General features: G+C 40.4%; 2 protein-coding genes and 2 long non-coding RNA genes across 6 annotated transcripts; 2 read left to right on the forward strand and 2 right to left on the reverse strand.

Annotated features, from left to right (window-relative positions):
• The first annotated feature begins 21,810 nt into the window (after positions 1-21,810).
• On the forward strand, positions 21,811-24,638 carry LOC137441013 (uncharacterized). The gene is made up of 3 exons (XR_010987292.1): positions 21,811-21,871; positions 23,846-23,919; positions 24,404-24,638. It is a non-coding gene; the product is annotated as an uncharacterized lncRNA (long non-coding RNA).
• Positions 24,639-103,188: 78,550 nt separating this feature from the next.
• On the forward strand, positions 103,189-126,141 carry LOC137441286 (uncharacterized). Its single transcript, XR_010987366.1, has 3 exons — positions 103,189-103,343; positions 116,532-116,645; positions 126,023-126,141. It is a non-coding gene; the product is annotated as an uncharacterized lncRNA (long non-coding RNA).
• Positions 126,142-132,828: 6,687 nt separating this feature from the next.
• Positions 132,829-142,493, reverse strand: CDCA7 (cell division cycle associated 7). Its single transcript, XM_068138557.1, has 10 exons — positions 142,426-142,493; positions 140,709-140,831; positions 140,191-140,301; positions 138,403-138,654; positions 137,913-137,990; positions 136,987-137,172; positions 136,482-136,622; positions 135,929-136,078; positions 135,202-135,338; positions 132,829-134,897 (listed from the first exon to the last, which is right to left on the reverse strand). The coding sequence occupies exons 1-10, from the start codon at positions 142,444-142,446 to the stop codon at positions 134,867-134,869; spliced, it is 1,230 nt and encodes a 409-aa protein (XP_067994658.1). The 5' UTR covers positions 142,447-142,493; the 3' UTR covers positions 132,829-134,866.
• Positions 142,494-152,549: 10,056 nt separating this feature from the next.
• On the reverse strand, positions 152,550-242,419 carry MAP3K20 (mitogen-activated protein kinase kinase kinase 20). 3 transcript variants are annotated; one of them, XM_068138558.1, is made up of 20 exons: positions 242,213-242,419; positions 235,531-235,720; positions 211,947-212,034; positions 207,755-207,856; positions 206,922-206,987; positions 205,995-206,023; positions 205,738-205,875; positions 199,823-199,909; positions 196,192-196,266; positions 190,783-190,889; positions 185,226-185,361; positions 174,250-174,294; positions 173,317-173,347; positions 173,057-173,196; positions 171,834-171,896; positions 170,791-170,883; positions 160,171-160,287; positions 158,553-158,627; positions 157,375-157,525; positions 152,550-154,024 (listed from the first exon to the last, which is right to left on the reverse strand). In XM_068138558.1, the coding sequence occupies exons 2-20, from the start codon at positions 235,687-235,689 to the stop codon at positions 153,345-153,347; spliced, it is 2,382 nt and encodes a 793-aa protein (XP_067994659.1). In that variant the 5' UTR covers positions 235,690-235,720; positions 242,213-242,419; the 3' UTR covers positions 152,550-153,344. The 3 variants fall into 3 exon arrangements, with proteins under 3 accessions (XP_067994659.1, XP_067994660.1, XP_067994661.1); XM_068138559.1 differs by lacking the exons at positions 235,531-235,720; positions 242,213-242,419 and adding an exon at positions 226,070-226,140; XM_068138560.1 differs by lacking the exons at positions 152,550-154,024; positions 157,375-157,525; positions 158,553-158,627; ... (4 more) ...; positions 173,317-173,347; positions 174,250-174,294 and adding an exon at positions 176,340-181,356 and having other exon boundaries at positions 242,213-242,383.
• Positions 242,420-243,793: the final 1,374 nt, after the last annotated feature.

Here is a 243,793-nt window from a genome sequence, read left to right on the forward strand (position 1 = left end):
GTTATTCTGCAGTTACTGCTATTCTAATTCTGGCACATGGGGAAAGGTCACTGCCCATTGGGTAAATCTAAACAGAGCCTGGGGCTGGGTAATGTGTAGGTGGTGTGAAGCGGATAGTTTGCTAATATGGCCCTGACTTGAGGACAGACTTCAGTGATATGTTTTCTTGCCCTTCCCACATGCCCTATAGTGAAATTGTTTTTTTCAATTGGCAATTCTGCCCTAGACTAGTGACTTCTTCTCTCTATGCAGTTGTTGAAGTGTAGGCAAGCAAATTAATGTAGAGAAAGGAGAAGCATATTAAAATATAATCTTAACCAATAATCAGAGAGGGATTGTTGTTACCTCTCCAGAAAAAACTGAGTAGTAAGTAAGAGTTATTGTGTCTTAAATAGATAGATTCATAGAATCACCTGGTTGAAAAAGACCTTAAGACCATTGAGTCCAACCATAACCTAACATTTCCCTCTATGCAACTATTAAACCATGCCCCTAAGCACCTCATTCAATTGTCTTTTAAACATCTCCAGGGATGGTGACTCCACCAGTTCCCTGGGCAGCCTGTTCCAGTGCCCACTAACCCTTTTGCTGAAGAAATTTTTCCCGGTACCTGACCTAAACCTGCCTGTGAAGACCCAATCCTATTGTCTCAAAAATACACATGTGGCAGGACTGGGCTATTACAACCATGACAACTCTATAGTCACAAAACAGTATGTGTGGCAAGGTTATTAAACCATAATGACTGTTGTCTCAAACAAGGTGTGACACTATCTGGTCTGAATGGACAGGATGGTGGTTTTGATGGCCTTTAATAGCCCTCACAGAGAGCTGTTGGCCTGGCAGAATGGCTATACAATCAACTGAGATAATTTTTGCAGAGGTGGGAATTCCATCTTTTAAAACCTGGACAGCATCCTGGAAAAGCCAATGGCACCCCTCTGTGCACATCTCATTTGTCCACACCTCTCTTTGCTAATTTGGAGAGACCACCCTCCCCCTACCGAAAGGGAATAAGAGGACCACACCTTCTGGAGTCCACACGTTGCATTTACCACAGAAGACCTTATTGGAATGTACACTCACCACCAAGAACTACTCCTGTGGAATCATCGCTGGATCCAAGGAGTGGTGATATTTTTCGCTCTCTCTTTTTCTCCTCTCCTTTTTCTTCCCATTTTCCCCTCTGCTCCAGTCAATTACCAACAATTTTCATTTGCTCTAAGAAACCCAAGTCATCAACCATTTGGTGCTGAAGTTTTGAATCTCAGCATGACCTCCCCTGCTGCCCAGGGCTGTCTTGGGATACTGGGTCACAACACTTCCAGTGGTGCAACTTGAGGTCATTTCCTCTCATCCTATCACTTGTTACCTGGGAGAAGAGGCCAGCCTCCACCTCACCACAACCTGCTTTCTGGTAGTTTTAGAGAGCAATGAGATCTCCCCTCAGCCTTGGAGCATATTATTTGTTGTTTATAGGTCATATTATTTATTATTTACTTTCATGGTGAAGTGCAGGCATTCACAAACTTGCCTTACATGCCAAATATGTATCAGAGAGTAAAACTGAACTCACCATGTGAAGTCCATCCCTCACATGGTTTGCTAAGTGTCTAGTTCAGATTTCCTCACATTTTCCAATTTTACTGTCCAATTAACCATCTCAGGTTTTCCTACCTGCTTTTGCTTTCACACTGACAAGATCTGTATTTAGTTAGTAGGGTTGTTACCATGGTTCAGAATTGCAATAATTGCAACCAATGACAAATAAATGTTTTGAGATAATACATATTGCTCAAATGGCCATTACAAAATTCACAAAATTTGCCTAGTGTTCTCTGAAATACCCTGCTGAGAGGTAAAATGTTCCTGTAATGTACACATTCAAAGATTACCAAATTAATGACTCTACCTTTAAATGCTGTCTTTGCTCAGCCATGATGGAGAAAGGCTGTTTGTTTTGAGCACAAAAGGAAACATTTACTGAATGACAAAAATGGATATTCAAAGCAATCCAGAACAAAGGCAGTGAACACCGTATAACAAAGAAAATGAACATTCATGGTGAATCTTTTTAATATCAGAGTTTGACACCTATCTTCAGTGAAATACTTTGGTGTTCTCATATCAATCAACCAGACGAAAATTACAAAGCGAAAGGTGTGACTCATGCACTTACTGGTACATTCAGCCAAAAATACAGAGCAGAGCAGATCCCATAGTTTCTTGCTTTCAAACACTGTCTCTGGCTCCCAGCCTCACTTCACTACCACCACCCTGCCAAGAGTTTCTTCTGTCAGCAGTCCCTAAAATGTGACATATGCAGAAATCACTCATCAGCTTTGAGCATATATAGGCTTTTTTTAAGGCAAGCATCAACCCTATCTCATTTCTCTTACCATCCCTAGCCAGTGCTTAGACCACAAATCATTTGAAGTCAGGGTACTTCCTCTAGAAGAGGAAAGAAGTTTTTCCTTATTTTTTTTCCTCCATGAAAACTGAAGAATCCATGCTGGAAAATCTACTTAGCCCTGAAAACAACTCTGCTGGATAGTGCTGTGTCCATACCAATGGACAAGCGTAATGGCCACTATTCAGAGAGTACAGGCCACACCCCAATTAAGCACTTTTCATGGCATAGAGGGAGAAAGCACACACAAGCATTTTCTGATATGGTGTTTAGATCTATAAAGGTCGGGGAGTAGGGTTATAGATTTACCCACAGAATTAATGAAAGGGTTTTCAGTTTTTTTGGCTACAGTGAGTTTGCCTTTTAGGAAAAAATAATAACTCAAAGACTATTTTTCATAGTTCTTGGACATGTTCATTCCAGCTCTGAGTTTGGGGACATAATTTTTTTCCATCAATCACTCCATAAAGTATCTTGACTGACCTCAGACAGTGCTGTAAAATTTATTACTTGTGAAAGTTTAAATATAGGACTACAGTGCTGGATACTTATTGTGTTATTGTTGTTAATAAAATTATTCTGAGGACTTCACTAAAGCCTCTCTGATATTACTGGTTTTCTGTTCAAGACTTTCTCTTTGTCAGAGGATTGTCTGTCAATGCCAGTATTCTGAGCTCTGTGAAGTGTATTTCATTTGCAAATGCAAGTTTTGGGGCTTTGAAAGTGTTAACAGGAAGTATATCAAATAACAGGTATTGTATGAAGAAAAGTTCCTCATTTGTGTTTTCACACGAGAAGTGTTTATGTTTAAGCTCAGGTGAGTCATTGATATAGTAAGTACTACATCTGTATTATACATTTAAAAACTGGATATTGTTAAGGATTTCCTATTTGAGATGCCTTCTTCTACCAGCAGAAATGTCCTAGACCTTGCAGTTTATCCCTCGTGCAGGAAAACCAGCTTTGACAAGACCTTTTGCACTATTTCCCCATACTGCACACACACTATGGCCACCTCACAGCTCTCTCTTGTTAAAAGTTTTTGATTCCCATAAACCATGCTGTTTCTGGGATACTCAAGATTCCTGAGCAGAAGCTGAACAACCAAAATGAGTGTTGCTGCTAGACATCTCTTCCTCTCCTTGGCCATCTCCTTTTGTCCCCTCTTCTGCCTTCAGAGCCTAAATATTAAGGTGCAAATTGTTTCTGAAAGTTTAGTAAGATTCCTTATTTTCCTTCAGTTCTTTCTTTTTTTTAAATTTAGTTTGCTTCAGAGTAGCATGGGAAACACCACTGATCTGGATTGTTTTAATTCACAGTAGAAAATAAAAAAGCTTTACATTCAGGCACTGAAGGTTTGTGCTTATTCATAGTTGGAGTTCAGCATTTTTGTTGATTATGCTTGTTTGTTTGTTTGTTCAAAACAGGAAGTGAAATGAAAGAAACTATGCTCATGGGAATTTTTGCCAGCAGCAAAAAGAGGATGCACAGGGACTTCAGATATGTACATCTTCTCTGGTTTTAAGCCTCACATTTCAGACCAAGGCAAGTCAAAGAAGTTTGAGGTAAGTCTGATAAAAGTACTTAACTACTGGATATGAGGATGAGCCTATGCCTATTTCAAGTAGCCTATGGCTATTTCAGCATGTCTGCTGTGTTCTTTTCCTCTGTTTAGCAAATTAATTATCTTATGCCATATAATAACTGCTGGAGAAAAGAGCAATGCAATCTCCTTCTCATTTCCTTCCTCCATCGCGTACAAATTCACTCTTGAATCTGAAAAAAAAAAACCACATTCAGATGTTAAAAGGGAAGTAGACGTTCCCCTCCAAATAGTAACCAGTTTAATGCAGTAACAGAAACAGCAGCATGTCTTGGATAGGTCCTGCATGATTCAAGGAGTCTTGAAGTCATAACATTGCAGTCTAAGTGTTGGTAATCAACAAAGCAGCTCTGTCATCTGTAGGAATCAAAGACAATCCAGAATTCACAGAGCAGAGTGCTCCTTTGTCATACCTGAGTAGTGTATCTGATTATAAATAATCTGAGCTGAATTTCCAAAATACTTCATATTTGTACATGGGTTTATTTAGAAGGATTTTGCTGGGCATTGGCTCAGTTAGTACAGAAATGCATTTCTCCTTGGGCTACAAAGCAGTAGCTATTCTGATGAGAAGCACCGTGGAGATACTTGCTTCTGATACTGGGGAAATGGTGACACAGCACACAGTTATTAGTTTCTCAAAATGGGCCACATCAATCCTGAGCAGTGGGTACTGATTTCTCCAGTGAAAAATGGCAGGAGCACTGTGCATTTAGTATGTTGGGGATATAACATTAAGTATCAACATTGCTTTCTGTGTTTTGTAGAAACTTATGACATACATTTTATACAAGTTCTTTGTTTTATACAGCTCTGCAAAGTATAATGCCAAATAATCTTTCTGCCCAAAATAATATGTTCTGTTATGGTATGATATTGTGCTGAGAAAGTAATGTGGTGCCACTAGTAGGTTATGCAAGAAGTAATAGAGATAAGTTTTGAAATGCTGTTTTATTAATACTTTTCAGTTATTTGTGGATGGTGTTCTTCTTGACTCTTGAGTTGATATGCAGATATGAAAATGGGGAGCTGAAGTGAAAGCATAAAAACAGCTGCAGAATATATATTTGGCAAAAATTTTCTATATGCAAAGAACTGAGAGATAACTGTGCTCATGGTTTGGGAAAACTGATGGAGGAAATGAAAGGGAGATACATGCTGGCCAGATAAGGATGACCCCAACCCTCAGTTCCAAGGCCTGATCCTACAAACTCTTCAATTTACCACCCTGCAGTTTATTGGTTTACATTATTATATGTAGCTAGGATTGGGCTTGAGAAACAACTGAGTACAGTAAAGTAGACAACTTTAAGTATGCGAATGGAGCCTGGGCTAGTTTCCCCGTTGTCCTGAGGTTGACTGCACTCTTGTCTCCATCCGAGCCTCTTTCAAACAGTTGTGAGGGGAGTAGGCAGCTGTCCCTGGGATGTCAAGAAGTTTGCTCCTGGCAGCAGTCCCACCATGGAACTGCTTCTGGCAGTAAAATTCCCCTTTCCATGCCCTGCACACCCAGTGAGGGGAGCGGCTTGCCTGCCTTGGCAGCTCTCACCTTGCCTGTGCCCTCAGCTCTGTTTTTCTTACCCTCCCAGTGTCTCCTCCTGTTTCCAGTACAGCTGGTGGGTGGCTATGGAGCCTGCCTTCTGCTAGGTCCCTGGAAGGGGAAAACAGCCTTGCTCTTCTTCAGCTGTGCAGAAGCTGGGGTACAGAGACCATGGCTGGGTGATGTGACATGGGAGGCCCAGACAGAGATGAGTCAACCACCTCTTGATGCTGTTTGTTCTGCTTCTGTTCCATTCTGCCATCAAATATTTGTATTTATATATATTTTAGTTAGTTATAATTTTATGTGGTCAAGCTTCTGTAAGCAATGTGGAGAAAGCTGATTTAAGCCCCTGAATTCTGCAAACTGTATTAACAGATGACATGTTTCTGAACTTGTGTTGAAGGCAACTTTGTACTCCATGAATGAGTGAGTAGGGCAGGGAGGTGTGCACCTTGGATTACATTCAATGTCAGGCTGAGGCTTCTTTACTGAGGTGGAGATAGTAGGAGAGTGTTCAGCTATGCTGGCGTAAAGCCTTCACTTTAAAAGCAAATCACCCTGTAGGGAACCAACCCTGTTGCCCTGGAGCTGTAGGGAGAAACATTTCAGAGACTGGAGGAGGACTGTGAACTATGTCCAGGCATCTGAAAGGCCAAGACATATGAAGCAGCAGCAGCAGCCATTACCCAACATTTGCCTTTGGCCAGGCATTACTCTCACAGGGGCAACCCACAACAGCATCAGGAAACTCTTCTTTCTTTAGCAGTACCCTGGAAATCCAGGTCACACCTTGTCTTGTCTTCCAACACATGATATTTTCCAGGTCTGTTTTGACATCCCTCCAGTTCCTTGGGAGATTCAATGTCTATCTGCAATTCTTGTTCCCACCCACCCATAGAGGCTTCCATCTTGGTGGATTTTTTTTTTTCTTTTTACACATGGTTCTCTGGAGAACTTGCATGTGATACCTAGAGAGGATTTTGCAGACACATTAAGGCAATCTGCCTTTTCACTAGGGACCTGACAACTAAAGATGTGCTATCACTAGTATGCCAATTTTATTTGTATTAAATCACCTCAGCCTTGTAGTTAGGTAAATTGTGCTGAATTCGGTAGAGTTATTTTAAACATTTATTCAATAGCTTCGATTTATCCTCTTCATCATTTACTTGTTTGCAAGAATTATCTGTTCTGCATCCACCTGGAGCTTCTATTTAATTATATTTTGCGATCTAAAATTTGGCTAAAAGAAAAACCCTCAAGGTTGACAAGGACTAAAATTGACAGAACTATGGCTCTTTGAAATCCCTGTTGTCCATTTAAATTTTAATGTTTCTATCATTTGTTCCTCAGTGTAAATTAACAGCCATGGCAGCGTGTTGGGTTTCTTTTCTGAAGTCAAGACTTTAAATTTAATTCAATAGCCTAGATTTACAGCTATTCTATATTTCACAAGGCAGAATCAATAATGTGACTGAAGTGAAGAAGATAAAAATTTATGGTATCTTGCAATTTAATGGTTGAAAAGATGCAATTGGAGAGATCATAAATTGTGAAGGAGTTTATGCTTCATTGCTCCTGATTCAGTGCTTGCTGTTAGAACTTGATTTGTGACTATTCACAAGGTGTGATTAATGGTGTGATCGATGCTTGCTTCAGTGCAGTAAAGCAGTTGTAATGCTCTTCATTAGAATAAATAAAATAAATTGACTGAAGCTTTATAAAAACTGTGTAACATTTAAAATCTAAAATGTCAATTTTTTTTCCTGTTACAATTTAGGTTTCTTCAGGCAGTTTCCACCTACATCACATCACTCATTGTCATTCTTTTTGGATATTATAGAAATCTATGTGGATTTGGGTTAGCTTTATGCAAAGCTCAGTGAAGGGGAAAAAAAAAGAAAGGAGAGAGAGAGTTGAATAGGGCTGACTAGAGTCTAAGATTTTCTAGTGGTGGCTGTGTTTTGCTATCCTGCAAAAGAACATTTATTCTCCTTTAATACATACAAGTTTAGAGGAGTCAAGGCAGAAAATGATTCTTCCATACATAGCTCTATTAAAAAAAATAAAAATTAATGATTTTCATTGTTTTTAAATGGGATGGATAGATGATTGGCACCTCAGCAGAGACAATGAAGATAAAGAGGCTTTTTTGAGTGGCATTTTTTTGTATTAAGGATGTTCATTATATAATCCAATGCTATCTCACAGTATTCTCAGGTTCCCCTGTCTGTTTTAGAGCAATCTGCAACAGCCCTAGAAAGCGGTAGAATGTAGCAATTTTCATGTTGTTATTTGAAGAATTTGGCTCCAGGAGAAGCAAATAGTGTAAAGCGTGCCCTAAGATACCCTGCACGTGCCAGCTAGGTCCATTTACCCTGCTGTATATGTATTATTTTGTAGTTTAAAAATATCTAAGTTTAAACATGCTGTGTAAAACCTGGGGAGTGAAGAACTTGTACTGTGATATTTAGGGGAAATTCTATTGTGTCTTGAATCTAGAGCTTTTTCACTTGCTTTTGTTTGCCTCAGTGATGGATAAGCCTTGTAATTAGCTGGAAAAGTTTATCAGATTTGCATTGTTGTTCCCTTGTGCTGGTTTACTCCGATGTCTTTTGTCATGATGTGTAGAGATTTCAGGTTTGTGCCTGATTTTAAGAAGAAGTCTATAGCTAAATCTAAAGCTACTGGATGGCAGGGCACCATTTTAACAACAACAGTGAACTAAACATTTCCTATAATTTGTGTGTCTTAAAATATGCTGTAGCAACTCCAGGCATGAATGATCATGTGTTTTCTGATTGAATTGCAAAGAGAATGAAAATATGAGGAGATTACTAATATTTTGGAAACATATAGCTATGTCAAATTAATATTTCAATTAATTCACACAATATTTATGGAGTAGCAGTTGTCACTTCACCAAAAAAAAAAAAAGCCAACAAAACCCAAAACCAACCAAAAAAGCCAAACCAAAGTCGTAGATCATATTCTGTCTGTCAGTAGTCTGGCAGAGATTCAGATATTAACTGCAACACATTGTGGCAGTAAACACATAGTAAAATGTGTGAGACCATAATGTAAGTAGATAAACTTTTCTTCTGTAGATGATTTTTTGCTCTCTCACTGTCAATTGAAAAGCCAGTAATTTGCACATGCCAATGAGTTTCTGAAAGTCATGAAAACTGGGTTTGGTAAGAACAGACACAATGTAACTACAGTCACAGCCCCCAGAGCACTGTAGTTGAAGGATCCCAAGAGCCACAATGCCATAGTGGGCAGAGAGACATAGTTACATGAGGCAGTCATGGTTCCTTTACCCGCTGAATTTGCCTCTATCCAACAATGATCCACAAATGTAGGACTGCAAGGAAATGTGAGGCTTTAGTTGTGGTTAACAAATAGATGGTTGACTCAACATAAACTCAGTTGTTTGGTTTGTGTTTGTATTTGTTGGGTTTTTTTCCCCCAAGGGAAAAAATATGATCTTATGACCTATCCAACCTATTATGCTAAATTGAGAAGAAGCAATAGCAGTAACAGTAAGCCCTTAGAAATTGTTTTCTTACTTTATCTTTCCAAAATGTATCATAAGTCTTGTTTTGTAGAAAGGATAATTGAAGCACTGAACAATTTCTCCAAAGCCCCTCCTCTGGCAGGCGGGTTGGACTAGATGATCTCTTGAGGTCTCTTCCAAGCCCTAACATTCTGTTGTTCTGTCAAATCATATGCCAGATTTGCTGCAGTGTCATTTCCACCTTCTTTTGAGATCACCCCCAGGTTCATTTGGCTGTTGTGTCACCTGTGTTGATGCAGAAAGCCACACCCATTTACAAGGAGGGCCAGAAAGAATGCTATGATAGGATTTTGTTTGGAATTACTTGCTTAATTCCAGCTATTAAAATGAATTTCTTTTAAGTGGATATTTTTACAGTTATTTGGGCAGCTGACAGTCATATTCAGCCAGAAACATATGGGAAGTACATAAACAGAAGATTTTGTTACCAGACTGATGAGCAGACTCTATTACTCTATTACTGCTGTTAGAGCAGACTCTACTACTTTGAATATGACACGTGGTAGGGGAAAGGCTCAGATTAGGCCATATACCAAAAGCAGTATAATACCAGAGAAGGAGACTGTTACCACGTTGAGGGGGTTGGGACCACTGAGCTATTACACCTTAGCTGCTTGTTGTATGTAATCCAACTTCTTCAGAAACTGCTGGACTCCACACTGTGCTGTGTATGGACATCCTCAGTTAGCTCCACCAACACCAAGGGTTTCACCTGACAGAGGAAGCTTTTGTGAAATAGAAGAGGATATGAATTGAAATAGCTCTTCCACACTGCCTCTCACAATGGACTTTTTTATTTTTGGCTTTTCTCCAATAAATGCCTTTCTGCAGTCTAACTTAGTTCACTTCAAAGTGGACTAAACAAAAAGGTTACTTTTCAGGCAAAAAGGGATTGTTCACATAGGACACTATTGCAGAATATCTATTCCTGGCTTTTTCTGAGTAGGGGAAAAAAAGGTAATTAGTCCTTCAGAAACTCAGCTGCTTGGAATATGGAGAGGATGACTTTACTAGTGCCCACCACATAAAGGTAGCCATTTAGCCCATTCTCCAGCTTTACAGGCCTACGATATACTATGTAAACATTCAGACAGTTCATGCTTTCTATTTCTTTTTCCTCCTGAGAGAAAGATGATTTTTCTTGTCTAAACAAATGTATTTCCTTCTTGTCTGGGTATTTTCTGGGAGGGGTTGGACTAGGCCACTTCTAGCCCCTCAAATTCTGCAATTCTGCAAATATTGGCTTGCATCAAACATTCTCCTGTCTGTTTCCCCTTTCTTTGTAACAGTGACAGTGGTGAACACTTGATATTTAAAATCACAGAATCATAGAATGTGAAATTCTCAAACAATTTCAAGCTACAGACAGAAAATCTGAAATACAGTACAATTTACCCAAGGCTATACTTGGAGCTTGTTTGCTGTCCCTTACTTTCTTAAGCTCTTTGCTGCATCCTGTCCAGTGGGCCATCCCACTGTGGGGAAAATGAAGCCCTTCTACCTAATGCTATCTTCCTGCTTTTCAAAGGAGGTGTTGGCTCTAGTAGCAGTAACCAGCAGATGCTGCTGAAGAGCATCAGTACTAAACCTACTCTCATTACTTTTGTCATCACTGTGGTACTGAAAGTGATACCATTTATTCCTGTTTTGCTACTGCAAATTTTAAATGGGTTAGAAAAAGAGAGCGTTACAGTCCTGAAACCCTTCTTCCATAGCTACTGATTCAGTGACAGGAGGATGTAGCTGTCAGTTAATGGGTAAGTAGGAATAGTGATTACAGAACAGAGGTACTCATATACGAGTGCCCTGCATAAATACACAAGCATCTCCATACTGCAGCTAACTCACTGCAAACCCTGTTGTCCAATATTACATTGGTTTGTGTGAAATAACACAACTCAGCTGAACTCATTTGCATATGAAGTGAAGGCTTCCAGCATAGAGTACTACTCCTTTCAGGGGGAAAAAAAGTGTCAGACTATGCTTTTTTTTATGTACCTGTCTTCTAATATTTAGTTTTCCTCCCTGAAGGGAAGGCATGGAATACAAGTGAAACCACTTGCTATGCTTAAATATCCAGTCAACAAAGATTAAGGACAGAGAGAAACAAAATAAGGCTGAGATATCTTAAAATGTCATTTCTGAGTCAGTCTCATACATGAGTAAGGGGCACAGTAAGGTTCTCTCTGTTAACACAAAGATGCAGAATTCAGAGATTAATTCACTCCCTGCTCTTAATTCAGTACAGGGTTTAGTTGTAATGGCACACACTAAGGGAAATTTTGGGTTTTCCATAAGGAAGACTTTTGCAGCCTCATACATTTCAGTTGTAAGACAACATTTTTGTTCACTCTTGAGTGTAATCTAAGTTAATTACTAAGTAATCATATATATTCCTGTTTCATGAAAAGGAATTCTCTGGTCAGCTCCTTTCAAATGGCTGCGAACTTGTAGTCTCTATTTATTGTTACTTAGCCAAATTCTTTAGTTCTTTCTCCCTATGAAATCTGTCCAGACTCTTGAATATAAATTTTACTTTTCTTCTGACTTGTTTCTGTGTGATAATGTCATTCAAAGAAAACATCGCTAAACAGTGGAGAGGGAATGTTGTTTTCCAGCTCCATTATAAGAAACAGTTGTGTAAAATGGATCCAAATCACATCAGCCAAAGTGCTCATTTACACCTTGGCTTTTAGTAACAGTGATCCTTTCCACAGCAAATTTATTTTCCCTAGAACTGTACACCCTCTTATTTACTACTATTTCAGATAGCAGTGAGCATTACAGTACAGTTGTATAAACACATTTAGGAAATTCTACTCTGTCATCCCTTTGTTATTACGACTATTTTTTCTGGTTCTGAATGTCTATGTCTAGTTTCTACCAGTTTCTTATAGCTGCCTCACAGTTCATTAGGGGGTTGCTCAACTTATTAGGAACCAATCATGCATTCATACCTTCTTCCATCTGAAGAGCACTTTTAAATGTTACACCACACACTAATCAAGTTGAACATAATAATGAGAGCACGTTCACATTGTTAAGGTAAATGACCCAATGCATTCACAGTGAAGACATATTTGAAAGAGAGTTTGTGCTTTTCATTGCAATATTGAAGATTCCTGGCAACTCTGCATTTGGTTGCATTGTGGCAAGTTTTGCAAATATGCGATGATTGCTACTATATTTCTGGCAAAACTGTGGACATTTCCTTTCTGCCTTGTGATAAATTCCTAAGTACCATTAATGGGGGGAGGGGATTTTATTGCATACATTTCTTCCTATGAATTAGACTGATAATGCTTATAAACATACATCTTTAGATACATATATCTTTATACACAATACTGAATGATATATCAGCCTGAGCTTGATACCATGTGTCTGTTTTCAGGGAAGGCAGCAGGTATTATCAACTTGATTGTTAATACAACAGAATCTGAAGCTGTCAAGGGGAGGTGGTTTGGTGGTAGGAAAATGTGATTTAGTAAACACATAAAAACATTCTCTTCTGCATGCTTAATGGAGTACCTTTTGAGATTTGGACATTTCACTTTTTTCATTTCCCAGAGGGAAAAGGAATTATTTGATGTACTTTTTTAATTCCATAGGAAAAGCCAAATTCCTTTTGTGCTGTGTGAGGCACTCTGCTCTGGGACTTCTGCATGTGAGAAGAAAAAGACGATTTTATATGAGTAATTTTGTCTGAGTAGGTTTCTACAGAGCAGGATTATGCTTCAGCTTTGAGACTGGGCATCCTTTTACACAGGTACAATGAAAGTGAAGCATGTGCAAGGCAAGCTAGTGAGCATGACAGCAGTGAATATTGGCAGACACCAGTGACCGTGATGTGTTTACAAGGTCCCAGGTTGTTTGGTTTTTGACCCAGCATGCACAGGCTGTTCTGGCTATGTATACTGCACAGGTTAAGCAGAGCTCACTGTTTTCATGATGCTTTCCTTCTAGTAAGCAGCAGATTTACCAAGGCACTGGAGTTCTTTGGCCCACTGCTTCTTCATAACATGATTCATGACCAAACATTTTTGGACAACTTAGTGGACACTTATGTTGGAGTTCATTGCTTAATGTGAGAGACTTAGATATACCTCTAGGAAACCACAGGACAGCATGTGAATGAGGTGATGCTCACATCTGTCTTCTACTTCTCCTAAGTGGTGTGGACCAGATTTTTCCATGTATGTATGTACCACTACCAGAGATATATCTGTACTGGCGACCTGTCACTGCTGTTATTACAAATTTCTCTGCATCAGTTAAGACTCTCAGCATGAGGCTGAAGTGTGCTTTTAAATCATTGTTCCTGTTTTCAAAGCTACAGTTTCATTTCAGTACAAAATTCTAGACTAATAATCGCTTCTTTAAAGTCACATGGGCAATTGCACATTAAAGACAAAATTTGACCTAAACTTTGAAAGCCTTTTTCAGGCCAGGGAAGATGATGAAAGAAAAGGGCACAATTCTTTAACAATCTAAGCCCTGTGTCTGTAAGCCACACTTCTCAGGGCAAGCACATATCCTTCTGCTTTGGTCCCCAACTCAGTATGTCCAGATAGCAACACTCTACTACTTAGGACAATAGCAATGTGATAAGAAAATTTTCACTTGGAAATCAGCATTTTACTGCTTAGAACAGTGGTCAAAATATTTGCATTAGGTTGTTCTTGATGTTTTACATGGTTTATGTCTCTTGCTTACTGCTGATAATTTAATTACATTTTACTTTTATAATTTTGTTTGTCTAAGTACTATAATTTACAAGATAATGTAATTGTTTTTCATTATTTTGGCTGTACCACTCATCTTCCTAGCATAAAGTAAGCAGTGAAAAAAAACAGGCACCATGTTCAAACTCTCAGATATTTATATGTCTCTAAAATTGAAATTGGAGGAGGCAAATGGAAAATTTGCATTTTTTGCAATTGGAAAGAGCTTAATGTCTTGCTGAAAACAGTGGAAAGCAAAACCCAACTTGCAGTCAGCAGTAATAGGGGCACATGGAAACTCAGATGTGAACTCCATACATCAGTAAATATTAGCTTACTCAGCTGAGCTGAAAGGATTTGTGCAGCAAAGGAAAATAATTTCATTTGTAATATTTTTCCAAGAGAAAGGCAGAATACTTCGCCTGGCTGTACTTCATTTCCCTCTTACAGATAAGTCAGTGTCATGCCCTGTGTGAGCCCCTGCAGTGCTGTCAATGAGCCACATGTTCATGTGGGTTTTGCAGTCTGAAGGGTGCTTTCAAATACCAGGCTGCACTGCTTTTGCTTAATGTGTCTGATCTCTTCCATTAGAGAAGACCCTAATTAGAGAAGAGCTGCTTCTTATGACCGTGTAACATTGTTATGGTACGATAGGCATTTTCCCCTGTGCTTCTAGTTTGAAATAGGAGAACAGCAAGTTTCACTGCTTTACTTACAATAGTATTGCACAGTCTGATGCATCTCTTTTCTCTGGTATTTTGTCTGTTTTCCTTTCTGCTCAATGCTGTTGGTAATTTTCTCATTTTTAGTGATCTAGCAAAATTATGGCTCTTGCTTTTAAAAAAGAGGAAGCAAAGTGATCAGTGAACCAGTACAGTGGGAAAAGTTCAAGAAGCATCTAAATTCCAATGTATAATTTCATACATATGTTGACAATCTCAAGCCTCTCAGAGCCTTATTTAATTTTTCTCATCCAAGTGTATGTCAACTGCTAAGGTAAATTTTTTTTTGCTGAAAAATTATTTTCTGACTAAAGAAACTATTTAATTTTCAAGATTCTGTAGCAGTTTTTACTTTCATTAAAAAAAAAATAAAAAAAAATGCAATATTACCACAAATACTTTGGTAGAGCACTGAGATATTTACATTTGGGATTGCTACTAGAGTAGCTGTACCTGGGATGCCTTGGTCTCTTTAGTGGTTCCTTGTTAACTTCCAGCATGTGCTGCCATGCTACATTCACTCCAATGGAAGATGAAATCCAAAGAGAGATACTGGTTTGGAGGAGGAATGGTAAAGACATGAAGCTTCACAGCAGTGATATGATGGCTCTAAGGCAACATTTCAAACAGGCAGTAAGTGCTTTTGTCCTAACTTTGCATTCCTTGTCTCCGTCATTGGACCTTTCTGTTGTAATCACTTTTCACGTTACTCCTTTTCACTATGTCTGCTTTTTCTCAGGCTGTAGAGACTTGTGTTCTTGTAAAAGAATGTGGATTTATTTATTTTTGATTCATGTTTCTTAATAAGAATTAACTTCATTTAGCGTTTGGGTTGCTGTCGAATTTTCTGTCATTGTGCCATCCTCTGGAGTTGGGAGCTCACCCAATGCAAATTAAACCACCCTATCCTGACATTGTTGCAGAGTCTCTAAGGACTCCTATGAACTGATAAGTGTGAGAAGTTTATTGGCAGGATCTATTCTGACAAATACTGACAGCCACAGCACCTGCAGAAGACCCAGTCACATTCTGAGTTCTTGCTGGATATTGACTATCCTCAAGTCTGTCTGTGAGTTCAGGTTGGCATCTGTGTACAAGATGCCATAGGATCCCTCTGTAAGGACATTAGGAATAATTTCAAACACAGGAGTTAAAGAAGTAATAACTTTTAACAGGTGACACAAGACCTTTAGCTATCCTAATACTGATCTCTGCAATAGCCTCAGCACATTTTGCTTCTGCAGGTGAAGACTTGCTCCCATACTTATGAAAATCACAACCTCTTAGGCACTTTGTACCAGGTTTGTGCTTCTGGATTTCTCTTCACTCTCCAAACCTTTCCTTTCAACACCTTTAAACAAGAAATCTCCGCCATTCCACTTGCCCTTCCTGCTAGTGTCCTTTTTGCCAACTGGCATGGACAGCAGACTCCCAACTGCTCAGTTCTTTCCATACTGAACCTTTTCTATATTATCAGCAAAGTGTGCTTTGGTGAAAAACCTGTTTGTATCACTTTAATGTTGAACTATGACAAGGATCAGACTGAGTCAGCACTGAAGGATGGCTGCTCCCATTCTCTCCCCTTGCACACTCAGGGGCTAAAGCAAAAGCAAATGGGAAACACCCCTTCCTTGGAGGGATGCATGTGACAAGCAGAAGGGAGCAGTGTATACAAGCTGCCCATACATACAGTACTGATGTACCCACATTCTGCTCCACTCTACTTTTCTTGCCCAGTCTTGTCCCCAGACATATGCTGCGCTTGCCAAACTTGCCTAGAGGTGAGCAGGAATCAATGAGCTGAATTACTTGCAGGGCAAACTCAAAGACAGGATGCTGTCCAATGTGACCCAGTTAAAGCCTTTGCCACTGACCCACCACGTCCTTGTGCCATTCCCAAAGCTGCTTGCTTTCTGCTGAGAGGCTATGAGGCTGTGCCAGAGAAACTGAAATTCCCCTTACTTGAGGCCATGACCCGGACTTTGCAGGAAATCCAGGGCCAAATGAGCTAGATGACCAGTGTTACCAGATACCAGGGAGTGTGATGCAGACACCCTGATATCTGGTGTATTTTCGTTTTGGTAAAGTCTTATCCCCTTAGATGGCTGTAAGTACTAGAAGCCTTGCTGAGCTATGCTGCTAGGTAATGAGAAAACTGCTGGCATAGCCCTAGAAAAAGAGAACGGTTCCCCACCCTTTTGCCTTGCCTTTGCCTCTTCCTCTGCTATTGCAGAGCTCTTCCAGGCACTGCTACGCTCACCTGTGAACATGTGATGACAGTCTGCAACTTGGACCCATGTATTACAGCCAATGCGAGGTGATAAACTTTAATGCCTCTTAGAAGAGGTGTCACCTGTTGTCTTTACTACTAAAGTGTTCACGTTGGAAGGAAATTAACTTGTAGTGGCAACAAGAATTAATTCACATTGCAACTTTTTTTCCCTTATGAGAAACGGCTGAGGGAGATGGATCTCGAGCTTGGAGGAGAGTGACCTCATTCATGTTTATAAATATGTAAAGGGTGAGTTTCAGGAGGATAGAGCCAGGCTCTTCTCAGTGATGTCCAATGATAGGACAAGGGGAAACAGATGCAAGATGGAGCATAGGAGGTTCCACACAAACATAAGGAGAAACATTTTCACTGTGAGGGTGATAGAACACTGGTAGAGGCTGTCCAGAGAGGTGGGGGGAGTCTCCTTCAGTGGTCAGCATCTGAGAACTGTCCTTTCTTCCTTCAATCCCAATCCACCTATTCCTGAATCCAGTTCCAGAATTCAGCTTTTGAATCCAGTTTCCAATTGCCATTGAGTTCCATCAGGTATTCCTGCCACAGCCTTAATGGTGGCAGTAACTGACTGTCATCAGTGGGGTTTTGTGTATATATAATTTCATTGTTATTATTTTCATTAAAGCAGTTTTAGTTTTATTTTGCAATTCATTAGCCTCTCTCCCTTATTTCCTTTATTTTGGGGTTTGTAATTTGTCTAATAGCCAGCCCAGCCCTAACCTTTGACAGGCTCTCCTGCTGTTTTTCTGTTTCTTTCATTTAACTTTTTTTTTTTCTTTCCCAAGAAAGAATTTTCCCCGAACAGGTGGAGCTCAAGGTCTTGTTTCTAAACAAATTTACTGGGAAATATAAGTGCTCCAGATTAGTTTACAGTCTAAGCCCCTATTTACCAATGCTAACCTTCCTTAATGGCCTTGCAGGTTCTCTCATCAGAACATTCTTAGGTTTTGCAGAGACAGGGTAAAGTGAAAATTCATTTACTACCCTTTTAAACATACTGTGGACTTTTCCAGTTCTCCACACTCTTTGTCCCTTCATTTGTACTTGAGGTAGCTCTCCTGCATGTTGCTGGACCTGACAGCTCCATTGAAGGAGAATGACAGTATTGTGGGGCATGATAAGCACAAAGTTCTTTGGCACATAAACTCAGGCTGTAAAATTACATATGTCTCCTTACTTGATGAATAGGATATGCTTGTTGCTGGATAAGTGCTTTGTTCTGAAAGATCCAGCTGGCTCCTGGCCTGCATTTGTATCACTCATATGGTGACTAACTAGGCATTTTTAATGCTTAATAAAAATGTTTGTTTATTATGTGGGCTGTATAAGATTGATGATACTCATACTTTTGCACATACTACTGAACTACTTTTGCGCAGGTAATACCATCTCTTAGCACCTTTTGCTGCTTTGGTTTAATAATTTGATCATTTTAAGTACCTTTCAGGTATTTTCTTTTTGGTGGTACAAGGGAGAAATTTGCTTATGATCTGAGAGGATAATTTTCTTGTTGAAGTCTGCAAGGTGACTGTGGCAGAGGACTCTGGCAAATTGTCTTTATGTATTTGTATGTTGTCTCATGTGGAAAATGAGTATCTATGTTTTTTAGCCTTTGGTAGAGAAAATTTCCTTCAAATTTGTTTCACGTTTTCAAAGCCTCATTAATTTGAAGGTTTTTCAATAGTATTTTCCAGAGTAATCTGCACCAGGCAAGCCAATGCCATGATAAGGTCCTTGATTCCTCAAGGTAGTACCAGCTGAGTTGGTATGAAATAGTGAATCTTCACAGGGCTCGGTGAATCTTCAGAACACTGTGAAAGCTGGTTAACTAGCCAGGTTATCTGGGTGGTCCTAGTTCTGCAGTCAGCTTGGCTAGTGTTATTTCTGCAGTCTGTGCATCATAGTGAATTGTGTGGTATAAGCATTCTTTTTCTTTTTTTTCTTTTGTCAATTTTATTGACAGAAACAGATGCAATGTTGTGTGCTTTCAGGAAAAAAACCTAGCAGTTTTAAAGCCAGGCCACTCCCTAAGACAGAACTATAAAGCAAAATAATTTGGAAGTGGCAGCTGGTTGCAGTCTTAGCTCAAAGGTTCTGTCATCTGTCAGAATGAAATAGTTGTGTTTATGCAGAACCCTATACCCAAGGACCTCAATGTTAAGACTATTAAATCATGTAACATCCCAGTGAGGGACCTAATAATAGCATATCTGTTATGCAGATGGAGGGGATAAAACTGACTTAAATGACCTGCCCAAGAAATCACTATCTGTTACTGGCAAGAACAAGAATTGAACTAATTGACCTCATCTTTCAGGGCCTGTTTTAATCCTGAGACAATTCTGCTTCCTCATCCACAACTATTTCACTCACAGCTAATCTTTACATGTTTTATACAAACACCAAGATAACTGTAATATGTCTGAATTATGTCTTCTCTCATACAAAACCCCCACATCTGGCATTAAGCATATTCACTTTTTCTCTCTGGCTCATCCAGTTCATAGGTTCCTTTAAATGGTAAGGCATTATGAAGCCCTATATTTTATTTTCCATTTGGAGATTTATAGAGAGCAATTTTTTTCCATCCCCATCACCTCACCAAATTATGATTTTATCCTCCACACAAGCTAACTTCATACCTCATTTCTGGCATTGATATGGCTATTTTCTTGAACGTCAATGAAGTACTTGGCATGATAAATATTGAAGTGTATCTGCAGTTTCATTTTCACATACAATTGACACTTTTCAAAGAATAAAACCATTGCTGCAGTATTTACTAAGTGTCTCTATTTTGAATAGTATTTCAATACAGCAAGCAATTCAATGTAATATCTCTTCATTTATGACTATGTTATATTATTTCAACATAATCATGCAGTAGTAGAATGAGTTATGTTTATGGCATACCATTCATATTGGAAAATGTGCATATAGATACTGCAATAATTCTAATATTACATTTCACTACCTTTTCAGTGACAGAAAAATGCAGTGTTCTACAACACTGTGTTACAAATGCTATATAATGTAATCTTGCTGAAGTACCTGTTTGCATTTTAGTTTTCCAGTGTTAAAAATCCTTCAGTATTACCCCCCAAAAAATTAAGATAAACATGAGGTCTGTTTATTTTTTTTAAATGCTATGAATTTCCACTTATTTACTTTGCCTATTAATTGACTTTCTGTCACATTGATTTGGTATATTAAAAACATGTAAGTATAGAGATTTGTATCACTGTTTGTGCTGTCATAACAGTTTAACAGAATCTTTATTTTGCTACTAATTTAGAGGTATTTCTACACCATGGTTTTGGAAATAGATTGTCTTCATTCATATTGCTGGGACAGTTTGGTTGCAATAGTTTGTAGCAGTCTGTCTGGACAACAGGGAATTGACAGAAAGACTGAAGTTGGAAAGAGGGCCTCCTGTCTGCCACAGTTATTGAACTATCAGGAAATTATGGAATGGCCCATGTACTTTGTGGTTACTATACAGCATGTCCTCTGCTTCAGTGTCTGTAACTTAAACATTCCCTGCATTTAAATGGGCCTGATTCTTTCCCTTAGCTTTGTTTTGCACCATATAAGATGTAGAAGAATCAATGAAAACTTCTGAGTGAGACTGACAAGAGAAAAGGATGTAAAATATCAAGACAAAAATCCTTATACTACATGCTCAGCCTCTGCGTAACTCAGCTCAATTAATGATGAAAGGTAACTCTGCAATAGAAATTCTGTCAATTCTGATAGAATTTTTGACATCCTCTTTACCTATCCTTGATCAAATCTAGACGTGTTTTAGGAGAGTAAATCACATATTTAATGCAGTATAACTATCACCCCTTGTCATAAATGTGAAAAGATAAATGACTATTTTCCTGGTATAAAATATTAGTTCCATAACCTGCATTTTAAAAGGAAGGGAGAGATAATTGCAATTACAGCAATATTAGCACCCTGGTTATTCAATTTTGAATTGTTGGACATGAGCAGATAACACTGTGATACACAGGTTTATTTTTGCTGCTTTCATGTGAAAGGTTTTTAAATTTTAAAAAAATAGCTATTACTTGTATGCATCCTACAGTTCTGCAGAGCCATGACTGAGCCAGGTAGAACTAATTTCAGACTTTCCTGCAGAGGATTTGCTGAAGCAAAAAATTAACCAATAATAAATGAGGAAATAGTGGACAATGAGGATAATTGTCCATGAGAAAGAAATATGCAACTCCCAGAATCTCCAGGTCCTGGCTTGACATCCTCTCTGTTACTAGTGAAAAAGCAGATAAAGACCTCACTTAACTTTGGAGGACTTTTTGGATCTACAGTGCACACATGGGGGAAAAGGCATAAAATTAAAAGGCGTTTTCTGGATGTAGTTACACTTTCAACCCAACTGTGTCCACATCCTAGAGGGGAAACTTATTGTCCAACTTCCTATACTGCACAGTTCAGCACTGTGAAAAGCAAAAAATATTTCCCGTCTTAACACCGTAGTCTTGCATCTCTTCTCTAAATGTGCTTAAGGGCAGAGCAATAAAGGAAGGTTGTGCCAAACATATAGCAGGAATTGTTTGGCTTTTCAAGGTTTAAAACAATGGAAACTATAAATGTGCTAAGAACTGTAGAAGTGTTATAAGTTGTATTTGTGATAACCTCTTCTTATCATTAATTATGAGATATTACAGATGACTAAGGAGTAACATCATGTATTACTTCAGGTAATCATATCTTACCATGTTAATTTTGGTCTGGGAGGAAGAAAATAATTCAAATTACTGGTCAAAGAAGTGCCATTTTGGCTCTGAAGCAGCTGGTGGTGCAGCAGGTTGTATCCTGGGAGGACTTGTGCTGAAAGTGAAACACCTGCTTGAATATTCATAGGCCTGAGGCATTGTCTTAACATTCTCTGTAACAGCATCCACTCTGTTGGCAGATATTCTCAAAAACCCTTGGAAGAGAAGACGGAGAGAAATTGCACTCCTTTAGGCTGTTAAAGGTAATTTCACCGATGATCTTAATATTCCTGTTACTATTTGCTTCCATTAGATGTTTCTAATCCATCAATGCCTTGACCATGATCACCAGTAAAAGTCTCAACTGTTTTCAGTTAATAATCCAGTTATGGTATTTGTCTCCACTTTTGCTATTATCTTAAGATTTTTTGTGGTGTAAGAACCAGCCTTTGACTCAGGCTGCAGCACTCATGGTAACGTGGAATATATGAGATTTCAGAGAAAGAGAGTCTCACGGTATATGCATCCTTGCCTGGGACTATGGAGTGGCAGAAGAAATAAAAAACCTTCCGAAGGAAAGTTTACTATAAATCCATTAATTTCTTGTAAGTAAGGTGTAGACTGTGGAACATTTAGCTTGTGCATTAGTTCTGAAGTCTCTGGTTCCTTACCTGCTATGTGACTGTGGATATTTTTTACAATAAGACCTCACAGGAAAAATTAATGCAACCTCAGAGCCTAGTAGTTTTGCTGTAGATTCCCCGTAGCTACCTGTAGAGATTTCTCTTGCAGTTTTTCTTCACAGTCCTTGGATCACTGAGGGATCCCACATGATGGGGACATAGAGTCACAAAGGTGTGAAGGACCTTGATGTTTATTCTTTAAAATTGGAAGACCTATGTGCAAAAGGAGAAACTCCACAAGGATACGAGGGAGGTATTTCCACACCTGCTGCAGAAAGAATATTATTATTCTGTGCTAGAGCACTCTTGTGGTTTTCATATAATAGAGCTCTCAAGGGTACAGGTTACAAGCTGAACTAATAAAGCCATGTAACCCATAGGTAAATGAGTAAGGAGAGTGACATTTTCAGACCAATACCAGCTTAATATGTAGGTTGTAAGAGGAAAAATAGTGTAGAACATGAGCAGAAACCTGCATTTTGTGGGATGAAAGGGTAGACTTTTGCTGGCTTATTGGCTGACCTGCAGTTAGGCAAAGAATTTAGCACTTGTCTTGGAGAGTCTGACTGCGGGGATTTTTTCCTACGTGGAAGATATTCTAAATCTACAAATATAATTTGGTAAGAGGAGGCCAAATTTGGGCCTGTCAACTTTGACACATCCCTTAAAAGATTCCAAATGATAGAAATAGTGTGTAAGAGAGTTGTAACAAAGGAGAGGTTTTCAGTTCTTTTAACAGAGAGCTACATAATCACACTTTCTTGCAGAAGCATTCACTATGAAGATCTGTCAATAGAAATCTCAAACTGTGAATATACAATTGAGCTTTATTATCCCTTTGTTATTTTGTAACTACATAGGTATGACAGGCAGAAACTGATTTTAAAAGAAATTCACAATTGTCAGTGTGTCACATGCATGAATCCCACTGCTGGAAGTTTTTCAGTAAATCAGCATCTTTTGGTAGGTGCACCAAATGCCATATTTGAAAAAAATGTTTTTGCTCATGGTAACACTCAAGCTCTTAATTTAAAGAAAATGAACGTCCTAACATGTTGTTACTGCTTTGAACAGCAGGCAGATGGTGCTCTGCTTCACACAGAGCAGACAAGGAACAGCACAGTTATAAGAGGTGATGAAGAGATGGCGTGTATAGGGAAACCTTCAGTGATACTCTTTGCCAAGACATCCCCAGGAGCCCACATGGGCAAACAGTGCTGTACTGTAAAAAACAAGTCATGTGAGACAACCCAGGTCTCCTGAAAAGTCCATTGACTGTCTAAGGTGTACAGTGAAAGAGGATGTAGAGGTCTCCAAACCTTCACAGACCAGCAGGACTATTTGTCTGCCTTTGTGTTTTAAGGATTTTCAGTCCTAAATCTTCTTGGTAGGGCCTGAAAACCTGCCATGCAATGCAGAGAGATAGGGAAAAATCTAGTGAACTTCTGTCTTTCATAAGAGACCAAGAGAAGGAAGCAAAGCTCTGCCTTAGGGGCCTTTTTTAGAGTTAACTTTATTTTGTATTAAAATTGATTTGTGGTTAATTTGTTTCAGAGTTTCCAGGAGATTATTCCGGCTGTGTTTCATCAACCAAATCAAAGGAGCTCTTTGTGACACTTGCATAGCAGGTATGCTTTTCCTGACTTGTGCCAAATCTTGGTTGTTGTTCCTTATACCTGTACTCAGGCTTGAGGGTTTCAGATTTTAAGGTGGTTAGGGTTTGAATTCCAAAGACAAGACAAAACATGTCTGCTAAGATGTGCTTGTAACAAATATCTCAACAGGTACTACACTTTTCAGAAACCTTTTTTCCTCCACCATATTTATATTAAATGCATAGTGTTCTAAAGGAAATGATGATTTGGTTTCCTTAATCTCATTTTTGTCAGACCCTCTCACACAAATCCTCCAACAGAGCCATGCACCTGTGACTGAGCTGGCTGAGCAGCAAAGCAGAGAGCGGGGCTGAAATCAGCTCCTTAAACAGCTGGACCACAGAGTGACAGCTTGTTTGTCTGTTGAGGGATGTGCAGGATCTGGTTCAATATCTCACAATGGAATCACTGCTCTGTGACAGTGATCGTAATGTACTTCCTTTTTGTCCCCCCACAGGAGCAACAAAGGCCAAAAAATCCACCACAAGTGTGCCTAACTTCAAAAAGAGCAACTCTGTGAAAACAGAGAGGAAGCCCAGTAAAAAGAAGCTAAAATGGGCCACTAAAAGAATTAAATCCTTCCAGGGAGCAAGGAGATCACTGAGCTAAGGGCACAGCAGCAGAGCATGCCCCATCCTTTAGGAAATACTTCAGAAAGGGTAAAAGGAGACTGGCATGGGTAATCAGCAAAGGAAAGTAAGTTACTAGAAATAGGAAGGATCATTCAGAAAACTGAAATTGTGTCCAAAGAAAGTAGGAAAGACTGTGAACTAAAGTCTAAATATAAAACTCCAATGTGTCTTGGACAAAAGAGTTTTAAGGAGTAAGTAGTTTCAGGGATCAAAATTTCTGTTAAACCTGTTCAGCATAAACACCTGATGGCCAGCATACAAAATGGCTACGCAGAGGATAAAGGCTTTCTGAAAAAGATAACTCATTTTTTGTACTGATGTTTGAGGTGACAAAACCCAGGGCTCTTCCAACATAGAAACTTTTTGGGACTGGGTGTTTTGTTTGGGTTTTTTGTTTGTTTGGGGTTTGTGTTGATTTTTGTTTGTTTGGGTTTGTTATTGTTGTCTTTTGTAAGAGAATGAGTAACTCAACAAAGCACCACCTAAAATTGAAGAAACCAATGAAAAAAAGCCATATGAAAAGACAGAATGAATAGTAGTAACAGTAATAAGTAATTTCCACCCAAAATCTCGGAAGACTGAAGCAACTGCATCTGAGCAGCAAGCTTGAATGGTCTGACTGGTGTACTCTGCTTGGGTTTCTAACAGGCTTTTGACAAACTCTCACACTAAGGGCTTATAGAGGAATTACATAGTCATAACGTAGAAAAAGTTGCCTCATGGCTTAGTAACTGGCCAGTAAGTGAGAAACAGAGTAACAGCCACTGGCTGGTTCATGCAATGAAAGAGAGGTCAATGGGGCAGCTCCACAAGGAGATTCAAAGTCTCTAAAAATACTTGTAAGATACATGGGAATAGGGCTAACCACGTCTGATGACATGAAGAACTGGCAAAGTGATTGGGTAATTAAATTACCCAGATAAAATTCAGCATGGGTAAATGTGGAATATATGTATGTTGTGAAAAACAAGCCTACTTTGTGTAGAAGATGGTTGGCACTGAATTCAGAGTTATCACTGAAGAGATAACCTGGGGGTTATGATAAATAGTTCTGCGAAAATATCACCTTGGTTCTTGGCAGCAGTCCAAAAAAAAGGCAGATCAGTTCATAGTTCAAACAGTTAACATAATTATTCCACTGTAGAAAGCCATGGTTCAGCTGGATATTGAAAATTATGTGCAATTCTAGTCATGTCATTGCAAACCCAAAGTTTTAGAATTCGAAAAGATGCACAAAAAGGCAACAAAGATTGCAAAAGCAGCGAAAGGCTTCTATACAGAGGCTGGGACTGGCACTGATGTATTAGAGGTCTACAAAATCACAACTGCTAGCAAGAAGGTGGATGTGGACTGTTAGCTGTCTCTCAGACTGCAAGAGCATGTGAATGGAATGGGAGAGTCTGCTTGGAAACAAGAAAGGGTTCATGCAGTGGGTAAAAGGCCTTTGCCAAAGGCTGCAATAGATAGAAATTTTCACGTATTCAAGGGGAGACCAGTGCTTTGCATCTGAAAGGCTGCTATGTTATGTGTATAGACAAAGCACAACCAAGACAAAAAGTATATTTTGCTGAAAATATTAGGAGACTATGAGAGTATTAGGGGGGAAACATTATATGAGATTGTGCTGGTTTTATTCTCCTTGCATGGCTGCTGCTTAACTGCATTCTAGTTTGGATGAATCCTTGCTCTGAACTGCTGTGGCTAGCTGTATGTATCTGTGTGTACAGGCAAATTTTTCACGTCTAGACAGCTGTAACTTATATTGCTAAATTAAATCATGAGTTTTTGAGAAGATGAAGTATCAAAAGTAAGATTATAGTTTTAATACTAAAGTCATATCATGACATTTTACAATTACTGACTCCTACTGATTATTTTCCCATAAGACAGTTTCTAGTGATGAGATTCAGTGTTGCTTGCCAAAGGACAAAATAGCACCCTGACAGCAGGGACAGTGTTTTAGAGAGCAGGTTCAGATGGTGCTTCAACCATTCACCACCTTGCAGAAGAAGTTCAAGGTCAGGTTCACTTCTTTTCACCTGATAATGACAGCTGAAATTAAGAGACCTAATTAGCCTAAATTTCAGGAATCCTTTTATCTGCAAGAGCAGAACTTATGCCTGGCTATCATTTTGCACTTAGACTATTTTTATTTTAATCAACTCACTCTGAAATGTTTAGGATTATTTCTTTGCCTTACATTGAGTTCTTTCCTGAGTAGTGATTTTATCTGTGTAGTTTTAAAATCTTTTCATACCTGGGAATATATGGATCTTTTAAAGTTGGTTTTGTGCATTTACCTGAAACTATCCTTCCAGCATTTGAAGTGTTATCTGTGTTGTATCAACTTGACAGCATTTTTTTTTAGCTAATAGTCTAAAGAAACATATATCAAATTGTTTCTCATAGAGCTTGGTTTCACTGTAGAGAACCAAAGTTCTGATACTGTATGTATTAGAATATTTTACAGTTCAGTTGATAGGGATGCTCTATGACATGATTCCATTTGAAAATACTGACTGATTTAAAGTGTAATTGCTACATGTTGTTTTTAATGTTCTAATTCACAGGTGCGATTTTTTATTCATATAGAAATGTTCCATAAATAAGGGATTCTGTGATTTGACTACTTCTGTGCTGCACCTAGAAGAGAAAAAAAAAAAAGAAGAAAAAACATCCTCAGGTAATTTTTCCAAGTTCTAGATGTTTATTAGATGACTGTTAAATTATGTTAATAGTAGAAGTATAATTGGCTTGATCTAAGATAAAAGATCAATGTATTACAGTTCCCCATTTGCAATAACACTAATCCCAGTTTGATTAAATATACACAGATTATTAAGCATTCTGTAAAGATAGCAACTGCAAAGAGCACACTGCCCTGAAGTCAGACTCATTTGGCAGGTTTCATACTAACTTGATAGTAATTATGATCTCCATCGAGTGAGACAGGGAGTGAATAAGATATTTAACACTGTGTGCTTTGGCTATGAAAACCTTTTCAACTTGTGCTTTCAATTTCTGGGTTTCAGTGTTATTAAAATATTTATGCGGGTATATTTTAAAAGAAGTAATTATCCTTTTCTCCACACACACTATATTTTTTAATCTCTCAGAGACATTTCTCTCTGTTTGCTGTCCACTTCCCTGAGATGGATACTCTAGCCATCATATAGAGCAGGGCCATAAATATCCCTTTCCAGCACTGGAGCTGCAGTTACAGTGTAGTGAAGTCTATTACCTCACTCACAGAAGGTGCAATCTGCATCAGAAAATTACACAGTTTTAATTCAAGAGATTTGATGTGAATATTCCAGGTAACAAAGGTCTTTCCACATAATACTTGTATATATAAAATTGCTCTTGCTCTTCACTAAACATTATAGATTATTGTAGGATATATGTAACACTTGTCTTTTTAACATTGCTAGTCTAACTCAAAGGAGAGTTTCCCAAATAGGCATTTATAATCTATGTCAATGCTTAGAGTAACTGTAATGTCTGAACATCTTCTAAGTTCTAGAACACCACTTTCATATGGTGGTACTGGAAAAGAATGCGGCATTCCAGGTAGTGAGGATCTAAGCCATAAAATCCCTGAGGTTTTATAATTATCAGGATAGAAATGTTTATAAAAACCTTAGGATACAACTCTCTTACAATCCTGAAAGTCATCTTAAAAACTCTAAAGGGTAAAGATACTAAGATAATAAATTTGACAGTATTTCACACATTTTTGCACCAGATTCAGTCAGATTGGAAATTACAGGCAAAGTTTTTTGTTGTTGTTGATTTTAATGGTTAATTTTTAATTTGTAATGCACTGCATATGAGTCATGCTCTTATTCCTAGTGATGAGATTAAAAGTAAACTGTGTCTTTAACAAAGGAAAGGTTCTTAGAAGGAGGTAGGAAGAAGAAGGGTGGGGACCAAGCAGTTCCCATTATCTATGTGCATAAACAACAATACAGGCATCTGCAAAATACCCTTGTCTTACAAATAACAGTAAATCTGCAGGAGTCTGTCAGAGGATGACAGGACACTGAACACAGCCTAAACTCTTGAACTTTCAGACCAGAGTGCAGGCTTAATAGACTACTATATATTAACTTCTCCAGCCAGAGTCGTGAAGAATCTAATTTAAATGAACATATGATGTAGTAGGGGGGGTTGCATGTGAAGGGGGACATGTAGTAGGCGTTTCGGGAAAGACTGTAAATCCTGAGTACCTTAGCCTCTAGGGAAAGGGACAGGAAAATTTGTGGCTGGGAATTTAGGATAAAAGATGAGCTACAACTCCCAGCAACTTGAGAGACGCCACCAGGAATTGTCCTGTGGACTCTCCCTTTATTTGAATAACGTTTTACTAAACTCCTCTGTCTCTGTCATGAACAGGAACTTCTAAGTAGAGAGAATTTTTTCTTACACTAGATATCTGTTGTATGAAGCTTATATTAAAAGTTCAGTAATTACTAGATATATTTACTAGATCTAGTAGATCTCATATATCTTGTTTCTTGTGGCTTTTCAAGGCAATCCTTATTGGAGAGAGGAATGGTAGGAATGAGAGGATAAGACCAATTTTTCAGAAGATTGCAGTCATGCCTCTAATTCAATCAAGAGTGTGAATGTGACAGATGACTTTGCAAAAATGTAAAGGGCAAAATACAGACAAGCTACAAGAAGAATCCATGGTCCCTGCACACTTTGCCTCTTACTGTGAAAAAGCCAGAGAGTAGTGTTTCTCAGGTAACTAGTTTATTTTCCCTATTGAAGTCAGCTTGCATAAAATTTACATGCTATTTCTTCACCCTGCTACTACTGTTTGTGAAGGAGGTGTCTAATAGATGAAGCTTGACATAGTAAAGGACAAAATTTGGGCTCTGGATTAAAGCTGCTGACTTCATCTTTCTTTTCTTTCTCTCCTCTCTCTTTTGTTGTTGTTTCATTGTTTTGGGTTTTTTTGCTTTGGGGGAGGTTTTTGGGTTTTTTTGTTGTGGTAGTTTGCTTCATTTAGCCAACAACATGAAGCACAAACCCTGTGATGTTCTTCTTCTCAATCCCAGAATTGTAATGCTACAGTCACGTGCTGTGCTTTCTCTCTTTGCAAGTACGCGGATAAATTGCCCTGTCCTTATGTGCAGAACAAGTCACTACTGCAGGGAGGGAAGAGCATGCAGCTACTGAGGAGTCGAAGTGACCCTCATTGGAGAAGATAGCTCTACGCTTCCTTCCTCAGCCAGTTCCACATTCAGCTCTTGCCATGAAAATTATCTTTTGAAATATGAATGGTCCTTCCATTTCATTATGGTGCCTTGCACACTCAAAGTTTGGTAGGATCTTTCTAGAAAAAACACTCTTACAGTTCCTGTACTGCCTGCTGCATGCCGCAGGCAGAAAGCGAGGAGTATGGAGGAAAGTAGTAGTGGATGTAAAAGACATCCACGATTTCTAAAAATACTTTTTAAAAAAACTAATTGTGAAAGCATAATAAGATTTGGCAACTCAGTGAGCCTGACATTTGGGGTGGGTTCCCCCCCCACCCCCCCCCAGCAGTTGTCACTTTCTACATGAGTGAGAAGATTTTAAAGACTGTGGATCAAGCTGGGAAAAAGTGAGCAGTAGTGTGAGACCATCAGCAGGTGCGTGGGAGAAGGAAGCAATTTGGGAAGCCTGAAAGAGTGCATGTGAGGTTTGGCAAAGAGGAATCAATGTTATAAAAAGCACAGTAAAAACCATTTTGTTTGTAAGATGTATCACTGGGACAACTGTGCTGATGAGAACATGAGTTGTTTTTCTATACTTGAACAGTTTCTGAATATTTTTTAAAATGTTATCTCCCATTTTTAAGGCAATTTCATTTTTTTTCAATGCATTTGGAAATACTAATCTTTTAATTGAGGTTGAAATTTTACTCATACCTCCTGAGAGAGCAGGATGTCAGTTCTAAGAATCTCATAGTACAGCTGGTTGCTGCAAAGTCACTGGGGGGGGGGAGACATTTTCACAAGAAATATACCAATCATGGAAAATTTCCAAAGAAAATTTCCCAATAGTTATGTGTTAGGCATAATAATAGAGAATTGACATTGTACATGAATATGGAGACGTTAGGAGAAGTATGGTTACATTAGCCACCTGCTCACCAAATACCTATTAACATGCTTGCTGGATTTAGTCTTAAGCATCAGGGTAGCTCTGTACTGCAAAAGCTCCAGTGAATGCATTTGTGTTAGCACTTCGGGGAAGAGAGACTTTAATTTGCCAGTGAAGTAATAAATGTTACATTCTTGAAGAAACCATGTCAGAGCTGGCAAACTGAATGAAACCTTGAAGTCAAAAGGAACATTTTCATTACTTTAACAAGGCCAGACTTGTTGACTGATAATAACCAATGAGGAAATGGAGGATTGGAGTAGCAAAGTGACAATTAATGAAGAGTACCTAAAAAGGTTGATCTGAACAACACATCAGAAACAAGTGAAAAAATCCCAAGCTTGATGTGTTGTTTATAATGCTGATGTAGTCCTTTGGTACTCATTACATTAGGGTAATCTGTATTGGGAGTGAAGAGTGAAGTTGTGAAGAATACAGAATAGAGGCAATCTAGGAAAAAAGGTAGTTTTAAACAGAAGCTGAGACTCCAGTAGGATAACAGTCAGGCCTTCCTGAAGAGAAATATATTTGTCAGCGATAAATAAAATGAGATAAGGACAAAGATGAAAGTCATAGAAAGGAGTGTGAGGGGGAAGGGTTCACTGTTCCCAAGGCAAACACACAACCTCATTACATAACTCTTTTTACAACAGGTCATTAATTGTCCATTAAATATACATACTGTGGGAAGTAAATATTCATTTTTTGGTGACCCAAGAATGCATATCACTGACTGAAACATTTCAGTGTCTAATAAAGGATTGACAGTATCTTGCATAAGGAAAAAAAAAAAAGGGAGTGAGTGAATAAAAATATTTTTGCAGGTAACACTGCCACCACCTCAGTGATACACCGATTCCTGTTGGATTGGCCCTTTTATGGCTCCATGGAATCATCCTGTATTGTCTGAGTTAAATATATGGAGGGGAAAAAAAAAATATATATTCAACATTTTAAAATAGTTCTCCTCCATGCTACGAAAGGCACTATGAGGTGTGATTCTTAATGTGAGGTAAGATATATCTCTTTCTATCCCATATTATTTCTAAGCATTAGAAAGATGAAATGAATTAAAGATATTGAAACTGTATACTTTACAGATTAATTATTTATTCTGATTATTTTTTTTTGTTCTGTTCCTATTCTGAAGGCACATAATTTCAATATAACAAAGTAAGTCATAAACCCAAAACCCACTACAGTCCTAAATATATTCTGTCCTCTGTTTCACTTGAAGAAGCATATATATTTAAGTTTCTTCTTTGTAATGTGACTATTTACCTTCTTTTCTTCTGTTGAGATGATACCACCTTACAGCTGCATGCCATAGTAAAGACTAGGATACTATCAGGCATCATTGGAGAATACACTGAAGTAGAGTGGAAAGCAGAGTAAAACCACAACACATTACATACAATAGCATAAACTGTCTGGGGAAAATAATCTTGTAATTTTGGGGTGAACTCATTTTACGCAAAAAAATGAGGTGAAATTAAAAGCTATCAACAAAATCTGCATTGCATTTTATACCCTTTTCAGCAGTCTCCAGAGAGAAGACACATTCTGAGAGATCTTGAAGCTAGATTTTTAGAAATGGCATGCTGCCAGGATTTGATGTAAGAAATTAAAACACTGTTTGATATTGGTTCTGTAGTTAACAGGATTGTTCCTAAACTTCATAAGTGCGCACAAACATGCACACACACAAAGAATACTGTGACAGAGGGTTAGTAGGGTAGTGAACACTTGTTTATATCTCTATATTGTTACCACCAGGGTGTTGATGAGCACTTATTTATCTATAAGCCGCTAATTTACTACCACTTTGCCCATGCTGTTGCAGAACCTTGTTACTTTCCAGTACCTGATTGGGAAAAGCTGACCAGAATTTTAACGGAATCATTAGAGCACCACAGTGAGCTTCATGTTGCAATGAACCATGTTCTCTCTGAGAATGCCATACAGCATATGTAACTTTCCTTACTTCTGACAGGTGTAATATGTGCTCTAGCAAAGACAGTTACTGAAGTGCAAATTCATTTAAAGGTGACTTGCAGGAGTATTACAAATAACCTCACAGCTTTAGAGATATATGCTGTGTCCTGAATGGCAAGGCTAATGCAGGCATTTAGTACTGTTTTCATATGAAATGTAACCATTTTTACTTTTAATGTTTCCAAGGAGTCTTCACCCACTGTGAATTGTTGGCTTCTTGCCAGTGTGACCCATGGGCCTAGTGATCATCATGGCAAAATCACTACAGAGCCCCCAAGGGAGACTGGTTTGACCCCACTGGGGTATTTCAAAACTTATTACAATGTAACAGTGGTTTCAAACATCCTGCATTTTATGTCAGTACGAAGTGAAGAATATTTTTTTAAAAAACTTTAAATCTTTCCATGTTCAAAACCTATGCAGAGCTTTAGGAAAGCTTTATTTAGTCCTGTTAAGCTAGCCTCATATTTTGAAAGGGGTTGTATGATGTATGACAGGTCACCTTGTACAGGAACAGTTGCTCCTGTGCAAGTTAGAATTTGGAGGGTTTCAAAAAGAAAATTAAAAGAGTAGATGGGGAGAGAGAATGTGATTTACATGTAAATTTGCTAATTCTTTAAAGGGAGTTTCTGAGGCATACTCTTCCTGTTCCTAAATCTGACAGGTGCTTGATAAAGTGGTTTCACTTCCCCTTCGTACACAGACTATCTTTGTGCTGAGGTGCCAACGTCAGCACCAATTCAGTTCAGTTCCAACTATTTTAATCATTTGCTAAATTATATTTTCTACAAAATCTGCACAGTCACTATGTTATTTAATTAAAGATTGCTCACATAAGGAAGTATGGAAACTTGACAGAACAAAATGCTCATTGCTTTTGCTGATGTTCAGTTACTGCATCCCACATAGTTTGACTGTAAAATGGCATTGGTTGGATTTGTTGCGTATGCATTGTTTCACTCTCTGTTACTCATGCAAATTTAAATTGATAGCAGCTTTGAATTGCCATCAAGAGTTAACTCAAAATCTGCACCTCTCCCATTTCATAGGAGGAGAAAATAATAAAATATTCCTGCTCATATTGATTCCTTCTTTTCATCTTCTCAAGCCTAAAGTGACTTCAGTATAAATTTAAATAACATCTCCCACTACAAAAAACTTGGTGCATCCAAAAATTGCCTGTTTATAGCATTGTCAGGAAAGTCATTAGATTTATCTCAGTACTAAAGTGAAAATGATAAAAAACCTCCATGCTTCATCCACTGGGACCCAGAGCAGAAAGCAAATTAGCTCTTTATCTTGTTTGGATTTTTGTTAATGAAGAAAAATGCATTTAATTACTCTGACAGGAAGCAGTGCATGTAGAAACTGCACTGAGCCTGGGGCCAGATGTCATGCAGTCTGAGATAGCATAAGTTTGTTGAGCTGCTTCTCTGTATGTAGAAGAGAAACCACTGAATCACAGCTAGAATCATAGAATTATAGAAAAAACTTGTTATTTTATCTAAATAGCAATTTCAGTAAGTCACATAAGAAAAACTTATCCTTTCATGGTTCATTTTGTGTTAGCAATCTATGACAATTTTTTAATCTCAAAAACTGCAAGAGTAAAGAACTGAGAAATAGAATTGTATCTTGTGGAGATTCAGCCAACACTGGTGTTAACCAGAAACTGCTGTAATTTTCCAGACTGTATTTGAAAGTAGTCTTAGATCTGTTTATTGGGGATGAAAGCAGAATAGCCTGTTGTTTATCAACAGAGAAAGCTGGAAACTGGATTAGCTTATAGGGAGAATACTGCTGGCAACTTTCTTTAGGTTAATGTTGAGAGTTGAGCTTTGTGATGCTGCCTTCAGTTCGATAGTTCTGATATTTCACATATTCTTTGTGGATAAATTACAAGAGCCATTCTTCCCTCAGAGAATATTTGCCAAGGATTACCACAGCGGGGAGGAAAATCAGTTCTATGAGCAGGAAAACAAACCCAGGGTTTTTATGAATTTATGTTCCAGGACTGCACTTCCATCTGAGTTCCAGGATATCTGTTGAGTGGTAATCCACACTGTAGCCTTTCCCATGTCAAGACTTTCTAAGATATATCCTTTGGGTTTCTTTTCTTTTTTCTCTCTTAACCTGAATAAGGTTAAGTCTCTGTAATCTTTCAGTTTCTCAATTTTTATTGTAACTGAATAGTGAAAATTACCAACTTGGCATCAGCAGACAAGAATGAAGTATGACTGAATGAGACTGAGGCAAATCAGTCACATTTAGAAAAGTTTAATTAATACCAAAAGTAGAACAGGTCTCAGCCAAAACCTCCACCTAATTCCCATAGGCTGTTCCCATCATTGCAGGGGCTGTAAATTTTAGCCATGGATTACTACTCTGTGAAGTGTGTAATTTCATATGTAGGTCATTCTTCTGAGTGATTTCCATTGATAAGTGATGTCAGAAAGCAAACAAAGAAGGCATCTCACCACACACATGCATATTTTCTCATCTGCTGTTTTCTTTCTTTGTCTTGTCAGTCTTTATAAGAAATCCTAATTAAACTTTCAGGTTCATGCTGTTTGGGCTGCAAAAAGTTGGTCATCTATCTCCAGCTCAGTCCTGCATTGGCAACCTATGATACAAGCTCCCAATACAAAGCACGAGTCCATGTCCAACAGTGTGCAGCCAAGGCAGAAGATGAAGGCTATGGTTCTGAGGGAAACACTTTCAGAGGCAGTGGATCCCCATTCTTAGCTCTATAAAACTCAAGCTGGGAAACCCCTACATCACAGACAAGTGATAAGGTTACCAGTCAACTGACTAGGTGAAACCTAAATTCCTTGGAAACAATGTCTCCTGGCTCCTACTGAGTTCCTGCTATCACAGTTTATCTGCAATTTAGGAAAGAAACATATAATCTTGCCAATTGTCCTTTGAAAGTTGTCATCTCCTTGTTTACACCATTTCATGAAATAGATAATATTTCAAGGTTACTTGTGCCTAGTTTTTGTTCTGAGATGACAGGGAATATTGCTTCTAATTAGCTCAATGTGCGCATCAGAATCAAATTCTTCAAGTCCATAGGGTCTTCATCAGAGGTAAAATAGTCCTCAAGTATGATGTACTAGCAGGTAGCTAACATTATTTAATCTATTGGAAATTAATTGAAAATAATAAGACATCTACCCATTTTGACTGAAAATTCAAACCAAAATAAATACAACTATCTGTAGTGGTATTGATAGATTATTATGAATACAAAGGCTCCAAAGACAGATCTTTTACTAGGGATATGCCTATAGTTACAGAAAGTAAAAATAAGTATTTCACATTTACAGTGCATAATAAAATGTAATAACTTATGAAAGATTACTATGTAATAGAGTCCAGAATCTCAGAAATTAAAGTTGCAGATTTTCTAGTGTTCTCCTCTGAAAAATGCCATAATCTAGACGTTCACTCCTGCATGTCTGATGGGTCATAGTCCCTCTCACAGAACCACACTAAAGCCAATATTGATGGAAGACTGATTCTCCTTTCCTCTTAGTATGCTAATCTGTTTCTTAGTTTCATTTTGGAAACAAGTGTATTCATGGTGTTTCTATTGAAGCTCTTGCATAAGCACTATAGTTGCTTTGAAATGTAGTAACAACACAAATGTTTACTCAAAAACCCACAGACTAATGGCAATAAAAATGTCTTGTGTTGGTTTTGAGGAATTACTCAAACACGTAAGCTAAGCTCCCAAGGATTCTGGGCTCTTTACTCCTTTGTCTTGATATTATTTTGAAATTTTCAGTACATTTGTGTTGTCTCAGAATTCTTCTCTCCTTTCTTTTACAAAGTTTGAAAATGTGTAAATTTTTTCAGTGAGCAATTTTTTTTTTTTTTTAATAGAATCTCTGATTTTCCATTGTGCTTTAAATCTGCTCTGAATACAAGGTAATACTCATGTGATAAAGACCTGTTCTATAAGTTTTCAGATAGTCTGAATATATCATCAGAACTTTCTCTGGTTAATTTTAGGTCTTGAATTTGAGCTTTGATCACAGACAACTTAAAGAAAAAAAAAAAAAGAAAGAAAAGGAATAAAGTTAGTGAAAATCTTAACAGCACAAATGAAAAAAAAAAAATGAAGCAGCCTTGCAGAAAACCTTTAACCATTCTAAACACCATATCCTTTTAAGGTACTGTAAGATTCTTGTACACAACAACAACGTGCAGAAGACTTGATCTGAGGAGATTGGATTATATGTGCATTGTAAACAAAACACCCTCCCTCTTTTTTTTTGTTTTCCCTGCTGAATTTTGTAGTAGACATCCTGAAAAAAATGAATGGAGACAGATTCTCTTCTGATAAAAAGTTGTATTTATTCTCCAGTCTCAGAAATTTTAACTTTGATTTGCTTGCCTGCAAAGCTGATGATTCATATGAAGTTTCCAGAAGTGGCTTTGATACAGCAATCTTCATGGCAGGATAGCGCTTTGTGCAGAACCCCATGCTTAGAGGACAGAATTGGAAGGTTGTGGTTGAAACTATTAGGAAAAGGCATTTGTCCTCAATAACAACAAAGAAATGGCATAGAAAAGATAAAACCCTGTTCTGCTGCATTAATTGCCTTATGGAAACTGTCTGCTTCCAAAATATAGTTGTAATATAAAAGGACATTATTTGTCAGCTCTAACTTGGGATAAGGAATGGGCCATATTTGTGTCTTGTGTATGCTGCTGTATGATATGGATAGTTACAATTCCTACAAAGTCTGCATTCTCAAGCAAAAACCCAATCATCAGCACTTGCAGATCTACACATAATACAGAGGCACTCATTACAACTGCTCACTTACAAGGAGACCATGCCCTGGCACCTACATTATCCAAAATGTGAAATCACAGCTTTACTGATTGACAGTCCCATATAGTGCAGGTATTCTCTCAGTATTCTATGAGCCTGCTCTGATTTCAAATTTGAAGAATAAAGATACTTCTCTATTTCATTATTTTATCTGGCAGAAATTGTATTTTAATCTGGAAACAAAAATATAATTTTGCTCTGTTTATCATATGAAAAATCATTCAATCCTGGTGCTGAATCAGAAAAATCTTATTGCATCAATGATTTTAATTGATTTATAAGCTGAATAGTAGCTGCTTTATTTTGCAAATTACATGCAAATAATTATATATAATATACATATCTGCTCAAATGTTACTTTACCTTTATAATTAAGACAATTTTGATGCTTATTTAATCTTCTTTCTACCTCCCCCCCTCCAAATAGGAGTGTCTTACTGCGCTTTTTTTTCCCTTTCTTTCTGTCTGGTTGCTCTCCATATATTCTGCAATATCTTAATTTTACTAGAAAATTTAATGATCCTAGAGGAAAATATTTGCACTAGGAAGTAGTTTGTTATTATATAAGGGCAAACAATACGGGTTTATAGTGTAATCAGCAAGCTGCTCTGAAAACAAAATGCTTGCTCACGTTTTTTGGGTAGCGGTCCCAGCCTTTGTGACAATGGCTGCATCTTCAAATTGGTAATTATGCACTGCCCCCTAGGGATGCCTGCTTCGCTTGTGGCAACCTGCTTGCAGCTCCTGCGGGATCCGTGGGTTATTACTGCCTAGATTTCTCTTAGGGAACTCTTACCTCTCTCTTCTTTGCTTTTTTGACCTTCACAGGAACTTTGATTTTTTTCTGATTCCTATTGCTTTTTAACTCCTTCCAGGTTAGTTTCTTTAGAGTAGAGTTTTTGGTGGTGGCTTTTTTGTTGTTTGGTTGGTTGGTTTTGGTGGGTTTTATTTAAGTGTTTCAGGGGGAGGGGTGTGGTGGTGCTGGGTTCTTTTCTTAAAGTTCATTATTAGCAGCTGTGGGGTTTTTACAGCATTCTGTATATTTTCAGTGCATACATATTTGGTTCTATATAGGAAGTTTTTCTACATTATTTGAATGGAATGGTAACATTTTAAAATGTTCTTTTTCCTTTTGGTATTCCTAGGAGGTGGATTTTCTTCTTGACTGTTTGTTAAAAATGTGCTGTTTGAATTTCCTACCCAGAGCCACATTTTCCTACAGTGCTGAAATAAAGAAGCTGGAAACTGCAGTATTTTACACAGATGTCAGCTATCTGATGGGTGATTTCTTACACTTATCGATGACATGGTGGTTTCAGGTAAATAATAATAACAATAATGAGAACAGTGATGAAAATGTTTTCTTTTGCATCACTCAGATGAGGTGAGATGTCCACATAAAATTTCTTCAGAGGAAAGGAGAATTTTAGCAAAAGTATTTGTGATCAACACAGTTTGGAAATGCAAGATGGTAAAATGAGCAAAGGGCAGTAGGTTTTGAATAGGCTTCATCAGGAGAGGTGAGAGGTCATCTTGGAAGATTAGTTATAGGAGCTATTAAATCACCTCTGTGACACTGTTAGAAGAAGCTGCTTAACATAATGACATGCAATCAGTAGAAACGCTGTTTATTACAGAATGGATTTGATTTTCATATATGATATTGTTATATGAGATGGTATAATACAAGGCCAAACATATTTCCCTAAGAAAAAAAATTACCAACTTTAATAAGTTGTGGTACCTTTTCTGGCAACTTCTGAAGTAAAAGAAACATTGGGAAATATGTCTCCAAATCAATTTTCACTAATATATTTTAAATCTTGCATAAAGGTGGGGTTTTGTGGTGGGTTTTTTTGTTGTTGTTGTTGTAATTGTAGACAGTTGCAACTGACACAGTGTTTATGTAGAAATGAGTCCTGCATCCTGCATACCTCTGTTTGAGTTTGATCATCCTTCTGATGATACAATGCCAGCCATCTCTTTGAAGTGCTTACCATTTAGTCATAAGGATCTACAGAAAGGGATTGTCAGCTAATTTTGTCTCTTCGGTTTGAAGTTAGGCTGTTTTTTGCATATATTCTATATAATATGGAGAATTGTCACTTTTGTTTCTCATAGACTTATGTAATACAATGGATTATCTCAGGATGAATGTGCCAAATTGTAATCTTGGATTTGGACACATCTTGTTTGCAAGGTGGGTTAGATGTTGGCACTCAAGTTTGATAAGGACCAGTCTGAAAATTCAGAGATGATGGAATCCTACCAGGGTGTTTTTACATAAGTTTTTGATACAAATTAATGTCTTGAAACATAATGGCTTGCGGTTTTCCCCAAGTTTCCCTCTATTCTGGATCTTAAGCTGGTGAGGACACAGGTTCACAGACTGCATTGGGTTAGAAGGGACCGTCAAAAGTCATCTTGTCCAAGCCCCCTGCAGCCAGCAGGGACAACTCCAACTAGAATAAGCTGCCTAGAGCTTCATCGAGTCTGATCTTGAATGTCTCCAGGAGCAGGGCCTCAACCACATCCCTGGGTAACTTTTCTCCAGTATTTTACCATTCTGGTTGTAAAGAACTTCTTCCTTATGTCCAACCAAAATCTACCCTGCTCCAGTTGAAAACCATTGCCCCTTGTCCTATTGCTACTAGTCCTGCTAAACAGTCCTTGCCCAATCTTCCTGTAGGTCCTCTTCAGATACTGACATGTAGCTATAAGGTCTCCCTGGAGCCTTCTCTTCTCCATGCTGAACAGCCAAAATTCTTTCACCCTGTCTTCATGGGAGAGGTACTCCAGCCCTCTGATCATCTTTGTGGCCCTCCTTTGGACCCACTCCTGCACATTCATATCTCTCTTTCAGTGGAAGCCCCATAGTTGGACATGGTACTCCACGTGAGGTTACATTCTTGGCTCATGTCCAGCTTCTCATTCACCAGTACCCCCAAGTCCTTTTCTGCAAGGCTGCTCTCAATTTCATCATTCCTCAGCTGATAGTGATATCAAGGATTGCCCTGACCTAAGTGCAGGACCTTGCACTTTACATTGTTGAACCTTATGATATTCTCCTCAGATCACCTCTCCAGCCTGTCCAGGTCTTTCTGGATGGCATCTTGTTCCTTCAGGCTTACCAACCACACCACTCAGCTTGGTGTCATCTGCAAATTTGCTGAGGGTGCACTCAATCCCACTGTCTGCATCATTGATGAAGATACTGAGCAGCACTGGTCCACGTGGTTCTTGCTCTGTCATACTAAACAATGTCTAGATTGCCTTAGAAAACAATTATTTTCAATTTATGTCTGAAAAGCATTTTACAGGTGAAACTGGGGCAGAGTATCTTGGTGAAAATGTTTGAATGCCATCTGGTCCTGTGGTTGCAAGAGGTAGATAGAACACAAAGTATCCAGATACCTAGGCAGAAGAGAAAGAATACTACCTACCGTGTCAGCTTTGGCTATATTTTTGCTTGTAGTGTTAGACCTCTGGCAAAAAGCAAACTAATTTATAGTGTCATAAATTCCAGCACTGCAAAGGCTGGAATCTCTCTAAAGAACCAGAATTAGGAATCCGAGGCATTATCACTATCACTATACAGTTTTATTGCAGATCTTTTCTTATGTTACAATGTAAGATAAAATTCTGAGAGGAATAAGCAGTTTCCTACCCATTTCTTTCCTCTCCCTTCCCAATTTGTGTTGCTTGGAAGAGGAGATGAAAAATGGCACAGATGCATGCAGTAGTGCACAAAGAATATCTACGGACATTTCAGTCACTGATATTTCCCCATTTTCTGATGCTAATGCAAGATACGTTGGTTTTGCATTTATAATGAAGATGAACAGATGGTGAAGACTTAGTTTAAAGTAACACTGTACATCCATTAAAATAATCTCTGCTGCCAGTGATTCTTCACTATAGCACTTAATTGCATATATAACACATATACATCAGAAAGAACTCAGTCTTTAGCCATTTGCTCCATTAGGACAATAGTAAGACAGACGTCACCAAACCAGCATTTGTCCTGGAGATTCCTAAGACTAACAGATGCATCTCTACTGGCAATATCGGCTTGCTTTAATTAATGAACACTTTGTGAATTAAAGAAAACGTTGTTTCTGAAAATACACAGATTACAAAAAAAAAAAAAAAAAGGCACCCATGTTTTTAGGGAGGGACATTCAGGAACATGACAGATGTAAATTTTTGACAGATCAATTTGATATTACTTACAATATTTCTTCCATAAAGTAGCACACACCTTTTGTGTCCTTTGGCAAGCTTTGTAAATGTCTGTCTTGCATTTGTGTTTTACATGAGGTGTATTCTCACGTGTCTCATGGAAGCTTTGAGCTGTTACAAAACTGTGGTGGTTTGGCTCTGGCCTGGAGGTCAGATACTCACCAAGCCACTCTATCACTCCCCCTCTTAAGTGAACAGGGGAAGAAGGGAAAGAAAATATAACAGAAGCTGGGGATAAGATAGGAGCAATTTAATAACATTAATAAGCAAACAGCAAATAGACCGCACGGAAGCAAAAGAAAGCAGAGAGAGAGATGTTAGTCTGTACTTCCCATCAGCAGGATGGTGGTCGGTCTCGGGAAGCAGGGCTTTCTAAGCTTGGTGATTTCTTGGGAGGATAAATGCCATGGACGAATCCCTAAACTTCGTTCTTTCACTTCCTTCTTATACCTGAGCTGACATCACATGGTATGGAATACCTCTTTGGCCAGTCTGAGTCAGCTGGCTCAGTTGTGTCCCCTCCCAAGATTTTGCCCACCCCTCAAGGTACTCTTGGGGCAGGGAAATGTTGAAAGGACACAGCTTGGATACTGGATTCAGCCGTAGCCAAAACACTGCTGTGTTATCAACTACTGCTGCAAAAACCACAGCACTAGAATGATGCTGTGAGGAGAATTAACTCCACCTCAGTTCAACCCAATACAGAAACAGATGAAATGGATCTCTGCATGTTTACTTTTTTCCATAGGAATTATACAAGAATGTCATTTCACAAATTGTTTGTTTATGGGTTATATAAAAAATTAATTGTGTGTTTTCACCTCAAGATCCATTCTTCAAAGGTAATGGAACTTCAGATTATATCTCCAAAGTGTGTATCCATTCTTCAATTCTTGTACAGAACAGCAACAGAGATTATTTTTCACTAAAAAGGTCGGTTATACAGGTGATTGTATATTTATAACTCAGCTCCTTTTCTGTTCACTTTTGCCTACCTTTTCACATTGATAGCTATTTTCTATGATAATGAAATCTACTGAGATCTAACTTCCAAGGACATAGTTGACAGAAATATTTCCCTTCTTTCCCCTGAAATTCCTATGTAAGGACACATATTTTACTATTTTAATTACCAAAAAATGAAGCATAGTTAGAGTTTGATGACCATTTTGGAAAGTTTTTGAAATCAAAATACATTTTCTGTCATGCCAAAAATATCAGCAGAGTCACTATATAATGGCTGAACAGTTCTCTACTGAAGAAAGCATTTGTCCCCACTAGCGTTACAAAATCAGTGAATCCTCATTCTTTGTCATATGCTTCATCTATTGAAGACCTGGGAGCTATACTCTGTTCTCCTCAGCAGTTGTCACTGTCCATGAGAATACTGTGGAGACTGTGTTGTGTCATACTTTGGTGTAAGTTAATTCATTATTTTGCTGCTAAAGTTCTGCTTGTTTAAAAATATTGAGATAATTATTGACTCAAGAGCTTGAACTCTGAGGTCCCACTTTCTACACGAGTACCCTAAAACTCAGGTTACTGAGTCATTTTCACTGTCTCTCAGAATATTTAACTACATTGAATCGATAGCACTAGTAGGAGAGATTGAGAGAATCTTTATCCTAGGATATGAAAACTCTATAATATGATAGTTAATTCTTCTAGGAGATGCAGTTCAAAATCCCTCAGATAGAAGGAGTTCATCTGATCATTCTTCTATCTGAAATGACCTGTAGAGTAAAGCAGGAGACAGACAGTGCTTTCTTTTAATCAGCACATTAGTTTTCTTTAAAATGTCTGAAATATAAATTAAATATTTATCTTCAGTGTAGGCACCTTCCTCCCAGCTAAAATCATTTAAAGTTAATTTGGAGAGAAAGATTGGGTTGGAAGACGATACAGTTTGGCAGACACACACAACCGAGTCTTTCATTTCTGTAAACTTCATTCTGGTGACAGAATTAATAAGACCAAATAGTCCTGTAAATGTAGCTGAGATATATGGGTAGTGCTCACTGATAAAGGAAGTAAGAAAGAGGAGGAGGAGTGAGACAGGCTGGAAGCCAAGAGACCGAAAAAGGCAGCAAGTTTTACAAAACATTCATTTGACTAATTTGCTTAACATAATAAAGAAAGGATGGTTTTATTTGGGGAGTTAGCAGTAATGATTGACTAGAAGGGTTTTATATTTGTTAGATAGAGGATGAATAATGCGTGTGAATGGATATAGAAAATATCTCTCTAAAACTGGAAAAATCCATAAGTCTCAGACTGCAGAGCACAAAATACCAACACAGTAACATACTGAGAAAGGCTTTAAACAATAACTGAGCAAATCTTGGAAGACTTCCAAAGAAACAGGCAACAGAAAAGGAAGTACATGCAGAATAATGGGGTTTAGACAATAGAGATAGTACAGCAGACATTTGTGAACGGAGTATTAGCTCTTTAATTATAATAATTACCTAAGTTTAAGGTCAAGGCACCTGTACGTTGCTGTCTGTGAGAAACTGATTAAAAAATTAGAAGTAGCATTTAATCTCTGTGATACTATTTCCAAAAATTCTCTTAGAAATTCGGATATTGTGAAGATCATTACTTACTATTTATACTGTACCTAGAAACATTGACTGAGATGGGTCCCATTTTGCCACCTTGCAATCACTGACATCAGGACTGACTCTCTTACCATTTAAAATTTAAAACTGCAGGGAGGAAAACCATGAAAAATGAAAACTCTCACATCCTAATTTATTCTGCTTTCTCATTCATACTGACCATGGAAATAAAAGGGTTCATATTGTTCCTTTTAATAATTCTGACAAGTCTATTCCTTATCTTGGAAACCAAACTCTTAGCTACAAATTTGCTGCAAGGAAACCCTATCTGAGAAACAGCAAAGGTGGTTCTTGTCACTCAGATGAAGCACAGTTAGGCAAAACAACTCTGTTTGGAAACAACCCTACTCACATCATGGCAGTTGTGTTCCTTACTGTTGGAGGCTTTGTGATGATATCTGAGCTGGAGACTGCAGCTCTGGTCCAAGTAGCTTGTGCTCCTGCAACACCACATCTAGCCATCAGGTCACACCAGTATCTGCTTGCAGTGTTATAGGTATTTTGCTTTCTGCCCACCGTGTAAGAAGTTTCAATTTGAAAAAGACCAGGCAGAGACCAGTAAGCTGCATATACAAAGAGAAAGATTTATTTTCATTTTCCCCTCCTCCCCCAAGAGTATAAATATTTGCAGATGACAAAAGCAAGCCACTCCAAACAGGGATGGATATAGTTAGAGACTCAAGTGAAGAAAGAGTGTTGAGATGGGGGAATTAAGGAATCAACACAAGGGCAAGGAAGAAGGCATAGAGAAGCAAAAAAGTTAGAAGTGATGGAACCAAAGTGTGGCAAGGTATTGTATAGACAGAAGTTTTATAAAAGCTCAAAGAGATGCATAAGGTTATTTATAGAAAGAAGGGAATAAGTGAGTGTGTGAAAGGAAGTTAGAGGAGAGGATGAGAAAGAGAAACCTGGAGATAGAGACTGAGAAAAAAAAAAAAAAAAAAGTGACTATTTGAAAGATAATTGCTGCAAGTTCATCTGTTTCTCTGCAATGCAGTTGGTAACAGAAGAATATTCCCATCCCAGTAAAAAATGGAAAATTAATTTTTTAAGAAAAATAAACATTGAGATTTCTAATAAAACACATATGGAAGTTGTAGTTTACATTTTCTATGTTAAAAAAACCCACAATTCCAAAATTGTAATTTGCTGTTCCTTGCCTTTCTCTCTTTTCGCTTCTTCCTTCCTCTTTCTTCCCCCATTCTAACAACTCAAATCTGCACCATCTTCAAACAAATGTGTGCTAGAAGGAACAACTGAAACATAATTTTGATAATCTAAAAATTTCCAAATATGAAGAAAAAATAAGCATATCACAAGTACACTTGACAAGGAGGAAGCAACTGGTTTTGTAAAGTCATTCAAAAGATTTAAATATATGTAATATTTTCTGATTCAAACAAACAAACAAAACCCAAACAACCACCACCACCACCAATAACAACAACAAACACCTAAGTGACATTTCCAGAAAAGCTTCACTAGGGAAACAAAGACATTTCTCTAGCTTGTATTTATTTTATTTCTGAACTAAAAAAGAAAAGACATGTTAAAACAAAAGCAACCTTTAGATCCCTTTTTGACCCTGCAGCAAGTGTCAGTCATGGCTATCATTGCAGAGGGAGATGTTTTGACTCCAGCTGTGACCTGTGGGTGATAACCAGACCTTTTACATTTCAATTGTAAGTGTTAAAGATAAAAATGTCATGAAAGAAACAGAATTAATGGAGTTTTACCATTCTAGGTGCTTTTTCTAGTTCAGGGGTCATTGTTTACGTTCACATTTGAGGTAAAATGTGCTAGTGATGATCACTGAAGAAAGAAGTTCACAGACAGCTGAGAAAATTAGGTGCCTGTGGTGAAATTCTGGGTAAAAGCATGAAATTAACTTCCATCCAAGTGAAAGAGGGTGAGTAACTCCAAGTCAGTACCACCATCACTCTGATTGAAGTAGTGAAAGAACGTGGAAAGAGCCTGTTCTAGGTGAGAACAAGCCTGAAGATAAGGGAAAAGATAAGAGGATGAGAAGATGGAAAGCTTTTAGTGACTGAAAAGCACCTATTAACAATAAATAAATAAATAAAGGTGAAAAAAAGAACAACCATTCTTCATTTTCTTGATGCTCTCTTCAGATAAAAGAAAGTCGTGCAGTTTTGCTTGATAGTATTTTGTGAAGGGGATGTCAATAATGTGCAGAGTATGTAAGGAAACCAGTTCATGGTTAGAATATGGTTATAGGGAAAACTGAACAAACAGGGCTGATTGTTTTCAATATGATTTTAAAAAAGTAAGTTTGACTATGGCAGAAAACTAAAGATCCCTAGGGTTATTTATTTGAGAGTTCAGGTTTGAAGATTCTGTGAGTTAATACACAAGCATAATTAGAAGCAGTTGCAGATTTTCAAAAGCTTGCAGTTTAGAAACAGGAAGAAATGAAAGTATGGGAGGAAGAACAGAAAATTAAGTAAATATGATTTCCAACAAAAGTTTATCCTCATATACCCTATTATAAAAACGAGCTGCTGATAAAAGCAACTTCACAATGTCCCAGATTACCTAGGGATAAATAGGTGTTTAAATAGGCATTGCACAATTACCTGTTTTGGTAAAGTGGATTACAATATCTTTGTACATTTTTTCTATACAACCTTTTGGATTTGGGAGACTTTTTTCCCCCCTCTGTTCTAGATGTTGTGTTGTTTGGTTTTGTTTTTTTCCTTTCAGATAAGTATTTAATTTGCAAGGAACTTAGGAGGCAGAACTTTTTTTTCTACAGTGTTCTGAGATACCAAAGTAAGAAGCACTAAAAGCCATAAGGCCTTGTTACTCTTCCCCGCTGACATCAATGTAAGCAATGGGATGTGAATGTACAAAGCAGGGTGTGAGTTCTCTGTCACAATCTTCTGTTGCAGAGAATACTTGTACTTCCTGGTGCATTGTTTATCAAAGGCAAAGCAAAGAGCCTAATTTCTTCTTCTGGTGTGGAATTACAAGGATTTGGCCAAGCAGATACAAGACAGAATTTTTTTATTGATGGAATTTATCAACAGTTAAAGATGAAAAAGGACAATAAATAGGCATGATGACAGCAGGTGGATTTTTTTTTCTTTTACAATTGACAAATAACTTCACCAGGCAGAGCTACAGCAGAATGAATTGTGATAAACACAGTGTTTGTGGTAAATTATCTTTGTTAGTGAGGAAAAATCAATGTATTGATTTATTCTTTTTATGTGTGCAATCCAGTTATAGGATGCCTCATAAAATCATCCTTTTAATCCTCACATTACCTGCAATATAAAAGTGAATTAGGGAAACTCCACTTCAGATCATAATGCTTCATTCTGTGTTTGCTCCTGTAGAAATAACAGAAATGGCAGAATCATGCACTTACTGATTTTGACGGGTACTTAAGAGTAGCTCCCCCAGCTTCCAGTTGTGTTAAAAAGAAAAGGTATGTCTGACCCAGATAGCTTCTGTGAGTAAATTTAGCCATTGACTTTGCACTCTAAAAGCCACAGTAACTCCCACAGAGCTTCTGAAGCAACTCACCTGAGTAGGACAACTAATGGCAAACAACTGCAGACCTGAATAAGGCAACTTTTGCAGGGCCGGTGAAGAGGTTAGGCATATTTTTGAATCTTGGATTGAACTTTATATAATTGATGCCAGAAGGCTATGTGAGTTGAGTGATGTTTTCATTTTGATTATGCTTCATTTCATTTTTTAAAAAAATCTCCAAGTCCAGTATTGTTTCCAAAGTAACACGTGCTGACACATTCTCCAGCACAGCTTTAGGAATGATAAATTTTATGCCTGGGAAGAAGTACAGAGAGATAAATTTGATGCCTGGGAAGAAGTACAGAGAGATGAACACAACTATCTCTAGCTCTATTGCTGACAGTAATAGAAACATACTTTTGTGAAGGAAGTGAGCAGATATGTGGGACTAGTTGGACCTTATTAGTGTGAGGGGAAAACCCCAAACAATCCAGAGTATTATGAAAGCACATACAGTTTCATGTTACTTACACTAGTGTGCTGAAAGCAATCCAAACGCTTTTGTCATAGTATCTATGCAGCACCTATGGGCACGAGAATGCCCTTTCCAGGGCTTTTAGCACAAAGCAACCATGCACAATATGTGGGATTTTTTTCCTGGATTGGCAAATGAAATCAAAGTAAGGAAATGGCAGCTTGGGTTTAGATGGCTCTATTTCCACCAACCAGATTTATTTTGCCAATTAGGATCATGGTGAGAATCACTATGAGATGATGCTGAAGAGAGTATTCAGTGGGAATGCTTCACCTATTTGTTGCAATTCTCCCAGTAGGTGTTCAGTTGTAAAACAGTAATCCAACATATGGAGTAACCTAGAATCTCTTCCAAATGCTTATTCACCTACGTTGTTGTCTTAAGTGAAGATACAGGTGACTGGACTGAACTGGATTTTTGTAATGTCATTAGTCATGGTAATAAATGGGACTCTTCATGGTTCATTCTCCTTTAAAGATAGGAGTAAATAAAATTCAGATGAGTTAATGTTGCAGGCATAGAATTCCCTATAATTTTCTAGAAAAAAAAATCATATAAAAATTTTCAGCATAGCTTGTTTCATGTGGTTTTAAGTATAGCTTCATGCTTCATATTTTTTCCAAAATACTCAAGATTTACAGTCTGGCTCAAGCCATTTTTCAAGCATTTGTTTGATTATCTGTGCTCTGTGGTTAGACCTTTCCTTTCAAACTAATTCTCATCAGCTTTAGCACAGATATGAAGGAAAAGGTATTCAGCGACACAAATGAAGGACAAAGTTTTGTGAAGTAAAATGAAAAGTGTCTGTGCCTTAAGGAGTGTATTTCTTTGCCTTTCAGAAATTCTTTCCACAATTCTCAGGACATAATATTTTGTATATTCAAGTTTTGCTTTTAGATAAATTCTGTTCAATAACTGATAGCAATTGCAGATCTGCAGCAAATAGGTCCCAGATACAGTTGGCTTTTACACTAATGGTTGTGTAAAGTTATCCCTGTTTTCCCTTTGCCTTGTCCTAGGTCATATTTTGATATTACTATGCCTCATCCTTTTGACATACAATGTGTTTCCATGATGTATATGTGTGTTTTGCGCTTTGTGAAATTTCCCCTCAGCTGTTTCACAACATACATGCTCTGCATAATACACTGAGAATTTGTTATCCTGCCTCTGTCATTCGACCTTGATTTCATTCCTTTCCAAGGCTGTAACCACTGTGTTTTGATCTTCCCATCCCCTTTCAACAGTTCTCTAGAGAACTGATCAATACCTGCTGGTTTCCCTTTATTCAAATGATGGATAGCTTTGGACAATTCTGTAATCTTCACTGTCCCATTCACTATCAGATTCTCCAAGCATTGACCTTGGAACAGTAATCTTCAGATAGCATGCAGGAACCATGCCTGTTTCCAAAAAGTTAAAGGAGGTCCTGGTAAGTTCTCTTGTTACTTGTTTAGATTTCCTAAAACAGATAAAGCAATAAATGAAAACAAGTGAGACATTTTGAATTCTAACCTTTTGCAGAGTTCCACAAAGCTTCGCCAGCAGAGAGATAATGGATCTTCTGCATTCCTGTCATCTGTACTTCATGTGGTTTTAAGTGTGACCGACTGTCATGATTTTAAGGCTAGTCAAAACCAAGCACCATGAAACCATGCTCTCCCTGCAGGATGGGAAGGATTAAATTAATGTGAGTTTAACAGAACAATAAAAAGAATTAATGAGCAACAGAAATAACAACAATAGGAAGCAAAGTGATATACAAAAGTGACTAATATAAAATATGGCAACTGAGAGTGTGCCACTCCTGCTATCACCCCCACCTCCCTTTATATAGCAGGCATGACATTTATAGTGTGGAATACCCCTTTGGCTTGTTCAACTGTCTGTCCTGGGTGAGGATCCTCCCAACATCTTGTGAAGATTATCCTAGCTTAACCTGGAACCCTCAGTTCTTTCCAACAGGTTAATTTCGTGAGGCACCTAAGTGTGAACTTAAGGTATGCACTGCTCCACAAATGTAAGCCTGGTCTTGAAATCCCAAAGTGACTCATACAGGATTAGAGAGGAGAGAAATCTTCAGAGAAAATTTTCATAATCGCATAGAGAACTTCATGAATCCCTGTTTTACCCTGAAGAAGCAATAAAAAGAAAAGCATATCTGTTCTCTGACATGTAGTTAAGTAGAGACATGTCATTCATACTAAAATGATGGGTAGAGTATACCTACTTATGCTTAAAGTTAAGGCCAACAGACAGCACTGCTTAGATCTAAAGGAGGGATAAATAATGAACAATTCTTATTTTGTGGTAAATTTGCACTAATCAGATTATGTTAAATCTGAATGCAACAGCATCCAGCTTCCAGCAGAGAGGCTGCTGAAATTGCAGAGGTGCTGGTTGGTGACTGGGAAAAACTGACAAACCTGAAAAAAGGTGAATGAGCACCAACCTTCCACAACACCTCTAAAATAAAATTTCAAAAGATCTTTTAAAATGTGCTCTCTATTTCAAGTCTTGCATTAATTTCTAGAGCTGTATCTTTCTACCGTCTCTCTTTATGCTGTGCATTGTGTATGTATCCAGCTGTGCACATGCTTCGGTGCATCATGGATTGGTTTGTAGAGTTGAGTCATGAAGTATTTATGACTAAATCTTAGTCTCAGATGGATAAAATTGCACCAATATCTTATGATGAACACAAACCAGTCCGACAGCATGTCATAAATACGACTGAATTTTGACATAAAACAATTGAGCTGACAATACACAATTGTACCAGAATCTGTAAGACTTGCTGAAGTGATCTTGATTTTAAAAGGCCTTTGACAGCTGAACTTCTTAGCATTCACATTAGAAAATGGCAAATAAAAGAAAAAGCAAGTTTCTAGTGGAGCGTGTGTGCTAATTTTTTGCACATTGTCTCCTGACACTTTTCTTTCAAGGCTTACTTTTCATAAGTAACAGTTTATTTGTTCTCTAGTAGCATTCGACAAAGCAGTAACTGTTCTTATATAAACATAGATATTTATATATGTGAGTACTTTTACATATGTGCTTTCCCACGTGTTTTAGCAAATTTTTAACTTGAAGGAAATGTTTTGTTGAGTAAAACGAAATACTGCTATTTCAGCTTTTAAAACTGTTAAACACAGTTAAACTTAATTTCAATTGCCTTTAAAAATAGAAACTCATACAATTTAATTTTTAAATTGTTTTGACTAAGAAAATGTGATTTTCCTTCAGGTAACATTCTGTGAAATCAAGATAGACTCTTGAAATGCCTGTCTCATCTTGGGTTAAAAACCACAACAAAATACATCTGAAAGTATCTCCTGGTTGTGTTTTAAAATAAATTTCCAGTCCTCATGAACTGTACAGCCATTGACTGACTCAGATGTGTTATCTGGGAGCTCTGGATACTGTCAACTGCATCATGTAGCCTCAGGTGGCTCAGTTGGTAGCGCATCAGACCCTTAATGGGAAGGTCGTGAGTTCAAGCCTGCAGTGGGCAGTAGTGTCCGCCCTACTCTAGTCATGAGGTCTGTAGTGATGACAGGTTGGACCCGATGATCTTTGAGGTCTCTTCCAACCTTAGGAATACTGAATACTGAACAGCACTGCCATTAAGAAGGTAGGGGGTTTTGATTAATTTTTGTTACTTCTCTCATGTGTTAATATGATTTTTCTTCCTTCTCCTCAAATATTGTGTTATTTGGATCTATTCTGAAATAATACAAAATGTTTTGCTCTTTTATACTATCTGTTAATAAAAGATGAGTAGTTTGAATGCTGCTGAATCTAAGGCAGATCAGCTATGCGAAAGAAATTGTGAAGCATATACCTAGGTATATATCAGATTTTTTCAATTTTATTTCTTCTCAGTCTTTCTGAAAGGTGCCAAGCTAAGAATATACAGTAACACAAAATGTACACATTGTACACAGAGTGGGAGCAAAATGATCCACATGCTGTCCTTTGAACACAACCAGATGAATTAAGATTGTCATTTTATGACTTTATTGGATTTTGTGATACTATTTGTCATAGGTCATTCTTAAAGCCTTAGTTCCTAAAATCACAGGACTGTGTGGAAATTTTAACTTTTTCTCATTATGCCTTCTTGGTTTTCCACTTCCTTCCTTTGTTTTTCCTTCCTTTCTTTTTATCTTTCCATGGATGCAGAGAAAAGCATAAAACTATGTTCTGAATGAGTGTCAAAAAATTTAAAAGATAAATAAAGCTAAATAAAAAGATAAATAAAAAGAGAAAAAGATGTATGCTACATACCTTACTTCACTACTTTAAAATCAATTCAGTCTTTCAGTGGAATATAGAGCAGACATAGATATTAGCAGAATTTCCTGTTCCCTCATCCATAAGACACAAGTGTATCATAATGCCATCTTCCTCTGATGGTTCTTACGAGCTTAGAGAGAAGCAGAGAAAGGAATATTCTGGAGAGCATTGCATGATTAGGGAAAATGGTTTGGGGGCTCTGGTTATTGCTGCAGAATCTTCTACTGCCTGATATCCTCAGATCTTTGCCTTATGCACCAAAACGAACACCATATTTATCTGAGTGGGAGAGCGTAGATGTCTGGGATGTCATAAATGCAGGTTCTTGCTTCTAGTCTATCAGGAACAGTTTTTGAACTCAGCGGGTTAAGGCTGTGTTGAGCGTTTGAAAACTAAAAATATTTGAAGTCAAACATTTCATGAAGGCATGAAAAAATTTCAGCACTGAGGAGAGGATGTAAACTGTGAAGCCAAGTGTCTTCATGTTTACATCTGTTTTAAAATTTAAATACATGTATCAACACATTACTTATGAAACAGGTGCTAGAGAGTTTGGGATCTTTTTTTTTTTCCCTTCCAACTTTGTAGAACACTAAAAATTTTATATGCACTGGAAAATGACAATCTGTTTTTAAGTGAGGCCTTCATGTCCATTCATGTCATGTAAGACTGCAACTGTGATTCCCAGAGGGATAAAACACCCAGTAAAGATGGCAATTTTACTGGCATTCTGGGGTTTCTGGGTACACAGTGAATTTAGCCATGCAAAAAGCAAGTTTTGGCAGAAACTTTCACTTTGTCCTAGATTCAGTTTATAAATACCACTCAAAATGTCATTGTCTTATTCTCTCTGTGTGTACGTGATTACTCTCAAGATGGAAAATGGGCATTTCCACACAGCTTGGAAGCTGTGATCCTTGAAAACCCATCTTTATTCCCTGTCAAGGATGACTGGAGTAGATTGCACTGGAATATTAAAAATACTAGACCACAATAACCTTTAACCATTGCCATAACTAAGCTAACATAGTAATGGTAATATTTTTTGAAAAACCAAAAACCCAACCAACCAACCAATCTAGAATATGGAATGTGTCATGTTTCTTATTTTCATAATACACAATCATTTTATTACTGTAAGAGAATTTAGTTTTTCCTTTCAATCTGCATTTATCAATAGCACTAACATTGTAAAAATAGAGCAATTATATTTAAATGACAGAGCTAAATATTGTGTCAGAGGTGTGAAGCAAATTCAGCATTGTTGCTCATTTCTTGAAGAATAATTTGCTTCATGAAAGCTACATTCCCAGGCTGTGAAACACAGCAGGGCCTTTCTGTCAATAAGGTACAAGTTTCAAGTAAATTACGTAATACAATACCTAGTGTTTCTGTATTTCACATGGTTATGTACACATTATGTGTGATTTTTCCCTGCTCAGAAAAGTTCTTGGAGTTAGATCCCACTCCTCTGCATAGTAATGTAAACCACAAAACCCAAGGAAAATAACAGGTAAGGCATTCAGCTATTCACCTACACTCTACTCCACCTGGCCACCTCTGTTCTGCCACTTCCCCCACACACACCTCCATCCCCCAGTGGAACAATCCACAATTATCCTCATAATAAAACACTATGTTTATAATATTGGAATATGGAGCATCAGCTCTCAGTTTGCCTTAAACATCCTATTGAATGACCATGTTTTCAGTTATTCATATAAAAACTTCAGATACTTCAGAATTTCCACTACTTTTAACCTTTATCAGAATTACTTTTTCCTGCATGTGTGCCTCAGTCTGAAATTTTGGGAAAGCTGCAACCAAAGCAGGGCTGCTGTTTATAACAGTGGGTAAATTTGCTCAAGTTAAAGCATGCTGGTGACTTTTTCTGAGAATGTAAGAATTTTAGTAGTTGATGTGGGGCTCTTAAACTGATAAAGAAAACTCTTTAACAAATCTGTGGAATTCTACCCAATTGAAATTAAATTAGAACCACTTAAGCTGTGTACAGTTTTGCCAGCCTTTGCAACTCTGCCTAAAATGAGAAAGGTCTGTCTACTCTGAAATTTTATGTAATAGACCAGGACTTTTCACTCAGTAATATTTTTCAGTTGTTGTGATCTTTGCAGAGTCTAATTCTGGGCCTTAAAACCGAAGGACCTGTTCATTCCTTATTGTTGTTCCTGTTTTTTTGTCTTTGCAGGACCCACAGGTTCAAGTTATCAGCTGTAACTCTCCCAGTGAGGTGTTGCAAGGAAAAAATAGTTGCATTTCTCTGTAGAGGACTGACACCAATGAGGTAGAAACAAAGGAAGACCCCTAGGAAGCCCTTCTGTTGTGTTGGTTAGCATTTCCCCAGCACTGGAACAGCCTGGATCTTCTTGTGGTTTCTGAAGGCAAAGTGAAGACCTGAGGAGGTATTTAATAAGGCTGAATATGAAGGCTTTGCAGATACTGACAGGCAATTCCTTCCTCAGGTATGAGAGGCATCAGAGGACAGAGCATGACTGCTCTTGTTTTGAAAACATTACCTTAAAGGAAGGTACGTTGGTTCACAGAATAATTGGAAGCAAGAGCTGACCTTTTGATATTGAGCATGAGAGGGTCAGTGATGAATAGAAAGTCCACATTGAAAGTCGAGACATGTCATTTGTGTCCAGTTCAACTGGAAAAGCAACAGAGAGTCAGACCTAAGTAGGGCAGGGGAATGAGATTTGTGTCAAGATCTTGAGAGAGAGGAGGCTGTGACTGGAGGTGAGAGGAGTTGAGAGAGCAGGGCAAGTGGCTGCACAATCTGAGATCAGCAACAAGAATGAAAGGAGGGACAATGGGATGTTTGAAGCAACCTTTGTATGAATGAAAGCTTGACAGAAATGGCAGCAGTTGCAGAATTATTATAATATATTCCAAAGACATGCCAATTCAGGAGTTCACAATGCAGCTGTTGTTTCTGAGGGAATGAGAAATTATTTTACCAATTTATGCAAAGGGCTATTAAAAAGGTGGCAGATGAAGAAAAAAAACATCTACATAAAAAGGAAAGTTAATTGCTCCATAAAATGACTCATTGAGTGGTTCAAAAATCTTCTCATGCATAAATATCAAAGTTTTACTATTTGGGTATTTTTTGTTTTGTTCCTTTATATTGAGAGTAATTCTCACAGGCCAGTATCTCCAGAAATAGTAGTTGTTGCATAACTGAATGTAATAAAAAAAGGGGGGGGGGGGGGGGGGAAGAGAGAGATCTCTTGGTAATAGCTTTCTAGAATTGAAAGGTTATAGGTACAGGAAAAAAAAGGGAATTAATTTCTATTTGCTGGATTTACCTATGGATATTTGTCCAATGTATTTATGCGCCTAGCCATCAATTTATCTTGGGATGATCAGGGGCGTAACTTCAGCTGAGAAGTTGAGCATGGATCTCTTGTTGCACAAAAAAAAATAATTTTCCCCCCAAAGTTATTGCCTTTTAGACTGAATAAGTGTTATGGGCACTGGACTTCTGGTGAGCTTAAATGGTATGCCAATAAATTGCCACTGTAGTCATCCACTAGTTCCCTGTGAAGTTTTCTGTCAGTTGATTCTCTTTCTCATATGATCACATACAAAGACAATTCTGAAAATGCCTCCAGACCATGGCTGTGGCTGGCAGTGAGTATGTTCTTTATGATCCCTGCCCTTGAAAAATGTGCTTGTTTTGATGATGTCCAAAAGTCCAGTGAAACATCAACTCCATTCTGATTGATGATATGCAGATGTGGAACTGAAATGACACTGGGTTTGTGGCAACTAATTGGTCATTTTGGCATTGAGCCTGATTTCAACGCAATGCTCTCCAAAGAATCCACCCTTGAAAGAATTTGCAGGGGTGCTTTTTATGCTTGTAGGGAGCTTGTAACAAATCACTGGTCTGTTCTTTTATTTCAAAAGCAGCAGCTGGATGTTGTAGATAGGCAGGTGTCTATGAAGCCCATCTCATCAGCTCGAAAGGGGAGAATAGTTTTGCCGCAGGGAATGAGTTAGTTGACAGCCTTGGGAGAAACCAAGAGTGAGGACTTGGATACCCTGAGGCTTCTCATATGCATGTTACATACATGCAAGCATATTTGTTTTCCAACTTCTAGTTTGGAATTTGAATGGGATGTTCCTCTAGATAGATGGGAAACACAAAATATTTGTAAATAGCATCTGATACTTTATTTATAATTACATTTTTGTTTATGTTTATATTCTTTATGGCTGGTTGTGTTTGGGTTGGTTGTGCTTCATATGGAGGTTTTCTTGTGGGCTGGTACTAGATGGTTTTATTTTGATGGATGATTTGCATATATTGTGCCATAGGACTTCATACTTCTAGCTAAGTTTAAGACAAGCTGACACTGTGTCATAATACAGGAGTAATTTGGTCAACATTGCCTTCAAGGTGTTGCCCACAAGAAATGGAGAGATAAATTCTCTTCCTAAATGAAGTAGTGGGTTTATGTGTTACAAGCATAAGGACACTTAAAAATCAAGGAACAAATTATGTTCTTCAACAGACAGAAGTGCCTAGACCAGTGCAGCTCTTCTTGTTCTCACTCCAGTGATCCTCTTCACTCCTTTGTAGCAAATCAGGATGAGTGGCTGCTCAACATAGCTGATTTTGTTGTTGTTGTTGCTTTTCTATCTCTTGGTCCCTCACACCTGTTTTCACAGACCCACAGTACAGACTTCCTCCTTCTCTCTTTCCTTCTCAAAATAACTTGCCTGCCTGGTTCTGCTCCACCTCTCTAGCATCCCAAATGGTTATTCACTGAGTCCCATGAATTCCACAGGATTACCTCAGACCTCTATGAAGACTTCTGCATGCTTCCTTGACTTTTCAGTGACCAGGATTAAACAAAACAAACAAACAAAAAACCACATGACACCAACTGAACAAAAAAATCTGTGAAAGTTTCTTCATTTTGTCCTACTGTGGTTAGTTTCAGAGACTGGAGCAACTATTATTTCTTTTGTCTTTGTTCAAGACCAAATTTAATTTAAAAGATTTTCTACAGTAGCAAGCAAACAATTCTTTTTCTGACCAATCTATTTTTCCATGTTCTATAAGGAACCCTGCATGTTTATTCTACCTTAAATTGAGCACATGAACATAGTGAAGACTTCATTGTTTTAAAGACATTGTTTTTGATGACCCCATCTATTCCTCTTCCTTTCACATCAAGTCTTGATGCCCCTTTTATATCTATGTACTTTATTACAGAATGACAGAATGCTAGTGGTTTGAAGGGACCACTGCAGATCACCTAGTCCACGATTGCCTAATCCATCCACTGTCTAGAGCAGGTTGTACAGGAATGCATCCATGTGGGTTTTGAATGTCTCCAGAGAAGGAGACCCACAATCTATTCCAGTGTTCTGACACCCTCAAAGAAATTTTTCTTTATGTTTAAGTGAAACCTACTGTGTTTTAGTTTGTGCCCATTGCCTCTTGTCCTGTCATGGCACCAGGGCAAAGGGCCTCCCCCATCCTCTTGACCTCCACCCTTTACATATTTATAAGCATTGCTAAGATGCCTTCCCAGTCTTCTCTTTTCCACGTTAAAGAGTCCCAGGTCTCTCATCTTCTCCTGGTAAGAGAGATACTCCAGTCCCCTAATTGTCTTGATGGACCATCATTGGACTCCCTCCAGTAGTTCCCTGTATCTCATGAACTGGGGAGATCAGAAGTGAACACAATAATTCCATGTGTGGCCTCACCAGGGCAGTGTAGAAGTGCAGCAGAACCTCCCTTCACCTGTTGGCCATGTTATTCTTAATGCTTTCCTTTTTGCATCCCTACATACTCTGGCAACATTCCTGTATTTCTTCCATGTGGCCTGTCCCTTTTGCCACATACTTCTTCCACTTGAGTTTTACCAGAAGATCCTTGTTCCTCCACTCAGGTATCCTGACTCCCTTGCTTGATTTCTTACTCATGGGGATGCACTGATCTTGAGATTGGCAGAGGTGGTGCCTAAATATTAACCAGATCTCTTCAGTCCCTTTCCTTCTAAAGTCCTAGCTTGTGGACTTCCTCCAAGTAGGAAGGAGGTTGAAATTGGCTCTTTGGAAGTATAGGGTAAAAATCCTACTTACTACACTGCTACTTCCTTGCATGATAATGAACACCACCATATGGTCACTCCAACCAACACTACCTCCAAACTTCGCATTCCTAACCAGACCTTCTTTGTCTATTAGAACAAGGTCTAGCAGCACATCTCTCCTCATAGGGTCCTCCACCACCTGTGTAAAAAGTTATCATTAGCACACTGAAGGAACCTCCCAGACTGTTTGTGTTGCACTGTGTTGCCTTTCCAGCAAATGTCAAGTTGGTTGAAGTCCCCCATCAGGGGGCATGTGATTGTGATGCTACTCTAAGCTGTCTTTAGAAGGTCTTGCCAATTTACTCTTCCTGATCAGGTGGCATATAGTAAACACTCAATACAATGTCACTCATCTTGGCCTGTCCCTTAATTCTTAACCATACACTTTCAACACATTCTGCTTCTCTTCCTTAGGCACAGCTCAGTACATTCCAGTTTCTGCCTCACATAAAGAGCAATTCCACCACCTCATCTTGTTGGCCTGTCTTTAAAAGTATATACCAGTCGATGACAGCATTCCAGTCATGCATACCAGACCCTATGTCTCTGTAACTTCATGAGATCACGGCCCTGCAACCTCACCCGCACCTCTAATTCTTCCTGTTTACTCCCCATGCTGCACATATCCACCATAGTCGTACATAGCCTTGAGGCAGCTGGTCTTCTGGCTCTCCTCTTGGAAGGCACCTAAAAGCAACATTTGCATCTGCTCTTGCTGGCTTGCCTCCATTTCTGTATATAATTAAATATTATATAATTATATTCTTAACATATAATTAAAATATATGTTTAATTACATATAAATTTAATTATATTTTTCATGTAGTTTTTCTTATACCAATTTATTAAACAAGCAAAAACTTCTAAAAGTAACTACAATGAACTGACCTTCATAAAGCACATGAGTGGCATCTTTGTCACATCTTATGACATCAGTCAGTTCTGATAAGTACAGGTTCTGGAACAGTTTCAGTAACACTTCACACACACTGAATTTTAGTTGTTAATTCAAGAAAATTTAAGCTACCAATCTACCCAAATTCTTTTGCTTCTATTTTGTAATGGCTGTCCACTGCCTCGTTTTTTTTGGATCTTGGCTGGTTTTCATAATGCTAAAAGATAACTTTCAGGTTATAATATTTTTTTTACAATGGAATACACTTTTCATGTCACATTCTGAAAACACTCCCCCTCAAGATCGCCCCACTGTCAAAGGCTTACAAAGAATTAAAAGATGAGTTAGCTGGATTTAATCTATGATGGTAGAGCAATGTAGCACAAAGTCTCCTTTTCTTTAGCAACTTATTAATTGGAATTATGAAATAAAATGGCCACAAAGGTGCCTATATGCCAGTTTGCAAGGAGAACATATTCTGCTATATAAAAAGAAGGCATCTCTTATTAAAGGAATGAGGCTGGGAACATCTGAATGCTCTTTAATGTTATTTACTCACTGTTGGCTTGAAGCCAGCAATCGAAACTCTTCAAATACAGCAGTGAAGAATTGGGCCCTGAGAGATGTTGTAGTAACAAATTACCCCCCTCTTTCCTCAGTTATCTCCATCTTTGAAATGGGAATAACCTGTTTGTCAGATCACACTTGTGAGATATAATTCATTAATGCCTTTGAAATGGTTTGAGAGCATGGAATGGAGGTCTCTGTTCAAGTGTTGGGTATTATTAGCTCTGAAATGAAAGCTATTTCATATTGCTGCATCAGGACCTACTCAAAATCTCTTGTTCTATACAAATAACAAGTGGTACATGAGTGACATTTCTTTTGGCTTCATAGGATAGTCTACCCACAGTGTGAAGGAACAGTTTGTGGTGGTGAAATGACATTAGGGAGCGCTGCTAACACGCTCAGCAAAGTCACCCATTCCAGAACTGTTTTGATTTGGGTAGTCAGAGATCCAGGATAGAAAGAAGGTAAATCAGAAAACAGAGAAAGGTAAGAAGATAATAGTTGGGGCAGCAAGTAGGAGAATGGGGCTACAGCAGGGCAGATAACAAAAAAAACCCAAAACAAAACCCCCAAAAAACCCACACAAAAGAAAAAAGAAAAAGTTGTTGGGTGTATTTACTGCAGAAAACCACAACTTAGAAAAACAAGGCTGTAATGCCATCTTGGGGTTTCTGATGACATCTCAATCCAGCAGAGCTCTGCTCATTTGGTTTGTGAATGCCAACAGAAACCCCTTGATGTCACTGAGGCTCACAGTTGCCTCTCATTGATTCTGTATTATTTCAACAGTGGAAAAATAACACCTTTATTTTCACAGCCAAAGTATCCCACACTGTGATAGAAATGTACATGGGCTTACTGAATATCACCTCTGTTCATTTCTATCAAACTTCTGTGCTATCACTATGGATTAGAAAGACACATGTTCTTTGGTGGTTATCACATGAAAGATTCAATTACACATTAGTCCAAGTTCTTATTAGGCTAAGGGATAGAAACTATCTGTCTAATTGTCTTCTGACAATTTTTAAGTTCTTAAGCTAAGTTTTAGTTTTAAACTCATCTCATAGTTACTGATATTACCCCAAATAAGCCCTGTATTGATCCTTCTGAGTTCTTTTATGCAGTTTTCTCATATTTCACAGGGAGGATTATCAAACTGGAATAAACCTGTTTGTGAAATGAGTAAGAATATGCACCTTCTAGTCATGAGTATGTATACAATACACAGGTTTGAGCCAAACTCTGTAATATGTCTTTAAATTTTGCAGAAAGACATTCAAAGGTGACATCAGTGACCAAATGGTAGCTTTTCTCTTGGTCTCCAAAGAATTTAGGTAAACAGATGTACTGGATCTGTCTTGAGATGGAGGCAATTTTCTAAATGGAAACCCTGATAATTGTTGTGCCTTGTATCAGTAGCTAGAAAAATGTTGATGGCACACCAGTGTTTTGGCTACTGCTGAACAGCACTCACACAGCATCCAGGCCATCTCTCCAACATTTCCTCCCATCACTCAGTAGGTTGGGAATGGGAAAGATGTTGGGAGGCAACATGGCCAGGACAGCTGACCCAAACTGACCAAAGGGATACACCATACCATGTGACACCTTCTCAGCAACACAAGCTAAGAGAAAGGAGTTCCATTAATTAATTTTGTGAAAGTCAATTTCACTGCCTGTGATAACAGTGGATAAGACTAAGTTATAGAAAACTGAAATTATATTCTGTACATAATTATCCTAAAATAGACATTCTTATCAGTGAGAAATATTCAAATAATCTCAACTTTTCAGTAGGAGCTTTTTCTTTAGAAACAACAAAATTCTAAAGAAAATTTTAGAAGATAAATGTGTGCTTTGATAACTGAGCTTATATGTCTTTGTGCCTTAGAAAGATAATTTTATGACTGAGCTGAGTTAATATACACCTAAACCTTCAATTATCTGTCAAGTCTGGGTCAAAATCCCTAAGTGGTGAGAATTCCACCATGTTCTTATCTAGGCTGCTCATGTGCTTCTCTGTTCTTACAGCTAGGAACTCTTTTCCCAGTTTCTCAGCTAAATATTCACGGCTTGAGAATGAAATGGTTATTTCTTGTCCTGCTTGTGATGGACATGAAGGAAGTTGATCACTAGCCTATTTATAACACTCTCTGCATAAATGAAGATGTCATCATACTCTCATCTCTTCTCTAAACATTCTTCTTATCTTTCCCCATAGTCATGTTTTCTAAATTACATTTTGTTGCTGTTCCATGGATTTTTCTCTCTATTATTAATAAAATTTTGAACAGTGATGCCAAAATCCAGCCATCAGTTCTCCTGCTGATAGCTTGTATGTATGGCATAGATAACCTCTGCTATTCTGCTTAGATCCTACTCCTAAGACATACTCACACTCTGGCTTTCTCCAGTGTGCAGAACTGGGATGCAGTGATGCAACCTTTACTTTGTGTTTGCATATTTGATACTTGTTATCTGAGTACAGGTATTATTTTTGATACTACAACACCAAACCTTGCTCTGAGAATTTTGAATAACATAGGCACTATGCGTTCAGGCTAAGCATATGCATTCAGTGATGTGAATTGCCTTGAAATCCTATTAGTGTAGTAGAGAGCTAAATTTGTACACCTTACCTCACATTTTGAGGTAGAAAACAACTTGATTTATTTTTAAAATTTTCTTAATTTTCTTGTTCCTTTTTTCTAAGCAATGAGCACCTTATTCTAACAGCCTTTAATTATCAAAACTTTATTGAAAACATCAAGAGTTATGTGAAGATACACTTGACCTGGAGTGAAGTATCAGGAGTTTTTAAACATTTAACTTATAGTGTATATTAGTATGAAACTAAGTTGAGCAGAACCCATTAATGTCACAGTGGTCGGTTACCAATGGAAATAAATAATTCATGATGAAGGGAATTAGTCTAATTAGCAGGCAGTTTGAGTCCTTTGATAAAACCCAGCTCTAATTCCGTGAAGGGCAGGAAGTGCTGTCATCAGTCAGCCCTGAAAAGATTAGCATCTATTATGAATGAGGTTAGACACCCTAGTGAAGTCATGTGTGTCCTGGAGACAAACTTAATATGTTCCAGAATGGGACACAGTTTGTCTCACCAACACATCATGATTCCTACTGGGCTATTGTATGTAATAACAAGCAAAGATCGGTGCTCCTTCCTATCATTCTCCCCCTGTCCATCATTCTGACAACTGTGCAAATACATTTTCCATGCAAAGCAGGGAATGTGCCCTGAATACTTGTAAAATTGCACAAGATGTCACAGAAATGTGTTACCTTTTTTCAGCAACCTAAAACCAAACAAACCAAAATACCAGTGTGGAAAAAGGGCTTAATAACACATCTGGTAAATAAATGGAGTGGAGAGGGAAGAGTACCAGTTTTGAAGTACATTGCTTCTATTTGAAAACATTATTGCCATCTGTCATAAGATGTGTCAATAAAGTTATAAACATAACTATGCATGATAGAAAGGTTTTTAAGTAGCTGGTGATGCCGTAAGCTTAAGTTATATTGAAGTAACACCCTAGGAAATTGCCTTAAATTCTGGAAGCACCGCCTTAGAAAAAAAAAAAAAAAAAAGAATAGTTTTGGGGTTTTTTTGTGCTGTGTATTTTCATTTAGAAATGTTAACTGGTTCATTTGAGGAGACTAGCTGTGAGCTGTGCAAGCTTCACAGTTTTGCACTACATGCTGACGCAACATCAGCTGTGTTTCCATTTTTGCTTATGAGCCTTTTGAAATTATATGTTTCCGTTTTGCAATTTGATGCAATAATGAAGAAACTCCACATTTGTATGTTATTGTATTGCCTGTTTTTATTGTAGGAAATTAATTGCTCCTTTTATTTATGTTATTAAGGGGGGGAAACAATTTTGCAGTATTTTATCATTTGCTGTAATAATTATCATACTAGTAATACAACGGGAGCCTTGGAAATGGAGTATATTATGCTCAAATGTCTCAGCGGCACTTCACATGCTGACACTTGTGGATGGGGACTGTTAGTCTTCAAAGTACATTGGAAAAGGTAACAATAAGTTACTAAAAATATCTATGATGAGCTTGAGATGATTTATAATCTAGAAATTAATAAGAAAATAGTAAGTGTAGTCAACACAAAAAAATAATTTTCATAGAGACAGAACAGTATAACAACTCAGCTGTCCAAATACTGAATGACAGTGGAACACTGATATTGCAGAAAATGCCAGAATCAAGTGCCACACTAACTTCGAGTCGATTCCTAGAAGAGGTTAAAACATAGTGACCTTCACTGGAGGGTTTATTGCACTGAGTTCCTGGAACACGCATGGTAGTTGACCTTGATTTATTCATTTTTGTCTTGAACTCACCAGCTAGTAAAAGTCAGAATAAAATTCAGCTGTATGAACATATTAGGAGTTTGAGTCTATTATCTCCCTGTGCCTCTTAAAAGTGACCTAGAGTGTGGGAGTGCCTTGGTGTAGTGAACGATTTCGCTCAGCTCATTAAAATGGACTTATTTACACATATGTTTGAGCAGGTGCTCACTATAACTACTATTTTTATCTCTGTGTGGGTGGGGCATTGCACTTGGAAGCAGAAAAGTTATGTTACGGAAAAGCTGCAGTATTAGGTATCAGTTTAGCCTACATAGCTTGTGTACCCTGAAGTCACATAAGACAATTAGAGAAAATAGGGAAAATATTATAACAAAAATATGATTTTGATAAATCTCTTGAGGTCCTTAACTGACCACTTAGCTTGGGCTATTTTCACAATATACAGGTGCTTTTTATATAATTCACAGATATATGTTAAGTCCTCCAAGGAGTTCACAGACCGACTGGTACACATTTTTCATGCTAGAAATGCTGCTAAGAATAAATGTATGAATTTATCAGAACAGAATTTGTTCCATATATCTGATGGCCTTCTTCCAAAAGCTCTCCTTCCATCCTCTCCTGTCTTGTCTAAGAAAAGCTGAAGTGATTCAACATAGATTATTTGCCTTTTTTGTCTGTAAAGCGTGATATACTTTTCAGCAGCTGTTGTGTTTTCCAGACTATTCCCTTCAGAATTTGTAAGGTGTAGCACAAGAACCAGGTAAGAGTTAGCAGCCAAAGGCTGATTACATCCATCTTTGCTCTGTACTTTGTGTGAGGTTTCCCCCTGTATGGGTTGATGTTGGTGGGCCTGAGTCATAGAATGACAGAATGGGTTGGGTTGGAAGGGACCTGTAAACATTGTCTAGTCCAACTCCCTTGCAATGACCAGGGACATTTTCAACTAGATCAGGTCCTCACAGACAAATCCAGCCCTTTCAGTCGATAAGTGTCAATTAGTCATAGAGCTGAGCTGTATTCCCACTGAACAAAGACACATACTGCAAGTGCAACCAAAGTATAAAATCTTAATTTGCTGATTTTCCTTCAACAGTGTGTGTAAGCAGTATCCTATTCTTATTTTCTGTTTATTCTGCTTCCAGGCAAATGACCCTGGAAAATGGCTAACTGCACAGAATTTCTGTCTAGCAATACTGTAAGAGATAGAATACAATCCTGTTACAAAATCCAAGTTCTTCTCTACTGAGACAGATGGTAGAGTCACTGCTTCAGTAAGGAAAAGTGGGGAGGCCACAGTAGTTCCCTGTGTTGTGTGATAAAGAGGGCACACATCTGAGGTGGTCATGCCACTATGGAGCTGCTCTTTCATGTTGTACTGAAAAGGTAATTTCTGCAGGTCTTTGATATTTTAAAAATCAGCAAGAAGATCCTTTCTCTGAGTCACTCTTTATCTTGGCAGTTGTCTCACCTGTCCCCTCACTGAGGCATCCTTATGGGATATCATCCATTAATCAATTCCTCTCCTTCCTGCTATTTTGTAACCAGTGTTTATGTATGTTATCCCATGTCTCTATTGTCCTTAATCCTCTCTCTCACCTTCCCACGACACCAATACAGTAAGATATTGCAGCAAAGGACACATCATCCATGTTCACAACTAAATCTATAATACAGTGAACTGTTTCAAAGGCTTACAGAAGTGGATGTTAACAGTCCATCCTTACTACTGATCACACTTTTAAACTGTTCTTGCTGTGCATTTTATTCAGGGGCTCTTATCATGCGTATCAGTTTGAGCTATCTCTTTCACAGATAAAGGCCTGTTTAGGATCTTCTTGTAAACAGCAACTCAGAGATAAAATAGTCCTGATGAATACAAGGCATTGGTGAAATGTTCATTCTCAGGTATGTCTTTGATTCACAATGCTTATAAAGTACTGTGCTACATAAACTAACTGCTGCCCACCATCCCCATCTCTAATCAGCTTACCTTCTCAAACGCCTGCCAAAGAACATTAGATATTGGCTGTTCTACTGAATAGAAACAGAGCAGAAAAAGGTATGTCCCTCAGTTTCCCAGTTTAGCGTGAAATTAATCTCCCTTTTTTTCCCCGCTAGTAATGTAAATTCACATGCTGCAACTCTCACTCAAAAAGTTTTCTCTATTTTTGGAGAGCAGATCGACTAGATGATCATTGTAGGGCCCTTCCAACTGAAATATTCTATTAAGTTTTAGAGCAGTGAGCAGTAGCAGAAAAAGAAAAAAATATATAGATTAAAGTAACATCATGCTATGTCCTGATTTTAACATTTGTTACAAGAATTTCCATCAGAAAATTGTTAAGCTCTAAGGACACTAATGGAAGCATATAAAGATGACTGGACACGAGCATGGCAGAGAGAAGGAAGGGATCATGTAGGCTAATATTGCCCTGCCTGTCATCACTGGGTTTGCAGATAAAAAGTGCAGTTCACACTCTCTGTGTGAATCCAATCCAGCGGGAATATTCTGGGAGCATTTCCTGTCTTTTGAACAGAATGGAAGCTCTGATTAAATGCAGAGAGAAATGTAGATACTCTGCTGCTCTCCTTGTGATCCAAGAGAAGGAAACATATTTGCCATCAGTTTAACAGCCCAAGGCACTCCTATGGCAAGTCTGCAGCCCCGATCAGTGGGAGATTCTTGTTTATCCAGCAAGGTGAAGCCTGGTGGAAACGGCTACAGTAAAGTAAGCACTTACCAAAAGTCTTTCATCAAATAATATATTTATCTGCTGATGATTGTCTCAGTTTCTAGTTTTTTTTAATTACTGTTTTCCCAGCTCCAGCTTTACTTGTAAATGCCTTAGGCCCTCTTCTCTGCTGTTGCTTTTTCACAAACTCACAGCATCACCCAGAACCTGATGAGTGCTGCCAAAAAGGCACCAGTGAGAATCCACTGGTGAGATGCTTTTTCAGTTATTACACTTCAGTAGCAGGTTCTTGTCTGCATTTTCCATAAAGAAATTAAAAGAGGAATTTGTGCTTATGTTTATCATCTGAACTCAAGTCCCACTTGCCTCAATCGTAAAATGTGCAGCCTCTCTGATATGAGGCAGACTGCAAAATTTTGACCGAACTCTAGTTGCTGAGTTGCTAGGCTCCTAACTGAGTAACAGTGTGATCTCCTACAATAGCATCTATATGAATCCAAATTGTGTTTCACCAATGCGACAAAGTTTTTGAAGCTAACACACCTCCTCTGAGCAGTGTACTGTAACTTCTGTTCCATAATTAAACCAGAACTCCTCTCCTGGACAGGTTCACTCAGCTTTGCCTTCCTTTGAGTAATACACCTTCAGACCAGTGCCTTGTTTTGATGTATTACGATGATAGACTGAAGAATTCATGTAATATATCACCACAGTCAGCTGTTTCTGGACGCCAAGGATTGAGAGACTGAGCCAGCTGTTTTTCTGATATATTCTGGTAATGCATCACCAGATGATGGAAACTGATAACGTGTTACTTCAAAATGACACCACCCAGAAAAGGAAGAGTCCAGAGGTGCAGCTGCTGTATAATGAGGCATTCAAAGTATGAAACAGGGGTGCAAACTCCTGGAGCAAGAAGTTGGTAATAAATCAGCTTTCTATAGTATTGCATTAGGAATGTGACTGCAGAGAGACAGACACTGATGCTGTGTGTAAGCAGCATCACAAAGAGGTGCTACTTTTGTGTACCTCAAAGATAACCTTAGCAGCATTTTTACCTTCACATCTCTTACAACTATGCAGTTCACAATGCAAGCATCCTAGAACAAGGGACAGGGCAGAGTTATATTGTCTCAACAAATTCAAAGGGTTGTGATTCCTCTTCATTTTGGAGGACCAAAAGGGCCGCTTGGATATCACTCTTCTAGTGAACTGAGCTCACCTGTGGTAATTCTCTACTGTAAGGGTGAGGGAGCACTGGAACAGGCTGCCCAGATAGGTTGTGGGGTCTCCTTCTCTGGAGACTTTCAAAACCCACATGGACACATTCCTGTGTGGCCTGCCCCAGGTGATTTTGCTTTGGCAGCAGGGGTTAGACACCATTTCCAACTCCTACCATTCCGTGATTCTCTGAATGGCAATGCTCTTACCCTTTGCCCTTGATAGCAGTACTGTGTCTCAGATGGCCAGAGTGGGCTGCCCCAGAGCACTGCAATTACAACTGAATTTTCCTACAGGTCGACTGAAGACAAGGAAGGCTCCTTTGGACATTTCTTCATCTTCTCTCTGTTCATCTTTACCCTGCTACACACCGAGTCAAGCTAAACAGTAACTGACCCCCAATTATTAACATCAATTACCAAAAAAAAAAAAAAAAAAAAAAAAAAAAAAAAGACAACCACCCCAGTAAATCATTGGAACAGGTAGCAATTTTGAATATTTGCCTGCAAACCTCTGTCTCCTTCCTAAAGCAGGGCTGTGCATGCGTAAAAATATTTCCTCTGACTATACGTATACCACGAGACAATGGGGGGAAAAAAAGGGAGGGGAGTTATTTTTCAAAACCACGAGCTACCTCTCTACCAGTAGCTCTTCCAAATACTTTTTTCTTGTTAAATGCAGTACTATTTATAACTTCATATATGTGTACTTTGTATCTTCATCAAAGCCATGAGGATAAATAGGTCCTGCCCTCAAAGTTTAATCTTCCCTTATGGAAAGGTTTACACCATGATTAAAGGCTAAGTATATTTTACTAACAGTAAGTATACTTCTCTGTCTGTGGTCAGATATTATAAATCATAGGACTACAAAACATTATACATGTTTTTTTGGCATGTGATTCTGAGCCAAAAATATTCCAACATCATAGATACAAAGGTCCATTCCAGTACAATTCACTCTGCAAGCTCGAATTTAATTGAAGATTTTTGAAGAGAAGCTTTGCCTGGCAGACTTATACTGGATTGGTTAGTTTCATAGCCTATCCTTTGATAGTCAGGCGGCCAGTATAAATATTGTGCTGTCTGCTGTGACTTACCCTGCAGAACAGTGATTGTGTGTTCACATCTGATCTATTGCCAGTACTGTCCTTTATTCTCCTCATCTTTGGTTCTCCAAGGAGCTGGGTGTTTTCAACACCTGCCTTTCGTCTCAAAGCTGATGCTTAACATTTTGGAGAAAGTTCTATAGAGTCACATCTGTAATTTATTTCCTGCAGTTGATCATGGGCATAAAATCCCAAGTGCAAATGATTTCAGTAACTGCCTGAAGATTTCTTGATTTAAAAAAGCACGAGAATTTTCTGTTCTTTCTTCTTTGGACCACCTCATTTCATCCCCAAGATTGCACTAATGATTGGCAATCAACCTTGAACCATCACAGAAATGTTTTATTCAGTCTAGATTGTTTACCTTTTGTTTTACTTTAATTTTAAAAGTATTTTTGCTTTTCATTTAAGCATTCTGGCTAATGTATATCATAGTATCATTCAGGGTTGGAAGGGACCACAAGGATCATCTAGTTCCAACCCCCATGCCATGGGGAGGGACACCCCATACTAGATCAGGCTGGCCAGAACCTCATCCAGCCTGGAGGGGAAAAGTTCACAAATTGGGAGTTATGCTTGCAAGGGACCAGTGGAGAGTGTCAGGTATACCTTCCCTCTGTGGCACATTTTGACACAGTTAAATAATTATTATTAATATCTCCTTGATATTGGAAATTGTAGTTCTGAACATGCAATCAGCTCATTTATGGCCTGACAAGGGTTGTCCTGAGCCAACATATAACTGACACTCAACCATCTTTGTAAAATTCACCTTATCTGTGACTATTGGACACTGAGATTGCACCTTTCTCTTGTTATTTTTGGAACACAACGAGCATCTCATCTCCACGGTGTGTGGAAAAATCACAACATTTTTATTTCGCTCTCCTTGTAAACTTAGACAATGTGGTAAGTTTCTAATCCAAATAATTGTTTAAGATTATTACAATAATATTTATTGTGCTGATAATAACACACTATTTCAGATGGCAGATAGAGATAAACTGCAAGGCCAATGGATTTGTCTCGATAACAGAATGGATTACTATTAACTACTAATGTGATTTTTCTGTCCACACACAATTTGAGTTCATTGTCTTTTGACTGAATGCTGGTAAGATTTTTTTTTTCTACATATACGTAACAGGACAGGATCTTGAACAAGTATGATGTCATTATGCTATTGTCTGAGAGCCAATACATTTTCCTAGCATTGTAGGAGTAGGAATTCTGGCTTTGAAAATGCCTCTTAAAAATTGTTAAATGCAAGACAAATAAGGGATAAAAGCAACCATGATTCTACTGGATTTTACATGCTAGATTCATAAATGAGAGCAACAAATCTTAACCTAAGTACTACTTCCTGTATGTAGTAGCATAGAAGAGATGGCTTTACATCCATTAAACCAGAGCCTTTGCTATGCTGGTGATACAAACTTTGGGCATTACAGTTCCAGCCTCTGATTATGATTTTGGGCTGCAGCAAGTAATATCTTTTAGCCCTGATTTGTATTCTTATTCTGTAATGTATCTAAGGACACTTGAACAAGAGAAGGATCTTTCAGAGTGACTACGTTTTTACGTTTTTGTAGGAAGGGAAATGTACAGAACTGTCCTCAAAGATCTTTAGATGAGACCCTGCATTTTTACTTACCATTAATTTACCAAAACTGTTATGATTCAAAATAATTAAAAATTCATACATGTTTTGTTTAGTTCATGTGGTTCATCTCTCTCCTGTATGTTTATCACAGTGCTGTGCTGGTTTTCTTACTTTGTCTTAACACCATACCTTTAAAATTAATATATATTAATTAATCCAGGTCAAGAATCTTATAAAATTCCTTGGAAATTTCAATAATTTCATGGACATTTATTTTCTAAAAAACATATTTGACACCACAAGACTAACATTAATATGCAAATCAGTGGACTATAAAATTCATTTTGGTGCCTCCAGGGCAGTATTTTTATAAATACAGAAACATAATCATGCATCCTCCAGAGGACTAAAAATAATTATACAAATTTACAACAAAGCCCAAGGCAACGTCTCCTTTTAACTGTCTGCTTTTCATATAATTTAAATCTTGTTAAAACTTAATTACCAATTCTCTTCTGTAATAATTTAGATAGAAGACCTGAGGTCTAAGCTTGCTGTTTGAGAGAGAGAACTTCATCAGAGAAAGACACCAAGGCACAGATTCACAAAATAGGACAGCACACAGAGAAACTTGGTAAAGGAAAAAGTCACCACAGATAATAATGAACAAAATATACATAAATCTACTAACATCCATGTAAAGGGGAACTGAAACGTGTCTTGTATGATGGTAATATAAATACACCTGTGTATGCATAAACCTAAATACAACAATATTTACATCTATACATACTTATGTATACGTGGTGATCATTCATTTGTACTTCAGCTTTATCCATCTGGGAGGGGAGTTGCAGGACCAATGCTTACATCTTCTGTTCCTGTTCTCCAGCTGTTTGGGAGATGGTAGCATCTCAGGGAAGCTGTAAAAATGAGTAGTTGCAAGTTCAAAGTTGGCCTGCATACAGGGTTTAGACAATGTGTGGAGCAGGAGCATTTTAAGAGGAATTTCTACTGTTTGAATACCTATGGATCCATGTTCCTTTTTTGAGGCTGCACTTCTAAACAAGATAATCTGTTCTCTTCCTCTATGGCCGATAGAAATGAGTACAATGGTAACTCTACTCTGTATTAGAGGTATGAGGTAGGGAGAGGGCCTCAGGTTTTTACCTCAAATAAAGCACCTGGCAAGCAATTTAAAAGAAATGTTGCACTGACAAAACCTGTTTCTTTGGTTTGATTTACAGAAGATTCTCCACCCTTTGGGTTTTGGGGGTTTTTTATGTGCCCATCTAAGGATGCCAGCAATATCTTCTGTGTTTACATAAAAGTAAAGCAAAGAGTACAATATATGTCTTGTCTGCATTGTAGTGCTGCTCCCTGCACAACCACCCCAACTACCCTCTTTCCCCAATTTCACCTTTGATGCCAAGAAAGATGTGTAATCTCGAAAATGGGGTAACTTCTTGATTGTCTTCATCAGTGATACACATCCCATCAACATGGAGACTGCTACCGCAGGTCTTTTCTTTTTGTCATGTTTGCCAGCTAATGTTTAGTAACAAGTGTCACTTTCTGCTCCTATGCTTTGAACTAGAACACATTTCTGTTAGCCTTCACATTCAACTGAAAGAAGCTTTGTATTAATTTAATTCACCCTCTTTAGTATGGCCATACTCACAATGAGGGATGCGCATCCAAACTTCCAGCTATTGCACAATTGCCACTGGGCATAAATTCAAGTGATTTGGCACAGGATCTGGTTGGGAATCAATTCCAATTGGGTCTTTCCATCCAGTGCATACATTCCTTTTGATTGAAATGCCAGGCATTTGTTAGCATTGCTGATGCTGGTGACAGTCATCCTCAGAGCACTTCTCTCTGCTTTCAGCTTGTGTATTCATTGAGTGTTAATGGAAATAAGAGATGCAAAATATTAGGGAAGGCAGTATGCTACGGATTTCACATACTTGCCTTTAGAAATAACCTGTTCATTTGCAAATATACAAATTCATCGTCTTTGTGACTGACACTTTGTATGCCTCAAGTTTTCCTAGAATGCTTACATTTTAAGATATCCAAATGATATTTTTATTTAACTGCACAGACTACTCGCAAATCTTGTAGCTTTCATATAGAAATGGTATCCTTCAGAGCCAGAAGTATGGCATATATAATAAGCCTCTTTAATTTGTAAAACCTTGGAATTTAAATCAAGTGTTAAATAGGCTGTCATTTGCACCTGTGCAATTGAATTTGAAGTTGAGGGCTTTCCTGAGCTGGACTAGGTTGTAAATATGTTGATTTCATTGGGTTGTAAATACATTTGCTTTTAATCATTATTTGCCATGCAGCACAACCACAGTGGGTGTGAAAATGGAGGTGTGATATTTTCCATGAAACAGCTATGAGAGTCTGAAGACGGCCTTGCTGAAGCTGGCTCTGCTCTTAATGCAGAAACTGCTGCCCTAAGTATTTTAAATACAGTAACATGTCTCTCTTTCTTACTCTGTGATAGAATTATATGGTTTTTCCTTCAGTTTTAAGTCTGGATCCATACTTATAACTAAGCTTTGTAATCTTGTCAGCTTTTAGGTAAACCTGGCAGGGTTGAAAACTTTCATGAACCTACGTGTGCTGTAACCAGTGTGATGCAGCCCTGCAACATCTTGTGTCTCCAGAGGACTGAGGCTGGACATCTGTGAAGATAATACCTGGAGAATGTAATTGAAAAAGCGTTGTGAGTACATTTAAGAAATGTGATACATTTGAACAGTTGAACTAAATGAGGCTTTATTGCTAGTCATAGGTTTTCTGGTGATATTTCAAGAAAATACCAAAGATCACAGAAATGGCAGGAGCTTGTCAAATTCCAAAAACATTCCCAAGTTAACTGCAAGCCCCTTTGCCATCTTATTTCTGCAAAAGTGACGTATTTTTAAATAGCCAAAGAATATAGTTCTTAAATGTCAGTATGTTTTTAGGAAACACAAAGGTTCCAAGATGTATGTCAAAAACCCAAATTCCACACAGGAGTGCCACAGAAAATCTTTCTGCAAAGAAGCCTCAGAAATTTCAGTCTAATGTGTACTATTAATGCAGCTCTCTGACAGCTGCTGAAAGGGCTGTCATTACCAGGCTTGTTTGGACTGGACTACATCAGACAACCACAGGCTGAAAACTCAGTGTTCAGTCTTGTTTGCTTTAATGTATTTTAGATATGCAGTCATAAGAGGATCTAACACCTACCCAACAGTGTACCCTGTTCTTGATGTGACTTGGAGGCCTGATGTTCTCAATGCCAACATATGAAAAAGGGGGAAAAAAGTTCCTGTTTGCTTTGCTTGAGGCTTGGGAGATACTAACTTTTACCATTCTGCTAAACAGCTGGTGACAGCAGTGCTGAAATTCCAGAGAGTTAAATAGCAGGAGGTTTACAGCATGCATATTTTCATTGCCTCATCTCCTTGGTGCTGGATTCCTCTACAGCACATCCTGTCCATTTGTCACTAAGAAATGAGATATAGTGACCAAGAGAAAGTTGCTTCAAGTGAAGGATTAATTTCATACCATGTAAGAAAGATGGCTATTGATACTGCATGAGTGGAACACTTTATCATGCTGATTAATTTCATGTACCTCATAGTGTCAGGCACTAAATGTTCGGTTTCAACACTGTATCCTTTGCAACTCTTGCAAGCTCTGGGGCTTAGTTCAGCACCAGCACATTTTAAAGTTGAAGCCTTACTTCATGGGATAGCATGGGTAGATTTAATCTTACCTACTCTGTGTGAAGTTCCAATCCTCAGTCATTCTGTATAAGCTCTGATGAGATACAGAATAGAGATTAAGGTTCCAAAGCCTTGGAGTTGTTGGATATCCATAGCTGTTAAATGTGTAGAGAAAAATAATATTTTTTTTCATGAATGTTAAATGGATCTTTAACATATAGATACTAAATTTCATAGAAGGTAAAGGATTTTCTTTGTGCCTAATATCACTGAAAGGGAACGCGCAAACATTTTCAGAAGCTTTCACAGAAGGAAAAACATTATGGTTTTCTTTTCTAATCACCAGTAGCAGTGTAACAGCACAACACCTGCTGACGGGGCAGGCCAAAAACAAGACTACATGGCACACTGGATGCCTTCAGGTGGGTGAAGCAACAGTTATTTTCAGTGGTGAGGTGACAGACCCCAGTAGCAATGCTGCAGTCACAGTATAGCAGACTTAGCGCAACAAGGCAGTGTTCCAGTCTTTATTCTCTGCTTCTTTTTGTTCCTCCAGTTTTCTCTAGCACTACCTAGCCCACATAAGACAAATCAAGTTGTTGCTTACAATGGAGATAAAAATTGACCCATTACAGTTCATATCTCATTTAGATTAAATATTTAAAAGTTACATTTCTGCACGAATCTAAAATATTTTGTTAGTTTGGCTTTTAACTGATCTATTTAAGAAAAACAACAGTCCCTGATGAACAAAATAAACTATTGCATATTTCAAGTGGAGTTTGTGTTAGTAAATCAGTCATTAGTCTAATTAAATATTATTTGTCTCCAGAGATTGTTTCCCATACCCTGGAAGAGCTAGAATACCCCCAGGACCACAGACATTTAAAACATTGTTTGCAAACCACATTATTGAGATATACAAGATTTGCATAGTTTGGATGTAAAATGAAAGCTTTGTGTTATTTTTCTTTATGAGGCTGTTAGCAAATTGCAAAATTACTGAGAAGACTTATTGAGTTCTGAAAATAAACCTACATAGAAAGGTCATGGCTAATACTAAAGACACTTGGAACTGTGGGCTTAAAAAAACACAGCATTATCCATTTGAAAACAGCAATAGGCGCCATGGGAAAATAGTATCCTGCAGTAAGCCTGAACATACTGATGCTGGTGGGAGTTGTTCATGCAAAGTAAAGGCCAGAACTGAGCGTTATATGCTATATATTGACAGTCTCACCAAAGTAAAACTGCAATATTCCCCCCGGGTTGCCCTTTAGAATTTGTAATTACTTTTTTCTTTTCAATAAATGTAACCCAAAAATTAATTATGTGAACTGTGTTTTGCTTCCTGTGTACGTGAGCTCATTTCTTCAGTTTTCTCTGTGCTAATACATTTTTTAGATGTCACTGGTTAAACCTCATGGTACTGGGCTTACATGAGGGAGACACAGAAAAATTGGTAGGCAATTTATTAGTAAAGACAGACTTGCATTTTCAAGTCACAATAAACTTCAATAAAGGGCAGGTTTGGAAAGAAGAACAGATTTAGTACCAGAAGACATATCCAAGATAACATTTAAAAAATATACATGAAAGTCAGATTTGAGCAATTTTTTGCCATTGCTGTTACTGATCCACAACTTATCAAGCTGGTATTTTCGCAATGCATATTGAAATTCCCACAAGCTTCACATTTTATTACATGATTAGTAAATCTTCACACATATTTGCTTCTTTTTTTCTTTAGGTAGATGGATTTCTGCAAAAGCATATTAATGTTGATAAGGAATACATTCCTGCAGTTATTGTTAAAACTGTAGAAGAAGATTAGCTCCATGACCCAGAGGTCTACTCAAAATTTGTGCAAGCAAATGTTCAGCTGCTGCTGCACACAATGCTTAGATTATTAACATCATTGGACTCCAGAAGGTAGGAGTTAAACTGGTGTCAAAAATTTTAAATTTTGCTTTTGATTTAACACAAAGAATTCACTTTGTGCTTATAGATATTAAAAGGTACTAGAGAAAAAAAATGTTTTGAATAACACACGTTATTTTTAAACTGTGAGAATGGGTTGTGTGTCATGGCAAGGTTTCATTTGGAGGATTCTGATCTTCCAAAATAGTTCAGCAGAATAGTCTCTGCACAGGGACCTGGAAGATCTGAACTTAATGCTGCTTCTCTCAGTCATCTGCAGGGTGACCTTGGGTGATCCATGTGCCATTCTCCTCTTTGCCACAATGAAAATAATAATACTTAGAGCCTTCACAAAGCACTCTCAGAGCAAAGCATACAAATCAATAACATCTCCTTAAGTATGTGAAATAGCAGAGGAAACTCTTCCTACTTGCATTAGTGCACTTTTAGCATTTAGAAATAGGAAATTATAAAGATTAATGCATGGGAGAGAGAAGTTCAGGAGGGTTCCCTCAATCAGTAGGTTGCTGTCTAGAATGCAAAGGAAAACAAGACTGATGTACCAGCTTCTGTACAAAGAGAGAATAAAGTATATGTCTTCCATGTCAGTGTGGTGGCTACCACTGCATTCGTATTATTATATTGCTTGCTTGCACTGCAGTAGAATAGTATGAATCATATAAACAGTCTGAAATACCTGCATTAGTTTTCAAGCATTTCAGTTTCCCTAGGGAGATCTGTCAGTTTAGCGAGAAGAGAAAAAGCTAGACTGAACTACTCTGGCCACATGTGTACACCTTGTTCTGCTTCCTTCTGCCTGGGATGCAGTTGTAGCCTCCCCCAGCAGAGAGCTGATGCAACCCGGCAGAGCAAAGTTTACAAGAACAGCAACAAGCACAATTTTTCACTTGTGCTCATAGGTCTGCCAGCCTTCTGCTGAGCCTTTTTGTGGCCCACGCAGACACGTGAATTGTGCTTGAGTAGTGTAAATTGTTTGTATACTGTCTTCTAGGATTTTGTAACAGACACTGCACAGGTCCACTATCACCTGCTCTGCAGCCTAGGTGAGCCCTGGCAGTAATTAAAGTATTTTAAACCATCCGCTTAATTGCATTGAAAATACATTGATAAGCTTGCACTGTTTGAATGGTCTTCAGGAAGCTATTAGGCTAAAGCAATTCCCTCTTGTCAACATTTAACCCATTGGCACTGTTTGTTCTGTGAATTACAGCTGCTCTTCACACTGTTTTGTTAGCTTTACCTGTAGCATAGCCCTGCTTGCTACTATTGAGCCTCAGGTCCCAGCTGTTCTTCACCCTGTTTTCTCGTGGTTGCCTGCCAGGCTCTTGACTGAAGTGGAGACTTGGAGAACAGTGCATGAGAGAGGGAAGTGGGCAGTGAAATCCATCCCTCTTCCTTTCTAGCCATGCTTGGAGCTTTGGCCCTTGGTGAGGAGGAAACCTTGTGCCAATTAGTGCCTGTGTGCTCTGCCTCCATGCCCAACATAAACTGCTCGTCAGCCAAAGGAATAAAATCTGTTCTTACTGTGGGAGAACAGTGAGATGTCATCTGTGGATCTGGCTGGACCAGTGTAATGAATTTTCACTTACAGCTGTCTCTTGCAGCCCCTTAGCTAGGAGTATCTGCTCACCCCAGCTGAGACCCTGTAATGGAGCACAAGCATTTCCATGTGCTCTCAGGTAACATTGCCGTGTTTCAAGGTGGCCCTTTCCAGATAAACAGAAGTGTCTTCCAGGCCCAGATGCCTCAGGAGCCATTCAGAGGGTAATGAGTGAATAGGGATGTGTCTGTTGGGAGTGGTCTGACACAGCCACCTGGAGGACCTCCTCCATGGGGCTGCTTTAGGGGTGCAGAGCATGGCATGGTGACCATCCATGCCAGCTCCTCCAAAATGGGAAGGCTACAGCTGACTGTGGCTCTGTGCTCTGCCGGTAGAAGTCAGTGTTGGCCATTTGTGCTGCATGTCCATCTCAGTCACCCCTGTGCCTCTCTGCTAGGAAGGGCACTAGAAATACAGGAGAGAAAGACTACTAAAAATACAGATAAGCTTGCCTTGATTTTCATTAAGCATAAATTAGTCAATCCTTCAACAGGCACTGGAGTCAACTCATCATGAAGATTGCTTGAATATTCCATCCTTGCCACATGGGCAAGAGTCAGTAGGTAGTCTGTACTGAGATCAAGCCCCACCCTTTCTATTCAGAAATTCCCCCCCCCCTTCCATTCAGAAATCCCCCTTACTGTTTAATTAAATTGCCTGCATGTCTCCCCAAAACCACTCTGTTAGTACCTAATAATCTGGATTACAAATATCAGGATAGTACGAGGTAATATTAGATTATCTCAGCACAAACTAAAGTAAGATTATAATGTTTATCCATTTTGCTTGATATATACTCATAAAAGAAAATTTGCTGTTGGGTGTGGTACAATGTTTATGATTAAATGCTTTATTCTTACTTTTATGTCAATCTATTAGCGTGCTGTTAATTCAAATGTTACTATGATGTATTTTATTGCCATTAGCACATTTATCACAGGTAGATGTGAAACTTAGACAAAGGTGTACATTCTCATTAATGATGAGCAGCCTATTCATCTTACTAGAGTGTAATTAATGTTAGTTACAATACTTAATTTTTCACTGTTTGGCATGGTGCATATTTAGCATTTCTTCTGTCCTTTATCAGTCTTCCCTTCTATCATATTACCACATCAGAGAGATATATGTAAGTATCTGAACTGGTTTGATGCCTAATTTCTATACTTTTCCAAGAACTGGAATATTTTTATTCTTATACTTGTAGCCAGCACAGTTAAAAACCCACACTGTATGTTATTGTCCACTGCTTTGGGTTCCAGGTAAGCTTTTTGTGTGTGTGTGTTAATAACACTGACGTAATGAAGTAAAGCACAGCACACAATGAAGACACTGGTGATGACCTGCTGTAGCATTGTGGTGCACTCATGTGAGGATTTAATGGTCCCAACTGTCCTTCTGGATTTTCAGTTGCACCTTTTTTTGCTATTAAGTATGTTAGTGCTAGTAAACATGTTGTGTGAGTAATACTTCTTCAGTAGTGCAAGAGTGGATGATGTCACAGCTAATGTGTTACTCAGTGGGTGGGAAACAAGCTGTGCAAGGCTGGGTAAAGGGAGTGAGCACTGAACATATCCTTGGATTTGCTCCCCAGCATGCCAATAAATCCAGCTGAGCTGGAATCCTAGGGTAAGTTTGTACTTTTGCATTGGTCCCATAACTATACCACCATCTTAGCTGAACCGAGAGCATCAAAGCAATTTTATTTCTTGGTCATCTAAAATCCCCATAATCTGGACTAAACCAGAACTGATGCTTCCATTAACACTTGGTAAATAAAATTTCTTGGGGAAAATATTCGAGCTGGCTCAACCAAGGTTGTAGAGAGGTGGAGTTCAGCCTCTTCTCTATACTATCAAGTGATAGAATGAGAGGAAATGGCCTGAAATTGCACCAGGGGAGGTTTAGATTGGATATTAGGGAATATTTTTTTTCCTGAAAGTGTGGTCAGGCATTGGAATAGGTTGCCCAGGGAGGTGATGGAGTCACCATCCCTGGAGGTGTTCAAAAATGTGTAGATATGGCACTTTGAGACATGGTTTCATGGCCATGGTGGTGCTAGGTCAAAGGTTGTACTGATGATCTGAGAGGTCTTTTCCAACTGAAACAACTCTGCGATTCTATGATCCAGGGTCCTGTGGATACAGAATGGATTTGAGATGTATTTTCTCAACAATTTAACAAACTCTGAGAGAAAGCACACCAGTTCCTATTCATTGGTCTCTTCTTTAACAGACCTTACCTTTCTAATGTATATGATAATAATCAAGGTTAGAGGAATTTTCTGTGAGATGATGTTTTTTGTAACCATTGTTTGAATTCTGCTGAAGTCTGTTCACATTTTCAACAAAAAGAAATGGGTCTTAAACTTTCATTCAAGCCAACAACGGCCTGCCATTGCTGCAGAACAACTCAAAGCTATTAGAAAATTCTTAAGATAGTACATTTGTATGCCTTGGACTTCCTTTTGACCCATAACAAGTGAAGTACAAGGCAACTAAACACAGGGATTGAACATATTTCAGTAGGAAAATTCAATTTGGACACAATCACAAGTAGGTGTAGCTGTAAATTAGTAGCAAACTAAGCATAAAAATACCAAGCTAGGGTTAGGTGTTTAAAACATAATAGTTGAAGGTGTTCTGCAGTGACTGAAGTACAATACAAACCTGAGTAATTTTTTTCTATGGTACCAAAGCAATGCTCCATAACAATGAGTTATATTTCTATGACTCCACTGAAATCCTGTGATTAAAAAAGAAACTCCTTCCCTTGAATTTTCTATGGCAAGACGACCAACAAATTTTCCATAATACAGTAAAATTCTTGAAACAATAGATTCCAGTGCTCTTTGCCCCCTACCCATCCCTCAGCCCTCAGTAATTTGAATAGAGGGAATTGCTAAAACAAAAGTATTATAAAACAGTGACCTTGAGCTATTTTAACTCATAATAAACACAAAATAACCAAGAGTCACTTTTCACCTTCATGGAATTAAAAAGCTAGCTATGACAACAAGCTGTAAAACACACCAAAAAGGTGAGCATTCCACTCCATTTTGATCTGACCATTTTGCTTTCAAAAGGAATTTATAAACCACCCAGGAACAATGAACATTTGAACTCCAAATGATCCAGGTTTATTTTTACTCCAAAAGAAGTCGTTTCAATAGAGATATTGATTTTTTAGCATTCATCCAATATTGCACAGAAGATGGACCTGACCTTGCACTCTCTAACGCAGACAAGGAAGCAGTCATTACAGTCATGGGTTCCCATTGATTTTAGTGGGATTACTTGCATAAGTAAGGGTTATCAGGATATGACCTCATGTCCCATTAGCAGTAAGACCAACTGAACATGGATGTTGTTTCCACACAGTTCAAAAAGGTGTGGTTTACCTTCCTGTTATATATCCATCCTAGGATTTTACTTCTGTGTATTTATTCAGCATATTTTTCATTTTCTGGCCAAATGTGAAGAGTAGGAGTCCTGAAGAGTATCAGTCCTCCCACCTTTCTTCAAATGTCATTATAAGCTCAGAGTTGATGTCTGATCTTACAACTTTTTCTTCCTTTGGTTGTTTTCTATGCTGAAAAAACCCTTTAGGCTAAGCACTGTTCATCACTGTATTTTTTAATTAATTCATGTAGTTTTTGGACATCTCTAGGGCCAGATGAGGAGACATTCATGTACTTTGCAAAGTAAAGAGAAAATGGCAGATGCAAAACAAAGCCCGTAAGCCCTTTCCCAAATAGAGTGAGTTTCTCTATAACTCCTGGGAGCTTTCTTGTGCCCCATCGCTCCTATAGGAATGCTACTCCAGTACCTCACTGCTGGGGTGCATGGAAACCTTCTAATTGTCACACTAAATGCATTCAGAGCCATTCTATATATGTTTGTTCTTGTGACAACCTTGTCCTTTAGCTGAAACACTTATTTTCCTTCTTCCTTCTCCTGATGTGGTTACAGTAAGGAGTAGCACCTCACTGCATCATTAAATGTGAGGAAGGTGGAGAGGTGTACAAGAAACAGGGAGACTACTTGTACAGTGCCCTGCACAATTGCCCAGTCATGGTTCAGGGCTCTATAGGCTGACTTTGTTTCAGCAGTGAATAATAATGACGCTCCAGAATATGTTGCCTGCTTTATTCTGGATGGATACCATTAATTCATTCAATTTTCATGGAGTTGCAAAGCTCTGGTACAAGAGTACTAGCAATTGATTATTTTTGGCAGTGGTATTTTCAAAGAAATGAAGAAATGGAACATACAGTATATTTCAGTTTGCAATGATCATTCTGATGTTCCATTTGCAATGGAAATGAGCATATAACATATTCATGTGTACAGATAAGGAAAATGACAAACATTAACAACCCTTGTTCTCTTCATTTATAATATTCAGTTAAAAAAAAAAATATTAAAAATTCCTTCCATTCCATATTTTTTAGTTTTGTTTCAGTAGCACAATGCAAAACAACCACCACAACAAAAAATTAATAGATAAAATACACTTGACTGCTTTCTAAGTAAGCTCCCTGAAAATGCCTATAATCTAAAACACAAATTATTTGTAAATCTATCTACTAAAAATATGTAATTCCATACCAATTTTATTTTTTTTTTAATACTTCTTTATTATATGTCTCAGAGGCAAAATTGCTTGTGAAATCAAATAAACCAGAGAGTGTGTGGTTACACACCCTCGTGGCCAAGCAGTCTGATGTGCAGTTTTCAGCCTGTTTAAGCGGACTGCAGTGTTTGCCTTATCAGTGTCAGTCAGTTTCTGCACAATTTAATCTGCCACTAAAAAGTTTTTTGCTCTTATGGATATAAAACAGTGTGCCAAGGATAAATCACTGCCGCTTTGCCTTCCTTAAAATTTTAGACACAAGCTGAAACTACAGCTCTTGTCTTCTCTCATCTCGATGGGATGCTAACCTGACAATCACAATTTTAAGATGAGTAAATTGTTTTGAGCAGAAACAAATTGTACTGCCATTATTGTTTCATGGGGTGACATTAAGGCACACTGGGCCCGGGGTTCACAGCTTATGATATCTGGTTTTGGAGGACTGGAGTGAAAGCCTGGACATGTAGAGAAAGAAGAATAGGAATTAAATGTAAGTTCTAGATGATCCAAGTGCATTGAAGCGGTTCATCAATAGACGTCCCAGAAAAACTGCAAAGAGGTTTATTCTCCGGCTACCTTCCCTGGAGCACCACCAACTCCCACTAAAGGAATTATTCTCTGTGAGTGTGGAGATTCCATTTTTTCTTCTTTTGTCAAGGTATCTAAAGATATTGGGCTTTAACTTACAGCTTATATTTGATGAACGACAAAGGAAAAATTATCTGTGTATTTCTCTGCAGCTGCCGGGAAAGAGAAGTCCATTATTTGCAGCTGCCAGGGGAGCAGGAGAGGAGGGGTCTTTTGTCTGCTGCTGCTTCCCCGGGGTCTGAGGCGGAGGCTGATGCTGGCTGGGAAGGGAAGGCTGGAGGAGTCGCCACTGCTGACTGTGCCATGGTTTCCCAGGGAGGCTTGCAGGATGGGCAGAGTCTCCTGTGTGACATTCATACCTCTGCATGCTGTGAAACAGATCTCTAAACTTTGGATGCTGGGAAAGGCACACACAGTAAGGAGAAAATGAGCTGCGCCTCAGAAATGTGAAGCTGAGGTTGAGCTGCCCACAGCCCTCCTGCCTGTGCTGGCCGAGCACTGGGGCACCTGCTGGCACCTGCGGGATCTCTGCAAGCACGGCTGCTGTACAGCAATGCCAGATGTGTAAAATCCTTATGATCAGACACTCCCTGTTGTGACCCTGAACAAGTTAATCACATCACCCATCTTGAAGGTTCACACTATCACAATATAATTTATGTTGGTCCCCAAAGATAGATGGAGACATCACTTATTGATCACAAGGAGTTGCTGCCTGTTGGTTTCCATCCTTGTGATACATTTTAAAAAATAATTTATGATTCAAAATTATACCTGTAAAACCTACAAGTAGAAAATTACTGTGTGCATTTATCTTTAATAACAACCTTGTGCATATTTATGGTACTAGTTTAGTAGAATGTGTTATACTAGTTTATTTCCCAGTCTGTTTTAAATGATATTCATTAGCAGTCGTGAAGTGGTATGAGATATTTTTTATGTTGCTTGCTTGTAACAAAGGTTCTTAATACTGCTTCATAATGAAAGGGGATAAATGCTCACATGGAATATGTGAAACTGTGCTTCTAAGAGCACAAAGCATTGTCTTACGGTATTAAATTAGCATTTGGTACTGCTCTGCTTTGTATTTCTAGCAAATGTTTCAGCTACAAATCACTATAATACACCTGTATCTGGTTCTTCAATTCATATAGCATTTAAATCCTGCCAATACTGTGTCTTATAAATATAAATATGCAATTTAATTTAATTCAAGCATGCAACACATAATTTTTCTTCTAATTAAAATATGATATTGCAATATGGTAGCTGCCTAGGGCAAACAGGACACATTACATTGCCAAACCAAAGGGAATACAGATACAGTTCTGAAGACTATCAGGAGGAAGGGAGCCAACCTTCTGAGTCCTCAGTGTAAGGTGTCAGTGGTGCCCTCCCTGGAGGCTGTGGTGTCTCTGGTACTGCAGGTCCAGCCTGAATTTGCTGGCCCTGTTGCAAAGGACAGTGGGGAGCATGGGCCTGGTGGCTGTGGGCACATGTGCAGCACTGCCCCATTGTCCTTTCATTCCAGTACAAGAAAGCAGAAGCAGCACAACCAGGGTTAGTTTGACTGCTGCCTTGCTGTGTGCTGAAGTTGTCTGACACGCAGCAGAACTTCAATAGTTCTAGGAAGGAGGAACTGCCTGACATGAGCAACTCAAGGGATTAGAACAAAACGCTCTCTCAGAATTGAACAGAACAACACAAATAGACCTTCTCCATAATGACTCAAAAAACTGTTACTGGCCATCTTTAGTAGCATAGCAACAGACAAACCCTCGAAAAGAGGAAGTTTTCATTGAGAAAGCATTTCATTTTAAACATTGAAATTTGGTATAATGTAGAGCATGAAATAAGTTTTGAAAGGAAGCTGATGATTAAGAAGAAATGCAGTGGGCATTTAATAAATGGAGGAACCGCAAGATAATTAACTGGCATGCATAAAGATTCATGCTTTATACCAAAATTTTAATTTTGCACATAAATGTGCCTGATGTAGGCAGCATTTAATCACCTAGCTGACAGGAGTAACTACTTTCATTTAACCTTGACTGAAGATCATGAATTCTAACAGGTTTAATTGGATACATCATTTAACAGAATGAACAGAGCAAATTTTTCTCAATTCATAGGTTCTGATTGACATGCACCAGCAATAAGGCGTTGCACAATTAAAGCTGATCTGTATTCCTGGCCTGGGCAGCAATTGCCATAGTGATGTGACACTGTTTGATCACTGTGGCACTGAAACTATACTGAATTTCCCCTTGTTTTGAAAAGGGCAATGCTTTAAAAAAAAAAAAAAAAAAAAAAGGAGAGAGAAAAAGAAAGATATTTTGGCACTTTAATTTTTTTTTTTTACATTAATCACATTTATATGCACAAACTGTAAGGGAAGGAACTTGTTATCAGTAACTCAGAGGAAAGAAGGAAAAATGGTATCTTCTTTTATCCATTTAGCACATTATTTACAGAAAGTCAAAAATGTGGATAGTCAAATGAATTGTAACACATTAAGGGCCTGATTATTCTGGGTTTCCATTTGAATAGGGAGTAGTGCTGTGCAGCTCTGCTCTTCACCTGCAGTTTGGCCTCTCTGTCCTTGGCTAAATCTGTTCTAGCTCACAGATAGCTTGCCCGTTGGGTACTGAGAAGTAATGCTCATATTGCAAATAAGGTAGACAAGAGGGAAGAAGTAGTACCCAATAGTGAGCTGTGTACCTTTCCTGGTAGGCATTGTTTCATATGACAAAACCTTGAAAACCATGGAGGAGCTGGCTTCTGTCCATCCACACACCACCACTTTCACCACTTACGGCACCTTCCACAAGTCCTGCATTTGCCCCACATGAACTGGAATTGTTCTTCCATTATTTAACCATATCTATATATACATCTATATCTATATATCTATAATCTATATATTTTATGTCTCTGTCGTCCATTTACATTTTTGCTTCGGATACATCCTTTTTAATTTTCCTCTTTTACGGGGGGATTTGTCTGACTTTGCATATGCTGAGAGCAGAGTAGCACACAGAGTATTTCAGTACAGCTCAGTAAAGTCAAAACTGCAGTAAAGACTTACCAGTTCCAGAATAACCTGCTAGAAAACAGCTTCAAGCAAGTTCTGCTCCCCACCATCAGAGCTCAGCACAGAAGGTAGCTTTTAAGCTTTTTTTCCCCTCTCCATCCCCCTGTGTTCAGTGCCTAAGCGCTGGTCCTTGATCTCACTTGCAGACCTGTTGCTAAGTGTTTGTTAGCTGTCATTTGTGTATGGACAATATATGTATATATCAAACAAACAGCTTTGTAGAAGTGCACTGCAGCAGGAAATATAAATCTCAAGGAAACTTTGGAATTTTGGTTGGCCCAAGGACCTCAGCATTAAAGTCAGGACCACAAGATCTATTTTTAGAGCTTGTTTTGTTCATTTTAAGGCCTCTAAAATGCAACTATTTGTAATATTTTTTTTCCGGTCTGAGGCATTTCCATCCTGATTCATTGAATAAAACAAAGGTATTTGGCAGTATAATTTATCACTCACATTTTTCAGTTTCAGGTAAATGACTGGACCACATCCTCAGCCTCTGCAGCCACATGGCATGCCTTGGGACAACAGTGGGTGTTTGTCCTCATGCATGGTGAGCTTCCAGCCAGTAACTGGATCTTCAGTGCCTCAGGAAGGAGTGGCAGGATTCAGTCAATGTGCCTCACAGCCTGGCTGACAGGATGTGTTTCTAACACAGGTGCTGCCTACTCTTACCTTGCATGGAGGCACATGAAGGCAGGTAACATGCCCCCACTCCACTTGCTCCTGAATCTCTGTAGGTTGTGTGGGTGCTGCAAAACTCCTGCTGGGTCTTTAAAGAGCAGCCTTGAGCCCCATTCAGAAATGTTTGTTCTGTAATTTACTCTCAATTTCCAGACCTTCACAATGAAATACCTATCTGTTCCCATCACCCAGTTTCTATGTCCTATAGTACACATGAGATACTGCTTTGTGCTGTCCTTGAGGCAGGAAGGAATAAGGAGCTTTGAGGCACTCATTCAGCATTACTCTAGGGAGATGCCTAGTGATGTCCCTCAGTAAGCTACAAGGTGCACAGAGCTCCTCAACAGATGGGAAACAACACAGGCCTCTCCCAGGAGCCATGCTAAGCTCTAACTTTCCCTGGGAATACCAGAGAGTTCAGCTACATGGATACGTATTTGCCAAGCTACATTTGCTGCTGGAGGGAGCATGCCTCTTCTACTTTGTGTTTCACTGCCTCCCTGGGCAGCCCAGGCTCCACCTGCTTGCTTTGTCCATACACATCCAAGGACACCTCTTCCTCAGGACCTCACTTACATTGGGATCTTGCAATACCTTCCCGGTCTTTCATTTTTCAACTCCCCAGCCAGTTAATCTTCTGCACCCAGAGTTATTGGGTACTTTGCCTGCGACTCTCCTGAGCTGCCTGTTGGGCTCAATCATCCACACAGAATTATCTTCCACTCCTCCCTCTGAGAATAACTAGGGCTTTGACCCAGTGGGACTGTTTGTGTGCTTAAATGCTTTGATGGACCAGACACTGAGCTGCTTGCTCCCAAATATCTAAGGTGGGAGGGGATTTCAGACTGCATTTTTCAGAAATGGTTTGTGCACTGGGAAGCATCATCTAACTGAAAGTCATCAAAGGATACTGACTTGTGCATTTTCAAGTATTTTATCTATCATCCTTAACCTTTCTATTCTCTTTAGTTTTCAAATAACAAATTGCAAGCTTTTGCTCTCCAATAAAGGATATACAGCTGCAATATGAACTATATTGTATTTCACTTAATTTCAGAATCCTCTGAGAGAAGGTGGCATTTATTTTTTTACTGATATAAGATCAAGTTTGTAACTTCATTTTGAAGGCTGTTCTGAACAAATAGAGGCAATCAGAAGACCAGCCACATTTTTTCCCAGGTTTTCCTGAACCCACCCTTGGAGCATGACCTAGACAAAATTCTGAGCACCATCCATATTTTTACACCTTTCTTGCGCCATGTCATTTAACTTTCAGAAATATAAAATGGGAGAGTGTAAGTATTTTTGTGTGTTCTTACAATGTCTAAAGTTGTTTCTTACTGTTTTTATTTGAAGGAACTAGATACAATCCTGGCTACTTTAACCACTGCCTTTGAGAGGGCTACAGCTGAGAAAACCCACTGCCAGGAAGAAGTGAATAGAACTAACAAGGCTATTGAGCTGGCCAACAGATTAGTGAAAGGTCTGAGGTGAGGTCCTACAGGGCAGGCTAATGAAGCAGCCTACAGAAAGCACTTCTTTGTTATACACTACTGATCTGGCAATAACAGAGGCACTTAGCAAAGAACCTGATGAGCTGAAAAAATTATGTCATTATCATTCATTTTTTTCATAATAGAAACATGTTTTTGACCTTTGCATTTTCTTACATTTTGCCTCATTGTGGCATGCATTAACTGTAAGATTACCTGGTAACTAACCTATCCACGAAGAGAAATAGTCGATTGTATGTATCGGCGACGAAAGCAATTTATTAAAATGCGATGACTATATTTGTAGCAATTAGGCAACACTAATGATACTGCCCTGGGTTAGGGTACATACAATGTAAAACAATTTGCACTACTTAGTTAAGCAATATGATAATTCTCTAATTATCTCTCTGAGAATTGCAATGGGTATTTCAGGAGAAAATAAGTAACGACAAAGCCATGAATTATCAAAAATCCATATTGTCTGTTGATCCAGGCTGGCTTAAGGGAAACTATACTCACTGGTGGATTTTTCTTTTATCATTCATTCACCGATGAGGCTGCTTTTTGTACACACACATGTAGGAAATCTCTTGTGGCACTTCGCTGCCATAATAGGTTTTGTGATTTCCTGCCCAATACTTTCAAGCTGAGTTTGATAACTAAACATGTAGTAACCAGTAGAAATAGAAGATCTATTTGTTATTAAGCAGAATTACATGGCTGAGTGTGGGCAGTGGAACTTAAAATATAAAACAGTGCTTAGAGTTATTTGCTCAATCAATAGAAAGGATTTATTGACTAGAGGGGAGGGAGGACATTGCAGAAGGCCTATTGTTTCTGTTTAAAAAAGCAAGATGAATGCATTTAAAATGTTAACATCCTGGCCTGAAAATTCAGTATGTATTAGTGATTAATAATGCCTGTAAAATTAAACCATGTACCTAATAAAATAAATAGCATAGCAGACCTCTTAAAAGAGTGACAATAAATGATTGCTCTAAGGCATCTGATAATAATATTTTCTTCCACCTAACATATCATATTGTTTAGCTCTACCATGTCCCTCCTGCTGGGGCTGACAAGCGCCAGAATAGCATCTATAGAGATAATAGGCAAAGTGTGTGTATATTGGGGGTGGGGAGGAATAATGAAAAATAATCTAAAGGAGCACAGAGAGATGAAAGGAAAGAAGGGAAGTTGAGCCATGCACTAGATGAAGACAGTAAAATGAATTTTAATGGGAAGCCCTTCATCTGGTACTTCCAAAAGCCCCAGTTCCATGAAGAAGGTGGCCAGCTCGACAGATTGGTGATGGGAAATTGAATTCACTCCTATTAGTTGTACCACACTCACTCAGAGGCAGTAACAATAGGATACTGTGTACTATCAACAAACAGTGTAATACTGACACTGCTGTACTGTGTACTGTCAGTCCTGGCTGTTTCTTGGCCTTCTTTTCTGCTGAGAAGACACTCTCGGTTCCCTAGCTGTATGGTTAAGTTATTGCTGTAAGGAGAATTGCTCAAGAAATAGGAAAATAAAATTGTTCACAGCATTTCTTATAATAAGCAAATATTTACCATTTCTTTATTAACCAGTCTTTATAAATATACTTTTACTATGACAACAATAACAAATAACCAAATGTGTGTGTTTAATTCTTAGGAAAAGTCTTGAGTGAACAACAGGAGAGCTGGTAGCATGTAGCCAGGAAAAAGCTTGCAACAAGTGTCATGTCAAATCCCTTATCGACTTTATGGCATAAAAGATCCTGCCCCAAAGTGGAAACTGTTTTTTCCTGCCTTCTGCTCTGAGCTCTGGCATGCAAGGTCTGTTTGGGGTGGCTACATGGGTAGTTGTTACTCTGCACCAGAGAATTCTTTGCTTCTGACAGGTGCCAATTATACTACGGACATCTGCCCTGGAGACATTGAGTCAAGCTGACAACTCATTTTATATCAATCAAACAACCATTTTCAATAATTTCCCATCCAGCTGGGACTGAATTTGCACAAGTGATCTATGTATTAGCAACACTACCAGTCCAGAGAGACATTCAGAACTATGATTATGTTCTGTTTTCCCACAGAAACTCTTGCATCTGCACAAGACAGCAACAACTTTTTCCACTGTGCAAGCAGACACTGACAACTCTATTTCAGTCACTTACTGCCAAACCCAACTTGCAACAGTCAACTCGTGCCAGACTAAAAGAGGAATATTTTATGTTCAGGCTTGCCACATGCAAATCCTTCCTGTTGATCTTCCAATCAATGTGAATCCATAAGGTAATACTGAAGCACTCACTATTGTTAGCCACAGTAGTGGGCAGCTTTTTGATAAACACGTAGTAGAATTTTTTAATCTTAATTTCTAGGTAGAAAAGGAGAGCTGGCCTTATCAACAGAGAAGCATTAGGAACAAGAGAAACTGCAATGCAGAAATGTGTTCACAATCTTTCACTCTTGTGGTCATTCATTTTCAAAATGAGCCAAAATATCTGCCTGCTTTGCTTGAAAAGCAATAAGGTAAGTGTGGGCTTGTACGCAATACCTTCTTCCCAGCTCTGTATTTTTTAAAACACATGGTTAATGGGGGGGGGGGGGGGCGGGGTGGGGGGATGGAAATCTAGCAGAGATACCCTTTTTGATCTGTTACACTACTATATTGCTTGCATGAACTTCCTTCAAATACTTTATTTAACAGAACAGTGTATTTGGAGGAAACGAATTAGTAAAATATTCTTCTGTAAAGGACCAGAATGTGCCCCTTGATAGTGTTTGAAGTACTGACTGGAGCTAGAGGGGACAACTAACCCACAGACCTCGGGAATATGGTTAGCAAGCCAGAACAGTAGGCAGACTCACCTTCTTCTTGTATTCTGTTGAGTGCTTTGCTCTGCTGTTTGCATAAGGGGACCAGGTTTTATTATTCTATTCTCTCCCTACTACTGTGCACCAGGGCAGCACAAAGCAAGATTTAGTGCCTAGCTATAGTATTTGCTTGCTAGCAATTGTTGTAGTTAAGGCTGCACTGAGACGCCGCTCTTAACCTGCTGTTCTCCATGCTTATAGTATTATCTTAAAAAAAAAAAATCCCTTTCATCTGAAATTTTTCATGCTTGTTATCAGCTGAAATATAATCTTTAATTTTTTTTGGCAATCATGAATAAAATTCATTCATTCATTTTTGAATTATGCAAGGAAGGGGGTGTGGGGAGAAAGGTCTCCCTTTTTGCACATTCATAACTCACAAAAAGAGCTCCATGTTACAAGCTGAAACTTTCCAGGTGGCTAGTTTTGACTGAAGGATAGTCTTCATGCTAATTACAAAGAGAGAATGACTGAAAGAAAAATTAAAAATGACACATATTGTGATTAACTCATTTGTTTTGTAGGTGTGTCATACAAAAATTCCATTGTGAGACACTTAGAGCATGTTTAAAGTAACAATTTCATTTAAGTTATGGCAAACTACTATAATTATGTAATATCAATGTTTTGTCCTGCAATTTCACTAAGAATATCCCTACAGAAGCTGCATAAGCTTTAACTTATGCAAATGTGGAAGCTCGCAGTGAAATCAGTGCAGAATCTTATGAATCATTAACTTTGGCCAGAAAGCTTGTCTGGGGAAGGTGGGGAATGGCATGCAGTGGCAGTTACTGTTTCTTTGTCGTGGGTCTCTTCTAATGTCAGACTGATAAGGAAAGTAACTTGGAGGTTTTGCACTTTGTTCCAACTTACTACACTGACTGTCAGGGACACCAAGCCACTAAAGCTTTGGTATTCTCTTCTCTTTGCTATATTTCCATATACTAGTGGATAAAACACATTAATCTGGACAGCACTGTGTGGCTCTCCGTGGTACCAAAGGATTGCTTCAGCAGAAGGAACCTGGGCAGAAGAAGCTGGGAGTGTTAGAAGTCTTCCTGTAATACAACCTTCTGTGTTCTCATAAACCACCTGGAAATAAATTACAAGCATGTGAATACAATAAAGAAAAAGGCAAGACTGAGGGAACCTGGGTCTCTTTAGCTTGAAGAAGAGGAGACTGAAGAGTGACCTCATTAATGTTTATAAACATGTGAAGGGCAAGTGTCAGGAACATAGAGCCAGGCACTTCTCAGTGACATCCAGTGATAGGACAAGGGGCAACAGGTGCAAGCTGGAGCATACAAAGTTCCACACAAGAAAAAAGAAAAGCTTTTTCACTGTGAGGGTGACAGAGCACTGGAACAGGCTGCCCAGACAGGTTGTGGAGTCTCCTTTTCTGGAGACATTCAAAATCCACCTGGATGTGTTCCTGCATTGCCTACTTTAGGTGATCTTCCTCTGGCAGGAGGGTTGGACTAGATCATCTTTTGAGGTCCCTTCTAACCCTTACCATTCCATGATTCAATAATTCTGTAGTATAACTGTAATTTTAAACATCTGAAAGCACAATTGGCAAAGGTTCCCATAGTAATTGCTGAAATTACAATTGATTAGTTTTGAAAGCCCCCAGCACTAAGTTCTCAGAAACCTCTTGGTGCAAGATGAGGATTGTTCAGCTGAGTGCAGGAATCCTCAATTGCTTTTATCCCTGGCCTTTAAGTGAAATAATAAAAAATAGTATTTTTTTCCCACTGATTCTTACTCTTACAAAAACAAGCAATTGAATACTGACACATACCAGCCTCTGTAACTAGGAATTTAAAACCTGGCCTTTATTATTCCAAGTCCCCATTTCAGGAACAAAAGGTCTTGATCCAGTTACTGATGGATCATACAGCAATTACTAAACAGAAAAGTGATGGCAGTGTAAAGCAATACCACGGCCACATTAAAAGTCCCTGGTCTCACATACTTAGTCATTATTAGTATAAACCTGTCAACCCTCAACACCAGGGATCAAATGGGCAAACGCTAAACCTGGTTCACATTTGAAAGTTATCTATTTGAGTCAAGTAGGGAAAGAGCTAGTTGGTAGATATTAGTACTAGTGAGAGTAAAAAGAGCGGCTGAGTTATCAAGGAAACATGGCAACTATTTTCTGTCTGAATTCCTGATGTTGCACAAGGTGTTTTTTCAATTCTCCAGGAACCAATGCAACTCTGCTAAAGCACATTCCTACCTTAAGCTCATGAAAGTATAATGAATGGGATACAGTATACTGGCATTGTATCCCTTGCCTTTTGCCAGCCCAATACTGGTATAACTTCTATAGGTGCATATTATTTAGCAGGTATTTCTTGCTGAAGGCCTTGCTTTGGTAGACAACCTGGAAGAAATTATTGATCCTGTATTTGACCCAGTAATTGTAAGTCATTTTAGTTCAAAGTATTTTTAATGTTATTTTCTCCATCAATTATCTATGTTTTGCAAGTATTCATAGTATCTCTGAAAGCTGTCTCCAACACTTGCATGATAGCTATCTTAACTCCTGAGGACTGCAGTACCCTGTACACGTTGACTCTAGAAGGATCTTTACTTGTCTATTTGACCATTTCTTACCTTATTTATACCTTTGCATGCCCTATAGTTCTATGATTACAATTTGAGCACTCTTGTCTATCTAGCTGAATAGTACCCCCCCCCCCCCAACACCCCACCATCCTCATCTGTAAATACCCAGGAGGCATAATCATGCACTTAGAATAAAAATAATCCTCCTACTGCTTGGTCTTTTTCTCCATTCTGTCCCTTTTCTCTGATTACACTATATTCCTTATGGAAATATTTTGACACCCACCCCCTATATTCTTGTACCCACACCGCCCTGCACTTTGAGGGAGTGCTTTGAACAGAGGAAGGCCAGGATGAGTGGGTATCTCACATACTCACTCACCCTTTTATTCTGGTGTCATTTCCCCCACCTCCTCATTATATTCCCAAGCCCTTCCCCTCCTTCTATTTTAGCTGCACCTACTGCTCCTCCCTCCTACAGCTACCAGTCCTCCCTTCCCTCCTCTGCCCCTCTAGTAAATGACAGAAAATATTTCCTCACAACCTCTGCTACTCAGGATTGTGTCTGAGTATATAGGGATCCTGAACCCCAGCCTATTATGTTACCTGCCTTATCTAAGCTCTCTAAATCACTTGACCCCCAAGAAGGTTGCCACAGGACAGCACTTAGCTACAGCACAGGCTGGAGAAGAGAGTGCTGTTAACGCACTGAATTCCTTGGGCTCCGACCTTTGCTGCTTAGTTAGACTGCAAGAAAGTATTTAGTGAGCTAGAGCACTGAAATTACTATTCTTTAAGCTTAGTCAAAATTACTGTGAAATTCCTTAATTAAAAAGTTCAAGCTGAGAAGCAAAACGGTTTTGAATTCAGCCATCACAGTGCCCCACTCAGTACTCTACCTTCCACCTCTTCATTATTGCCACCTTCATTTTCTCATGTTACCTTACAAGCTGCCTGTTGTTTTTACTTGCCACAGTGAGTGCTCATCCCCTCCTGCCTGCCACCCTCACACTGCCTTGATAAGCAAAAAGCTCTTTATGCAGAGTATTGACCTAGTGGCATGCACCAGCCCAGAGTGGGAGAGTGTCTTGAATTTCTTGCTCCCACAGGAACATTTGATTCAAGGATTTTCGCAGTGTGCTGAGATTCAGAAAGAGGCTGAAAATGTTGGTTGCAGATCTGAGTCTGAATGCATGATGAGTTTTCATTCTTTCTGTGGCAGTAAGATGTGTCCTGTGACAATTAATTCTGTGTGGTTTTCCCCAGTGTGTAGAAGAGCAGAAATGGTACTAAGCTCACACTGACTGCCAAGCTGCTGCTCTTGCACTCAAGACAGCAAGCTTCAATATTATTTTTTTCACTATTTTCCACAGGAAGCTTCCACATCTGCTCTCTAAATGGAATTTCAGACCTAAAGAACTTGAATCAGCTTCACTGTAATTCAGGATGCATGAGGTCAGTTTAGAAACATTTGGAAAGCCTGGACTGAGGCTATTTCATGAGTGCTTGTGTCACTCACATCTGTTACAGGCCACTGGAGCAGCACCTGCACATTCTGCAGACCTCCCAGCACAGTGTACCCTTTACTGGCCTCAGTAGGCTGAGCCTGACACACAGATATACATACATGCTCCTCACTGTGCTCAGAGGAACACATAGTCTAAATTAATTTCTGCTATTATAAATCCAGAAAACCTTTGCTACAATCCAGGAGTCTGGCTCTGGAGTCACAACACAGCTACAAAGAGAATTACATTCATGTTCCCTAATACCATTCTTTAGCCTACAAATAATGCATCCAAGACTTGTGCAGAACAGTTTCAGGCTTCAGAGGACCCCAGAACACCAGCTTAGACTCAGCTTTTGAATTTATAAATTACCTTCAAAATCACAACTGATTTCAGCAAAACCCCACACCTGAAACCATCACATTTCATGCAATGCCAATTGAATTTCTTCTCCTGGCCCTAGGGCTTTCTCATCAAAGAGCCTGCAGGCAAAAGGCCCTTCAGGGACAAGCTGCCTTGCAGAGACATGGTGGCAGGCTGACAAGTTGCTGTGTGTTGCTAAACAAATGGCACAGCAAGGGCAGGGACCATTTTCAAGATACCATTTCATACTACCAGCCTGAGACTGTGTCCTCTTGTTATGGTGCAGGCTGCCTGGGAGAAGAGACCAACATCTGCCTGTCTACAACCTCCCTTCAGGTAGTTGTAGAGAGCAATAAGGTCACCCCTGATTCTCCTCCTCCACAGGCTAAGCAACCCCAGCTCCCTCAGTCTCTCCTCATAGAGCTTGTGTTCCAAACCCCTCACCAACTTTGTTGCCCTTCTCTGGACTCATTCCAGCAAGTCAACATCCTTCCTAAACTGAGGGGCCCAGAACTGGACACAGTACTCAAGTTGTGGCCTAACCAGTGCAGTGTACAGGGGCAGAATGACCTCCCTGCTCCTGCTGGCCACACTGTTCCTGATGCAGGCCAGGATGCCATTGGCCCTCTTGGCTGCCTGGGCACACTGCAGGCTCATGTTCAGCCTACTATCGACCAGTACCCCCAGGTCCCTCTCTGCCTGGCTGCTCTCCAGCCACTGACCCCAGCCTGTAGCTCTGCATGGGGTTATTGTGGCCAATGTGCAGAACCCGGCACTTGGATGTGTTAAATCTCATGCCGTTGCGTTCCGCCCATCTGTCCAGCCTGTCGAGGTCCCTCTGCAGAGCCTCTCTACTCACCAGCAGATCAACTCCTGCCCCCAGCTTGGTGTTGTCCGCAAATTTACTGATGATGGACTCAATGCCCTCATCCAGATCATCAATAAAGATGTTAAAGAGCACAGGACCCAGCACTGATCCTTGGGGCACACCACTAGTGACTGGCTGCCAGCTGGATGTGGCACCATTCACCACCACTCTCTGGGCTCGGCCATCCAGCCAGTTCCTAACCCATCGCAGTGTGCTCCTGTCCAAGCCATGGGCTGATAGCTTGGCCGGGAGTTTGCTGGGGGGGACAGTGTCAAAGGCCTTGCTGAGGTCCAGGCAGACTACATCCACAGGCCTCCCCACATCCACCAGGCAGTCACCTGATCATAGAAGATCAGGTTGGTCAGGCAGGAGCTGCCCTTCCTAAATCCGTGCTGGCTGGGCCTGATCCCTTGGCCATCCTGTAAGTGCTCTGTGATTGCACTCAGGATGACCTGTTCCATAATCTTGCCTGGCATCAAGGTCAGGCTGACAGGCCTATAATTCCCTGGCTCATCAAACCAGCCCTTCTTGTGGATGGGCACCATGTTGGCCAGCTTCCAGTCTTCTGGGACCTCTCCAGTGAGCCAGGACTGCTGAAAAATGATGGAGAGGCCCGGCCAGCTCATCTGCCAGCTCTCTCAGCACCCTAGGATGGATCCCATCTGGTCCCATGGACTTGTGGGGATCCAAGCGGCTGAGGAAAGCTCCAACTACCTCCTCCTGGAACATAGGGACCATTTACCCAGGAGACCAGCTATGGTCATAAGCACACCAACAGAAAGATTAGTGAGCAAGAAGCATCAATCAGGCACTCATTTCTAGCTTGGAGTGGACACAGTTGACTGCGGTAACATCCAGCCACTGGATGTGTTCCTCTCCACATGAAAGTCAGGGATACTGAAAAACTAATAAAAGGCTTTCATAATTGCTTTGCAGGATGTATGATACTCCTTTTTGCTGTGCACATGCACAATTATGGATCTTCTACAAGCAGTTTTTGAACATGCGTACCAGAAAGTGGGTATTAAAATCCTTGTATTATTAAATCATATTTAATTTAATTATGAGATAAATATACCCTTAATAGAAAGCAAATGTTGTCAGGTGATATCAGCTGTTCTTGCCTACCTTTTCTATCACGGGAGTGCTTTAATAACCACCTCATCTATGCACAGCACATCTCTCTGAAATAGGGAAACAAAGCTTTGTTCAGACGGCAAATGGAAGCTGAGTTTGAAGGACTTGACCAAAGAGTGTCAGCAAGTCAGTAAACTCAGAATGTAAGCTATCAATAAAATTATTAAGAAAACCTCTCATAAAGGTTGTGATTTCACAATCAGGTTGCAGGAACTTAATGGGCATAGAGCTGAAAATGATGGCCCAGCTGGGTGACTCTGCCAGCTTCAAGCTTGCCCTGTAGTTCTTGGAGCTGTCCTAATGACTGAAAGCAGTATGTTTACAAAGAAACAAGTTAATGATGATCCAGGCATTAATAGCATGTGTGTGTTTGCCTTGTCATGGTATTATCAACACAACAGTTTTTAGACAACCTCAGACTTCACAAAAATCAGTGTTTGTGTTGCCACTGCAAAATGTCTTACTTTAGAAAAATCTAAAGATTGCAAAGAAATTCTTTCCGAGAGCAAACAATAGTTGAAAAGGAGGAAGCAAAGCTTCTGTTAAAGTAATTTTGGAGAAAATAAAAGCCTTCAAGTATTTTGAAAAAGGCACAGTCTTTCTTTGTGAGCACATGGAGCTTAAAGGAACTTTTACCAAATTCCACAACAGCTGCAACTGAAGAGAAAGCTCTGGGAACTCACAAAATGTCAGGCAAGGATATTCCCCTGACTTTAGAAATCCATAGATTTCTGACATATTTTTTCATATCACTGTCACTTACATGGGTGAATAAAGACTGGTAGCAATCCTACTGTTCACTTTGAACTGAACAATCACACAAGATTCAGACATAGAAAATGACCCCTTGATTTCTGAAGAGCTAAATTGCATCTTCAGCCATGTCAGGTTCCCCTTGGAGTACGCTCTGTGGATTTCTGCTGCAGGTTATTCTTTCTTAAACTTTGTGTTTCTTCAAGACATAGTTGCATTCTAGCCATTAGTGAAAGAAGGGGACAGTCCTGAAATGCTTAGTCACATCTATATTGTAATTTTTACTGACATCACAAAGAACTGACATAATCCTTTAGTTTATATAATTCAAAAGAGAAGGGAGGAGAAGGAGGAGAAAGATTATATAAAATGTATTTATATTGCTTCTACAACTGAATTGTTTTCGGTATAACGTCATGCTTTTAATGTGGGGGTTCTGCATGTGTCATGATTCTATAGATGTTCTTGCACACTACTTGCAGCTGCACTATTTGTCACAGCCAATTTTAATAGCAAGATGCTTGCTATGTCTTCCCTCTATTCTTAGTCCACAAAAAACACTTACTTAGAAGAAAAAAACCCCACTGCCTGATAACTTGCCTGCTTCCTTTCTTTATTCAGCCTTTTAACCACTTTTAAGAATTTTGGGAACACCATCTTTTGTACTACATTTTGTGACACCTGCAATTACAGCTCCACTGTCTTTGCTAGAACGATTTGTCAGCTGTGTTCTAATGTTTATAATGCTAATTAAATAATTTTAAGAACCTGAAGAAGCCACATTCTTAACAGCAGCAGTTTCTTCGAGAGCTTGATCCTTCATTCCTGAGAATGAAGAAAGATGCATTGTGATGTCCACAGACTACCAGGTTATCTAGGAAACTATAATCCACAAATGATTAGGTTAATCATAGAAAGTATGCAGTCCAAAAATGATGAGTTTGCTTAGGAATATGCAGTCCAGAAGACTAACATGTCATTTAACAGACAATAATACAGTGATGGATAGTGCCAAGAATGGGTCTGTAACGAAACACAATTTAAAAGAAAACACATTCTGAGCCAATGGCAACCTTGTGAAGCTCAACAAAGCCAAGTGCAAGGTCCTGCACTTGGGTCAGGGCAATCCCAGGCACAAATACAGGCTGGTTGGAGAATGGCTAGAGGACAGTTCTGAGGAGAAGGACTTGGGGGTGCTGGCTGTTGAGAAGTTTTACCTGAAGGGGGCCTACAAGAAGGATGGAGAGAGACTGTTTACAAAGGCAGAGGAGGACCAATGGATCCAAACTAGAAAAGAGCAGATTTAGATTGGATGTTAAGAACAAGTTCTTTACCATGAGGGTAGTGGAACACTGGAACAGGTTACCTAGGCAGGTGGTTCAGGCCCCATCCCTAGAGATACTCAAAGTGAGGCTTAACAGGGCTCTGGGCAACCTGATATAGTTGAAGATGCCTCTGCTTACTGCAGACAGGGCTGGACAAGATGACCTTTGGAGGTCACTTCCAACCCAGACCATTCTATGATTCTATAAACTCGGGAGCATTCCATAGCTGGATATGCCAGGGTCAAGTGTTGTCAGAAATTTTGCAGAGGCAAACTCTTCTAATTTTCAAAACCAGAATCACTAAAAGAATTCTCTTTACTAAACTTTGCTGGTCCAAGGCCAGTGTGTTATTCAGCCTTTCAGAGGGGACTATGCCATTGCATTCCAGCTTCCTGCAGACGTATCCAGGAAGCAGAACAAGATTTTGCAAAATTAAAACAAAAAACAAACCAAAAAAAACCCCAATAACAAAAAAAAACCCTCTTGAAAATATTACAGTGTGGTGAAACATGAGCTGTCTGGTTAGGGACAAGAAAGACAACCATAGAACTGGCAGTCCAAGGAGAAATGCAGACTTCAGAGGAAAGCTGAAGCAGGAGCACAGCCAAACTGAACAGGATAAAATTCAAGAAGAGGGTACAGCTGTAGAATAAAAGTTTTACACTATCAGTAAGTATGTTAACAAAAATAGATAAAAAGTATTATTTACTGCATCTCCTAAAGTACAAGAGAAACATTAACCTACTGGTACTAATCCAGTGGAGGCTGGAGAAGGTAGCATGCAATGAGAAGCTGAAGGAGCAGGCAGAGAGGACAGGAGGATTTACTGCTGTCTAAACATAATTCATAAGAGGCTACAGAAAAGATAGAGGCAGGTTTTTCTCAGAGGTGCACAAGGACAATAAAGAGGCAATCAGCAGAAGTCAGAGGATAGGAAATTCTGACCAGGGAAAATTATTTACCACGAAGGTGATGAAATATTGGCAGAAATGCTCTAGGAGGTTGGGGCACTCTCAAGGTGAGGCTCCTCCAGGAGGACTATACTTCCTCCAATTGTGAGTAACCATGCTTAACAGATCACCCAGATACAAATGTCTGTACTTGTATGGCTGAAATTTGGAGTATTTATGAAGCACAAAAGATTAATCACAAGGTACAGTATTTTTTTAATGCATATTTTTTTAATAAATGTATCATTCATGTACCGGTGCATTGGAGATATTTTAAAATATCTTTGATTTAGCACATGGTGGAAACACTGCATATATGTAAGATATGTAGTCATGCATCAAGTTGGTGGAAAAGTTCTTTTAGTTACCAAGAAGCTGATCAGTCCTTTTGGAAATGTATAAGAAGTGTTTCTGATATTAAAGATGTGCATCTGTGCTGACTGTCAAAGAAAACAGAATATTCCAGTGAGTGTTTTCAGAAGAATGCCAGCAAACAGCATTGAAATATGCAATAGATACGTGAAGATATTAGCTTCCAGACTTCAAATGATTGCTTAGCTCAGAAGTGGACCAGATGTGATTACAACACTTCTCCTTCTGTTTCTAATAAATCTCTAATCATAGATATGGGATCTAGTTGTGTTTCTGTACAGATCCAATTCCAGAAATTGTTGTGAATTACCTCACGTAAAACCTGCCTGGTAGTGTGTGTGAGAGATGTATCTTACACTCAAGTATGCAATCTCTATTATACTATATCCTTATAGGTCACACTATGGTCTCCCACAGCTGCAGAAATTGTTAACTTAGTTCTATAGCTCTCATTTTAATAATCACAGTATTCCTGCTGAATGTGCAAATCACATGGGTGATGAAAACCAAATGCTAATTAGCTGGGTGCCTGATGGCAATGAAGAACTACAGGTCAATCAGACCCATATACGTTATCCTGATTCAAGATGCTTCCAGGATCTGCTGTTCAGTCACGATTCTGCAGTCATAGAAGGGTTTGCAAATCCTTGCTGAACTCTGCAATTCACAGGCATTTTACAGCCCAGTAAATGGGATTTTGTCATTGCTGGTAAAAAGCAACAAGGTTTGTACTGACAAGACAGTGTAGGGTCTCAGCAATTCCATGAGTTTATCTGGACCTAAATAGATCTTAACTTGTTTTAGCTGTGATAGAAGCTGTCCAGCTGCAAGGTGGTACCCTTGATTAGATCTGTTTAACTCTGCTTTATAGTAGTAATAAATGGTTACTCATAGTGGACAGAACTGCCTGGTGCAGACACACATGGCACAAAGCAGTCCTTTAGTCATAGTAAGCTGATAGTGTTAAGAGAGCATATGAAACTAAAACCAAGCAGACACTAGACTGACAAGGAAGATGTTCCCTTCCCATGAGAATTGCATTTGTCGTGGCGATGACTCATTGTAATACTCCTTTATTCCTTTTGAAAGTGTTAATCCTAAACCCCAAAGGAACACTGGAGAAGTAAGCCCAACACTAGAGAACAGAGAATATTTTGTGTAGCAATTTTAACTCTATTTTTAGTGAGGCGTCCCTGCAAAAAGTAATTTTGACTATCAAACTGTTGGAAACATTAATCAGGCTAATGACAAATTCTTAGATTCATATATGGTGTACCTTTTGCCAGTAAGAAGACTTTGAGTGTAATGCTACCCTTCAACACCACCAGTATCTTTAAGGACCTGGAAGCTAAAATAAACACCATAAAGGTCACAGAAGCTCACAAGCACTTTCGGGCAGTTGCAGTCATGCTGCTGTGCTCTATTTTGTCATGGACAAGCTGAATAAAATCAATCCAGTGAATTATCTCTCACTCAAGGTTACCACGCAGAAAGAGGTCAGTGTGTTTGCATGCTGCTGTTTTAATCCAGTGCTACCACTGGCTTACAGCCTTCTTTCCCTCCTGTCACAGGCTTTTACTGTTGTACTTCACAAAGCAGTACAGCAAGCAAAACCCTCTGCCAGTGTGAGGCTGAGTGTAAAGAACCTGCCTGCCTGCGTTACACCCTCAACCATCATTTACATTGCTCTGTCTGAAAGAGAAAAGCTTACTGCATGAGCCCCCTCTTAGGACTTTGTGTGTCTGTACCTGTGCATGAGGCCATGCAGACCACAGAACAGTTCATTGCCTAATGATTTTCAGGCTTCACCTACATGCCTCCCTGCTTCACCACAGTAGCAGGGAATATGGACAGGGTCATGTACTTATGCTCAGGTCTTCTTGCTGCAGCTTGAGCTGTTCACGCTGCTAACTGCCTCTGCAAGGCCCCTGGAAATTTCCTCCTCAGGCAATGAACATCAGTCAGAAATGCTTCCTACAAACTGAGTTTGCTCTCAGCCAGTCCAGACTGCTTTCTCATTAAGGACAGAAAAGCCTGATTTCACAGACACTGTCATGGCTTTGGGGGGCACCTCTGCAGGGACAGATGATTTTCTTGCTCTCCACTATCCATCATCATCTCAAACACTGGGAACCACATCTACTTTCAAAGTAGCTCTTCATGTCCTGAGTGCTGCTGCACACATGTATATATTCCTCCTAGACCAAGCTGAACAGAACAAGTATTGTATAATGATTTCTGATTTAGCGTGAAGTGCCATCTTTTCCTCCAGTGCATTTTGTCTCTGAGAAGTATGCTGAGTCTGTGCAGCTGTGTTCTTGCTCTTATTCGGCACAGAACTCTTAAGTTTTGCACCCATACCAAGAGTTTCTTCTTCCCTTTGAAAAGAGTGGTAAATGGGTACAGAGCAGAGGTGCCCAAAGCCTGCATGGATAGAAGTCAGGACCAGGATGAAAACTAACCTAATAGAAGTAGGCTTCTTTGGCTTCCAGTGCATGTGTTGTGAGCGGGAAAGTGAAATCCCAAATGGAGAATGGAAAGGGAGGATAAAGAAATTCAGATTCAGCTGCTGACCCTACTTTGTTTAGAGCACAGAGCATATACTGTACAGAACCGTAAATCATCCAAACAATGAATTCCTGACCAGCCTCCTTGAGGTCACCTGGAAGTCACACAGACACAACCCACACAAGGACATGTATAACATGCCAATTCCAACAAAGTGCCAAGCACCTTCTGCCCTGGTTGAGCTTGGATGCTCAAAATGCTCACCACCATGCATGGCTGGACCCTGCTCTTATTTGACACATCTCCGATTGAGCTGCGTAAACAAAATAGTTTTGACTCAGAAAAAAACCACACTGTATTTATTACCTAAAAATTAACTGGGGTTAAGCCAATTGCTACTGTCAGGCATACCAACCTTCAGAACAGATCTAGCATTAAATCATGGATGTCTACAGGGAGTTCCCTTGGATCATTTGATCAAATTATGCTCTTAAAACTATGCTTCAAAAATGTCATCTGGTGTAGGAGGAAAAGAAAGAAAATAAGGCAATGAAATTAATGGAAATTTGGAGAAATGAAATGTTGTCTCAGGTATTTTGACAATGTAGACATCAGTAGGTTTGCCAGACAGATCAGCTTCAGATTTCAGATACAGCTTAAGTAATATCTGACTTGCACAACATAAGTCAGTCAAAAACACAAGTTCCTTGCTAGCCATTTTCTTGACTTTGCTCTCTTGAACTGTTTTACCAGTTTATTTACTTATTACAGCTCTGGCCACATTTCTCCCAGGCTTGAGCTCATTCCCCAGTCCTTGAGAAGAAAGCTGGCATCTGACAACATGGTCAATTTCTGGCCGTAAAAGTGCTTTAAGTAACAAGGCAGGCAGGCAGCAGCAGTAGTAAAGGGGGGAAAGATAAAGAAATGAGACTGTTAAAATACTCAGTTACAGAAAGCAACAGGGAAGAGCATTGAAATGCCTGAATGGCTGGGACAGAGAACTCCCATGACACCTATTGTTTAATCATTGCCTTGCTTTGTAAGCAGCATGCTGTAGGTGCCTTTCCTTCACCAACACCTGCTGCTGCACCCTATTACTCTCAACAATAAGAGAAGAGGCACAGCTATGCATAACTGAGGGATCTTTGGCACCAGGAGCAAGTTAGGAAGATGTTCTCACTGGGTTTGGTTGTTTTGGGCTTTTTTTTTTTCTTATCTTAAACTGAGTTTGCTGGACTGGATGGTGTTTGCTGGGCTTTTTACTTGTGAATGTGACAAATTTGACTGTGAAGCCTAAGAAACACATTTGCAGATTCTTTTGAAACAGGGTCATATTTTAATACTGTCTACCCTCACACAACATGCTGTGACTTGATTTTGCATTATTATGTATTACAGCATGAAGTAATAGAAATTAGTGTACTGAATTCTGGCTGGAGAACCTAAACACTTGTCCTGACCATGCTGCATTTCTCCCTGACCCAAGTACCTAAATATCTTTAATCCAGCCATGTTCCACACCTTGACTATATAGTCCTAATAATTCTAGGCAATTAAGGCACTTGCTCATACCCATTTCATCTGCAGGTCTCTAGAGGTGCAAACAAAAAACTGACGAAGACTTGCTAATGCTGATAGGGGTTTAGATCACTTGATAATCTTTTTCCTGTTAGTTATTACTGAATGGAAATCAAATGCATGCATGTTAGGACTAGGAACAGATGGCACTTCTGTTCTGTGAGGAAGAAACAGGGGCAAAGGGGCAGCAAAGTTGAACCTCCCCCCTTCCCTGTCTTACCAGGATTCATTGTGTTGCCCTCCTGTTACAGTTAGCTGTGACTCTTTCTTGTTATAAAGAGATGTCAGAAGTTAGAGAGAGACAGACAATAACCTTAAATCCTTTACTGCATTTTACTGGGATTCTGGAAAAAAATATTAAAAAAAAAAAGAAAAGTCAGCTGAGGGAGTTGGAAAATGTCAGCAAGGCATTACACAAAGAACTTGATACATTTGTTGACCTTTCTTCTTCCTCCACCCTTCTCCTCTACGATGGATTTAGTATAGTGAGTGCTTAGTGCTATGAGTGCTTTCTTAAAAATAATTTAGATGCTATTGTCTGTCTGCCATGTGGAAAACATAGCTGTTTCAGTGAGCCCCTGCTGAAATGGGAAAAAGAGGGTTTATTAAAATGCCTCCCAAAAAGGCACCAAAATTTCATTCTTTTCCTTGTTGGCTGAAACTCATCTTGTGCTTGCCTTTACAGCCTTTTGTTTTATTTTTTTAAAACTGAACTATAGTATCCAGGGTCTTTTCATTCTTATCCTCTAGTTTACAAAAGGCATGTGTGGTATTAAGAGCTGAAGGCAGAGATGAGAGGAGAAGTGTTTTGAACTGACTAATTTGCAGGCAAGAAATAAAGCTCTTGTAAGGTGGCCCCAGGGGTATTTTTGCCATGAACACTATTTGAAATGACATGTAATCTAGCACACTTCAAAGCCAAAACATTTCCTATTCTAAAGTATCTTCATGAGGCACGGCTGGTTTACCTCTTGCTACAGAACAAACTCCACCGGGGACAAGGAAACTCCTTCCCTCCCCTCTCAAAATTCCTGCTCTTTTTCAAATGGGCAATTGCAGCCAATAGTTTATTATGCTGTTCTGATGGCTTATAACTCAATGCTTCCTATCAATATGTAGCACAAGGCACTTCTGGAGTAAATACCAAGTAACACAACACAGCACACCCCTGCACAACGCAAGAAAGGTGGAGCTCCCTTCTTGTGTTTCAGCCATGGAAAATTTACATATGGTCCTTACACACTCTGAAATTTTAAGCATTTCACCATATATCTCCACTCAGCCAATTTCTAGAGAAAAGAGAGTTCAACTCACCTCATATTTTTTATATATATACACACACACTTCCTCAGCATAGTTCAGTGTTCCTAGCCTTGCTGATACACTAAAAGGCTTACATAGAAAAATCCATATTTAATTTGTAAAGGCAGACATTTCAGAAAAACCTTACATTAAGAATTTTGACCATATTTTGGTGAAGGCTGATGCACTTCATCATCTGTGAATGTATTCATGTGCTGTAAGAAATGCTTCTCTATGTGTATGACTTAAATTTACGATACCCAAAGTCTGTCTGGTATGGTTCTAAGCCTTTAAAATTTAAATGGGGAATTTGGCCACAGAGAAAATGCAAACCTTTTGCAAAAATCAACAGTGATAAATATTACAAATCTTTTCTATTAATTTCATCAGAACTGGTCTGTCCTGAAGCTTTTAACTACAGAAAAAGAAACTCATGCTTTGTGAACTCTTTGAATTTACACTGACCACTGTTTCAGGAGTTACTTTATTTCCTAACTCTGCATGGAGAAAAATCAGGGTACAGCGTCTCTAGAATACTTTAGTTACACTGACTTATAAAAATCCATATACTTGTGCTCAAACGTACTGGGGTTCCACCTGGTGTTTTTTCAATTATAGGTAATGAATAAATTTTGTTACACGAAGAGAGATACTGGAGGGTCCTGGAAACAGAAATTTCTAAATGAATGAAAAGTTCTCTCCTGAACCTGGTAATTATGTGAGACAGCAGACCACCCGGGATGACTTGTGCTGTCAGTTTGCATTACTAGCTGTGGCCCTTTGAAGGACATATTTTGTGCTGTGATTGACCCCAATGTATGCTGTACTTGGATCTCTACCAAACAGAGGCCAAGATAAAAAACTATGCCCCATAGGTGGATCTTACACCTTAACTGTTTTTCTCTCCAAGGCTCTGTCAACTGTGATTCTTAATTTACAGGAACTTTGCCCAAATGTAACTTGAAGTAAACTGTGTCCAATGTGCAAAAAAACTTTTGAAGAAGTAGTAGTAGTGTTTATCTCCTGAACTGGTCCCTTTATTGACTCTGAACCATTAGGTTAGCATGGACTAGACCCTACTGCAAACAACCATGAGGAAACACAGAATTTACCATGCAATAAAGGAAATTTCCACCAAATTAATTAACAATATGACCAGTCTTAGATATTCTAACTACCACAACCAGAGAAATAAATTAGGCCTTTTCATGACTGTCGAGTGCTGTCACATCTTGATGCACAGACGGCATTACATCTGGAACACATACTGTCATCTGATGAAAGTTACAGTGCTTGACTCAGCTGCCCGGGTGAATGCTGGCTGCTTTCTGAAAAGATAGTTGTTTGCTTTTCTGCATTTTATGAGTGCAAGTCATGAACCTTGAAGAAGTACGCTAGAGCAACTGATTTGACCCTGCTCCTAACCCTCCTCTGACCAGGCCACCTCCTATTGCCAGTTCAAGGACTTCCATTTAGCCCCTAGTATCGCCTCTGTGTAATGCGAGACCTTTTGTGAGACATTAATTTCTCATTTTTCCTTTAGATACGCTTCTAACACAGCCACTTCTGTGGGCACTGAAATATTTATATAGGCAACAGGTAATGAATTCATCAGCAAGAATCAATTTTCCACTTCTGGGTTGCTTTCCAGACAGCAGTATTTTGCTAATGCAGAATACCTAGCCAGAAAGTAACACACTATCCTAGCTGATTTATTGAAAGTATATTTTTGAGATTTTTTTGGTTGGCTGGCTGAGTTTTTTTGCTTTGGTGACTCAGGTGATGTGGTGCCATTTAAACAATGTGTGTAGAACACATGCTTGTTGGAACACTTCATTATTGGGCTTGAAGTAGTACAGCATATTGTTCTGTTTAGGGAACAAGTTTGAATTTACGAATTGACTCAGGAGAACTTCACAATGTATCGTTGGGTCAAGGACAGGAAGCTGTAGCAGAAATAGCTATGGAAAAAGCATCAAAAGAAGGCCACTGGGTTATACTTCAAGTAAGTCAAAGCCCTTCATTACATCAGTACTGCATTGCAGTGTTAAAAACCTGAAGCATTCCAAAATAACGTGCCTAGATGAAAGTGTTCTAAATAGTGATTTGAAACTTCCTTTGTCTTCACCACAAGGGAAGCATGTAACTTCATCTGTATATGCAAGTATCACTGAGTATCACATAAGATGAGAATTGTAGAGAGCCAGCTAACAGATTTTCCTAAGCACAGTATTGATTTACTAATTTATTACCCATTAAAAAAAAATCCTTTCATAAATAAATGTGTAGCAAAAAGAATTGTTATGCTGTATAATCAGATGAATGGATACAAACAGGGAAGATTGCTGTCATTATGCAGTATATTGTGCTAAACAGATGCACACTTTTTCTTTTTCTTTTTTTTTTTCAAATACTGGGCAATATCAAACTGTTTCCTTATGTCTGGGTTTTTCTTGTATCAATAAAATGTTTCATATTTCAAATCAATAGCTCACTGGGAGGCCTATATTTGACTCTCCTTTCCCCCTCCCTCCCATCTCTGAATATTTATTTCATAGCAAAGAGGCTCAACACATTAGAGAAATTACTGAAGAAAACCAAGGAAGGAAGTCAGCAGGGTGACTGGTTTTGAGTATGGGCAACCTGCCCCTTCTCCTAAAGAACATCGCATGCCAGGGGGGATTTGGTAAACCTCCTATTAAAATAACTGGTAAGCTACTGCGTGAAATGCTGCCTTATCACTATGCAGTACTAGATAAATTTGACCAGTAAAACAGAAATAAAACTTTTTAAATGTGACTTCCAATTTTAAAGCCACTTGAAATGGCAAAGTCACTATAAAAGCCTTTATGGGATATGCGATAAAAAAGCAAAATACATTTTTTCTTAAAGATTTGCTCACATATCCAAGACTGAAATAATTACACAGCTATTTAAAAAAAAAAAAAAAATCAAACAAGAAATGACTTCTGTTTTAATGCATCACATACAGCATCTGGTTAAACACACACCTATGTGCATGTGAAACAGGGAATTTGCAGTCACGCAGATAATTACTGTAGTACAGAATAAGAATTTATTTTGGTTTTGTCTGGTTTAGTTTGATTTCTTTTTTAAATGTCAGACTATGTTTTTTTCTGTCTCTGGAATACCTTCTATATATTTGGAGTATGTCATACACTAGAACCAAGTTTTCAGCTGAAAGAAATCAGCAAGGTTCAATACGCCAATTTGTATCAATAAGGATTTGATCCAAAAAGTATGGACTGTACAAAAAAAAGTGTTTTGGCTGCTAGGTTATCATGTTTTCTGCTTCCCTTTTTAATCTTTGTTTTGGACGGCTTTTAATAAAAACAACTTTTGTTACTGACCCTCAAGAGATACATAAACAGGTGTATACAGGTAGTAATTATAAACTACGATCAAACATATGGTCAGAGAAATCAAGTATCTCTGCCACCAAACCTCTGTAACACACAACTGTACTCGAGAAAGCACATCAACCTGAATGCTAAGAAATTCATCAAATACCCCCCCAAACCCCAACAAATCAAACCAAAACCGGCAACACAACCTTAAAGACTGTCGTTAAAACAGCGTGTCCTACAAAACCTTTGAAAAAATCACAAAGACCTTTCTTCTTTTCCTCGTTTAGAACAATCTCCCCCAGTGATTAAAAAAGAGGGAAATTGCCAGCCGACTGCACCGAGAACGGAAGTCGCCCCAAGTGCTGGAAAAACGCACAAAGAAAGCCGCCAGTTGCAGGCACAGGCATAACACGCTTCCCAACAACTTCTGCAGGCGATTGCCTCTGCCGAGCCCGCTGCCCGCCGGGCCAATGGGCGAGGCTGGGCAGCCCCTCGGGATGACTGCGCTTCCCCGCGGCCGCCCGACGCTACCCGGGGCAGGTGCGCTCGGAGTGTCGCAGCCTGTTCAGCCTGGCCCACACGTACCGGGCGCCGCCAAGGCCCAAACCGTCTGGGCTGGCGGCCAGGCTCTGCCCTGGGGGTCGTAACCTCTTCGTTCCCCTGAGGCAGCTGCCGCTGCGGTGCGAACCCTCGGTACCTGCCGGGCGCCCAGACTGGCGGCCCATCTCCATTCCCCTCCCCGTGGGGCAGTGGCGGGCCGCACGGTGCCGGGGGGGGGGCCGGGGAGTGGGATGCGGCCGGAGCAGGGACTGCGCGTTCTCGGAGCCAGAGCGCCCCCTGCCGGCAGCTGCCCCCGCCGCCTCAGTGGCGCCGTGGGCCGTGGCGGGCGTCGCCAGTCAGTTGCTGGTGCCTGGCATCCGGGGTGTCTGGCTGGCCTCGGCAGCACCCTCCGCCGGGCATGCGGCTGCACGGCTAAAGGGAACTCGGCCCACCTCTGTCGGCGGAGTGGTCTGAGCCGCGGTGCTGCCCCAGGGGAGAGTCACGTACCCTTCAATTTTGACCCTGTCCAGGGCTACGGAGCCGTGATGCCGGCCGGTCGCCCGGAGAGGTTTTACTCTCGCAGACGTGTGCGTGGACGCTGGGGACAGGGCGTGCGAGGCTCCTTCCTCAGGGCCGTCTACCAGCATTCCCCAGCTAAACGCACAGGTGCCTGAGGGGAAACTTTGTAGCCCGCCCCCGTCCCAGAGCCCCCTGCTCAGGCTCTGGTGTGAGCCCCATCTTTACCACCGCGGGAGCCGTCAGGCGCTGTTGAAGCAGTGTCAGCAGAGTCGGGACACGTACTGCACTTCTTTCTGTAGTTTCCATCCTGAGGACAGGGGTGTGACATGAGCAGAAACCAGTCCTGGAGAAGTGACAGACCTGCGGGGCTGGAGGCGACTCGGCCGACTGCAACCACCTGCGTCCGCACACCGCTCCGGAGGTTTGTGCCTGGGGAAAGCAAACGCAGGCGTTAACCGGCAGCCTTCCTTACTCATTGAAATGGCCGCAAGTACACTTCTGAGGAATTACATCTTACAGAGATTTAGCTGGTTAATAACTCAGCCCCTGATCCCCTGCAGCAGTGACCTCTGATCCCGTAGCAAAGATGACTTGTAATGCCGCGCTAGCGAGGCTGCAACTGAGCAGCGATACTTAGGAAGTGCCTGTGCGCGATAAAAGTTATTTTGGCAAGAGGGAGGCAAGGACGCCCTCTCCTTGCCCTCTCTCTGGGGCAGTTTGTGACTTCCATTGCTTGGTGGCTAGAGGGACCTTGCCTGAGCTCAGCGCTTTGTCTTAAGGAGATGAGAGGCAGGTAGCAGGCAGCACCTACGCTTCTGCTTCCCAGTCTAGGCGTCCGAGCGCAGCCGGGAGGGTGGCTCCTGCCCTCCATCCTCACCGGAGAACACATTTACTGTTTCGCCGCCTCCTCCTTCCCCGCCAGCCCTGAGCAAGGCAGGTGTAGGATGCTCACAGCGCCGCCACATGCAGGGGCTTCACGCCCGCCTTGTCCCTGGGAAAGAGGCATGTCGAAAGGGAAGGCAGGGGTGAAACAGGCCCCGTACATACATGGCAGCAAACTGGGGGCTTCATCTTTCTTCTGCGGCGCCGGTGCGCCCAGCCAGCAGCAGCTCACCTAACGGCAGCCCCGGGCCATCACGGCCGCGGCTCTGCCTCCCCGGCTGCCAGGAGCCTCCCGCTGCGAGGAGGAAGGAGAAGCATCTGAGCAGGGAAGGGGAACAAAAGGACGGCATCAGAAAAAAGAATAAAAGAAGGAAATTTAGTGAATAGTAAAAACAAGAGGAGGAATTTTCCCGGGAAGGGGAAGGAGAGGGAAGTGCCATTTATAAGAGCTGGGTTTTTTTCCCTACAGTTTCTGCAGAAATTCTGACAATGCGGGAGCTCATTTTCCCTTTCCCATCCCACCCAAACGTGTTGTTATTTAACTTTTATTATTTCACTTTGTCGCATTAGAAATGCTGAATCATAAAACGGGGGTTAGTGAAAATGGTATTTATCTTACAGGAATGAACCCCACATTATTTTTTAAATCCCTGCACTACCACTGTTATTATCATCATCATCATCATCATCATGCATCTTGGCAGGTTGAAAGGTATCTCAGAACAGTGAGAATTCAGCAGTAATTTAACATCCCACAGCAGTACTTTAAAAGCATCAAATAACATTTTGAATCTTAAGTCAGTACAAGTGTAAATAAATGGATGCACTCCCACAGGTCTGTTGTTTTTAAACTTGTGATGATACTAAAATATTTTCCTAACAGCTTTGAGCTGCAACAGATTTCATCTTGTATATGCAGATGCGCGTGATACTGAATTAAACTATTTGTCATTCTTTCCCATAAAAAAAACCCACAATTTGGCTCTCAGCAAAACGTTTGAAACAGAAATTATTATGATGATACCACAGCTCCATTTTATGGTAGTGTATTGATTGTCAAATAGACAATACATATATTTTTGTAATGGCCTAAAAGAACACATTCTGTCTGTTTCCTTTTACAGTCCTTATGCTGTTGCTCATTTTCCTTTCAATAAAGGATGGTGTTTTTTCAGAGATGCTACCATAAATTGCTTCATTTAGTAAGTTGCTACACAGAATAATATTACACCAGAGAGCAGCAGCTTGTGGTTTGGAAAAAATAACACTTTTATTTTAAAATATTCCTATTTTAATTTAAAAATTATCTCTCTTCTGTTTTCTAACTGAAGAATAGTCATTATTAGAATTTTTTTTTCTTGCAAACATCAGAACTTGGGTGTGACATGAAGAGGCTAATTAAAATGAGAAACAGATTAATTTCCACAGATATGAAAGTGTTATAAAAGTCTTGTTCTCAGCAGTGACTCCATAATAGAACAATTTCATTTATGTCTAAGCAGGTTCCTTATTCTGTCTAGCGAGGATTGCCACCAGTGACAGGGGTTTTATTATTTCTTTGACAGTTTGATAGGAAGTCAGTGCTTGCTTCTGGGTTTTCAGTCTCTTCAAGCCTGGATTATGAAAGTTACCATAAAAATATGGATGAAATGCTACCTCCCCAACGCCCCATCCGTTATGGCTTGCACCCCCAATGTGGAGATTGCTTTTGTAATAATGACTGCAGACAACATGCTCCCTATGCTATTAGAGCTGCAATTCAAATACCTACTCACTGGGGAAGGAGTCCCCCAAGCTGTGGAAGACAAGGTCAGTCAAAACATAGAGCAGGCTGCAAATCTGTCACAAGATGGTACGGTGTCTCTGGTCTTACATTTTTTTCCCCTGTGGCCACCTATTTAAATGGAATTAGGTCTTTTCATACTTGTTTTTTACAGGGATTCAATCTGAAATTTGTAATGAGTGATCTCTAGTATACGTGAGACATAAATATATGCATTATTTTGCACCACCAGAAAAACAATCTTGCTGGAGTGTTTTGATATATTAATAGGTTAGTCCATTTAGGATCCTTTGTCAGGTTGCAAAAATGCCATTACTTGCAAACAAGAAGGCAGAATTTGCTTTAGCAGTATGAAATGCTGCTTCACAGGTTGTTCTCCATTTCACAGAATGAATCCTCTATATCCTTAATGAACTACTTTCATTGCAAAAAGTTAAGATACATAAAGTTTATAATTTTCTGTACATTATTGCAGAAGTGGGTCCAGACACTTGTCTCATGACAGTGTGGTACCTCATGAGGGTAAAGGCTGAGCTAGCTAATATATAGGGGGGAAAAAAAAATCTTGAAGAAAGTTAAGATCAGATATCTTACCCAAACACCAGCAGAAAGCTCTTCTGATTTGTTTTCCAGAACATGAGAGACTGGATCTGCTGATACATGAGGCAAGGCATTCTCTTCAAGAACTTAATTTAGGTCTGAAGATATGTATGCTTTACTTCACTAATCTCCGGGGATGCATGGATTTAAACACAGCATCAGTGTAGATACCAGTAATAGGCAGTTGTGAGTGGTACTTGGGGAGGTTTTTCCTGATATCATTGATTAAAAAATTGCGCTTTCATAAACTGCCTACTCCAAACATGTAACTCATCTCTGTATATCAGATGATTTAATTTGCATGAAAAAAAATTATCATGAAAGTGCTCAGGAGACTGAAATCCTTCCTCTTTCGTTCTATACTAGGAAGCAAGTCACAAGGTCTCTGATACATTCTGACTCCTATTTGAGTGCAGAGCCAGAGGTAAGATAGGGACATTCTTCTGCCATTGGAGAAATTTGGCTCCTCTGTTGTAACTGCTAACAGATCTGGTTGCTAGCTGCAGTGTGTGTTCACATGTGTTTTAGGCAATCCACAGGAGAGAAGGGAGGCAGCTGATGGATACCTCAGATGCCAAAAATGAACTCTACTTCATATAGATCCCCACTGGGTAAGGTACATGTTTCAGATCATGTTAAATAATCAATATGTTCAAAGGCATTGGTATGTGGCATTTGACCATCATTAGGAGATGGTCATTAACTCTGAGTACAGGCATAGGTAACAGTAACACCCAAGTCCTGATCTCACTGCATATCTAGTCAGTGCAGTGAAGGGACACAAGTAACTCATCAGACATCTGTAGCATTTTTATGTAGTGTCTTTCAATGCTGACAAAGTGCTGAGTAGCAACATGTAATGTTCTTAACCATGTAGGGACAAATTTTCATAATACCCACCAATCTCAAACAGCAATGTACCTGCTGCACTAACATTTAATATAGGTTCAAATCACGGAACTGGGCAACCAAGTAACTTCTATGGCATCGCTAGCAATTTACACAATCAAGGTATATGCATGCACAGCTGTAGCTAATTCACACCACACTCCGAGACTAGGTCCTGAAAAATCTAATTCATAGGGCTAGTTTTTTTTAAGGGCCCTCCTTTCTCACCACCTAGAATTACCTTTCTTTCGATCTTTAATTCAAAGTAACAAAACATGGGCACTCAAATAGCCATTAGTGCAAGCCAGCCAGCAGAATGGTAGCTTGATTGCATGTACAATTTTCTGTGGGATATCTGAAAGCAAGTTAGTAATTTGGCCCTTTGTCGTTTTCTCTCTGCACATACACGTAGGTGGGTGCTTCTGTGCGTATGTATATGATTTACTGTATCATACAATTACTTAATGCAATTAGAGTGAATTGAAGAAATACAGAAAACCCAGAACCTACAGTCTTGCTTTTTTTACTATTTCCACTTTTTAAAAAATAAATGACTCATCCTAGTTGTAAGAGCCAAGATATTCTTTACAGTTGACTATTTAGCTACCTTATGTGTTTTTACTGGGGGAAAAAAAAGCCCTCTATCATTTATCATGTCATCTTATCACAGCCTCTTTGTGAGACGCAAATAGCACACTAACGTTTTCTTTTGTTAGGGTGAGTTGGCAATCTCCTCAGAGATGGAGCAACTGCAGACAGCTCCTTTTTTTGATAATCTTCCTGACACTTGGATGAGACTGGTTTATCCATCAACATACAGTTGCTCAGTGGTAAGTCGCATGCCAACAGTCAATCAGTATGGATGGTGCTTCTTGTCCATCATAAAAAAAAATAGAATAGAAACTAAAGAATTTTTTTGGCAAGTATCTTACCTTCTTGTGTAACTCAGAATAGCTTTTTATCATAAACTGATACTACTAGCGTAATGAAAAGCAGAAAGAGCCTTGCATTTACCTTGGCAATTACTGCAGACTTTGGAAGATTTCTCTACAATTTGCATTCCCACTTCTTTATTGCCTGCTTGCTTTTTTCTGCAGCTGTGTGTGCTGATCAAATAGGTTTGGCAAGTGCTATAGCACATAGTATATAGTTCCTACTCAGAAGACTCAGCTTGGTTTCTTGCACATTTTGGGATCAGAATTTGTCACAGTAGAAGGGTACTGTTCTGAGCTCAAGGGTGAAATGATCACCAGAAGAAGCAGTGATTAACAAAACAGCTTGCATGAAAACGAGAAAAGTTTCAGAGCAGGTAGTGGGGCCATCATGTTTCTGTTCATCTCATTTTAAGATGTGTCCATCTGCCTACTCTTCATGGCTGTCTTGTAATACCAAAAGTGAATCTAAGAACAAAAAGTGAAAAGCCATCCAGTTATTTATTTGCTGACATGCACCCAGCTTTACTCAGGAAGCATTGGCCGATAGAGCTGACCACGCTGGAGAGCTGACCAATGGACAGGAGAGCTCTGCCTAGCACAAAGATGGGTAGTGCTAGAAGGCAAAGAAAGCCCACATTCCTAAGAGATCAAGAGAGGAAGAAGAAATCATGTTCAGCAGAGGAGACATTGATGGAAGCACCAGAGGTGCATGGTGGTGAAGATCAATCTGAGCTTTACAGAATTACATTCTCTTTTAGCCTCTCTTGAAAGAAAACTAAAGCACCGTAGAGATACTGCAATGTCTGTGATAAGTACATGTCCTGAAGACAGAAAGCGTTGCCTAGGGGATATAATGCAGTAATGCTAAATTACAAGCTGTTTTCCTGAAGGACAACACAGCTGCTTTCTTTGAAAAAACCCAAAATGAATGGGGGAGTCAAGCTGGACCTTATATTCATGTGTGGAGAAAAGAGGGTAAAAGTACCCACTGATTATACAAAAGTTGTCTTGCAGAACTAGTAGGCTTTGAGGTGACAGATTATCTTTTGCCTTCAGGTGCAAAATGTAGTGAGTCACTAGGGAGCAAAAACATGGCCAAGAGATGCTGTGTTACACAGCTGGACTCCAAGACAGCCTCCCCGCTGGAAGAGAGTGTGTATGGGGAGGGACTAGGGAGCGGGTGAAAGGGAGGTCTGTCATGAGCACTAGAGAGGTTATGCATGGACATGACTAGTGAAGTGGCCAGTTCTGCTTGGCTATCAGTCTCTTAGGTCTGGGGAGATGAAAAAGAAAAACCAAACAACAGAGGCTGAAAACAAAACTTGAATCACTGTCACATCTAAAAAGCCCATAGTAATTGCTGTCAGTAGCAGGAGCTGTGAGCTTCCTGCAGGGAAGGATGTCCTCTCTATACCACTCTGTCATGCACACTGCAAAGCATGAGAAGGCCTCAGTCATCTGGACAGTTTTATCCTCCCTGTTTTTCAAATCTCTCTGTCTCTTATGTATCTACCTGACATGCCACCATCTGACACATCACATAAACCCCTTTGATTTCTAAGCAGATGCCATTTCAAAGTAAGGCACGATGGGGTGAGGAGGTGAAGGGAAAAAAATCTGTACACAAAAGAGTTTAAGCATTGTGGGCTCAGCAAACATCTCAGAAACAGCAAATATGAGTGATTAAATGAAGGAGATTATGTCAGATCACCTAATAATCTCAGATCTTCAGTTTGTCTTTAGGATCCTTTTCTACATCTCTGAAATGAACATGAATTGTTATAATGCTTCCCTTTATAGGCTGGCTCCATATGTCACCTACTGTTTCACAATGCTCCGTAGGAGCCGCCTCTTGCCCCTAAGCCAGCAGTCTCCTGTCTCTGGGTTAGAGACAGTCAACTATCCCCCCAGGCAGAAGATGTGTCTAACATTTCTTAATAGAAGCTTGTTATGAAGGAAGAAGCAAGACTGAATAGCACCTCAGCTAGAAAAGTGGGGATGTGATACCCATGATGTTAAATGCGGTATATGGGAAAAAAACAAGCTGATGCTTTCTTTTTCAGGCCACAAAAATTAAGAGAAAAATCCAGCAGATAGGGAAAAAGAGTGTGAATGGAACAGAAAGATTGGAAGCTTGTGTTACAGGTCATCCAGATTTCTGGAAATCTGCAAAAGACCACAGAGGAAAATATGTTTGGGTTCTGGGCTGTGACTGCATTGGCAGGCAACAGCTGGCTAAGTTGACAGCAGCAGTGTGGGAGGATTTGAAAGGAGACATTACATGCAGAGGGGATGAAGTGTAGGGGCTTGTAAGGAGCAGAGGGTAGCAGGGGCTGGGCAGGAAGTCACAAAATGTAGGCGCTGCCAGAAGAGGGACTGTTCATTCCCCCTTTGGAAGATATTCATAATACACAGATACAGGCTTAGAAACTATTCCATGAAAGCTCAGGGTTATGGCACTGACTCCCTTGCAGGCTAGAAAAATACATGCTTGAAAGGAAAAGGCCTTCAGGGTAGGAGGGTTTGTTATTTGGGTGTTTTAACTGACAGAATCCACTGCTGACTTGTAAGGTGGAGAGGTATTAACTCCTGAGAAGGAGGAACAAAAGGCAGGGATTGCAATCCTGCAAGAAAAAGCAAGAAGCATTGCAAGTAGAGGTGGGCTGGTCCCGAGGGGGGAGTAAGGATATTCATCGAGTGCTCTGAGATGAAACATGCTGTGTGTTCCCAGAGGTGCCTGTCAGTCAAGTGTGGGAGCAACATTATGACAACCTCTCTTCCAGGAGCAGCAAAGACCAAGATTTTTTTTCCAGCAAAGCCATCCAGCAAATTACTGAAATGGTTGTTTTAGCTATCAAAGCTAACTGGGAGAGAACAAAAGAACTCCAGATGCATGCACACACACATCCATCCATCTGTCCATGTCCTGCTATAGCCTTCAATGAGCCAACTTCCACTTAAAGAAAGCCTTACATTGGTGAGAAAATGGGCAGCAAATTATTTATCTGCTGTAAAACAAGAAATGAGCTACATTTCAGGGAAGAATGTGAAATGTGTGTAACTTGCATGAAAATTTCTAAGTACCATGAAGTCTAATTCACATGGAATGGCAGAAAAGAGGTTAGATTTCTTTTAGAGGAGTCACTCTCATTTCCTGAATACTGACTTCCTGTCTTACTGGCTTCCTCTTGAAGCACAGTTGCTGCTGTGGCTCCTTGAGACAGACAGGTTCAGGTTCCAGAGGGGCTGTTCTGAAAGCCCATAAGCACACAATATTACTGCACTTGCTGCTATTCACTTGTCAGTACATAAAAATACAAATGCAGAGCTGTGCTGAAATCACAAAAAGATACTTTGGTATGGAAAAAACTTACTATAAGGAAGTTGCTTGTTAAAGAGGAATTTGTTGTTCAGCTGCACTCAAAACACAAGAAAAGGGAAAAAACATTAATGTGTGCCAGGGCAAAAGTACCACTGTCTTGGCAAGAAAAAGAAACATATGCAAGCTTCTGAGTTAGTATTTGAACAATGGGGAAGAAAATGAACTAGAAAAACTGCCTGATGGGCTGCTGAAGCCTCCTCCCCTCCTACACACACTGATTTTTTTGTTTTCTTATACCCGGATAAGATGGACTAACGGTACAACAAATAACATCTGACACACAAGTTATACAAAAAAACATGGTATCAAGAACAGGATTCAAAATGGGCTGAACTTCTTGAATTCAAAGACAACTGCCACCATTCCTTTCTGCTAGAAGGTGTTAGATACTGAAAACTCTATAAGCTTTTGCACAGGATTTACATCCCAGTGTAGGTACAGAGTGAAAAAAAAAAGGAACCAAAACACCAAAACCAACTCAAGCCCTGAATCTCACATTGAAGATCAAAGTGAGAAGAAACCCGAAGTCTTGTTGTCACGTTGTCACATATCTGAAGTAATAGGTTTTTCAGTGTTTGCTTTGGTCATTTATCCTGTGGCTGTGATCTTTAGTAAATTATCCCTTCATCTGAAGTTTGCCCTGCCTCAGTTTTATCCCAGGTTCCTAGCCATCAACTTCTTAAATTTCCATTAACATTTAGGAGCTTGCTTTACATATTGCAGACAGGGTTGAGAATTCCCCATTGCTGAGCTATTGTATTTCCTTTTAAATCCTTCTCCTACACAAAGCAAATATCTAAATACTGCCTCTGTCAAAGTACATATTTTAAAATATATATACTTAACTTGGGGCTGGTGAGAGGAGTGGGCTGCAAACAATTGCAGCCCAGAAGCTGCACTTACTGGATCCTTCCTAATGTGGCAGGTGCTAGGTCACTGTGTGTGCTCACACGCAGCATCCCAGGTACAGACTGCATTTAAGTCCTTCCCAGTGCCTGTGATTCCTGACCTTCTACTCCCGGTTTGCTTCTAAATACTTCTAAAGCAAGAGCACCCTGTTCAAATCCTCCGTGTCTCAGTGTTTGCTAAGCAGCACATTCTATTAGAGAGCACTTTTCATTGCAGGTTCAGATTCTCAAATGCAGATCATACAATGTGCTGAGAAGTATTGGCTGGGGAAAAAAGCTGTCATACATAGCAAGGCTACCGATACCATGCAGCATATTACACTCCAGCAAAAATCACTAATGTCAAAGCTAAACAGGAATGATTTGTATGGTTGTGACAAGTACAATAAAATATGTATCTTAACTAAATCAATTTTTTAGCAATACCAGGCACAGGTTAATCCTTTATAAATATGGTCAGAGAGTACATTAGACACCATCCTGCCTACACAAAATGAATGCAGCACACACTCTGATGTATTACAGAGGCAGGATAAATGAGGGAACTCTTCTGCGTTTGATCTGGTTCTGCTCTGTAATTCAGAGATACTGAAGATGGGTGGTGAGTTTCTCATTGATCCCAAAAGAACCAATACTGTTGAATCCTGTGAAATGTAAGCTTTGTAGAGGATTGGAGGCTATGCACGAAGGACACTGTAGCTTTGGGGGCACATTCTCTTCTCCAGAATGTGTGTAACTGGCATTAACAAGAGTCATACACATCCTGGGGAAAATAGACCCTGTAGCTTAACAATAGTGAAAATCATACCTAGCTCCACAGGCAATTATATCACTCTCATTGCTACATCTGCATCCAGTTATCAAAGGATAGATTTCCAGCAGATAATAAATGAACCTGGAAATTAGTGTCTTGAGAATTTTGAAACAATGCTAAATCTGACACACATCAGCCTTTAAAGATGTATCAAAATGCAGTCACAGCATCACTCTAAGACATTTTAGATAGAAAACACAAGGCTAGTACATAGATGTGGAAATAATAAATTCCAAGGCTTTCCCCCTTCCCTTGGGCCCCATTCTATTCAGCTTTTTAAGCCACTTTCACCAGTCCTTGCTTCTATGAACTGTATTTTGCATATGGTGGAGGTGTTAATGCACAGTAACTGCACAACAGGGCTGTAAATTTTAGTTAATGAAAGCTTTTAAAGGTACAATGAAATCCTCATGAAAGGCAACAATGAAGTGCAAAGTATTATTACATTCTAGGCTTAAGTTTTACTGAGAGCATTCTTATACACGATGGACACAGCATAAATATGTATTACAGATGATAACCTCCCTGTTAAGGCTAATTCCCACTCCCAAGGCTGCCAGAGACAAGGGGTGGCAGTCTTGTAAGAATAAAGTCTCATAATGTTTTCATCCTATTCCTACCCCCAGGAGCTAGAAGAGGACCCCCTGTATACATTCTGAATCCTTAATGAATACCATGGCCATCCCGGCACATTGTGTGCACAATTAGATCACAAGGACTGCAGACTAGGATGGCTCAGTGAACATTTTAAGGCGGAGGCAAATATTGGGAAGCACAGCAAATGCTGTAGTTCCAGTCACAGCAGTGTGGCACACAGTAACTTTACACTGTGTGATTGTATGCTATCTGTGGAAGAGGTAAGCAAAGGGACAGAAACCTGCTTGTTTTTTTCTTTGACAACTTTTGCTAAAATCCAAGTAATTTTTTTGTGCATGGTAACAGAATGGAACAACTGAGACAGTCTGTATTTTGCAAAGGTGAGAAAGGGATAGCTGTCAGTGGGATGCAGGTGAAAGCTCCAGTAACCCATCTGAAGAAGATCTAGCACCAGAATAAATGTACAGCAGCTTACCAGGTTGAGAGAGGATGGGATCTGCTCATCTGAGTGATGATTTAATCTGTTAGGATAGGAGTGAGGTCTTCAGGTTGAAAAATATTATTGTTTCGTGGGTCTGCATGAGCTAACATTAATCTAAAGGCTGCATCCCTCTGATCAGCTATCCTGTTTCACCGATCATCATCTAAAGGATCTGTAGCCTCTTATTTTTTTATTGCCTCTGTTCAGAGAAAAGATTGCAGCTTTATTTGAGTTACTATTTGCATGTTTTTTCTTAACAGTTTACTCTCAGCAGCTTCTGATTTAACCTTACATGTTCCAAAGTTCAGGAAAATATTAAAAAGGATTCTTAGATCAGTACCTAATATTTTAAAAGTCATAGCAGGTACCTCGCCCATACATCTCATGTTCCACCCTCTTGGTAAATGTATTCTACGACTCTAACTCACCTGCTTTAAAAGGACTGGCTTGTTGAACCAGATGGCCTTTATCCACTGCTATAGCTTTTCATGTTACATTCTGCTGCTCCAATTTCTGTATTTTCCCTGCAATTTTGCAAGACAAAACGCAGAAGTTTAAAGGCTTACAACGTTTATGTGAAAAAATCTTACTGCTAAGTGTGGTATTACTGATGGATTAGTTTAATGCAATAGTATAATGTAATTTAATTATAGTAATAGTGCACAGCAACAATCTTACTACTTATGTCAGATTATGAGACAGTCTCTTTTAAAAGCTTCATGATTATTATTTAGTTTTTAGGTTTAATTCTACAGTATCCCCCCCTCTACACACATTAATTTAATTTCGTAGGTGCAGAAGAAGAAACATTAAGTAAATTGCTGCCATTTTGCCACTGTAAGAATTCATAAGAATTCACAGTACTAACTGAAAACCTGTTTTGCATCATGAGACAATAGTCAGCCAGCCCATGGTGAAAGCTTGTAGTCTTCTGGGCATCCACCCTCAGACTTGTGTGCTGCAGTTAAAACAAAACAAAACAAAACAAAACAAAAAGAAATTAAGGGGGGGAATAAAAAAAAAATGAAAAATAATCATTCCACCAAGTCTACCTTTTGTATTTACCTGAGAGCTTTTAATGTAGGTTGAATGCCTGTGCCACCCATGAACCATTTCTACGTTCATGTAAACTATTGTAGTTCAGGGCTCCAGCTTTTTCAGTCCACAACTTCCGCTGATTTCATCTGTGACTGACAGCAGGTCTGAAATTCCAACCCACAATAACTCCTATTTCCTAAGTGTTTTCTATCTGAAGACCACAGAATTTTCCATTAGTGTTGATTTATCCACAACAGCTTCAGAAAGACAGAAAAATGCATCTTGAGCCAGCACAGCTGTATGCAAAGTGAACATCTGTCCATTGCCAAATTCAGTTTAGCTAATAATAAAAACCCCACGCTTTATTTTCCCTTCCAGACAGGACCAGACTGCAAGGGAAAGCCTGGAGAGGATTTCCATGCTTTAAAAAGGGAAACAGGGAGGGCCTGAATTTCCTGAGGTCACTGAGGAAACACTTGGCAGTACAAGGAAAAGAACTCTACTCAAGCAGCTGAGATACCATCTTCACAGCCAAAAATGGATGATGGGTTTGGGTTTTTTTTTCCTGCAGCATGACTGCATTAGCTCTGTTATGGTGACATAGACAGAGCAGGCTCTGTAGATTTTATAGCAATGAAGTTAGATAAGGTTAATTTCTGGTTGGCAGAGAGATACTGTCGTTTTGTGACTGCATCATGACAAAAGCTCTCCTTGCCTTATTTCAATAACAAGAAGCGAAATAATGTGAATTTGCTAAATCACTGCTTTTGAGAGAGGGTAACAAAGGTGTACCCCTTTTCTTGAAACTATGGAAACTGCATAATAGTTCTGCTATATACAGACTTGTTGCTGTTAATTTACTAGCTTGCCTAAGGTCTTGTAAGACCCAATTGCATATGTTTTTCAATGTATAGATTTATTTAGGTGTGAGGCTAAAGCCACAAAGGGTCTTGGGCTCAATACTACAATGCTTGACTCTTAGGAGCTCTTTCAGCTCAAGAAAACCATAGCTCCACAAAACTCAGCATTTTCGCAGAGCATGTATGCACAGAAGTAGGTTGTGTGCAAGGGAACTACATTACTGCTTCTTTCAAGGGTGGATGGACACATTTCTCTCCCCTTTGACTTCACAGTGGGTAACATGTGCATGGAAGATTGATCCCCACCGATGCCTTTTAGTGCAACATACCACCAAAAAGAGAACATAAATTGTGCTAAACTTCCGCAATCTTCTTCAGTAGCCTCATTAGTGTATTTAAGAGCAGTTCTGTGCTGTGAGAGATTAAAATTCACAGCCTTTTGCAGTTTGATTTTGGCTAGATATTTGAACCCAGGATCAATCTTTTGCAGCAAATATTTGATTATAAACTGTTTTACAGTGCCAAAGGCCACATGTCAAAACTATGGCACCTTTGCAAGCTGCAGAAAGAAATGTAATTATATACCAATTCACTTGTGCATTAATTCTAATATGCAGCAGAACCTTTCTCTGGCTGGCCTCTGCTACTGCTGCAACACCCTGTACTCAGCAGAAACCTGGACCTTTGATAGAAGTGGAACCATTTTTATACCTTTATGCCTCGGTGTTATTCATACCATTTGCTACCAAAAGCCTCTGCATTCCTTAAAGCTTTGTCTCAGAAGAATAAAGAAATTCGGGTCAAACTTCCACATCAAAGCAAGCTGGTGGGGGATTTCAACCTTTGTCTTAGCTACACATCTTAGGTGACTGTTCTAAAGATTTAAGGGCAGTAAGAAAACATTGTCCTCTTTGTTATGTTTTGCATGAAACTTTCTATCAACTAAAAAGGAAGAAGTTGTTCCTAGCCTAAGATCTACTACAGTAAATTAGGTCACCTTAGCTGCTTTTGTAGGCAAGATGATGTATATACGGCAAAGAAGTCTGTTCCTCCCATTGATAACATTGTTCCCTTGCCTATACGTGGTGGTTTGGAAATGAACCTAGAGTTACTATTTAAAGTGAGACTCCTGATTATGAGGCTCTCTGCTATTTTCACTTTTAATTTTTTTTTTTTACCCACTCTGATGCAGTGAACAACTTCTGCGCTGCTGTGAGCTCGACTCCTAGCCTCAAGATCTCACCCTCCCTAGTGTTGTCTGGATATCAGGGTTTTCAACCCCCGGTCCTTCCTCACAGGTAGGAAGCACATCACAACTCATTAGTAATTTACTGCTACAGTAATTTTTATAATTACTGCCAGAAGGCCTCATTAAATTTGATCTAATGAATAAATATTGTATTTTTCAACGTGATTACCAGAACAGCTTAAGCTGAGTGCCATAAACAATTATTTTCTTCAATACATAGAATGTCAGTGAGTATTGATTTTTATTTGTAAAGAATTTACTGTACTCCTATCCATGGCTAGTAAGTAATAAATAACCAGCCCTCTGAAGTGTCAATTGCCACAGAGCAGATGGCTAAACAGAAATTGGGGTATCTGTTGCAAAAAGTAAAATAATGCATATTAGTGTAGATAAAGCATTTGCCTGGAGGTCAAGGAGGAGTGCTCCAATGCGAGTCTCTCTCCTAGCTCTCAAGAAAGCAGCCTGATTTGAAAGTGAAAAACTTTAGAATGTATAAGCAGGATACAACAAACCACTTTATCTTAGAGAACTAACGTGAATAAACAATGCCTTATGTTTAATTTGCTTTTAGATTACTTGATCAGATCAAACATTATTCTACCAGGTTTAAGAAAAATAAAGAAATACATAATATGCCAAACATGAAAGTATAGTTCAAACAAGGCTGCAAATTATATTTACTTTCCAGTAACTCTGTCAGCAGTAGCAGACTTCAGCATACAAACCTCTCTGAATCATAACAAAAGGCATGCATTGGCAGTGTCTTAGGATATACATCAGAGGAGCTCAGAATCAGAAAACCCTTGAAATTTCTGCCATCTAAGATTATTTTCTGCACCTTCAGCTACGTGGTACCATGCTAGGTAGGTCCAATCCCAATGGCTCAAACACTAAAATAATTTTAAAGTAAATTTATCTATATAAGCAAATAGCACTGCTGGCCTGTGCCACCACTTCATTTTGTTAAAGCAATTCTTTCAAAAGGTGCATGGGTAAACCCCAGGGTTGCTGAGGGCAATATAACTGAAAGGATTTTTTTCCTATTTAACAGACATTTTTTAATAAGCTGCCTTATCTTCTTTGGTTGTTTTGTGTAAGGAAACCTGGGGAGTCTTGAGACTCTAGCTCACTAGCTCCTGCTCAGTCTCCTTGCTGCAAACTATAATTGGCCCCCACAAAATTTCACTAGCTTGAATACAGTGCAGTTACTGTCATCAGAACAGCCACTCTGACTTTCACCAATATACAGCCTTCCCCCTTACACAGTACCTCCAAGTAAACTGTAAGCAATTAACACCACACAGGACAGCAGGACTAGTTCCACCATAGCTGCTGCTTCACTCCATAGCATCTATATTTCATGACAGAAAACATTTGCTCTCCAAGTTCCTTTAGTACCTGGGTTTCTGTTGTGACAGATGTGGAGGAAGCTCAGTCTCACTTGTACTAGCTGATGAACATCCGTGCTTCCAGATAGGCTATCAAGCAAACCATAACCCACTCATCTCACCAGTGGTGAGATTTGGTGGCATTTGCTGAATGATCCTTGCCCAAAGCAACACAAAACAGCTTCTTTCCCTCCTTTTTACTTTTGGTGCTCTATGTCCCACAGGCATGCCAACCACACCACTGCAGAACTCAGTACAAGTGTAGGTGAAAAAGCAACTGTACCCTGTGCTTCTGCAGCCTTAATACTTCAGTATCTCCCTTCTACTCCAGTAACTGTATTTTGGAAGGGTTAAAGTCAGCATGGTTTAGGTATCAGGCAAACAAGAAATCATTGCTCAGAAACTGAGGCAGAATGAAGTTTAGTTTTTCTAACTGTGGGGAGGCATTAAGCATTTTGTACAAACTAAGCTATATATGATAGGGACTTCTGAGATTCTTTTACAAAAATCCATGTCTTCTTGCATATTATACAGCAAGCTGTGGCATACCAGAAGGAGCAAGGACACTCCAGTGAGGCTGGCTGTTTCACCCACAGCAGAAAACCCTCAAACTGAGCAAGAATCAAGTTTCCGTATGGATCCCAACATCTTAACAGTATAATGTCTTATCTATACAGGGTAAAACAGAAACTAGATTTCAGCATTTGGGCATAATTAACAAGTTAGCTAGGCCTGATATCAGTTAAACTGTTCCTCTCATCCATTAAAAACCCACCAACCAATAGATGCTATACACGTGCTTTTGGAAAGTAGAAAACCAGGTGGAAAGAAAGAAAATGGTACCTAATAGAATGCCATAGCATCAACTCTTGTTCCAGCCGCAATGCATAATATACTTACTAGTGAGTATGTCAAAGAAATAAGACTAACTCTGCTTGCAAGGAGAAAGCATTATTTCTTGCTGAGGGTAAGTCTGCATGTCTTGATGAAAATTAACTGTAATCATGTTGAAAACATTCATTTGTTAATTTTCTTTTAAAGCAGGTTTTAGCTATGTTGGTGAATATGGTTTTGGTCTTACAAATGCAGAAAAAGCAACTTGTTTAAGACCATACCAGAAGGTGTATTTGCTGTAATAGGCACATAAATACCACATATACTGGTATACTTTTATTTACTGGAGATGCTTTTCAGAGCTTTGTAGTGCAGATGCTGTGTTCTAGCCAGAGAAACCATTAAAAAATAGCAGTTACTTCTCCCAGAGAAAACTGGGATTATATCAAAGCAGTTCAGTTCTTCATAACAAAACTCTGTTCTTGGTTTCCAATACCAAAATTGTAACATTGCAATTTTTTCATACGAATTAAATGGAAACAGAAATAAAGGGGGAAGAAAAAGCTTTTAGAGTGTTAACTCTCCACGGCAGGAGGAAGCCAGCATGGGCATTGAGCTCGGCACACTCATCCTCTTCTCCCTGTTGAAAGAGACACAAAAAGAACTCTGGCTAAGCATTTATTTTTCTGCTAATGTGAAAGTTTTCTTTTAAAGAGGAAGCAGATTGAACAGAGCACGAGAAAAGAATTTGACTCTGGCTTATTTCCAAAGGTTTTTTTTTCCTGATGATTCACTGTTATCACTTGTATTCACATTAGAACCAGCCTCAAAAAGAAATACCCAAAACTGAAACCAACTCCCCCCTACACCCAACAACAAAAAACCCCATAGCACAAAAGCACTAAGAAATAGGATCTTTCCTACTGCTAAATTCTGCTAATAAGCTATGTAAGAAGAGAATCACATAAGATAAGAGCACCTATGTTCATTCACATTTGAGTAGTAAGATAGCTAAGCCTCTAGATCTGGAACTTTTGAGCACATCTAAAGATGGTGAATCTCCAAGGTGTTAAGCAAAATGGTTGACACTGATTGAACTTCCTGCTTTACTTCAGCTATACAATAAAATATAAAATGCCTATTTATCTGAAGTCCAAAATATTCCAATTTTCAGTATGGTCTCTCCAATAGTTTTATTTTCAAACAGGAGTTTATTTGGATATTCAGGAAGCAGACTGTAACTGCTAATTCTCTGAAAACATGAACAATACAAATTAATGTATTTGAGGGCACCCTCTCTCCCTCAGCCCTGGCAGCAGTCAGTTGTGAGTGCCCGGTTTATGTAGCAATTCACAAACGTACCATTTTACATAGGCATTCAAGCTAAAAGGAGGCAAAGCAAGGCAAAAGGAATGCTGGTAGGATTGCTTTGTTGCTGTGTACATGATTAAAAGAAAATAAGGATGCTTGTCATAGGCTTCTGTAACTTGCACCTCTTGACAAAACCTAACAGAGTTTCATTCCCCCTGCCTTCAATGATATTAACAGACAGGTAAGGATAAAAAGCTAACTTGAGCCCAAACAGCAATCTATGATTTCTGTAACATTTTGTTTCATTTTCAGTAGATTTACTGCAGACATACTCTAGGGAAAAGCTTGTGTAGGTAGGTGTCAATGCAGCAGGTTCTACAGTTCAATAGATTATTTTTTTTCTAGTTCAAGTGATCAGCACAAACACTACTGAAGTACTACAAATAGAGAGGTGTGATGCCTTCTTACCCCATCCTCACCATGCTTTAACTTCTCTTCTATTTTATTCATACAGCAGCAATGTCTGCCATCCTTGCAACCAGAGCTTGATCAGTTGGAAGAAAGCCTGTACTGAGCAACAGTAAGCAGATCTTGTTTGACTGCAGCTCTACACTCTAGACATGCTTTCTTAAGAATTAGATATCTGTAATTTCTTATGTCAATCACAATAGGATTCCCAATTTCCCCTTCAACAACTAGTTCTGAGTCCTCCTACCACTAGCACTAATCATTACATTTTGGGGTTCAAGCATACAATCCCATCCCATTTACCACCCCTATCAAAAAGGGTTTGTGTGGGTTTTTTTGACACTCATCTATGAGCTCCAGACTTACTATTTGGAGAAGAGGGAGACCCAAGCATGAAAATGTGATGCTCTTTTAACATTTGTAGTTCATACACCCCTGTATCTGTATGATGGAGCCCAGCATTACCTGGCTGCTGGCACTTAGGAAACCATATGAGTGGCTAGTCTACACTTGACAGAAAAAGCCATTGTCTCTTACCTCACTTTTAGTTGCAAGGCCAAGACTGTGAAAGAACCATAGGCAGAAGAGACACTAGCTTATGCCATTAGCCATGCAAGAGCTGCACTAGCAAAAAGCCGTAAGAGAACAAACTGTTTTATGCCAGCAGAGGTCAGTGGGTGACTCTCGCCAAATGTTTCAGATGCACATTGTGTATTACAGATAAGGTTTCGAAGTCAGCGACATTCCCTGGAACACTGAAAGCCATTTTTTTATTAGATGCAACCATTTTGCCCTTTTGGATCACATTAACCTAATGATGCTGCTGCTTTGTTATGTTACCATCTCTTTGCTTTTCTCTCCAAAATACACTTTTAGGTTTCTGGCAGACCAAATAAAGGTACATTAGCCCAGGAGGCTAGGAAGGGAGAGGGAATAGGCTCCCAAGCTAATGCCTATTTTTAGAATTTCCATTACAGCTCCCTACACTAATGTAACTGGCTAAGCAGCTGAGTGTGTTGCTCTGGAATGTACAATGTGTGCTAGCCGATCAGCCTGTGAAACACTCCAATGCTATTAACTTAAATATAATGAAAAAACTTAGTTTGCTTAATAGGTAAGGAAGACAACAATACTTCAGGATTTGAAGAGACTTAATGCTTCAACATCTGGCTTGATTAAAAAGCAACTGAGACAGAGAAGAAACAACAATATATACTTAAGAGAATCTTCTGATAGTAAGGAAGTTTTGGGCAATTCCATCAGTAGGTACACTACCGCTGTACTGAAAATTTTACTCAGTAGGCAAGCTTGGGGTTTTATTTGCATATTTGACTTAAAAACAACACCACCATCCCAAACCAACCAACAAAAAAGAAGCTATCAGTGACCCTTCTGGCAGTCACCTCAGACTATTACATAGCCACAAATGCCCTTCCCATCCACTTCCCATCACAGGGAACAAAGGTTCAAGGAAATTAAGAGTGTCATTTGCCTGTTAAGTCTTTCCAATAAAATAGGCACAAGATCACCTGGCCCTAAAGTTGAGAGCAGTGAGGGAGTATCAACTCATAAAACCTTCTTCAATAATAAATTAACAGTCATTCTACATCACACATGAGCTTCATTCTTCTGTGATATTCTGTATCTGACAGAGTTAGGATCTTTACCTCATTATGTTTTATGAATTGCTGCCCATTTGCTGTAGGGATAAGCCACTGAATTTTTAACTATTTGTCAAGTTAGTATCAACAGCACTTAAGTATCTGTGGTGCAGAGGCTTGGGGGAAAAGGACAACAAACATACCACACAACTACAAATGTTATTGTTACACCACCATCAATGTGTTGAAAGGTATCACTCCTGAATGCTTTTACATGACATGAGGATTTTGCCAATAGAGTACTGGGAACAGCTCCATCACTCTGCTTGACCACCTCCTATGAGGACAGACTGAAAGAGTTGGGGCTGTTCACTCTGAAGAAGGCAGCAAGGTGACCTAATTGTGGCCTTCCAGTATCTGAAGGGGGCCTACAAGAAGGCTGGGGAGGAACTCCTTAGGCTGTCAGGTAGTGATAGGACTAGGGGGAATGGAATGAAGCTGGAGGTGGGGAGATTCAGACTGGATGTGAGGAGGAAGTTCTTCACCGTGAGAGTGGTGAAGCCCAGGAATGGGTTGTCCAGGGAGATGGTTGAGGCCCCATCCCTGGAAGTGATTAAGAGCAGGCTGGATGAGGCTCTGGCCAACCTGATCTAGTGTGAGGTGTCCCTGCCCATGGCAGGGGGATTGGAAGTAGTTGACCCTTGTGGTCCCTTGCAACCCTGATTATTTCTTCCTCTCACTACAGGCTGGCTTTATATGATCTGCCAGTCTCCTGTGACTCCTCTCTCTAAACCTAGCCACACTGATGCAAACAAGAAGCACAAGACAGTCTTTGGTAATGTCTGCTTGCAGTCCAGGCCCCCCAGGGAATATTCTCTGCTCGAGCAGAGAGCTCACAAGTTACTTAGAAATTTGTTTATATCTGCCCTGAACTCAGCACCTATGTATTTCTACCCTCAGTCATCAGATACCAAACAACTCAATCCAAGCAGCAAGAGTATCAGAGAAAGCCTGATTCAGAGACACAGGGCTGGAAAGATGTCCCAGTCCCACTGCTCCCCAAGGTATGATGGGAGCAGCCGACTCCTTTACTTCATAGCAAAAGTTTACCTGAAAGGTTGTAAAATCTAAGTACAGCTCAAATAATCTTTAAAAAGAGGCAAAAATTCTAAAGCCCAAATATTTTATTTTAAAAGTAAACTTTGTACAGAACATAGTAGATCTGAGTAAATACAGCAGTCTCAGTGATACGACACAAGGGTTTGCTTTTCACAGTCCCTTCACACTCTGGAAGGGAATCAGAAGGCAAGCCCGGCAACTGGAAGAAAAAATTGCTCTTTATCTGTCAGAACATGTATTTCTAGAGCTCCTTGCACAGCTTTCACACTATAAAACCAAAGAGGACAGGAAATTTTCACTAGGACAGATGATTTATGAAACTGCAAGTCTGAGACATAAATCTCTTTTGTTTCTAAATTCCTTTCTCCTCCTCCCCCTCCCCCCACCGATGTAATTCCCAGAAAGGTGTAAACTGTAGATTATGTATACACACAGTGCAAATACTGTGCAAGCAGAAAAGCCTAACCCTGTTTTGTTCTAGCACTCAATAAAAGCAAGCTGATTCTTCTACTATTCAACTGTATGTTACTGACATTGCATTCCAAACCTTATACAGTAGTCTCCACAACTGAAATGGCACTTGTACACTTTGTGGTTACCCTGATGCAATTTTCATGGCACCTCCTCTTCTACACCACCATGTACAAAAGAACCCATCCACAAAGTAGAATTCTTCAGCTGGTTTTGCTGTACTCACGTTTCATTAAAAACATCAAGCAAAATAACCTTCTACAGTCATGTGGAGCCAGCTACAGACTGCAGCACTAACCACTTTTTATAAGCATTCACAAACTGTATGCAACCCATTACATCCCCCTTCTTAGTTATTTTTAAATGCCTTTTTGATGAGGCAATCATTCTTCCCCATCTGATATTATAGCCAGGGTGTCTCTTAAGAATGTTACACATTTACGTTTATGCTGCTCTATGCAACTGGAATTCACTCACTTTAAGCTGAACTGTAGCTTACTAAATCCTTCTTTTTTAGGTTTTACAGAGGCAAAAAAAATCCAGGCTTCCAATTCCAGTGATTATTTGTCACTGTCCCTTTTTCCAATAAGGAAATTCAAGGTACCATCTTTCGTCTGCTGGCGGTTGGCCAACAGCCACGCAAACAACTATCCTTCTACTTAGCTCAAATCCTGGCCTGGAGGCATCCCTCTACCCCAGGACCAGTGCAGCAGTTCTTCAACTGCAGGAAGAGCAGGGAATAAAAGAACCCACAGAAACAGTAATTTAACTAAGGGTATTCTGGTTTAGACAGTTGTGACTCCACAGTGTATACCACCAATATGTTCCTATCACTGTCATCACCAGGCAATGCTAGTGTTGGTGCCATGGAAGCTTTCAGTACTGGCCTCATCTAAGCAAAAATACTAAGTGCCACCTCCAGCTGCTTCTGCTGCAGTTTTTAAGTTACTCAGATAATCACCCTTAAAATAGCCAATATGCACTTTTGAGTACTCTATAAAACCAAGTATTAGTGCTTGGAGACTGCTCAGCTGCAATTTTTAGGGCTTCCAGTTTGAACTTAAGCATGTGGTGTTGTTTTAGAGAATTCTTAGCTTCTATTTGATCCTTTATGTTAAGATCTGTATTGCAGAAGTTGGCCTGAAGCACAGAGCCTTCACTGCTTGGTTCTGTGGGCAACAGTGCCCTGAACTGTCAGAGTATCAGTATTTTTTGTGATCAACTTGAAAGCATAAATAAACCTGCAGCACTGATCACTGCATAAAAATAATGGCTTAAAGCCCCATCTCCTTTCAGGAAGAATTTTACAACAAAACGAAACGAAAAAACACCCCACCATTATTGGCATGAAAGCAAGGCCTGGTGCTATCTGATTTGCAGTTTTTAACAAGAAAACAATGACCTGTGCACAAAGACTATTAAACAGTTTTTCCAAATATGATTTGCACTGAGGTAACTGACAATTCTTTATCAATTTTTCACCCAAGAGGGGAGGGAAAGAAGGCACTAGCTTTGTAATTTAATTTGATTAAGCAATTCACTGTAGGCACTATGACATTGGTGAAAGAGTATGTAATTTCAAGGCAGTCACAGCTTCAGTCTTCCATTCCAAGTTCTTGTTTCAGACTGAAAGACAAGCAGAAACATGAGTTACCTTGTAGCAAAACAGTTTGGAAATTCTTTAAGACAAATTAGTGGAAGCCCTGACAATAAATATAGCTGAAGTTGAAAGCCAAAGGCCAAGAATGGATATGCCACTTGTTTTGGGTAAGAACCAACATGTCAGAAAAATCACATGGCAAAATTTCAGCATGGACTGACCTTCAGATTTACCTGACAAACTGACATGCGGAGAGCTCTCCTCTCCTAGTTTGGAGCTGCTTATCCCATTTAGAGCAGAGCCATGCCACTAAAACGATGGCATACTTACCTTTTCAAGTAGGCATGGACATTGTCATAGCCATGGTACTTGGCCAGATAAACCAGGACACCTGTAGCACATCGGCCATCTCGCTGTCTGCAGAAACTACAGTTGCAAATTCCACGACATGGTGGGCACCTCCAGGTCTAGATAAAAGAACCAACACACCTTTTAATGAACTGCCGAACCAGACATGATTCACACCCTCAAATTCAAAGAGAGACCTGCCCCACACTGAGTTCTGCAGTATCAGTGCTGCAGAAGCTGCCTGAACCAGAGCACAAGTACATATTCTTCAGTCTGAGAGATTAAAGTGTCCTTTGCCTGCCTCACACATAGCCACAGGAAGCACTCTGCTCCCAATTCCCACGCCACTTCCACAGCCCAGAACAGCAGCACTTTGTCCATCCATATTACAGTTCCTTTCCATAGGGCATTAAGCACTAATGTAAGGCAAGTGAGAACACTATTCTTATGTTTAAAACACAAAAATGTTTTGGCAGCTGCTCTATTCTTGTAGGTTAGTCAGGCAAACAGAGCTACAGAAGTAGTAACTGCAACACCTTCTACAAAATGCAAGAGCCTGCAGTTCAGTTTGAGTCAAACCAGGACTGCATTATGTACTACAGGCCATGTAAGCAGTTCTTCTCCTGCTAAAACTCTTTCGCTATGAATAACCCAATGTATTTCTCTGCTCAAGATAAGGACAAGTCAGTCAAACTCAAAACTGTCTTACCGGATCCAGCAATGCCGTTCGGACATCTTCCCCATACCTATTGCGGAGGCAGGGCCCACAGAACTGCCCCCGTACGCCTATGCAGTCAGGGTTACGGCAGTTCGTCTTGGTGTCTATGGTTTTCTGGCGACACTGATGACAGGTGGATCCCTAGAACAGGGATTGAAGATGGCTCTTTAGTTAGGGGAATAGAGCACTTAATGAGCAATCTCTTAGACAGCTAGCATGCCTATCCTGAAACAGAAAGCCACCTTGCAAGATTGAAGCAAGACTTTTAATTAAGCTTTTTCCTTGGTTGGTACCATCTAGGTTCTACAGTTGCTCCAGGGTGAAAGGAAGCTAAATGGCTTGGTAAAGGCTTTTCTATAAACTCAGGAGAAGACAGGAGATGACATTTCAAGATCTCAGGCACACTTCTCCCAACAATCACTTCCTTCCTCTCAGAGAGGGGGCTGACAGGGAATCTACTCTGTTTGATGCTAAACCAGGTGGAGAGAATAGCAAGAAAATGACTTCCCAAAATACGTATTTCACAAAGTTGGTATATACTTACTGTGGCCCTGTTATACACTTTATCTCTAGCAGATCCACAAATATTATTCAGCTCTTCTGTTGTTATCTCCTCAACTGGGCGCACAACGTGTGGAAAAGCCATGGCACCACGGTGACCCCTCCTGGGAGTTCGGGCTTCTTGCTGAAGAGCAAAGGCAATACTTTATTAGTTCAAGTAAAACCTCTACATAGACAAGTAGGATCTTCAAAGAAATGCCCAAGTCTCAAATATATATTGTGTATTTAAACAATAGAACAGATCTGTCTGAAGGTAAATAATATGCATACAGCTTTAGCACCTTCACTTCAAGGTGCAGAAACACTACTGGATCTTGCTTAATTCCTGCTGGCAGGAAAAATGTTCTTTTCCTATACTTCTTCCCAGGCTATGGCATACTCAGCTCCGTATGAACTGCTATTTTCTTAGAGGGCTTAAAAAAAAAAAAGAAACATCAAAAACCAACAAAACCCAAACCCGCAAAAGGAAAACAAGAAACTCAACATACCTCTGGGTATTCATCGGACATCTTTCTTCTTCTCACCAAGATGTACCGGTCGTCCTCCTCTTCTGGTAAAGGTGTAGGAGGACCTTCAATTAGGGACCTAGATCTTGTGTGAGGCCGCGAACTTCTGTCTGGGTTCCTCCTCAAAGCACTTCTGGGTAATGAATGCCTTGGAAGTCGCTTTGGTCCCTGGAAAAGTTTAAATGTTTCTAATGAAACAGATGAAAACCCAGACAGCTCCTGTCCATACTATGACTGTTCCTCACTAAAGACATGCCCTCCTTCTGTCTTTGAGAATGATGAAGTTGCCCCACTCTATCCCAATCAGAAAACACAAGATAAAAACACTCTAGGGAAATTCATCTTGGGCATCCTACTAGCTACAAATAAATACTGAATAGCAAATCTGTGTACATTAAGGTAGCAACATACAGTAACTGCCCCATGCAAGCAGCAGAACCAGTTTGTAAAGGGTTACAACTTTAAGTATCATTCCCATCTTCACACAGGTTACAGGTAAATTAGCAGTGAAGTTCTTTACACTGATGATTCACAATCCAGACTTCTTAACTAATCCAGATATGACAAGTGTCAGGGTTTTTTTTAAGGTTCCAAACTTGTGGAATATTCAGGCTTGACCTTCAAAGTCTGAGATACTCCTCTTACCTCCAGCCTTTGTTTAAATATGTATTTACACAGCACACTGTTTAGTTTTATTGGCCTGGGGGGCTAAAACATCTAGCCCTCATGAATTAATCTGTTCTGCTTTATGCAGTTGCAAATGCACAGTGAGGATGCCTGTTTTAGGAAGCAACAAAATTCTGAACTGGACTTTGATTTTATTAATTTTTTTAATGGCAATTCCCATGTGTAATGTCAGAATTTGCATCTCAGAAATCTGAAGGCAAATGTAGTACGTTTATACTTACATGACTCACAGTTGGCAATGATTTTCTTCCATCAAAGATACCAGAAACATTTTGCAACTCAGCCATTAGTTTTGCAAGCTAACAAGGGAAAGAAAAAGGAAGCAGAGCCTTAAAAGGGTGTTTATGTGCTATTACAGACTATTAGATTAGGGCAATTGGTTTGAAGTACAATTACTTAAAGGCAATGCAGTCACTCTTCAACTTTTTACTTTTATGTCCATTTACATTTTAGTGACTGCAAGTAATTTGAAAATGCTCAAACTTATTATGTTGAAGCCCTATTCTTTAGGCTACTGAAGTACTTAGCCTATGGGTTTTCACATGCCAGTGGATATAAAGTATCAGACTTAAATGTTAGGAATGTAAATTCCACTTCATGCATTCACATAATTCTCATTAGAGTTAATCTGAGCAACGAAAAAGGACCCCTAAGAGTCAAGGGGATGGAGAAGGGGGAGGGAAGGCATCCAGGGAGGCATTGAGTACTTGCCATTGCTTTGTTTTCTTTTATGTTTAAAGCTCTTTTTTCTAAAAACATGGCACCATTTTCTTCAGAATCAGAGTCTGAATCTGGAGTGGGCATCTGCTGTTCAGGAAGAGGTTCCACCTCACACTTCCTCCTCTCTGATCTTCGAGGTGTAAACTGCATGACTACTTTTAGAGGAACAGAGCATTTCTGCCTTCTCTGAGACACCTCACTTGCAGCACTTTCATCATTCTCTTCTGAGTCTGATTCCAATTTCTGTCAACAAACCAGAACGAAAGCATATGAATTCAAGTGAGTTGTTCTGCAATTAAATACAGTTTGAGAATATTTTGTGTGAGACTGCTTAAGAAAATTATCTAGCTGAAATCTAGACATCTGTATCTCCAGTCCCAGTGCTATATAGTGGGTTTTTTGGTGTGTGTTTGTGTTTTACCATTTGGTTTTGGTGTTTTTTGGGTTTTTTTAATTTTTTGTTTGGTTGGTTTCATCTTTGGAGGGTGTGAGGGAAGGGGCAAAGGGGGCTTGAGGATTTGAAAAAGAAAGAAACAAAACAAAACAACCCCCAGCAAACAACAAAGCCCCAACAAAACCAAAACACATCCTCAGGGAGAACAACACTGTGCTGCCAAAACACATCAGAAAAAGGAGCTTGATTTCAGTCACAGCAGTCTTACCTGTCACCTGCAGCTCTAATAGCAAACACAGTTTGTGTGTGAGAAAGGCAACTGCCTTTAAAGGGCTTGATTTAGCAACATACTCTATTTGGGCATAAAAAATACTACACAGTTCTCAGCACAGGGTCAAATTCAAGTTTATAAGCTGTCAAGAACAGTCATCTTGCAGTATCAACGATATCAAGTGAAAACTTTCTTCTACAGCCAATTAATTAATCCCAGTATTTTATCTTTAAATTCTGATGTCTTGCTTTCAACTTTTGTAAGAAACAAGGGTTCTGTGAGGACAGAAATTAATTTCTTCAGTTAAAAGCTCATTTTGCAATAGTGTTTGACTTCTAGGTTTACACAGTAAGGTCCTTAACAGGCTTCCCACTTCATATTCGTGAGTCTCACATGGCAATACTGACTTGCACAGAGCTTTGTGAAACCAGGCATGTTGTTCTGGCTGCCCATTTTGTGTAGTTATTGATTCCTTTTTTCTTATATATATACATTTTCCTGTTTATTCTCTTTACTTAACTCAGACATGTCCTCTTCCCATCAAATGTATTTTATTTCTAGTCACTCCTCAGCATATTCTTAACCCAAATATGGTACTATTTCTTGTTTTCCCTACTAAACACTAACTGCTAGTCTTATTAAGCAATAAAACTGCTCTTGCACTGATGTTAAGGAAAAGGAGGAAGCCAGGTGTCACCACTTATCACTATCTACTGCTAAAGTACAGCATTTTCTGTGATAGTCAACAATGCAGGCATGAACCCATGCCAATATACACTGGAGTTTGTCTCAGATTTTCCTAGATTGCATGGGCTACCGTAACACTTCACATTGAGAAAAACATGGTAGAGTCAAACAGAGTAACATCCAGCAAGCAGAGATTTAAGAGCTATTATATTTCAAAATCCATATGGCAGATTTTATTCTGAACATGCAATGCTCAGAAGCTTGGGAGATTTTTATGCAAGAAAATTAAACTATGGCTACTTAGGTTGTACATTAAATTAAATGCTGGTTCTTTCCAACATTTAGCTTTAAAGATGAAGCTGCTATCATTTTCCAATTAAAGAATGTGTAAGAATTTAAAACTGCAAACTAAAATCAACTGTCTTACCAATGCATCTTGAATCTCATTTCCTGAAAAGCCACAGAAGGATTCATCATCAGAAGCTTCATGAAAAATTTTTGCCAGTTCTTCTTTAATATCTGTCCTAAGTTTGCATTTCTGCGAAGAATAAAATATCCTTTAACTGAAGTTGCATTGAAAACGATTCACAATTACAAGTGCAGTATAAGCAAACAGCTTTTTAAATAAAGAAATAACCCAAACAGTTATGCATTTAACAAGAGGTTTCAGAACTGCAGTTGCAAATTATCAGGCGTGTTAGGTTAGGTGACATTTCAAAGGCTAAAATAAATAGCTAATCTGTTTCCAACAATTACCACCTAGAAGCACAAGTGATGAGGGAAATGAAATTACAGCATATAACACATATTTGTAAGTACCAGACAAAAATGTAAGCAAAGCAAAGCAGTTTTAATTGTGCACAAAACATTTACAAGCTTTACAATTTTTGCAAGCTTTTCTATCACTGCACATTCAAGTTATATTTGTTCTTGTACTGTACTTACTGTGTTTGCAAAATTATCAGAACCAAAACTGTCACAACTGTCATCAGAGGATGAGGATGTTTCCATGGGAATCAGTTTAGTATTTCGGAATGCTCTTAAGTTTTGCCTTCCTGAGCAACGGCGCTGTAAAAGGACAATGGCAGCACTTAATAAAGGAGACCTACTGTAGCATCCTAGCTTTTAAGAACATCCTCAAATCAAAGTTTAGGAGGCCTGAGCATTATAGGGTGTTCAACAGCCTTGACTACAAGGCAGAAGAATCACCACCAGCTTCAAAATAAATTACTGACGTTAAAAAAGGGGAAGACTTTCTGCTCTCATACATTTCTGATCACTGTTATAGGTGAGTTTTGTTCAGAGTATTTAGAAAGAATTCTTTTATACACACAGCCAAGTGGAAACAGACACAAAATTTATAGCTTTCCCTATTCGTTCTAGGCAATGCTGCAAAAAGAATTACAGGTCCACAAAGAGTACCTGTAAGTACACTTTGATTTATTAATTACTTCTCATTTGAGGCAAACTCTAAATATAATGTTGTTAAGGAAGCACTATGGAGCATATCCATAGAAACAACTGCTCTAGGTACAACAGCTTGCTGTTTTGTTAAACTTTATTACTGAGCTCAAATATTTTTTTGATGGGCTTCAGGTTTTCATTTCCCAGGGAATGTTTCTGGTAATGACCCATTTTACCTCCCCAGAGTGGCAGCAACACGAAGGCCAAGGCTGCTGCACCCACACTTTGACGATGCCCGTGTCAAGCACTCTTGACTCTTCCGAGTTCACAGGCCCAGCCAACCGCGTTTTATAACCACAGTTTAAACTAGCCAGGGCAATTTAAAGACCTCCGTCCTCTCCCCAACACCGTTCTGCAGGCTACTTTTCGCTGGAGCAGCACCCTTGAAGCTTGCCCACGCTTCAGCCTTCGCTGCTGCTGAGAAGGAGCAAACAGCTTGCCTGCCCGGCCCTGGCACACATGTGTCCTTAGACACAAAAGGGAACGTTTCTGGTGTCGCCTTTCGCCGGGGGCTGAGGAGGACCCTAGACGGAGAAACTCTGCCGCAGCAGGCCGAGCTGCACCGAAGGGTGTCCCGCAGGGGGCCGGCCTGCGCTATGAAGCCCAGGCCAAGTGACCTGTGATCATCACTGACAATCAATTTCCCGTCTCGAGCGCAGCTCCTCAGCTAGGATCGCTGACGGCGCCCCGGGCCTCTCGCTCCCGCCAAGATGGTGTCGCCCGCCCCCGCCGTGAGGCACCTCCCGCCTCGCGCGCTTCCCTCCCCCGCCCGCGCGCCCCGGCCGCAGGGGGCAGCAGGGCGGCAGGGGGGCAGTAGGTTGGGCGCTGGGAGGATGGTGCCAGGCCCCCTGCCCCCGGCCAACTGTGGCTCCGAAGCCAAGCCCTCCACCTCGGGCAGGAGGGCGAGTGCACCGCCGGACCCGGGGAGCCCCAGCACAGTGGCAGCACAGGAGGCCCGGGACTGCCAGCCTGCATGGCAGTGCTGTTCCCACGTCGCTTTCCCCGGGCTACCCTGCGAGCCTCAGGCCAAAGACTTCCCCCGCTCGACCTCTCCAGCCTCCCCACAGCCCCAACTTCTCTCTGGAGAGCGAGATAACAAGCAGCACAGACCCACCCGCCCCACCTCCAGCAACAGCAGGGACCCGCAGCCATGTGGCGAGCCGGGCGAGCCGCCCCCCCCGCTGCGAGCACCGCTCACCTGCGGGCGCGACGGAGCCATGCTGGCGGCGGCGTGGCAAGCCCCGGCGAACTGAAGGTTCGCGCCAAAGTGGCTGGGACTGAGGGGGGCGGGGCGGGGCCCGGCGGCGCCTTTCCCGCGTTGGCGCCCACGTCCTGGCAGATGCATCTGACACCCCCTCAGGATCGGGCACTCGGCGTGCCCACCTCGCAGCCATCTGCCCATCTCTGCTGAGGCCTCCATTAGTTATCTTGAGGCGCCCCAGGAGGGGACATACGCGAGCCCTATTTTGTTTTTTCTGTTGGCAGTGAGGGGTTTGTGGAACTGCAAGGGCCTGGCACTGTGGCGCGAAAAGCTGCCGGCCGGAGCGCCACAGGAGTCGCATGCTAGAGGGGAGGGGTTGCGGGGAGTATGAGCCGGGGAGGAGACGGAGAAGGCCCAGTGGCTGCAGCTCGATGTTACAGGGTTGGTGCTTTTACGTGCAAAGCCTGCGTACGTGCCAACACTCTGGCGTAAAACCCGACACCTGCTCATGTCCAGCGGGGGTTCGCGAAAGACGGGGACCTGTGACACAACTGCCCCCGGGGCACCCCGAGTGGTCCTGCAGAGCACGGGCCTGCCAGGCAGGATAGGGAAAGAGCAGGTCGCTAGGAAACCCACTCAAGAATGTGGACTTTTCCCTCTATTGCTCCAGTAAGTGGGGTTCATCTTTGCCGGGACACCAGGAGCACAACTCGGCCTTGGGAGTGAGACTGCGGGTGCCCCCCCGCGCCCCCTCCGTGGCTGCCTGTGCTCCCCTGGGAGTACAGGAGTGTTACAAGGGAGTTGGCTGTGCTGCCCTTCGCAAACAAAATCATACCTGGAGAGAGGCTAGACGAAAATGGATCATTAGTGGTTGTAAACCATTTTGTATGATTTTGGTAACACTGCATGGAATCAAATGCAGCTGTTAAAGTAACAGCTGTGAGACCAGCATTTGGCAGCATTAACAGGAGTAGCCCTGAAGACTCCTGTGTGGAGTTTGTGGCCCCCTTGTTCCCTGTAATCCTCCATTTGATCAGGGTTCAATACCAGGGCAACTGTAGCTGATGAACATTTTTCAGGTGCCTTGCCTACAGCAGGCGAGTCCCCATTGCTGTCAGCACAAGGGAAGAAGGCCCTGCACACGTGCAGCCCACAGCAAATCTGCATCTGTGTAAAGCAAACCAGGAATCATCTCTAAGATTCTGAATAGGCTACAGCACAATAGAGTACAAGAGCCTTTGTGGAGGTTTTTGGTTTTCTGTGGGCATTGTTCTTCCTGCATGTGCTGCAATCTGCCTTGTAAAAGAATCTCCATTTAAAATAAGCCCATAATTACATACCTACCTGCACCACTGGCTTCTCAGTGCACGCACAAAAGCATGTGAACTAAACATCATTCTCCAGAGACCAGACCACATTCAATTCTTTCTAATCCACAGTAGTGGAGGATTCCACCCAGATGGTTTCCAACCAAGACTGGAAACAGTGAATGTTTCTTGAATTTTGATGTAATTTTATGTCTTTCAGAAAACAAACCACAAATACTAGTTTACTTACATGGAAGAAGAGATCCAGTTTCTCAGCAGCAACAGCCCCTAGCATCTTGACTTATGGTTATCAGGATATTACTAGAAAAGTGGCCAACCTTCACAGTTTTTAAAAGCATCATGTGAAATGTTATGGAGTACTGATGGATCTAGCTGAATTCAAACTTCAGACTGCAGCTAATTTTCCATTTAATCCTTAATGGAAACAGCATTCTTCAAAGAGCTTCAAAGTCAAGTGGCTTTAAAATTAATAGCCCAAAGCAGGAAACTGGACACAGGACATTTTGTGACCTGTATTTTCAGCTTCTTTTCTCTTACTATGTGAAAAAAAAAATTACTTTATTGAAAATTGTGTATGTCAGCTCACTTCTTTTACAGAGGACTGGAGAGAAAGGGGCAGGACAGGGAAAAGATACATGGGAAGTATGTGGAGGGCAGGGGGTTCTCTTCTATGGTACAGTGCAGGGTACCAGAAAATGAAGGTATGTAGCTCATGAGCTGGCTCTTGTGACCTGTGCTGCTGTCATTTCTCCTGTTTCCATCTTCATGCCATTTATGCCTCTGTTGCATTCTGCAGGGCCCAGATGTCCTTGGTGGGTTGATGGAACAAACTTTCCAAATTGGCGTTACCATGATTGAAAAAGTTTCTTAATGTTTGTGGAGACATAGCCAGCACCACTGTCCTACATCCAGCTATTTACTACAGGTGAGGAAATGGAAGGCTGAATCCAAGCAAGCAGCACATTTTCAGCCACATTTAACTCAGATCAGGCAAACTTGAGTGGAAGAAAACATCCCTGCCTCTTTGATCTCCCAGTCTGGGTCCTGCCTGTCCAGTGCTTGTAGCCTTTCCATGCCGCCTCCTGCCCAGCCACTCCTTGAAGTGAGTTGTTAGTACATGGTAGCAGCCTTTGGAAGACCTGATAAGAGAATTAGCTGATAGTGTAGAGGGGTGTGCAGTAGATTGAGCTTGCAACGCTTTCTGCATCCATCTGTGGGAATCAAAATTGTTTACCTATTGAAAGCTTCAAGCAGTAGCATGAAAGTGGACCTCCAACAATAGCTCCATTGTCAGAAACAGTAATGTGACCTTTGGTCTGCAGGAAGAACAAGCGCTGCCCCCTATGTCACCCTGCAGATTCTGGCTGTTGGCACTGCAACACAGCAGTGATTCCTGCTGCTCCATCCCTGGATCTGCTATGTGCTTCCTGTCTTAGCTGTGGACAACACACTTTATGCTGCAGTTGACTGTTGGTTTTTTTTTTTCAATATCGAGGCAATACATTTCTACTTGCCTAAACCAGCATGTTTGTGCAGTGCTATAATTACTTGCACTTTGGCAGTTTTATAAGTGCAGGCATTTCAGAGGAAAGAGAGAGTTTGGATTCTTATGCCCACAGAGTACCTGCAGCACAATGCAGTAACACGTATCTTAGCTCCACAGAAAAGAATAAGATTGCAGCCACTAATGACAGTAATTAAAAATTTCTGTAAGAGCTGTCCAATCACCTCTTCATCTGAGGAAATTATAGTGTGTTATTGAAACGGTTCATGCAATAAAATGCATAAAACATTTTGCATTAAAATAATCAGACATTGATTTATGATGTAAATTGTAAATCGGTAACCTATAACCCACACTAATTGTTTTTCTCTCTCTTGAAAGGTGTGTTTCTGCAAAAGATCTGATCAAGCATATGTATTTGTTCATGTCCCCCTCCAGTGGCTAACACTACTGTACAAAACATAATGAGGGGTTGTGCTGGTTTTGGCTGGGATAGAGTTAATTTTCTTCATAGTAGCTAGTATGGAGCTATGTTTTGGATTTGTGCTAAAAGCAGTGTGGATAACACAGGGATGTTTTAGTTACTGCTGAGCAGTGCTTGCACAGTGTTAAGGCCTTTTCTGCTTTTTGCACCACCTTACCAGTCAGTGGGCCAGGGGGTGCACAAAGAATTGGGTGGGGACACAGCTGAGAGCTGATCACAGATGACCAGAGGGATATTCCATACCATATGATGTCATGCTCAGCATATAGAATAGAATAGAATAAACCAGGTTGGAAGAGACCTTCAAGATCATCGCGTCCAACCTATCACCCAACACCACCTAATCAACTAACCCATGTAACCAAGCACCCTGTCAAGTCTCCTCCTGAACACCTCCAGTGACAGCGACTCCACCACCTCCCCGGGCAGTCCATTCCAATGGGCAATCACTCTCTCTGTGTAAAACTTCCTCCTGACCTCCAGCCTGAACTTCCCCTGGTGCAGCCTGAGACTGTGTCCTCTTGTTCTGGTGCTGGCTGCCTGGGAGAAGAGACCAACCTCTGCCTGTTTACAACCCCCCTTCAGGTAGTTGTAGAGAGCAATAAGGTCACCCCTGAGTCTCCTCCTCTCCAGGCTAAGCAGCCCCAGCTCCCTCAGTCTCTCCTCATAGGGCTTGTGTTCCAAGCCCCTCACTAACTTCGTTGTCCTTCTCTGGACTCGTTCCAGCAAGTCAACATCCTTCCTAAACTGAGGGGCCCAGAACTTGACACAGTACTCAAGTTGTGGCCTAACCAGTGCAGTGTACAGGGGCAGAATGACCTCCCTGCTCCTGCTGGCCACACTGTTCCTGATGCAGGCCAGGATGCCATTTGCCCTCCTGGCCACCTGGGCACACTGCAGGCTCATGTTCATCTTACCATCAACCAGTACCCCCAGGTCCCTCTCTGCCTGGCTGCTCTCCAGTCACTCTGACCCCAGCCTGTAGCACTGCCTGGGGTTGTTGTGGCCAATGTGCAGAACCCAGCACTCGGATGTGTTAAATCTCATGCCGTTGGACTCTGCCCATCTGTCCAGCCTGTCGAGGTCTCTCTGCAGAGCCTCTCTACCCTCCAGCAGATCAACTCCTGTCCCCAGCTTGGTGTCATCAGCAAATTTACTGATGATAGACTTAATGCCCTCATCCAGATCATCAATAAAGATGTTAAAGAGGATGGGGCCCAGCACTGATCCCTGGGGGACTCCACTACTGACTGGCCGCCAGCTGGATGTGACACCATTCACCACCACTCTCTGGGTTCGGCCATCCAGCCAGTTCCTAACCCAGCTCAGAGTGCTGCTGTCCAAGCCATGGGCTGACAGCTTGGCCAGGAGTTTGCTATGGGGGACGGTGGCAAAGGCCTTGCTGAAGTCCAGGTAAACTACATCCACAGGCCTCCCCACATCCACCAGGCGGGTCACCTGCTCGTAGAAGGAGATCAGGTTGGTCAGGCAGGACCTGCCCTTCCTAAATCCATGCTGGCTAGGCCTGATCCCTTGGCCATCCTGTAAGTGCTCTGTGATTGCACTCAGGATGACCTGTTCTATGATCTTGCCTGGCACTGAGGTCAGGCTAACAGGCCTATAATTCCCTGAGGAATAAACCTGGGGAAAAAAAAGGAAGGGGAATGTTTGGAGTGATGGCATTTGTCTTCCCAAGTGACCATTACATGTGAGCTCTGCTTTCCTGGAGATGGCTGAAGAGTTGCCTGCCAATGGGAAATACTGAATGAATTCCTTGCTTTGCTTAGCTTGCTTACTGCTTGTTGAGCACCAGGTATATCAAGCCTCTTAATTTTATATAGAACAGTTTTCATGTCTGCAGTTCAGCAGCACTTGTGAAACCACCTAAATGAAGCTTCTAGAGGGAGGCAACAACTCTGAGGGCAGATGGGTGATGAGGTTGAGAACAGTGGGATGTGGCTGGGGGAAGTGTAGGTGCTGGGGTGGGAGCTGCAGAGAGGGGCCACAGGCTTTACCCCTGGCTCTGAGCAGCCCCAGGCTGCTGTTGCCTCCTAGTGCCATTCCTCTGTCCTCTGAGATGCTCATCACAAATGCCCTGTAGTTGCACGTACTCAAATATGGTCTTGGCAGACCCTTATTAGTGTTATTGCCATAATAGACTTCTCCTCTATAACCTCTAACTTTTTGCAACAAACTGGCTTCAACTGCTAAGCTTTAGCACTTAATTAGATAAGGAAGTTATGTAAAAACCCTTTTGTGGTGGACACATACAAGGATACATTCTGCCAGATGTAATTTTCAGAGACACTTCTGGTTTTTTTTCCATTTTAGTGATGCAAGGTGTCAGGAAGTCTCTTGGTTTGGGGGTTTTCCACAATTACAAAAGCAACTGCCCCTCTTTCCCAGCCTCAAGTGACAATAATAATAATAATTAGGGCAAAGTGCATTCTCTAGTGCAATAAAAAAAAAAAATCAAGTGCTTATCTTTGATGCATGGTCCAGTATTCTTGGCAGCAAGTTTATAGAAGGTCTTAACACTGACTGAGGGTTTGATACTCAGCAGCTGAGCTGGAGAAGACAGTGGTGAGAGGTGCCCCAGACAGAGGCTGTTGCTCAGAGTGAGGAGGGAAGTGGGACACAGAGGGTTTGGACAACTTCTGCTCCTTAAATCAAATCAGCAAGTTTCCATATAGTGGTCAGCATATAAGATTTTTCTGTGTGTCCAGGGAGGGTGGCATTGCTGTCACATGGGGCCAATTGCTAGGAAATACTGGGAGGAGGTTAGAAAGAGCAAAAGTGCAGCAGCAAATATTTTCTTTAAAAAGTAAACTGTGTCCAAAACCATGCATCCCTGTTTCACACTAATGCCAAGTAGGAAACAGGTTCTCATGGGGCATTAGCAGTGGCAGCACCAGGGAGAGGTGTGAATGTGTATTCTCCCCTCCCAGCTGAACGGGAACTGGGTTTGCTTTCCCTAGCATTTTACAGAAATAATTAACCAGCAGCAACAACATGAATGCTAGCACTGCAAACCGCTCCTGGGAGCATGCAGTGTTTTGTCTACTGGCATGGCATCAATGAAAACTGGGTGTAGATCAGCACGCAGACAGGAACTTGCATCTCCCCTGATGCAGTAAGGTCTCAGCAGCATCAGCACGTGATGATCAGGACCTGTGGACGTCCCATCCCACCCAGTAGAACTAGGTTCCTCTCTAACACAGAGGTACTGCACTGTGGCACCAGTTGGACAGGCTGAAACTCCCACAGCCAGGCTCCCCAGTGAAAAGGAATGGCCACCCCATCTCCCCTCGCTGAGCATAACTTCCATTTATCTTCCTGATGAGCACAGCACAGACATAACATTTTGGTGTATGCTTTGAAATCAATAGGAGGCCAAAGCAACAACTATAAATGTCGTGAGAGAGATATTACAGCACCTCCCAAATCAAACACTGAACTAGGTGAAATTCCTGCCCAGGCCGTAAAAAGTGACCTCTGCAGCTCTCCTGCCCCAGGATGGATTGATGGTGTACTCATGTCACAAGGGGTTAGGGGAGGAACAGCCTGGGGTTGTTTATGATTTTGGGGCCCCTTGTACTGTCCAGTGAGGCTGTCACCTCTGCAACAATCACTTTCTGTGAATTAGCAGAGGCTCCGTGGGAAAAGGCAGGCTTGTGTGAGAGGTTGAGCTGACAGATGGGTTACTCTGCCATTTCATCCTCTCCTCACCTAGGCAGGTAAGTGGCTACAGAAGTCCTCTAAGCAGCTCTCCTCCTTTCAGAAATATCCTTGGCTGTGTTGAGCATGCTGCATGCGGGAAACCCCCTTGAACCTTGCCTGAATGTGAACAGAAAAGTGGTCTGTGTTTGCAGGGCCAGGCAATGGTTTTTTGCTCCAGAGAGTCTCATATTCACATGCTGCCTGCAGTTTTACAGGCTCTTGGAACCTAAATATACATCAGTGCATGGGGACATGAAGACCAAGAGACAGGAGAGCTAGGAAAACAAGAGGCTGCTTTACAGCAATGGTATTTTGTGCCACTTGGAGTCAGCTGTGGAGGGAGGGTGTAGCACTGCTGAGGATATGGGTACATATGGGGGGCAGTGTGCAGATGTGCAGACCTAGGCATATCAGTACCTAAATATGATTAGCTTTAACGGACTTTTAAGAAATCTGTAATAAAATGCAGCATGGCTCCTCTCCAAAGAGCAGACATCACAGTATCACAGTATCGCTTAGGTTGGAAAGGACCTCGAGGATCATCGAGTCCAACCTATCAACACAGACCCCATGCCTAGACCATGGCACCAAGTGCCACATCCAATCTCCCCTTGAACGCCTCCAGGGTCGATGACTCAACCACCTCCCCGGGCAACCCGTTCCAATGACGAATGACTCGCTCGGTGAAGAACTTCCTCCTCACCTCGAGTCTAAACCTCCCCTGACGCAGCTTGAGACTGTGTCCCCTTGTTCTGGCGCTGGTTGCCTGGGAGAAGAGGCCAACCCCTTCCTGGCTACAACCACCTTTCAGGTAGTTATAGAGAGCAATGAGGTCACCCCTGAGCCTCCTCTTCTCCAGGCTAAACAATACCAGCTCCCTCAGCCTCTCCTCATAGGGCTTGTGCTCAAGGCCTCCCACCAGCCTTGTTGCCCTTCTCTGGACACGTTCAAGTGTTTCGATGTCTTTCTTAAACTGAGGGGCCCAGAACTGGACACAGTACTCAAGGTGTGGCCTAACCAAAGCAGAGTACAGGGGCACTATGACCTCCCTGCTCCTGCTGGCCACACTATTCCTAATGCAGGCCAGGATGCTATTGGCCCTCCTGGCCACCTGGGCACACTGTTGGCTCATATTCAGGTGGCTGTCAATCAGCACACCCAGGTCCCTCTCTGTTTGGGAGCTCTCCAGCCACTCTGACCCCAGCCTGTAGCTCTGCATGGGATTGCCGTAGCCAAAGTGCAGCACTCGGCACTTGGACTTGTTGAATGACATCCCATTGGACTCTGCCCATCTGTCCAGTCGGTCGAGGTCCCTCTGCAGAGCCTTTCTACCCTCTAACTGACTAACATCTGCCCCCAACTTTGTGTCATCTGCAAACTTGCTGATGACTGACTCTACCCCTCCATCCAGATCATGGATGAATATGTTGAAGAGGACATTTGCTGAGTTGCCCAAGACAGTCTGATATTCCACATTGCTGTACACAATCTTCTAGCTGTGTGTTAGTAAAAAATGGAAACAAATTGCTTGGCTTCATAAAGTACCGGGAAGTGAAAAGGTAAGCACCTTCTGACTTATGAATTAGTACCAAGATAGGGAGTAGCCACATTAAGAATGATAAAAATGGGATGGAAAACTAGATCTTACTGAGATTTTTTTGTTGTTGTTCTTATGAGTTCACTCACTGTTGCTTTAACCTAGAGATTTCTATTATATGATTGTTTAATAGGTGTGATCAATACCATCTGCTTCTCCTTTAAATGCTAATGAACACTTTGATACAACAGATGGGGACAGATAGTACATTGCAGATTAAAATTAGGCACAGCATTAAATTGCTTACAAACAGTAGAGGAATCCTGACAATCAACCACAGGCAGCTGATATAATCTTGAATTGCCACCACTGGCCACAGTATCTGCTGGGTAGGGCCTTGTTTCCAGGCTTGTACAACCACACCATAATCCTCATTACTTTGGAAGAGAAATGTACCCTTCCAAATTCTTGCAATTTTTTTCAAGGATTTGTGCAGGCCCAACTGTGAAACAAGATCTTGCTTCCTGAGACGCATATCCAAAATTTAAAACAAAGCATTTCTAGCAAATGCTTTCTGGTGTGGTTGCTGTCAGCTAGTATCCTCCAGCCCATGTGGAAAATGGCAAGAAATGTTAGGGAAGGATTCCCAGTCTACACAAAATCCCAGTCTCCCACTAAGCTGTGATGGAGAAACATCCCAGGGTGGGTTGTCCACATGCCCCAAATTAGTTGTCAGGTTCAGTAAACCAGGGCCAGAAGATGAGTTACTAATGGACTTTCAGCTAGTTTGAAGCCACAAGAATGCAGCATGCTTTGTTACCACAGAGCTTCCTGTGCAGCCCCTTACTATTTTATCTGCTTTTAACTGTTGTCAGAGTAAAAGGTGCTTAAATGACACAGATTCAGTTCCTGACACATGGTATCAGTTGAGTCCTGCTCCACTGGTTTTGGTGGTTTTGGTGGATCCTGTCCTGAATTCATGAAATGTGAGTCCCAGTTCATTCTGGTACGTATTGGGAAATCCACCATGGGGCTCAGCCCTTGCTAGTGCTGGTGGAAATCAGAGGGAAAAGAGCTACATATAGTCCCAGGAGTGGCCTTTGTGTGGAGCCAGGAATTTACATGCCCTTTTGAATACTCAGTGATGGGGCTATGGTGATAGGGGTCACTGAGGGGGTGATGTGCCAGCAGCTCCTTCAGCATCACTCACAATTGTATGCCAGCAGGCTCTGTTTGGCACAGACGGTATGTAGCACCTTGTTCAAAGGCTTCTCTAATTCACATTTTTTTGGCATTCAGAGGGTACCAAGTGTTGCTTTGGGTTCAGCTTCTTTTATCTGTTTCTTCCTTTTTTTTTCCCTTCTTGCATCTTGGGAAACCCTAACTCTTTTTTCCCCCCTTTTTTTTCTTTTCTTCTTTTTTCTTTTTTTTTAATTGTGTGAAATCAACTTGGAGTGAAAAGGCCAAGAACAAACTTTCTGATGACAAAGTGAGTCTACAGCTGTGTCTTTGTTCTCAGTGGAGCTAAAGACCACATTAATCAGAAACTTTGCTGACCTTGTCTTTATTACCTGAAGACTGAAAGACAAAAGCAACACAGTCTGACCACATTTAAAAACTCAATTAAAAAATGCCTGCTGCCCAGAGGTAAATATTATCATAGACCTCAGTGGGGTTAGATATAACTATGATAAAAGCAATGCCTTTTTCTCCCTCTATTTTTAGTTTTTCCCTCTAAAGAATAATGCCTGATTCTGTTTCTCCTTATTACAACAACTGTGTATGTGACAGACTGTGCTCAGTGGTGTCAAGTAGCTGGTGTTGGAGCTTTTAGTAAAGACCAAGGTGAGAAATTCCTGACAGGGGCTGGCAAGCTGGAAATGGTAAAAATATGACCTCTTCATATATTCCTAGGAGAAGCTGACAGCACAGAGTGAGGAGACCCTGCTCAGAGCTGAACTTGGTGCCTGGAGACATATATGGGGTGAGGGGAGATTTAGCAGCCCAATTCCTTCCCTAAGGATGAAATGGAGAACCTTCCCTTATAGCACCCAGCTGTGCCATACTGGTTTTATCATTGAAATATTAAGCAGATCAGTGGCTATCAGGTCAGCTGAGAATATGAACAGCCAAACGAAGGGCAGAAAAACAAACTAAGTTTCTTGGCACTGTGACAGGAGGGGGAACAGGCAGCTCTCCCCTTCCACCAGCAGGCCTCAGTGGCCAACGAGGGACATGGCGTTCCGGCTTCAGGGTGGTGAATTAAATAGGAGCATTAAATAGGAGCAGGCAGTATCTTCTCCAGGTTGAACATTCAGTTAAATAGAGAGACAGATTTCTTGCTCAGAACGTCCTCCGGCCACGCCAGCTCCCCTTGGGCCTCTCCTTCGCCAGCTTGCCCGTGACCTGCCTGTGAGGCTTCTTTGCATGCTGCACCTTTATCCAGCCTCCCTCACTGACTCTGCTCTCCGCTTCACCCCTCCGAGGCTCACTCTCCCCCTGCGGGGGCATGCCTGGAATGGCCTTGGGCTGGAGGGGACTGCGGGTGTACCTGCGGTGCTGGGAGGCTGGGGTGCCCACTGGCGAGGAAGTCCTGTAGGATCTGCCTGAGTGCTGGGCAGGCACTGGAGAGCTGGTCCCACTACGCCGCCCATCTGAGGAGCTGCGGGAGTTCGCGCTGTGAGATGCATTTCTGCCTTTGCCGGCAGACCTGTCCCTCTCTGGAGGCGTGTCAGAAGCTGTGCTGGAAGTGCTGCTGCCTTTCGAGTTCATATGCAGATTCGAGAGGTTTCTCATCAAACTGTGTGAGAGGGGAGAGGAGTTTCTGGAGTGGCTGATTGACGTGAATTGGTAGGTGACAGGACCACGTGTCCTCCTCACGGCAGCGGCATAGGTGTCCTGGCTGCGAAGGTAGGGCAGGTAGTGGGTGACAGTGGTTGGGCTGTGGGGGTGGCTGTGCTGGAGAGAAACAGCTTTTGCTATTTGGTTCATCCGCAGCGTCTCCATCCACTGGCTGTCGATACCTGGCAGGGAAATCAAAATGGAGTCAGATCTCTGTGAACTGATGGAAAACCACTCTCTGGTTTACCAAAGGTGTGAGTGAGGCTATGTACCAGAATTTCTCTCAGAAGAACCTCAGCGTATCTCAAGCTAGTCTCGCAGCAAATACTCCTAGGTTTGAGTACATTCAGTGTTGTGGTTGAACACAACATTAGGCTTTTAAAATAGGAAGTGATACAAATATTACTGATGTCAGTGCAGATTATGTAGCTTAGACTAGAAGACACTTACTGAATCATTCATTTAGCTGATCAGGTGGGCTCCCACTCCTGAGTGCCTTCCAGTTTATTAAATCCTTTGATGCTTTTGGTAGCCTTAGCAGATTTCTCCACAGCTTTCATTGCAAAAGAGCCTGGAGACCTCCAGAGCAGGTATGGAGTGGCACCCCAAAATGCTGGCACCACTGCAGCATCACCTTCCGCCTGCATGTCTCCCAGCCAGCACAGTCATAGTCATGCCATTTGTAGCTGAGTGTGGAGAAAGAGGTGGTGCTACTTTATAGGTAGTGCAGGGACCAGGAATCCCTCTTAGCCAAGGCTGCAGCTTTAACTGAAAACCCATGGGGAGCAGCTTAAATAATTTTGCTGTAGGGGGATTTGAATGATTTGTCCTAAAAGACTGCTAATATCATTCCAACATGAAAGTATAACCCTGCCAGCTTGAAGCAGCATAAACACAACCAACCTGTGGGGTTTTGTGGGAGCTGGGTAGTGGCTCTATCCTAGCTAGGATTACTCCTCTTAAGATGTAATGGATGGTCTCTTACATTTTTCTTTCCCCAGACTTTGCTTGAATCCCAAGAGAGTAAAAATCACTTCAATTTAATGTCAAATATATCAAAAGGAAACTGTCTTTCCTGCCAAAGTGAGAGTGTGACATCACCACAGCAGATAGCTCTGGCTGCACTGCAAGATGAACCTCCTTTCACAGACAGGAGAATTGCCTCTTTGCTTTTTAACCTCCTTGAAAGTCATAGTTTCAAAAGAAACATGCATGCTGAAATATACTTGCTCAAGAGTATCAGCTCTGCCATTCCCCTGTGACCTCCTAACTGAGGCTGTGAATGTAAAACACAGACCTCATCACCTGAAAGCAAAAGGCTCAGGACTTGAGTTTGGGTCTTCATTTGTTTTCAGTTCTTGTGTGCGTATCACATGCCCCTGTGGTACTAGTGCTGATGCTGTCCTGAACACGGGTGTGGGTGTGTGCTCCCTTCAACAGCTTCAGTCTGTTCTGTCCCTGCTCCTTATAGCTAGCTGCAGTTTCCAGCCCAGGGACCAGTTGCCCAGCAGGGAGCTCCCATATGTTCTATGGGACCTCTTGTGAGCTGGAGGGTTCTCCCTCTTATGGTCTCTGGACCACCAACTCTGTACCCTGAATTAAATGCTCTGTATGGTAGGCCATAGAGGTAGTACCTTCACTGCTGGTTATTTTAACCTCAGACAGGTATTACCCTTACCTTTGTGTCTGGATTTGGTGGTGTTTTAAATCTGGGGTAGGTGGTCTGGTAAAGAAGACAGACAGAAGGTTTGCTAGCTGAGGCACAGCTTTCACGCTGGGTGTTAACCCACCTCCTCTGAACTGTGCCTATTCACTTGGGTGCTGACAATACGTGTAACTTCTCCAAGTGCCAGAGGGACAGACAAGCTCTCCCACCGCTCACTGCAGAAAAACGAAAGCTGCTCGGCTTACTGTGGCAGAGCCAACCTGTGAAGATACAACACCATACTTCGGTATAGCTGTATAGCTTATCACCCCAAAATTAGGGCAACCTCCATCAGCAGAGCTAAGCTACAGTGAAGACATATCTTTTAGGACATGCTCTAGGTCCCATCTGCATTACAAAACATGGTTGTGTTGCAGAACCATCACAGTTGTTTAGGAATGAGAACACCTGTTTTAGATGTCTGTAGTTAGTCTAAATCTAGCACCTCTCAACTCACAAGGCCATTCTGTATCTGCCAGTAGTACACAAAATCACAGAAGTTCACCCTCTGCTGGCTGGTATTTTGTTCCAGTTCCTGTGTTGCCCTTTAGCTGTCCCATCCCAAACATTTCTGCAGCTTTACTGTCAAATGAGTCAGAAAAACAGCTTTGGCTAACAAACACCATTACAAAAAGGAACAGCAGATCTTCTAGACAGATCTGTGCTAGTGTCAACTGATCTGAATACTTTAGTTAGGAAATGAAGACTGCACTTTAGAGCCCACTGCATTATTAAATGTATCTCACTGAACAAGTCAAGCCCCAGAAGCTGTAACAAACACTGTTCCAGAAATCAGATCATGATGAGTCAGGGATGCCTCAAACAGGCATGCTGATCTTCAGAAGAGTGCAGTGAGATTTCCACACTTCCTTACAGCAGAGTGGGATGTCAGGTGCACGTATGAAGTCCACCAGGCTGGCAGCATGTACCTGTCAAAACAGTGTGTCACCCATAGGGGACCTTTTGCCTCCTTATGTGCTTCTGAAGCTACAGCCTTGGTATGTGTCCCCCCTGTAAGAACAAGGGTAATCTGCACCCACACATTTCTTCCAAGAGGTACCCTGTATCCAAGCACATCTGTGCAAAGCTGCCTATGTTCTGGGTGGCCAAAAGCAGGAGGAAAGAGCCGGCTGAAGCAGTCCTTCTGAGTTTGGGATGCAGGGAGAGAAAGCCAGGATAAAAGCTGCTGAAAACACTGGCTCCCCAAATCCACAAAATGGATGTGGAAAACTCTATTATTCCAAACAGACAGAGGGTAGAGATGTGTGAGATTGTCCTTTCCCAGCAGATGCCTTCCTGACATCCAACACATCTTTAACCCAGGCCTTACATGCTTTGTGTGAGTGCTGTAATTCAGTCCAAATCCTTTTGCTATGCTGATACACTTGGCTCCACAAAGCTGAGCATTCTCTTGTCATGGTGAAGAGGGGAAGATGTGGAGGAGAAGGGCAGATGTGCCAGCTGATCCTTCAGTCCAGTGTCAACAAGGAGATTTTGGAGAACAGCAGGCCTTCCATTGTGGAAGGGCTACCATGGACAGGTACACATACACCAGTGCCAACAGAGAAGGGAAGAAGACTGGGCTATAGGTCATTGGAGGAGATTGAAAGGTTGATTCAAAGCTGACCAAGGAAAGAGATGAAAAAGCATCAGGATTTAAGCCTGCTTACTGCTGGAATATAGGAAGCATTTCAGGTTTTGGGGGAGAAAGGATCTGAGCTGTATGTTTGTTGTTGAAGATCTGTAGCTAATCACCATGGACTGCTTTCAGCATGCTGCTTTACTGACGATTGCTTTCATCAACAAGGTTTGCAGGTACTGACTTACTTGAGTTGGATCTGCTCCGTGAGTTCCCCTCCGAGTTGGGAAGTGAGGTCTGGATTATGAGCTGTACTGTCTCGACCTCGTCCTGCACTTTCACCTTGCTCCAGCAGATAGCTTGGATATGCCTGGTGATTTTGGGAGCTCTAACATCACTCTGCTCAGGAAGGACACAACACACACAAGGACATAACACATTTGAGGACATAACAATACGCAACCCCCTGCGAAGGAAGTTCCACTAATGCCAGGGCTGCAGCAGTGTTTGCAATATAGAGCCTGTTTTGCAAAACCACTTAGCCAGTTCTCAAGTATTTTTAGACTCTGGATAATTTTGGCTGGTATTTTGTGATTATGCTAAAAATGTGATAGTGAATAACTGTTTCAGTTCATGCACCAAGCGGTGGAAAGATCTACAAAGACAAAATATATTTTACTAGTTCTATAAATGTGAGCGTCAAACGGGCAGTGCTTTCTGCTAAAAGAGGCAGGACTAAACAGGTATCTTTGCAGAGGCCACCTTCCACAAAACTTCTCTGGAATATCAATCAATCTCTTCAATTTGCTGTTAAGTTCCTATGACTACTGAAAGAAAACTACTGTTCTTCACTTCTGAGACAAGCAAGCAAGGTCCCAGATTTATTTCCCTGTCTTTCCATCACGACTTGAATACTTGCTCCAGACAGAGCTAGAACCCCAATTATTAGCCTCTTTGTGATGAGTCTTTCTACATGAGTCTTTTTACAAAAACACTTTTGTAAATAACTGCAAGCTCTTTTTGTAAAGGGTAATTTATATCACATTCAATTATCTTCTAAGCTTTACCTTATCTTGTTTTACTCTTGACTTTTAATTTTATTTCTTCTTGTCGTTTCGCTGCTCTCCTAATTAGCACTTCATTGAAAAACTAAGAAACAGTCTCTTCAAGCAATGTAAACAAGACTGACCATTACACTTCAAGTAAGAGGAGTTTTTGTCCTTGAGAAAATAGCTGTCCCAGGCAGCTGTCTGAAGACACTTTCTCTGTAAACCTCATTCAGCTTTTGCTCTAAACTTTAGATTTTACAATGAATTACAGGCTGCTGAGACTTGATTATAGGATATAACAAAGCCAAAGGATGCTATTTCTACACCTCCCATGTAGGTTTTATCTTGGATAAACCAATTTTTTAATTTGAGCTTACCTCATATGTAACAACACATTCTACAGACTGATGTTCTTCTATCCCCACAATCCATTTCTCCATTACAAACGGTGGCTGAAAAAAAAAACCATGTTGGGAGTTTTATAAGGTACTCTTCCTCTCCTGATTTGTTTCTGAAACACCTAATTTTCAACATTTGCCTTTTTTCATCCATTTCCATACTGTTAGTAGCAATACTTTTCTTAAAATCTTATGAGATGAAGCAATATATTTTTTTAATTATTTACTTCCTTGTTTACAAAAGGAAACAGAGGAGAAAGTTCTATAAATGACAGTAGGTGACCACATGGAACATTTTCGTGGGGCATAAATCTTTTCCTTTTTTGTACATGTACAAGGTGCTTTTCTGCTAGACTTACAGATGCCAGCAAGAACAAACACCTACAGATTCATGGGGATATTCCCTGATGCACATAAAAATGATGAAGTATGTGAAAAGTGAATGTTATTGTATCTAGCTATTAGGCTTATTTAGCTTTCAACCTTTTCTTTTTTGTTTTCAAGTAAAAAAAAAAAAAGGTCCAAGATGAAAATTAAACAGAACACTGTTTTGCAACAAAATAATAAGAATTAGGAAAAAAAAATTGTTTAAGTATTAGCATGAATTAAATATGAGAATCCTTTTTGGTAAATACTTGTAAATACTCCTGTTTTCATTACTCCTATTCTGTCTGTTGAGAATCTAACTTTCAGCTTTTCCTTTAGCAATAAAACCAACCAAATGTTATCCTAAAATTTTACCCCCCAAATTTACAGTTTAAAGCACTGAGGAGTTTGGAGTTTTTTATCAGTGCACATTAAAGCAGCATTCAATTGGTGACCAAGCTGTGCATTTTTTAATGCAGAAATTATTTTTGTTAGCTATTATCAAATGGAACATATTAATAAAACCAAATTAAAATAACAGCAAATTAAATGAAGCCAAATTAAAGTAACCGCAAACAGAATGCCCTCTGCATTAACAAAGCTTTCTGAGGCTTATGGTAAAAGCTGTCTAAATGCTGGCCTGTAGCTATTTACAGGCAGGTTCTAAAATAAGGTACAATGCCCAGTGATACTGAATTGCAGATGTTCAGTGCTGTACCGTCTGATGATGAGTTTCAGTCTCTGCAACCCATCATTGGATGAAAGAGGGAGTTTTAGAACCACATAAAAGTTCTCAAATCATGTCAAAAAAAAAAAAAAAAAAAAAAAAAAGAAAAAGAAAAAAGAAAGGAGAGAAGGAAAAAAAGACCCAGACCAATCCATGAAGTTTCAAACTGGAAATTTAAATCACTTTTTTCTCTTGTAAAGGAAAGCAATTTTTTGAATATTCTTTTCTTTGCAAGAGGTAATAAATTCAGATGATATAACACGGAATTAAAAGATGAAAATATAAATTAGTTCCTTCTCTTATTTTTCTACTGTTAACACTATTGTCAGCTTAAAAGAGAACCAAAATACCTCCTATTATGATACAAATCTGTTTAAAATGTGCATTTTATTTAAAAGCTGTCAAGAGACTGAGCTTCCGCAAGCACAAAAGTCGACTGCTGTGGTATTTTAATGTCTTTGTTTGAGATCTGTGAATTTGTGAAAGCTTTAAGGCTGTAAATACCTTTGTCATCTTTAAAATCTCTACATCAGGTAGGTTAGTGTTGAATGTCACATCTTTTATATAGGTTATTGCAATTTCATCCCCGTCCATCTCCATGTACATTTTCCATTTACAATCCTATGAATAGTAAAAAAAGAATGCTGGATTGTTAGAATACAAATAAGCCCCCCCCCACCCCCACCCCTCCAAATGAAACAAAACTAAAACCTAAAACTACCCAAAACCTAATCCTCAATATATGGGGGAAAAAGATAATCCAACAAGAAAGATAAGAAACATTTATGCATTTTAGGACATGCACATTTTCCAGTAAAAGCGGTGATAATGCAAAGCTCTTGGGTTCTCTTGCTTGCTTTCCTCTCAGCTCACCCCAAGACACAGTCACCACATTGAAAGGTCTGAATGTTTTCAGAGGTGTAGATCTCTGAAAGTCCCCAGGAGGGCAGACAGCCCATTTCAGTGGGTGGCATGGGAGCTCTGCACACCCACCTGGCGGTGGAGGCAGAGGGTAGTGTTCAGGGTCACAGTCAGTGCTGGCAGCCAGCCCCAAGGACACCTTCCCAATAATCATGGGAATAAATGACCAGAGGGTCAGTGAAACACCATTAAGACAGTCACTCAAATAATGGGCTGATTATTACAGTTTGATTATTTCAGATACTGAGTGCCCAGCAAGGCACTGAGCATCCTCAGCTTCTGCTCACCTCCAATTGCACTATCCATTGCAAGCAACCTCAGCTTAGAAAATAATTACAGTGAGTTTAATAAATGAAAGCAATGAAAGGTATCCTTAAATAATCCCATAAGATGAACATAGGGCCAATATCCAACACTTTGCACAGGTATGAGGCTGCAGAAGCTGATGGCTCTGGCAGCATCCCACAGGTCATCCTGCACAGGCTGAGGTGGTTCATGTCTGTGGCTAGGGAGGCTCCCACTGGGGACCAAAGCCAATGTTTGCTAGTGTGCCCAGCAGGTGCTCTGGGGATTAGATACTGCTCCTTCAAAAATCAGTCCCCTAAGGGACAAGGGGGATGCAGTGAAGCAGTGTCTCCATCTCCATACAGGGAGGAGGGGATCTGCCCTTCAGAGACAGGAGCTCCTCCAGACTTGCTGGGGGTGCAGGAGTGTCTGTGTTCATTGCACACCTCTTTCTGGGCTAGTGTGGTCTCACATTCTCCTCCATTCTGCTATGAAAAGTCAAAAGCTTTCAGTGGGGACACAGATGGCCTCTATGGGCCACAGGCTTGCCTAAGCAGTTATTTGCACACACAAACGTAGGGCAGCGTATGAAGTATCCATTCGCACAGGCTAATATCTGCCAGTGTCTGCACATGCGTGTCTCATAAAGTAACATAACAGCTCAGCCTCAGAAGTCTCAAAGCTTTCAATCAGAAATTCAATTGGCAATTCCAAGATAAACGAAAACTGGAGTATATTTATTTCCAAACAGCAACAACGAATTATGCTTATGAGAGCATTTTGCCCTGTGTGTCCATCTGTCCCCACTGAAAGCTTCTGTGTTTTATGAGCAGAGTGGACATTAGAACTGTTTTTTGCATGGCTCTGGTGTGCAATTGAGCAATGGGAATGATGGTCCAGCAGTCAAGGGCACTGCACTGAGACTTGGGAGGCAGTGAGTTCAGGTTCCAGTTCTGTCACTGGCTTCCTGTGCAACCTGATAAGGCACCGAAGTCACCCTGTGTCTGTTTCCTAATCATGAACTGTATCCCTTTGCAGGTTCTTTTTCTGTTGTGAGCTAACGCGGGTTTATGCCTTTCTCCTCCCAGATAAGAGATGCACCAGCCCCGGTATCAACTGAGAATCACACATGCTATGTGACTGAGCAGCAACAGTGAAGCCACAAACTTAGTCAGTGGTCTTTGACTCCTCCTTGTCTCCCAAAGTGTGCTCCTGTCCCTGCCCACACTGTCCTTGTTGCTGGACTTTATTGCAGGACTTCCTAAATTCATGCTACCTGAATTCCCTATTGCGATCAAACCCAAGAGTAGAGACAAGGTGCTCACTGACATTTATAACTTTTACAAAAGCACTCTAGCCAAGGAAAGAAAAAAACATTGACATAAAATACTATCCTCCAGTTAATTCAGCACATCTCCTGCTGTGAGACCACTGCCAAGCACTCAAGAGCTAGAGCTGCACCTCATGCCAGGGTTCCTGTGCCTTCACAACTCAGGTTTTTGTGCTGTTCGCTCACATCTCCCTACAGACCAGATCTGACAAATTTGAACTCATTTTAATAAAAAACCATAAATCAAATGACTGTTTCTAAAGAAAAGGCTTACAAGCTGTGCGAATCCAGGGTCTGCGTGGCAGTGGGCACCTGCCAATAATGCCCAGCCCCTTGTCAGATCCACCGCGTACGCAGGAGCCCTCTCCGTGCAGTAACGAATCAGGCTGCCCCACGCAGCTGTGGATGCTGAGCCCTGCACAAACACCGCCTTCCTCGGCTCTGAACTGCAGCTTCAGAGAAAGAAAGACGCTTTCCCGCCCTTCAAATCCAGCCCCAAAACCTTCAGTCCTCCTTGGAGTCTTCTCCAGCCACACCACACAGATACCAGAAGGGCAAATTACCACAGTTCTCTGGTCACTCAAAGATACGTGTCTTATTTTCTCTGGAAAGGTTTTCATTTTGCATTATTGTAAAATTGTCAGTGGGAAGGAGAAAGACAAGGAAATAGAGGAAAGAAAGGGAGGGAAAGGGTGGGAGAAAAAAAAAAAAAAGATAGAAAAGGCAGAAGGGAAGAGAAAAGGAAGGAGACAAGACAGGAGCTGGGTCACTTCTGAATCAAGGCACTTGGGAAATATCCAAGATAAATAGGTGGCTACAAACTTGGTAACTATTTTGTTGAGCCACACAGTGAATAATGCCAGATTTGTGTGCTGCAGAAAGGGACATATTTCCCTGTTTTCCAATTGACTTCTAGGTTCTTACTTTGCAGTGAAATAGGAGAGAGATGCTCATCCACTTAAGCAAAAATTTGGCTAGAATAACCAAGTATAAATATTTCAATTCTCTGATGAATTGGGGCCACAAGATTTCTCAGGCTAAGACTACATTTAGTGCCAGACATATGTGGGAAAGTAATTTGGAAATGGCTTGTTCAAAATACCTGGTTGATAAATGTATTTACACAAGTCTTCCAAAGAGATTTCCCAGGACATCTTGTAATTCAAGCATTACAATACCTCCTAATATTTACCTGCTCGATTTTGATTTAAATAAAGAATTTCAGCTTTCTCTTTCATTTGTTCTGAGTATTTTCAGAACTGAGAGACACGATCAGCAAAACTTAGTGAAGAACATTTCCGAATAGCACCTTGACAAAGCTAATAAATCAGCAACCTCTGCAAATGACTGTAGGAGAGAAAAGCAAATCACACATGTATTTTGAGGCATTTCTCCTCAGCTTTGAAACAGAAAATAAGGACACTTCAAAAAAATTAAGCCTCCAGCTCGCTGTGGTGACAACACTCCTTTAACCCCACATGCACTAACATCTGCAACAAAAAAAGACCAGGCATAAGCTTTAAACAACAGATGTCTCCTGCAACAACAGCTTAAAACTCTTGCTGGGGAGACATCTTTTCTAAAGGAAGCCCAAATCCACAATTTGGGTTTAAATCAGTGGTTGCAATAAACCTTTTTTTTTTTTTCTTTTTTAAAGACTGAAGAAAAAATGGAAGCAGCATTGTAGCAGGCAACTGGATATTGGAAGAAAAGCAAGCTGTAACACAAGATGAAACAAATATGAAAAAATGTTGGTCATGCTGGTACTAAAAGTAGTAGCATGTTGATGATTTAGGTCCCCAGAAGCTCCTTTACATTCTTAGCTATTATCTATCTCAGCTGCTGAAACCTGCTGTTTTAAAGACATTAGAGTTGAACATCTAGTGACAGCACTTGGGTTATTTATCATTATGTATCACCCTGCTACACTATATTTTATTATTCTGGATTTAAAGGAAGATAACACAATTATGGTTAATTTGCTTCTCTTCTTTATATATATAGTGTCATGACCCACCATGGCTTTGTCCCATGAGATATTTTTAACCAAAAAGAAATCCACAAGAAACTCTCCCTAAAAATTCCATTAATAACCTCTTGTAGCGTGTATAGGTTGCAGGGTCTGGAACTAAGAATGTTTTAATCTCTTCAGCAAAACAATGTCTCATAATGATGTACAGGACTATTGCTGCACTGATGAAGAATCATACATAATTCAGCACCTTTCACTTGGCACCACTGTGATATCCTCATTAGCAGTGGCTCACAGTGGCTGTCAGATGGTGTCCATGCGAATGCAGGCATTATATTGTCTTTGAGATGTGCAGCTGCTTCCATGACACTGCCAGTATATAAAAACATGACGCCAGTTTGTTTTATTTAGTGCTAAACCTTCCAGTTTGTAAAAACAAGGCTGACACAGAGCCTGACATGAGGCAGTGAAAATAATTAGCTCTCATTTTCTCAGCCTCCTATTTCCTTCTCCCCGCTGTGTTCTCTTTCCACTAAACCACCACATGTCAGTCGAAATGGGAGGCAATTAGTGGGCTCATTTCAGTCCCCACAACTGTGCTGAAAAGAAAGTATTTATGATGGCACAATGAACAGCTGAAAGATTAAATAACATTTGCCTTTTGAAAAGAAAATGACTTCTAGCTAAATGGGCAATTTTTGATTATTCTCAAACAAGCTTAGAGTAGTTGGTTTTTAAAATACAAGAAAGGAAAATGAGTCATTTTTAGGTGAAAGAATCAAATAAAACTTGACACAGTAATGCAAATAACTGATGTTTTATTGCAAAATATGTAAATGTGTTATACCCTTAACAATGGTTGGTGTCTCAGGTCAGGGCAGGCTGTTGCCAGCCAGGCTCCAGTGAGAGAAGGTGGCTCCACCGCCGGTTTTGTTTCAGCTGTGCAGGCAGAAAAAAACGGGCGGAGGGGAGGCCTTCCTAGAGAGATGGTCTTAAAATGTACAGAAACAAAGCAAGCAAAAGATATATTTATGTTATCAGTTGCCTGGGTGCCTCCTCTGAAAGCTGGAGCCCTCACTCTGCAGGGCAACAGGCACTGACTGGCTGGAGCTTTGCCTGCAGAAGCACATGGCCTTTTTAGCATCTATGCAGACCATTTGTGGTACCAAAAATATCTGTCCCTTGGCAGTGTCTTTTTTTAATATTCCACACTATGAAGCTCTGTGCCTCCATGGAGGGGAAGAATGGTAAATACTGGGTGCTGCTACGTACTGGGAGCTGTTGCCCCAAAAAGAGTGGGTTGTGGCAGCTGAGATGGAGGGTTCTGCGTTAATGGCAGTCCTGGCCCGTGCTATAGCAGTTACCAAAAGCTGCTCTTTGCCATGTGATCGGAAGCCAATGAGGATCGCTGCAGTCACTGGTGGCATCATCATCTACAGGACCAGCCTGCTTGCAACAGTGGGACTGTAAAGGATGAAAAAACACAAGTCCCTTCTGTGAGGGCTACTTGGGTACCCTCACACACTGTGTGCCCCAGCCCTGGTGAGGGGCTCCAGTGGCATTTCCCATTAGACTGCTTGTGAGAACTGCACTGGAGCTGTGCAAGCACCACATTACCACCAGTAAGCAGGGCAAGACATGCAGAGGCTATGCTTCACACACAGGGGCTTGCAGCCACAGAACACGTCCTGTGCATGCTGAGGCCCCTCTTCCAGGCTTTTGTCTGGAGAGGACATGCCAAGCCTATGGACCACTGGGAACCTGTCTGGCCTTCTGCAGATGTATCCTTCACTGAGGTTTTATGTGTGAGTCACAATATATTGAAGGCAGCAAGTTAATTCAGAGTGGCCAAGGTATAATAAAGCTTGAGATTAAAAAGTCTAGAAAGTCAAGTTAGCAAAGTACCTAACTGAAAAGTTTGTATTCCTCTTCAGGATTGTGGAATAATTTCTGATAGGAATCTATGGCTTAGAAATGCCTACACGAGGATTGTAAAAGGTGGCATTGGCTTGAGTTTGACCTCAGTTACACATGGGTGCCACATCTGGAGCAATCCCAGTGGAAGTGGTGGAGTTATACCAGCTCCATCATACATAAAATCATTATGTGGTCTAGAAAAGCCTGTTTGAAATAAAACAGGAGGAACTCAGATCACTTGCCCTAAACTTGACCCACCTCCTCAGCCAGCTATGTGAACCAGGTCTTAATGGTGCCAGCTACCCTTGCATTAACTATTACCCTTTAGTAGTGAAAGCATTGTGTTTTGAGATATAATTAAAGAGAGAGGATTCAGAAGATAAGGTTTTGAGATAAGGTTAAAACCCACTACATTAGAAAGTACTTGCAAGTATCTTGCAAAGGAAGGGTCAGAAAAAAAATTATTTCTCTGCCAGCTTTACTTATTGAAGTAGTTTAAAATATCTACAGAGCATGAGGAATAGGTATGGCTGACAAACTACAAAAATCATATCATAGTATCATAGTATCAGTCAGGGTTGGAAGGGACCACAAGGATCATCCAGTTCCAACCCCCCTGCCATGGGCAGGGACACCTCACACTAGATCAGGCTGGACAGAGCCTCATCCAGCCTGGTCTTAAACCCCTCCAGGGACGGCACCCCAACCACCTCCCTGGACAACTCATTCCAGGGCTTCACCACTCTCATGGTGAAGAACCTCCTCCTCACATCCAGCCTGAATCTCCCAACCTCCAGCTTCATTCCACTCCCCCTAATCCTATCACTACCTGAGATCCTGAGAAGTCCCTCCCCAGCCTTCTTGTAGGCCCCCTTCAGATACTGGATAGGCCACAATTAGGTCACCTCAGAGCCTTCTCTTCTCCAGACTGAACAGCCCCAACTCCTTCAGTCTGTCCCCAGAGGAGAGGTGCTCCAGCCCTCTGATCATCCTTGTGGCCTTTCTCTGGACACCTTCCAGCACCTCCAGATCCCTCTTGTAATAGGGGCTCTAGAACTGGACGCAGTACTCCAGGGGGGGTCTCACCAGAGCTGAGTAGAGGGGGAGGATCACCTCCCTCGACCTGCTAGCCACACTTCTCTTGATATTTTTAAATTTTAGAACTTGGCCATTTTTTTTCTCATTTGTAATGTGAGGAGCACCCTAACACCCCAAATTAAATGGTAATATTATATGTCTGTCTAAACTAGGAATTACTTTTAAGAAAGTAAAGAAAGGTTTAATGGGAAGGTGGAGAGGCAGAAGGTGCACTAATAGTCTCAAGTACTTGTGAAGCTGCATTCCAGTAACAACAACTATTTCAGTACTGTTTGGTCTGGTACTGTCTACATTTTGCCGGCCTAGGTTTCTCCACATGAAGAGTTGGTCACAATGTCTCTCCAAAGTAGCTTTGATATTATATTCATTTTTGTACCACACATTTAAATAATAGCATTAGAATAGATCACAGTTTGGATATTCAAGGCTAGAAAATAGTTCATGCAGTTAGCAGATGGTCTTGAAAGGGCTGCACTCATTACCTTGTCAAATGGAGGGAGAGATAACTGGGGAAAAATCAGGCAAAATGGTGAGCCAGCTTCAAGGCTTGTGTTTAGATACAGGTTAGATTGTGCCACACTTGGTGAAAAATGAAAACATTCAAAGGCATGGTGAAGTGTGTCCTTTTGCAGACCACAGCTAAGGAACGCACCAACAGGACACTAAAAGACTGTGAACTGTCCATCTTAAAGGGTTGGGTGATTCATCAGTGTGGAGCTGACACAGCTTAGACACTTTTCTCTGATTGGGAAATTTTAATGAGACTCCTAGGATAAGAAAGCCATTGAAAATTCCCTCTGCACTTCTGTGAATCAGATCAAGCCACAATTACCAGGCTCTGGGGTTTTTTTAAGGGTCTTTGGTATCTTGGAGTTAACTGGTGTGTGCCTTTCTCTTTTTTATTTTTCCTTTTTTTTTTCCCTTTCTTTTTTTCTTCTTCCCCCCCCCCCCCCCCCCCTTGTGTGTGTGTGTGTGTGTGCAAAAACATATTAAAAAATGTCTAAATCTATCACCTTTCAGCTCAGTGAGAATTGTGTACAGAAAGGTCATTAAAAGGAAGTAAATTAAACTAACCACATAACTTGAACTACAAAAGTTGGAAAAGAAACCTCTAAAAAACAGGTTAGCCTTGCGGTGCTCACTCCTGATGCATTCAGAGAGCACAAAGGTCAACTGAGATTTCATCACCTCCAAAGATGCAGCTAAAAAGGGAAGGAAACTGTAATGAAATGACTGGTGGAAACCAACATAACCCCACTGGAAGATGCAGTTTAAATTAGATAACAAATCTCAGGCTGGTAAAGTAGTGAACAGGGAAGTCAGCATTTCATTCAGTGTGCAGAACAAGGCTGAACATTCAAATGCCATCCTGAAATGTATTCATCAGGATCCTTGCCACAAGGCCAGATTTTTAGCTGTAAAGATGGCGGAAGGTACAACCCCAGGTGCTTCTGCTGACCGAATTTTACATGAACAGGCAGCACTATTTCACAAAAATGGTACAGTAAAAGACGTTTCAACCCTTCAATCCTGGTTTACCCAGTATCTCCAACTCGTTTTGGAACAAATTGAGATGGCAGCACTAGCTGGCTTAAAGCAGCCTCTAGGGGAGCTAGAAGATTGCATCCAGGGATTTCCGAAGAAGCAAGCCAGCCCAATTTTCTATATTGTATGTACCACATCAGGCTTTGTTAGTGTTATGTCTAATGCAAACTGTCATGCTCACATTCGCCCTAGCATCCTGCCTGAACACTCCATCTCCTCCATCCAGTCCACTTTTGAAAACTGGCTTAGCTGCAACATATTTAAAGGCATGTATCGGCTAATAAGCAGATCTCAGACAGTTTCCAGCCCAGACAAACTCAGGTGACGAATTGCACATTCCATGGGATGGCATCAGGGCACAGGTCAGATACCAGGGAAGGAATGCCTGCACACACAGAGGGAATGGCTTCCTTAGGAAAGGGCCTGACAGCACACAGAACAGAGAGGATCAATTAGGAAGTCATGGGGAAGGCAGGACTAAGAAAAAAGGTTCTCAGATGGCATGTCACAAACCTCCAATGGTTACATCAGCACTGTGCTGGCCCACTGAACAAGCCTCATCCTCTTGTAACAATTCAGCTTCTGACCCATAGACTTTGCACACTGTCTCACTTGCAAATTCTGCCACCAAATTAAAATATTTACTTGTCCTCAAACTTAGTCAGTGTTAGTGCAACCTGAATTTCTCTCCAGCACTCCTTGTCTTGCTCTTTCCAGAGGAGGCTGCCCACCTCCATGTACTATGGCTCACAACCCATATTGTAAATGGAAGTGAGATATGAGCTATTTCATGGACTTTTTGTTCCTCGTAGAGTTGCAAATGGGAGAGAAAGATGCACACCTATAAAAAAGCAGCTGTACTGCTACATGCACTCAACAACACTGAGACAGTCTAAGTAATTCACATAGTGATAAAGAAAATTTTCATAGAAAAAAAGAAAAGTGCTTAGGATAAAAGAAACAAGCAAAAAAAAAGGAAATCTCCAGACAAAAAGCAAAAAGCTTTTTCAAATTGATGAAACGATTTCAGTCAGAGTCTAAGTTCCTACTAAGTACAAACCTAAATGCTTTCTCTGCAAGCACCACTAAGTACAGAAATCAAGAGACTTCTGCAAACAATACACCCTGAAAGTAAAGCAGCCAGATAACACAAGATGAAAGTCAGCCACCCACAAGTTTAGGGTGGACACACAATGCAGATTTATCAAATACAAAAGGAAACAAATCCTGCTGTCATAACCCCTGACTCTAACTCAGAAATGCTTCGCACACCATTTCCACGTAGATGATTAATTTTAAAACCCTTGAACTTGGGGTCCATGGCAGGCTGGATTGAAAATGAAAAAGAAAAAAAAAAGCATGGGACAAACCTCACCCTCAAGAAAAGACAACATGGAACGCTTGCTGGAACATCTGGAGGCATTAATGCTCCTGTTACACAGGGTGTAAAGAGAGATCCTTGATCCAGCTTGGAGCCGAGGTTTGATTAGTGTGTGGCATGCTGGCAGTTGCCTTTACCAGCCACTGCACAGTAGTTTTGCCATCTGCAGTGTGCTGTATCAACCCCTTCCTCCTGCCCCAATACGGTGAGTGAACATGGTCACCACCAGAACCTGTCCTAGCCTCCCCAGCTAGCAGCTATGCATACCACATATTTTCCAAACTCCTCTTAGTTGCATAAAAAGACATCACCTTTCTGCCAAGACTGCCCACTAACATCAGGGATACTGCACTGCTCAACTGTAAATGTTTGTCTTTTTTATACAAATGGGTATTATTTCACACCCATTTGGATAAGAGGAACAAAGCTAATGGCTAAACCGCAGAAATTATGGCTAAAAAATAGTTTACAAGGAAATAAAAACCTTCAGTCAAAGCTTTCTGTGGTACTCTTTTCTTCCTTACCTGCTCTGGGGTGCAGTTGCCCATTATTTGGTCAGCACTTTCCAAAGCATGAAGATTCTCATAGCAAATTATCTTTTTTTGTGTCCAAAAAACACCAGACCTCCTGGGTAGTGACTTAACCAAACCAACCAACCTACTCCTTCCAGCTTACCTTTGGACCATTTCCAGGCTTCAAGTGATAACCAAAAACAAGTTCAAGATTCACTACTTTCTCTACATTTTCTTCAGCTTCATCTGCAGAATCCTGCCAAAAAAGGGCAAAGTGAGGTTTCATATCTACAACAGGAGCAAGGCCTTTGCTGGCAGGAAGGATTTGCTTTTCAGATGCTACAAGTGTGGCAGGCAGCAGGAAGGAGCCATCACTTGGTCCCAGTCACACCACCCCAAGAGAAGCCAGGGCTTCTGCATGGGTTTACAGCACGCAGTGAATGGCACCTGGGAGATGTTGCATGCTTTCTGCTCCTGACTGAGCCACTCTGGTGCAGCACAGTGCCTCTGCAAGGACCTTGGCAGCCACTGCCATTGGAATTGCAGTTGGAACAGCAGCAAAGCCCTGACTTTCATTTCCCCCTTCAGGGAAGTTTCACTGTACATAAATTCAATGTAAGTGGATTTTACTCTATGGCTGTGCAATAAATTATGACTAAAGAAGCTTTGGGGTCTAGAATTGCTTGATTAGATCACCAAATTAAATCAGGAAAGTATCTGCTCTGGCAACCCCAAGGTTCCCAAACACTCTCTCCCTTTTTCATGGCTCTTGTTACTGATACCAGAAAACCAACAGGTTAACACAAGGGTGAGCAGACATTATAAATCATCCTTCTTTCCTGTAACATTAAGAAACTGAGGAGTGATGGGCTAAGGGTCTACTGTTCTTTGGTGGTACTAGTTCAGAGGAATGGCTCTTAAAAGTGATTTCTGATTAATGACAGCAAAGGAATCACAACCAATAGTCTTTTAATTTAATACTATCAGTTCTATAATAAAATCTTTAGATCCTCCCTGAAAAGAACTTTTATTAACCTATCGTTCTGATGTGAACCATTGCTTCTGCTGACTCTCTGCATTTCTCACAACCCTCTGCAGAAACTGCTGCTTTGTCTTTGCACAAACAATAGGCAAGTTGAGACATGAGAACAGTAAAATATTCATACAGACATGAAAAAGACTTCTCATATAAAAAATGAGACTTGCCTTAATTAATGGTGGAAAATGAAACAGATTCAGGTAGTCATGGGTTAACTTCTCAATAGCAGTCTAGAAAAAAATAAGTAACAAAATCAGATGAGAGTTACTCACTGTCTCATAATGCAAATCCCAGCATGGCAAACTGTCCAACTCTGTGTGCACTGTTTGCCATTGCAGATAAAAGAGCATGTGAGAAGAGTTCAAAATACAGCCCTGTTCTGGAAACTATTATGGTAGGTCAGCCCCATTTCACATTCAGAATCAGATCTGCTTAATCAGAGAAAGAGATGTTTAGGGGGTTGTTTTGATTGTTTTTATTTATGCTCAATCAACCCAGGAAGCTGAAATATTTCATTTTGGGCATTATTCACTTTATTAAGTTTCAATAATTTTCCCTGTAGGAAATGTAAATTAAATATATCAGTAATGGTGTGTGGCATGGAAAAAAATGGCTGGTAAGCAAAAGGGGAGTAAATCTGTGTGACTTATGAGCTAAATTTGCAGGATTAGCAATTAGGATGCAAGTATCTCTTTACTAGAAAATTGTGGTGTAAAATCATTGAGATCCAACAGAATTACAGATGCCACTTTTACAGAAATCCTTTTCCAAAGATGACTGCCAGGAAACTTAACTCTCTCCTGTGGCTACAGTATTAATACTATTACTGTTTGCCAGAGCAGTATTTTCTTAACTCATTACAAGCTTAAGATATTTAAACTACCATGAAACAAAGCTTTAAAAGCAAAGGAACCTGGCCATCAATTGGTTTAAAAGTTGTCTAATGGAGTTTTTGTTAGTCAAAGTTTGTTTTAAGCTACAGATGAGATGTGAAAGGTGAGAAGTTCAGAGATTTCAGTTCAAGTAACTGTTTTCATATCTGCTCCTCCCTCAGCTAAAAAGAAATCTTTGGGGAGAACTCTCTCTGAAGATATCCAAGGCTTTCTGCCAGGGGAACAGCCCTCCTAGGTGAATCTTCAGCAGTACTGACAGTCCAGCCCACAAAAACCCCAAGAACTACAGAGGAGTATAAGCACATTTTCATGCTTCATAAAATACTCAGGTTGCTTTGGGTTCCAGATCCGTATGAACTTGGGGGGGGGAGGGGGATTATTCATACCAAATACGGTTGCCTTTTTTTGTTGTTGTTGATATGAATAAAACCTCACAGATTCCTTCTTTATGTTCATATTATAAGCTAATGCAACATTCAACATACACAGTTAAATACCTTTAAATGGATGATGTGTCCTCTGGAAACAATTCCCATGGCTTTTAAATCCTCCTCTTCTAGCAGAAGTAATCGTTTCCCAGTGATATGATGTTCCTTGAACAAACTGGCATATACATTCATTTCACCAGAAGCATCACCTTAAGATAAGAGAGGTTATTCAGAAATCCACAGGGGGCTTTACTGGAGGTGGAAAAAGATGAGCAAATGTACACACACTCATAAATGTGACTATGAAGGTATACATTAATGGCTTTTACCTTTTCTAGTAAGTTGTTGCATCCAGAAAAACTGCAAAAAAGAGGAATCAGTCTTGAAGTTCATATTATCAAAATTTTATATTAAAATTACTTGGAGTTCACAAGTAATTGCTCATTTTAAAACAGTATTTTAAAAGATTTCTAACTTTGGGTTAAAGGACTCAAGATTCACCCATGAAAGGCCTTACTTTTATTTAGAAATTTAGAACTGCCTCCTGTTTTGCAGCCACCTTCCTCAGTTTATCATTAGAAAGAACAACAGAAATGACTGAAGCAGAAACTTAGGGATCTTTCACAAGCTAACAGGGCTGAAGTTAAGGAGTCAGGGCTGTTATGGCTTTCACACCTTAGCTGACAACCCCATGATGCGCAACACGCAAGGGAGGTCCTAGGAGGTACATTAAAATCACACATTTCTATGCTCAAGGTAAATCATGGATGTTTCTTCTTCAGCCTTTTAACTGAATTTAAAGGTGAAAAAGACTCAATGCTATTATTATAGATGAGAGATTCCACATCCCTTAAAAAAACCCTTAACTTTCAGTTAATTGCCATCCTGGGGGCACACAGTGGGACAAAACCTTCAAACCCATTTTCTCCTTTCCAGGACAGGTCTTGCTGAGACTGATCTTGGGGCACTTCCATATTCCTTAAATGATCGCTCAGGAATGTCTTCCTGGCTACAGACAGTTCCCACTACAAATTATTTTCTGGACACTGATGAATGTGGCTGTTTTATGAAAGTAACTCGAGTCCTTTATTTATATACTCACAATAATTTAAAAACCTTTCTGGAAGACAAGTTTCACCAAAGAAATAGCAGTAAAATCTCACCTAAATGTTCTGATCCGGCTCTCCCTCCCTCCATACCCACTGCCATTTGTAGAGAGCTCCAGCAGTGCAGCACGGGCCACATTAACACAAAATACTCACCACATCTTCTTCGGTCCACGCACAAATATCAAAGGAGGGCAGCAACTGTGTGAGAGATATGAATTGAAAAGAAAACCATCTGACCATTTTTTAACCCTCTACCCAAATTTTACTCTGGTGGATGATTTTATTCAGGTCCTTTTCCCCTGAAAAGGGCAAGACTTCAGGCTGCATCTCTCTACACTGACATACTAAAGCTTTTGACTCCCACTGACCACAAGCTGGTTTCAACAGCATGGTGGCAGTGCTAAGTCAATTCCTTCACTTTGTGTAGATAAAATTATCAGCAGATTTCAAATAGAAACAATTCAAGATGTAAAAGTAAACCATGCAATGCTAGGGACTCTCTAGCTGCCCTTCCTCTTGGCTTGTGGCACCATGGGTACCACTTGATTTCTGCAGGGAGATGCTGTGATATGCCTCTCCCAAATGATGGGTATTTTTCTGCAAAAGGAAGGAAAACAGCAATGAAAGCACAGTTTGGAGCTGGCCCACTGTGGCTAGTATTCCTGTACAGCAAGCCTCTTCGTTTCTGCCAGCACTTTGTAATTGTTTTCCTGAGGCTGGGGAGTGCAGCACTTCTCAGCCTCCTCCAGTGCTGTAGTCCAGGCGAGGCACACTTTGTTGTATGTAAGATGGTCTTAGCTTTTGAAGCACAAGGAAACCAGAGAGAATGCACAGAAGAATGGCTGCATTAAGTGAAACTCTGGGGTGATTTGAAAATTGACAGAAGAGATGTCATCACTGTAATACTGATTGCCATTTTACTCATTTGAACATGTGGTATCCTCAGGCTTCACCTTCTTGGCACTTTTATCTAGCTGAAGGGCTAACATTAATTGACATGTATGTCAGTGTCCCCAAAGGGCTCAATACCATCATGCAGTTGGAAACTTATTTGATGTATATAGCATTGGCGTATGAGATACTGGTCAATTACCCACCAGACTCCAAGGCTTTGTTACCTTCTCCCAAGAGCCCTGCCACCCATGAGCTCTCCAGCCCCCACCCACAGCCACCCTAGCAGGCAGTCATTCTGCCTGCTTCCAGCTGAAAGCTGAGCCCCAGGACAGAGTTGCCCACCATGCACCTGAGCACCTCCCTGGCTCTCCAGGCACCAGAACATGTATAGTGTAATTTACTGACAACTTTCAGTCATGGCTGTGAAACACTCTTTGGAGCATCCAGGTGAAAGTCTCATGGAAGGACCTATGACTGCCCAACACCCCTTAACTTCTGCCTCCTTATCTGCAACTTTTTGTTGCTCATCCCACTTTGATGACTCCTCAGATTCTCTTCATCCATCAAAGTCTCAGCCAAATCTTGCTGGACACAAATCATCTATGAGACCAGTTGAAGCCACTTCTGTTAGGAGGACACGGTGGATCCTCAAACCCATCCCTTTGCCCACTGCTTCCCCACAGGGGACAGAGCCAACAGCATCAGGGGTAGGTGGCAGAAGGAAAGATGTGTCTGCCAGAGAAAAGAGAACTTGGTGCCATGGGCTAGTAGTCATGAGGTTTTGGGTGACAGGTTGGACTTGATGATCTTTGAGGTCTTTTCCAACCTTATTGATTCTATGACTTTTTCTTTCTACTACACCATGTTTCCAGCCAATCTTCTCAACCTATCTGCTGTCAGTCAGGCATTCCCTATGCTAACAGCTACCTGCAGCCTGGGCAGGATGCTGTGGGGCAAAAGTAGTGCTGGGGGAAGCACCTGAGCAGGAGGGAGGGCAAGAAATAGTTGTAAGCACCTTTAAGGCAGTGGGTCGTGCCTTTTGTAGGGACTTACAGCCAAACCAGCTGGTGTTGCGGGAGGAGCCTGGTACAGTAATTCGTATGACTGAATCATTCACTGCAGAAGTCAAATACTGTATTTTTAGTTACACAATGGGTTTTCACACCTTTCCCCATGTTTAAATATAACCAGTGGCAGAATATGTTCTGTATTATTTCAAAATTTTTTAAAAAAGTTTGGAGAATAAAAGGAGAAATGTCACACACTGAGTAAGACAAAAAGTGACTTAAACCAGCAGGCAATAAGGAACCTCTTGAAACACCAGCATTTTACACAGGGACACAGATGCATAGAATTTACTGTCAAAATGTTTATTGCAAAATAGAAGTTTGGAACAAAGAGAAGCAAAGGAAAAAGTTCACATCAAAAGAAAGTTTACGACACCAATTGAAGAAATTGAATACATTTCATGATTTCGTTTTGTTTGTTTGCTTTGGTTTTACACTGGAAAATCAAATCCACAGTGTGAATAAAACAAGACATCCTATGTCAAGTGAAATAAAGAGGGTAACTGATGCTGGAAGGTTTTACCACACAAAAGTGTAACATCACATGTTGAACACAAATGATATATTCAGTTTACAGAATGAGTTTTGGCACAGGCATTGCTCTCAGCTTTGTTTTTTCAGAAGGGAAAATGAAATTTTCTAACACTGTGAAAATATTTTCTATTCAAATCTCATCGGTTCACACTTGAACTGCAAGTAACATTGACTCCTAGTATTCAGTACAAAACATTTTCAGTAGTGCAAAAGCAAGAAATGCAGTGGACTATATCTGGCTTTAAAAGGCATTATGAATATTTAGCACACAATATAAAATGTTTAAAGAAGTTGGTTGTTGGTTCTACAGTTTCAAAATTAAATTTTCACACGTCAGAAATCTCTGTGCAGATTTTACAGTGTACACTAAGTCGAAGTCTGGGGAAAAGGGATATGTCTGTCTCTCCTCCAGACTCCTACCAGTGCATTTTAACGTCTGTGAAAATTACTACATGAACTTACTTTTCTACCTGAACATTCTACCTAGGACTGTAGTTAAAACCTCTGTCAAGTTAGAAGTCTTATTAAAACCCTGTAAAAGTTGCCTGATTACAGAAAAAGGAACTACAGTACTAAAGACACACAGTGATGCTGATGAATACATAACAGCTATGTGCACCCTATGGATCTACTGCTCCTGCTGATAGCAATATAAACTATTATTGCATCAGATACTTAGCTCAGAACAACCACTTTAAAATCCAGAGGGGAAGAGAATCACAACATTGAACAAGAACACTGGAACAAGAAACAAATGTCATGAATGTGACTATGTGACAAGGAGCTGTGCCAGACCTCTCCTCCTGGAAGCCCTTCCCATCTAGAGAAGACTATCTCCATGTCAGGCAGCACACAGCCAGTTGGGAATTCAGCACACCTACACACCGTACCTTAGGACACTTGCTATTCCAAGGAACTGGTGGTGTTATCATCACAAAAATTACTAGATCAGAAGTTTCCTCCATTAATTTCCCCTTCCACTTTGTCCCCAGTGCTGAAGGAAAAGAAAGGGAATTGGACATCCTGTCTTGGTCCCAGCTCTCTATCTTTAAGAAAGCCAAAAGCCAGTTCTTCTCTTAGGCCATTTACCCTCTTGAGTCAATCTTGGCAATGCAACAGCCTGGTAAAAACACAAAGTTCAGGCCTGGTTCTTACTTTCCCACTATCAAATGCAGCAGTATTATTTTGCTGCAGATACCTCCAGACAGCAGAGAAAACTGGGATCCCAAAAGGCCTGGTGGGCACTAGTGAGCTGAAAGGTGTACAAAGCGTGGGAAGGGTTTTGGTGACATTGCTCACAGCCCAGAGCTGCCAAAGAAACACATTCTGGGTTTGGTTAATGCTTTCGTAAGTTGGCCTACTCTGTGGCTGTACCTGTTGTGGAAATCTGCATAACCTAGTGATGATACAGGTAGAAGACTGGAGAACAAAATCAGGTGTGAAAAGATGAAATATTCTGACCTCCTCCAACCAACATACCTACCCCCCATAGCTACTTTCAGAACTTTTATCTAGTGAGAAGCATACCAGAGGCAGAAACAACACAGCCTGATTCTCATATATGATTTTTGGCTTGTAAACTGGAGACACCTGGTATGAAAATCATCAGAGGAAAGTAAAAATGCAACCAATACCATTATTTTTCTAATAAGCAAGCCAATATCCCAAATATAACACTGTCACAAGGGAACTACACCAGAAGAGTTTGTCAGGTTATTACCTTCTCTACAATTCAGAGACCACCTTTGCTACTTTGAACACACAGGTAAGTGTTATAAGAGTTTAAATTTTTCCTTAATATAGCCTAACATGGTTGACAAATAAAGTATAAATAAAGAAAAGGGACGGGGGGAAAAAAATCCACCTTTGTTTTACTAAAAAATACCAGAACTAAGTAGAAAGCAGAAATTCCTGTGAGCATGCCATCAAATTCTGATGATATTTTGCTGTTATAAGCCTGGGTTAGTACAAATCCTTGAAGTCACACAAATCTTGTGATTTTGCAACTACGTAACCCTGTGTCATATTAAGGACTATTATTTTTACTTCTCTAAGGAGTGGATTTACAAATTCAGTTAAAACTCGTGCAATATAAATGTGCACAAAGTGCTCTGAGATTGTCACATGCTAAAAAAGTGCAAAACATCAGTGCTAGGGACAGGTTTGGGGTTTTCATTTTGAATACTAAATGTACTGAACCAAATTTATTTTCAGTTAAAGCTGAACAGTGCTACACTTGTGGGGTGAAGTAATTTATGCACAATGACACACATCTTAAGATCTAAAGTGCAAATATTAGATTACAGATATCCATCAAATTTTCCTGGGTGCAAAGTGGCAGTGACAAAAATAGAATAATTGCTGTGGGTGTTAGCAGACATAGACTTGTAAAAATAGTATAGATCTGCATTCGAAACAGCCTAATTGCTCGTATTTCCATTTAATTATTTGGCCTTCTATGTCCCTTTTTCTCCCTAAAATAAGGTTGCTTTGATGGACCTAAGAAGCCATCTCTACCTGTGCCAAAGGAGCAAGTTTCTCCTTGGAATACTCCATAAACTTATGACATAATTTAAATTACAATTCTGTCATGAGAAAAGCTTCCTGATACAAGAATGTTAAAGTCAAGCCAATGTATTTGTAACTGCTAGGAAAAAGGTAGAATGTGGGATGACATCCTACAGAAATTAACCATCTTGGAGGGCCTAATGCTGCGCAAACTGAGTGGAACAGGCTAGCTTGAAGCTCAGCACTCACTGCCTTGCAGGATACCAGACCAGTGCTGATGTTTAAGGACAATATAATTCTCTCTCACAACCCCAAGAGGTGCCCACTCATCACTCTAAAAAAAAAACCCTCCTTCAAAGAACTTCTTCTTTTGTTGAGTGAACATGTAATGATTTCAGGCCTGCTGTTATCTAATGTATCTATTTTTCTCTAAGCTATCTACAAAAACACTGTAATATGTAGGTTAGAGCTGTGTAACAGGCAAGCCTATAATTAAAGAAGCCACTCAAAACCAGAAGTTTTCATAAAAGAAACCCCTCCAGTAATTGAGAATGAAATTTTGATGCCTTACTCCCACTGTAGGTGAACTAGACAGCAGAATTTTTTCTTTTGAAATGCTGCCCTTCTTCCTTGGGTAAATATTTTACAACATATTCCTTTCTAACCTGCATTTGTGTTTGCACTGGTTTCCCTCCCTCCTTCTGCATCACCACTAAAGGGGTCATCAGGAGAAACGTACTCACTGCTCTCAACATAAGTGCCTGGCAGACAATTACTGCAGCAGATTGTTACACACTGAGTTCTATGGTAAGTCACAACAACAGTGGCAATACTTTAAAAGTGATTTAGCTGTAAACAAAGGGATGCAGAGACTACTAAATAATCCTCATGTTACTACCATCATGGAGAATTTCATAGAAGCCACAGCAGTAGGGCCCAAGCTGAAATGCCATTGTTGCTTCTCTTTGTCCTTTTATGAGGGTAGCACACATGGTTTAAGAGATGCAACCAAATCAAAATTTACTCATTTTTACTCTAACATGCAAGAATAGGCCCACCAGAGTTAACGAGGCTTCCTGGATTTACATCAGCATAACTGAAAATTAGCTTTTAGATCGCAGTATCTGATAATAGATGCAGAGGTCTGATTGCAGTTCGTTTTGCTGGAGTGAATTATATACACATGCACATACACAAGGGGAAAAAAGAACACTTATACAAATCATCTACTAATAGGGATTATCTGGATTCTGTTGCTATTCAGTTTTCAAAATATGTATTTAACCGACCCCCTTCTGCCGCCAACCAAGCTTCTCTCATCCTAGGAACATATCTGTGACTTTGTACAACACCACCTTGAATATGGTGTTAAATTAAAAATGCAGCAAACCCCTTCACTGCAACAGTAAGAGAGAACAGATTATAGAGAACAGCAAATCTGGAAGGACAAGTACATATTCACAATTGACAATTAAAGGGGTAAGGGAAATAACAAAAAATACATAAGAAAATTTTGATGTACATTACAGGCATTGAGGTTTCCTTCAATGTTTTCAGATCTTTATCAAGTTTGTCAGGCCATAGTTTCTGTAATCAGGCATCAAGAATTATAATCATGGTTCATGAAATACTAATAATCTCAATTTGTTTGGAAAGTTTAGCTCCAAATTGCATCAAAGCAGAAATAAGCCACCACAATCTAAACAAAAACCCAACATGTCTTTCTACAAACAAACATGCTCAGCCTGGAAAACATCTCACTTTGGTTTTTTTTAATTCTTTTTTCTGTTACAGGATTTAAACAGACCAAACTGACAGGATTCTCATTCTAAAGCTTTATTGTTTTGCTTTGCTAAAACTGATTTCAGGGTTAACTCTATAACTGATTTCATTCACTGCTTTCATCTGTGTCATCAAAATAATCATCATCATCCTCATCATCTGACCAGTCGAATTCACTGAAACCCAAAGCCATGTTGATTTTCTTTCCTTTTCTCATAGAGGTGGTTTTAGAAGAATTCTTTTTGGCTTGCATGTTTATCTGCATTCCAGAATGCAGGACAGATCCTGCTTGGTTCAGAGAGAAGATATCCCCAAAGCCCGTCATCATCAAGGCCTTCAGACTTTGGTTCATGCCAGCTACCTCCCCGTTACTTGTTGCTGTAATCTGACATGACATCTCTGCACTGTTTGACTCCTCTGTTTTAGATTCAAAGTAAGACTCCTCAGACATTCTTGCAGCAAGAGGTAAGAAAAACTATTTAAAGGAGGAAAGGACAGAGCAAAAGTGAAAGTTAGAACCAATTTAAAAATTGAGGAAAAAGACACCACCAGATTAGTTGGCAATCAACAGAAGGCACAATGATTAGTCAATTCAAACACAGAGATCAAGTAAGAATTCATTAAACCAGACAGCTTCATTCTGGGGTCATTGTTCTTAAACAAAAGTGCAAAATCACTGAGCATGGCAAGAACCACGGGTAGCAGAGCTCTCATGACAAAAGAAGGTTCGAACTCGTCAATCCTCCATTTTGTACAGCAAAACCCACAATGTGGTATTTCCCGGCCAGGCCAACTGGCTCCCAGAGCAGTGCAGGTACAACAGAAGTCTGAGTGAGCTGCTTAACGGAACTTTTCAGGATTGAAGAATAAATCATGCTAAAATGCGAGAATCCAAACATGCTCCCAAAGTTTGGTGCAGAAATAGCAGCAGCAGTGTTATTTGTGCAAGATGGTTTTAAGCATATGCTCAAAAGGAGAAGGGGTAAGCCTGAGATGGCCACAATCAGAAATGAGCCTTTCACCAATGCAAAGGACATAGGAACCAGCCTCCAGCCCACACCAGCACCTTGCTTCTGGAAGCTGTCCCCAGCAGGCAGGGGAAAGGTGGCTTTTTGCTCAGTTGGTTAACTTCTTCAGCTTGGTTGTGTTGCCTTATTTTTTGTTTTGAGTGCTTTCCATAGATAACTGCCATTTGGTCACGTAACATATTAAATCTCTATTGATGTAATCTTCACCTACAGATAATGGCATTTTCCTGACCCTGTTTGTAATAACAAATTAAATGTGCCCTTTCTAGCTAAATAATGATTACTACCCCTTCAGAGTGGCCAGGCTCGTAACCTCTGTGACACGCGCCTGTTCTCCACAGCAAGTAAAAGCTCAGGAGTTTCATCCCTAATTAAACTACGTACTAAAGCTACCAAAATGCAGCTGTGTGTGAACACCTGAACTGGCCTTTCTTTCAAAAGCTGTTTGCAAAACTACCTGCCCCAAATTCATGGGCAGGAAGCTGACAAAAGAGCAGCAGTTGGTCACAATGGGTTATACAAGTGATTACGGTGATGCACTGGTAACAGTGGAGGCTCCAGGGCCGAGCTGCTCAGAATACCCATTTCTTGGCAAAACCACTTAACACTGGCAAATTGTCTATCACTGAAAAGGGCAGTTATCTCTCTTTTGTTCCTCTCAAGTTCTTCCCTGATTATACTTGCTTTCTCTTAGCATTGTGGTTAACAAGGTAGTGATCATGGTTTAAGAAACAAAAACAAAATTAAGAAGGTGGGGAGATGGGGTGCCCTAAATACTCCTCAGGCATCCTGTGATTCAGTGAGGAAAGAATCTGCAGCTAAACTTCTGTATCCTTAGTTGTACAGGATAAAACAATTACACCACCACTAGGGTGCTACTCAGATGAAGGACACCAGAAGCTCCTACTGATAAAGAGAAGTAAAACTTTAAAAAAACAAGCTCTAGCCACAGAAACAAGATGCCCACCACATATGATTCAGTGTCAGGCAGGTGCTTCCATCAGCTATTGGAATTTTAGTCACTTTGAAGCCATGGAAAAGCATCCCATGAAACCTGAGAAGAACTCCCTATAAAAATCAACAAAGCTGCAAAACAGCTTTTCTCTAGGACACGTTTCTGAGTCAGTGTGCAGTGACTGGCAGTGGGTAAGCTGTGAATGGGCTATAACTGTGGCTCTTAGAGATCTGCACACAGGGAATTTGCAAAGATCAGACTCAAAGGTGTCTATTGTGTAAGACAGCAGAAACAGGGTCAAAACAAGAGAAGAAAGGAACACTACTTCCACAGAACTGTTTTTAAAGATTTGCCTTAGCCTTATCTTACTTGGATGTGTGCAAAGCTGTATTTCATCCTTTAGAGCAGGAGCAGCCTGCCACTCATAGCTACCTATCACGCAGGATGAAGCTTCTACCAGTCCTAAAATACTGGGAAATCAAGTGGCAGAGAATCAGGTGTTCTCCTTTCACTTGGTTTGAGTTTCTTTTCAGCACACCACTTTAATAGTATCTGTTTGCCTCTGGTCTTTCCTGCAGAGCAAAACAAGTAAGTGACTGCAGGGAATAAAGCACAGTACCAGCTAAGGCACAACAAGGCCTAGAGCAGGTGAAGAACCAGGTATAAGCCTAGTGGACACCCTAAGCTATGTTACTTGCTCTAGTTGCCATACCTTTACTACTCTTTTTACAGCCAGGGTAGCTTAAAATCAAGCAGTGCACCTCCCTGTTGCAATCCTGTTTCCTACTGCTGCACAGATATACTCTGAATCAAGGGATGGAGACAGACACTTATATCCTCGGGTTACAGCTTGCAGCAGAATGCCCAAGGATATTTTGCTAATTATTTACAGCTATGAATTTAAAATACAGCTGGGTTTGTAACTAGTACCTTGTGGAACTTTGCTATCCAAAAACCAATACTGCTTCAACAAGACAATTTCTGCTTGTAGTAATTTTTTTCCCCAACAAATGGGCTCTTTTTAAAGCTGTTTTTGTGTAACCATTCACTAAACATCTACGGGGGTGGGGGGGAGAGAAACAACGAACCAAAACAACGTGCATTTCCTTATTAGAAAAAAATGCATTTAAATGCAATAGGAGAGCTGGGTTAATGTTATGCAGAAAGATAGTTCATGCTTAGCACAATAGGCAAAGCACAATGCTTTGTTCTTTCAGCGATACCAGCCCTAAGTGAAAAGTGGAAGTCATAAGCAAGTACAGCATAAAAAAAACCCTAGGGCCTTGCTGGTGAAAAGATTTGCTCATTAAGGCAGTGTCTCATGCTGTGCTCAGGATAGATGATGGCCCGCAGCTCAGTTACTGGAAGTTTGCAAGCGTTAAAGCAAGCATACAGGTATCTACTGAGAACACACAGTATCTGCACATAGGAAGACATTCCTTCTTCATTATTTCACTACTGCATATTCCTAGCTGGACCGTGAATGCAACTTCATTCAAACAACAGCGATTAGCTATGCCTTAAAAAAAAAGTATGTAAACAGGTCTGGTTGGAATCAAGGTTTTAGGCAGGATAAAAATGGGCAAAAGAAAAATCACATGCTACTGCAATCTCAATTTGGTATTTGCTTTGGCTAGTGCTTTAAAACTAAGTAGGTAATGCAGTATTTTTCTTAACAATTCTATTGTTAGATGTCTAGCCATGCACTAATGATGTGGCCCTCCCTGTGCCAATCCGTAAAGAGCATCATATTTTGTTAAGAAATTCAAGATAATCCAAGCAAGTTTTTTAAATTCAATTTATTAACAAGCATATGGCAATCCTACAGCTAATAACTGGCCATACAATTATGTTAACGATCATTATGAAAAAAGCCCTAAATTAACACCTCAAATTTTGACCCCCCTTTTCAACATAATGGAAATTTGCTTTTAAAAGAACAGAATAAAACCCATCTACATAGGTTTCTCAAGCCTTCTTCTGCAGGAAACAACTAATTCTTACATTTAAGACCAAATCTTGCATCCATTAAAGTCAACAACTTTCTGGGTAAAAAATTAATTTATTGAATGCAATCAACTTTTAAAGCTGAGAACTGTAATTAAATCAGTGGGAGGCTACTTTGGTGCCCATGGCACAATATGAACTATCAGCAATATCTGATATTGAATGTATTAGATTAATTGTTTTGTAATCAGTATAGTTATTTGCAGTCATGTAATAAAATAGACTTTAATTGGCCCAAATGGACAATTGGAGAAAACAGAGGCACTCTTTCCTTGGCATGTCTTTAGATTTACAGAGACAAAGCTCCGAGTACTTTCTGAAGAAAGATGAAAAGTTGAATTATTGTCTACTTACGGGAGTATTGGACTGCTCAGTTAACTTCTGCTCCCACATCCTCAAACGTCGCTCCCGTTCCTTTAATTCCTGCTCTTTAAAGCTCAGATCACGCTCCAGTTTCTTTAGTCTCTCTAAGGTTGCCTCAATTTCACATCTGCACGGAGACAATTTGTTACGTTTTGTCTTTTCCCGACAGATATAAATTGTTCATAATTCCCTCTCGAATGTTAATTAAATATGAAAGGCTGAAAAGTACAATACTAACTCAAGCAGTTAATTTAATTATTACCAAATGCAAAGCCTTTCAGAGCTTTAAGAACAACCGGCAATGTTTATACCTGAGAATAACCATCAGGCCTTCAAGCTGAAGAAAAAAAACATTTAAAAGGATAAAACACCATAAAGTAACAACATTTTAAAAAATAAAAAAATAAAATGCCATCTTTTCTCTCAACACTATGAAACACGACCTTACCCATAAAGGAACTGGCAGCAGGATGATCATTACTAACACAATGTGGGCAGCCTAAGAAGCCCATTTACCCGAGTTTATAACTTGGTTATAAATATTACTGGGACTTACACTCAAAATATACAGAAGCAGTACTGAGGTGTTTTTCTCAATTACCTTTCTGTTTCTCTAGGTGAAGATATAAAAGCAGTAATATAAGCAATGACACAACCCTACAAATTGTTACAAATATAAGCTTCTTAAGTTAAAAACAGTTAATAAAAGGATTTGGTTTACTTTTCTCTGCTTCTGCTTCAAGCATAGATGTAAAGTGTGAAAAATAAGAAAGGCAGGAAGTGAAGGCAGTACTGTAAGAAGCTCTCTTTATTGCGTTGCACTGCACTTACCTCATGCCTTAACAAAGTGGTTTCTTTTGACATGCTTTCAGAGGGGCAGTATCTTTTAAACACAGAAATTGAACTGCTCCTGGAAATTCTGACTTTAACAAGTTTTGCCCTACAAATGCATGGGTGTATAAAGTACAGAAAAATAATTCCATCACTGAATTCCAGCCACATCTTTTGCTTAGGGGATAACCAAAGAAAAAGCTAGACTTTGTATCAGAGGTTGTATTAACATTTAGCAAGCGGTTTCTTTGACTGTTTGGGAGACTGTGCACTGCCTGCCACCTGTGTCCTGATTTTCAAGTGTTTCCTACTCACTTTGTGGGAATAGTCCATCACAGCATTTCATTTTCTTCCTAGAGAGACAGCTTCTAAGGAAACAGATCCTAAGGAGAGCTCTAAAGATAGCTACTCAGACTCCACAATACCAAATCTCCTCCTCAAACTTTCACAACATTTTCCCTTCATAAGCGCACATTTTATTTTTGGGGGGCTGGTGTGTCTGCGTGTGTCTATGTGTAAAAAAATGAGAATTATTTCTTCTTGTAGATCTCCTGTCCAAGCATGGAATGATTAAGCTTTTTTCAAGTACCAACCTAAAGGAGTTTGAGCTCTCATTGTGCAGAAATGCATATCCAAATACCCTATCATAAATAAACAAAATAATTTAAATATTTCAAATTATTTATAGAGATCATATTTCAATAACATCTCTCTCAGAAAGCAATGGCTGCAAAGTACACTGAAATGATACAGAGGTGGAATAACTAGAAAACTCTACTACCACTTTTAATTCTACTGCAAAAATCAGCCACCTGGGGCAAGGGCATTTATCACACTTAAATCCTGCTGAGCATGCTGCTCAATGTGGTCATCAGAAAAAATGCCCCTTACAATTGTTATGCTTCAGACTTCAAGCAAAATTCTCTCATATTTAGGCATGCAAAAGGTCAAGGCTTATCTCTGTGCTGGGTGGAAAGTGATCACACACACCCCCAATAAAGACACAATAAGGAAACAAAACTAAAAGCACTTGACAGAAGATCAGAAAGTGACTCCTCTCCAAACATTCATTTCCCTATCATAAACCCTTTCTCTCAGGAGCAACACATACTATGCTACTAACACGTCTACTGTGGAAACTACAGAGCAACTGAAAGATAGTTGCAAGTGCTGCTTTTCTTAGTTTGTCTCTCAACGTCACTACTACTTGTAAACAACTGTGTTAACTTCATTTGCATATTTTAAAAATTATCTTTCAAATAACATTCTGCACTAGGAAGGTCCTGGTAACAGCAGCTTTCTATACGTCAAAAGTCTGGTTTGCACTGTAATTGCCTCTCCTCATTAGACAGAAACATCTCATATAATAAAAGGTCAGTCTGTGAAAACAGTTGTATTCTGAAAAATAATTCCACTGTATAATAAAACTGTGTAATTAAAGAGAAAGCTACCCTACATTGCCCAGTTAATGAGTCTTACTTCATAAATGAAGCAGTTTGAAACATTATACATGGTAGGGCATGTGAATTTGTTTGCTTCTGCAGTTTGAGTTTACTGGCTTTTCTAGAATAATCTCATTCTGCGACACCAAAGAACATACACTGTATTATTAGATACTACAGTGGGAAACAGTCACAGATTATAAACAATGGCTGGCATTTGTTTCTAAGTCTTGAATTACTACTGATACACTAATATAAGTATTGCTAATAGACTATTTTAATCATTAGAACAGCCACTTCTGGGAAGAGGATGGAGGGAGAAATGCTGTTAGTATATATGACTAAATGCAGATAAATGTGATTTCTCACTGAATTGGAACATCATTACCTCAATAGTAATTTTTTTCTACTGTAATAAAAGTGACTTGCGAAAGAGCTCCAAAAAGATCACTGAATAGGAACTTAAACATAAGGCAGAACTGTGCAACTTAGTTGTAACACAGTGCCCCTGTTTGATTAAATAATAAAAATGTGAAGATACTGAATTACTTTAAGGAAATTATAGACTAGGCAAATTACAATGAATTATTAATATAAACATAAAAAGCAGTAAATGTTGCAAGTAAGGCCACATTAAAGATACGTCAAAGTGTCATTTATATTATCACCTCTGTCACTTATATATAGACTCAGCCCATTCTCAGTTTTCACACCAGTCAGAGATGTTGAGGACTCTGGCTACTTGCTGTTACAGATGCATTTTTCGCATGTCTCTATAATAAAAGAACCTCACCTAGACTTTTTTTTAAGAGTGGGGGAAAATGTAATCAAGCTTCTCTGGGCTTTGATTGCTGAGTAAGTGCAATGCCCCTGTGAAAGTGCAATATCTGGATGACTAATTTGGAGGTCCCTCAAAGGAACAAGCGTAACCTTTGCTTTTTCTAAGCCCACCCTTCTCCAGGGCTCTGATAGCCAGGCATCATTAAAATTCCCTATTTCTTGGTAATATATTTCATTCTTTCTCTATTGCTAGTTCAAATCTCTTTGCAAATCACTTTTTTCAATGCAGAAGCTAAAACACATTAAACTTTGGTACAAATGTTCTCAGAAATGGTCTCAGCCTGCTTTAGTTTATCCTTTGTCAACCCAAGTTTTCATCTACTTGCATGGTTTTTGTGTACTTCCCATAATTTGGCTTACCTTTCATGAGTATCTCTGAACAGACAGAGCTTTTGCACCAAGGAAGGCAGCTGTTACTAGAATTCAGGTAAGAAGGTGCCTCCCTCGCCCAGCTTGAGCAACTTTCCATACAACTTGAGTTCTATCTGCACTTTGTGTTTTCATTTCTGCTTAATTTAGAAATCATCATTGCTTTCAGGCAAATCATGCGCCATCAGGAATTTGTATTTTCTCTCTCATATTTTCTTCTCTCCCAGTTCTTTATTTTTCCAAACAAAATATGCCAAGTTTATCTTCAAAACAAACCTCCACAGCAAGAAGTTTTTTCTGTGAGGTCACTTCCAGCCCAAACCATTCTATGAAACTTTTGTTTCTATATGCCTTTTCATTAACACTGTGATAGCCATTCTTCATCTCAGCAATTTAAGTTCATCAAAATAAAATTTGCAAGAAATACTTGGGCTACCTGAGTCACACTCCAAGAAATGAATCAGTTTAGTAAGAGAATTTTAATGTTACCAAATGGCAACAAGCATAGCTTTTAGTTATTTGTTTTTTCCTAACAGAATATGAGTATGTGTTCATCTTTTAAGCAATTCTTTTTACTGTACAGAAGTGTGTAAGAAACCCCTCACTGGGGAATATTTTTCTTCCAATCCTCCTTGTACTCTGCTACCAAAACCAACATATGATGTCCATAGTCTGCATAAATAATGATGCCCAAGAAACAAATTTCTGTATTTTAAATACCCGACGCTTGTCTCAAGCCTTCGCACGCGGATTTGGGGGCACACCTATACACTATAAAAGCACATCACTGACAAACACTTGAGAGCCGGGTACTGGCAGGAGGGGGCACTCAACAGTGCTGCGAGGTGGCGGAGCTGAGCGCGGCCTGGTCCCTGTCCCGGGCCCGGCCGGGCGACGGTGAGGCGCATGTCGGCGCTGTGGCCAGCAGGTGGCGCGCCACCGCCGCCCGAGGCCGCTGGCTGCCGCCGAGTCCGGGCGGGAGCAGCCTCGGTCCTGGCACAGGCTATTTATACTCCCGCCATGTGACCGGGGAGCGGCCCATCTCCAGCTCACTTTTTCCACTCACCCGATTAAAACCGTGCATCTTGCTTTTCAGTGCATGTCTACGGAGGAAACGTGGGAAACCGGGTCTGATACAAACCCCATTCCCGTGTACTCTTTTTACCACCCTGCACCCACCCCTGCTCCAGGCTTCTCCGATCCCTGTGCTGGCTGCAGGCAGGGAATCTTTCTGTTATTTCTGCTCCCAGCTTACCTGGAGCAGAGCCAACGCTTCTTAATATAGACTGAGGCAAGATCGTCTGGTAAAAATCTGCCTATGCAGATCTGTTTTCACTTTTACAAACAGGAGGACGTACTGTGCAGAAGCAGCTTTCTAGCCGACAAACAAGCTTTGGGAACAGGCTTTTGAACTTTTGGCAACAGAGAGAAAATAGGCTGAAACCTCTACTGTAAAACCATGTCATGTAAGAAAGTTTTCTCAAATCTCATTTGCATTTATAAGCACTTATGAATAAAAATTACAATCAAAGCACTATGTAAAAACAGGGCTGCCCTGGGTTTATGCTGAATGCATGGGCGCCAAGTCAAGACAAGGGAGAGAATGCACAAAAAAATGGCAGAACACAGACAAGACAAATGGAGGGTTGAGTTGAGATTATTTTTTTAATGCTGTTTATCTTTTTTTTTTTTTCCAAACCCCAAACTTTCTATGCAAATCACATCAAACACATCTATACCCCAGTTGTTTCACCCTCACGCTATTGACTGAAAAAGCGTAATTAGTCAAAAGATATTAATCACAAAACCATATATATCATTATATCTAAATCAGTGTCACAATAAATATAGGGTACAGCTAAATATATTTGCTCCTGATACAGGTTTCATAACATTCTGGACAATCCTGAAAAACAGCCAAGTAAGTTACTCTCTAAAAATGCCTCAAGCACAGCTTATTTTCTACCAAATATCATCTGAGTACAGTGTCTTTCTGGAAAAAAAAATGGCCTTAGACCATTTCAAAGAAAAACCACCTAATTTCATGTTGAGAGGAAGAAACTTACCTCCACTCTGCTTTGTTATGCAGGAATGAGTTACACTGGTCTGGAAGGTTGCTGTCATTTGACATAGATTCCAGGATTGAAATGATCTGCTTGAAAGATGGCCTTTTCTAAAGACAAAGAAACACCAAAAGAAAACATGGCATTTGCATTCATATACAACTACTACTGTGTAAAAGTATCTGCTGGATTTTTTTTTGGCTGAAAGACTGCAAGCGTCAGAATTTGGGATGCTGCTTTCTGAATCCAACATCCTACAAGAGGACTGTAAATGTGTCAACAAGTTTTTTACTTTCTTCTCTCTGAAGAAGAAGTTCATTGGGAAGTCACAAAAACTAGCAGGCCTTAAGACTTACCTTAGTTTCCTATACCTGCCAGTAAAACCCTTTGGTGCTCAGCAAGAGCATCAGATAATATAGGTAGCATCAACAACCACTGAGATTCTTAATTCTAAAGAATAAAGTTTTCCTCAAGCTAAGAAGGCAAATGCATCCAAAAAGAGAAGGCTGAACCCATTAGCAACTGGTAGTTAGAGAGATGGCCTTTTAAAGGAGTAACCCAAAGTCTTTTATGTGTTAACAAGCACCAAAAATGGGTTTCTGGCTGCAGTTCCCCTCTTGCAGGAAAAGACACTTTCTGGAAAAACCTCTCACTTAGCTACCTCCAGAGCTGCCATGGAAGATGAAGAGTGAGGTTAGACGAGGATGCCTCGCATAGCAGCTGAGCTCATGTCAGCAGTGTCTGTGCTCTTCTGTCCCAAGCTCATTTACTGGACTTTCTGTTCCAGGGCTCTCCCACTGTGCTCCATACTCACAGAAAGCCGTTAAAACTTCTTTGTATTTTCTACTTTCCCCTTAGTCCCAAAAGGAAGCTACGAAGTAGGATAACAACTGAAAAAGCCACAGTTAAATGTGTTTCTTGAGAGAGTGCTGACTGTTAGTCTGTTTGACAGACCCCAGACAACGTTGAGACAAAAGGCTGAAACAAAATGTAGATACATAATAAGGGGATGATGCACATTCTCTCTCTATCATGCCTGTAATTATACCATTTCTGCTAAAATTACAGATGCCGCAATTAAAACGTGCATTTTAATTTGGGAGCACAAAAACAATTAGGAACAATGCTGAGGTGTCTCTCCCTGGGAGATCCAAGTGATTTCCACATTATAAAAGAAAGACATTTTCTTTATTTTAAATGTCAAATAGCATGAAGAAATGTCAAATGCATAACAAAAAAAGAGACAAGCTCTCTTATACTGTAATGCTGTGCTATTTGGCTGTAAATGTGGGCTCTGTCTGTCATTTTTTGGTCCATCTCCATGACTTCATGCAGTGGGCAGCTGGATGAGCTATGCAGATTTCCTTTACAACAGACAGCTCTTGCCCCAGCCACCACACACTTATGCAATATGGCCCCCAGCCTAGCATCCATGGAGCAACACAGCAGCAGGAACCTATTCAGCAGCACATTTCTTGCACTTGTTGATCTAGTCCCAGTGTGAACACTCAAGAGGGTTTCCCTGTGTTTACAGGGGAGCTGGCGGAGGTAGCAGTCCTTACTCTACAGGCATGATGCTGCTAGACCTGCCACAGCTGATCAGAACATCTGAACATATCCTGGAAGGGCATGATCCTCCCCCATCAGGGATTGTGCTATGCTGGGAGTAGAGAGCACAGAATTCATCCCTGCTACCAACCAGGATGGACAACTCCGGTGCAGTTTTGGGGCAATCTTCTGACAGCTGGCACACTTCATGCTATAGCTGCATCTCGTGTAACCACCTTAGGGGATGTGAACTGTTGAGGTTATTCAAGAGCTTCCCAAATGAAGAATAAACTGTCAGACAGGAGATACAGGCCCCCGCCAATACACCAGGGTTACTGTTACTGCTACATACTGTCCAATGGACTGGCTGGTATGTAATGTGCCTGTACTAAACCAATTCCATTTTCAGGAAGAGATGAAGGGAAAATATTGTCATGCTGCATAAATTGCAATATTTTATGGCTTTACTGGGTGTACCTGCATTAGCAGTGGGGTCAGACTAGATGATTTCCAGAGGTCCCTTCCAACCTGTGCCATTCTATGACTTACAAAACAATTCTGTGAGTTTTGCTTGCTCCCTATTCCTCAGGGGCATAATGGGAAGTACAAGGTAGGGATGTCACAAAGTGAGCACAGTCAACACTAACTACTACCAAGCTAAGTAAGAGATGACAGAGAACAGGGGGTTTTACAAGGGGTGGGTGAAAGCACCAACTGACCATTTTGGGAGGAGCAGCAACACACACAATTTGGGTCCTACATTACAGGCAAAGGAGCTGTTGAGTTACACAGCTACAGCTGCAATAGAGGCAGAGTCACGTAGTACTGACAAAGCTTGTGCACCCCTGGTTGTTCAGTTTCTGTCAACAGCCACTAGCCAGATTTACAGGTACCAGCTTTGCCTGGAGGTGAAGCCGATATGAAGACACAAGCATACACTACCATGTGGGTTTTGTTGGTTTCTTCCCCTATGGCAAGGATAATTTCAGATTTAATAAATGCATTCTAAATGCAGATTCATACCTTGCTTAAAACTGGCAAGAAGTGACTGTTGAAACTGGAAACCCAAGCTAAGCTTTTGTTTGTTTGTTTTAATGTATTTTTGGTAGATGACTGCTTAGCACTTTCTATAAAGTCAGGCATCTCAAGTCATCCCTAATACCACATTCTTAAAATATCAAGGCATGAGTCGTCTTTGACAATTGTTTCCCTTTATATCTGTGATGTCTCATACAAAAATCTTTAGAATATATGCCCCTCTAGAAATAATTCTAGCTAGAGTTTTCACTGTTTCCTTCCACTCAATATTTCTTACTGAAGAGATTTGCAGAAATCCAGGATATTTAATCCACATGGATTTTTTGCTGCTTCTCTGTTCTAAAGGTTCTGATTTCTGTTAAAATATTCAGTAATTTATAAATATTTTTGACATTAAAGTGGGGATAAACTAAAGGGACAAATGAAATGAGAAAGAACTACTCACCTGTGTTTCAAAAGCAAATATCCCCAGTAGACAACAGCATCAATGATGTGCAACCTTGTTTGTACAATTATCTAGTACCCATGCAAAAGTACCTTGTTTAGTAGGGATTTTAACAAGTGAAAGTAGTTCTTTAAGATAGTTAGTTACCACAGAGATTGTTCTTTAATAATTACTGATTTAAAAGAATTAGCAATTAACATTTTAGTAGGATGCTCTGAACTCACCAGGATTTGTTTCGACTAGCACAGCACTGTATAAAGACTACTTTTACAAATACCTTATGGACCAATGCACTACTGACATTTTTCTCCACATAAGAAGAAATTTGTAAGAATTCAAAGCAAAATCAGTAACTCTGGCCATTCCCATGAGGATGTTATGGTGTGAACAGTGTCTGACACACCAGCTGCCCTGCAGCAACTCTCCAAGTGTATTCCTTAGCTCCATGATAAACTCACCTCTCTCTCTCCTGACGGGTAAGAATCCTAACCTCATGCTTTCTGCAGGCTAAAAGTATGCACATTAGCAATTGCTTTTGAGCAGCTGACATCCTCAAGCTCACCCCTGCTTGACCTTCAGTAACTTGTTCATGCATCAACTATCTGATTTGCTAAAGCTAATCCTGGCAAAAAGAGAACATTACACAGAGCAGTATTTTAGAGGAGCGTGCTCCATCTTTTGGCTCATGCAGGCCACACAGCCTTTATCAAGGCATTTGGAGAGCTGTAAGTAGCGATCCTTTCCCAACACGTGACTGAATAAGTCACATGCCCAAACTGTGGCCAGAGATTACTCCATTTCAGTCATGTGAACAAAGCATTTATAATTGCCTAACAGGAAAGAAGCTGCATGAAAAAAGAGCAAAAAGCAGACTGTCAGAAAAATCCATCTAACGTGAGAGTCATTGTTTGCCCACATGAGACATGCCTCTGGGAGTAATGCTCCTAGGAATCAGCCCACATCTACCTAGCTGAATTACTTGGGCAGACAGAACTCAGCCTGATGGATAAGGCATCTTTCTTCTATGACATGCGGATCCCTCCCTCTCCTTAAAAAACAGCAATAGCCTTCTGGACACTTATATATATGTGGCTAAAGCAAACCAGAGAGTGAGTTGATCTAGTATGTCCTTTGATAACAGAAAAGAATCTCCAACAATTCTTATTCTGTGGCATTTGGTAGTGATGCGTCTGCTTTGGAGTAGTTATTAAAGATACATAGTTACTACTGGAAAGTGCCCTTCAGTAATGACAGACTCAGAACTTAAAACAGTCTACTTGTACATTCAAAGAGTCAAAGAATTTTTCTTTGCTTCCTTCTGTGGAAAGGATAAAGATGAAGATATTAGGGAAATGGCATTTAAATGGGTGTTCATGTGGAAACCACAGAGATCATCAATTCCGTGGGAAAGCAAGTTCTGCCAAAAAAAAAAAGAGGAAACCAAGAGGGCAAATCCCTTTTCTCATATTGCTCTTCACTATTCACTGCTGATAACAAATTCCAGCTTTAGGGCACCTAAGCACCATAATTCACCTTGGGAAAGGTGACTTGAGAAAAGGAGCATCATTTCCTTTCCTGACCCACCCTTCTCCCTTCATAGGCAAGGGAACGGATGCTACTATTTGGTAATAAAGCTAGTACGTCCACAGGCTCTTTCCAGCCACTTTTATGTATAACAGGGTGGTAGTACAGTCAGTTTAAAGAAGGTAACGCTCATAATCTACAAAAGCAAACTATCTTTAATTTCTGTTTTGGCAAATTCTCATAGGGACAGATTAATAATGACAATGGTTTAGCTCTTTAACTCCATTTGCAAGGTTAAACAGTATATTACAATAATTCTATTATTATATCATTACAGTATAGTCATTACAAAGCCTATCATTCAAAGTCCTAAGGGTAAAAACTAGGAAAGGTTTAAGATTAATTTTGAATGTGTTACTGCTGTTCCTACATGCATTTTATGGATTAACTTATTCTTTACATGTTTTCAACACAAGGAAGTCATCAAAGTTGGACCTTGAAATAGGCATTTCATATGTGATGCTCACATACATCTGAGAATGATTACCTACTGACTACTGAAAAAAAAATAAAAGGTCAATTTTTCACCTTCTTCAAAATGGCTACATTCTTGCCATTTCACCCTATTTACAGGCATTGTCTTGAGTAGTCAGGTAGGTCAGTAGCATAATAACTCTTGATTAAAAGGGATAGAGACATTTAGGAACAAATATGTAATCACATTACAAGAAAAGACAGTCTCAGCTACATTTGTGAAGAAATGTCTGTACCGGCATGCAACAATAGCATTAGATGGGATTTGTCCCCAGAATAAGGTAGGAGGTGGTGGTGTAGATATCAAGCACAAAATAAAGTACCTTTGAATCAGCATCCCAACACTGGTGCATTAGTTCTGCAAAACTTCTGGGACAACTGCTTGGAATGGTTAATCTCTAAAGGATAGAGAACATACCGGTTATAGGAAGCATTCTCCTTTAATCTGCTACTAACAGATTTCCTAGAAAAGCAATGCAATTAAAAAAAGTAAACCCACTCTTCTTCCTTTTAAATGCATACTGAGGATTGGCATATTAAAATGAAAAAGCAAAACTACTAACACTAGCAAGACATACCAATTAATTAATAGAGCTATAAAGAAGGAATGGAACAAATGCACAAATGGAGTTGCTTAGGAAAACTCAGAGACAAGGAAGTGAAAACGAGGCAAACAACTTTTAATACTAAAACATAATAGTTTGTGGAGGTTATCTGCATGATAGATATAATACACACTCTGCCTTAATTTCTCCCACACAGAGGATCCAGTTGTACAATATTATATTTACTTCTGATATAGCAAATGGATGAAATATAGATAACATTAAGTGAGTTTAAAAAGAGTTAAGCGAAGCTCTACATGACATAAGAGATGTTTCATGAGCCTGTGGTCAGCAGGATTAATGAGGACATGCAGATCTCGGAGAGCACTCACAGAGCACAGTGAACCCATATAAATATTTCCTGATGACCGAAGACAAGGAGTTGCTGCTTATAGCCAGGACCACTGACTACAGAAAATTTGTTTGAAGATTATTTGGTTTCTCTTGCTTAGAGTTTTAAACTACAAAAACACTCCCTCAGTCAGTCTTAGAGGACTTTTAAAGAATCTGCCTTCATAATGGACTGCCTAAAAGCAAATCCATTCTCATATACACCCACCTAGACACCAAAGCCTCTCTGGTTGAGATTAAATGAGCATCTCAACAACGTTACATATATAAGGGAATGCCTGTGCTACTGCTGAGGCAGTTAACTGACTTCAGATGTTTCATACTAAATTTAAAAAATATGTAGGTAAACTGCCAGCTTCTCAGTGAAAATGGGTCCAAATAAAGGAGAAGTCAGGCTGGAAAAAGGGTTCCCTGTCCTGTAACAGGTGAGGTATTACAGATATTACAGGTATCACAGTCCTACTCAGATCAGCCTGCCAGGAAGACCCTCTGACCTGTCCTACTCCTGGCATTTCAGAAGCAAAGCAGAACAAGTTACCATTATATTACTGTAATGTGACCTTAAAAGCCCTAAAAGCCACAGCAGCCAAAGTGAGAGCTAACAAATTCTGCTGCACAAGCATTTGAACACCATGAATACCGGAAACATCAGATACAGAGCCAGGCCACTGCAGCAGTATAATTATTAAAATAATGTAATATTTTAAGGTGCAAATCTTTCTGTACAGGAAATACACAAAAATTTGTACAATGCATAAACAAATTGTACTGGTGCTTGATCTCCAGTTGAGTCATTAGCCTAAAAATACACTGGCTAGTCTTGCTACAGTATTTGTTTGTAACCCTCACTGTTCCAGAAGATGGGAAATCAGTTGCACTCAGCACTTACAGGTGTCTCACTTGTGCTGAATGTCACCTGTCATGTATCATAGAGGTAGCAGGTCCAAGAGAGTCGTATTTTGATAAAGATAACATTTCTCAGTGGTAATTTATTATGAGATCACAGCTAGAGTAATCTGAACTCTCACGTTTTTTCTTTTCTGGAGTAAAACATCTATGGCTATGTAGAAACTCTACCAGATTAACATAGTATTGTGAAATTATGGGAATTGAAAAAGACCCATACAGAATAATTAAAATCCACTTCATTTGTTGGGCTCAAGCTTTGCAAAGGGAGACTTTTCCCCCTATGCGATTAGGATTTGCCTTCAGTTTCACACTGATTTCAACAAGAGCCTTGCAGTGCAAAAAATGAAGGGCGCGCTCAACAGCGATTCAATTCTGTGGTGAACTGGAACCATGCAACACCACTGATGTCAACAGATTGAACTGTGAGCAGAATCTGAGCCCCACACTTGCGCTGGGACATAGAAATTACGAAGAATTGTATCTTACAAGGCTTATGCTGGGCATGTTCCTAAGTCATGGACAGCAAAAATAAAAATTATGTAAGTAAGTGTTAATGCCCTCTAAGCTCCCTGGCAACCTTCCAGAGAAGATGGTAGCAACAGGCTAGTGGTATCTGTCAGAAAAGCATCTGTCTCTGAAAATGCCACCCCTTAGTTTTCTTCTGCCATGAATAAAACAGTCATCATGTCCACAGTTTGTTTATACTATATTTCAGACAGTTTCTTGCTCTGAAAAACTACAGAGGAAAGTGTTGTACCTTCCAACATCTTCCAGTGATTGTCTACATCTCTTTACAACACTCCCAATGCCACCCTGTACCCCTTACATAAATCTGTACATGGTAGGTATAGGAAAGAAATGCTGTCGGTGGAAGGCTTTGTGGTTCCTCCTTCAAACTGATGTATGAGGCTTTTCCTAAACTGCAAGAGTCTCCTTGTGCCTTCTGCTCTGATAAAGACCACAGAAGACCACAGTCTTTATCTTCACACTGTTAGCGTAGCATTTCCATCTAATTGCTGTATCATAGAATCACTCACTGGAATTAATCCAGTCCTCAAATAGAAGGAAAAAAAAAGAGACAGAGTAAAAAAACCACCAACAAAAAAAAAATTAACCTAAGAGGAGGAAACCTAACTCCTCTGTTTAACTCTGAAGCATTTTGAGAAACAGTTTATGTAGAATAATAGGAATCTGTATTGTACAGCCACTACCTCGCCATTGTAATGTTTCCCAAGCTTCCACTGTGTCTAGATAGAGGAGGTTTCATCTTTGTGGAGGATTTCCATGCTTGTCTGTGTGTGGTACAGTCGCAACTTTAAATGTTTTTTATATGTAGTTACTGTCTTTGATATCAAGGGACTATGTGTTCAGATATATGCTCACATGTCCAACTAACTGAAAGCCTCAATTTGTGAGGAGAAGAAAAGCGAGGCTGGGGACACTGTACAAACGGTGTTTACACCACTGAAGTGCTTTTGAAATGGAAAGACTCTGCATGAGGAGGCTTGCAGCTATGCCACAGCCTTGCCGATACCAGTGAGGAGCTCATCTTCAATGTAGTGTTGAACGTAGGTGGCAAAACTGTAATTTCTCTCTTTTTTTAAAACTATTTTTTCTTCTTTTATTTTTGAAATTTTCATCTAAGCGGCAGTTTCTTGTACTATAGTGACTCCTGCTGGGAGAGTTAAGTTGAAGTAGCTGAAGGTCTCTTACAGATATATCAACTCCCGGCCAGTAAAAAGATGTCCTAAACGCAGGAGATGGAGTTAAACTGTTCCCCTACCTTGGACGCAATGGCTTCTTTCATCACTAAGAACAAACCCCTAGGTTTTACAATTGAGACTGAGAAACTAGTACAGTACTTGTACAATTTTTGATCTACAGCATCACGACGTGAAGCTGCAACAATTAGATGTAAAGGGTCCATTCATGAGGAATAACATCACTTTGACCCTTTGTGTTAGCTCCTACTGCTAATCTTTCCATACGCGTGAACTTACTTTCAATTTGAAGAAGATGAAAAAGTCTTTTGCAAAACCCCAATACTGTTTTCTGATCTATGTACCTGAATGTAGAAACGTAGTCTTACCTCGTTTTTTTCCACTACAAGCCAAGCGACTTGTAATCCTTCCAAGCCTTTAAAGGGGACCTCCCTTGTTAGCATCTCCCAGAGAACCTGGAACAGAAAAAAAGAAAAGAATTTTTATTTCTGTACTTTGTATTTTAAATACATTATTAAACCTTGATACAGCACTATTCTGTATCCAATTATCAGGCAACCAGTTTCCATTTGCAGGAACTTGGACCAGTGTTTGTGTGCAAGATCCTCTCGCTAAATTAATTTGAACGTTTCTGCTTTTTCCTCTACAGAAAACCCAGATGAAAAACTGGATTGTGTGGGGTCCAATGTCTGCAATTTTCTGAGAGTCATAGAAAATGCTTTTTACTTTCTTAATACACTACGTAGCTCACATTTAGCACTTGAGACTTGGGAAGACAATGAACTCCTCCTCTGCTTCTCAGTCCCAACTAGACATACCTTTACTTTGTAGACATTTTGCATTTAAAAATATTTCTATACGATTGCATATACTGTTTCCCAGTAGCCAAGATACGAGCCAAAAGGTATCTTACTCATATGAAAATGTTAAATAGAATTTTGCAAGCAAAACTGTACTTGCTTATCTCCAAGTATGTGATTATATTAAACAGTATACAACATATGGAAAATTACTCTGTTGTTCTCAATCTCTTACAGTCGCACTTTCAGACATTAAAAGATCTCCTGATCTCACGTGCTCTTAGCATTTTGGTAACACAGTACCCCAGAATCTAAGCTACTCTAGAAAAAGAGTTTGGCATCACCGAAAAGGCTTCAAGTCAGTGAATCCAACTTGTTTTTCTGCCATTGGGACTACATATTGGAGTTTAACCAAATTGACAGGCACTTTGTACCTTCACCTGTGAACATTTATTTTTTGTAATTGGCACCTGCTATACATATCCTGTTACAAATATCCACATACAAACTTTTTCTGCTGTTCATATACCAACAAAGTCGTATCATTTATATAGGATCTGATCTAATGCGTTAAGATCTTTAGACAAGTCTCTAGACCCTCACTATTTTGGTTAGTACCCAGCTTACTCCAGCTACACCATTTTGAATGGATTTTGGCCAGCTATCAAGGTAATTAGAAGGAAAATGCAAGAATACTGGCAGATGCTTCTCAAGCAGAAAAAAATGCAGCAGAGTTGGACCTTTAATCAAGGTCCTTTAATCAATAGACCTATTTAAATAAATCTGCCTGAGTCAGAAGACTGATTAGTAAAGGTAAGGGTATCTTGGAAAAGTAAAGTAAAAGGGCAGTTTCCCCTCACATAAGAAATATATGGGGAAAGCTATCTTAAGAGGTATTTAGCTCTCCTGTTTGCCTGAATTAATTCCTTTGGTGGGAGTGGGGGGGGAAACAACCAACAAAACAGGCACCTCAATTTGTAATTCTAATTATCATCTCTCTACTGGTAGTGAAGGACATTTAACTAGGAGAGAAGGAAAAATTTAGCAGTGCTATATACTTCAGACAAAATGATCAGTGTACAAAACACTCAGACTCTGGACCAAATCAAACATGCAGTTGAGCAGCCTTGCTCAACCACCTCATCTGTATGACTGTACTAGGAAACCAGAGGGAAGAAACTCAAGTTTGCACATCAGATAGAAGAGCATCTAAATACATCTGCCAAGTAAAGAACATTATGAAACATGTAAAATGTATCCAAGAGCCTTGAGCAGGAAAATTATACTGCTCTGCTACCTTTCTTTCAGAAGACCGTAAATTGTAAGTATGGTCTTGTTTCATTCATGCACATAAGTCTGTGCAGAACATTTTCCACTGAGTTCCTATCATGATGCTTTTAGTATTTATTTCCACTGTCTGTAGAGATCACTGCCTTCCTAAACCAACAGTGCTACCTTAAAACACTTAAAGACTGCACATAGTTCAAGATAAAAACAGCAATCTGACACAATATGAAGAATTTTTCTTAATGTCTTATTTTCACTAATAGTAAAAGAAGTAGAAGATATTATAGTGTTGTGCCAGGAATCCTTGTATTTATTTACACAGTTTTGGAAAATGTTTAAACAATGCCATTTCATATTCAGGCCAATGGCGTTGACAAAGCCTCAACCTCATTTCATGACTTAGCTACCCTGAATCATCAGCTACAGTGACGCATTACCAGTCTTCTAAAAAGCAGCAAATAGGTATCCTCTACATTCCTCTTTGTCTCTTTCTGTCCCCAAGGTCATTCAGCAGCAGAAAAAAGCACATCAACCTGACCTACTCCAGCCTCTCTATTGTGAGAGACACTGTTCCTTTCCAGAACTGTCTCTCTCAAGCCCATGTCATATGCAATCATTCTATCTTCTATTTCTGTTGTAATTTAATCGAGACTGGCATGGTTCATTTCCCCTCCCATCTCTGATGGTGAGTATCACCTGCTTTCCCGATCACATCACATCTCTGTGATGGAGCAGCAGGGGCTTACTGAGAAATAGTCACACGAGACACAATGATGGAAAACAAAGCAAGTCCATTTAATGTAGTGGTTTGTAAGCTGTGCCCTCTGAGAACATTCAGCTCTTCTTTGCATACAAAGAAACAAAAGCAGAGCCAAATGCATGCATGTTAATCCTATACATGGTTTATAAGTACTTCAGAAAAATCTCATACACTTGCTTCTGTCAGAGCAGCTGTGCATTTCAATTCCTACCCTCTCAACTATGGGACAACAACAAAAAGGAAAAAAGAACCCAAAACAAACCTCCTGCATGTCCACCCTAGTGCAAAGCCAACAAAGATTCAAAGTGTCATACAGGATAGGGAATATCCAAATGAGTCATTTGAGAAAAACCAAACACTCTGAATATCTTCACAGAAAGAAATGTTTTTCCTTGGTAGAAAAGGTGATTCAGAGATGAGAGTAGGAATCACAATTAGCAGAAGTAAAGCATGAGCACTCTTGTACTGTCCTTAAGTCAGTCTTCTCTGCATTGATCCAAGTGGAAGTTAAACATCTCATAATTCTTTCCAGAAAGAGTAAGGGATAACCCCAGGAGCTGGCCAACATTCCCGCTATAAATAGCATCTGTTGTCATAGCTAAAGCACTGTACAAACTATTGCTAGGATCATAAGAGCAGCTACATTTAATGGCAGTCTCTCTGCTACCTATAGCAAATTAAGTTTTACTTTTTTGTTCTCATAATTGTTAAACTAATTCAGCTACACTGTATGAGCTTTCTATGATTAAAACCATTTATACTGATGCACACACACACACTGAACTACAGTGCAAACTATTTTGTAAGGATAACACATTCTAAGCATGTATCTTCATGATTTCAAAACAGCTTTAGAATGAATATTGTGTCATTCCACACACACTTCTGTATCTGGAAGAAGAGCAAGGATCCATTTTTGAGCAACACAAACAATGACATGCAAGTCAGTTTCTGAGTTGATCACTTGTAACACTTGTTATCTGTTGTTTAGAGTACAGATTTAGAAATGGATTAGAAAAGAGAATCACAGCATGGCAGAAGGAAAGTGCACGATCCATCTTTGTGTTGTAATAAATCTCTTGGAACGTTTAACTTTAGCATTTCATGGCAGTGTTACATATTATCCTGAAGAGAATATATAGACCTGTTTAACCATCCATGAAGAGTAGGACAAACCAATCTGAACATTAGCTATAAACACATAGGCATTTGTTCAGAAAGAGGAAAATTCATTTCAGCTGAGGGCCAGCTGAGACCTTTAAGGTTGCAGAAAGACTTTGACACTTCATGGAAAAAAAGTTCCTGGCAGAATATTTAAAATCACAGATTGGTTTGTAGAAAGAAAAGACAGTCAGGAAAAAAAAATGAAAAAGAAAAAGAAAAAGGCAGAAAAGAAAACCACAGGGAAGGCGACAAATATTGCAAATGGAATATCTATTCCTAGCGTCTTACTAGTTTACATTTGAAAGGATTCTGTTCTTTGTTAACAGGACTTTAACTGAAGAAAATCAGATTTGTCTCTCTTAACACAAAAGCTGCTGGCAAATGTTACACTTTGAAAAGGGATTCTTTAAAATTTGTTTTTACAGGTGATAATAATTTGAAGAGACAAAAATATCCTTTCTAAGATTTTTTGTTTTCAGTCTCCCAAGTAATTCTCTGTAAGTCTAACACTATAGGGAGATTTTAACTTTCAATATTATATTTGGACAACTTCTTACTGGTGTAACCCCATTATGTCAGCAATTTCATCAACGGAGAATTTGGGCCACTGCCATTCTTCATTTCTACTCCTGCATCTCCTCTAAAAACAAGGGTGTTCTGAGAATGGAGTTACAAAAAAGATTAATTCATTCCCAAGTGCTTATGAATTCATAAGCTTCCACCCACAATAAAAGACAATCTCAAAACCAATATATTAAAAAATGAGGGTCAAATATTATTAGGCATACTAAGGTGGCACTATAGATCCATAACCACATTAAAATATTCTAATAAAATTAAACTGTTTTCATCCAGAGAGTAGTTGAGTTTTGCCTCTAAGCACAGAGCTGTCAAAGGAGCTTTATTTTTTAGACAAGGAAAAATAAACTATGTGCAACATACTGTTCCCAAAGCTCTGGTAATACCTGACATGATAAAATATGACGTAATTTATTACCTTCTCCCAATTCTAGAATGTTACGGAAAGTCGATTTACACCAAGATGACTATGTGAGCAGTTTGAGCTATTAAGACCATGTTTGGAATTTCTCCTCTAATATTTTTGCTTTGTTTTGAAACTGGAATGTGATTGCTTCCAGTAACAGTTTACATTAACATTTACATTTGTTAGCTTGTGTTCTCTAATGCTTGTGACTTAGTTCAGTTAAGCAAGCAAGGATTTTAAATCTGCCAATGTAGGCTTTCCTCCCCCACCCCCTTTGCAAACCTTTGGCTTTTCATTTGTAAGCGATGCCACATGATCTCTCTGTTATCTTCCACTGAGACATCAGTTTAGCTATGTATGGCCATAAATGCTAGCTTAAAATCACACTGACTCCCTCACATATATATCCTCCCAGCTCAAACAGAAAGAGGCAGTACTTGACAGATATTGAAAGAATTTGTCATTCTGCCACTCACCATTGAATACAACAGCAAAAATGGTTAATACACATGTATGCATGGAAACTACAACTCCACTTCCTTTCCTTTTTCCTCCAAAGTATTTATTACTATTCTCTGTCACAGAACAGCTATGAGACTAGACACACAATCGGTCTGACCAGTAAGGCTTTTTCTAACCTATTTTGTATTGCACAGCAAAACCAAGTTAGAGTTTAACTGTGGACAGAGTGAAGTAATTCACATTACTGTACCCACAAACCTGACATTCTGATGAACTATAACTGATTGTTTCCTCTTCAGAAAAATGGCAAAGCCATACCTCCTCCAGAAGAGGTACAGTCTCTGTTCTCACAACAAATGATAGAAGGGCCTTTTAAACAATTAAGCATGGAGAAGTAGTATACTTTTTAATATCAAATCAGTGACAGTTCATTTAATGGAAAGTGGAATGCTAATCAGTTAATCTTTACACAACCTTAGCAACACAACCTTTTCCTCTTCTTTCCACTAAAACACACAAGTAGAGGTTCATGACAAAGATCATTCAGTGGCTCCAGCAAGCCTTTGGATGTATGCTGAATACTTGTGGCAAAGCATGCACTTCCTAAACTGGCATGCTGCTAATCTAATCTGACAAAGGTCTTACTAAACATGCAAGACACTATCTTTCTCTCTATCTTCCTATGATTGGCAAGCACATAATTATAAATTATGGGTCAGACATGAAAAAGTGGGATGTCGTTTGTTGCCCTTGTTGAGAATTTTTATTCCTGCATCACACAAATTCTGTCATACTACTACACACAGGGAGACGAGAGGAACTCACCACTCCATATGAGTACGTATCACATGTTTCAGACACTGGGAGACTTTGGATAACTTCGGGGGCCATCCACGGAAATGTGCCCACTAATGACATGTGTGTTGTATGGGAGTGGAACCTTGAGGCACCAAAATCACAGATCTGGGGAAAAAACAACAAATAACAAAGCCCCAGATATTAGAGTATCAACCTCATTCATTAGGTGTCAAAACATCAAAGTCAAGTAGCAACATGACTAAAAAGAATTAAAGTACTCATACCTTTAACACACCATCAGCAGCTATAACAACTGCGAATGAAAAAAAAAACCAAAAAGGTTACAATAATGCTTTTTAAAATAAACACAAAACATTTTCACAGCAAAAAAATGCGGTAAGCCAGCACCTGAACATGCACAACTGTCTTGGTTTCCTGGAGAAGCTTTAGAAAACATCTGTTGAGTATCTGCAAGTCTCTGAATAAATGTCAGAGCTTCCAGGCCTTACTGAGTTCTAAGAGAGCAAAATAACTATAGCTAAAATAAATTAAGAGTCCATTCTTCTCGATGTAGTTAGCCTTAACAAGAAGCACTCTGAAAGATTCATCAACAAAAGGAAAAAAAACTTACAACTGAGGTGAGATTGAGATTTTTCTTGAGTATTATCTCCCTGTGTCCATAATTAAAATCTGTGACCCTTCTATCCCACTGCTAGTAGCCAAACTTTCAGCTAAAAGGCAATGTTCAGGAAATTTCATAAATGCTCATTAAGTACAGACTAACTAGTGCAGCTCCACACTGAGTGCATCAATATCTGTCAGAACCCAAACAGTAAAGACAAGATTTTTCAGATAAGAAACAATGGGCCTTATCCGGTCTACTGTGCCTAGTGTCTACCAGCCTTTTCTGGTACTCAGCCTTTCTACATTGGAAAAGAGTTAAGCTTATAAGATGGGTACTATCATGGTCAGGAAGACAAAACATGAAAGAGCCCTTCACTGTGCTGTAAATGATGTCAGGGACCATAATAAAGCTGACAGGCTCAGGATGGAGAGGAGGGAACATGCTCTTCTCTGTGCATCAACAAGTGCAGCCTGATGACAGCCAAGGCATTAGTTAGTTCTGCATGCTCACAAAGCTCAAGTACAGATTTAAACATCGCATTGACAGGTAACAGCAAAACCAGAATGTTTCAGTTTTGCTACTTTACCATTCCTGGACTTCAGATCTCTGTGGATTACTTTGACTGGAGCTTCCATGTGTAAGTAATGCATTCCTGCACAAAACAAGAGAACAATCTAGTTAGGCAGGCTGAGCATGGCCATCATGTGTCAACAGTCATGTTTTTTGGTTCCCATTAATTGTACTCATTAGGAGTTGGCATACCTGTATGTCATACTGATAACACTGCAGGAGAAGCAAAGCTTCCCATAATCTACTTTGGGTAAAAGACACTAAGCAAAGCTCACATATCTCTCAGAGCATCTGTGTGGATATGTTAATGCTTTTTAATGTCATACTTAAGTTATTTTCTCTGAGGTTGTGTCTACACAGGGAAGCCAAGATATGAATTTACTGTTTGTTCATTAGTTTACACAAATTCTTGTGTGGTCACAAAGCACACAAAGGATGAAAGAGCTTGTTCTGCATTATTAAATGAAGAATTTCAGTATGTTTGCTGAGAATAAGCCCTTAAACATCGCAATTCAAATAAAATGTAAGGATAATTATGCACTTTACCTCATAATTACTCTACATCCGCAAAATTATCCTCTTGGGAGTTAGGGGCAAGCCAGAAGAAAAACTGGCTCACGGAAGCCTTTTTCACTCCAGAAATTATCTTAGATTCATAATAACCAAGGACATATTAAAAAAGCATAGTGATTGGTGCTTGTTTTTGTTATGTTTGGTTGTTTGGGGGTTTTCTACAATATGAATAAGGAAGTACAGGAAGGCTTTCCTGACTTCATAGGGAAAGCATCTCCAGCTGTACACTTCACTGCTGTCTGTGTAGGACAGTAATGCACTGCTCATCATGCTTACCTTTAGCTATGTCAGTTGCCCACGTCATGATATGATCCATATCCATCTCTTCACTTTTGTTACTATTAATGTAATCAAACAGTGACCCAGCAGAAGCATACTCTGTTAAAAAAACAGCAAACTCATATGACATTTGAAAATATTGCAGCTAAACTGAAAGATCATTGAAACTCATCCCAGTTCCAGAAAGTAGTCAGCCTCTAGCTTAATGACAAAGAATCTGGGTTAAGCAGCTACTATTAGTAGTGCTGCAGCAGGAGAGTGGTAGCATGTTGATTATCCCAACATAGACATAATCTACTGCTAAGGGGGAAAAAAACCAAACAAAAGTAAAACCATTGTATCAATAACAGATATCAAATATCAGTAACAGTCAATAAAATCAAAAGGCATTTGGAAAGCCTGACATCAAGAAAGCTCAGACAAAGCAGTTCAAATTTCAGTTCTGCATGTTTCTTGTTCAAGATCCACAAATGTTTTCCTTAACTTCTCTCAACTACATGTACAGAAACCCACAGCAGGGTTATGTTAGTACAAACCAAAGATTTTTTTTTTGGCCCATTGCTGTTTGCAAGCATGGCAGCTGGAATTCAGTCCAACAGTCAGAGCTCACAGGACTGAGAACTGGAATAACAAGCTAGTTACACCTACACACATTTAGATGTAAAACCACAGATAATTGAAACCTCCATAATGCTACTTTTATGTAACTTGAAATTCTCCCATATTTGGAAGAATACATCTTTCCCTAACAGTGATTTTGCTGCTCCTGATCAGAAGAGCAGTTAACTAATGAGTTTGGTGGTATCAGATCCTTCTTACTGTTTCAAAAGACAGAGGATAATCCCACTGGCAAGTAGTACTGCACATAAATGCTGCCCCATTAAAAAAAAAATTACAAAAAAAATAACAGATCAAATAATTTGTTCATGAAAAAGCTGTAAGAATGAAACTAGAGGTCTATCCCTGCAGTAAGAAGGCCAGATTTCTATACATTGCAGGTCACGTTCAGCCATTTAAAAGCTCCTTTGCTGAGTATTTATTAAATAGGTTTTATGGTTATTTACTATTCATTTATGTTTCACTGAAAATACAAGGTTCATGAGTCGAAGCAGTCAATACATTTTCTTTCATCTGGTTGTCAGGACAGAGTGGGCACATGGCACTCAGTGCAGCCAAAGTAACACTAAGACCAAGGAAATTCAAGGAGCAACTTCAAGCCTTTTTGTGGTTTGTGGAAACCTACTTTAAAAGACACCCCAGATCTTCATACTTAAGGTCGCAAACCCAGCAGATACATATTTAATTTCAGCTATTTCAAAGAAGCCACAAAATCACACCCTCTAAGGCAACATCAAATATATCCAAATTGCTGCTACTTGCAATGTTAATCAATGGACGGTAGATGATAGGCTAAATGCATTAAAAAACTCCACCAAACATTGCTCATCATCGAGGAAATCAAAAACACTAGGAGACTAATGCATGGGGAAGGAAACTCTGGGACAACACTGAATCGCCAGCTTGGAACATAATAGGCCATATGAAAAGATTCCAGCACTAAGGGAAAGGAAATGGGGAGAAAGCCACGCTCAGTCAAGTTAGTTTTGGATCATTACTGCAGGATCTCCTGTTGAAAGGAGCCTTTGCAGGAGACAGAAATATTGCTTCTGATGTCACTGAAAGAGGAGTAAGCTGCTGAGCTGCACATTTCCTCATTAAAACATAAGCTTTTTTTACCCATGATGTCATCATCTGTCTTATAAATGGATTCTTCAGGAATAGGTTGTCTGCACACTTTGCATGCCTTTACAATGCACAATTTGATCCACCAGGGTCAGGGACAACTCAGTATTCAAGCCTGTTGCCACTCTGTATGAACAGAGGCAAGCAAACTTCAATCTACAAAGCTGGATCCTTTAGTATTTCTTCTGCTTATTTATTGTGCCACAGGTTTTTACTTGGAACTTACAGATTTGGAAATCATATTGTGAGGATAATTTTCTGTCAAAAATGGGAGAGAGATTTGCTTTAGAAAGAAAAGCTCTAAATGCCTGACTGGACCCACACTGTGATGGCCTATGGAATACATCCTACATTTCTGTGCAGATCAGGTGGCAGAAGTTCTGAAAACCTTTTGGGAAGAGGCAACTGTAGTCAAAAAAACCCAACAGATATGAAAGATCTGCATGGAGATGACTGTTGAAAAAGATAGCCAGTGGTATCTAGAGTGATGTGATCCATGTTAGAAGCTTGCCAAGTGGGATGATGAGTTCTAGCATTTACATCTCAGCAGGGAAATGTGTTTCCACTGCAGATGTAGCCCTCCTTGGAGAACCCTTTGACAATCCCACATAAGACTTTATGTGCAGCTAACACTTGGTACATGCCAATGTTTGGTTGAATACCCTCATCTCCATCACTCTGAAGAAACGGTTTCTCAGGATTTCTTCTTCTTTGGGATTTTCCCTCATAAGAAATGGATCTTTGACTAAAGACTAAGTATGCAACACTGAAGGCCATCCAGAAAGTGAAAATCTTTCTGAAAGGTATTTCAAATGCAATTAACAGTAGCCATTCTCTCATTTGAAAATGGTATGGGGAAATGGAGCCTTGCTTCCTTTCCAACCCATGGGACTCCAGTCTCCTTAGAAGCTGCAAGGACAACCAACACAGCTTTTTAGAAAAAGCTTTATTTTCTTTAGCCAAGATGGAATCAGAGCTCCTTGAGTAACACACTAGTTGGACTACACAGCATAGTCTCTTTCTCACACATGGTTAAAGAATCCTCATTCCAATGACTACTTCAGCTGGTGTCTGTCCTGTGACTGGCAAGCAGGTTAAATGTCCTCTGAGCACTGACCCTTCGTGAGATGAAACTGAGGGCTTTCTGATCCAGACATCATTACTGAGTTCCTGATTGTGCATCTCCTTTGTTACCCTGCTTGCTGGCTCACATTTATTACACTTACATTATAAATTACAGTAAAATTACATAACTTGATTTATTAGTTTTCTCTTATTTTTATTGCTTCAAGATGGTATTCAAGTTCCTATCTATATTGCTGTCACCAATGGATGCCCTTAAATGGTGTAGACTACGGTCATCCCCACACGCCTCTGGAGTACTGACTGCAGCACCATAACCTCCAGTAGGCTGATACTCCTGCAAGTAAAGCTCCCCAGACTCTGAACAGTGCTGTACCTCAGCAGTGCTCCCACCACATTACACTGCCATCTGCTGTGACATTAGGATGTCTAAGAGACAGGTAGAAATAACAGATTTTTTTTCACAAGTTTGTCCACCATCTGAGAATTAATAAAAACTTCATGGCAGTGTTTCACATTGGTATTAGACTGTGCTACATGCAAAGACCATTCTTTGCATCAAAACCTTTGAAGTGTTATAGCATGCCAAAACATGCCTCCTAATGCAAACTTCCATGGTTTTTACCTCTCCAAACACTGGTCTTTGCTTTGGGTTTATTTTCTATTACTACCTTACCTAGTTTCTCCAATATAGGAATGGGAGAAATTACATTATCTGTAATGTAATTTTATATCCAGACCGAATCCAATGATAAGAGAAAAAAGCTTACAGCAATGGTAAAGAAAACAAACCGCACCAAAACAAAGCCGCAAAACCCAACCTCTGCACAATTCTAGGAATGCTGGAACAAATGAAAACTAGTTTCCTGAGAATAAAAGAAGTTGTCTTAGGATGTTTAATGACTCTATTTCAAGCTCCTCCCACAGCTGGGAAGTTCCCAGTGCAGATTCTCCTGTTTTCAGTAGAGGCAGAATTTATGGTACTGTTCTCTTCTGAGCAGACCTTCCCTTTTCACAGAACTTGCCAGAACTTCCTATCATGAAAACCCCTACTTGTGTCAACAGATCAGTTAAAATGGAAAAGCAATTCAGAGAATAGGGTAAGAGAACACAGTGAAAGCTTCTACACAGAGTCTGTGCCCTAAGAATGCCCCAGGCTCCAACTGCCTCTGTGCTGCTACCATGCTCCCAGCCTAGTTGCCACCTCCAGCACTCCAATTTACACTGAGGCAGGTGGTGCCAAGCACTCTAACATTCAAAGCTGGACAGAACAATTACCAAAACACTGACACTGGATAAAGGTAATACCTTGTAACATTGGAGTTTTACAGAATCAAAACAGAGGTCATTCAAAAATCCTTACCTGTAACTATGCCATAATTTGGCGGTTCAATGACAGCTCCATAGAACTGGATGATGTTTTTGTGACTGAGCACACTAAGTATTTCTGCCTGTTGAAAACAAACAAGCAGAGAAGTTAGACAATTAACAATGAACAAGTTAGACAACTAAGAATGAGGCATTTACTATGGTGGCTTATTTTATACCCAAGCTGGTATAAAATGCTTGGCATTTGAAAGCCTCCTATGAGAGTTTGGCAGATGAATACTTTGTATGTTCAAGGAAGAAACCCTAAAAATTTTCAAACTATTCTTTCATGGCCAAGGCACAGATGTAAAAGCTAAGCCGATGGAAAAACTGAAGGCCTTGGAAAACTTTATTCAAAGAAAGACCTGGAATTTTTGGCCGAGTTGCAGCAGTCCTATCCAGATTTCTTGTTTATGCACAAAGTACTTTGGGTTCAGCAAGCCCAGTGCTGCAGGCTGTCAGAGCACGCCATGCACACACAGCTCCATCCAATGTTTACTGAAAATGTGGAGTTCCCAGGCATGCGCTGTGGTGTCTGTTTGAACGCACACAGCAAGCGTGCTTGAGACTGACAAATCACCAGCAGTGCAGTTGAAACTGCTCCTCAAAGCAGACTGCAGATGTTTGAAAATTCTGGGTAAATACTCAAAACCTTCAAATTCCACTTGAACAATGCTTCTAGGGTTGAGAAAGAGACTGCAAGAGGATTAGCATGTATCCACAAAAGTTAAGACATAGTCCTTGTGGGTTTTGACAGGAAAGGTCAGATATCTCTTTCAAGGTCTCTCAACAGTTTCATATCTGTAGTATAGTAAATAAATACTCAAAAGATTTAAGATGTCTTTTACGCATATTTATTATGCAAATACAGATGGCATATTTTATATGCTATTTATATATATATATAAAAAATATGTTTCCCTACAGCAATGCACAACTTTAAGACTGTGAGACTGTGTTAACTCTATACCAGCCAAGAGTATCTAACAAGGACAAAATCATAATTAATTCCTCTGAACTTACCAAAAGTATTTGATCTGACAGATTTCTTTTTGGATCTATTGACTGGTTGTAGGAGTGTTGCTGTTTGCCTGCAGGTGTCTTCCCACATTTGCTTAAATAGTTGCCAATTAAATTATTTTGTAGCCTTGTGATTTCATAGAAAACAGGAGACAATAGCAGTGTTGACACAGAAAGCAGTGGTATGTATAGACGTGGCAAAACGGCATTTGTTTGGCCTATGTTTTATAGCTGGTACATGACACGTGTGTAACCATGATTACAGATAAAGGTGTCAGGTGGCTCGATTTTTTGGTGTTGTTGCTTAAAGCCTTTTCTGAGTAACTTCAACACAGTTTCAAATGAAGACCTTTATCTTCAGTTGATGCACCAACATTTATACACATTTGATTAAAACTTTAACTATAGTTTTGAACTTAACCTGGGTTGCAGTAGTTCTTCATGCTGCCTAACCTGCTCAGCAAGGCAAAGAGTGTTACCCTGAAGTGAGTCATCTTTTTCATAATAGCAGAATATAAGCTACTTTCGGCAAAGCATCCAGCAGACTGTAAGTCCACAGAACAATTTAATTGGCAGCTATCTAAGCAAATATGGGAAGATGCACCTGTCGGTAAACAGCAACCCTCCTACAGATAGTCAAGGGACCTGAGAAGGGATCTGTCTGATCAGCAAGCAGTGTGTTGGCAGAAGGAGCTCTGCCCTCCAGCTGCAGTCCCATAGGCCTCCCAAGGCAGGGGTGTCTAGCACTGGCAGCACTGTCTGTTTCAGAAGCTGTATCTTCAAACTCCTTCAGTAGCCTGGAGGATGCAGATGACCACCTAGTCATTCAAAACCCCATCTCCGTGGGCTAGAATATGCACTACCCCTATACGTCAAAAAACTTTGGGATTATCTTTTTATCCTCTTTAGCAAATACTAAAGCAGGGAATATCCTCTAATTCCGAACAGCATTATTGCTGGATAACTCCTTGACTGCCTGCATGCATGTTAGAAATGAGATAGAAATACCATGCCACAAACATTAGAAAGGCTATTTAGACCATCTTTTCTTTAAGACCTTGGTCAGCAGGAGCACAATATAATTATCTTCTTGTGTAGTTCTTAAAAATCAATGTCTTTGACGCATTGTGCATACCACCTGCTGATGTTTACAATATATGTGCCTCAACAGGCCAATAGAATTAAATGGACCTATTTCATCTTTAATTTTTCCCATGGTACAATATATTAAGGTCCTGGCTCTTTTGTTCTTTTTGGAGAACATTTGAAAATGCCACATGATGAACATATCCAAGTGCCATAGCTCCCTATGCTACTGCAGCAATATGCAGAACCCAGTGACTATCCTCCATCTCACACAAGATGCTGCTGGATCAGGTAAAAGCCCACCAGAATCACTGGACAACAGGAAAGGCTGCACAGCAGCCACACCACCAGCAAAGTCCAGGCCTACCAATCACCCAGTGCTCCCATGAAATGAACAATAAGCAAGCTAGGATCATTGGGCCAAGAGGACTAGTCCTTCACTGCCACAGACATACTCACATACAGTGCTTTTATTATGTGGAGATTCAAAAATAATTACTAAGATTATTTTATTTACAATATATTACACAATAAAATCACATTCCAGGAGTATGAAGACATTCTGCATCAATCACGGCTAACACCATCACCTTCACATTGATGTTCATAATCTAATTTGGTATTTAGCAGACACCAAAGCAATCCACCAGGTAAGAACAAGAAAAGGCACCTACTAATTGCTCGCAGATATCCCAAATTAAGAATCATGAAGGAGAAAAATTGCTAACTCTTTCTAAGGACTATTACTTCTGAAAGGAATCCTTTCTAAACACTTTTAATCACTCTGCTGTTGTTAGCACTAGCAATTCTAGACTATTCCTTTCATGTTTTGCTCTTTTCAGTTGCTATAGATCAGCTGTGAACTCTATTAGCCAATTTAAAGACACTTATTCCTTACAGTGAGAACCAGATGCAAGTCAATCCAGATCTTTGAAGCTTTTGTACTTTTTTTTTGACAAGAAGGTGCCATATTTCAATGAAAGACTGTCTTTCAGATAGCAAATTACAAACGAGTGGTTAAAGACCAGTATTTCAAAGGTTTTTTACACACTTACAAGAATATTTAGAATCATCTTTAGGCATCAAACTCATACTTAAATGCAGAATGTCTAAATGTTTGGAAGAAAATTCTGACATGCGCCTGTCTGCCTAAAAGCCACTGAAAAACCCAGCCCCCACTGGCTTGGGCAGGACACAGTTCCTTTGGTAAAGCTAATGTCTATCTTATGGAATTTAAATAAGCATCAGTTTTCTTCCTAAAGCCATGGTTATGGTAAGTAACAAGTCTTCAGCTATTCCAATATATTTTGTGTGTGTGAAAGACAGGTTTAGTTTGTTTTGTTTTTAAAAGCTGGATGAAAGCAGAACTAGAATGTGTTGTTTAGCTGAAAGAATGGCACACTTCAAACACATAAACACAAACTCCATGCTGTGGAGTCAGATTCACAAGGTGAAGTTAAATATTATTGTTACTCCTATGATAAATGTAGTCACAGCCTAGTACTAGTTTAACATCTAACCATGCTAAACCATTCACTCTGTGCTTTAACCACAGGTATGGGTGAAATTACATCATTCTCGTAAGTCCTGCTGAATGGAATTGCAGACTAGATGTCATTTCTTAAAAGTAAAAGGATTCACAAGTCTAAACAAACCTAAGCCACTGTTTACATCATTCAACCACTACCATGAAATCCAAGGTCTGAGCAAGATACACGAAAAACATTTTGTCACTTACTGCCTTGTGGTGTTACCTGTAAATCAAACCCAATTCGTAAAAGAACTACAGTAAAAGACTTAGGAACTCAGGTGATCCCTCAGTATACAAACTAATTGTGTCCTATGAACCATGCTATGGATCACAGTGCTTAAAGTCTAATTTATTTCTATGTCTGTTTAATCTCTGCCTATTGACATGTGAAAATGTCAATTACATCATCTAGGACTGACAGCCCTACAGCTGCCTCCAGACCTGCTAGTACTGCTCTTAATACTCTAATACAACAACTATGTATGAATACTCATATCCTCAGTATCTGCAGCAGGTGAAGATTGGGTCCTCCTTTAGGCCTTGTCTGTGTTCAGCAACTATGGAACAGAAGCCACTAACATAGATTTCGCTTGTATCCAGCAGCATATGAGGGGATATAGTAAGATACCTGGACAGTGTGGTCTTGTTTGGAACAGCACAAACCTCAGTTCACTGGGATTACAAGTCCTAGACAGCATTTGCTCCATCCAGTGGCAGTGCAGCAAGAACAGCAAACACAGCTTAGCTCTGATGAGATCTTCAAGGTCAGCACGGACTGCAGATGTGGGCAATAGCCACCTGATGCTGAGCTGGCATTACTCAGGAATGCAGACAAGGCAGTATCATCAGATCTTTAATTGCAGCCACAAAGGCAGTAAGGATGTGGACAGCAGCACTTTGCGTACAGCTGTGTTGCTGCCTACCAGCTACTGATACTAGCCGCAGCTGCTCTTGTTAGAGCTCCCTATCCCGAGGCGGCTAAAGTTAGCAAAGACCACACGACTCAGCATATTTTAGTTACTCTAGTCCTCCCTTGAAATATGTTAGAAAGTTGTTACACTCACACTTGGTGTCAAGAGAAGTGATCAAGGGTTCGGGTTAGCAGCCTATTCCAGCAGCACAGCTGGATCTGCAAAAGAACATCTGTCCAGAGAGTTTTTTTCAGTATCAAAATACTTTTTTGCTTAGGTCCAGGCAAACCAGGCCCACAGCAACTTAATCACCATTTCTTCAAGGTCCCCTTGGAGCTGCTGGCCAGAGAGGACAAAGTATGTCCATGCCTCCCCTGGGGAAGGATGCTTGTTTAGGATTAACATGGGAAATGGCTACAGCCCCTTGTGAGACCATTGGGCCAGCCAGAAGCCAAACTGCTTTCCTGTTAATAAATCAGTTAATTGCACAGCAAGAGGCACCTTTACTCCATGCAAAATTACAGGGTTAGGCATAGTTAGCTACTTAAGAAATCTGCTAAATGTAACTTCCTTAACTGCCTTGTATTTGCCATTATGTTGTACAGTAGTTGGTTATTTACTTTTCCAAGGAAATATTTGCCATGTTTATTAAGGACATATTTAGACACACTTAAGGACGCTCTGAAAATATATTTCTTCCTATTTCTTGTAGCATTTTAAAGGCTTTGACCTTTGTCATGTCCTTGGGCGAGATGCAACTTAGCTAATCTCAGGGGGCTCACAGTCTAATAAAAGGGCAGCTAGAGGAGGCCAGCTAATGTTTTATTAAAAGTGTTCCCTTTACTGCCAACCACGTACAAAAAAGATACAGAAACACATACCAAACCCAAACCTTTTTTTTTGGTTTGGGCTCAAACATATACACAGTCTGTGTCCATTCCACTGCCTCAGGAATACCCTCCTGTGAATTCACTGATGTCTAATAGTGGATGATGTTTCTTACAACATGCTAGTTTCTCCAGGTAAATGAGCCCAAAGAATCATTTGACAGACGGAGTACTAAACCAATCAGCATCTAAAGCTACAAAATGCTAGCGTGGCCAGCAGGAGCAGGGAAGTCATTCTGCCCCTGTACTCAGCACTGGTTAGGCCTCACCTGGAGTACTGTGTCGAGTTCTGGGCCCCTGAGTTTAGGAAAGATGTTGACTTGCTGGAATGTGTCCAGAGAAGGGCAACAAAGTTGGTGAGGGGTTTGGAGCACACACCCTATGAGGAGAGGCTGAGGGAGCTGGGGTTGCTTAGCTTGGAGAAGAGGAGGCTCAGAGGAGACCTTATTGCTATCTACAACTACCTGAAGGGAGGTTGTAGCCAGGTGAGGGCTGGTCTCTTCTCCCAGGCAACCAGCACCAGAACACGCTGGAGGGAAGGGAGGCCATCCAGAGGGACCTTGACAGGCTGGAGAGGTGGGCACAGGCCAACCTCATGAAGTTCAATAAGAGCAAGTGCAGGGTCCTGCATCTGGGTCGAGGCAATCCCAGGCACAAATACAGGCTGGGCAGTGACTGGCTGGAGGGTAGCCCTGAGGAGAGAGACTTGGGGGTGCTGGTGGACAAAAAGCTCAACATGAGCTCTCAATGTGCTCTTGCAGCCCGCAAAGCCAATCAGATCCTGGGCTGCATCAGGAGAAGTGTGGCTAGCAGGTCGAGGGAGGTGATCCTCCCCCTCTACTCAGCCCTGGTGAGACCCCACCTGGAGTACTGTGTCCAGTTCTGGAGCCCCTATTACAAGAGGGATGTGGAGGTGCTGGAACGTGTCCAGAGAAGGGCCACGAGGATGATCAGAGGGCTGGAGCACCTCTCCTATGAGGACAGACTGAGGGAGTTGGGGCTGTACAGTCTGCAGAAGAGAAGGCTCCGAGGAGACCTAATTGTCGCCTTCCAGTATCTGAAGGGGGCCTACAGGAAGGCTGGGGAAGGACTTCTCAGGATATCAGGTAGTGATAGGACTAGGGGGAATGGAATGAAGCTGGAGGTGGGGAGATTCAGGCTGGACGTGAGGAGGAGGTTCTTCACCATGAGAGTGGTAAAACCCTGGAATGGGTTGTCCAGGGAGGTGGTCGAGGCCCCGTCCCTGGGGGTGTTTAAGAGCAGGCTGGATGAGGCTCTGTCCAGCCTGATCTAGTGTGGGGTGTCCCTGCCCATGGCAGGGGGGTTGGAACTAGATGATCCTTGTGGTCCCTTCCAACCCTGAATGAAACTATGAAACTATGAAACTATGAAACAAGAGGATACTGACTCAAGCTGCACCAAGGGAGGTTTAGGCTGGATGTTAGGAAGAAGTTCTTCATAGAAAGAGTTATTGGCCATTGGAATGGGCTGCCCAGGGAGGTGGTAGAGTCACCATCACTGGAGATATTTAGGAAGAGACTTAATGGAGCACTTGGTGCCATGGTTTAGTTGATTAGATAGTGTTGGATGATAGGGTGGACTCGATGATCTTCAAGGTCCCTTCCAACCTGATTAATTCAATTCTATTCTAAAATATGCATCTGAGAATCCTACAGGCTTATGATTACTTTTGTAAAACAATTACATGACAAATCATTAAGCCAAAAGAACTGCCTATTTTTTCCACAAGGTGTTTACATGTTTGACATGCTTTAACATAAATATACAACCCTACCACGACTCTTTCAAAAATCACATTAAGATTTTGAAAGAAGCCAGAAACTAAGCATAGCAGGTAGTTTGTATTACTTCATTATTTCTGTCCTTTTGAAAGGTAAACTGAATACAATTCTTAACGATCAGGATATCAAAACAGTTTGTGTAATTTAGCTCTTTCCAGATTATTGTAATGCCACAGTCTAAGATAACTGATGTTCTATCATTGCTAACAAATGTTACTCTCAATATGCAACAAATTAAGGGGTATGTAAAGAATTGTAGAAATATAAAACTACTAAGAAGAGTTTTACAACAGGGTTGTTATGCAATCATTACAGTTTTTAACAATAAAAAGAATATCAAAAGAGATACAAAATAAAAGTTTAGGACTATTGCTTTATCAGCTCTCTAACTTCCATAAGACAAAACAAAAAGTAAAAAAATTAAATAAAGGTCTTGTGCTTTGAGGTCCCCAAGAAGCAAACAAGCAAAGCATGCTAATTTAAACCTATTAAACTGTCTTTGATATTAACAAAGCAATAAGAAAATCCCATTAACATGGCAAAGCCAAAGAATCCTCAGTGGTTGTTTTTAAATCATAAATAAGCAGAGTTGCCACATGCTTTCATGAGTGCTATGGGCAACCATCCAAAACAACCATGTTATCACCCCTTTTAAGAGGGAGTCATAGCTCTTAAAACTATGGTTGCATATCACTTAAAGATGTGTGAGTTTGGAGTTCTTTTTAAGCATTAGAGGATCACTTATTTAGAATAAACCAAACCAGGTTGGAAGAGACCTTCAAGATCATCGCATCCAACCCATCAACCAATCCAACCCACCTAAACAACTAAACCATGGCACCAAGCACCCCATCAAGTCTCCTCCTGAAAACCTCCAATGACAGCGACTCCACCACCTCCTTGGGCAGCCCATTCCAATGGGCAATCACTCTCTCTGTATAGAACTTCTTCCTAACATCCAACCTAAACCTCCCCTGGCGCAGCCTGACACTGTGTCCTCTTGTTCTGGTACTGGCTGCCTGGGAGAAGAGACCAATATCCGCCTGTCTACAACCTCCCTTCAGGTAGTTGAGAGTGATAAGGTCACCCCTGAGTCACCTCTTCTCCAGGCTAAGCAATCCCAGCTCCCTCAGTCTTTCCTCATAGGGCTTGTGTTCCAAACCCCTCACCAACTTCGTTGCCTTTCTCTGGACTCGTTCCAGCAAGTCAACCTCCTTCCTAAACTGAGGGGCCCAGAACTGGACACAGTACTCGAGGTGCGGCCTAACCAGTGCAGTGTACAGGGGCAGAATGACCTCCCTGCTCCTGCTGGCCACACTGTTCTTGATGCAGGCCAGGATGCCATTGGCCCTCTTGGCTGCCTGGGCACACTGCAGGCTCATGTTCAGCCTACCATCGACCAGCACCCCCAGGTCCCTATCCACTTGGCTGCTCTCCAGCCACTCTGGCCCCAGCCTGTAGCACTGCATGGGGTTGCTGTGGCCAATGCGCAGAACCCGGCACTTGGATGTGTTAAATCTCATGCCGTTGCACTCTGCCCATCTGTCCAGCCTGTCGAGGTCCCTCTGCAGAGCCTCTCTACCCTCCAGCAGATCAACTCCTGCCCCCAGCTTGGTGTCGTCAGCAAATTTACTGATGATGGACTCAATGCCCTCATCCAGATCATCCAAAATAAAAGCTATTTTCTATAGCCATTAAGAAGTTAAGACTCTTGTCATCATTTGTTGTGCCTTAAAAGACAACCACATATTCAATACTATAAGGATAGTATTTCATAAACGACACAGAAGGGTTAAATTACATTCTGATTGATGCCACCAGCACTTCCGTAAACAGAATTAAATTCCTTTAAGTACATCTACAATGACATACAAAACATGTATTTAAAAGCATTTTAATTCACCATATGTTTCAAAGCATAAAATTTGCATCCAAAATTATGTCCTAGACTGTTACAATTCAGAGAGATTAAAGTGGAAATATAAAGGAAACAAATACATTAACATTGCTATATAATAATATCATCATTATTTTAAATCTATTGTTTTGTATCACCATGAAATTCTTATTTTTGGAAATACTGTGGTAGAAACACACACTTTAAATATCTTGTATTGACTTTTAGGTTGCAATCTTGAAGAAGGTTAAAAAAAAAACCCACATTACCAAGATACTTCAATTCTGTTGAACTGTCATAACATACAGCAATTAAGGAATATGGGCATAAATTTACTATGTGCTGTTACAGGTTCACCCCATCTTATGTAATTTATTTGAAAAGATTTCACTTGCATCATGCAAATGAGTACAAGCCTTTTAAGAGGTAAGAAATGCTGTAGGATATTGACCACTTGAAAAGTAAAGGTTTTATGCTCTGCTATAACTTTTTATAGCAACCTTTCAACATAACTTGGCAGTTTTAAGGATGATTTGAAGGCTATAGGATTAGAAGAACTATCTAGTGAATTCAGAACATGCCTGACAAAACACTGCAAAACCTTGCTCAGCTCATGGAAATCTGGTCCCTCCAAAAATCACAGGGAGATCAGTCCTTGTGATGTGTCAGCAGGCCCTCAGCTTTACACAGAGAAAGGGAGTCATACCAAGCTAACTGGATCAGGCTAACTAGATCAATCCTGTCACTGACAGGCATCAGCCTAATATAATAACCACATGGAGCCCACCCAGCAGTAACCTAGGAATTGCAGGATCATGGAGTTGGTCTTCCTCATGATGAGGGTTAAAACCTTACTGTCAGTGACAGAAGAGGCTGTTAACAGAAGTAAGAGCATTTAGGATAAAACTAAGCAAGGGCACTTCCTGCAGAAAATCCTTACAGAAGGTTTAATAAGCATGAAAACAACATTTTTAGTTACAATTACACTGCCATTTACCAAATTCACAACTATAAAAAACCCAAAATCACAAGATCCTTGACAAATGACTCATTTTCACACAGAAATCCACAATGTTCAAATATACGTCACAGGAGCATTACATTCTGCAGCATACAGCTTGAGATTCTGTCAGTATTTAATACTAAGGTACCTGACAAAGGAAGATCTGCCAAGAATAAGAGTAGTAGTATAGATTTCACTGGGTTATTCTCATAAACGATGTATTTGTAATAATACAAGAGGTTAGAAATGAGCAATATCCTGCAATATTATAAATATTTTGTTTAGGCAGATTTAGAGCAAGAAGCTGCCTCCAGCTGCAAAGCAATACCAGCAATTGAATAGAAACCACAGACGAGTGGACTAAACAGAAGATTTGAAAGACCTGAGCTCCCATAGAGCAGTTTATTTTCAGCAATCATAATTTCTGTTTTCAGTGTTGGGAAATTTTCCCATTTATCCACAATCATTTTGAACAGAAACCTGCTTTGACTATACAATACAGTGTCCAAACCCACCACATCTCTAAAATACGAAGGAATAACAAAACATAAAGCTTTGACTCCTTGCTTGCTCCACAGGTGAGTGGGTGTCATAGCTAAATCACAACATCTGAATCTTTCCAGATCAAACACATGGGAAAATATACAAAGAAATTATATCTGAGATTCAATGTCACTGTAAGTCTCATGAGCACTTCACTGGAAAGGCATTCTGCTAAGGCAGCGATGAGTAAAATCAATCTCCTCTCAAGGAGTCTCTTGCAGCACTTAGGAGCAACAGAAGAAAGAATATTGTCAGAGAATTGATATCTGGAGAAAGGCAATGCCCATACATGTCCAGATGTGGCAGGGATTTTTCCGAGATCTGCAGAGTATTAGTAAGGAATCTGGATAAGACAACTTAGAAGAACAAGTCTAACTTTAATATACAGTGGCTTCTGCTGAACAATTAACACCGAATCCAGACAGCAGCAACTATACTTCTGGATCCTGAGCCACTCCTCTAAAGCAGTTAAGATCTTTTCACTGAAGTATTTCCTCAAACTTGATAATGAAAACTGCAATTTAACAAAGGAAAGAAATTGTTGTATTCTTGATGAACACTCACTTCAAGCCTATTTTACAGCAGAAAAGCCAGTTCCTTCCCAAAAGTTACAAGAGAATGACCAGAGGTACTGTAACCTCTATGTGTCTCTGTGCCACAACCTTGCCTCTACAGTTCAAATCCACCAGAAAGAGCAAAACTGAATCATGAGCCAAAGAGAGAATGCCTGAGACCTGCTCCAACTCCTCTGCAGTCATTTGGTGTAACAGCACACATGCAAGCCAGGAATGGTTCCTCTGAAGAGAGTTGTGAATGTGGAAGAATCACAGCATCACACATGCTAGCATCATGCATGCCATTGATTCCCATTCTCCAACAGACACAAAATATTTCTGAGAAATGTTCTAAGACACACACAGATTAAAATTGCTAAAATAATACAAAAGTAGGAAAAAAATGATAAACAGAAGACAGCTGAGTGCAAAGGTAACACTGCAACAACACTCCACAATGTAACCACCATGCATTTTAGGATAAACGTTAAAGAAAAAAAAAGTAGAAACATCTTGCAATCACGTTCAGTTTTGGTATTTCTCCATTTTTATGTTTCTACTTCCACACCACTAATCTGCACCTTCAGACTTCATGTAAATTTTCTCTTCCATAACTTTATTAGAAAAATTCCAGACCTTTCAGAAACGAGATAAATACCCCACACGTACCCCAACAGGGGATTAAGAACACTTAAAAGGACAGTTAGAAAATGGGGATCATCTCTGTCATTACAAAACAACAGACTTGCACTATTTCCTCCATTGCCCTGCACTGTGCTTTCTGAGGACCTGCAATAAAGTAAACAACAAAGAGGAAGCAGGAATGCTGCATTACAGAAACTTCAGGGTGGGTGCCCTGCTGCGTAGCGTACCTCTTTCCCATAGGCTGTACCTGAAAAGTCAAAGAGGAGACGACATGCTGCAGCAAAAGGAATTGGTGTTGCTCTTCCTATTCTAACAATGCCCATAGTTCTGGCACAGGGACTGATTTACGCTCCAAGGACAAGGATTACATTGGCTAAGTTCACTACAAAGAACTGAGCTCACCTAGGAGCTACATGCAGGTTTAGTGGCACAGAACTCCTTCAAATCTCCAGTATTTCCCCCGGTGTGGAAGAGTAACGGTGTCACATATATCACAGTTTCCCATTTTCCAGTGCCAAGAGATATGCAAAAACCTGTCTGAGGATTATTCTAATTAATATATATGGGGAAATCAACTTCCATCACAGGTCAGATACAAGCAAATAGAATTTTCCACCCCACCTTCAGGTCAAGCAAGATTGGGATGACCGTAAACATTCTCCTTCACCCAAGGAAAACCATTCTCTATCAATACCAATCACGAAGTTTCACTGTCTGAGACACATCTCTCTACAGAGCAAAAATAAAATTAGACTCTGAAGAAAACAGAGCATTTCATTTCAGTCAATGATGCATCTCAAATTAGTTACCTACATTTGACAGTGATCTTGGTAATGCTTGAGGTTCTCCCATCACTCCCAAACCACACACACACAAAAAATAGGCAAAATAAAATCTGGAGGAACAGAGATCTTAAACCTTCAGAAGTATCCTGCATCTTTTCATATGTCCTCACTGTTTGATTTAGACCATCTAAACTTTATTATTGTGTATTTACAAAAAGAAAGCACAAGATGTATCAGCCTTCTGAAAATACTGGTGGTTTTTTTTCCAAAGTCTCTACTGAATTCAGAATTTTGATGGGTTGAAGTAAATGGTACTGTTTGAATACTGGAGTTACAGAATTCAGATCCAAATTCTTCTAAATAGGTATTTTAAAGTATACAGATTCTTTAAAATGAGAGGAAGTAAAATTCTTCACTCTTTTAAAAGCTGTGTACAGGGATGGATTTTAACAATGATGAACAGCCTAATCAAGGTGAGGAATTCTCACTGATAACTCACAAAGGGACCCCTCTATCCCTTCTCCATTTTTTCATTACCACTTTTCTCTTGAAAGGAGTGTCTCACTGGAGAACCTGAAGAGTGAAAGATTTTAAAGTATAGGACTGAAATCCATCAAACCCAGGATTGTGGTCCAAACCCAACCAGCTGCCAAACCCAGAGATACAAATGTATGCTCACTTCTGCCTAATAAAATTTGAATCAAACACTTTGCATCTGATTCTCCATGTGAGCTTTTATGCAAACTTCTAAAGTGCAAGGAATCCTGGGGTGGAAGAGCTATTCTGAGAGCTTTCACATAGTTCGTGTAATTAGGGAAACCACTTCCTTTGATTGTAAGTGTTCAAAACAGCTGAATTTCTTCTTTCAAAGGAACTCTGTGATTTGGGTCATCTCTTTTACTTGCTCTTTTATGTTGCTCAAGATGAGAGGTGAGACTGTAGAGCACATTATTTAGAAAAAAAAAAGATTCCACTTTTTGTTTTAGGGATTGAACTTGGACTATTCAAAAGGTTATCATTTGGAAATCTATCTTTCTTTCCCTCCCTCTGTTTCCTTCCTTTTCTGATACGCTCTTCAGTGGCTCCAGCGAACATAGTCCAAAATGCCAATTTAAACCTAAGGGAAAACTGAAATGTGGTACATAAATGAAAAGGGACTCTCATTTTCCTTTGTACTGTTATAGCTGAATATGTAATTACAAAGGAGCTCTAGCTGCAGGATCTCAGTCCTCATGTCACATTTGCTTTTTCTAATGTTTCTAAACACTGACCAAGCAGAAAGGTAAGAATACAAATTTTAAAAGACAAACAAAGCAGATGACCAAGTCTTTGAAACGAGTTTGTGTTTTTTTCTTCCCTGAAATGGAAACTCAGGTCACAGTTTCAAGCCAATGACCATGTCACTAGAGCTAACAGTCAATGCCAGTGTCGTTACAGAATTAAGTGTCACTTACCCTGAATTTCTTGAGCCAGGCACTTCATTAGTGCTGTTACTCCACATTCATCTCAGTAACAGCTGTAAGAGGCAGAGAAATCTATCCTTCCCATAGTATAGCTCAGCAACACAGCAGTGACAAGGCAGGAGCCTTCATACTGCAGATTTCAAATGTATTAAGTAACAATGGTCATGCTTGTTTACTCCAGGAGGACTGAACTTTATTCCAAGTCAGTGAAAAATTGCAGGACTCCTTCCAGAACTGCAGAACTAACAGGAAAGAAGTTTGCAGTGGGAACTGAGTAAACCTTGCAACAGTGCCAGAGACAACATTACTGCCAACTTCTGCACAGGACAGATGAGACACTGGCTTGGAGAAGAGACTTTGGTACAAATACATAAACAATCAAAAAACCCACAAGTTAAGAGCAGAACACCAAAATGTGCACTCTTAGTGAAGGGGGTTCTGCATCTTGCACTTGCCTTTAGGGCCCTCACAAACTTTTACAGTAGGTACTAGCAAGGTGACATCCAAAAGGAAGTGCAGATCAGCAGCTCCAAATTTTATCCATCTCTTGCTACATACCTAAATCACACAGAGCACCTCAGCATACACAGACACATTGCAAAGAGGTCAGAGTAAAAAGCTTTTTCCCTGGTTTAGGAGATTGAAAGTACACAGTTCACCAAAAGGGAAAACCACCAACCACTACTTACAAGCCATGATCTTTGTTAGGATTGTCTCAAGTGCATCTGACATTACTAAAATTAAAATTATTAAATTATTAGACAACACTCATTTCTGTGCTTTTCCCCATATAACTGCACACAGGCATGCACTACGTGTTCTCTGCTCCACAATTTTCCAAGGAAGAGGAGAAGATATCCTCTTGGAAAATGTCACTCACTCAAAGGTGCAACAACTAGATCAATTTAATAAGTTTCCAGAACAGCAACTTACTCACCTCTCCTATTCTCTCTGCCAGACAAAAATTTGCAGAGTCTCAGCCTTCACAGAAAAGAGACATCCACCCAGCCTGAATGCCTGCCTTTTGGTTTTTTTCCACCCTCCAAAGACAAACTTTATATAACAAATGCAAGTTGTCTTCTTGCATCTACCATTAGCTTCCTCACTTCTCCCACAGCATCGCAGGAGTTTTTACAAACTATGCTTATTTTTGATGCAGCTACTGAAAACTCACGTGCCTGATACACAAAACCTACAGATATTTAGTCAGGTGTGGACATGACATTTTTTTTTTCCTCCCCTGCTTGCAGCATTTAGCCATAAAGCGCCTCAACTGTGAAACTTTCAGAAGTTCTGGAGTAAAACATGAGCAAGCAGAAGCGGAAGAAACGGAAGACGTGTGGTACTGCCCCTTTCAGGTGATATCCAGGAGCTAGGCACTACCTTGCTGGGGAGGTGTGGCTGCAGGGTGACCCCTCCTGTGTGCAAGTGGGCTGCCCTGATCTCCAGGTATCAGGCAGCCAAGCTGCAGAGGAGACTGAGGAGGTACATAAGTGGTCACTGTTACTTAAGTCACCCAGTTTCCCAGTGGAGCTGGCATTCTTAAATAGAAATTATGCAGAATGTAGATTCGCTAAACATTAATCTAAAAAATGAACATGTAGTTGCAAACAAGATTCTTCCACAGCAGCCAAACTGCAGAAAATAAAGCACATAAAAGAGATAAACAGAGCAGTTTGGAGGTAGCTGGATCTGTGTTCGCCCTTATTGGTCTCATTTCCCCAGTCCATTAACACAATTAATTGAGTACAGGAGAAAGAGTTAATGGTGAACCTGTTCTCTGGGCTCATCTGCAGACTCCAGCTAACATATACAGATCTGAGTGTTTCCTTGTGACTGTTTATATTGTCCTCTTAAAAGGGAAACTTTCTCTATCAGCACCTTAAGAAGTGGCAGTAGGTAAATGTGAATAACTCTTACAGACTTAGTTGCATAATTTCAATTGAAAAGATTCATTTTGATGCCTCCCTTAAAGTTAGGACATGTATTTTTATATATACCCTTCAACTGTTTCAATGTGATCTTGTGCCCCAGACTCTTATAGTACTTACGTGCAGACAGTCAAAAATTAAGGGCCAAAAAAAGGTAAGTAAAGGAGAGCATGTCTAGTCTTATCAAGCGTTTTACTACCCTCTTAAGAGGACAAAACATGTTGTTTAAAATACCATCACTACCATGTGCATGGTGAGTTGTTTGGGGTCCGCAAACAAAGATTGTGGCCCTTGTGCTTAGCTGTGAATACATCTGTGAAAAACAGCCTGCAGGAGATTGATGGTCCCAGATTCAGATCATATCAAGACCAGCACAGATCCCTGGCTTTTTTTTTTTTTGATCATCATACACGTATTCAGCAAGCCAAAAACTGTTTGATTCAAACAATAGTTTTGCATACCTCAACAGTATTATCAGAAAGAATAATTTGCCATTCTGTATGTTCCAACAAGTGTAAATTATTTAAGAGTCTCCAGGGACTGCAACACCAATAGATTTCGGTGTGGGTCACAGACATTTAAATTGTCTGCTGTCCTTAAAAGCACTAGAGACTCAAACATGCAATTACTTACTGTACTCTGAAGTTACCGCTAGATCTCATCTGCCATGAGATTTTGTACTGTAACTTTGTTTTAAGAAAAACTTAATGGTTAGGTAAAATGTAGGGATAAGACTAACTTGAACCAACTCTCAATTGCTTGACCCTGCAAAAGCCACCTTCAGAGAAAAGGATCTCTTTCATATCTATGAAATTTCTAAAAGAAAACTTCAGGGCAGCTTAAACATTCAAAATATCACTTTGCAGCTGATCACTTCAACAGAAGCTCAGGGTCAGAGAATGTCGTGGGAGGGGAAACAAAAGAACTGCCATTTGATGTCAAGGGTCACTGGTATGAAAAAATAAGCAACACAACCTCTCCTTCAAATTATGAAGAACAACTGTGCCTATGAAAAAAGAAAACAGAAAAGGGAGAAATCTAAAGCAAAATTAAACAAAACCAGGGGAAAATATCCTTAGTTGTGGCTAAGTATCTACCGGTAACTTGAGCATCTCCCTGTCAAAGCAGCAGATTGACGGAATAATTGTTAGGAGAATATATGATGGAATTAAACTAATTATGAAACTAAAGAGTATTTATTAATATCCTAACAGGCTGCATATTGTGAAGAGCAAAAAGGATATGAAAGAATGATTTTTTAAATAACTGAGAGGGAGTCCCTCTCCTAAACAACATGTATTCATAAGTTGTAGGAAACTGGCATAAAAACACCTGAAGATGCACCTTCTGAAAAAATAAAGATAATTGAGGCTGAAGGGTCCAAACCTCACAGAGAAGTTCCTAACCCTAATTTCTTGTGCCTCAAGAAAGCTATAGCAGCTGCACATGTATTCTTAACCAGCAACATAGGAAAGGTAATTTTGCTTCATGCTGACAAGGTGTATGGCAATTCAAGAGTCAAGCTGGAAGAAGCAGCAGACAAATTTGGTGCATCTCAGCTTATTAATTCTCCCATTTATCAAGTTTGTTTATGTAGCAATTATTCAAAGCTGACCACCAGTCAACAGAAGGATATGAGCACATAACCCTTTACAATTTCAGTGCACAATCAGTTAGTTTACCTGGGGGGGAATAAGGTAACTTCTTAACTATGGCTACAGCAAGATTCCCAGCACTTGTGAAACTGCTTTTCATTTATTGCAAGCCAAGATGACAACACTAACAGTCACTATGCCTCAAGTGACCCAAAATAACTTTTGAAGCCACAGATTGCTACTCTGGGCATTGACACGCCAGTTTCATCAAAACTGATGTCTAAATCAAATTAAGCCAAAACTGGCTTGATTTAAAAGAATATGTATACAAAACCACTGTAAAAACTTCAAATTCAGCTGGTTGAAAAAAATGAGTAAGCCACAGAATTCATACCAGAAATAGTCACTATTTACCTGAAGCAACTCTGAAAGATGTTACTCATCTAATGAAAAACTTGCTACAAATAAAGTTTAAAATACACAAGTTTAAAAAAAATCACTAGAATAAAACGTAGCAAAATACAAATACAGTTCTGTGCCTGGATTGCTAGGTATCTGAGATGGTCTTGGAGAGCACAGACACAGAGGAATGAAGTTTCTTTTTAAAAGAGACAAAATGTGACTAAAACCTCTTCTTCCCCAGAGTAATTGTATTACATCCTCTATTCATTATACTGCTATCTCCCAAACACCAATGGGATTTTGGTATCATTTTGGTTGCAACACATATGCCACTCAACACTTACAATATAGCCTTGTTCAAAGCACCTACTGAGAAAATCTAATGTTCATTTACAAAATAAAATCCTCCAGAAAATATCCCTTGAATGAAAGCCAAGAATAGGGCAAACTCAAAAGCAGTCTGAGATTTTTTGCAGAAGTCTGTTCTATTCAAAATTATTTGCTCTGCAAAATACAGAAATACACAAAAGCTGGAGCATCCAACCCTATTTTGACAAACTCCGCAGTCTAGAAATGGTACAAAGTATCCTCTTGATACCTTTTGGGAATACTCTATAGTCAGCCCCAAGAGGAGTGTTCTAAGCCACTGGCAAAACATAAAAAAGGAACCACTCTGTAAAACAGAAACAAAGACATTTTAAAATACCCCTCTGCTCTGCTAAATATAGTTTTATTTCCTTTTAGCTGTAAACGAGATAGAGCATTAGTTCTTCAAATTAGTATGAGGCTGGAAGGGTTCCCATGAAATCACTTATTTTAGGAATACACAACCTCTCATTTTTTGTGAACTCTAATTTTCCAATATAGGTGCAGGTATCTCTAGAAGGTTGATATATTTGACTTCTAGATCTTGAAATAGGTATCTCTAGGCCCTTTTATTAGCAATAGCACCTTCACCAAAGGACCATGAGTTGGAAACATGGAGTTTGTTTTCCCTCTGTTCCAAGCTGGAAGCAGGTAAATCCAGGCATTTCCTGTTACTTTGAATCATTCTCATAATTGCTGACTCAAACTTAAGAGGGGTAAGGGAGGAGGAGCTCCTAGAAAGAGCTACTAAAATAATAAAAAAGCTTCAAAACTGCTCTTCATTACAGCCCGGTCCCAGTGTGGAGTCATTCAAAGCTGGCACCCAAGCACCCATACCAGCTCTAAAACACAAGCAAAAAGAACATCTACTATTTGTAGTCCTGTCAGGGCTAAGTATTAAGTTTGGTTTGCTCTATTTTACTCTGTTGTTATTCTCTTTTTACTCTTCAAAGTAATTCCCAGACTTCCATAAACCACACTAAAATTACCACATGCTCCCTCTTAGGACTACAAACATGAGTGAGCTAAGTCCAGTGACATGCACGTGGTTATACTTAACTCATTACCCTCCCATAAGGTGCAGGCACAATCCATATTTTCTGGACAGTCCCCTCCAAAAGGGGATCACAGAATCAAAAAAGTGAACAAGCTGATTATATTTCATGTTAAAAGTTTTAAGAAGCACAAGAAGATTTATTAAAGCTTATTGTACATCTATCATACAAGAAAATCTGGCAACATAAAATTAATTTCCATTATAGTCAGACTTCCAGAAATACAGCAACAAAACGAATAAAAACATGCAAAAGTGTAAAAACTGCACAGACGTGACTGAACAAAGCACATACAGTTAATCCTACTCAACTGAACATCTTTTATGCACAAGCTACTTCTGTTACTTCACCAGATGTAGTTCCCAGTAAGACTACAGTTATGTTTTACTCGTTTTTTTCCACCACTCTGCTGCAGTTTGCACAGATCACCACCAGCATTTTGAAGAAATCCAGAAACAGCTCTACTGCACGAAACCAAATAATCTTGCACCTAAGTACCACAGCTGTAACAGGTGAAGCAAGCAAATCAGATATACTGCTGCCCATCAAAAGCACAAAGGCCATTCATGGATCTTGGAGTACTTCCAAAGACCAGTGACATTAAAAATAAATTCAAATTTCTGGTAAAATTTCAGCAGTAATAAATCCCCCCAGTGAAGAATTAAATTCCAGTTCAGATGACAGCTGCCCAAAGACAGCCACCAAAAGCACAGCTTTCAAAAGCAGTGACAAATAACAGGTGAACTTCAGAGATGTACAATCAAAGGAGGTGAGTGCTGTTCAGTGAAAAGCTAACATGGCAAGGCATAAAACAACATTTCTAACACTTCCCTCCAGCAGTTACCTGCTCAAGATAATGGAGTTAAAAGAACTGCTAGCAATTTGCAGAATAAGGCCTTTGGGCCCAATCTCTCCCATCCATTTCAGTGTGAACCAAATTATGGGCTTATCCAATAATTCACAGAAATTGTTCACAAAAATACCACATAACTTCCTGAGTAGAAGGTGCACTATTTTCTTTGAGGAGTGCACATAATTATCACTTAGGGCAAAGGGAGCAGGCGCACATCCCACTACAAGAGGCATTCATACTCCCCCTGCACGCATCATAAATGTCATGTTGGTAGTTTGACTTCCCATAAAACAATTCACAAGGAACTCCTGTACCTTGCTTAAAACCTAAAATTGCTAAAGTGCTTGGACTAGACAGTAAAATGGCTGTTTTGTTTTGTTTCTATTACTTAATCATACAAGAAACACTCCTATGGTTTACTTAATCAACAGAAGTCTTGTCCGGAGTGTCAGATATGATACGCTAATCAAGGCCTTGCAGCATGTTCATTTTTCTCAGCATACCTGTTTTGCTGTATTTTATGCACATAACCACACATTTTTTCCCATACATTCACATTTTACTGCCTTTTATAAAGAGTTAATGCTTTGCAGAGGACTTCCCATTTCTCAGATTTCTAAGAGTTTTGAAGAAATCTTTCTGAGCAACACCCTTCCAAATTTCTAAGCTGTTTGGAGCACACATTTTAGTATGATATACTGCAAAAAAAAATAAATAATCCTTTGCTTCACATGTTAGAACTTGTTAGCCACTTGGCTAATATAAAGCCTTCAAGCTCTTTGCTGGTTTTGATTAGCCTGTTTAATAAAATACAACACAGCTACAACATATTTTCAGAATGATACTACGGTTCTGTTGATTTGGCTTGTGCCCTTGGACTCAGCTAGCATAAAATTCCTCTGAACAAGCTTTTCCCAACTCTCCTGTTTTCCCTTTAATCAGTTGTTACAGATTATTGGCAGCTATTAACAGACATAAGAGACAACAAGTCATAGAGTTAAAAAGACATTTCCTATCAAATAAACAAGAAAGAGTACTACTTTTCTAGACTATCCAAGCATCTACTAAACACAGATACATACAGTTACAGATAGTTATTTTCTATTACTATCAGAAAACTCATTAACTCACCATGACTTTCATCACAGTTCAGCCACAGATGTTCATTACTTTCATCACTACAGATAAACACACTACATAAGTAAACAGACTGACAGCCATTAGGGTCAGAAGAGACCTTCAGGCCATCATGGTTGGCCTCTAGTATATCACAGGCCACCATACTTCAGCTAGCTGCTTGTGTTGAGCTCAACACTTTGATAAAAACAATTGTTCAGAAAGAAATCTCAATGTGAAGACAAGAAGAGATGGAAAGGATTCTCTATCTTCACTCCTGTTTGTAGCCTGCTCTAAGCATTACTTATCCTCACTCCTTATAATTTCTGCTTTGTTTCCCATTATAATTTGTCTGGCTTCAGATCCCAATCTTGTAATAACTTCCTGTGCTAGATTAAACGAGCAGAGCATTTTCTCCATATGAAAATGCAACTTTGAAAAAGCTTTTATTTTATAATTCTGTAGGGTTTGTGAGCAAAGTTCTGGAAAACCTTGCTAGACTGAAGGTATCATCACTTGCCTCTCTGCCACCTCCCCAGAAAACTTTCAAGAGAAGGTGCCCACACTAACTTGCTCCCAAATGTAACCTGTTTCGTCAGTCTAAGCTGCAAATGACAACCAGACTGAAGGAAAACAAACAATTTTGTGCTGGAAGGCACTCGCTTGCTTTCTGTGAAGTCATCCTGATAGATTATGTCCATTACCCTCTTTCAACACACACGCTCCCACAGCACTCCTACTTTCCACTCTTTTGAGTGTTTTGCAATCCCCCTGGGCTGCCCCTCCAGTTTGATTACATTCTTTTAAAGACAACAGAACAGGGTTTGCACCTACTTCCTAACACTCACTTTCCCAGTGCCACATATCAAGATAAAGCCTGGCCCTTTCTTACAAATTATGTGATCCCCATTTGGGTATGCAAGGGTATTAATTTAATTTGCCTAACAGTACCACCACATGAGCTCTTAATGAGTTGCAAGTCTTCACTAATCCCTAAATAAACCCTTAAATTATACTAAATTCCTTCCAGCATATGGTTTCCCTTCCCTAGAGTGCAGTCTGTGCTCTTTGTTACTACAAGATGAGTGATGTACTTGGCTGTTTAAAAAAAACAACTTCGTAGAATAGTCTGGGTCAAGCAATACATAGGACTATCCTACTTTCTCCACCATTTCCCATCCCAAGCCATAAATAAAGGTTTATGCCATTACAAGATGTAGCAATATTGTTTTTTTTATTTTCTTTCAAAAATGCTTTAAGTACCTAGCAACGGGTCCAGCACAGACTCCTGTGCAGTCACATCAGAAACACACCCATTCAATACGAGTACTTCACTGACCACTACTGAGATCTGCTAGCAGGAGCACATTCCATATACTGCACAGCACCGATTGTACTTGTCTTTGTATATCTTTTGATATTAACAAAGACTAAAAATAAAGAGAATGGTACAAACTGACACTGGGCAGAATGTACACATCTCCTGCGACACTGACAAAATGAGATTTTTCCATGATCCTTTTTGACAGTAACGTGCTTAATCATGATCAAACATGCTTATCACATCACTAACCATGATGAAACCACACTTACTCAGCTGCTGCCGCAGTGAATGAAGTTTGATGCCTGACTATTTGCTAAGTGAATTATCCCTAGCGCTGCTCTGCTGTTCTCCAGCTTTTGTCTTCCTAAAATACTTTGAGGATATCATGCACAAGCTAGATATAGTCATGCTGAAACAGCAGTCCAGTAACTGTGCTGTCCATCACTACCATTGGTGGTGTCCTCACTACTGCACTGGCAGTTACCACCAGCAGGCAGACTGGACTGATATGAGGACCACATACATCTTGTCTCTGTAGAGTCCCAACACAGCTGAGGATCAAGCTTTAGAGGGCTAAAGAAGGCAAGTGGAAGAGAATGGTAAAGAAATAACAAAACAATAGCACTTTAACCATAGACACCCTGGGCTGCATCCCACTCAGTATGTCTTTGTCCAGTTATGGGGTTTTGTAATTAAATCAAAAAAAGCCCAAGGTAGTTTGCCTCAATTAGCTAATGGATGGAAGACACTAGGAAAAAAAATCTTCTATCCTTGCTTCCAAAGTAAAGTAAAATAAAAGTAAACTCTTACCTCTTTTTCGATTTTGAGCAGCTTCTTTACAGCCACCTCCTTGTCCTGAGAAATCCATCGGGCTCGGTAGACGCTCCCGAAACTCCCTCCACCGCAGTTCTCAAAAAACTGCAAGTCATCAAATCTAATTTGCACAAATGAAGCACTGGTAGACGACATCTCATAATGACAAAATATACCACAGCAAAACCTGTGAAGAGAAAAGCTTTCATTAACACGCTTGATCTGTGTGTTTACGGGGTTTCTTACCTGTGCTCAGACATGCCAAAACAAGACCCAGCTGCTATAAACATGCTACAGCAAATCTGCGGGGCACAGGAGGAAAAGAGCCTGGGAACTCACACTCCAACATGTGCAAATGTTTGCATAATTTGCATGAGCTCTTAGGACCAACTGGGAGACAAAAATGACCACAGACATTCCTCAGAGCAATACTGATGTTTCCTGAACACCTTGCAAGTGGGTCTATGAAAGGCAGGCGCGTCACTGCCTTCCCCAATGTCTGTGAAGTGCGCCGACAGATGAGAAGAACACTCTCTGCTCCAAGCTTGCCTAGGAGCTCAGGCATTCCAGGCACGCTGGCTCTCCTGCTGTGGTGGCCACCCCAGCCAGGCAGGCAGCCTTCCGGCAGGCGGGCCATGGCGCCTCAGCACGCACCAAGCATGCTGCCGGCATTTGGGGCGAGGTAGGAGTGCTTTGTACAAGGATGTGGAAAAACCTGGACGTGGTAAAAGTCTCTTCCCGAGTGACTCAGTTCTGTTCGCGTGTTGTAACAAAGCACAAATACACAGGGCTACAATATGTGAAATTCTGCAGCCTGTGCCAAGGTTGGTGTCGGCAGTTTCAGGAGATGATCCCAGCTCTGCTGCCAGGGGAACAGAACGTCCTTCTCGGCAATTTCACAGCAATAAAGCTTCTGCCCGTAGCAAATTTCAAGAAATGTTATCACCTAGGTGCATGAACAATGGCTAATTTTGGGGTTTTTTTTAAATTGTGTTAGATCAGGAAGCCCTCAGGTTCTTAGTGGGACTGCAGGACCCTAAAGAACCATCTGAAAGCCTGTTGTGGGATTGATTCAGACGTGCTAGTTTAGACAAAGTAGCTTAATTGCCACCAAAAGTTAGTACACTTGCAATTACTGAAAGTAAACTTATTAGCATAAAATGAAAGAGATGAGTTCCCATAAAACAAGCCCAAAAAAAGAAGAAAGAAAAAAAAAGAGAGAGATTTGGATTGCTGGTGAAAATTACACCTCCAGTTACACAGGTCTAACTATAGTACCAAAACATACTGTTACTTCTGGAAGCCTCTAATGCATAGATTTTTGAGACAGAATCCACAAATTATGTACTGTCCAGGCCTGGGAAAGGCACCTGTAATGCACCTAGCACTGCCAACTGCCAAAACCCCTGCATCCCAGTCCCTCCCGTAACAAAGAAAGGTATCATTTCTCTCCGAGATTTCCTGATTGTGCAACTAATCTCATTAGAAACTTGAAATAGCATTTAATCAGAATCTTCAGGCACTATTTGGTCATAGCTGTTCTCCAAAGTAGAGATAAAGACTCTGATGATTTCTACATAAAGCATAAGACAACAAAGAGCCTTTTCTGAAACTGCCTGCTTCAGTCTACATCTCTTCATTACCCATAGAGGTGAAGATGAGCACTGACCAGACCAAGACAATTTTACTAAGTTTTCAGAAGGCATCACATTTAGGAAGAAGCAGGCTTCAAGCATGCCTTTTGCTGACAGCTGGCCTGAAAAGTTCTCAGTGAGAGAGCACAAATGGTCTTTACACAGCAAATCAGGAGCAGGGGTTACCTGTGGGACATGAAATGAAGTCCGTTCTTCCAGTACCCTGCCAGCTTCCTTCCCCAGTAAAAGTGCCTAAATTCTTCTGCTGACCTTCTGTTCTTGTTTTAACCTTGTTGGCATCAACATTATATTTCCTGCCATCCTGGAGGCCTCTTTTGCACAGCCCTGCACACATTTTCACTAAAGAAAGCTCAAGGGAAAGGAAATTGGTCCCTCCTGCAAATCAGGATGGTAGCAAAGTCAGTTTTAACTAGTCTTTGCCAGTGCTTTGCCAGCAAGTCTTCAGAATCAAAGACTGATTTGCCTTATTCACTCCAGCAGTTCACACTGCATGTATGCGTCCCCAGCATATGTCACACTTCATAGGCAATAAAAAACAAGTCAGCTTCCCAAACCAGAGACCTCACAACTCAAGGCCAAAACCCTGCACAAATTATGGACATGTATAATTATACTCCAGTGCATAATCTCCTTATTGACAACAGAATTATTCAGAAGAGTAATGTTACTTTACAGGCAAAAGCATATACACTGACTGGACCATATATTTAACAGGAAAGTGTGAAAAGCTGGTAACAGATGATTGTGTTTGGGATAGCAAAAGGAACAGAAAACCAAGCAAAAAGAAAAACACATCACAGGAAAAAAATATTACTAGCTTTCACTATATGAATTCAATAGTTCTGAAGAACTGACAAATTATTTTAAACTATTGTTCACTCAGAAGAACCAAATCATCCCTGCAAACAAGTAAATTATTTGACTTCTGAAAGTTATGCCAACATAGAACAAGATGTTGATTCCAAGACTTTACAGAAAACAGACCTCAAGATGGTACAACACTTGATGAATGTGAGTACTTTTCTGATGGGTTCTCCTTGCTGCTTAAAACTTTACCTAAACATCTATGCAATTGAAGAAGCTACTGTTTCTTCTTTTGAATTTTTTCTGATTTCAAACTTATCCACAGGAGTCTATCAGCTGCAGATGCTGTAAGTCCCAGCACACACCAATGGAGTATTATTTCAATAATGCTCCACTGGTTTTTTTTATCAGGTTCTTCCAGAGGATTTTTTTTTTTTCCAGAAAAAGTAGAGGAGATTTACAATGGACACTCTTTAGCTAAAGATCTGTAATTTAAATGACAGCTCAAGTTAGGTATACAGTTTTTCTTTTTCTACATGAAAGATCAGACCTGTTTAAATATTACCTCATGTCTTCAAAAGCAAGGTAGTTAATCCTCAATTAGAGAGATCGATTTCTTTGTTATGTTTGAGGAAACAATTGTTTAGCCTAACAATTGCATGTGATAAATCCACACACAGTTATTAACTTGTCATCCTGTTTTAAAAGATACTTAGCAATCTGAGATTATACCATTAGTTAAGGGAAAAAAATTAAATCCAATATTTCATTAAACTTCACAGTCTTACACTTGCGTCTGAGACAAGCGTGTCACTGCAAGCCCACCTTTTAACACCTCAGGCCTCCGCAGTCAGGAGAACAAGTCCCCTACGGCTGGGAGCATTATGGCAGTCCCCCGGTAGGCAGGCAGGCAGGGAGCCCATACCGAAGGGCTGGCGTTTGTAGCGTCCTCCTCCACTAGCACAGTGTCCAGTATTTAATCACTGTCGTCACGCAGCAGTGGGGAATGCTACACTGACTGACTTTGGTGCTTGTTGTTGACGAAATGTGACAGTTCAGAAAGAGTGAATGACAGGTATTTCGAGAAACACTTTGATTGTCAGTTAGTTCAATTATTCTTATGGGATTTTTCTAGGGAAAAAAAGAACTTTCTCCTTTTTGTGTTTTAGTTCTAATAGTTAACATGAGCTTGTCATCTTGCAACACCTACTTCATCTTGTTAGAACTTCATGTTGTTAGAAGTTGTTCATTTCACACACACAAATTTCCAGATGTGAGCTGCATTTGGCAATATTTAACACATTATTATTTATCACTATTTAATATTATTTTACATGTCAGAACTGTATTATGCAGAGTCAATTTGCATCAATTTGTTAAAGTCATAACAGCCTTGGTTCAGTATAGTAATGACTGGTCCATGTAGGAAGCCATCAGCCATCCTGGCCTGTTCTGATTACACAGCACTTCAGGGGAGTAATCTGCATGGCAGTCCTGCTGAGGACCCTGCTGAGATCCCCCACCTGCTGCTGCTCCCAGATCACCCCAAGGTGAGGGAACCCCCAAGCACTTAGGCAGACATGTTGCAGACCCCCACTACTGCAGCTTGCCCTGCCCTGCATCCTAGCATAGCAACACTGGAAGAACTTGACACGTTTGCTTGTACCTCCCAGCTCCCCAAACCCAGCCTGTGCTGTAGGGGAAATGCTGCCATGCTCAACTCTGCTTTATTCCACGTACAAAACAGAAGACCCTATTATTTGTCATTCAGATACTGATCCTGGAGCATGGAGAGCTTCCACTGAGGGACTCACAAGTTATGAGACAGGAAAGAATTTAGCACAAATTGCACAGTAACTGCAACTTAAATTTTGTTCAGTGCGTGGCTGCAGAACTGAAAATTGCATCCCTCATCTTGCACATGCACCTAACGCTGCTTCAATATTTGATTACTTCAGGGACACTCTTTGTAATTTATCACAGACAATAATCACACATCTTGCTGCCCTCACTACTTTATGCAGTTCCACAAAGCAGGATTCAGTGCTTCTTTCAGGAAGGCATTCTGCCAACATATTGCCAATAAAGTAGTAGCACACTACACTTGTGCTATCTTAAAATACACAGCAGAATGTGCCAAGTTTCCTTATTTGGCAAAACAGCCCATTTGCTTTCGGGATCTTTGACCATCCATTTTTAGACCCAAATCATCCTTTGTATTCAACATGGCCTACAGCCCTTGAGCATTTCAACCTGAATTTTTGTAGCAGCATACTTATTTAGCCTTTAAAAACAAAACAAAACAAAACAAAACGATAACAAAACAAAAAAAAACAAAAACCACCCCCCAAATCAAACAAAGAAAAAGAACCCATCCAAAAAAATCCCCAAACTTCAACCACCAAAGAATGGTTAACTACTGCCTCGTATAAACAGAAAACTAAGAGGAGTTACAGCGATCCCACGCTACAAGAGACACCGCAGAAAGAAGTTTTAATCTTATAATTAACTCCCAATGGATAAGATGCAAACAAACGACAAGGACAATTCTAAATTAAATATATCCTAATCTTCTAATCTCCCAGTAAGTTAAAATAAAGCAAACAACTCCTACAATTCTCAAACTTCCTTAATCAGATTGAGCAGCAGCCCTGCAGATGGTGAGATTGGAGGCATGGCTCTGCCTACCTTAGCTACAGAAGCAACAACATTTGAGCCTGTCCTTTGTCAGAACCTAAGAATTCTGCGTAACTTCCATTAACAACATTTCTAATTTTATTTGAATTTATATAACCATCAGTGCTACAGAAAAAGAGCTCAATTCAGCCTAAACAGTTTGAGTACTTCAGGAAAAGAACTATTTTCAACACAGGCTGTGATAATGGAAGAGACTGAAGGGGTTTAAAGGCTTCACTTGTAATAGAAAGCATTTTATCCTAGAGAAACCCTAAACTGCTTGTTTTGCTTACATTATACCTTGTTGGTGTCTCCCAAGAGAACGCATGCAACAATCTGAAAAAAAAGCAGAGGCAGCTAAACCTGCACCCTGGCCCCAAGAGCCATTCGATCCTTGCAACAAACGATGGCAAGATCTAGGCCTTGGTTTTGTCCATGTTTTGTCTTCTCTGTAAGTTAGACAGGCAACCCAGGTAATGGCAACCTCAGTTGCCATTATTCACACAATGCCACCAGTATGGAAAGCACATTATTGACAAATAAAACAAGAAGGCTTCTGAGGACTTCAAATTTCAGAGCAAAAGTCCTGAAAACATACACATGCCTCCAGCAGAAAGCTATGACATTTTCAGGCAGTGACCCAGTCCATCTAGTGCTTTCAAATTATTTCTGCTTCTGGAATTTAGAAAAAGTAATGATCCATGGTTTTCCTGAATGCTCTGCTACTAAAAATCACAGCAAAGCATAATGGAGAGAGGGGTAATGGATGGCCCACACACGTGCTAGGGAAAAAAAAAAAAAAGGCATACTGGTGGAAAAGACCTAACTTGAGCAAACATAGAAACGCAGTATAAAAAAGAATGCCAGTTCACTTAAAAAATGAGGAGGGAAAGAAGAAAATGGAGGAGAAGGAAAGCAACACATCAAACTCCAACCTGAAGGATTTTATGCTCAAAACCCAGGAAAAACATAGCAGGTGCACATAAAATGAGCATGTCTGAAACACCGTCTGAGGAGCGGAGGGGTGGGCGAGGATAGTGGACGCCGGCTGCCCACGTTCCACAGCCGACCCCCACGCAAGACTGTAGCTGATGGCACCGTTACCATCCCGCACAGCCACCACTCCTCGCCTTCCGGGGTGCCCCTTCGCGGATACCCCGTGCCCTACCCTACTGCCCCTCTGCCGACAGCACCCGCGGGATCCCCGACATACTGCGGGGACGCGCGTGGGCGCCACTGTCTCCTGGGCAGTTGGGAGGGTGGTTGCCCCGTGCCGCGGGACCTGCCAGCGGCTGCCCCCGGGGCGACGCAAGGTCAGGCCGTGCGCCGAGACGGCCCGAGCGCCTCCCCTCCACTAGCTTCAAAGTTGCTTCAGCGGGTAAGAAACGTCAAACCTGGCGGGGACACCCACTTCCCGGCCCCGCTCCCCGGACACGCTGCGCCTCGCTGGCTGCCCGCCACCTCCCTCCGCCCAGCGAAACTCCCACTGACCGCGCCGCTGACCCCAGCCCCAGGCGTGGCGGGGGGCACCTCGCCCTCCTCACCTTCCCCGAGGGACTCCGGGCTGGCGGGACACGAGAGGCGCCGATCCCGGAGCCGCCGAGGGAGGCTGGAACCGGCGCGACCGCGTCTCCCGCTCCGTCCCCTGCGCTTCCGGTTGGTGCCCGAGAGCCGGAGCCGCCGCCCCCGCGCCGCCTCACCGCGGCGCCACCCCGCGCTCTGCGCCGAGCCCCGCGGGGGAGGCGAGGCGGCCGCTGCCGCCTCAAGGGAGCGGACGGCGGGACCGCCCCGCCTGTAGGGGGCGAGGTGCGGCGTCTGGGCTGTCGGCGTATGGGGCGGCGAGACGTGGGGCTGGCCGGCAGCCCCGCCGCCCAGGCTAGGGGTGCGCGAAGCAGCCAGTGAGGGTGGGCGCGTGCACCGCCGCCCTCGTCCCGGCTCTGCGAGGAGTTGGGCACCCGGACCCTCGCGGCCTGCGCACCCCTCGCCCGCAGGCTCAGTCACCTCGGTGGGGCTGGCGTGAAGCCGTGGGTGATTTAGCCTGACCAGTGAAGGTGGCCTTCCACCGAGGCATTGTGCTTGTCGGTTAAGCGTGCCAAATTAGGCAGAGCCTTCTGGGCTGAGCAGGGCCTTTCAGCTTGGGTGCTTTTGGTGCACATGCATGGCCCTGGAGTTGCAAAAGGAGGGGTGTCTTGGTACGGTGGTACACTGCCATGGTTGTAGCTTTGGAAAGACAAGTTTCTTTTTGCCAGGGTTGCTGCTTCAGTGACTGGCAATATAGCTAAACTTACCTAGAATTCCTACCAAAGTGACCAGATGATGGTAATCTTAAAATAAATATGTTTCACCGTTTCTGTGCCACCAGAGGTGTTGCCACAAGCAGCAGCATCTTCTAAATTCTGGGTGTCGCCTAGGATTGCCTAACTACTGTGGGTGTGAGACTCTGGAGGTCCCCAGGAGTAGGAAGGGAGAAGAGTGAGCCACTAGAGCTAGTCTTCCACAGGAATGTGGAAGAAGAGAATGTGACTGGCAAATGCAACCCCCCATCCCATCCCTGTGTCTTGGCTGCCCTTGTCACTCCAGGTCAGGAATGAAGCGGAGACAACCCACCTCCACTCTCTGAAGCCACACAGGCCTTTCCTTATCCAAACACTTTAATACGTCAGGGCACTCTGCTGTTGCAGAAAACTTTTTACAAATTGCAAATGAGCTGTTATAGGAAGTGACTCGAAAGACTTAGGGGCAAACAAATTTTCTGCTGAGGCAAACACATCACATGGCTGTGACAGCACATGTTTTTGTACCAGTATCATGCAAAATTCAATGCCTGTCACCACTTTACAGTGCACTTCCCAGCTCATCTACTGGTGTCCATATGCTGTGGTTTTGCATTCGTTTGAGACTCCCTTCCTTGTTATCTCACACATTCAACTGTTGTTATTTGTACGTGTACAGCTGACGTATATAAATCAGCTGCGTAGCACAATGAACCGCCAAGAGGTGTGCAGCATCGCACTGAATCACGCACACTAATTGTACATCACAAAGATGTATGGTAACCAGGTGAATCATGGAAAAACACATTCCTGATGAATCAGATACAATTATTTCACGAACATCAGAGGCCT

This window comes from Melanerpes formicivorus, unplaced genomic scaffold (genome assembly GCF_026170545.1).
Source record: "Melanerpes formicivorus ecotype bairdi unplaced genomic scaffold, bMelFor1.0.p_v2 SCAF_5, whole genome shotgun sequence".
Classification (NCBI taxonomy): domain Eukaryota; kingdom Metazoa; phylum Chordata; class Aves; order Piciformes; family Picidae; genus Melanerpes; species Melanerpes formicivorus.

Coding starts and splice junctions, on each gene's coding strand:
- CDCA7 (XM_068138557.1), bottom strand. CDS start 142,446: ATGGCTCCGTCGCGCCCGCAG. Junction 140,832..142,425: donor TGGCTCCGTCGCGCCCGCAG/GTGAGCGGTGCT, acceptor GTCCTTTTACAG/CGCCGTTGCTCAGGAAGGCA. Junction 137,173..137,912: donor CATTGCCAACTGTGAGTCAT/GTAAGTATAAAC, acceptor AAACTTTTCCAG/GGACCAAAGCGACTTCCAAG.
- MAP3K20 (XM_068138558.1), bottom strand. CDS start 235,689: ATGTCGTCTACCAGTGCTTCATTTGTGCAAATTAGATTTGATGACTTG. Junction 157,526..158,552: donor AATGTGTTGTTACATATGAG/GTAAGCTCAAAT, acceptor CTTCCTGAGCAG/AGTGATGTTAGAGCTCCCAA. Junction 154,025..157,374: donor ACGGAGCAGATCCAACTCAA/GTAAGTCAGTAC, acceptor TTTCCCTGCCAG/GTATCGACAGCCAGTGGATG.